Source organism: Pan paniscus, chromosome 5 (genome assembly GCF_029289425.2).
Source record: "Pan paniscus chromosome 5, NHGRI_mPanPan1-v2.0_pri, whole genome shotgun sequence".
Lineage (NCBI taxonomy): Eukaryota > Metazoa > Chordata > Mammalia > Primates > Hominidae > Pan > Pan paniscus.
In genome coordinates this window covers 119,414,275-119,702,632 of record NC_073254.2, presented here as the reverse complement: position 1 = coordinate 119,702,632, position 288,358 = coordinate 119,414,275, and the positions used below count along the sequence as shown (strand labels likewise).

The 288,358-nt window shown below is 39.2% G+C and overlaps 6 protein-coding genes and 1 pseudogene across 24 annotated transcripts; 4 read left to right on the top strand and 3 right to left on the bottom strand.

The window, feature by feature from the left end:
* Positions 1–40,479: 40,479 nt before the first annotated feature.
* PRDM13 (PR/SET domain 13) lies at positions 40,480–49,203 on the bottom strand. Its single transcript, XM_063605078.1, has 4 exons — positions 48,854–49,203; positions 47,186–47,320; positions 46,751–46,871; positions 40,480–43,012 (listed from the first exon to the last, which is right to left on the bottom strand). Exons 1-4 carry the CDS (start codon positions 49,022–49,024, stop codon positions 41,283–41,285), a joined length of 2,157 nt encoding a protein of 718 aa, XP_063461148.1. The 5' UTR covers positions 49,025–49,203; the 3' UTR covers positions 40,480–41,282.
* Positions 49,204–69,306: 20,103 nt separating this feature from the next.
* On the bottom strand, positions 69,307–138,845 carry TSTD3 (thiosulfate sulfurtransferase like domain containing 3). 8 transcript variants are annotated; one of them, XM_063605414.1, is made up of 5 exons: positions 135,010–135,140; positions 134,357–134,442; positions 124,653–124,826; positions 124,403–124,561; positions 69,307–71,275 (listed from the first exon to the last, which is right to left on the bottom strand). In XM_063605414.1, the coding sequence occupies exons 2-4, from the start codon at positions 134,421–134,423 to the stop codon at positions 124,473–124,475; spliced, it is 330 nt and encodes a 109-aa protein (XP_063461484.1). In that variant the 5' UTR covers positions 134,424–134,442; positions 135,010–135,140; the 3' UTR covers positions 69,307–71,275; positions 124,403–124,472. The 8 variants fall into 8 exon arrangements, 3 of the variants coding, with proteins under 3 accessions (XP_063461484.1, XP_063461485.1, XP_063461487.1); XM_063605415.1 differs by lacking the exon at positions 69,307–71,275 and adding an exon at positions 115,391–119,573; XM_063605417.1 differs by lacking the exon at positions 69,307–71,275 and adding an exon at positions 115,391–118,476.
* LOC100988286 (small ribosomal subunit protein uS3-like) lies at positions 79,631–80,375 on the bottom strand (annotated as a pseudogene).
* CCNC (cyclin C) lies at positions 87,439–113,748 on the top strand. 2 transcript variants are annotated; one of them, XM_003824356.6, is made up of 12 exons: positions 87,439–87,584; positions 93,132–93,238; positions 94,400–94,484; positions 94,650–94,719; positions 97,571–97,622; positions 104,243–104,298; positions 105,114–105,149; positions 105,833–105,924; positions 106,568–106,635; positions 109,671–109,750; positions 110,914–111,032; positions 112,521–113,748. In XM_003824356.6, the coding sequence occupies exons 1-12, from the start codon at positions 87,553–87,555 to the stop codon at positions 112,573–112,575; spliced, it is 852 nt and encodes a 283-aa protein (XP_003824404.1). In that variant the 5' UTR covers positions 87,439–87,552; the 3' UTR covers positions 112,576–113,748. The 2 variants fall into 2 exon arrangements, with proteins under 2 accessions (XP_003824404.1, XP_054969957.1); XM_055113982.2 differs by lacking the exon at positions 112,521–113,748 and adding an exon at positions 111,861–112,349 and having other exon boundaries at positions 87,487–87,584.
* A 1,144-nt stretch (positions 138,846–139,989) lies between the features above and the next one.
* USP45 (ubiquitin specific peptidase 45) lies at positions 139,990–223,534 on the top strand. Of its 5 annotated transcripts, none has more exons than XM_008978087.4 (18): positions 139,995–140,497; positions 145,923–146,032; positions 147,377–147,549; positions 148,628–148,731; positions 152,293–152,393; positions 167,406–167,545; positions 167,931–168,026; positions 173,008–173,138; positions 179,670–179,757; positions 187,272–187,353; positions 189,123–189,214; positions 190,721–190,777; positions 191,110–191,253; positions 209,390–210,056; positions 212,194–212,291; positions 216,006–216,092; positions 218,462–218,615; positions 220,002–223,534. In XM_008978087.4, the coding sequence occupies exons 2-18, from the start codon at positions 145,933–145,935 to the stop codon at positions 220,130–220,132; spliced, it is 2,445 nt and encodes an 814-aa protein (XP_008976335.1). In that variant the 5' UTR covers positions 139,995–140,497; positions 145,923–145,932; the 3' UTR covers positions 220,133–223,534. The 5 variants fall into 5 exon arrangements, with proteins under 5 accessions (XP_008976336.1, XP_008976335.1, XP_003824407.1 ...); XM_003824359.6 differs by having other exon boundaries at positions 139,995–140,781; XM_008978088.5 differs by lacking the exon at positions 218,462–218,615 and having other exon boundaries at positions 139,990–140,781.
* Positions 223,535–230,935: 7,401 nt separating this feature from the next.
* Positions 230,936–256,234, top strand: PNISR (PNN interacting serine and arginine rich protein). 5 transcript variants are annotated; one of them, XM_034962572.3, is made up of 13 exons: positions 230,942–231,050; positions 239,789–239,868; positions 241,529–241,643; positions 243,469–243,657; positions 245,241–245,464; positions 246,860–247,031; positions 247,933–248,123; positions 250,033–250,170; positions 251,499–251,598; positions 252,319–252,372; positions 253,492–253,662; positions 254,568–255,654; positions 255,887–256,234. In XM_034962572.3, the coding sequence occupies exons 3-13, from the start codon at positions 241,556–241,558 to the stop codon at positions 255,915–255,917; spliced, it is 2,445 nt and encodes an 814-aa protein (XP_034818463.1). In that variant the 5' UTR covers positions 230,942–231,050; positions 239,789–239,868; positions 241,529–241,555; the 3' UTR covers positions 255,918–256,234. The 5 variants fall into 5 exon arrangements, with proteins under 5 accessions (XP_034818462.1, XP_034818463.1, XP_034818461.1 ...); XM_034962570.3 differs by having other exon boundaries at positions 241,525–241,643; XM_034962571.3 differs by lacking the exon at positions 239,789–239,868 and having other exon boundaries at positions 230,936–231,050; positions 241,525–241,643.
* A 5,297-nt stretch (positions 256,235–261,531) lies between these two features.
* Positions 261,532–286,745, top strand: COQ3 (coenzyme Q3, methyltransferase). Of its 3 annotated transcripts, XM_055113980.2 has the most exons (8): positions 261,557–262,125; positions 272,357–272,483; positions 273,057–273,179; positions 275,842–275,994; positions 278,653–278,752; positions 279,947–280,189; positions 284,553–284,712; positions 286,317–286,745. In XM_055113980.2, the coding sequence occupies exons 1-8, from the start codon at positions 262,020–262,022 to the stop codon at positions 286,535–286,537; spliced, it is 1,233 nt and encodes a 410-aa protein (XP_054969955.1). In that variant the 5' UTR covers positions 261,557–262,019; the 3' UTR covers positions 286,538–286,745. The 3 variants fall into 3 exon arrangements, with proteins under 3 accessions (XP_054969956.1, XP_054969955.1, XP_003824410.1); XM_055113981.2 differs by lacking the exon at positions 279,947–280,189 and having other exon boundaries at positions 261,532–262,125; XM_003824362.7 differs by lacking the exon at positions 273,057–273,179 and having other exon boundaries at positions 261,573–262,125.
* Positions 286,746–288,358: the final 1,613 nt, after the last annotated feature.

The following is a 288,358-nucleotide window of genomic DNA, read 5'->3' as shown; positions in this document are numbered from 1 at the left end:
TCCCTATTTAATAAATGGTGCTGGGAAAACTGGCTACCCATATGTAGAAAGCTGAAACTGGATCCTGTCCTTACACCTTATACAAAAATTAATTCAAGATGGATCAAAGACTTAAATGTTAGACCTAAAACCATAAAAACCCTAGAAGAAAACCTAGGCAATATCATTCAGGACATAGCCATATCAAGGACTTCATGTCTAAAACACCAAAAGCAATGGCAACAAAAACCAAAATTGATAAATGGGATCTAATTAAACTAAAGAGCTTCTGCACAGCAGAAGAAACTACCATCAGAGTGAACAGGCAACCTACAGAATGGGAGAAAATTTGGGCAATCTATTCATCTGACAAAGCACTAATATCCAGAATCTACAATGAACTCAAACCAATTTACAAGTAAAAAACAAACAACCCCATCAAAAAGTGGGCAAAAGATATGAACAGACACTTCTCAAAAGAAGACATTTACGCAGCCAAGAGACACATGAAAAAATGCTCGTCATCACTGGCCATCAGAGAAATGCAAATCAAAACCACAATGAGATACCATCTCACACCAGTTAGAATGGCGATCATTAAAAAGTCAGGAAACAACAGGTGCTGGAGAGGATGTGGAGAAATAGGAACACTTTTACACTGTTGGTGGGACTGTAAACTAGTTCAACCATTGTGGAAGACAGTGTGGCAATTCTGCAAGGATCTAGAACTAGAAATACCATTTGATCCAGCCATCCCATTACTGGATATATACCCAAAGGATTATAAATCATGCCACTATAAAGACACATGCACACGTATGTTCATTGTGGCACTATTCACAATAGTAAAGACTTGGAACCAACCCAAATGTCCATCAATGATAGACTGAATTAAGAAAATGTGGCACATATACACCATGGAATACTATGCAGCCATAAAAAGGGATGAGTTCATGTCCTTGTAGGAACATGGATGAAGCTGGAAACCATCATTCTGAGCAAACTATCACAAGGACAAAAAAACAAACACTGCATGTTCTCACTCATAGGTGGGAATTGAACAAAGAGAACACCTGGACACGGGAAGGGGAATGTCACACACCGGGGCTTGTAGTAGGGTGGGGGGTGGGGGAGGGATAGCATTAGGAGATATACCTAATATAAATGACGAGTTACTGGGTGCAGCACACCAACATGGCATATGTATACATATGTAACAAACGTGCACGTTGTGCACATGTACCCTAGAACTTAAAGTATAATTTAAAAAAAAAATTGGGAGAATATTGGATTATAGTTTTCCTGACAAGCTCCCTATTCATTAATAATAAACTTAAAATTTAACATTCATATGCCAAGGTTCTATAATTAATAGTTAAACTATTAGAACTTTGATAAATATAATATTTGTTATCTATTAGTAATGATTCAAAATGTATAATTCACTTAATGCATTACCTATTATTTTCTCATTAAAAAAACTGAAAAATATTCACAACTTTTTTTTATTATAACTGGCTTTCCTTATTCTGATTATACTGAAAGCATTTACACCTGAGTATCATTCTCACAGAGTCCTTATATTTTGTAAAGGAGAAAAGACTAGAAATGATCAGTCTAGTAGCTCCCGGAAACAACAGTAACTCCCCTTGGACCAACAGGGGAGTTCCAGGAAAGCAGTAAGAGAGCTACAACCTAACCACACAGTATCACAGAAATAGTAATTACCTATAAAATCTCCTGCTTCCTTTTCTCTTTTCTCTGTTTTTTTATTCCTGATGCTTCTTCCACTGGTATAGGCCATGAAACAGATTAATCTCACATCAGGCTCAAGAAAGTTGAGACAGAGTTATATAGTGAGATTTTTTAAAGGAGAAAAAGAAAAAAAACACAAAGGGAAGTATTTCTATTACTGTTACAGGAAATATGAAAATAGATATAAATAAATATATTTTTTTCAGTATAGCATTAAATTCCATTGGTACATAGTGTGTGTTTTACTCTGTTGGCAATAGATATCTGACTAAAAACCAAATTGCATGCTACTTCCATGCCATAAATCTGGAAAAGGTTTCTAAATAGGATTTTGGTATACTTGTATCATTCATCTCCCCCAAAAATGGTAGCCCTTATTTTTAACAATAAGTGCTGATATTCACTGACAGGTTTACAAATAGTGTACAACTATATTATGAGGTAGATAGTATCATTACTCCCATAGACACAATGTTATCACGTGGAGTGATAGGTGAAGTGTGGCATCACCCAGCTCTTTCTGAAGGATGGGAGGATGGAGGAATCTCCAGAAGACCTACCTTGGGCCAAGACCTGGGAGATAAATTAGAACCCAACAGTTAGACATGGGCTTGATGAAGGGCACCTAGTCAGAGGGACAAAATGTGCAAATGCAGAGAGGTATGGGTAGTTATGCATGGCGGTAAGAAGTTACATATGTCGGGGGCAGGAAGAGCACTGGGGGTAGTGGCTAGAAATAAAGTTGAAAAAATTCACAAAGAGCTTGGTCTACCAGGCTGAGAAGACTCAGATTTACGCTTTAGGCACTGAAGAGCCACTGGGGAATTCTGCAAATAGATGATGAGATTTGCATTTTAGAAAGATCTCTCTGATGGTAGTTTAAGGACAGATTTCAGTGAAACCAGAATGAAAATAAAATAAGCAATTGATAGATTAATTTTTTAATTTATTTTTTATTTTCTATATACAAAGTGTATAACATAATGTTTTGATATTCATATACATAGTGAAATAAGCACTAAAGTCAAATTAACGTATCCATCACCTTCTGTATTAGTTCGCTCTTATATTGCTATAAAGGCGTACCTGAGACTAGGTAACTATAAAGAAAATATTTAATTGGTTCATGGTTCTGCAGGCTCTACAGGAAGCATAACACAGGCATCAGCTTCTGGGGATACCTCAGGAAGCTTCCAATGATGGTGGAAGGTGAAGGGGGAGCAGGTGTCTCACATGGCAGAAGCAAAAGCAAGAAAGAGAGAGGGGGAAGGTGCCACACATTTTTAAATGACCAGATCTCACAAGAACGAACTCACTATCATGAGGACAGTACCAAGGGGACAGTACTAAACCATTCACAAGAAATCTGCCCCTATGATCCAATCAACTCCCACCAGGCCCCACCTTCAACAGTGAGGATTACATTTCAACATGAGATTTGGGCAGGGACACACATCGAAACTATATCGCCTTCCACAGTTATCCTTTTTGTGTGTGTATAGTAAGAGTACCTGACATCTACTCTTTCAGTAAATTTTAGTATACAACACAAGATTATGAATTATAATCCTCATGCTATACATTTTATCTCTAGACTTAATAATGGTCAGTCCAGGATAGAAATTATGAGACCTTGACTAAAGTAATGTCTGGGCAGACAGAGAAAAGAGATATTTGGAAGATAGAAGTTAGAAAAATTCTATATAATTTTTCCAGTTATATAAATTTCTTCAATAGATAGAAGGAATTACTTTCATTTGTTTCCGTTAACTTCTGTGTCCCACTCAGCAAATATAATGTTTGGAAAAAACAGGATATAAACATTTGACTTAACTGAATTTAACTTTCCTAATATTCTTTTCTAACACATGCTTGTCCATAGAAATCATTATCCATGGAAAACTACTGTTCTAATCTGTCAGTAAATATTAGTTATGTGTTTTAATTTTCACATATAAAGATTCACAAAGAAAAAAACATGGCCCTTTCTCAAGAGGAAAGAAAAAAAATTCTAGGTCAATAGTAAACCTACGAGGGTTCTAGAAGAAGGAGGAGGGGCTGGCATAGAGTAGACACCACCAACAGAAAGTGCTAGATGAATGTAAATTGAAAGATTAAGAGGTCAATATTTAGGGTGCTAAAATTACCTACACAGAGAAACTCTTAGTTTTAGGACCTGCTGAAAGAGAAATATTTAGTGTTTGGTACTTCATTTCTATATCAGAGCAACAAAGGGATCAAAACCAAAGAGAGCGCCTGGTCTTCTTCGAGGCATTAAGTTGACTTTGAGAGGTTTTTTTCTTGCATTTTTGCTGTAAGGTTGACTCTTATTTTCTATACCTAAGTATAGATTACTAGTCTATGAATATGTATGTTGTTTAACACAGAAGTACACAGAAGTTACTTTCACGTAAGAAGCTTAATTAGCTCCCCCTCCCCCTCCCCCTCTCCCCACAGTCTCCCTCTCCCTCTCTTTCCACGGTCTTCCTCAGATGCCGAGCCGAAGCTGGACTGTACTGCTGCCATCTCGGCTCACTGCAACCTCCCTGCCTGATTCTCCTGCCTCAGCCTGCCGAGTGCCTGCGATTGCAGGCACGTGCCGCCACGCCTGACTGGTTTTCGTATTTTTTTTGGTGGAGACGGGGTTTCGCTGTGTTGGCTGGGCTGGTCTCCAGCTCCTAACCGTGAGTGATCCGCCAGCCTCGGCCTCCCGAGGTGCCAGGATTGCAGGAGTCTCGTCCACTCAGTGCTCAATGGTGCCCAGACTGGAGTGCAGTGGCGTGAACTCGGCTTGCTACAACCTCCACCTCCCAGCCGCCTGCCTTGGCCTCCCAAAGTGCTGAGATCGCAGCCTCTGCCCGGCCGCCACCCCATCTGGGAAGTGAGGAGCCTCTCTGCCTGGCCGCCCATCGTCTGGGATGTGAGGAGCCCCTCTGCCCGGCTGCCCAGTCTGGGAGGTGAGGAGCGCCTCTTCCCGGCCGCCATCCCATCTAGGAAGTGAGGAGCGTCTCTGCCCGGCCGCCCATCGTCTGAGATGTGGGGAGCGCCTCTGCCCCGCCGCCCTGTCTGGGATGTGAGGAGCGCCTCTGCCCGGCCGCGACCCCTTCTGGGAGGTGAGGAGCGTTTCTGCCCAGCCGCCCCATCTGAGAAGTGAGGAGCCCCTCCGCCTGGCGGCCGCCCCGTCTGAGAAGTGAGGAGCCCCTCCGCCCGGCAGCTGCCCCCTCTGAGAAGTGAGGAGCCCCTCCGCCCAGCAGCCGCCCCATCTGAGAAGTGAGGAGCCCCTCCGCCCGGCAGCCGCCCCGTCCGGGAGGGAGGTGGGGGTCAGCCCCCGCCCGGCCAGCCGCCCCGTCCGGGAGGGAGGTGGGGGGTCAGCCCCCGCCCGGCCAGCCGCCCCGTCCGGGAGGGAGGTGGGGGGGTCAGCCCCCGCCCGGCCAGCCGCCCCGTCCGGGAGGGAGGTGGGGGGTCAGCCCCCGCCCGGCCAGCCGCCCCGTCCGGGAGGGAGGTGGGGGGGTCAGCCCCCGCCCGGCCAGCCGCCCCGTCCGGGAGGGAGGTGGGGGGTCAGCCCCCGCCCGGCCAGCCGCCCCGTCCGGGAGGGAGGTGGGGGGTCAGCCCCCGCCCGGCCAGCCGCCCCGTCCGGGAGGGAGGTGGGGGGCTCAGCCCCCGCCCGGCCAGCCGCCCCGTCCGGGAGGGAGGTGGGGGGAGCCTCTGCCCGGCCAGCCACCCCGTCCGGGAGGTGGGGGGCGCCTCTGCCTGGCCGCCCCTTCTGGGAAGTGAGGAGCCCCTCTGCCCGGCCACCACCCCATCTGGGAAGTGTACCCAACAGCTCTTTGAGACCGGGCCATGATGACAATGGCGGTTTAGTGGAATAGAAAAGGGGGAAAGGTGGGGAAAAGATTGAGAAATCGGATGGTTGCTGTGTCTGTGTAGAAAGAAGTAGACATGGGAGACTTTTCATTTTGTTCTGTACTAAGAAAAATTCTTCTGCCTTGGGATCCTGTTGATCTATGACCTTACCCCCAACCCTGTGCTCTCTGAAACATGTGCTGTGTCCACTCAGAGTTAAATGGATTAAGGGCGGTGCAAGATGTGCTTTGTTAAACAGATGCTTGAAGGTAGCATGCTCATTAAGAGTCATCACCACTCCCTAATCTCAAGTACCCAGGGACACAAACACTGCAGAAGGCCGCAGGGTCCTCTGCCTAGGAAAACCAGAGACCTTCGTTCACTTGTTTATCTGCTGACCTTCCCTCCACTATTGTCCTATGACCCTGCCAAATCCCCCTCTGCGAGAAACACCCGAGAATGATCAATTAAAAAAAAAAAAAAATTAAAGTAGAAAAAATAAATAAATAAAAAAAGAAGCTTAATTGTTATTTATTCTTAATTGCTATTGTATTTACACGGGACTAACTTTCTTCTCTGCCTATAAAACTTAATAATGGCCAGGCGCGGTGGCTCACACCTGTAATCCCAGCACTTTGGAAGGCCAGGGCAGGCTGATCACCTGCGGTTGGGAGTTCTAGACCAGCCTGATCAACATGGAGAAACCCCATCTCTACTAAAAATACAAAATTAGCCAGGTGTGGTGGCACATGCCTGTAATCCCAGCTACTCGAGAGGCTGAGCCAGGAGAATTGCTTGAATCCGAGAGGTGGAGGTTGCGGTGAGCAGAGATCACGCCATTGCACTCCAGCCTGGGCAAGGGAAACTATGATTCCCATTCTACATGGGAAACTATGATACTTATCAGAAAACATGATCAAAACTGGGTAGGAGAGAGGTTCACCTAGTAGCCAATATTGGCATTCAAGGGTTATGCCTGGGACACCAAGTTCCTTGTGAGATCAGCTGAAGTTGACTCTGAAAGAAAGAATGAAGATAGCAAAACAGTCACCGAATCCAAAATCCAGGAAAGTAACCTAGTTCTAAGCTGCAGAAGATTCTGGGACCAATGTTGACACACATCCCTTGTCTCTCAAAGAACAGGCTCCAGTGCTTAAGATTCAGCATAAAACTGAGGCATTCTTTCTAGCTCTGAAAATATCAAAAGACAGAGGCAAGAAAAATGAGGTAGAGGCTGACATTTTGAAATTGTTATATATTTTTTCAAAAGAAATAGTAAGGGGAAGTTGCTATAATTCAGAAAAAAATGGCAGCCCTGTTCTTTTCTTTCTAAGCCATTTCTATTCTTCTCTCTCTATTGCTCCTATTCTGCTCTTAGAAGACAATGAAAAAGAAAACTAAAACATGACTTTCCCCAGAATTATTCATACAAAGGAACAGACCATCTGAAAAGCAGCCTGGCATATACTATTCTAGCAGAAAACCCTATTCTGTGGAATCACTGGCATATCATGCTTACCATGTGGAGCTACTTGGTTCCACTGTCCTTCATTTAATTTAGCAGTGTTTTATTACCTTCTTACTACAACCTCAGCACTGTAAAAGACACACAGAAGAACCAACACAAATGTATGACTCCAAAAACTTAGTCTAGTTAAAGAGGCAAGAAAATAAGAAAGGCAACATATAACCAAGGGCTAAATGGTCTTAATGTCACTAATTATGAAGAGATAAAGAACTCCTGAATAAGAAGTAAACATAGATAAATTACAATAGAAATCCATTTGTCTTCTGCTGGTGCATTTATGAAAACATGGACACATTCCCTGTGATTATAACCCCCTATGAATATAACCCAGATGACAAATGTGAGAGAAATAAGAAAAGGAGACAAACATTTTAGGGTAGAGCAATAGGAAAGGACTTCATGAAAGGTAGTGTTGGAGCTAAACCTTGAAGGAAAAGCAGAAGACATTCCAGGAGTGGGAGACTGAAAAAGCATGGCATGTGCAAGGTACAGAAAAGATGCCAGTAGTGGTTTCGTTTGGGGGATTACAGAGACGATAATGAGTATTCAGAAATGCACATGGAAGAATGGGGAATTGGGGATGGAGAGGCTGCAAAATTGTAGGTTCTTAAGGGTAAATTTGCAGAATCATTAAATCAGAGAAACTCAGAATTACAAAGGACCTCAGAAATCATCAAAACCAATTTTCAACTCAATGCAATAATATCTGTATGTGGTCATACGGCCTCTACTAAAAAATTCCCAGTGAGAGAAAGAAAATTCACCATTTTTGAGAGAGACTTCTAAATGTTAGAAATGTCTTCTTTATAGAGTTATCATTGTTCTCTTCTTGACCTATGGAGATATAAATATGTTAAAATATGTCACCCCATTTTCACATGCCAGGCTGTGTCAAGAATAAATTGGTATTTATGGCATGCTATCCAAAACATACTAGAAAGAATGGACTGTCAGCTTCAAGGTGATCCTAGCTTAAACTCTAGATCCATCTCAGTCTAAGAGACTACTAGAAATTGTGTCTATTCAAACAAACTCTACTTTGATTAGATAAATTAATGTCTGAGCCTCACCAAGTTGCTCTGAGAAGACTGGGTTTGGTGTCAAGACTACAACATCAGGATTTTCTAAAAATGGAGTCTAACCTCAAGATATGAAAGAAGCAAGCAGGCTTTGGCTAAAATACATGTGATTATAACATTCATGGACCATGTAATTTCTCCCTGCTGGTAAAAGAATGTGGTTCTGTTAGAGAATTTGTCAGTAATTCAGAAACATGTCAGAGTTTAGCATATTGCTTCTATTACACTCATGCAACAGTAAAAAATAAGTTTCTGCTGTAATTATGAGGACAAGGGTTTTTAATCTCTATTTTTATTCCTCATCTATTATCCATAGGAGTCCCCACAGCAGGACATGGAAAATTCATCCCCTTAGCAATTTATTCCAATTTTCCTACTCAATCAATTATTCCCCCAAATCATATAAATAATTGACTGCTGGGAGTGGGAATCAAATATACCACAGGGCTCCCTTCATAATCATATGAGGTAGAGTTTCTCAGCCTCAGCACTATTGCCATCTGTGAGTCAGATAATTCTTTATTGTGGAGGACTGTCCTGTGCATTGTAGGATGTTAAGCAGCATCCCTGACCTCTACTTACTAGATGCCAGCTATCCCTCCCCTCATCAGTCATGAAAACCACAAATGTCACCAGACATTGCCAAATATCTCCTGGGAATAAAAATTGTCCCAGGTTGAGAACTGCTGATATAAAGATACAGTCTTAGTTAAAACCTACTCTGGGCTGTACTTTTCAGGCACATTTTTAAAGTGGTGGTGACTGCCCTTTCTGGCTTACATCCACATAAAATCTGTTGTTTATTCCAATCTCTTCAGAGAAAAGTGTGAACACCCTATTTCTTGACAAATGACTTTGATTATTAGATTGTACCACAATGCGCATCAAAGTACAAGGACAGAGCTTTAACTCTGCTGTCAAGACAACCACTGCCTCTTCAAGCAAAAGAAAAATCAAAGATTTGTAGGATGCCAGTTGAGTAGGAATCTTAAGCCAAAGGCAAGTGCTGTGGCCATGACTGAGCACCTGGCACTTCCCCATGAGAGCTGAATACTCAAGAAAATTGAGACTTCAAATGAGCTTCCACCTAACAAGCTGTAATTTTGTTTCATTGGTGGCGGGTAGAGGACAAGTTGGGGGAAGAAACCAGAGGAGAATTCAACATGACAGTCCATTTGCTAATTCAACGAGGGGGAGTTCAAGACAATCTTCAGAATGCCGCAAGACAAAAGCATCATTATCTGTAATTACTGCTTACCAGTAGCACAGACTGATAACAAGCTTCCTCCGCCAATCTTACCCTGCCATTATGAGAAGAGGCGATTAAACTAATTAACAAATCAACTTTTCTGTGCAACATTGGGCTCAATAGCAGAAAATAATGAGAAAAAGCTAGTTACTTGAAGGGATGAAATGAGACAGAAATCTGAGGTTAACAATAATATGGACAGGGAGCTCGAATAATTGAGAAAGGTGTACATTTTAACATTAGAAAATCTGATTCCACATGGGGAAATATGGAGCTATTTGATCAAAGCCACAGTTTAAATGCAAAGTGCTTTATTTGATCATGAAAAGCATTACAACAATCATGCACAACCCTAATATGTGACAAATACAAAATAATGCCTCACCTATGGAGAAGTCAGACTGTCAGCAACCTCAGTGATCTCAGTTATAGACACTAACTCAAAATGAATCAAAAAAAGAGGTCCTTTAGCCATAAAGTCACATTAGTCTATAGGAAGAGACAAATAACTACTCTCACACCATTGCTATATTTTGTACCTCTCTCAACTCCTCCATTCTTGAAGAGGGGAGGGGCAGTATGTCTTTAACTTATCTCTACCTAAGGCCTTTTTATACATCATAGGTATTCAGTAAGAAGTATTTACCAGTGTGACAGCCATACCACATGTGGCTACTGAGCACTTGAAATGTGGCCAGTGAGACTAAGGATCTGAATTTTTATTTTGTTTTATTTTAATTTAATTTTAATTTAAAAACTGCTTGCTATTGTTTGGCTGTTCCCACCCAAATCTCATCATGAATTGTAGCTCCCATAATCCCCATGTGTCATGGGAGGGACTTTATGGGAGGTAATTGAATCATGGGGGTGGTTTTTTCCCATGCTATTCTGGTGATAATGAATAAATCTTACAAGATCTGATGGTTTTATAATGGGTAGTTTCCCTGCACACGTTCTCTTTCCTGCCACCACATAAAACATGCCTTTGCTCCACCTTCACCTTCCACCATGATTGTGATTGTGAGGCCTCCCCAGCTTTGTGGAACTGGGAGTCCATTAAACCTCATGTTCTTTATAAATTACCCAGTGTTGGGTATTTTTTCATAGCAGTATAAAAATGGACTAATACACTGCTATTCAATTCACTTGTTGAGAAACTTTTAAATAGTCTCAAAACAATTTGGGTACATGAATCCACTTTTTCAACTGTAAATTTTATGAAATCTAAATAAATAGCACGTATCTATCAAAAATTTAGCATTCCAATTGAGTTGTGTTGCAAGAGTTAAATACACACCAGATTACAAAGACTTGGAATTTAAAAAATAATGTAAAATACATCATTAATATTTGTATATTGATTACATGTTGAAATGATAGCATTTTGGATACATTGTGTTATATAAAATATATTATTAAAGATAATTTCACCTATTTCTCTTTACTTTGTTTAATGTGACTATTGGAAATTATAAATTACATATTTGGCTATTAGATGGTGTTGGTCTATAGAGTGAATGAATGCAACATACAGCAGTATATCAGAAGCAGGAAGAGAATACCGACTAACAGCAACAAAAAATGACATCTACAACCAAAGAGAGTCGAATAAAATCAAGAAACCACAATGACCTAGAGTCATTTAAAGCATGAGTATATATTTTCACCTATTTCATAGGTGTCTGAGGGTATCACTGTTATTTATGTATTATAACTCTTTTTGTATAAATTTATCATGCACAACATGTTCTTTTGAAATATGCATACACTATAGAATGGCTAAATTGAGCTAATTAACATATACATTACCTCACATATCAATTTTTATGGTGAGAACATTTAAAAATCTACCCTTAGCAATTCTCAAGAATACAATACACTGTTATATACTATAATCACATACTGTACAATAGATCTCTTGATTCCTCCTAACTGAAATTGTGTATCCTTTGACCAACATTTCTGCAATCCCTCCTCCACACAGCCCCTGGTAACCATCATTCTATGAATTCAACTTTTTAAATTCCACATATAAGTGAGAGCCCCTAGTATTTGTGTTTCTGCACCTGGCTTATTTCACTTAATGTAATATCCTCCAGGCTCATCCATGTTGTCACAAATGACAGGATTTTCTTCTTGTTAAGGCTGAATCATATTTCGTTAAGTATTTATACCACATTTTCTTTACCCATTTATCCATTGTTGGAAGCTTAGGTTGCTTCCAAATCTTGGCTATTGTAAATAGTTCTGCAATAAGCATGGAACTGAAGATATCTCTTCAACATACTGATTTCATTTCCTTTGACTATATACTCAGTAGTGGGATTTCTAGATCAAATGATAATTCTATTTTTAATTTTTTTAGGAACCTTTGTACTGTTTTCCATAATGGCTATACTAATTTGCAGTCCCACCAACAGTGTGTAGGGGTTTCCTTTCTCCACATCTTCTCCAACATTTATCTTTTGTCTTTTTTTTTTTTTTTTTTTTTTGAGAGAGAGTCTCATTCTGTTACCCAGGCTAGAGTGCAGTGGCATGATCTTGATTCACCGCAACCTCCACCTCCCAGGTTCCAGTGATTCTCCTGTCTCAGCCTCCCAAGCAACTGGGTCACAGGCATGTACCACCACGCCTGACTAATTTTTGTATTTTTAGTAGAGACAGGGTTTCACAATGTTGGCCGGGCTGGTCTCAAACTCCTGACCTCAAGTAATCTGCCTGCCTCAGCCTCCCAAAGTGCTGGGATTACAGGCATGAGCCACCATGCCTGGCCTATCTTTTGTCTTTTTGATAAGTCGTTCTAAACAGTGTAAAGTAATATCTTACACTGTGATTTTAATTTGCATTTCTCTGATGATTACTAATTTTTTATACATCTGTTGGCCATTTGCATGTCTTCTTTGGAGAAGATATACATATGTATTGTAACTCAGCCACAAAGAAAGGTATGATGGTGGAACTTGTCATTATTTTAACATTTAACAATAAGTTCCGCTTACCTAAATATTTCACTAATATATAACAACTCATTTAATTATCACAATAATCTTACGAGACAAATATTACTATTACCTTTCCAATTTTGTAGGTAAGGAAATTGGAGCATAAGGAGGTTAAGTAATTTTGTCAACGTTACATATATTTACTATGATTTTCTATTATTCCTGTCAAAATTCTTTTCCAACATTCCCCTATACATGTGTTTGATCAAAATGCTTCTTTCCTCTATCTTTAAATATTATCCTTTTCAATGGCGCCCTTAGTCTGGAATGATTTAGCCAAATCAACCCTAGGAATGAAAGTTCTGCCAGATGTCACAGGCAAACCTCCATTATATTCTCTAACATTAGTAGAAGTCCTGCTGATGTGGGGTCTATCAGGAGACTAGTTTATAAATTCTCTCCTCTAATTTCTGGTTAAGAGTTGCTACAATTTCTAAAAGCCTCTGGTTCTTCTACATGGCAAATAACATTCTAGCAAGAATTTAAAAATACTACATGAAACCATAAACTGGTAATATTTGTATTGCATTACCTCTGATGATATAACAAAATAGAAAATAAATATTGTGGTTTTTAAGGAAGTAGAAATTATCTTTAATCTCTGTGGCTTCAGTTAATATATAACAGTTTCACCAATAAAAGTTCAGTAAGAAAGATTAAGATATGATAGGACACCTAAAAAGATGAAAGGCTGATTGAGAAGAGTGGAAGAGGGTAAGAATTAAGAAGGTTAAATAATTAAGCAAATGGTCTGAATGAAAAGAAGCAAGGTATCAGAAGGCAAAATGATAGAGAAACAAAAAAATGCAGCTGGTTCGAAGACAGTGTTATCTCAATTAATTGTTCACAGTCAGTTACAGATCAAACTCCTTGTTCTACTCTTTCCCCCTTTCTCACTACTGCACTTGACTAGTCTAGAAAAAAAAAAAATTAAACCCACCTGAAACACAAGGGAAGAGAAACTGAGCAGCTTAATGAGGAATTTATTTCAAGCAGTAATAGCAGCACACATTTAAGAAAACTGAGCACTTTTTAAGTGTGAGCATTAACTAATGTAATTTAATAACACGGAAGGCCAATGTGCTTTGTAGTAAGCTGGTTAGTTTTTCTATTTTCTATTCATTGCCTTGTTTTTCCCGCTTTGGCTATTTGTTTTCTCTTTCTAAACAAAAATTAATACACTAAGAGTCCAGGTATTAAAATTTAAGACATGAAAAATTAAGCATATGGCATCAAGATTCTTTCATTTTTATAAAAGGAAAATTAGAGCATCACTCTTATTCAACCATTATCTGTTTTTAACCTATTTGATAATATGAAGATATGGGGAAAATAGCTATTAGAAAGGTTGTAGACTAAAGAATAACCAGGATTCTGTAGATGGTGAGCACTGTTCTGACTTTTTCTGTGAGTACCTTGGAGAACATCATCCTGGGTACCTTTAATTTTCTTCTAGTGGCTTCAGGATTACTTCTGGGAAACAAGCCCTTGTCAAGAAAGAGAAATAAATCAAGTTTTTCTTTAATCTCATTAAGTCCCCACAGTGCAGGCTGACTTTACCAGAAGCTCTTTAGTGATTTTTATTTGTTGCATTTTTCCAAACAGAAGACACAAAGGAAAGGAGCACTGGTGGCCTGTCAGTTCTCAACACTCTGCCAAAAGACCTGGCTGTCATCACGAGGATTTATCAGCTTGCCTTACAGGACACCTAAACCTGTCATGTGGCTCAGGGTTCCTGACCAAAGTCACCAAAGAAGCTATTACCTGAGAGCCCAGCAAATACTGTGGCCTGGAGCAATATTTGGTATGACCGACAGCATGTGCTGTTACCAGATCTTTTGCTATAAAACGCTGGAATCAGGAAGGATTACTCAGAGAAAATTTAATGTAAAGAAATTTAAGCCTTTGACCAAAGTTGTCTTATCTTGAAACAGTATCTTTCTCAAGATTCTTTTTTTTAATATAACCTTTCATAAATCCCTTATGGCTTAATCCCTTGTGAAACAGCATGTATCTTTAATATTACATTATTTTTCAAAATTTGTTGTGTTTAAATCCTAAGAACAAGTTAGTAAACAGTCATGATAGAAACTGCAATTCCAAACCACCTTAACAAAAAGATCCACATATAGAGATGTGATTGAATTTGGTTTATTTTTTAGTGCTTATAAATATTCTACCCTTTTCATCTTTGTTTCTTTTAGATAAGCATTTGGACCTTCAAATAGAATATACTTTTTTTGCATTCATTTGAACATCTTTTCTGACTTAGAACTTGTCTCAAGGGAAAACCTTGAAAGAAAATTAAAACTTCTCTTTTAAAGCCCATAGCAATTCATTAATATTTTCAAGCTTTTCAATACAGTTGCATTCACAAATTGGATTTGCACTGTTTGATATAAAACAATTGTTTTTCACTTCAAGTGCTCCACTGTTTTCAAGCTTGTTAATTAAATGTTTTATTTTTAAAAATACTGTACAAGTTTCTCAAAACTTCATCTGCACCTGCTCTGTAAATGAAAAGATGTCCTTGGAACAACTCCAGTTTATTAAGTGGAAAGCCATTTATTTCACACAAGAATTCAGTCTTTTACCTGCAAGCTTTAACATGAGTTACTGTGCATTGTATTATTTCACCTTTTATCTGCTTTCAATTAATAGAAGCATTTTTAATGTGTGGAGGGGAAAAAGACATGTTGTTTGGAATGTCACTTCCATTGCCTGATGCTCCTATGTGTGTGCTGAACTGACATCCCTGTAAAGCTATTTGGTGGCTTTATCTTTTAGCCTGGCCCTTTTGGTCTTGCCCCATCATCCTTTTTCCCAAAGAGATTATGTAGTGTGATCTGATGAGATATGCAGATGGCGTGGAGCAGTAAAACTGCTACAACCTCTCAGGGATTTTTCACAGCACAGCTAAATTAGTAAACTGCTTTCTAACACAGAAAAGAAATTAGGGACACATGGGATCTGATACAGTTTGGATATTTGTCCCTACCCCAATCTCATGATGACTTGTAATCCAAAATGCTGGAGTGGGTCCTGGTGGGAGGTGTTTGGGTCGTGGGGGCAGATTCTATCTCAAAGACAAAATGCATCTCAAAACTGCATCTTTTCCACTAAGTGGGGAGAGCATCTTAAAATTAAAGGGAAAAAAACTGCATGTAGCCCCCTGAGCTACAATTGGTAATCTAGTACTCAGGGTAGTACTCTTGGTACAAGATGGATGGGCACCTATAACAACAACACTGCCCAGAAAGAGACAACTTTTGAGGCACCTGTTTATACTGCTCCCACCTGCATTCTCCTTTTAGCTAGAACTTACATGAGCTGCCTGTGGGACTCTCTCCCTCCCTCTTGTTAAGAGTAGGAACAGAGCATACATTTTGTAAATTAGTGACTGTTCCACTTTTCAAGGCTAGAAGGAAGTGAGGAGCCAAGGTAGTGCATCCTATGGCCTTAATTCCACTATATTGCCTGTAGACTCCTATCCAAGACATCATGAAGGATATAGATATATGGAAGAAATTTTTTAAAAGTCCACCTAAAGAAGTTATTTTATCCTCTTTAATAAAGGCAGTATTTTGGCATGAGCAAATAGTACTTATTTGCATAAATAATAAAGTATATTTACTTCTCTCCTCTTTAATAAAGGCAGTATTTTGGCATGAGCAAATAGTACTTATTTGCATAAATAATAAAGTATATTTACTTCTCTATCTGTCACACAGCCCATTTGGATGACTTCCATGATGTAAAATAAGGCATGTTATGGTATTAAGATCATTAGTCCTGATGATTCATTATTCGGCTGGAAATAGACAATAATAATCCTCAAAAATTAATACTGCTCTCTGATTGGTTTTAATGTAGCTCTTACAATAATTTTATTTAATAATAATTTAATAATTACTAAATTGATTAAATTATTTAATAATGTGTTTGCTTAATGTAATTATTGAAATTTTTTTCTACTTTGATCACATCTTGAAACTTATGTTGGTAAATTTGAAGATTTGCTTTCTTGCTCTCTAAATATAAAGAGAAATAGACATTAATATATTGTATAGATATTGATATTGATATTACAGATATATAGATATTGCTGAATTACTGGAGAGTCAGTTGAATACATTATAATACTTCATTTCTCAATAATTTAGCATGCATCTAGTAAGAAAAAAGCATTCTTCTTTGTAACCTTAATACAATTATCATACTGGGGTAGTTGAACATTGATCCAACACTATTATTGTCTATATATTATATATATCTTATATATAAGCCATATTCAGATTTCCCTAATTGTCCTGTGATACAGTTTGGCTGTGTCCCCACCCAAATCTCACCTTGAATTGTAATAATCCCCAAATGTCAAGGGCAGGGACAGTTGGAGATAATTGAATCATGGGGGCAATTCCCCCATACTGTTCTCATGGTAATGAATAAGTCTCATGATATCTGATGGTTTTATAAATGGGAGTTCCCCTGCACAAGCTCTCTCTTGCCTGCCACCATGTAAGATGTGCCTTTGCTTCTCCTTTGCCTTCTGCCATGATTGTAAGGCCTTCCTCACCATGTGGAACTATGAGTCCATTAAACCTCTTTCCTTTATAAATTACCCAGTCTCAGGTATGTCTTTATTAGCAACATGAGAACAGACTAATACAGTAAATTGGTACCAGGAGTGGGGTGCTACTGTAATGATATCCAATAATGTGGAAGCGACTTTGGAACTGGGTAATAGGCAGAGGTTGGAACAGTCTGGAGGGCTCAAAAGAGGACAGGAAGATGTGGGAAAGTTTGGAACTTCCTAGAGACTTGTTAAATGGCTTTGACCAAAATGCTGATAGTGATATTAAGTCCAATTACTGGACTTCCTGTCACAATCTGGACAATGAAGTCCAGGTTGAGGTGGTCTCAGATGAAGATGAGGAACTTGCTGGGAACTGGAATAAAGGTGAATCTTGCTATGTTTTAGCAAAAAGACTGGCAGCATTTTGCCCCTGACCTAGAGATGTGTGGAACTTTGAACTTGAGAGAGATGATTTAGGGCATCTAGCAGAAGAAATTCCTAAGCAGCAAAGCATTCAAATATGACTTGGGTGCCGTTGAAAGCATTCAGTTTTACGTATTCACAAAAATGTGGTTTGAAATTGGAACTTATGTTTAAAAGGGAAGCAGAGCATAAAAGTTAGAAAATTTGCAGCCTGATGATGTGACAGAAAAGAAAAACCCATTTTCTAAGGAGAAATTCAAGCCAGCTGCAGAAACTTTCATAAACAACAAGGAGCCAAATATTAATTGCTAAGAAAATGGGGAAAATGTCTCCAGAGCATGACACAGACCTTCATGGCAGCCCCTCTCATCACAGGCCTGGAGGCCTAGGGGGTAAAAATGGTTTCATGGGCCAGGCCCAGGGTCCCCCTGCTCTATGCAGCCTCAGGATATGTTGCCCTGTGTCCCAGATGCTTCAGCTCCAGCCATGGCTAAAAGGGGCCAACGTACAGCTTGGCCCAATGCTTTAGAGGGTACAAACCCTAAGTCTTGGCAGCTTACATGTGGTATTGGTCCTGCAGGTGCACAGAAGTCAAGAATTGAGGTTTTTTAATCTCAGCCTAGATTTCAGAGGATGTATGGAAGTGCCTGGATGTCTAGGCAGAAGTTTGCTGCAGCGGTGTGGCCCTCATGAAGAACCTCTACTATGGCAGTGTGGAAGGAAAATGTGGAGTTGGAGCCCCCCCACAGAGAGTGGCCACTAGGGCACTGCCTAGTGGAGCTGTGAGAAAAGGGCCACCATCCTCCACCATCTTCCAGACCCCAGAATGGTAGATCTACTGCTTGCACCATCCACCTGGAAAAGCCACAGACACTCAACACCAGCCCATGAAAACAGCCAGGAGCAGGGCTGTACCCTGAAAAGCCACAGGGGTGGAGCTGCCCAAGGCTGTGGGAGCCCAACTGTTGCATCCTGTACGTGAGACATCGAAACAAAGGAGATCATTTTGGAGCTTTAAGATTTGACTGCCCCATGGTGGCACATGCCTGTAATCCCAGCTACTCGGGAGGCTGAGGCAGGAGAATCGCTTGAACCTGAGAGATGGAGGTTGCAGTGAGCTGAGATCGCGCCATTGCACTCCAGCCTGGGCAACAAGAGCAAAACTCTGTCTCAAAAAAAAGAAAAAAAAGAAAAAAAGATTTGACTGCCCCATTGGATTTTGGACTTGCATGTGGCCTGTAGCCCCTTGATTTTGGCCAATTTCTCCCATTTGGAAAGGGTGTATTTACCCAATGCCTGTGCCCCCATTGTATCTAAGAAGTAGCTAACTTGCTTTTGATTTTACAGGCTCATAAGTGAAAGAAACTTGCCTTGTCTCAGATGAGACTTTGGGCCATGGACTTTTGAGTTAATGCTGATGAATTAAGACTTTGGGGGAAGGCATGATTGGTTTTGAAATGTGAGGACATGAGATTTGGGAGGGGCTGGGGTGGAATGATATGGTGTGGCTGTGTCCCCACCCAAATCTCACCTTGAATTGTAATAATCCCCACATGTCAAGGGCAGGGCAAGATGGAGATAATTGAATCATGGGGGTGGTTTCCCCCACCCCATACTGTTCTCACAGTAATGAATAAGTCTCATGAGATCTGATGGTTTTATAAATGGGAGTTCCCTCTGCACAAGCTCTCTCATGCCTGCTGTCATGTAAGATGTGCCTTTGCTTCTCTTTTGCCTTCCGCCATAATTGTGAGGCCTCTCCAGCCATGTGAAACTGTGAGTCCATAAAACCTCTTTCTTTTATAAATTACCCAGTCTTGGGTCTGTCTTTATTAGCAGTGTGAAAACAGACTAATACATCCTAATAACATCCTTTATAGTTGGAATTGGGGGATTTTTTTATTGTTTTCTGTTTGTTTCCAATTCTGGATCCAATCAAGGATCACATATTAGATTTAATTGTTTTCTCCTTAATGTCCTCTAATCTAAAACTATTTTTCAGCTTTTTGGTCCTTTGGTAACATTAACATTTGGGAAGAATCTAGGCAAATTGTTTTTAAAGAATGCCCCTCAGTTTGAATTAGCCTGTTGCTTATGATTAGATTCAGGTTAAATACTTTTGACCACAGTGCTCCATGGTTGCTGATGGGTCCTTACAAGTGCATCACATCAGGGAACACAACTCAGTTTGTCCCATTACTGGTAATGTTAAGTTAGATATGTTGGCTATGTTGTCTCTAATACACTGGAGAGGTACCTTAATAAGTACTCTGTAGTATGAAACTAGGATTTTAATCCTACCAAGTTGTTACAAACAATTTTAACCCAAAGTTTTCTAATTTTATGCAGAATTGTAGAGCTCTTATTACTGTCCTGATGCAGTTCTCTCTGGCAGTCCATCCTCCCCACATATTGCTCTGACCTCTCCCTGCAGTCCTCCCCCAACACCTTCCACCTCTCTTTCATGGCTCAGTCTTCTGCTATGCTCCTACAGTTTACTCTCTTTTATTCTTCCATTTGGGTCTACATTCTTTCATCAACAAGTTTCTCTATACTCTAAACCTTCAATACAGTGTTCCCTGAACTTGTAGAATTAACTGAAACCTAGACTTCCCACCCTACTAGGACCCAGCACCCTGGGGGCCCTTCCTATTGAAGAACGATCCCTTTCCTCTACCAAGGAATCTAGGAACAACATTATCCTACACCCCTCTGTATCAAAGCAACTCCACTTGGAACAAGTCTTTGAAAAGCATGCCATGCCTCTGTACCACCCTCTAAATCTTCTCATGATTGTCATCTACCAGCCTCCAAATCTTGCCTCTCATGATCTTGGCACTTGCTTAATTTCTTCCCTCTACGTTGGCTTCTTCCATTATTCTTTGGGACTTCAATCTCCATTTAAAAAATAAAAACAACTTTTTTCTACAATACCACATCTTCTTAACATTTTAAACTCTAAAGATTTTACCTCTGCTCCATTTCAGCAATCCATATCCATGATCACAGCTTGGACCTTATTAATACCCAGAAAAGTTTCACATCTGAAATCTCAAACTCCCATGTCTTAGTCCCTCGCATCTTTCAAGCTTCTTCCCACCTTACGTAAATGCAATCTTTTAATGTGTCATGGCTTTCAGGACCAGAACTCTTTCTTCTTCTCCACCACTTTGGTAAACTCTTTTCCTGTGCGACTGCGAAGTTGTCAACTCCTCAACTCCCTTTGCAAACTGAACTGCAGAATAATCCATTCACCTACATTCTCTTAATTCTGAACTGTTGCTGAGCCCTTCAGGAAAAAACCACGAATCACACAGAGCTCCCGTTTGCCCATTTCCCCAGCTGCTCATCCCCAAGCCTTTTTCATCTTAGTAACACCACCACCAGCCACCCAGTTTGCAAGCCTAAAATCTGGAAATCAACACTGATTCATCTCTTTCCTTCTCCTTCTACATGAAATCCATCTACAGGTGCTTAAGACCCTGTCTCCAAAACATACACCAGTATCCAACCACTGGTTACAACCTCTACTGCAACCATCATCATTCCCTTCAAATACTGCAGCCTTTCTGATTCTACTCTTGCCTCATTCCACAACACTTTCTCCACCCAGCAGCCAACGTGATCTTCTTAAAACACCACCACCCTCCTTTAAGCCTTCTAATGGCTTCCCACCACACTCAAAACAAAAATCATTACTCTTGCCTTGACTTATAGAGCGAGCCCTAACTTTCCTTACCTCTGCTTACCTCAGGTGCCTCAGCCCATCCTACTTTTCTCCTCATCACACTGGTCATTCTCTCTTAGGAGCACCAGACTCATTGCTGCCATAAGCATTGCTGCCATAAGCATTGCTGCATTAGCTTTGCCCTTTGCCGCAGAGAACCTCCCCTTGATATCCAATGTCTGGCTCCCCTGGTCAATCAGACTTCATGTTAAGTGTCACATCCTCAGAAAGGCCCCTCCTACCATCTGATTCATAGAAGTTCCCCAGTCCCTTCTGTCACATCGCTTAATTGTAACTGCATAACACTTAATTGAAGTATTTTGCTTATATACGTATTTGTTCCTGTTTGTCTTCTGCCACTAGAATGTAAGCTCCAGGAGGGAAGGGACTTTGTTCACCTCTGCAACCACTAACACCTAAAATGGTACCTGGCACAAAGCAGACACTCAAAATTGTTGGCTGAATAAATACAATGCAGATTGGAAACAAATATAAATTTATAGCTTACTAATTGTTCTCATCAGTAAAATTGGGAATAATAGTATTACCTAACTCACAGGATTAATAATGAGGATCAAAGTAGTTAATAATGTACAAAGGGCATAGAACAGTATCTAGCACATCAATTGCCATTATTATTATTTGTTACAGAAATAACAAAACAAAAAGGTCACCATCCACTAGAAAAAAACTTTGTGAGAACAACCACATACTGATTCATTAATTTCACTTAACAGATACATATTAATTACTTACTATATTCCTATTGCTATAAGTGGCACTGTAGATATTAAAAACAATACATAGTTTCAGTCCTAGAAGACTTTCACATTTCAGTAAAAATGACAGTTTCATAAATGAATATTTAAGATGTGGTATAAATACTATAATATGCATATGTAGAAAATACATTGGGAATAATTACTACTGCAGGGAAAATCCGGGAAGCCTTCACCAAAAATGACATTTGAGCTAGACCTTTCTTTCACACTGAGAAAAAAAAAATTCTAAGCAGAGGTAGCAGCATGGGAAATAACAGTCCATGCCTCCCTCCTGCCGCACCCTCATCAGCCCCCCTCATCTTCCCACCTATAAACCCAATCCTGCCCCAGCTCCAGGGTGACTCTGTGATATCACGACGTATCCAAGGTCACAACAGACCAAGTAGTGCTAAGATTCTCTTTCTTGGTCACCTATTCATTTCACACTGAATCAGGTAGACATGCTCCCAAGCACTGTCTGCACAAGCATGCTGAATTTCTGGGATTCATCCATCTTGCCATCTCACACAGAGAACAAATGAAAGCCTCTCTCATCTTACTCTGATAATAAATCAGCATCATCAAGTTGAAAACTGGTTATTCACTTTTTCTTTTGCACTCCCGTTGAATTTGTATTTCTAAAATCCTTGTTTACCTGCCTGGGTCCTCTCACAAACTGTACTCCTTAACAGCCTCTCCAATAGCCTTTCTGACTCCACTCTTGTCTCACTCCACAATACATTCTCCGCCCAGTAGCCGAAGTGATCTCTTGACCATCCATGTCTTTGTAGCTCTAATAACTACACAGTACCTGGCATTAACTTGATAAATAAAAATAACCTGCAAATGAATAAATAAGACTTTATAATTTGTAATGATTTTTATAAGTAATTCTTACATACATCTGCAAAGATATTATAGTCTATTATCTATATATCAACATTATTTCATGTGAAATATTTTAAAATATTAGAATTTAATAAAGATGCTGTAATATATGATTTGAACGTACTAAATACAAAAATAAAATGTTAGCTAATCTAACTATAGATCTATAATACATTTTATTTTTTTCCTTCTTTTATTTGAGTTTTTTTTTTTTCTTTTTGAGACAGGGTCTCACTCTGTAGCCCAGACTGGAGTGTATAATAAATTTATAAAAAGAGAAAAAAGTAAAATTTTTTTTAGTTAAGAGGAAAAGTATTATTCTATTTATTATTTCTCTTGCAATGTATAGACAGCAGACATACAACCACCTGATCCCATCACTAAATAGGAAAAGAAAGCTCTGGGTTTTTGCGTTTTTTTTTTCTGTCTTCAATTTTCTGCCTTGTTTTCAAAGGATATTTCATAAAGGAGGAAATAACCAATGAAGCCAAAGTTAATGGGGGAAAAAACCATACATGTCTATATATTATATGTTATTATCTACCAATGGAGGAGTTGCAGGTAATTAGAAATTGTTGGCTTAAAGTGATCACGTTTTTTGATCAAGAGCCTCTTCTCCCTGTACTGGCGGATTTCCACTGGTTTGCCTGAATTCTGTTTGCTTGCATTGGGTCTGACAGGCGAAGAACATGGCCAGCTGGTTTCCAAAGCAATACGCTTCCTGGTCTGAGGAAGGCCTGTGAGACATGTCATAAAACAGCTGCCTCTATCTCCCCAACCAGCCAGAAAAAAGCTGAGCAGAACAAAACCTTGAATAAAAAACCTCGACTTTTCATGCAAGGACAAAAGGCAGTTATTAAGCATACCAGGAAAGTTCTTTTATACCTGGTAATTACATATAAATTGGGGACATATAATAAGAAAAGAATCATTTCCCTCTTCATTTACTTAAAAATGTGATTTCTGCAGTCATTATATAATTACTGGTATTTTTCAGTAACATTATTAGGAATAAATGGACTACTGTTTCTGAAATTATCATAAAGATAAAAATACTGAAACTTCCTTATTAGAACTGGTTGTTGAGTAGGTGAAAAGAGAAAATGGTTTATTTCTGTAAAACAGCAAACTGAACTTTCTTCTTTGTCAAAAGGGATCAATCTGTCATCTTTTGCCTTTAAAAAGTGATTCCTCCTATTTCCCTCATACTCTTATAAGCCCTCCATCTTCCTTAAATTCCTCCTTTGAACATTTTGTTCTTTATGACTGCTGATCTCTAATGAAAACTCCACTAGGACTTAGAGTGTAGCACTGTTTTGTGCTCCCCGACCAACACAGTAGTAAAGAAAAGAATAGGAAACTGATTCCTGTTTTTCCTATCTGTGCTACTTTGAGAGCTTAAGTAGGAGTCCTCAATGAAAGTATTAAGGAGGTAATTTGTTTTCCCACATCTTTTAACATTTTCTTTCTGTTTTCTACCCACTCAACAGTCCTCATTCTTGGAAATCACTACATAAAAACCTGAACCAAGCCCCAAGTATGCACATTACCTGTATCAATTGCAACCCTCTTCCCTCATCCAAGCTAATACACCCATGTTCCATTCTCAGCTACACATTCAGTTATGTGTTCCAGACCTTACCATGTGGAGTGAACTGGTAGTAATCAGCTAACAATCACATTTTTTAAATTGCTTTTAATGTGTTCATTAATGTGCTGGTCTTTGCTCCTCCCATCCCTTCTTCCAGATAACATCATACCTTACCCTGGTTACAATTCACAAGTCAGCTGAAGGCCCTTAAGGGAGAATACCAGTATTGGGGTGTCAAACACCATTGCTGGAGAAGAGGAAAATATTTTTATAGACCAACCTTTCAGCTTTTCTCAAATCATATTACACAGATGTCAAAACTATGCCAAGGCATAAATCTGACACTGTCTAAATTGTCATTACCTCAAAAGTTTACAGCTGAAGAAGGGAAAATTACAGAAGCCAGCTTCCAACTGTGCCAACAACTTAACCATGGCCCATTTCTAGGGGAAGTGTGAGTGAACTGGGTAATGCAACTAGCCACAGAGGCCTGAGGTTTAAAAGATGACACAAAGAAATAACGAATGCAGAGAAATATTAGAATTCGAAAACCACTATTTTGCACCCCTAATGAAAGAATGGATCTAAGCAAGTTTCATCAATGGCTGCCAAAACCATTAGTTGAAACAATGATGATTACACCTGAATCCAACATCAATCTTAATCATCTCTAAAAGTGGAGCATACACACATTACATGCCTCCTAAAGTGATACTATATAAAGTATGCAGCACCACCTATGAAGTATTCTTGTCCCTCCAAAAAAAGGGAAACTAAATCTTAATCTAATCAATCATCTAGTTGTAACCACCAGTTTACAGAAAATATGAGGGGTAGAGGAATATGATAAACAAAGTGAAGAGGCAGATTCAGATTATGGAAATTCTAAAGGACAAATGACCTGGTTTCTTCAACAAATAAAAGAGAGGTCGAAGGAGGAGAGCCATTATAAATGTAAAAAAAAACTTTAGAAACATGAAGCAATGCAAATGAGTGTCCCTCATTCAGACTGAAATTCAAACAAATTCGACTATAAAAGACATTTTTTAGATAACTTGAGAAATTTCAACATGGACTAGGTATTAGATGATATCAGGGAATAACTGTCAATTTTTTGTCAGGTGTAATCTATTAACAGGTGAAATGATACAATTCTAGGAATTTATACTGAAGCAAAAGTAAATGAAACAAGACTGGTAAAACATTGGGAGGCTCATCTTGCCATTTTTTCCGCTTTTGTGAGTTTTGGAAAACTTTCATGTTAAAATATTTTTAGGTTAGCTTTTGTTTTGCTTTGGTTTTGCTTGTTTGTTTTTACAAGACAGACTTGATAACTTTACTAGTCACATCCTGCAATTGAAGATTCTTTTTAAAGCCTTATTTAACACGGAAGATCCAACTAATCAAAAGAAGAGACAGTTCTTTGTATAAACCATAAAGAAGGTAAATCGGCAAAAAAAAAAAAAAAAAAAAAAAAACGCCAGGAGTTTAGGAGCACCAGGCAGAGTAGGGAGGGTTGTGTGAAATCTTGGGACCTTCCACAACTGACTTGACAAAGACAACTTTCCAAAGTTACTCAGCCCAAGCACAGACCTGCTGGCTGGTTTCCCACTCCTCACTGCCAGCTGGCTCCAAGGGTCTCAGCCTGTGCCCCCAGCTCCCAGGAGCAGAGGGCAGAAGAAAAGAGGCAGCTCTACTCTCAGACGGAACTGACCATTTTGGAGTCAGCTGTCCTCCTCTTAGGGCTCCATGCTGAGAGGCCCAGAGGGTGGATGGCTGACCACTCCCAAGCCACCAGCCTGGGGACACTCACCACCATAGCACCAGGGGCTGGGATCCAGTCAGCAGTACTCTACGCAGCAGTAAACAATCCCACTGGACAAGGCAGATTTATCAAATCATTCCATTTTTGGAAAGAAAATGTAAATTGGACAAATTTGATTGTGGCCTGAGTAGTAGATCATATTAAAAACTATTCATTTTGTTTGCTGTGAAATTATAGTGCTATGGTCATGGAAGAAAATGTCCTTGAGGCACACTATACTATTGAAGGGTAATATATCATGATGACTAAGATGTACTTGAAAATACTTCAGCAAAGAAAAACAGAAAAATGTTAATAATTACTAAATACAGGTGACAAAACTAGACTTACTAAAGTAAAAACAAAAAGAGCAATGTAGTGCACATGAGAATATGCATAGTCTAGTACAACTACTTTCGTGTTTTGCATATTATTTTCCAGTCTTAATCTATACAAATACATATGCTTAAGTAACTGCAAACATAATAGACAATCATTTTGGTCAGTTGTTCTCATTTAATATTTTCAATTTTCCATTGTTTTGTCTTAATAATTATTTTTAACAATACTTTATAATGTGCCATAATATTGATACTCCCTAAAGAACATTACCTTAATTTTGAATACTTGAGTTGCTCCCCTGCTTTTTTGCTGTATGATTTAATGTTGCAAAGAAAAACCTTGTATATATAGCTTTATGCTTATGTTAAATTGTTTCACTAAAATAAATCCTCAGAACTATAAGAATGGAGCACAAAAATGTACATATTTATAGTTATATAATATAATTTTATTACATATTATGGTTATATAATAAAAGTATATAAATATATTTTTAAAATATGATACAATAAAAATGTATAAATATATAATCCATAATAAAAACATAAATATGTACATATTTGTGTTCCATTCTTATAGTTCTGAGGATTTATTTTAGTGAAACAATTTAACAAAAGCATAAAACTATATTCACACTGTTTTTCTCTGCAGCATTCTCTGCAGTCATACCACAAAAAAAATGGAGGAAGCAACTCAAGTATTCAAAATTAAGGTAGTGTGTTTTAGGGAGTATCAATATGGCACATTATATTGTTTAAAATAATTTGTAGACAAAACAATGGAAAACTGAAAATATTAAATAAGAACAGCTGACTAAAAATGATTGTCTATTATGATTGCAGTTAAGAATATGTATTTGTATAGATTAAGACTGGAAAATAATATGCAAAAATGAAAGTAGTTGTACTAGACCATGCATATTCTCATGCGCACTACATTGCTCTTTTTGTTTTTACTTTAGCAAGTCTAGTTTTGTCACCTGTGTTCAGTAATTATTAACAATTTTTTTTGCATTTTTTTATTATTATACTTTAAGTTCTGGGATACATTTGCAGAACATACAGGTTTGTTACATAGGTATACACATGCCATGGTGGTTTACTGCACCCATCAACCTGTCATCTACATTAGGTATTTCTCCTAATGCTATCCCTCCCCTAGCCCCCCGCCCCCTGACAGGCCCCAGTGTGTAATATTCCCCTCCTTGTGTCCATGTGTTCTCATTGTTTAACTCCCACTTAGGAGTGAGAATATGCGTTGTTTGGTTTTCTGCTCCTGTGTTAGTTTGCTGAGAATTATGGTTTCCCGCTTCATCCATGTCCCTGCAAAGGGCATGAACTCATCCTTTTTTGGCTGCATAGTATTCCATGGTGTCTATGTGCCACATTTTCTTTATCCAGTCTATCACTGAAGGGGATTTGGGTTGGTTTCAAGTCTTTGCTATTGTGAACAATGCTGCAATAAACATACGTGTGCATGTGTCTTTATAGTAGAATGATTTATAATCTTTTGGGTATATACCCAGTAATGGGATTGCTGGGTCAAATGGTATTTCTGGTTCTAGATCCTTGAGGAATCGCCACACTGTCTTCCACAATGGTTGAACTAATTTAGACTCCCACCAACAGTGTAAAAACATTCCTATTTCTCCACATCCTCTTCAGCATCTGTTGTTTCCTGACTTTTTAATGATTGCCATTCTACCTGGCATGAGATGGTATGTCATTGTGGTTTTGATTTGCACTTCTCTAATAACCAGTGATGATGAGCTTTTTTTCATATGTTTATTGACCACATAAATGTCTTTTTTTTTTTGAGAAGTGTCTGTTCATATCCTTTGCCCAATTTTTGATGGGGTTGTTTCTTTTTTTTCTTGTAAATTTGTTTAAGTTCTTTGTAGATTCTGGATATTAGCCCTTTGTCAGATGGATAGATTGAAAAAATTTTCTCCCATTCTGTAGGTTGCCTGTTCACTCTGATGATAGTTTCTTTTGCTGTGCAGCTCTTTAGTTTAATTACATCCCATTTGTCAATTTTGGCTTTTCTTGCCATCGCTTTTTGTGTTTTACTTATGAAGTCTCTGCACATGCCTATGTCCCGAATGGTATTGCCTAGGTTTTCTTCTAGGGTTTTTATGGTTTTAGGTCTTATATTTAAGTCTTTAATCCATTTTGCATTAATTTTTGTATAAGGTGTAAGGAAGGGATCCAGTTTCAGCCATGTATTAAATAGGAAATCCTTTCTCCATCGCTTTTTTTTGGTCAGGTTTGTCAAATATCAAATGGTTGTAGATGAGCGGCATTATTTCTGAGGTCTTTGTTCTGTTCCATTGGTCTATATATCTGTTTTGGTACCAGTACCATGTTGTTTTGGTTACTGTAGCCTTGTAGTATAGTTTGAAGTCAGGTAGCATGATGCCTCCAGCTTTGTTCTTTTTGCTTAGGATTGTCTTGGCTAAAAGGACCCTTTTTTGGTCCCATATGAAATTTAGAGTAGTTTTTTTCTAATTCTGTGAAGACAGTCAATGATAGCTTGATGGGGATAGCATTGAATCTATAAATTACTTTGGGCAGTATGGCCATTTTCACAATATTGATTGTTCCTATCCATGAGCATGGAATGTTCTTCCATTTGTTTGTGTCCTCTCTTATTTCCTTGAACAGTGTTTTTTCTTTGCTGAAATATTTTAAAGTACATCTTAGTCATTATGATATATTATCCTTTAATAGGGTAGTGTGCCTCAAGGACATTTTCTTCCATGAGCATAGTACTATAATTTCACAGCAAACAAAAAATATATGTATATATATGTCCCTGGCAAAACTTTATATGTTGCTGGACAAATGGTTTTAATGACATCAGCAAAATGTGCTTGTATCAATTTCAGACCATTACTAGCATTTTCTTAAATTTTTATCAAATTTTTATATATAAGGATGTTTACATCTTTGTTTATTGGCAACTTGGTTAATTTTTTTTAAGCTTATTCAGGATTTTTTTTTTTTTTTTTTGGAGAGGTAGTCTCGCTCTGTTACCCAGGCTGGAATGCAATGGTGTGATCTCGGCTCACTGCAACTTCTGCCTCCAGGTTCAAGTGATTCTCCTGCCTCAGCCTCCCAAGTAGCTGGGACTACAGACACAAGCCACCATACCTGGCTAGTTTTTGTATTTTTAGTAGAGACAGGGTTTTACCATGTTGGTCAGGCTGGTCTTGAACGCCTGACCTCAAGTGATCCACCGGCTTCGGCCTCCCAAAGTACTAGGATTACAGGTGTAAGCCACCACACCCAGCCTCAGGATTTTTTTTTTCAAACAAAATCACAGGAAGTACTTGACAATGATATTTGAACATGAAACCTAGCTGGCTGACCTTAGAGAGCCAGAATTTGAAAGTATAATTAAAATGGTTAATTCTTATCATTTGCTATTTATCTATTGGAATCATGATGCTTTCTCATAAATTTTAATGAACTATTTACATATTGCTATTATCTTCTATTCTTGACAAAGCTATTACTTTTCTTAGGCTGTGTTATCATTATTTCAGTTTAGTATTGTTTTGTTTTGTTTGTATGGAGAGATAATATAAGCTTTTGTTGTCTATATATTCAAATATATTGGTCTTTTAATTTCTTAAGGTTTTATTTCCCAACAAAACCAAACACTTCTAAGATCATCTTGACCTACAGTGCATTTGCCAACAGTGATCAACACAGTGCAACACTACTGAGAACGTTATAACTGTCTTATCATTAATATGCTAGACTCCTTACTCTCTCACATTCCTCCACACAGTGACAAAATCCCATCAACGTTACCTCCTAAATATTTAACTCTATCCTCTCCTCTCCATCCCTATTACCACTATCCCTCATCATCTGTCACCTGAACTGCTGAATGTAACTGCCTTCTAACTAGTCTCCCTGTCTCCAAAATAGTCCTCTTGCAATGCAAAACTGCCATTAGTGCCAGCTTAAACCTTCCAGAGTCCCTCCCTTTATGTCCCCTCATCCCCTTGCACCCTCCCCCATAACTCTCCAGTCTCTCAATAACAATTGGCCAACATGCTTTTAATGTTTACCTGAGTTAAGCAGTTTGCAAACATTACTTCAATTACCCCTCATAAGAATGTTTTAAATACAATGCCATTGTTGTTCCCATTTTACAGATGAGTAAACTGAAGCATATAGAGGTTAAGTAGTTTCACCAAGTTCTCACAGGTAGAAAGATGCAGAGACAGGATGCAAACTCAGCTCTACTGAACTCCAAAGCCCACATACTCTCTTAACCACTGCATCACACTTCCTCACAGGTGGATCTTCATCTCTCAGCAATACTGCCTGTTTGCCATTCTGCCCCATAGCAACACTGTAATGCCTGGAATTCCTCATATACATTCGTGCTGCTTCCCCACTCACTATGCTCATGCTATTCTGTCTCTTGGAAATGTCCTTCCTTCTCCTTTTAACCATGACCTAGATGACTCTTACCCATCTTGTTTAAGACTCAGCTCAGGTGTTGCATCCTCCAGGAGGCCTTTTCCTATATAACTCCTTCCCTGCCCTCACCCTTCTCTAAGAAGGTACCCTTCCTCTGTGTTCATCTCCATCACTATACCCACCACATTGTGTTATCAATTTCTGTTCTTATGTTTGCCTTCTCCACTAGACCATGAGCTTGAGACAATCTTTCTGTTTTCTTTTGTTTTGTGTTTTGTTTTGTTTTGTTTTTAGACAGGGTCTCACTCTGCCACCCAGGCTAGAGTGAGACCTCCGCCTCCTGGGCTGAAGCAATCCTCCCACCTCAGCCTCCTGAGTAGCTGGCACCACAGGCACACACAACCATGCCTGACTTTTTCTATTTTTGATAAAGATGGGTTCTTGCCATGTTGCCCAGGCTGGTCTCACACTCCTGAGCTCAATGGATCAGCCCATCTTGGCCTCCCAAAGTGCTGGGATTACAGACGTGAGCCACTGCACCTGGCTTGAGACCATCTTAATCATCCATATGTCCCCAGCCAGTGCTGTGCCTGGCATGTAGTGGGCTCTCAGTGCTTCATCAATGTTCAGAGTAAGAAATAAAGAGTGTTTAATCAACTAATTCTCAACTATTTGTTGAGTATCTACTATGTCTAATGTATGTATTAAAGTTTTGGGCTGGGACAGTCAGGGAAGGCTATAGAGAAAAGAGAAGATTTTAAATGGGGTCGAAAGATGTACAAGGCTCAGAAAGCAAAGCCACATATCAATAATCTAAATCTAATGTTTGAGCAAATGCTTAGGCTGGGGACCATGGTTAGCTATAAATGGCAAAGCTGAGAAGTTAATTGTCTTCCTCTTGCTCTTGAATTCTATCAGATCAGCTGTTTCCTTATCCAAGAGCAAAGTGTCAGATTCAAGCTGTGTTCCAGGGCATTTAACCTTTCAATGATGAGCATCTCACCTTAACTCTAAGATCATCTCCTAGGACAGAAAATTGTGGAAATGCTTCTAAGTAAATTAAAAACCTAGAGACGGTTAGATCATGAGATACATTAATAATAATGAAATGTCAGAAACATGTGCAGCTACATGTAATGAACTCAACAACTGTCTGAAGGTCATAGAGGTCTTCCTGCAAAATACATGTCATTCTGTTTACATCAAACACAGAAAACTCATTTACAAGTGAATGTCATTTTCATCTTTGTTCCATGGCCAAGTACATCTCATTTGCATTTGTTTGTTTCCCTACTGGAGTGCTTGTCACTATTCTACAGCTGGTGTGGGTTGTGCTCAGTACCTGCTACTTACCATAGGCTCAGGCTCTAGTCATCCAGTTACAAGTCTGAATCATAATCCCAAAGATGGTTTTACATAAGGTATTTTTAAATAATATGCATCATTGGGAAATCAAAATTTGGTGATAGTGTTCACAGGAAAAAACTAAAAGTTCAAATGCATGTGCATGCAAACATACTCTTTTCCCATGTGAGCCCAACATTAGGATTTCTATATTGCTAGGCCTGGAGAGGTACAGTTCTATAGCTAAGGCCTCCCAAGGATCCTTTGCCAAATTCCCAAGAGAACAAAAGAATGGGGTGGAGTCCCCATTGTTGTCTCCCTATGTACAGAGTGTGATCAAGAGCTAAAGGTAACTCTGAGTTTTCCAACTATGGAGAGAAGGACCAGTTGAACAGTCAGCCAATCATCCCTCTCCCAGAGGCTGGTCTGATTCTGACACTGTCCTGGCCAGCTCAGCATCCTCAATAGCTCTTTCCTCACTGCAATCAAAGCAGTAGCACCTTATGAAACACACCTGCACCCCACCTACAAAATCACTTAACAAAAGTTATTCATTGAAGTGTCTTTAAGGTAATAAAAGATTGAAAACAACCCAAAGGTCATCAATGGGAGAATTGGTTAAATCTGTCTTTCTACATCTACACAATAGAGTACTATGTAGCAATAAAAGAAAAAAAAAGTGAGGAGGCTCTCTTTGAATTATCATGGAAAATTTCTCCACAGTATATTAATTTGAATAAAAAGCAGGATACAGAAGAGTGAATATTAAATATTTAAGACAGGGAAGAAAATAAAAATACATTCATTCTTGGATATTTGTATTTACAAAAAGAAAACTAGATGTATACAATAAACTAAAATAAGTGATTACAAGTATAGATCAAGATTTTTTGGTTTTGAAATTCATAGAATTTGGGGGATCTACTTTAAGAAATAAAACACAGAATTAGGTACTGGTCTGTATTTGTCCATTTTCATGCTGCTGATACCTGAGACTGGGAAGAAAAAGAGGTTTAATGGGACTTACAGTTCCACATGGCTGAGGAAGCCTCAGAATCATGGTGGGAGGCAAAAGGCACTTCTTACATGGCAGCAGCAAGAGAAAAAATGAGGAAGAAGCAAAAGCGGAAACCCTGATAAACCATCAGCTCTCTTGAAACTTATTCAGTATCATGAGAATAGCATGGGAAAGACCGGCCCCCATGATTCAATTACCTCCCCCTGGGTCCCTCCTACAACACTTGGGAATTCTGGGAGACACAATTCAAGTTGAGATTTGGCTGGAACACAGCCAGACCATATCAAGGTCTTATATAAGGATTTCATGCCAGTGAGCTTCGTGGTACCTCTACCCGTGGTTGATTACCTATGAGCTGACAGAAGTGCACAGAAATGAGATTGGATTAAGACTCCTAGATAGATACCTATTTAGACAGTTTTGTTCTTTGAAAATTGAGTATATTTCTTATTTAGAATGCAAAACCTACCTTTTTTTTTTTTTTTTTTTTGGTAGATACAGGAGTCTCGTTATGTTGCCAAGGTTGGTCTTGATCTCCTGGCCTCAGAGTGATCTTTCTGCCTTGGCCTCCCAAAGTGCTGGAATTATGGGCATGAACCACCTCACCTGAGCATCTCAATCATCTTATTTAAGTTTAGCTCCATTCTGCAACCTTGTGTCTGCAGGGATTCTCCCTCAGCCCGACTTTTTCCTGATGACAATGTGCCTAGCATTCTGTTTTGAGTTTGTCCTTGTATTTCCCTCTTTCTGATCACCCTCAGCTCTGTCATCAATAGAGCAGCTTCAGACCACCCCAGCCCCACCTCTGCCCCCTGCCTGGCCCAGATTTCCAGGAATATAGCCTGCTACATGTGAAAAGAGTTTGAACGTTGAATGAACCACACCACAAATGATCTCCAATACCATGGGATGCTAGGAAACTGGGAACTTTTTTAGGTACTGACTTGGGAATTCAGTGATTCTCTGGCTGTGCACCATAGTCCTGAAATTCTCAACAGAATCCAACTATTACACCTTCCTTCCTAGTGTCCTCAGGATCACAGGTGGGCCATTTTAAATCTATCCTTATACAATCTTCTTGTTTAATAAAACCAAGTAAGCCTAGACTAGATAGGACACAGCCTTGCAGGGACTTACCAGAATTCAAATGTCTTCAAATACATAACAAGCCAAAGATGGTCTCTAACTTAACTCTGGTTCCAGCTAAAAAGCCTGGGGACCCACTTATCTTTCAGCTCACCTCATCATCACCCTGTAAAACATTCATTGGATCTAGTTACAAAGGATTCAGATCGAATTTCTGGAAACCTCTTTCATCAGGTGACACTGTTTTAAAGAGGTCATATGGCAGGGTGTGGCAGCATGTGCTTGTAATCTCAGCTACTCAGAAGGCTGAGGCCAGAGGATGGCTCAAACCCAGGAGTTCCATACCAGCCTAGGCAACATATTGAGAACCCATCTCAAAAACAAACAACAACAACAACAAAGCCCTAAATAAATAAATAGAACAAGAGGGCATACATTAATAGTATGTTGAGAATAAGGCTGTGTAGTGGAGTCAGTAGGCTTAGGAATGAATCTTAGGAATACTTCTAGCTTGGTATTGAAACAAGCCCCATTTCCCTTATCTATTAAATAGATTGTTATAAAGATTAAATGAGATAATAAAGATTTAATTAAATGAGTGATGTCAAGGAAATCTTGAGGCGAAGCTATTTTTTTTCCACTTTATGAGAATATTGGCCCATATAAATATCATGAAGTCTCAAACTACTAATTCAATACAATAATACACAAATTGATTTAGAAACCAATGTAGGGCATAGTATATATACAAGCACCTAGAGATGGCAATGCCAGTACCCTGAGATCACATTTCAGCATGTTAGCTTTAAATAATTCCGAAAGCCTATCCCATAAACCCTCTGATGTATTTTCTTTTCTCTACATCCTCTTGGTTGCTAAGGCATTTCTTTCTCTTGCTTTCTGAAAAATCACAAATAAGCTTATAAAATGCGACATCCTACATTGACTTGTTTCTCATTGGATTGACTTTTAGCATACCTGAAAGCATTTTGCTGCTCACAGATGTGTGCTGCTACAGTCCAATGCCCTCAAGAGAGCTTGAATCCGACCTGGTCACGTCTCCATTTCCCTTAAGGTGACAATTCAGGAATCCACTGCTCAGTGTCAAGTATAGAATCTTATCTCTCTGCCTTTTTTTTCCAGGGATTTAAATAAGATTAAAAACAATCTTTGACCTTCGCTGTTATGTAAAGCCATCTGCTATTGCATCTATCTCCACTATATCTCCTGTCACATAAGACATTTCCACCTAAGGCTTTCTACTCAAATCACTAGATTTAAGTGCCTCCCACTCAAATACAACTTGCCATGAAAGTCATTCTCTACTTAAAGTAACTTTCAGGAAAACTGCTGCACTACCAGTATTAAGAATAGAAAATTTGTATTTGCAGCCATTTCCTGCAATATCAAATTATGCAAAAGTATATATGGATAGAAAAAAAGTAGAGAACGCTCATGATGTTTGGATATTTATTTCATTTTTAGTAGTTTCCTCACTCTACTTGAAAACATTTCTCTTAATCTGTGTAACTCAAATTACCAAAAAATCCGACTTTTATATTCTTTAATGAACTCATGATTTCGTCTTTATTGGCCATTTACATGAAACGTTAAACTTTAAATAATTAAAATGTACTTGAAATAAAGCTAATGCCTTCAGAGGGGTTGCATGCATACGTGTAGTCCACCCACTTTCGGTCCCTTTTTGAAGGACTCTTGGAGGCTTTGCAAGCTAAAGGCATTAACAAGTTATCTGTGGTACAACGGCTTAATTTGAATTAAACTACAGTCGCATATGACAGAAGCCCTCCCTTCATCTTTTGTAGGGAGGTCGCCGAGCCCAGAGCGAGCGCCATGCTCCTTCTGGAACTAAACACGTTGGCCCAGCCGTCTGTTGAGTCCTCCTCTTCACAACTCACACCTGGGTGGCCAAGGGTCACGCTTGACCTCGCGATGGCGCCGGCGCCTCTGCCCTCTTCCCGTTGGGAAGGCAGCAGATGGCGAGAGCGCACGGCGCGGGTGCCACAGCTCCCCTCCACAGCGGTGTCGGGCGGTTTCCGCAAGGACCAGTTACGCCTGAAACTCTCCCGTCCTCCTGCCCGCATCGCGGGTCTTCCCGGGTCCTCCTCTCCAGCAGGACTCCTGGACTGTCCACCTAAACGCGGCAAGACTCCCGCACCTCTGCCCCAACCAGACCCCAGAAACCCCTGTTCCCAGGGAGCCCGAGGCTGTGAGCCCAGGGAGCCCGAGGCTGTGAGCCCAGGGAGCCCGAGGCTGTGAGCCCAGGGAGCCCGAGGCTGTGAGCCCAGGGAGCCCGAGGCTGTGAGCCCAGGGAGCCCGAGGCTGTGAGCCCAGGGAGCCCGAGGCTGTGAGCCCAGGGAGCCCGAGGCTGTGAGCCCAGGGAGCCCGAGGCTGTGAGCCCAGGGAGCCCGAGGCTGTGAGCCCAGGGAGCCCGAGGCTGTGAGCCCAGGGAGCCCGAGGCTGTGAGCCCAGGGAGCCCGAGGCTGTGAGCCCAGGGAGCCCGAGGCTGTGAGCCCAGGGAGCCCGAGGCTGTGAGCCCAGGGAGCCCGAGGCTGTGAGCCCAGGGAGCCCGAGGCTGTGAGCCCAGGGAGCCCGAGGCTGTGAGCCCAGGGAGCCCGAGGCTGTGAGCCCAGGGAGCCCGAGGCTGTGAGCCCAGGGGGCGCCGCGCCACAGGACGCCGCTCGCACTCTCACCTCCGGCGCCGCCTGGCCGCCGCCGCACTAGCCCAAGCGGCCGGGGTTCTTTCGCCGCGGCCAGCTCGCCACCAATAGCAACCCTGGCTCCAAGGAATGCACCAATGGGAGCGCTCGGAGTAACGAGGCTCAACCAATCACCGCCCTCTCGGCTCTGGAACCCCACCAGCCGTGTCATCACTACTCCCGTAACTCCGCCAAACGGTAGTTCTAGCCACTCCCTTCCTTCCCTCAGAGTCTAGACATCAAATATACTTTTCCCTGAGTAGAGTCCTGCGGAATTGCAGCTTATGCTCGGCTCAGGAAGACACGCACGCGCGCTCACCTCCGCTGCGTTCTTCTGCTTAGGCTCATCCCTCAATGCCCAGCCAAGCTTTTCAAAAATTAGTGAAAACAAACGAGAATTATTTTTACCACGCAATTGACCTCTATGAACTGTTTGAACCGTTGTCTGGCCGCTATGAACTATTCGAACCTTTGTCTCAGCTTAAAATGGAAAGATGGCCTGAGAAGGAAGAGGTCTGAAGAAGTCTCTCCTTAGCAAAAGCATGGAAAGCCTTTATTTACTGAAGCTGATGCGAGTTGGGGGCTAGAAGTGAACCAAGAGGAGAGTGTTCTGCAAAAAGATGCTAGTGTTATACAAGGCTATCAACCCTTATCTCCTTAGGTTGATATCTTCGAAATGAAAACACAAAGAGTTGCTAGAATTTAGGGTTTTTAAAATATATATATATCGTTTGATAGCTCACTATGCATCAGGTGTGATCTGAGCTGCTGGCCTGCGTTAACTCATTTGATGTTCACAACTATCCTATTGCTTATTTCGCCCTATTTTTACAAGTGAGGAAATTGAGGCAATAGAGAAACTGGCCCAAGATGCAAAGCTACTAAGTGACAGAGGCAGGACTAGAACCCAGGTCTGTCTGAGGTATTTAGGTTAACAAAACAGTTTAATGCCCAAACTAACTAGGTTCAAGCAATCTAGAGTCTTTCACTTCTAAAGAAAATGAATACACCTCCTATCTTTAAAAAAAATTTTTTGGTACAAAATATTCAGTTAGAATCCCAGAAACTTCCAGTGGCATTAGCATAACCCTCAAAGTTAGTTGTGGTCACCAAGATAAGAAGAGTTGAATGGTGGGTGGCAGGGAGAAGAGAAAAGGGGATAGGAAACAGAAAGAAATAATCTGAGAAACACTAATTCAACTGAGGCACTTAAAATAAACAATGTTATTGTTCCTGATTGTATATCACTGATATGACTTTGTCATTAAAATGAATAATGGCATTATGTATGATATTATGCACATACATGAACAAATACATGGGTTATCTGAGGCAACCTATGGAGAATTACACATGACTTTTGATTAAGAGACACTTTGTTCAATTTTTTTGTATTGGAATCTATTTTAACAACTTCTAGAAGATATCAGTTCACAAAGGGGAAACAGAATATTGGGTCCTTTGTTTTATTAAATTCTAAATGTATATCCTTTAACCAAACTAATTTTAGGTTTATTTTTTGAGATGGGGTCTCACTATGTTGCCCAGGCTGGAGTGCAGTAGTTATTCACAGGCATGATCATAGCACACTGCAGCCTTGAATTCCTGGGCTTAAGCTAGCCTTCTGCCTCAGCCTCCTGAGTTGCTGAAACTACAGACATGAGCCACTGCCACCGGCTTATTTCTAATTTATTTTTATGAGCTGTTTTCAGAAGTTACAGGAGTTGGTACTGAGCCAGAAAACGGGAGAAGGGGGCAATACTGTTATAGCTGATAAAATGTTTCCCATGTTTCAAATCTGGGCAGCCTTTGTCACTTTCCTTAAGAACTCATATGCTCTGATTTCAGAAAAGCTTTTCCAATATTCTTCTATAGTGGACGATTTGGTTTGAAGCAATAATTGCTTCTAAGGGCAGGACCACAAAACTAAGCAGGCAGCAAGAAGCTCTGGGCTCTTGGAGGCGATTTAGCAGGCAGATGCTTGAATTCACTTCTAGTTCTGTGTGATGAACTGTGAACCTGGTGGGGCAAGCTGATGGTTCTCCTCCATGGAAAGGAAAGAGCTGCAAGTAGCATAAGAACCTGGCACAGTATAGGTCCTCAATAAATGGTAGTATCTTTGTCACCATATTTACATGTTGATAGTTTTTTTTCTCTCTCTCTCTGTTAGCTTTCTTTTACAAAGTGAAACATTTTCTGGTCAGCTGACACTAAAAACCTATAATTCCTAGCATACATTTTCCCATAGAAGAAATCTTGCAGATCACCACCAATAGAAATCACATGCCCTCCCCTATCCATGCCCCTCTGCTGTGATGTGCCAGAAAATGTTCCTGCCAGCCACCGGGTGACTAAAGCAGTGTTGCCAACAGGAAGAAAGGTGAAGACTTGCAAATCATTCAGGATTCAGAAAATAATGGGCATTTTTAACTGAGTTAAATTATCAGAGTCACATCCAGACCCTTGGGTGACTCGCCAGAATCTTCAAACTGATCTCTGAAAAGTGCTGCAGACATGGGCCCTTCGGGTACCTGCCCTTAGCTAAGAGGTTGACTGATCCTCCACTTTCTACAGTGAAATCCTCCCCAGAGTGTATATGGGGAGGAAGATGGGTGCTTTCCAATTTTAGTCAACAAAATTATATTCTTTATGATATCTGCCCATTAGCTAGCATTTTTTTAAAACCAGTAAATATAGTCATTGCTTCTAATTTTGCTGTTCTTATTATGGGCATCCCAGTGTCCTTAAAGAGTATGCTTTCTTTTCTGTAAGATAGGACCAATACTGACAGCAGAAGACCATTGGAAGAAGTACATGGGAAAAAGAAACTTATGAGTAAAGCAAATAGATCAGCACTTCCAACAAAACAGACCCTCCTTTAGTATTTGTTGAATTAATAATAAAATATATGAATCATAAAAGACACTGAGCAAGTTTCCTTTTTTGCTTCCCAAGGAAAGTTCTGTCAAAATGGAGCACAACAAGAAATAGTGATTCTACAGTTCCATACTTTTTTTTGACAATATGTGGATTTTTTCTTCTTGAAGGTCATGAACTTCTTTCAGTAAACATGAAAACATTTAGCATGATTAACAATAGTTTTAGGAAACAATTGTTTTGCCTGATGTTTGGGAGCCTGTGAAATGCACATATTGAAAATGGTATATTTCCCTGTTATAATACAACACTGCTTAACATTATTTTATGAATACTCAAAGTATTCAAGTCTCCAATGATTTATTTTATTATGCAGTCTCCTCACAAATTGTTTTCAAATTAAACTACTTCTTTAAAATATCTGCTGAAATCACTAAGTGAACAAAACTCTCGTTTGTATCTTTATTTTTCTTAAAGATTGCACAATCTGGAACCAAAATCAAAATACTATACCCACTGTACAGCAGTCATTATAAAACAACACACACCACATTTGTATTCTACCAAATAGAATATTTTCTTTAAAATTATATATTGCGTGCTCTTAGATTCATGCTTTAGATATTTTACATTTATCATTATTCTCTCATAAATAATTGCAACTTGACCAATTTGTACACCTGCTACCACTATATATTCAATGGGGCAAGGAGTAGTCTTTGACATGAGAACAGATAAAATGGAAACAAGTATATGGATGTCACATCTACCCAATTGTGACTAGTGTTTTGCCTATGCAATGAAATGCTAATGTAAAATACACACACAAAACGTCGTTTCAAAAGGCACAATTTCCTCCACAGAAAAGTACAACTTAAAAATACGTGGCAGTTAAAATCTGCGCCCTCGAAGGCGCTGTGACGTTCGCATTGATGTGATTCTGAACACCAAGAGCAGACCGCCTGGGCGGTTCAGGGTGAGCTCATCCAAGAAGTCCAGAGGCCCGGGGTGCGGAGGTACTGGTCGCCCTCGAGCTCTCCAGGTGGCCAGATTTACGCCACCTCTGAACTGTTGCTCTGAGTTTCAGCACCAGATGTGGGACCTCTCACTGTTTCAAATCTGGCGCCCTCTCAAAAACAAAAACGGTTTTGTCCATTGGGTCCCTCTTCCCACCACCAGGAGTTCCTCTACTGCGAGAATAAACCCTCGACTCCTCTCTGTCCTCACCCCGCCCCTTCCCGGGAAGACTCGTTACAAGTCGCGCTCCCCGCCGCCCCCAACCTCGGGGTCGCTCTGGTCGTCTGTGAAGCAGACGTCCACGTCACTGTCGTCGCTCTTGGGATCCCCAGGCTCCGGGGGATAGCCGGGCTCGGCACCCGGGCCGTCGCCCGCTTTGGCGAGCAGACTCTGGCCAGGGTGGCGGGACTTGACATGTCGCTCCAGGTCCCGGCGGCGCACAAGTACCTTGCCGCAGAACTCGCAGCGGTAGGGCGTATTCCCCTCGGCGTGCAGCCGGATGTGCTTGTTGAGATTGCTGGGGTCGCCGAAGGGCCGCAGACAGACTTTGCACTTGAGTGGCTTGTAGCCCGTGTGCGTCCGCATGTGGATCTTGAGCCCATACTTGCGCGAGTACAGCTTGCCACAGTAGAGGCACAGGTGGCCGGTCTTGGGCTTACCTGCGCCGCTGCCTCCGCTGCCGCCGCCCCCGGTGCCTCCCGCCGCCGCGACGGCCGGTGGCAACGCCCCCGAGTCCAGGCGTCCGCGACCCTTCCCGGCAGCCATCTCGGACAGCTGCTGATTGTGCATGGCGATCTCTCGGTCGATGCTGGCCAGCGACCCCAGCTCGGCGGGGCTTAGGGCGGCCGCTGCAGCCCCGCTGAAGTAGGAGATGGACTCCGGATACTTCAGCAGCCCGCCGAAGTGCAATTTGAGCGGGTAATAAGCGGTGGTGGCCGGTGAGCCGTAGAGCAGCTCCCCGTTGTAGACTGTAAAGGCCGGCATGACGGCGGGCAGGTGGCTGCACTCACCACCCGGATAGGCTTTGAGACCGCCCGGGTCGAGGGGCGGCAGCGCGCAGCGCTCGAGGGGCAACCCCGGCGCAGGGGGCAGCTGCGCATAACGCGCTCCTGGCAGCGCGGCGGCTGCGGGCGGGGCGCGCTCCACGTGCTTGAAGGCGGACGCCTCTTCCGGGGGGACGGAGAGCAGAGGGAAGCCGCGCAGGGCCCCAGAGCAGGGCAGGCCAGGCGGCGGCGGCGGCGGCGGCGGGTCCCCAGCGAGCAGGCACTTGGGATGGTGGTGGTGGTGCGCGTGGTGGTGATGGTGGTGACCCGCGCCGCCCGCCGCCGAGTTCTCCCCGCTCCCGGGGCGCCCGCACGCCCGGCCCCCGCCCAGCAGCCTGCCCAAAGCGAGGCCGGCTCCTTGCTTGCTGCTGCTCTCCTCCCGGTAGGGGTCGCCGTGAGCGGCCGCCGCCGCCCTCGCTAGGCCGGCGGGCTTGAAAGCTGAGCGCACGCCGGGGTAGAAAGCCAGGCTGCCGACCCCCGCCGAGGAGCCGCCCACGATGCCGAGGAAGTGCCCTTGTCCTCGGGCGGCTCCGCTCATGTCCAGGGCACGGTCCAGCTGCTCCTTGCCCTTCTTGGGCTGCCCCCACTTGCCTGGGGTCGGCGAGGTGGCCGAGGGCGCGGAAGAGGCCTCGCGCTTGATGCCCTCCCGCGCACCGCAGGCCTGAACTGGTGGCGGGCCTAGGGGGTGGGGTCGCAAAGTTCCTGCCTGGGAAGGCGCGGCGAAATCGAGCGCCGGGGGTTTTGGGGAGAGACCGAGGCCATCAGCCGCTGGGACGGCGCCTTGGCGAGCCGCGTGTTCGTGGTGCAGTAAGGCGCCGCCTCCACCGCCGCTGAACACGCAGTGGAAACGCAGGTGTGCCTTAAGGCTGTTGGGGAATCTAAACGTCCTCCAGCAGTACCAGCAGATGTAGCGCTCCTCCCCTGGGCAAGAAAGAATGGAAAAGCGACCCGGTGAGAGGCGAACAAGCGAGACATAAAGAAAGCGCCAGTGCACCCAAGGCAAAGCCCAAGTTTCGACTAGCGGTGTGGGGAGAGGGTGAAATATAAGTTCGGTAGCCCTACTGTATCGAGGACCCCGAAAAGCCCCAAATGGCCAATCCTTATCAGTGTCTCCATCCTCTGGGACTACTCGGAGGCCAAAAAAGGTGACGGGGCCTTTCCAACGAAGACTTCCTCCAGGCCATCCGAGCAAAATCTTCGTTGGAAGGGCAGCACTCAGGCAGGCTGGCCGTGTAAGAGCAAAGAGCAGCTGTTGCTTTAAATCAAGTGTTGAGGCTGTGCAGTGCCTGGGCCCATCTGTTGGCGTTTGCAGAATAGGTGGCGTATGTCAAGGAGTTTGGATAAGCTGAACAAAGACCAATCTAATGGTCGTGAGCGCCTCATTACCAGGCGAGACAATATCCTGTATGTATAGGCCATATGTAATCATTCCTTTTCACAGGACAATGTCTTTTGTGTCCCTTACCCACCCATTCCACCCCCTTCCAGCCTTAAACACTTTGCCTGAGGTTTTCCTGGAGCGTGACCAACTGAAGGACCACATAGGGACTATGATTTGCCATTCTTCAAAATTATTTGTATCTTTATTTCCTCTTTAACACCATTTAATTTGCTGGGAGAAAAGAAAAAATTCTTATGCCCTGATACTCTAAAAAGGGTGATGATAATCTAAGAAGGATGATGTTGCATTGTCTTGTCTGCCACTTGGTAATTAATTAACTCCTAGATAGCTGCACAAATCCAAGCTTAGTAAAGTCTTTGGAGAAAATATATTAGTTTTTTATTATATGAATATATATAAATGATATAGATCGATAAATAAATATAGATACTCAGCTTTTAATAAGTGCAGAATTCTCTACCAGGCACTATATACGTGTTTGGTGTGAAATCTTTTTTTGTTTAGTATTATTAGCATTAGTTTATTCATTTTGCCCGAGTTTGTGAACACAATCAAGAGACACATATATGAGACATTCTGATCACATACTAGAAGTTAATTTCCACTTAAAAGGGTCATATTACTGCTGTAGAGAGAAATGATCTTGCAATTGGGTTTCTTTTAAAATGTGGTTGATTGATAATACTGAAGGGAAAGATGTCTGAGAAAGAAGTTAGTTGAACCGCAAGGAAATATCCAAAATATACATCAGTCTCATAAAATTTAACAGGAAAGTTAAATTCTCCCTCTGCATATATGAGCAGCTCAAACTTCTGAAATATTACTACAGAAATAACAATAGGGAAGAATTCCAGATCTTCTTCCCTTTATGTATATTAACTTCTGGGTTTGCATAACACAAGTAGCTCCCACCCCTACCCCGTAAGACCTGTGAAAACTCAAGTGATAAGCACTGCATTCCAACTGAGTCCAAGGAGAGCAGAAAGAAAAATGGGGAGAGGAGTATTTGCCTATGACACCCTACCCTAATTGTTTATAGAAGTCTTAGATAAAACCATTTCAATATTCTGTTACCTTGTACTGAACATTCACGTAAAATGAATCATGAAAAAAAGAGAGAATAGACCTCCTGGGTTCTCTTGGTGGGTATGTTGTCTTAAATAACTTCCTTCTAACTTCACAGCCTTTCTCTCTCTCATCACCCCTTTTGAAAGAGGGAGTTTTCAGAGTCTGCCGCAGAATGACTCAGCTCAATGCAAAGCCACATAAGCTTTTTTCTTAAAATGCGGGGGCAGTATTTTCCTCCATCTTACTATGAAATTGAAACCCACTGAAGTTAGCTAGTATTAGGAGGATAGCAGCCATCCTTATTTATTTCTTCCTCTTTCCAAGCTTTAAGCAGCATACGTTTAATATATACTTTTTTTCAGTTATCCTAACTAACTGACATATTCTCCAGACTCTGAGATCCAAATCATGCCAAGAGTATCAAACACATTTAACAAGTGACTGCCTCCTCTTCATGTAACTCTAAGGTGGTCAAGAGTTCAAACTTCTCCAAGCTGGGGAAGTCAGGGTTCAAAATCACCCATGCCTTCTCACCTCCAGAAAAAAAAAAAATGTTGTTTATTTTGACATCTGTTACCATATGATGTTTATAAGCTCAATTGGCTGAAAGGAAAACACAAGGACTGCTATTCCAGTTGCTTTTGTACTATTTGGGACACCTAAGAAAGGGTGTTCTCTGTAGAAATGGCTGGCTTCTAAAGGTTAGTGGCCCGCCAAATTCTATAGTGGCAGATTTGAGAGTTCTCCACTATGTGGCTTTTATTATACTTCTCTTTTTACTGGAAGAAGTTGACAAGAGAATGTAATATAATGTGATGCAAGGAACAAACTATTTTAGGATAATTTGAATACTATACATACAAAATAAACAGAATTAACTTACAGAGGACGATGATACTTTAAAGTGATTCATTGTTTTGAATAAACTTCATTCTGTGTTATTCATGAAGTGTTTCCTAATTCACATACTTGTATTGATTTCTCTAAACCTATTTCTAAAGGGATGAGATTGAGCAGGCAATTCAGGAAGACAGCACGTTAGAATATTTCACAGCATTCATTATTTTGATGTTAAATAATAAATGTGTCTTTAGGAGAAATTACAGACAATTGTCAAGGAAAAAAAGCCATGGAAGCTTTGTGTGTGAAAAGGAAGTCTCCAAAACCTCAACTATTCTAGCACCTCCTAGACTTTTTTCCACAGGAAGTGTTCTTCAGTGTTCAAGGGTAGGTTTAAAAATGTTTTTCTGTTTAGTTACTGCACCTTAATTTGCATAAATCCGCTCTTGGCTTTGAAGGGATCAAATAAATCTTGAGAAGAAACTGGGATACATCCCAGATTCAATTTAAGTAGGCAAGGGGAAATGAATAAATGCCACTTAAATGGAAGGGTCTCAGTACCTGCCAACTGACCAGCTGTAAGTACCGTAATACTTCTAAAATGCTGTAGAAATGCACTGCTCTCCTGGAAAGCCAGTGGAGAAGAAATGTCCATGGACTTTGTAAAAGCATTCCAGGTTTGAGTTATACTCTGTGGAACTCATGATGTAATTACTGTAACAACAACTTAAGGCTCCTTTTTTATTTTTTATTTTTTTATTTATTTATTTTGAGACAGGGTCTCACTTGTCACCCAGGCTGGCATGCAGTGGTAACATTACGGCTCACTGGAACCTTGACCTCCTGGGCTCAAGTGATCCTCTTGCCTCAGCATCCTGAGTAGCTAAGACTACAGGCATGTACCGCCGCACCTGGCTAATTATTTTTTTGTTGTAGAGACAGAGGTCTCACTATGTTGCCCAGGCTGGTCTCGAACTCCTAGCCTCAAGTGATCCTCCTACCTCGGCCTCCCAAAGTGCTGGGATTACAGGTGTGAGCTACCGCGCCTAATTTTTTTTTATTTTAATTGGGTAAATAATGGTCTGTTTGAATATGCAACAGAAAAAGGATGGCCCCATTAAGTTCATAGAGCCTACTTTTTCCCCTGCCATTGTGAGCCAGATTGCTACTATCACTGTTATCATTTATGGTTGATTTTAAGGAGGTAGTGGCGACCTCTCTCCTCTTTGCCTTGAAATACAGGGAATGTGAATTCCATTTTACATAGATCGAGCTATGTCTGGGGACTCGCTTCAAGACAGGAGGAGGAGGGCTGGACTCTTGCCCATCCACGCTTTTGGAATGGGTACCTTTCTCGTCGTGAGTCGGAGTCGCTGTGGTGGGGATGTCGAACCACTGAGCCAAGGAGTTAGAATACCACACTGTCAGCTCCTCCCCTGGCTGGACGTCTCGCAATGCTCGGTAGAAGATCTGGGACGCAAGGAATAGAACAGTTCAATGTCATTTCCTGGGTAATCGGTCAAAAAGCAACTGAGAAGAAAGGTTCAAATCCGGATTCTGATGCTGTGTGACCCTGGAGAAGCTGCTGGAGCTCTCTGAACTTCACTTCCCTCATCCTTCAAACGGAAAAACAATAGTAACTACCTTAAAGGGTTGTCGAGACGTTTAAATGAGACGTCTAGCTAAAGCACTTTGCTCTTAATATTTTGGGCCACCGCAGGGACGGTTAGGTAGACTGAATTGGCGGTGGGGAGTAGGGGGGTGTGGAGAGAAGCCCGCAGTACCTGTCCTCCGGGTAAGTCTGCAATAGCTTCCAGAGTCTGTTCCTGGGAGTTTCTGGCTGCCCGGATTAACCCTATCCACTCCAGAGGGGAGCCCCCCGACTCGTCCACCAGCTCCCCTCTCACCATGCGCACCTGCAACACAAGCAGTGGTCGTTCTCCCCCGCACCTTGGCCAGGCCCACAACCCAAACAGAAAGTTTATCCTCCACCCCCACCCAACACAGGAAAGTGGTTGTTTTTGGTTTGGCCAGACCACTATGGGCTACTGGGAGGAGGAGAATTCCTTAGGACCTTGCTTCGGGGAGGGAGAAAGAGGAAAGTCTACCTATGCTAACAGTACTCCCACTTCCCTGCGCCCCACCTTGACGACACGGGGAGGGGGGAGGGGTGTTGAGAGCATCCTCCCTGAGTGCTTAGGCACATCTTGTACCAAGTTGTCCCCTACCCCAGCTCTCCCATTTGCAGTTCTGAGAGCAGCCGTAACACCACGGTAGAGACATTTCTAGGTCAGTCCCAGGGCCCAGAGCGTACCCCCGACAAACAAACAAAAAAATTATCTCATGCCTCCTGTATTCTGTGTGCATCGCACCTAGTTGCCTGTGAGCCCTGCAGCTAAAGTCTCGGAACAAAGCCCAAGCGGGGAAAAGCTTGCCCGCAGCTGGCAGGCCATTTAAAAGCAATTAAAACGCGTTTAAAGAGGAATGCGCGGTGGGCACCAAACCCTGCTTTAGACTGTAGTGGGGGGCGTGATTGCAGGAGGAGCGAGGTGCAAGTCCCGCTGGCTGGACACCGGAGCTTTTTACTAGAAAGCTCCAAGCAAGGCAAGCTAAAGCCAAGGAGGCCAAAGTCCTTTCTTCTACCCCAGACTTCTGCCTTCATTTCCCGGTCGCTGTTTGCCGACCTTTGGCTCCTGGGACGCCCCCAAAGCGGGCGAGTGCTTTAAGTCTCTCTGGTCAGGGGTCGCGACGGTGTGTGGAGTGTGGGAGTCAAAGCTAGTGGTTTGGCCCTGGCGCCTCCCGGTTGGGACTCTGGACTCTCAGAGCCCCGCTGCAGACGCTCTGACCCTGTGCCCCGCGCGGATGGGTGCCCCTCGCCCTTGGAGCCCGCGTCAGAGCCAGTACCTTGCTCATCCTCTCTCCATATGCCGCAAACCCACAAGCCGACATCGGCAAGGGAAAAAAAAAACATCTGAGGAGGTTCTAGGAACTGAGAGCCTCCCAAAGATTTTTTTTTCAGGAAAAAAAAATTATTTTAAGGCGAAATTAGGCCTCAAATTAACATATTGAAGGGCAGAAGGGAAGAAAGGGTCTCGATGCCCTGAGCCCCCAGAAGGAGGGTGCTTTTGCAGAGAGAGCTGCGAACAGCGTGCGGGGGTGGGCTTCTGGCTTCTGACTGAGGAGACCCGAGAGCGCAGGGGAAAACACAAGCTGCGAATGGTCCCGGCACCTACAGCGCTCAGTGCACCCCACCCAGGGCTGTCGCCTCTCGGCCACATCCTCTCCTCTCAGCCCGACCCCGTCCAGCTCTCACAGTTAAAGAGGCTACTTGCTCAGAATAATAGGAGTCCCCTTCCACCCGGGAGAATTAGCAGGTAACGACTCAATCACTCCCTTCCTCCACTTTCTCTCGTATCCCTTTCCCGGGTCAGGGCACTGAGAGGCGAATGGCAGTGGGCAGAGGTCTGAATGGTCAATACCTTTTTCTTAGGCCCGGGCTCCCTGCGGTCTGACAGGTACTTGCCCAGCTTGAAGGTACCAGGCACCGGTCCGAGGCGCAAGCCGGCCGGGATGCAGCAGTCGGCACTCACGCTGGTGGCTGGCGCTCTGGCGGCTCCGTGCATTGTTGCCGCCGCCACCAGGCAGGCGCTCGGGTGCTCCAGGTCCTTGGAAGGGCGCGAGTGACAGAGCTGGAGCTGCGCGCTAGCCAGAGAGCCGCGCCCCGACGTGCGTCCTCCGCCCGCGGAGTGACGCGGGCGGGCATGCACTGCGCCTTTTCAATCGGGGCGGGAGCCTTTTGGCACCGCTAGCGCAAGGGCGCGGAGTTTGGTGAGAGAGTTGCGCTGCGAAGCAGCTGCAGAGTCCCACCCGAGAGGGTCACATGGAGTGGTTCCCTCAGCCCCCTGCATAATCGAGGCCTCTGAATGGCTAGCACACAATGGTCCAGGCGACCTTCCCATTCCTAAAAATCCAATTTGTCAAGGGCGAAGAAAAGGCACTGGTGAATCAAAGGTCCGGCGGGACCATTAATCCTCAGCATGGGGTATTGTCCTCCAGACAGTTACGATATTTTAAGTGACAAATCCACTGTATAATTTCTCCATAAATTTTACTTCCTTTTATTGTTCCCCGACAAACCAGTTTTGGGAAATAAGTGACTACTTTAAGTCTACTTGGCTGATTCCTTTGAGCCTTGATCTACTTCAAAGATTTTTAATTCTCTCCCCTTGGCTTTATTGTAAAGGAGATTAAACAAAGAGATGGAGACTGTTTGGAGGACTTGTTAACTTCTATTGATTTCTGGCGTGTGCCATACAGAAATTAGGCAGGTACTTGATGGGAAAACACCAGAAAATACCTACACTTTTTAAATAACAACCATATTACCATTTCAGGGGATTGGGTTCAGGCCAGTCGTCTATTTAGAACCGCTTTAATTCTCACTTCTGTCCCATTTCGTCCGAAAATATGATGAAGCCTCCAGACCAAGTTGAGAAGGGGAGGTCAACTGTTCATCACTTTTCTCGGGCACACCTCGGGCCTGCACTTTCTCTGGAGAATGGGAAACAGCCCCAGAACCAACAGTTTCGAATGGGGATCCTGCGCCCCGGTCTGCAGCCCAGGGTTGAAGGGGAAGAAGTTCTACCAGTGGGTTATTGATCACGTCCCCTAGAAGAGGTCCTTGGACTAACTCCCCTAAAACCAGCAACCTGGACTTTTCTATTAAAAAAAAAAAACAGAGTAAACAAAAACGAAAATCACCGCAATCGGTTAAAGGTTGTAGAGAAGAGGGGCGAGGTGGGCGTTTGGGACAACTCTTTCTTACACCTACTTTGTGAATAACAAGACGTTGTACTTCAGAGTTAAACCGGAGAGCTACCCGTTTTCTTTTAGGGAAGCCTCCAATTGGCGTGAGGACATTTATTTTCATAAATAGTAGCCGAGTGATCAAGTTCATCAGATATTTGTGATTTCTGCCGGCACCTGCCGCGTGCTGCTAGTTCTGGGCACAGCTCCCCAAATCCTATGCAGCCAGCACCCGAGCCCGATGCAGTTCTTCCAAGAGAGGCCTGAGTGGTGGTGTATTTCCAAGCCTAGCGCCAGAGGCCCAACCACTGCACAAAAGGGCGGAGGGCCCTCAGCAGCGCCCACGCTAGCTTCTCCTAGAGGCTTTGTCGGCTGAAAGTGCTGGAGTGATTGTGGTTAGCAAGGGTGGCAGGACGCAAGGTGGCGACACCTGCAACTCAGCAGTTTATCTGAGGAGGGTCTTCAAAGAAGCTCCATGTGGTGCCCCTCACTCGAAACCTATGTTCACCATACTGGGCAGGTCCAGGACACTCAGGATCATTCACCCTGTGCTCTCCCACTCAAGACTCGGAGAACCTTTAGTGGATTGCTTCGGCGGCTCAGCCTCCCAGTCTGTAAAATGGGAATGATGGATACAAACAGACCCTTTGCTTCCTCTCTGCGGTTCACTTCGGTTTGTAACAACAATCTGTAGAGTGCGTGCATTCTGGAAGCTCCACAACTGGTTGTTTGCCTAATGGGAAAATCCAGGCCAGGCCAAAGGTTTCAAGTCTAAGCATCTCAAGTCAGACCATGAGAGGACACACGGAAGGCTGGCCTCGGGCCAACTCCAGGGCCTGTGTATACATGGCTGCCGAGGCAGAGAAGAGCCGCTTGAAAGGTCTGGAGGGCCACACACTGTGGCCTCTGGGACCGTGCAGCCACACTATGCCCAGGTCACTTTCTGAGGGAGCTGCCACTGATTTTTCCTCAGAAGCCTCCAATTGCGCTTCTGAGGGCTGTGAAGACTGCCCTCAACGGAGCAGAGGGAGCCTTTGATCCAGCGGCCCATGAATGGCAAAAGCCGGGGGGTGGGGAGGAGGAGAGGAAGCCGCTCCGAAGAGTCAGGGCAATAAATTTAAGCCATGAACATGTCCCTCTAACCTCTGGCCTGGCGACTCCGGGATGACACCCAGTTTAAATTACCAGCACTGCAAGCGGGAAGGGGCGAGCGCTGGGCCTGGGTTCGGGGCGCCTCCCCGGCCCTCCTTAATGAGTGAAAAAGCGTGAACGACACGCGAACAATTTTATCAATAGGGCCATGTAAAGGCCGACTGTGAGGAAAGTTATTTATTAATATAGCCAATTGTGGCTGGTTCCCAGCCCCGCGAGAAGAAAGAGACTGCGCCAGAGGCATTCACACCAGCTCGCCGAGTTTTATTCTGTCCTGTGGCTCAGAGTTGAAGTTCCCCAAGTGAAATAAATTGTCCACAAAGGAGAAAAGGAACACATTTTCTTTTATTTTTCCTCCCCTAAAAAGCAAGGGTGAAACCAATCTAATGTGCCCAGTGGAGCAAGATGGGCCGTGAAAGGCTGGGTGTTAAAAGTAAAAGCGAGCTGTGCAGCAAATGGGATGGAAAATTAAATGAAATTAAATAGCTTGAACGGCCGTATTGTCCCTTATTAAAAAGACACATTAATTACATGGTCTCAGCCTTATTCAAAGACAATGTTGAGACTCAATCAAAACATTCCACTCGGCTTTTTTTTTTTTTTAATCGACTTGAAATGGGCGTCCAGAGTCCCCGTTAAAGCGAAATCTCTCCTACACCGAGGTGCGGGGAAAGGCGGTTTAGGGGCGGTCCTGCTCCCTGCCCACAGTAGAACCGTTCGGGCAAGGCTCCCGCTCCGGTAACAGGTTGCCCTAACGAGGCTGGAATGCTCACCAGCAGCCGCCGGCCCTCCGAGGGGCAGGCTACGGAGAGCTAAGTCCCACCCGCGCGCGGCTTTCGAACCCGGCAGCGTTAGGGGGCGGCCCCGCCTGGCGCATAGTCGCGAATGAGCGAAGAGCTGGGAATGCGGCCGGCGCCGAGCACGTGTGACCTGACTCGGCTCCGCCTAGAGGAAAGGAGCCCCTTAAGACTTTGAAGCTGAGATGAGCGGCTTCTTTCAGACCACACTTCTCCGGGGCTGCTCGTCACCGTCGCTCAAAGGCCTTGAGTTTCAGGTCCCCACGGGGACCGAGGGAGTTGTCCCGGGGGTTGGGGAGGCGGGCTCAGCCTTGGAGACCCTGGTGCTGGTGACTCACCAAACACCCCTCCCTCCTAGGTCAACGCGGAATCCCAAAACTGGGGCCGGAGGAGTCCTGAACCCGGGGATGCAGAGAGCCGCGCGGGGTCAGAGACCCAAGGCGAAGGAGGTTAGGGAAAGCAGAGAGACTCCTGCAAGCCCCGCTTTCAGTAGCCGAATTTTGGCCTGAGGCGGCCTGGGCTGCACCCCCCGAGGGTGTCCGCGCGGGCCGGGCGGGCGGGTCAGCTTGGACCAGCTGCGCGGCCCCCGAGGCGCGGGTGGGACATTAAGGCCGGGTCTGAATAGGGCGGCGGCGATGGGCTCTGGGAACGCCACCAGATGACACGCCGGCGATGAGGCCATTTTCCCCTTAATTGCATGGCCGGTGGATGCGCGGCGGCCGGGAGGCTCCAAAGCGGCAGCCAGGACGCAGCCCGGACGCCGCTGGTGGGTTTTGTGGTGCCTTTTTTGTTGTTTTTTAAGTCCTCCGTTGGAAACGGCTCAATAAAAGTATTCAGAATCCCTCTCAAGTTGCCTTTTAACCGGAGTTCTCCAACTTATTTCTTGGTTCTTTCGGTTGACATGGTGCAAAGAAAAGTCAGCGAGCGTGTTGCTGAATTGCAATGTCTCGGGGCACCTCCACATTCAGCGCTTCTCTGCCGGCCGCTGCCGAATGAGCCCGCACTCAATTCGATTTTCCTTGCTGTTGGGCACATTTAGGAGCGCCTCTATTTGTGAAGTTCATTTCTAGGCAAATGTATTCAAGAGCTGATGGGAATGAATAGGACCGTGTGTCAGCCGCCCCTAATTGGGATTAAAGCACTTAGGAGCATATGCAGAGAGTGACAGAAATTCTCAGGTTGCATTGTGTTCAGACTTCCACCCGCTCGGACACTTCTCCTCCAGGGGAGATTTATAAAGATTGCACGGAGAAACTGAGGAAAGAAAAGCGAAACGGGAAACAACCGGGCTAATGGCTCACGATGAGGCTGCGGTTCCGCAAGTGGTGGTGACAGCTTCTGAGAAAAGATGCTGGGGAATAATTGAACGCGGGCCGGGGAGCAGGTCTGAACTCTTTAATCAGAAAGGCGGAGAGTTAAAAGGCGAAATAAAGATGTTCTTGAGATTCCCAGAGGGTATTTCCCCCTTTTCTTCTTTTTTTTTCTTTTCCTTGAAGAGCCTGGATACATTTCTTTTTATCTCTACCCTCCCACACCCACACTAAATAACATATCCTCTCTTGGAGCAATAATAAGAACAATTTGGTACTCGAATTAGAGAGGGGAAAAGTCACAAAAGAAACAAAAATATCTTTTTTTTTTTTGTATGTTGAAGACTTCACACCCAAATAAATCAATGAAAGTATTTTCTGGCCTATGAATGTGTGTATAAAGTATACACATGCTATGTTAAACACAATCATAATATGTATTTATACAATTAAGACTGTGTGTAGATCTATAGTGTGGTAAATCTCCACCTAGAAGTGGCTGCTGGGTTTCTGAGCTGAAGTGACAAAGCTTCCCCCAACCCCCTGCTCTGTCACCCAAGCTGGAGGGCAGTGGAGTAATCATGGCTCACTGGAGCCTCCATCGTGGTTCACTGCAGCCTCGACCACCTGGGCTGAAGTGATCCTCCCATCTCAGCCTCCAGAGTAGCTGAGGCTACAGGCGTGAGCCACCACACTTAGCTATTTTTTATTATTATTTATTTTTTGGAGATTCCATCCAGGCTGGTATCAAACTTCTGGGGTCAAGTCAGCTTTCTAAAGTGCTGGGATTACAGGCATGAACCATGGCGCCCAGCCCACGAGGCCTTTTAAAACCTGAAAATCAACATGGAACTGAGGCTAGGACAATTGTCTTAGCAGAGAGAAGTGACAGCCTCTTTTAGCCCTTGAGGAGCAGAGAAGCCAGAAAGGACAGATGAACACTGAACAAAAGAATGAGGGGGAAAGCAGATACTTCTGAAATTATCTTGATTTTCTTTTCTGTTTCTTTTTTTTTTTTTTAATTCATCTGCAAACGTTGGTTCCCAGGAAAAGTGAGAGACTCTGGCTGTCTGAGCTCAGGATAGGAGAGAGACTTCTCACTATATTCCTTTTGGTATCATTTTGGATTTGGTACCATAAGAATATATTTCCAATTAAAAGTTATTCTTGCTGGATGTGGTGGCTCTCACCTATAATCCCAACATTTTAGGAGGCTGAGGCTGGGGGATTGCTTGAGAGTTTGAGACCAGCCTAGGTAACATAATGAGACCCTGTGTCTACAAAAAAAAAAAAGTTAATAATAAGTTATTCTTGATATTACATTTTTTAAATCTGTATGAGGGCAAGGGGAAAAGAGGGAAGAAATAAAAGGATGGTAACGTGGAAATATGAAGAAGAGATGACAACCAGCAATTTTTATAATAAATTCCTATTCAAAATTAGGCTCCCAAACTCACTCTAGAAACACCTGCTAACCACAGGCTTAGCCATGGTGGGAAGCTGTGTTCTTCAACTACAAAGGAGATTCTGGATAAAGGAGATGACCATGTGACAAAGTGACAATCTCCCCCCACCCCACAACCACGTCAAGCCATGAGTGGAATATTTTCTTTCTCCCTCAATTCCTAAAACCTTCTTTCTCCCCCAGGCTAGCCCACCTCATAAAGAAAGAACATGTGAATCTGTGTTCAGGAGGCACAGGATTTTCCTTTAACCTCAAATCTAGTTTTAAACTTTTTGGAAAGTAAGGCATTATCAGAGGAAGCTGGCCTGGCAGATACCTTGGTAGCCCCTGGGAGAACCTGTGAGCAGTTGAAGTTGATCCAGTGGTCACCACGACAGCAAAAGAAACAAAACAATACAAATTTCCTGCTTATGTCACAACTAAGAGCCAAATTTAGGTTCATAACCAGCATCTTCGAATACCAATTAGAAAGTTCACTAGTGGGATCTGTGTGTTCTTCTACTGTCACCACTAATTATGTGTCTGATGCAATGCTATCACTCATGTTATCCACACTCATGTTATTTATATGCGTGAGCAAGTGATGATACATTTCAATTTCCTGAAAGTATAGTAGAATTTTATATATCCTTCATTTTACAGTAGGATAAACATTCAGATAACCTTTCCAACACATAAATAATCACAATCTAAAATTTTGGTAAGGTTACATAAGGTAAATTTTATGTATATACACCCAAAGATATTTTTTAAATAGTTTTATTGAGATTCACAAGCCATAAAATTCACCCATTTAAAGTGTACAATTTTTTTAGTATATTCACAGTTCACAGGGATGTACAACCATTACCACAAGCTAATTTTGGAACATTTTCATCTCCCTCACTCAAAGAAAGCTCGTACCCAGCAGCTACCACTCCCCATTCATCCCCAGCCTCTCCAGTTCCAGGCAACCACCAGTGTTTTTCAGTCTCTAAAGATTTGCTTACTCTGGACATTTTATCTAAATGGAATCATACAACATGTGGTTGTGATTTTTTACTTAGCATGTTTTCAGAGTTCATCCATGTATCAGAGTTCATTCCTTTTTGTGGATAAATAATATTCCATTGTAGAGATATATCAAATTTTATTTTTCCATTCATTAGTTAATAGGCCTTTGCTATTATGAGTAATGCTGTTTTGAACATTGGTATACATGTTTGTGTGTGTGTGTCTGTGTGTGTATGTGTGTGTGCGTGTGTATGTATATATATACACACACATATATGTGTATGTTTTTGTTTTATTTTATTATTATATTTTTTTTGAGATGGAGTCTTGCTCTGTTGCCCAGGCAGGAGTGCAATGGCACGATCTCAGCTCACTGCAACCTCCACCTCCTGGGTTCAAGAGATTCTCCTGCCTCAGCCTCCCAAGTACCTGGGATTACAGGTGTGCATCACCATGCCCAACTAATTTTTGTCTTTTCAGTAGAGACACCGTTTCACCATGTTGGCCAGGCCGGTCTCGAACTCCTGATCTCATGTGATCCAACCACCTTGGCCTCCCAAAGTGCTAGGATTACAGATGTGAGCCACTGCACCCAGCTGTTTTTATTTCTTTTGGATATATACCTAGGAGTAGAATTGCTTGGCCATATAATAACTAAGTTTAATTTTGGGGGGATTGTCAAACCGTCTTCCAAAGCAGCTACACCATTCTACATTCCCACCAGGAGTGTATAAGGGCTTCAGCTTCTTCACATCCTTGCCAACACTTATTATCTGTTTTTTTAATTATAGCCATCCTAGTAGGGATGAAGTAGTGTCTCACTGTAGTTTTGATTTGCATTTCCCTAATGGCTAAATGAATAATGCTCAGACATACTTTCGCGTGCTTTTTGCCATTCATATATCCTTTTTAGGGAAATGTCTATCTAGGTCCTTTGCCCATGTTTCAATTTGGTTGTCTTTTAATTATTGAGCACACACATTTTTTTATAACTTTTTAAATGCCCAACACATAACAGGCTATTAGGTTGAATGATCATAACAACACTATCAGGTAGAATTTATTATCTATATTTTACCAGTGAGAAAATTTCAAAGAGGTTAAGAAGCTTATTGGGGTCACACAGTAAACAATGGAGACAGAATTCCTCTCACATAATTCTGGGCTTAAAGTCCAGGCCATTTACACTTGACCTCACTGCATTAAGGGGCTTAATTGATGTCACATATCTGTTCTTCTCTATGCAAATGATTAAGTTACCACGGGACATCATAGTAGTTGAGAGAGTGGGCTCTGCAGTCAGAGTGCCTAGATTCAAATCCTTCTTCTGACACTTAGACACATGAACTTGAGCAAGGGTAACCTTTCTATTCTCCAGTTTCCTCATCTGTAAAATATGAGTAATAAAAAGACCTACTTCACAAGTGCTCAGCAGAGCACTCAAGACATAGGATATACTCAGAAATGTTACTTATTAATACTCTTATAATGATACTATGCTCACCATTTACTGATCCCTATGATAATGTATTTGTACTGTTAGGCTAGGGATTGTATATGATAAATTAAATGGAGCAGGACTTCTGGCACCAGAGGCTACTTGGGCAGTCACGTAAGATACAGTCATGCATAGCTCAGGGCAACAAATAATTGATGAAGGGAAGCCTCTCTTTATAGATGTATTCTATCTCATAAATGAATAAAGAGTTTGAGAATTCAAGCATTATTGTTTTGGAACCCTTAGTGAAATAATGAATCCAGGCAATGATCATCAGTGATGGCTAGCAGCACAAAATGCAAGACAACTACATATTATGTGCCTCTGAATGGAAGCAGGCAACACCGCCTGTGAAATAATCTTGCCAAAACAAGCAAGCAAGCAAATAAACAAAATCAAACCTGAATCTGATTGTTCTCATAATAAAAAATAGAGAGGACAGATGAACATGATAAACAAATCGGTGGGACCCAATCAGCAAAAACGAAACAAAACAAAAACAGACTGTGGGACCCTTTACTGGACAAATCATTTTTATTTTTAACAAATAAGTTGCAAGGTGAAAGGGAGAGGGAGGGGGAACCAATACATTTAAAGAGATTTAAAGAGTGTGATGGTTTAAAAATATGTCCACAGATTCTTTAACAATTCACATCTCAAAAAGCGGAACCTTGAGTGTGGGCAAAATTTAATCACTTGCTTGTAACAAACAGAATATGGCAGAAGTGACGGTGTGTGATTTTTGAGACTAGGTCATTGAACATTCCTCCTTGATATCTCTACAACACTGACTAGGTATTTAATGATGTTAGGAATTAATGTTAATTTTAAATGAAATAATTTTAGTATGGTTATGTTTTTTTAAATCCTTATTTTTCAGATACATGCTGAAATATTCACAGAAGAAATATGATGTCTGGGATTTGCTTTATGTAATTCTAAGGTGAGAGGGAAATGAGTAGAGGTATAGATCAGGATTTTTATAGATCAGGATTTTTTGACCTAAGCACTAATGACATTTTGGACTTTGTTGTAGGGGCTGTCCTGTCATTGTATAATATTCAGCAGCATCCTTGTCTCTACCCACTGGATGCCAGTAATATCCCTCCCCTATTGTGGTGCCAGACATTGACAAATTTCCCTGAGGGAGAAAATCACCCTCCGTTGAGAACCACTGGGTATAGATGAAACAAAACTGGCCGTAAGTTGGTAATTATCCAATTTGAGTGAGTAATGAGTACATGGGCATTCGTTACAATATTCTGTCTATTTTTGTATGTGTTGGAACTTTTCAAAATAAAATGTTATTCAAAAATAAGATTTTTTTAAAAAGTCCAGTAGGAGAGAAGAGATGTGAGACAGGCAGTGGGTATGTGCACATGCTCTCAAATCTGAGAGGGAAAAAAAAGCAAAAACAGGTTATTTGTTTCTGTGATCTTTTAAGAAGCTATACCAGCTATGGGCTAGAGAGAATGTGCTGAGTTGCAGGGTGTACAATCTAAATAGCTGCCTGGAATCTTCAAAGCTACAGTGGTACCTTGTTAGACCTAAGAAATCCACAGGCTTCACAATGGAAAAAAAAAAAGGTACTTCTGTGGCATTGAATAAAACTCTTTCTACTCTTCTCAGTTGGGATAGGAACCACCAAATGTGATCTGAACTTAAGTCAATTATAATGGCCTGAATTCATTTTATTTGTACAAATACCTTCCTTGTTAAAAAAAAAAATCGGCAAAGTTATTCCACATTCATCCTTGACCTTTAAGCCTCAAAGTCATGTTTGGAAGATAGCATGGAGGAGAAGAGTCTTCAGTAATATCCCTCAGTTTGGGGATACTGTGCTCCTAACAATATCCTAAGACATGTCTGGATCAGTGAGGATTCTGAGGTAATGTGGAACCGTGTCCTCCCAAAATTCACATGTTGAAGTCCTACCCACCAGTACCTCACTCGGAATGTGAGCTTATTTGGAGATAGGGTCTTAACAAGATAACCAAATTAAAATGAATTTATTAGGTTGACTCCTAATCTAATATAAACTGATGTCCTCATAAGGAGAGGCATTTGGACTCAGACATGCATGTAGGGAGAATGTCATGTGAACATGAAGACAGCCACCTATAAGCAAAGAGAGAGGCCTGGAATAGATCCTTTCTTCACAGCCGTCAGAAGAAATCAATCTTATCAAAACCTTGATTTTGAACTTCTGGCCTCCAGAACTGTGAGACAATAAATTTTTGTTATTTAAGCCAACCTGTTTTGTTGTGCTTTGTTAAGGCAACTCTAGCAAACTGATACAAGTACAAACACCAAAAACTCTCTGTGAAGGGTTGAAGCAGAAAGGGATAAGAGGTGGTTCTGATTCTATGTAAATGTAAGAAATACTGGCTTCAAGGCTACTTCCCCAAGGAAACCAAATTAAACCATAAGATGGCTCAACTGGAGGCACCACAGCCGAGGCACCACAGCCAATGCACAGGACACAGACCCGACAAATTACACCGCTGTCTCTGAGAATGGCTCTCTGCCCCTACTGCCTCAAGAAGTTTGATACTCTGCTGCTGACCTCACAAAAAGGGATTCCACACAGGTGTTTGCTTTTTCACATTACTTATTTCCAAATCAAAGTCTTGGGTGGTAGTTTCTGACTTAGAACCTAAGCCATATTGCTATGTCCTATATGCAATAAGAAAGCTGAGAAAATGAGCATCTGATTTATAAATACGGAAAGGATGGAGCCATGAGGTAGGACATTCCCAGTCATAGTTGAAAGGTCTTCATAAGCATGATACAATTTCACTACACTGCCTTAGTGGCCATAACAAAGTCTTCTATTACCTTCCCAAGTATTCATTTTTTCCATCTTCTAATAGAACCGTGATTGTATTACATTACTGCAAGTTGCATTGCTGTCTGGAACAAAGACTGTGTGTCCCAGTCTCTTTGTGGCTATGTAAGTCCTGGTCAATACGATGTAAAAAGAAGTGTCTTTTAAGACTAAGGAGACAACTCAGCCCCCTTTTGACTTTCCTCATGCTTGAAATGTAGACATGATGGTTGGGGCTACAGAAGCCATCTTGGTCCATGATATAATCCTGTGTATAGAAGACATGTTCTAAGGATGGCCAAACAGAAAGATAGAAGGAAGCAGGATCCCAGATGACTTAATGGAACAACCACACCAACCCTGGATTACCTATGGCTGGACTTCTTTCAGGTGAAAATAAACTCTGGTGTCTAAACCACTACTTGGCAGGGGGAGGGAGAAAGTTCTTTTACTCAAGGCTTATAGCAATCCCGAAGTGGTACTACTAACATATGGAAGATGTTGGTTTGTTTCCTTTTGGGCTTTGGCTTTGTGTGTATTATCAATGAATTAACTTTTTAGATTTCCTTGTAATTTGTATTCATTTTTATATTTGAGAGGCTTATATATAAATATACCTTTTAAAATGAGATACTATTGATTTTATTTTACCAAAAATATTTGGAGAATAAAAACAAATGTTTAAGTCATTAACATAGGAACCATTCTTCTGAAAATTGCTACTTAATGTTTAAAAATAAAGACATCCATTGAATCCAGGACATTATTGCTGTGCATTTATGAATTTGTAGTCTGTCTTGATTCATTTTGTGTTGCTGTAACAGAATACCACAGACTGAGTAATTTACAAAGAAAATAAATTTATTTCTTACAGTTCTGGAGGCTGGCAAGTCCAAGAGCATGGCACTGGCATCTGGCAAGAGCCTTCTAGTTGTTAAGAAGGTGGAAGGACAATGGCCGGGCACGGTGGCTCACGCCTGTAATCCCAGCGATTTAAGAGGCCAAGGTGGGTGGATCACCTGAGGTCAGGAGTTCGAGACCAGCCTGACCAACACGGAGAAACCCCGTCTCTACTACAAATACAAAAAAAGTTAGCCAGGTGTGGTGGTGCATGCCTGTAATCCCAGCTACTCAGGAGGCTGAGGTGGGAGAATTGCTTGAATCTGGGAGGTGGAGGTTGTGGTGAGCCAAGATCACGCCATTGCACTCCAGCCTGGGCAACAAGAGCAAAACCGTCAAAAAAAAAAAAAAAAAAAAAAAGAAGAAGAAGAAGGTAGAAGGGCAAGAAAGTGCTCTCAAGAGAGCAAGAGAGACAGAGGGGGAAGAACTCACTTTTACAGCAAGCCCTTTCCCCCAATAACTAAGCCACTCTCAGGATAATGATAACAACGTTAGTCCATTTATGAGAGAAGAGCCATTGTGACCTAATCACCTCTTATTAGGCCCCTTCTCCGGGAACTATTGTATTGGGGATTAACTTTCCAACCCATGAACTTTGGGGAACACAATCAAACCAATAGCATGGTCTGTGGTCTAAATTCCGGATATTGTCAACCCCAACATTTAATTATATTTTAGTAGATGTTTAATGAAGGATATTAAACTATTCATATAGCATCTATCTTCTTCAGAATTGATCAATTTATTCATTCCTAATCTTAAACCAGCTGCCAGCCGTGTGATATATTTTAGGCTTCTAAGGGAAAAGTAACAAATGCAAAAATATTTCAAGTGCAGGGAGAAGTAGGTTCACATCACTGAACATGAAAGAGATACCCATCCATGTTTCCAAGGTCAAACCAAAGGCTATCATTATATGGTTCTTAATTTTATCACTGATGGTGATGCAGAGGACTTAAAAAAATTTAACCTGTTTCATCATGACTCATGTGAGGGTTGAGATGATTTGATAGAAAGAAATAATAAGAAAGAATTCAGTAGAGAGAAATAGATGATAAAGTGATGGAAGAAAAAAAGTTAAAGAAAGGAGGAAGTGAGAAGCTATTAGAAATAAGTTTCTATACTTGAGCAACAGATGAAAATGGAATGATTCACTGATTAGTATAACTGAAAATATGGGGAGGTGTGGATTCTGCAGGACAGCATCTGGATTAAATACTTTATGGAAAAAATATAATCAGCAAAAGTTTTTCTCTTCTGTGATAACATGACAGACATTTCAGTGCCTACTTGCCTCAGAAAGAGGAGCTTGACACAGAGCAGCAATCAGAAGCTACTTACTCTTTCATCATTAGACCAGAAAGGAAAGGACGTGTTTTTTAGAATATGTTGCCGAGTAATTAATGAAGTTGACAAGTTGAAGGCAATTTTCTGGTTCTTGTTTTAACAACAACTTAACTTTGTTTTTTATAACCCAGTGATGCTGGATAAAATAAAACCAATTGACAGAGAAGTCAGGACAGGACTTGGTTGTTTCTGAATATGAAAAATATCTAGAAAGATGCTTCATCTTTATCCTTTACTTTATTCTGTTGCCCTCATAGCATACATGAATTCAGTTTTTAAATACTTATTTTTAATTTTTTAAATATATAACAAATCATGCATAGCAAAAGTTTTATTCTGTAGAATTGATACTCTCATTCTCTGATTTTTACATTTCACTCAGTCACAGCTTAGAGAAGTTGTGTAATATTGCCAAAAAGAATGGCTCTTTTGATTTCCACATAATTTTTCCAGTGATTGTTTTTTCTCTCTTCTGGGGTTAATTTCCTGTAGCAAACTGTTACATAATCATCCCCAGTGAATTGAACCTCCTGGTATTCATGCTCTTGTATAATCTCCTTTCATAATGATCTTAAGCTTTGCCATATGACTTGCTCTGGTCAGTGGGACATCAGTAAATGTGACACAAGCAGAAGTTTCAGCACTTGCACATTTGTGTCATCCCCTTTTAATATGCTATCGATTGCCATATGAAGAAGCCTGATCTAGTCTTCTTAAAAGACCACACAGAGCAAAAAGGTCCAGCCCTCAGCTCTCCACCAAATGAGTATAGCCACTTAGTGAGCCTAGGTGAGACTAGTGAAAGATCCATCCAGGTAAGCCCAACCCAAATTGCAGAACGGTGAAAAAATAAAGTGTTGTTTTATGTCACTAAGTTTTAATAACCAATTAGTTATTCAATGACAGATAATAGATAGCTACACCTCCTCTGAATGAATATAATTAAATACAACAGAGATAAATGTGGGGGAGACTGCCTTGATTCAAATGATCAGTGGTCTAGAAATGTGAGAAGGTAAACTATTTAGACAAGAGATAGCCAACAAACTGGGGATTGTGACTGATCACAGGTATGGAAGATATTAAGATATCAACCCAAAAACCATCATCCCCATATGTTTTTTGCTAGCAGAACCCTGAGTTTGTGTAAAAGTGGTCAAGTGCTTTAGGGAATGCAAAGTCCCTCCAGACTCCAAGAGGTGAATCTTGATTAACTTAAGTCAATCATGGTAGTTCCTTTACCCTCATTTTTGACTGGTTTAGGAACAGGCATGTGAAACAATTATGGCAAAAAAAAAAAAAAAACACGTGAGAGCAAGTGTTTTGGAAGTTCATGGGAACCGTTTTCTTTCATCTTAAAAAGGGTGTCTAAAAGAAAACAGTCGCCATTATTTCTGTCTTTGCATGTTTTGTGAGAATGAGATTCTTAGAAAAGCAGCAATCAATTGTGAGGAAACAAACCTGAGGACAGAAACCAATATCCACATCAAAGAATAAAGAAATGTTAGGTGTTTATTTGAATAATTAGGCAATAGTTTCTGTAACCTAAATGTGAGATGTGGGTATTTTGATTTGCTTCTTTCTCTTGGACATTGGGAATTGAAATGAGAGGGTGTTTTGACTAATTTTTCTAACTAATGTTTTGCCTCCTATGCTTGCAATTAATTTACCTTTCAGTATTGGTCTTTTAAAAACTGGTTAGAAATTTGTAAGAACATTACAACTCTATCTCCTTTTCCGAAAATAAATGTGAACAATCGATTCTACATTCTTGATACAAGAAATGTTACAGTGAACGCTGGAATCTCAAAAAGACTTCTCTCTCTGGAGCAATGCAATTAGATTTTCCAGTGATTAAATGGGTCATCGCCGATAAGAAGTTATTGCTCAGGGCATAAGATTGTACTTCATTCCATCAAAGTGATGCTCAAGTTCAGAAAGCCGCACAGAAAGCACCCTTAGACAAACACAGACGTGGGAAAGGAATAAACTTGTGAGGCTCCATCAGTTTCCCCATTTAGTTCTTCAGCCCCCTTGCGAAACTGTCTGACCTCGGGCATCTGCGGAAACGCAGACGCTGAGGAAGCACCGACAGAGGAGCGCTTGGGATCTCTGCGGGCCCAGCCCAGGCCAGTAACCTGCAGCCAATGACTGACATCCCAATCCCTAGTCTGGGGACTGGGCGCTGGGGCGGCGCCACGCTGCTTTCCCGGGAGCCAGAAGACTCTGCTGGACCACCGAGCTCACGTGCAGAAAAGCTCGAGGCCCAGCCTCTGCCCCTGTGACAGGCGCCCAGGGAAAGAAGAGAGCCCTGGCTTCCTCAGGGGTCGGGGGATGGGGATGGTAAGGACGCCGCGCCGGGGTCCCTCTTCTGTTGGGGGTGGACGTGCCAGCAGGTCAGGCTGTTTTCCTGAGAGGACGGAAAGGGAAGGCTCGCTCCTGTCTCCTCAATCCCAGGGCCCCGCGGAGCCCCCCTTCTGCGCTGGAACTTCGCCTCTTCTCTGCAGTGTCTCCCCCCACGTCTCAGGCCGAGCTTATGCCTTCTTAGAGATCGACTTCTGTCGCTATGGCCCTTTCAAATCCTAGAAAGCAGCCTGCGGAGAGAGAACTGCGCGCTGAAGTGCGAGTGGCCACGCGCCTGCCGGCGGGCGCCAGCAGCTGCCTCAGGACAGCCAGCAGAGCTAGGCGGCTGCGTCCGTGGGCACCCCGCCCCCGCGGGGCACCACCGCCCCGCGCTCGCGCCCTGCACCCTACCTGGTGCCTCGCACCCCTCGGGGAGCGCCGCTAACTTGCCGGGGGCAATGCGCAGTGAACCGGCCTTAGGGTTCCGAAGCTCGCACAGTGGGAGGAAGGCGACGAGGGGAAGGAAGGCAGATGCCCTCTGTGACTGTACCAAGCTGGTATTGGACTCCCTAGGCAAGAAGCCTTTTAAAATAATTTCATTAAATGCTTTTTTACTGATGATAATGACATCAATAATAATAAAAGAGATCCTGGCTCTCACATTCGTCTGTAAGAGTTTGGTAGCAGCTCTCTTGGTGTGACCATCATTCATGCTTTCCATGAACACGCAATGAGCACTTACTGTGCGGCAGCTCTGCTCCTGCTTGACTAGGATCATCCTAGCCCCTCCCAGGCCTCTCGAATATGAACTTCCCCCGTGTTTTCAGGAGCACTGCAAGGTAACTGTTACGTAGTTTTCGAAAGGTCTGGAGAGCCTGGTGACCATGACAAAGAAAGGCACAGTCATACATAGGAAAAGGATGTCTAATTTACTTGCATTGTTCCAGGCTCCATGCCAGAGTCAGGCCTAGGTTTTGATCCTCTGGAGAAAATGTACCAAAGTCGATGGTTTGAGGGACGTCAGTCACTGCCTTCTGGAAGACTAGGAAGACTGGAAAGATTATTTTTCTCATGCTTAACTGTTTACCTTTTTTTTTGTTACGACAGGATCTCCCTGTGTTGCCCAGGCGGAACTCAAACTCCTTGGCTCAAGCGATCCTCCTGCCTCAGCCTCCCAACAGCTGCGAGTGCCATCGTGCCCTATTACTTTTGTTTAAAAAGGTTTGAATATTTAAAATCAGTTCCATTTAGTCAAAGAGTTACAATTATAGTTCAACTAAACCTGCAGTCAATGTAAGTATTCATACCCTAAGAAAAAGCACCGCAAAATGATGACTGTGATTGTAAACGGTTGATTGGTTTCCTGTGTCCATAGTGGACAATATTATGAAGCATAGACAGAAAAACATGTTTATTAAGAAGTTTTTTTTTCCTTCCAGGAAATTCTGTAGGTGAAAATGTTGAAATTGTCAGTTGAAATATCTGGTGAAGTCTAACATTAACATTAAATAAAAAGCAAGTGACAGGAGAGTACTGATGTATATTCCTCTTGGGAGATTAACTCTTTCTCTGCTAGTCCCCCCCTCACACCCCCACCCCTGAATTTGCCCACAGCCATAGCAGGGCCGTCCGTGTTTCGGGATGCCAGGCAGACGTAATTCGGCTTCAGAGCGCCTTGCTTAAGCAAAAGGGTGTGTGTACGTTCCCCAGGAGTCCGAGGACGGGCAGGCTGGCAAAGGCTGGCCCTGGTCACCGCTGGGAGAGGACGCCCCCGGGCTGGCTGCTGTTGCTGCTGGGGCTACTCCTCCCCCCCGCCCCCGGTCGTCCTCCAGCTTAGCCGCAGCCGCGCTTCCTCCTCTGGGGCTCTCGCAGCTGTTTAGGTTTAAGGTACAGGAGGAATTTCAAGCTTTTTCTGATCCCATCCCATCCGCCCCCATCCCCCGTGAGACTGGCCTCTGGGCACCACGGTCTCTTCTGTCTCCATCCAGCTCAAATCGAAGCTTGGAGAGGAAGCCCCACAGCTGCGGTTCAACCCTGCCCCGGCAGACCGAGATGAAAGCAGCTTGCGGAGGCTGCTCCGGCACCCGGCGCGGGCACGCGAGGGAAGAAGCCCCGCGCAAAGCAGCGCAGCCTTGGCTTTTGAAGCTGCCCTCTATGCACTTCCTCCGGCTTCCAGCCGGAATCTACGCCCCATCCGCAGAGCGGGCTGGGTAAGGTTGTGCGGCAGCAGCAACCCCGAGGGAAAGAATTTTGTTTCTTTTTGAGGCCCTGCTGCATTTCTGGTCCCCAGCCTGGAGCAGGGGGCGCCTCGCTCCCCGGAGTCCCACAGGCTTGGGCCGCAGCTGGGCCAACGCGGTCGACAGGTGTGTGAGGCCGAACCCCGGAGCACCAGGAGGCGGCTGGGAGCCAGGGCAGAACGCCTGGGGCGCATCCTCAGGGAGGAATCATCTGGCGTTCAAGTCGCTCTCGGGTCTTTTGCTGGATCTGCAGATCGGCTCACGCAGCAGGAGCCCAAGGAGCAGAACCTGGGCATGCCAGACTTTGCAGTCGCGCACGCCACCCAGCGCCCGCCTTGCGCTGGTCTCGGCTGGCGTTCCCTCTATTAGGCAGATCGCTTAGCGCTTGGGTCGGTTTTAGTTCTCCAGTGTCTCTCTCCAAAGGAAGCACAGTGTAGTCGTTACTTCTCTACTCTCAGCTCCTAGAGCGATACCGGGCACACAGCAGCGCACAATAAAGTATTGGTTCTTTCATGTAACATGTGTCTGTTGAGCGCTCACTATGTCCTAAACACCCAAGGCCTCCAGCCTCAGGAAGCTTAATTTCCAGTTGTTTAGATGAATGGGAAAACAATAAGGTATTTTTCTTGCGTTGCTATAAAGAAATACCTGAGGCCGGGTAATTTATAAAGGAAAGAGGTAGAGTTGACCCACGGTTCTTCAGTCTTTACAGGAAGCATGGTGCTGGCATCTGCTCAGCTTCTAGGGAGGCCTCAGGAATCTTACAATCATGGTGGAAGGTGAAGGGAGAGCAGGCACGTCACATGGAGAGAGCAAAGGCAAGGGAAAGAAAGAGGGAGAGAAAATCGAAGATGTGATTGGAGGGATCTTCCACAGTGATCAGCTCTGTGTCCTGTGGACAAATTACCTGCTTTCTATGGAATTTAGTATATTTTCTCTTTACCTAGATAGGAAGATTTAGGTATAAATATAACCTGCAATTCCAGTCTTTTAGAAGAGGACTTAAAGAGGACAAAGACTTAATAAGTGAGAGGAAAACAAAGTGAGAGCGGAAAAAAGAATAAAGTGAAAGGGGCACCCAGACCGTCCAACAATTAAAAACAAGCCCATAGCCAAGCACGGTAGCATGCACCTGTAATTCCACCTACGGGGGAGGATAGTTTGAATCCAGGAGTTTGAGGCCAGCCTGGGCAACATAGTAAAACCCCCATCTCAAAAAAGATGCTGGGGCTAACAACATGTCTCATTTTCCCTTTTCACAAAGAAGCATCATGAGTTTAAATCATATGAACTTTTCTCTGTTTTTAATTTAGTTCAAGGACTGCCAATCAAAGGAACTAGAATCATAAAACAGGTACATCCTGACAACTTCACCCTGAAGTGGGAACACCACTACCCCAATACTTCTAGCTTTCTCTTAAGCCACTTTAGCTTCTGGCTTTCAAAAAGACCTGTGAGGCCTGAGTTAAGAGAAAAAGGACAAAGTATTTCTTCCTATGTTCTTTGAACAGAATGCCCCTGAGATTCTAACCTCTGGGAGGCATACTTTTTTCACTTCAGCTCCTGAAAATGACTTCGTAAAGGAAACTGATTAATTTGGGTGGAGGGGTGATGGAGTCAGAAGAAAAAGTCAGGAAAATAAGTTCAGGGAAGTAAGACCAAATGAAAGATTCCTGAGTTATTAGCCAGACTTTTACTGGGATGTGGAATTAGGTTTACAGTCTGTAAGTAAGAGGTTGAGCTGCTTTTTTTCAGAAGTGTGGTACCCTGTCTAGTGGGCCTCTTTGAACTTAGATTTTGGGTCTGTAAAGCTTTTCATTTGTTGTTGTTGTTTTTAAATCACGTTTTCTGAAGAATTCCATACATAGTCCCAATATTAGGAAGTAGGCCTAGCAGTTATTATTATTCTAATTTTTTTAATGAGCGTCAGATAAGTTACTTATCCAAAGCCGCATGGTTGATGAATAGAGGAGCCCTTGTTAGCATCTGGGTCTGATACTCAGCTCAGCGTTCTGCCCACCATTCCGCAACAGGAAAAAAAAATTTAAAACTTAACCAATAAATATCTATTGACGACCTATTAGCAGCTCAGCACAGTAGGAAGGCCTGTGGAAGTGTGCTATTTGCTGGTCCTTAATATGTTCAACGTTGACACATACCTGCTTTGTTCCTTCTTGGCACTATCAGTATAATATAGAAGTCATACACACTCTAGGCACACAGTCTGGAATTACTTCCTGGCTGCAGCATTCTACAGCCACACTTCATTTTATTGTGTTTCACAGATATTGTGCTGTTTACAATGGAAAGTGTGTGGCGACTCTGCATTGAGTACATCTATTGGTGCCATTTATCTGTTATGGTGATCTGCGATCAGTAATCTGTGGTGTTATTGTTGTAATTCTTTTGGGGTTCCATGAACCATATTTATATAAGTCAGCAAACATAATTGATAAATGTGTGTGTTCTGACTGCTCTACCGATTGGCAGTCCCCATCACTTCCCCTCTCCTCAGGCCTCCCTATTCCCTGAGACACAGCAGTGTTGAAATTAGGTCAGCTACACCCTACAATGGCCTCTAAGTGTAGGGTGAAAATTTAAAGTGTTCAAGTGAAAAGAAAAGTTGCAAGTCTCTCACTTTATATGAAAAGCTAGAAATGGTAAGCTTAGTGAGGAAGGCATGTGGAAAGACAAGACAGGCACAAAGCTTGGCCTCCTACACCAAACCATTAGCCAAGTTGTGAATGCAAAGGAAAAGTTCTTGAGGAAAACTAAAAGTGTTGTTCCTGTGACCATACAAGTGATAGGAAAGCAGAACAGCTTTATTACTGATGCAGAGAAAGTTTGAGTGGTCTGAATAGAAAATCATACTAGCCACAATATTCCCTTAAACCAAAGCTTATTCCAGAGCAAAGCGCTAACTCTCTTTAATTCTGTGAAGGGTGAGAGAGGTGAGGAAGCTGCAGAAGAAAAGTTTGAAGCTAGCAGAGGTTGGCTCATGAGATTTAAGGAAAGATGTGGTCTCCAAAACATAAAAGTACAAGGTGAAGCAGCAAGTGCTGATGCAGAAGCTGCAGCAAGCTAACCAGAAGATCTAGCTAAGATTGCTGATGAAGGTAGCTATACTTAACAATAGATTTTCTATGTAGGTGAAACAGACTTCTATTGGAAGAAGATGCCATCTAGGACATTCATAGCTAGAGATAAATCAATGCCTGGCTTCAAACTTTAAAGGAAAATCTTCTGGAAAGGATTCATCATTTGTCATAACTATTAAGAACGTTTGTGGGCTGGGTATGGTAGCTCACACCTGTAATCCCAGCACTTTGGGAGGCCAAGGTGGATGGATTGCTTGAGCACAGAAGTTTGAGACCAGCCTGGGCAAAATGGTGAAACCCCATCTCTACAAAAATTACAAACATCTGCTCGTCATGGTGGCATGCACCTGTAGTCCCAGCTACTCAGAGGCTGAGGTGGTAGGATCATTTGAGCCCAGGAGGTGGAGGTTGCAGTGAGCTGGGATTGTGCCACTGCACTCTAGCCTGAGCAATAGAGCAAGGCTCTGTCCCAAAAAAAAAAGAAAAAAAAAAAAGTTAAAGTGTTAAAAAAAATTTGTAACTCATGGGAAGAGGCTAAAATATCAACATGTTATTCACAGGAGTCTGGAAAAAGTTGATTCCAACCATCATATATCACTTTGAGGGGTGCAAGACTTCAGTAGAGGAAGCAAGTGCAGGTGTGGTGGAACTAGCAAGAGAACTAGAAGTGCAGCCTAAAAATGTGACTGAATTGCTGCAACTCATGATCAGACTTGAACAGATAAGGAGGTAACTCTTATAAATGCTCAAAGAAAGTGGTTTCTTGAGATGGAATCTATTCCTGGTGAAGATGCTGTGAACATTGTTTAAATGACAACAAAGGAATTACAATACTACATAAACTTAGTTGAAAAAGTATTGGCAAGGCCTGAGAGGACTGACTCCAATTTTGAAAGCAGTTCTACTGTGAGTAAAATGCTGTCAAACAGCATAGCATGCTACAGAAAAATGTTTTGTGAAAGGAAGAGTCCACTGATGCAGCAAGCTTCACGGTTGTCTCCTCTCTTTCTTTCTCTTTCTTTCTTTCTTTCTTTCTTTCTTTTTCTTTTCTTCTTTCTTTCTTTCTTTCAGAGAGAGATTTTAACACACCTCTCATAGTAACTGACAGAAAAAAGCAGACAAAAAGATCAGTAAGAATATAAAATATTTAACCACATAATTAACAAACTTGCTGTACCCACAAATGTATAATAATAAACTCATACCTTTCAAATCAGAACACTTCAGTAAGTTTACCATGAATAAAGCAAATCATAAGTTGTCTTAGTTTTTTAAAATTACCACAGCCACCCCAACCTTCAGCAACCACTACCCTGATCAGTCAGCAGCCATTAACATCGAGGCAGGACTCTCCACCAGCAAAAAGATTATGACCCACTGAAGGCTCAGGTGATCATTAGAATTTTTACCAGTAAGGTGTTTTTTGGCCGGGCATGGTGACTTACGCCTGTAAGCCCAGCACTTTGGGAGGCGAAGGTGAGTGGATCACCTGAGGTCAGGAGTTCAAGACCAGACTGGCCAACATGGTGAAATCCCATTTCTACTAAAAATACAAAAATTAGCTGGGTGTGGTGACACACACCTGTAATCCTAGCTACTTGGGAGGCTGAAGCATTAGAATTGCTTGAACCTGGGAAATGGAGGTTGCAGTGAGCTGAGATCATGCCACTGCATTCCAGCCTGGGTGATAGAGTGAGACTCTGTCTGAAAAATGAAGTTTTTTTGTTTGTTTTGTTTTTGTTTTTGGGTTTTTGTTTGTTTGTCTGTTTTGAGACAGAGTCTCACTCTGTTGCCAGGCTGGAGTGCAGTGGCGCAATCTTGGCTCACTGCAACCTCCGCCTCCCAAGTTCAAGCAATTCTCTTGCCTCAGCCTCCCGAGTAGCTGGGACTACAGACACCCGCCACCATGCCCGGCTAATTTTTGTATTTTTAGTAGAGATGGGGTTTCACTATGTTGGCCAGGATGGTCTCCATCTCTTGACCTCGTGATCTGCCTGCCTCAGACTCCCAAAGTGCTGGGATTACAGGCGTGAGCCACCTTGCCAGGCCAAAAGTATTTTTTGTTTAAGGTACATACATTGTTTTTTAGACATAATGCTATTCCATACTTAATAGACTACAATATACTGTAAGCATAACTTTTATGTGCACTGAGAAACCAAAACAAAATGTGTGGCTTGCTTTATTGCAATATTTGCTTTATTGTGGTGATGTGGGAATGAACCCACAATGTCTCCAAAGTGTGCTCATGCCTATGTGGACTTGGGCATGTTATTTCATCTTTCTCAGCCTAAGTTTTCTCATCCATAAAAAGAGCATCATAATAATACCTCCTTAATAGGCTTGTTAATAGGACCAAATAAAATGTGTGCATGTAACTGTTATTAAGTATGGTAACATTTCAGGTAGCTGAGTTAGATGTTTACTGCTAAGTTAGATTTTTACATAGGTAGATCAAGAATTTATTACCTAGGAGCTGAATAAGGATTTCTGTTTTTAATAATGTGCATTAAAAGACTAGTGAGATTAAATGTGTTTCTACTGGCTTTACAATTTGTGAGTAAAGGTAGCATTACATAAAATAAAATCCTAGATAAAAAGTGGTATCACTAGCTTACCAAATTCAAGTATTGTTTTTATCATAACTTGACTAAATCACAGCTTTCACGTTAAGGAAAACTTTTAAATTAGCACATCCAAGGCCCTGGCCATAGGAGCCTGATATTCTTCCCTCCAGTATTGTCACTAATTGTCTCTTCTTAAAGAAATAGTTCCTGTAAGACCATTTAAACTTTTAAACTTATGCTCAATATGCCTTGATTTCCCCCTCCTATCACATTACAAAAAGGGAGGAAAAAAACAAAGTATAACAGCTTTTTCTCCATTTTTATCTATTCCCATTTACACAGTGTTTTAATAATTCACGTAAAAATTATTTTCCAATTTCAATTGCGATTTTTTTTTTTTTTTGAGACAGAGTCTCGCTCTGATGCCAGGCTGACGTGCAGTGGCACGACCTTGGCTGACTACAACCTCCATCTCCCGGGTTCAGGCAATTCTCCTGCCTCAGTCTCCCGAGTAGCTGGGACTACAGGCGCCCGCCACCACGCCCAGCTAATTTTTTGTATTTTTTTTAGTAGAGATGGGTTTTCACCGTGTTACCCAGGATGGTCTCGATCTCTTGACCTCGTGATCCACCCATCTCGGCCTCTCAAAGTGCTAGGATTACAGGCATGAGCCACCGTGCCCGGCCCAAAAATGTTTCTAAGTTGCAATTTTTTTTTTTTTTTTTTTTTTTCTGAGACAGGATCTCGCTCTGTCACCCAGGCTGAAGTGCAGTGGTGCAATCATAGCTCACTGCAACGTCAAACTCCTGGACTCAAGGCACCCTCCTGCCTCAGACCTGAGTAGCTAAGTCTAGAGGTGTGTGCCACTGAGCCTGGCTAATTTATTTTTATTTTTATTTTATTTTATGTATTCATTCATTCATTCAAGACAGGGTGTCTCTCTCTCTCTATTGCCCAGGCTGGAGTGCAATGGTGCAATCTCGGCTCACTACAACCTCTGCCTTCAGGTTTCAAGCTATTCTCCCACCTCTGCCTCCCCAGTAGCTGGGACTGGCATGCACCTCCACACCTGGCTAATTTTTGTATGTTTTGGTAGAGATAGGGTTTCACCATGTTGCCCAGCCTTAATTTTTTTCTAGAGATGGGGTCTTGCTATGTTGCCCAGGCTAGTCTTGAACTGCTGGGCTCAAGCGATTCTCCTTCCTTGACCGCTCAAAGTGTGGGGATTACAGGCATGAGCCACTGCATCCAGTCTAAATTGCAAATTTAAAGAGATTATGTCATTTTCTCCTTTTCAGCACTTTAAATGTCTTTGAAGATCAGTGCTTCTTGGTTAGTACAAAGAACAAATGTATATTTAAAAATTTTTAATAAAAAACTAAACATCTGGCCAGGCATGGTGGCTCACACCTGCAATCCCAGCACTTTGGAACGTCGAGGCAGGCAGATCACCTGAGGTCAGGAGTTCAAGACCAGCCTGACCAACATGGAGAAACCCTGTCTCTACTAAAAACACAAAATTAGCCAGGCGTGGTGGTGCGTGCCTATAATCCCAGCTACTTGGGAATTGAGGCAGGAGAATCGTTTGAACCGGGGAGGCAGAGGTTGCGGTGAGCCGAGATCATGCCATTGCACTCTATCTAGCCTGGGCAATAAGAGCGAAACTCCGTCTCAAAAATAATAATAATAATAATAAACCGAACGTCTTTGAACAGAAAAGTTTGGGAGCTGTTTCTTCAAAGAATATATAAAAACTATAACAATGTTCCCTGATTTCAAGTCACTTTCAGATAAGTTTTGTTCTAAATCCTGATAAGTGGAACAAATAAAGTAAGCATAGCCTACTGTGACGGAAGTGTTAAGCTGAGCGTCTGTCTTGACAACACTGGAAGTTATTTTGGTGACTTCTCAAAGCAAGTGGGATTTCAGTTAGAATTTCTATCAGATGGACCGTTTTTCCCCTCCCTGGGACACCCTGTGCTTGTAGTCCCACAGAATTTGTTGTACTCCTTCTTCTTTTTCTATGTCAATTAGAACGCCAACAGAGTTTTTAAACAATAAAGAGATTTATTTTCACCTTAAAAAAGTCCGAGCAGGACAGTGACCATGGAAGTTGGAATCCACTAAGGAGTGTGTAACAACCCACCTGCCAAATCAACTAAAAAAAAAAATCCAGATATAGGCACTTGAGAGGTTGTTTAATTCAATGGTTCCTCAACATTGTCACCATGAACTAATTTTTTTCATGCCCTTTGGTTCTGTCATCCTCAGCCTTGTCTTCACAGTCATAGCACATCTGCCACACAACAGTGATCACATACAGCAGTTTCTCAACTTTGGAAGTTGGTATTTGGGGCTGAATCATTCATTGTTATGGGGGGCTGTCCTGTGCGTTGTGGAATGTTTAGCAGCATCCCTGTTTTCTACCCAGTAGATGCCCATAGCACTCTCCCCACAGTTACAACAAGCAAAAGTGTCTTCACTCTTCAGTCACTGCCAAAAGTCCCATGGGGAGCGGGGGTAAAATCATCCCCAGAACTGCTCACTATAGATACAACAGTCAGTAGCAGAAAACAGATTGATTTTTTTTTCCTCCAAATACTTTAGTTTATGACCTCGCTCAGAAGTTCTCAGCAGACTTCCCTTCCATGGCATTGGCTAGAATTGTCACTTGCTCATGCCTAAACCAACCACATACAAGGTAAATGAGAATCAATGCAGCCCTCAGACTCAGGTAAGTGAGATGCTGTACCAACCCACACCTCAGCATCTTTGGAGTATACACACACACACACACACACACACACACAAATATATATATACACACACACATACATACACACAGACACACATATATACATATATGTATATATACATACATACACACATATATACATACACACACATATGTATATATAAAAAATTTATTTTTGAGACAGAGTCTCACTCTGTCACCCAGGCTGGAGTGCAGTGGCATGATCCCAGTTCACTGCCATCTCTGCCTCCCAGGTTCAAGTGATTCTAGTGCCTCAGCCTCCCAAAGTAGCTGGGATTACAGGCACATGCCACCACACCTACCTAATTTTGTATTTTTAGTAGAGAGTATTTTTAGTACTTTTAGTTTCACCATGTTGGCCAGGCTGGTCTCAAACTCCTGACCTCAAGTGATCTCCCCACCTCAGTCTCCCGAAGTGCTGGGATTACAGGCATAAGCCACCGCACCTGGCCTGGAGTATATTTTTAAAGTAAGCTTTGTATTAGGCCATTCTTGTGTTGCTATAAAGAAATACCTGAGACTGAGCAATTTATTTTTAAAAAACAGGTTTAACTGGCTCACAGTTCCACAGGCTGTACAGAATAGGCATCTCTTGGCTTCTGGGGAGGCCTCGGGGAGATTTTACTCATGGCAGAAGGTGGAGCAGAAGCTTGCACATCACATAGCAGGAGCAGGAGCAAGAGGTGGAGGCTGGAGGGCCACACTTTACAACAAACAGATCTCATCAGAACTCATTCACTATCATGAGGACAGCACCAAGCCAAGACAGATCCTCCCCCGACCCAAACACCTCCCACCAGGCCCCACCTCCAACAGTGAAGATTAGATTTCAACATGAGATTTGGGCAGGGACAAACATCCAAACTATATCAAACCTTTTATTTTGGAATAATTTAATTTAAATTTACAGAAAAGTTATAAAGATAGCACAGAGAGTGCCTATATGTCTCTTACCCAGTTTCCCCTAATATTAACATCTTAACATAACTATAGCACATTTGTTAAAATTGAGAGACTGTTATTGCTTCATGACTATTAATCAATTTTCACAGTTTATTCAAATTTCACCAATTTTTCCTACTATGCCTTTTTTCTGTTCCAGGATCCCACACAGGATACCACATTACATTTAGCCATTAAGTCTCCTTATTCCCCTCTGGTCTGTGACAGTTTCTCAGTCTTTATTTGTTTTTGATGACCTGGATATTTTTGAATAGTGCTGGTCAGATGTTTTGTATAATGTCCCTAAATTTGGGTTTGTCTGATGATTTTTTTTTTTTTCTCATGACTAGTTGTAGGGTTACAGACTTTTAAGAGGAAGACCACAGAGGTAAAGGTAGAGTTCTCTCCTTATCACATCATGTCAGGAATACATACTACCAACACGACTTATCAGTGTTGATGCTAACCTTGATCGCTTTGTTCAGGTAGTGTGTGCCAGGTGTCTCTGCTGTAAAGTTACTATGTTTTCCCTTTACATAATCTATTGTTTGGAAGCAAGACACTAAATTCAGCCCATACTCAAGGGGTGAAGCTTTAAGTTCCATCTCTGGAGGGGAAACTGTCTACATGTATTATTTGGAATTCTTTAGTAAGGAAGATTTATCTTTTACCCATTTATTTATTTACTTAATCATATACTTACATATGTATGTCAGCATAGATCCAGGTATATTTATTTTATTATTTGGGTTAAAATACTGTACTGTTTGGTTGTTATGGATGGTTAATTTTAGAAGTCAACTTGATTAGGCTAAGTATGCCCAGGTAACTGGTAGAACATTATTTCTAGGTGTGGCTATGAAGTTTTTTCTCCTGGAAGAGAAAAAGGACATAGTAGGAAGAGATTTGAATCAGTTGACTGAGTAAAGAAGATAGCCCTCACCAATGTGGTGGGCATCATCCAAACTGTTGCATGATTAAACAGAACAAAAAGACAGAGGAAGGGTCAATTCACTCTCTCTTCTGGAGTCTGGACATCCATCTTATCTTCTGCCCTTGGACATCAGTGCTCCTGGTTGTCAAGCCCTCAGGCTTGGACTGGAACTACACCACTGGCTTTTCTGGATCTCCAGCTTGAAGATGGCAGGCTGTGGGATTTCTTGGCTTCTATAATCAAGTATGCCAATTATATATATAATCTCCTATTGGTTCTGCTTCTCTGGAGAACCCTGATTAATATAGTTGTTGCTCATTATCATGTGGTTGTTCCCATTATCATTTCAATGTCTTGATGTATATTCTTCCACTTATTTCTTCTTGCTTAGATATAAATAAGTACACAGGCATATAAATATGTTTGTATGTGTATTTATTCTATAGAAGAAATTTGGTCTGGAAGTCAAGTCTGAAAGGGATGATTGTTTTAGAAGCACCCTCAAGTAAGTCTAAAGCACAGTCAAGATTAAGGACCACCAACCATCCTAAGCCAATTATGGTTGTTCTCATCAGGGCTGTCCCTAGTTTTGTGGGGCCCTAGACACTTTTTTTTTTTGGTATGAAACCTCTATCTATATAAACAAAGGAAATAAGGAGAGAATGAAGTAGAATGGAATTAAAGCTGAAAGTTCATGTTAAAGAGAAAAACTAAGAGCATACAAACTAAAGTTACAACGCAGAGACTATGAAGCAGACAGAAAATACACAGAATGGGGAAATAGTATAGGCCAGTTGGAACAGGAAAACAAGAAACACACAAAAAGAAGTGTATCTCAATTCCAGACAGTTTTCTAGTTACAATTCTAGCGCCAATCCACATTTCTTTTTTTAATGAACTGTAAATTTATGGAAGTAACTTTGCAACCAAAAAAGTTCAATTATAGTATGTAGATGTGAAAAAAATGAATAAAAACAAAGAAGAGAATTGGCCAATGCTGCAGGGATAAATAACATAATGAAAGAAGTTAGGGGAGTATCCAGTTTATAGCCAGAAAGTGAGATCCATTCTGAGCTTTAGTTTGAAAAGTACATCAAAATCAATCATTTCAGAAGACCACTAGACAAATAGACTTCCCCAGAGTTTGCAGATCTGGTCTTTATTTTTGCAGACTCAGAAACATGAGCTGCCAGATTACGAAGTCTAGTCTATCTCTTGGGTGTAAATACATTGATCAAGCTCATAGAAACTCATACATTAAAAACCCAACCAGGTGCAGTGGCTCATACCCATAAATCCCAACACTTTTGGAGGCTGAGACAGGAGGATCACTTGAACCCAGGAGTTTGAGACCAGCCTGGGCAACATAGTGAGACCCCATCTGTGGAAAAAAAAACCTGCAAAAAACCTAATATATAATCTGTCATGAGATTAGAGTTAAAAAAAAAAGAAAAAACAATACAAATTAATTGATTTATAAAGATAATTGCCAATTGACTAAATACTTTTTTACTGCTCATAGCATTATATTTCCATAGGCAAATTAATGTGGGAAACCAAATTATTATTGAAAGATTGCTTCATAAGTACAAAATTAGATCAATAGAAGTTGGTTGAAGTTAGTGCTATCAAGTTATAACAATCTGATACATCAACTTGTACCCTAAGAACATACTTGCTGAAGAGCCTAGATACTTAAGTCTGTGGGCCAGAGCTGATTAACAATCTGAAGACGCTGTAGCAGTCAAAATAATAGTCTCCAAAGATGTCCTCATCTGAATCCCCAGAACCTGTGAATATGTTATGTTACATGGCAGGGAGGAATTAAGGTTGCAGATGGAATTTAGGTTGCTAGTGAGCTGAATTTAAAATAAGAAAATTATCCCAGATTATCCAGGTAGGCCCAGGGTAGTAATCACAAGGGTACTTTAAATGTGGAAGAAGAAGGTACAATTTAGAGTGACACAACATGAGAAAGACTCAACTGGCCATGGCTGGTTTTGAAGATGAAGGGAGCCATGAGCCAAGAAATGTGGGAACCTCTAGAAACTGGAAAAGGCAGGAATACAGATTATCCTCTAGATTCTTTAGAGAGGAATAGAGCCCTGCTGACATCTTAATTTTAGCATAGTGAGATGCATCTATGACTTTAGGACTTTTTTCTTTGTACAAGATTTTATTAAAGTTATTTACAGAACAACATCCAGACTCCAGACACAGCTGCTAAGTAGACCCTGCTATGCTGTGGGGACTGGCTGGGACATGGCAGGTGGCTCTGGCTTCCTACCCTTCTGTTCTGAGATGGGAGTGGTGGAGAGTATCTCATCTTTGGGTTCCACGAACCCAAAGATGGGTCCCCTGCCCCTGGTCGGGCAGGGACTTCCTAGGGCTAATCTTACCAGCTGGTTCCCAGGGAAGCATGACCTTCACCTTGATGCCCAGCACACCCTGTTGGAGCAGCACATGGTGCACAGCGGTGTCAACATAGTATTAACAGGGTCCCAGCTGTGGATCATCAGGCCATTCACAAACTTCATGGATTTAGCCCTCTGTCCTCAGAGTTTCCTGGACACAATGACCTTGAAGCCTTTAGCCCCACACTCCATGATGAACCACAGCACACCATAGCAGGCCTTCTGCACAGCAAGCCCTCCTAGGGGTTTGTAACACAGAGACTCTGCCTGGACAATGGCACATATCTCTTGTAGACACCTTTTCAGCATAAAGCTCTACTTTACCCTCTGAAAAGCCAAACCTCTTCTGAACTACAGCAGTCAATTCCCAAATATGCCAGCCCTTCTCACCAAGAACATTCTGTGTTCTGGTGGCTAAGGTAAAGATTTCTGTCCTAGCTGGTGTAACTCAGACCTCAACTCCAGAGTAGCTATCTTCAGCCAGCTCCTGAATGAGAACTTCATTCAGTTCAGCTTTGAAGATACCATCAATGACAAACTTCCTCTTCTTGGAAAACTGCACCACCATCTTGCTGTGGCACACCAGTGAAAGGAAAGGATGACATTTAGGATTTCTGACCTCCAGAACTGTAAAATAAGGTAATTTGTTATAGCAACAATGGGAAATGAACACAGACACCCTGCCAAAATTTGATCTTTCTGACCTTTATTTATGGATTCCATAAATTTTCCTTTCACCATCTTTTAAAGCAAACTAATATAATAACTTGGTGTATACTTTTAGTTACATCACAATTGAGACAGGCTTCCCCAGCTGGATAACCTTGATTGGTGTTCACCAATTATTTGGACACTTCTTGTTCTGGCAAATCTTGTATGCAGGCCATTTCTTGATCCTGGGAATCTCCAGACAATAGGATTGAAGAGATCTGGCTCTAAGATTTCTTATTAATACATTTTGTTCTCTCAAAGGCCATTCTAGACTAACCAAAAATGAAAGGTGAATTCTGGAATCACTCCAAATGTCTGGGGACACCAAATCTAGGAGTGTACAGGGCAGAACAAATATCTAATGGCATGAGTAAGCTGGCATATTGTAACCCAACATATTTGATTATTGTTCCCTGCAGAATACAACTGCATTACAGTGTCAAAGGCTTGTCTTAAAAGACAGAGCATGTTCCTCCTTGTATGAAGCTAGACACAAAGAGAGCTTCCTCATCTCTGAAAACAGAGTTCTTTATCGTCCATGTTATAGAGTCCAGATTTGTTCTAAATTTAAAAAAAGCTAACAGTTATTGAGTTTTTACTATGTATCAGGCACTGCTCTAATTTCATTTAAGTTCATTTAAACTTCACCACAACCCTATGACTTACCAACAATTATCCCTGTTTTACAGATGAAGAAACAGACTCAGAGTGACTAAGTAGTTTGACCAGGGTTAGACAACTGGTAAGCAGCAGAGCTATTATTTGAACCTCATCGGTCTAGAGACTGAGTTCTTAACTAATACACTTTATACTACAGTTTGAATATGTCTCTCAAAGTTTACATGTTGAAAACTTGATCTCCAATGTCATGATGTTGAGAGGTGGAGCCTAACGAGAAGTGATTAGGCTATGAGGCCTCTGCCCTCATGAATGGATTAATGCTGTTATCCTGGGAATGGGTTCCTTATAAAATGATGAGTTTGGCCCCGTCTTGCTCTCTCTCTCTCTGTCTTTCTCTCTCTCTCTCTCACCTTCTCTTTGTCCTTCTGCCATGGGATGATGTAGCAAGAAGGCCCTCACCAGATGCCAGCCCCTCAATCTTGGACTTCCCAGCCTCAAGAACCCATGAGCTAATACATTTCTGTTCATCATGTGAAAGTTGTCAAGATCAAAATGGAGTCACTTGGGTTAAAAAATAAAAATAAAAAATAGAGCCTCAAAGGGCCATGAAGGAAGGGTTCTTACAAATAAATGCCTGGTAACAAAAACTATCACAAAAGATGCTGCAAAAACCATAACATTGCACAAACACCACAGCAACCTTGCACACAAAACAGTATTTCTGTGAGGATATCTGCCCAGCAACTGCCTATCTAACCTTGGACTGGTGTCACCTTTGTAATTGATCCTTGTAGCCATGGCTAACTTATCTCAAAACAATTATGTAATCCTTTTCATTTTTTCTTTAAAACCCTTTGTGTTCCTTCACCTCCCTAAATACCCATGTAGTTTACTAAGGGTGCACATACTCCTATTGCAATGCCCTATTCCTAAATAAAGATAATTTTCTTTTAGAGAGCCTCTCTCTGTTATCTTGGTTGACAATTATAAATTACCCAGTCTGTGCTATTCTCTTATAGCACAAAACAAAGACACTTTTCCATAATTTAGACGTGTATTCATCTTCAACAAATACAGGTATACCAGAACAAAAATAAAGGGAGGTACAGGCGATGACTACATAAAGAAGAGGATGTTTTTCACAATAAGGACTATTAATAACAAAGCAAAGTAATTATGATAATAATTTAATTAAAAATGAGAGGATTATCTCCAATAATTGTGTTTGAGAAGAAAAACTTGTACTACAAACTTAGAATAATGTGCTTATAGCGGTTTCATCATAGTAGTTCTGTTGAAGCTGTCTAGTTGGATAAAAAAGTTATTGCACTGTGAATCAGAAGAATCGGATTCCAGGTATTCTTGCCGCTATTTAACTAAGTGAGCTTGATAAAGCCACTAACCTTCTAGCTCCTAGTTTACCAGAAATAGTATTCTTGCTGCTGGAGAAAGCACTGTAAGAAGAAAAAGGATAAATGCTTTCTTGTCACAGGAGATTGAACACTAGCATCAAGAATTTATTAACATTTTAAAATACTAAAAGAGTATAATTGGATTGTTTGTAACACAAAGGATAAATGCTTGAGATGATGGATACCCATTTACCCTGATGTGATTATTACTCATTGCATGCCTGTATCAAAATAGCTCATGTACCCCCATAAATATACACACCTACTATGTATCCACAAAAATGAAAAATAAAAAATTTTTTAAAAAGAATTTATTGAACACATCCCATTTGAAAAGCACAAGGTAAGTTGAAAATTGGAAGGGACAACATTAATTTATTTCATCAAGTTTAAATTAGTGGGTAGTGAGGTCTGAAAAACAATACTCCTAAAATTATAAAGAAAAGTTTAAAAAATCATCAGCGAAAAAAGGCAAATCTACTAGATAGCTCATGATCTTTTTGCATCCAGGTAAGCTGGGATATCTATGTATTTTAACAGCTTTTGTAAATTTATCTATTCCACTAGAGATATCCTTAAATGAAGTTAGCTTTTGGTTCAAGTCAATTTAACTCAACCTACATTTATAGAATGACCTCAAAAGCAATTTACTCTGAAACTAAGGAAGCCTAAGCTCCAGGCCTGTCACTTGCACTGGGATGAGCACTGGGAGCTGCTGGGCATTTGGTGGAAGCAGAAACCAGGTCACAAACAGGAAGAGGTTCTATGTAGCACTTATGGTAAATTGCCTAAAAGAGTTCACAGAGGGAAAGGACCTGAATTTCCGCAGCTCTAGTAAGTTGTTGCGGCTCTTTTTGCATTCTAAATGTAGTACTCACTTTTCAACATAATTTTGTATCCGTAATGTTATATCAAAGCACATCCCCCAAATTCTATAAGAGATTTATACAAAGATGAAGGATCTCACTGTTTTGTAGGAAGAAGAGTGCAGAATTAGGTATAAAACAAAATTGCGGGGCACGGTGGCTCATGCCTATAATCCCAGCACTTTGGGAGGCTGAGGTGTGTGGATTATCTGAGGTCAGGAGTTTGCGACCAGCCTGACCAACATGGTGAAACCCCATCTCTACTAAAAATACAAAAAAAAAAAAAAAAAATTAGCTGGGCATGGTGGCAGGCACCTGTAATCCCAGCTACTTGGGAGGCTAAGGCAGGAGAATCGCCTGAAGCCATTGCACTCCAACCTGGGTGACAGAGCAAGACTCTGCCTCAAAAAAAAAAAAAAAAAAAAAAATTGCTAGTCCAGTAATAGCAACAAAGTATAATAGGATCGCTTAGAATAAAACATTAGTAATACTAATTCATTGCAGTATCCTTATCTTCTGGATGATGCCAGTTTCACAAAAACAAACAAACAAAACAAACCCTGAGAGAGTTGAAGAAATCCTGAATCTGTGAAATAGCCCATGGCCTGGAGTTTCTTAAGGTAGTGCCTTTTAAATATAAATATAAAGATAAATATATATATATATATATTTTTTTTTGAGATGGAGTCTCACTCTGTCGCCCAGGCTGGAGTGCAATGGCTCGATCTCAGCTCACTGCAAGCTCCGCCTCCTGGGTTCATGCCATTCTCCTGCCTCAGCCTCCCGAGTAGCTGGGACTACAGGCGCCTGCCACCACGCCCGGCTAATTTTTTGTGTTTTTAGTGGAGACGGGGTTTCACCGTGTTAGCCAGGATGGTCTCGAGCTCTTGACCTCGTGATCCGCCCACCTCAGCCTCCCAAAGTGCTGGGATTACAGGCCTGAGCCACCGCGCCCTGCCAATATTTTCTATTGTGATCTGTAGTGTAACAGACAGTAGTGTTCATGAAGTATACTACACACTCGTTTACATTTCTCAGCTTTCTTTTTTTTTTTTTTTTTTGAGACAGAGTCTCACTCCGACACCCAGGCTGGAGTGCAGTGGCGCGATCTTGGCTCACTGCAACCTCCGCCTCCCAGGTTCAAGCGATTCTCCTGCCTCAGCCTCCCAAGTAGCTAGGATTACAAGCATGTGCCACCATGCCCGGCTAATTTTTGTATTTTAGTGGAGACGGGTTTTCACCATGCTGGCCATGATGGTCTGATCTCCTGACCTCGTGATCCGCCTGTCTTGGCCTCCCAAAGTGCTGGGAGTACAGGCGTGAGCCACCGTGCCTGGCCTCAGCTTTCTTCACAGTTAAAAATTGGAGGCATGTGTCTATTCTGGTCAATGGCCCATGAGAGAAAGTGATTGGGTTGTTTCTGTTTCAAGGCTCTTAACCCTGGGTAAGAGTTAGTATGAGTCCTCTGTGCTCTCTCTAGAAAGATTTTAAACCTAGAAGTAAAGACCATCAAAATGGAGTAATTGAAGGATATATAAATATTACATTCTTGAAAATCTGGAAGACAACCACCAAGGAGAGCAAGCCGACTTTATGGGACTTTATGGGAGTGACGTATGACATGTAAAATACTTTGATGTTAAGCTATGCTGATTAGGGGTGGGGGTGGGGAGGTGTTACCACAATTTCACCTAGTGTAGCTTATCCAGACTAATTCATTCTTTTTTCTTTTTCTTTGTGGATTTGGAGTCTCACTCTGTTGTCCAGGCTGGAGTGCAGTGGCACAATCTCTGCCCACCGCAACCTCTGCCTCCTGGGTTCAAGCAATTCTTGTGCTGCAGCCTCCCGAGTAGCTGGGACTACAGGTGCGTGCCACCACACTCAGCTAATTTTTGTATTTTTAGTAGAGACAGGGTTTCACCATGTTGGCTAGGCTGGTCTCAAACTCCTGACCTCAAGTGATCTGCCCATTTCAGCATCCCAAGGTGCTGGGATTACAGGCGTGAGCCACCGCACCTGTTGCAGACTAATTCTCACATACAAATAAATGCATTTCACATCTTGACTGTGTGTGTATATGTGTGTTTGTGTATGTATATACACACATATATAACTTAACCAAATTTAAATATAATATCCTTGCTATTTCTGATTTACCTAGTATTTTCTGTTCTATTTAGGAAAATGATTATACTTAATTTTACCACACCCTAATTGGTCTCCACCTACAATGTGAAAAATACTGTCTTAAGTTGCCTCAGATGCTGACTGTCTATAAACAAGTTTCTGGCATGTCCAATTATTTAGAAAAATAATTATAAGTTTTACAATAAATGCATTGCTACAATGAAAATGAAATGGAAAACACAAAATATTTCGTCTTGTAAAATTAAATTATGGCTTTTGCAGTGTGTTTCTATTTGGTGCATACATGTACATACATGTGCATACATATATGCATGAATATTTTTAGATGTTCTGCAAAACTGTTGGTTCCGCTGCTCCGTAAGTTTGCACTTTATCACTCCAAAATAACTCCATTAAGGTCACGGCCGAGATCTCGCCACTGCACTCCAGCCTGGGCGACAGAGCGAGACTCCGTCTCAAAAAAAAAAAAAAAATCGCAGCCGGGCACGGTTGCTCACGCCTGTAATCCCAGCACTTTGGGAGGCCGAGGTGGGCGGATCACGAGGTCAGGAAATCGAGACCATCCTGGCCAACATGGTGAAACCCTGTCTCTACTAAAAATACAAAAATTAGCTGGGCGTGGTGGTGTGAGCCTGTAGTCCCAGCTACTTGGGAGGCTGAGGCAGGAGAATCGCTTGAACCTGGGAGGCAGAGGTTGCAATGAGCCTAGATAGCGCCACTGCACTCCAACCTGGGCGACAGAGCAAGACTCCGTCTCAAAAAAAAAAAAAAAAAAAAAATCGCCTGATCCAGGCCGGGCCTGGTAGCCCACGCCTGTTAATCCCAGCATTTTGGGAGGCTGAGGCTGACGGATCACCTGAGGTTAGGAGTTCCAGACCAGCCTAGCGAAATCCCCTCTCCACTAAAAATCCAAAGATTAGACGGACGTGGTGGCACGCGCCTGTAATCCCTGTAATCCCAGCTACCTGGGAGGCTGAGGCAGCAGAATCATTTGAACTGGAAAGGCAGAGGTTGCTGTGAGCCGAGATTGTGCCACTGCATTCCATCCTGGGTGACAGATCCAGACTCCGTCTCAAAAGTAAAAAACAGGCGGGGTGCGGTGGTTTACGCCTGTAATCCCAGCACTTTGGGAAGTTGAGAAGGGCGGATCACGAGGTCAGGAGTTTGAGACTATCCTGGCCAATATGGTGAAACCCTATCTCTACTAAAAATACAAAAATTAGCTGGGCGTGGTGGTGCGCGCCTGCAGTCCCAGTTACTCGGGAGGCTGAGGCAGGAGAATCGCTTGAACTCCTGGAGGCGGAGCTTGCAGTGAGCCGGGATCGTGCCACTGCACTCCAGCCTGGAGACAGAGCAAGACTCCGTCTCAAAATAAATAAATAAATAAATAAATAAAGTAAAAAAAAAAAGGAACACTTGATCCCTGAGAACAAAGTCATCTTCATTTATTTCTCTTTCCAATCACAGGAAAAATAAGTCACAAAACCTTATACTTTATTACAATGCCATTGTTCTGTTTTTGAAGTCCTGGAAGAGGTAATAACAGAACCCCGTATCTGAGCCACTTCGCCTAGGTTAGACCCGCTCAGCAACTCCCGTGCTGAAGACAGGAGACCCAGCGGCGTGGGCCCCCGGCCAGAATCCTCAAGACGCTCTCGCGAGAGCCTTCCAACCGCCGCGAGCTCTCGTGAGCACTAGTTCTCTTCAATCTCAGCACCTCCAAGGGTCAGCACCTCCCCTCCGGCTCCCTCCGCTACCGCGGGCCGGAACTTTTGTCGATAGGAACGGGTTTGCACAGTTGAGTGTTGTCGGCCGGCGTGAAGGAGACTACGGGGCCATCCTCTTCCTTTCGCCGTCGCCGCCGCGGAGCGGAGTCGAGCCGAGCTGATTTGATCGAGGAGCGCGGTTACCGGACGGGCTGGGTCTATGGTCGCTCCGCGGGCCGCTCCGCCGGCTGGTGCTTTTTTATCAGGGCAAGCTGTGTTCCATGGCAGGGAACTTTTGGCAGAGCTCCCACTAGTAAGCGATCTTCCGTCTTCTCACCTGGGGCCGGTTTTTGCGGGGGCTGTGAGGACGGGGCCTGTGACTCCCCTGGGCCTGGATCCCAGCTCAGTTCCGAGTGCCGGGGTCCTCACGGGAGACCGCAGCGGCCAGAATCAAGATGCGCTTTTCTGAGGCGACTCCCCTCCCCGCCCCCAGCCCCAGTTTCGGGGAGGGAAGGATCTGTGAGGGGGAGGGGTGGGAGAGAGTTTAGTCTCCCGGGAAGGAACGTTTCGGAGTTTAATTTCGGATTCTTGGTTTAGCTAGGCCGCGGGGGGTCGGATAGAGTGGGCACAGGTACGGGAAGTGTGACTCAGCTCAAGACTGTGAGGCTACTTGTTCAGGACAGTTGTGGCGTGCTTTTACCTGAGGTTTCTTCGGGTGATCGGCGTCGTGGTCTTTTGTCATTCACTGTATATCTTGAGTGGATTTAATATTATGAGGAGAGGAGAGAGTCTGGCTTGTTTCTGCCTACTAACCGCTTCTTGCGCGTACTTTATGTCTAGATGGAGTTTTATATTGATAAGGTATAGGGCAGGTGCCCTCTAAATTTATCCATTTCATTAGCCTGTACTTTATATTTTGTTTTAAAGGCCTGTTTTTCCAGTGACTTTGTTTACCTGTTTCTTTAACCTTTTTCATGAATAAGTTCTTGTTTCTGTCAGTGACCATGTGAGAGCTAGAATAATATTAAAAACATTTATCCCTAAATACATTTGTTTAAGCAGGCAGGAAGGTGCGTTATGGGGTTAATTGAACATTTGACTAGGCTTTCCACTGTATAGTTGAAAGATGAACAGAATTTGACAAAGAAGGTATTTTAGTATAATTTTTTATGCTAAGAAAGCATTAGTAAGTAATTTAAATTTCGATTCTGTGAATAGGATCTGTTCCTGATGTTCATTTTTTAGCCCTTTGCAAAGAGAAAAAAAGAAACAATGAACTCAGTAACCTATTTAAGGAAAAGCAGGTTTTCCTCTTGCTATAAAGTGATTCTGTGGAGATGACATGTTAAAGAAGCTTTACCACTGATCATATGTGTGTGTGTGTATATATATGTGTGTGTGTATGTATATATATATATGTGTATATATATGTTGCATTGTTTTCACACACTGAAATATTGCTTTGGCAAAATTAAAGTATCGAAAGTTTAGGTATTGGAGTTAGAGCTCCTGAAAAAAAAGTTTAGGTAGTGGAGAAGAGATATTCTGATAAACTCTGAAAGAAGCTGAGAGAATTGACAAGTAGCTGACTGTTGATTTTTCAGTTTTTCAACTTAAAAAAAAAATCCTGCGTTATTTTCAATAGTGTTCTCATTATGCTTTCATTTATTCATAGCATTCTAAAAATATGTTTTCACTTTTCAAATATAAAATTATTATAAAGTTAAGTCTACTTCTTTGAAACTATTCTTTTCTCCCAATTCAAATAGTCCTAAAAGAAGGGACCACTTTGCCTTGCTCAAATCCCTTGAGCAGTCATGGAGTTTCTTATCTGGAAAAGGTAACGAGTGTGGAAGACAAGACAATTCTGGAAAAACAAACGAAAAGATTATGAAAGGCCATTGTCTTAGGTGAATTTGGTGAAAGAGGGCAATTTATATTAAATATGCTATATTTCATGCTTCTAAGATGCACGTTTTCACACTTTAACATCTTTGAAATCAGCATGGCAGTTTCTTTCATAGCATATGAAATAATGATGAATCCTAGATGTAATCTTAAATTTGATGAAATGCAGTATTTATACATTTTTTAAGTTTATCCTCCATACAGAGTTCTGTGAGGAAAACTCATAAAATGTTTGTGAAATTTATCTTTTTAAAAACATAAAATGACTCTGTGGGGATGAAATTAATTAGCAAACCACAGTGTAGTTGAGGTAGAACAAAACACAGTCTGTGACCAAAATGAACTAGAAGGGCACTAAGTATTTGCTGGTTAATTGAATGCATTAATGAACAAGTAACAAAAATAAAAAGTACAAAACTAACTGTGGATACTTTATTGGTATCCACAGGAAACTGAAAATACAGTTACTTACTATCTAGAAAATAACATCATAATAGTACCATATATGGAATGTAACCAAAGCTTGAATGTATTAGAAAATCAATATCCTGAATAATTGAGAGATAATAGAAATATTCTATTTAATAATATTAAGAAGGAAACATGAAATAAACCTAAAGAAACAGAAAGACTTAAAATAGATAACGATGCTAATATATTAAAAGGAAAAAAATTATAAAAGCTAATTCTTAGAGTAAATAAAAACAGTAGACCAAACTACTGCTAGTTAAATCAGGGGAAAAAGGAATGATACAAAAATACAAAATTAGGAATGAGAAAAGTAAACCCAGAGGTACTTTTGGGTTATCTCCAGGGTTTTAAATTTGAAAGCCAAAGCAAGTTAAGAGTATTACCCAAGAACTATGCGTTATTTCATGGGTAAATACTTTCCATCTTTCAAGAGAATCTCCTTTTGAAATTGTTCCATTTCATACAGAAAGAAGAAAAGCTTTCTAATTCTCTTTATGAAGCCATAATAACACAGAAAAATCTAGCAAAGGGAACACTAAAAACAGTCTCACTTTTGAATATTGATGCAAACATTGTAAATGAATTATTACCAAATGCAGTCTAACATTACATTGAAAGTATAAAACATGACATTGGATTTTATTATAGAAATATAGTCAATATTAAGAAATCTATTAAGCAGTAAAGGTATTAAAAAACTAATACAATTCAACATTTATCATTGACTAAAGCTCTTACTAAAACAGAAATAGGATGCTTCCTTAACATGAAAAACATAAAGCATCAGCAGTGGTGAAACATTGAGATAATTAGGGTGCCTATTTAAGATTTTACCAATATGCTAGTCAATACAATTGATACAAAGGAGATATAGAAAGAATGACAAAACAGGGACAAAATTATCAATACGTGGAAATAAAATTAATGAGAAAACTCAGTTAATTGAGAAGTTATTAGAAATAATAAAGGTTTAGGAAGGTGACCAGTTATAAAATGCAAAAATAAAAGCTTTTTAAAAATGGATAGGGAAGTACAATTTACATTAGCAACAGAAAATATACAGAGGGAAAAATATAAAGAAATATACAGAACCTGTAGAAAGAAAACTTTAAAAGTCCATAGTGGCACATACAGATTTTAATAGAGTTTGAATTCTTGGTAAGATGTCATTTCTCCCCATATTGATCTTTAAATGTAATGTAATCACAAAATTTGAATGGATATTCTTTTTTAGGACTTGACATAATGCTTCTAAAGTTTAGGTCTTAGAATAATTGTGATAGAATAGTCAGAAATTTTCAGAATAGAAGGGAGTATTTTTCATATCACCTATTAATTACTTAATTTTCTATGTTTTAAAGTAGCACAGCATATGAAGAAGAAAAAAATAGGAAATTATAAAGAAGATCCAAGTATAATGATAGAATTATAAATCAGGAAATACCTTAGCGCATTTGGATAAGCATTTGACAGCATATTTAGCTGGATCCCTACTTTATACTCTGTACCAAAATAAATTCCAGATGGATCATAAATTGAAGGAAAAAAGCTCTTAAGGGTATTAGAAAATATGGGTGAATTGTTTTTTATCGTTTTGAATCAGGAAAGGCCTTGCTATGCCTGACAAACATGAAAATAAAAGGTAGATTTAAGTAAGTGATTCAGATTTCTGTATTACAAATAAATACTGAGAGATATTTAAACTTGGGAGAAATTTTGCACTTATTTGACAAACAAATGATTTATTATTTATACTATACAAATTTTAGATCAGAAGAATCTCTTAATCATTTAAAAAATCGGTAATCCCATTAGAAAAATGGTCATATTAGAATTAACATTGTACAAAAGAAGAACTGTATTTGACCAATAAAGACATGGAAAGATGTTTAACCTCAAAAGTAAACTACAGGGAAAAGAAACAGTGACATACTACTTTGCCTTTAAGTTACAAAGTATTTAAAAGTGGCAGTAACCCATAGGATTTTTTTTTTTTTTTTTTTTTGACAGAGTCTCACTCTGTACCCCAGGCTGGAGTGCAGTGGTATGATCTCAACTCAGTGCAACTTCCACCTCCCAAATTCAAGCAGTTCTCCTGTCTCCGCCTCCCAGGTAGCTGGGACTACAGGCGCATGCCACCACGTCCAGCTAATTTTTGTAATTTTAGTAGAGATGGAGTTTCACCATATTGGTCAGGCTGGTCTCAAACTCCTGACCTCAGGTGATCCGCCCACCTTGGCCTCCCAGAGTGCTAGAATTACAGGCATGAGCCACCGCGCCCGGCCAGGATTAAATATTATAAGATTCACTCATGAACTGTTAATACAAATGGAAATTGGTATAATGTTTTTGGAGGGTAAACTGACAATGTGTATCAATAAGTTACCAGCAACACTAACCCATTAATCCTACTTCTGGGAAGTTATTTCAAATATATTATTAATCAAATATGCAAGGAGAATTACAAAGATATTCATTAAGAAGAATATCATTCAGGAAAATAGTAGGAAGAGAGTATTTTTTTTATACCAGCTATTAATTACTTAATTTTCTGTGTCTAAAATAGCACAGCATGTGAACAAGAAAAAAATAGGAAATTATAAAGAAGATCCAAGTATAATGATAGAATTATAAATTAGGAAATACCTCCGCGCATTTGGATAAGCATTTGACAAAATTTTAGCTGGATCCCTACTTTGTACCAAAATAAATTCCAGATGGATCATAAATTGAAGGAAAAAAGCCCTTAAGGGTATCAGAAAATATGGGTGAAAAATGACGACCTATATTTCCATCAGTAGAGATTGGCTAAATAATGATCCATCCATAAAGCTGTATAAAAGAATGCTGAATAACAAGTTCATTGACATAAGACTTCAAATACATATTGAATGACAAACACAGGTTCAAGATAGTTTTTTCTTTGAGTCATGTCAATTTCATATCTGGTTAAAAATAGCACACTTGACTAGGCAAGAGGAGGAGGCTATCAGTGTAACACATTCTGAGGCAGTTTTTAATATAATTAGATTTGTGAAGTAAGGAAATTAGATGCCATAGTTACCCATGAACAGCTGGAAAACTATATACTTCCTCAAATCTAAGCCACCATCAATTAGTGCCAAATAATTCCACCATTATCTTATATCACTAAGAAAGAATAAACATGCTGCCAATTAAAACACGAAGGCATCACAGATTGTAAGACATGTCTTGATATCAGAGCCAGAATCAATGAAATACAAGCTAGTAACAGACTAAGGAGGAAGAAGGAAAAGATTAGAGCAGAATTTTTTTCAGGACGTATTTACATTTATTAGTGAGATAATTCTTATTAGTCACATTTCAAGAAATGTGAGAAATAATTGTCTTTAAGGTTACTTTTTGCACTTTGTACTTCTCAGAATATGAACAATGTGTTCAATCTTAGAGTGTTTCCTCTGACCTTGCTTGTTGATTTTCTGTAACATGTCTTTTCTAGTTTGCAATGGATTTTGGATAAACAAGATCTGTTGAAGGAGCGCCAAAAGGATTTAAAGTTTCTCTCAGAGGAAGAATATTGGAAGTTACAAATATTTTTTACAAATGGTAAACTTTTTAAAAAATTGGTTCAAATTGTATAGTTGGTTACCTCTGAATAAAAATGTTTTTGTGTGGTAATTTGTGAACTGTTTTAGTGCATACCTAACATTTTTGCTTATACAGGTATTCTTTTTACAACGTATTCATTTATCTTTCTTTTTAGTGATCCAAATAAAGTTTTTTTGTGTGAATTTTACATATCACAGGCACTCGAGACAATTTGAAAGTGTTACCTAATCTCCCTAAGACTTTATAATAATTATTAGACCCAGTTCAAGGTTGGCTAAAGCAAAGTACTTTGAGGATAAATGATTCTTTGGATTGACATCCTATAGTGGTCATTTCTCTTAGAACTTTGCTTTGAAGGGAAGAAGATGTAGGGATAGATCTTTACTCTGACATGTAGTAGGTTTGTCACATAATTTTTTTAACTTTCAGTTCACTATTTTGTAAACTTATCTCTTTTTTTTGAGGATTCATTATGGATTTTTATGTATTATTTATTTGTTTTGGTGAGCTGTATAAAGCTAAGTGTGGTGGCTCACACCTGTAATCTTAGCACTTTGGGAGGCAGAGGTGGGCAGATCACTTGAGGCCAGGAATTTGAGATGAGCCTGGCCAACATGGTGAAATTCCCTCTCTACTAAAAATACAAAAATTAGCTGGGCATGGTGAGGCACAAGAATCACTTGAACCTGGGAGGTGGAGATTACAGTGAGCCAAGATCGTGCTACTGCATTCCAGCCTGGGCGACAGAACGAGACTCTGTCTCAAAACAACAAAAAAAGTGGTAGTATTAACAAGTTTCATAGGTGTCTAATATTTTCTTTTTATATTTATTATAAAGATAATATGAAAAGCATTAAAAATATTTAGAAGATAGAGGGGAAATACTTATTCAACTTCCTTAATGGATGAATAATTTTTTGCTGTGGGGCAGTTTCTGTTTTGTTGTTGTTTTGTTGTTGTTTATGCATACCTATATATTTCTTAACACATTTGCAAATCCTAGAATTAGACCACTGTGACTCACATAGAGCATGTGTAGGTTTTTTCTTTGTTAAAAATGAACATAATTATGATTTAACCACATGGAAGTTACTGTTCAATGTTAATATTATAATGATACCAGAAGATACATTTAAAATTTCATTATTTGCCTTTTAGTTATCCAAGCATTGGGTGAACATCTTAAATTAAGACAACAAGTTATTGCCACTGCTACAGTATATTTCAAGAGATTCTATGCCAGGTAGGATTATTTTTATTTTATTTTATTTATTTGAACTCTTATCTAATGTTGATGAACCTTAGCACAGTGTAAATGAATCATGTATCTACCATAGAGTTATCTTGATTTTTTTCCCAGTGTGTTTTCTGTATGAATGATATTTAACTTTGTTTTATCATATTTTAGGTATTCTCTGAAAAGTATAGATCCTGTATTAATGGCTCCTACATGTGTGTTTTTGGCATCCAAAGTAGAGGTATAAAACAATTTTCTGTTCTTCATCAAAGTGTAGTCAATGTATGTTGGTTAATCTGCCCCAGTTTTCACATGGCCTATGTAAAATTAATAAATGGTAATTTATGCAAAATACTAAAATTGTACAAAATCAAAGAAATATATACATATCCTTATATATTCACTTAACAGACACATACAGCACTTACTGTGTACCAACTGACTTAATCTTTGTAACAAACTGGAATACATAGTAGTAGTATTCCCATTTTATAAATGAGGAAACTGAGACAGAGATGAAGAACTTGCTTAAGATGATATAGCTAGTAAGTGTGAGAGCCGGTGTTTGAACCATGGGAGTCTCGTTACCAATCCTGTGTTCTTAACTACTTTCCTCTGCTGCCTTTGAGACATCTATTGTTTGGCACTGAGTAGTATTCAGTAAGTACCACAGCTTGCCTACCATAACCTGAGAATGTCCCTTATGCTTCTCACCCATATGCTTATCTTCTCCTGTCTTCTCTCCCATCATCCTGATGATTGGCTGCCTACCAAGCCAGAAGGAAGGCAAGGATTAGGGGAAGCTATAGCTATATAGAGTCTAACAAGTAAAAGTTGAGGTTGTGAGCGTAGAGAAATTAGGTAAGGGAGAGAAGATAGATAGGAACTTGCAGCAGAGACTGAATTTCTGTTCAACTGTTTTACCTTTGTAGTATTTTTGAAAGAGCTCAGCTAAAGTCCAGAAAATAATAGCAGATATCGGCTGTTTTTCATAAATAATGTAGTCTTTGGTGGTGTGAAATCTTTGCATTATGTTTCTATTTTTGGATAATGTCTTAGAGTTGTATTCTTAGAGTTGTATTCTTGAATATTGAATGTGATTTTTACCTAGTAAGTTTACATTCCTTTTGGCACCCACTTTGATTTAGTTTTGTTTTAGCCATGATTTAAGGTTATCCATGACATCTTTCCCAACTATTACCTAAATAATGACAATTGACTCTGTTAGAAATAATATTAAGACAAGCTTTCTAGAAGTTTATGTTTTCTAATTGTGAGTGGTAGTTTAAGAAGGCAGAATCAGCTTTGTTTTTGTTAATGGAAAAGAAAGTGTTCATTAAAGGTCCTTATTATGGATTGAGTTTTCTAATTCTAATAATTCTATGTAATATTTGATTTTATTTAAATATTACCATGTAATAATTTAAAGTCTCTTAAGCACAGGCAGTATGGAGGACCAAGACAAAAAATCTTTATAAACATTTAATCTTGTAGATTAATTTGAGGATTTTAATCTATCTTACTTGTTAAATATTGTTATTTGATTTACTGAGTAGAACTCTGTGATGTGATTTACTGAATGAAAGTTTTCCCTTTGAGTTTTGGATAAAGAATTATTCCTAGGCTGGGTGTAGTGGCTCACACCTGTAATCCCAGCACTTTGGGAGGCCGAGGCGGGTGGATCACCTGAGGTCAGGAGTTTGAGACCAGCCTAACCAACATGGCAAAACCCCGTCTCTACTAAAAATACAAAAATTAGCCGGATGTGGTGGCAGATGCCTGTAATCCCAGCTACTAGGGAGGCCGAAGCAAGAGAATTGCTTGAACCCATGAGGTGGAGGTTGCAGTGAGCCAAGACTATGCCACTGTACTCCAGCCTGGGTGACAGAGCAAGATTCCATCTCAAAAAAAAAAAAAAAAAAAAGAATTATTCCTGAGAAAGAGAATGTAGTCTTTCAGATTTGGTTGTAGCATTATTATTTTTTTTAATCTCTGTGACCAAATCTTTCTGTATTTTCTCTAGTTTTATGGAAATTGTATGGAAAGCTCATTTAAGAACATGTCTCAGGCTTTTACTTTTTCTTTTCAGTTATTATAGTTGGAGGTTTAAATGTAAAACAAATATATTAGTACACATAGATTTCCCTTACACAGGATAAGGATGTAGGCTGAAGGTATTTAAATAGATTTTTAGTTTAGCTCCTTTTGTTGGATAAGAAACCAACTCTTGATTTTTTTATTTTAAAATGAAGTGAAGGCTTTAGAAATCTTACGAGGCAATAAATGAAACAGTATATATAAGGTGGATCATAATAAATTTTAGTATTTTCACAATGGTGGTTGTTCAGTTGAAAGAGGAAATGGGAACTGACTTTGGAAGTCTTACGTAATTCCTGTCTCCCTGTTCTAAAAAGGATAGTAACTGTTTATATGGTTTTTTTTTTTTTTTAGTTCTTTTGGTGATTAATTAAGGTTTATCTTATTCACAAATTCGACTGTTTTATCATAGAATGGCATGAAGTATCTGTTAATACAGGTTGAATTGAATAGGAAACATACTTAATATTCTTGCAATTAAGTATAGAATGTAAACAATCTTCTTGGAAACTAATTTAAATGGAAAAACTAACACTGTAACCTTAAGGCTTGGTTTCTAATTTGGTACCTTTTATTGTTATTAAATTATAAAATTATTTTAAAATATGTCTTAAGTTGTAGCAATGTGGGGGAAAGGTAATACAGGCAGAATATCCGTAATCTGAAAATCCTAAATGCTTCAAAATTTGAAACGTTTTGAGGGCCGACATGACATTCAAAGGAATGCTCATTGGAACATTTTGCATTTCAGATTTTTAGATTAGGGATGCTCAACCAGTGTAATGCAAAATATTCCTAAATCAGAAAAATCTCTGATCCTAAGCATGTCAGATAAGGGGTAATCAGCCTGTACATTTAGGGGTGTAAGTACTTCACGCCTCAAGTAGTTAGAAGGTGAACAGATTGTAAACAGGAGCAAGGAAATCCCGTTTTGAATAGAGTTCAGATACCCTTAGATTCATTGGGTTAACATGTACCTGCTTTTCTTTCTTTAGGAATTTGGAGTAGTTTCAAATACAAGATTGATTGCTGCTGCTACTTCTGTATGTAAGTGCAAAAAGTATATCTGCTTTAAGGATGTAATTCTAAAGAAAGCTCCAGAGTACATAGATTCTTTTTTTTAGTTTATGAGACATATGAGAGATTGGTTGGCTTTATTAAATTTCCTGAGGAGACCTTTATGTCTAGTGTATTTGGCAAAAAATCAAGCTAAAAGAGGTTTTTTTAAAAAAGATATAAAGATATTACTTTTAACGTTAAAATGGATAGTAATTATCAATCCAAAAACATCAACTCAGTGGCTTTTAATCTTGTAAGAGTAAAGAAAAAATTCTGCTTCCGAATTTTATTGTATTTTATTGTTTTCTAATGACTATTATGTCATTCTTACGGGTAGATATTAATATCTATGTGCAAACCCGTTCCTGTGTTGTTGGGTTGTTATGAGGACCAAATGAGTTAATATAAGCTTTTAGAACAGTGCCTTGCTTAGTATGTTACTTTGCTGAGGCTGCCATAACAAAATGCCACAGAACAGGTGGCTTAAACAACAGAAGCGTATTTTCTCACAGTTTTAGAGCATGGAAATCCAAGATCAAGGTGTCTGGCTATTCTTACATGGACCTTTCTGTGAGCACACACACTCCTGGTTTGCCGTCTTCTTCATGTGAGGACAATAGTCTTAAAGAATTAGGCCCCACTCTTATGTCCTCATTTAATCTTTTTTTTTTCTTTTTTTTTTTTTTTTTGAGACAGAGTCTCGCTCTGTCGCCCAGACTGGAATGCTCACTTCAACTTCCGCCTCCTGGGTTCAAGTGATTCTCCTGCCTCAGCCTCCTGAGTACCTGGGACTACAGGCATGTGCCACCATGCCCAGCTCATTTTTGTATTTTTTAGTAGAGACGGGGTTTCACCATGTTGGCCAGACTAGTCTCAAACTCCTGATCTCGTGATCCACTAGCCTCGGCCTCCCAAAGTGCTGGGATTATAGGTATGAGCCACCACGTCTGGCCTGTCCTCATTTAATCTTATCCCTTTAAAGGCCCTCTCTCCAAATACAGTCACATTCTGAGGTACTAGGAGTTAGGGCTTCAACATACGAATTTTGGAGGGGGACATATATTGGTCCACAATACTCGGTAAACTTTAGGGGCTATCATCATCATCATCATCTTCAATGACAACAACATCATTATCACTGGAAAACACTGTACCAATGCAGTGGCATTGGTACCAAGGTAAAATACAAGGAATTTAAGGACAAAAAAAGAAGACAGAAACATAAAAATATTAATACAGAAGGAAATAAATAGTATAAGAGAGTTACAGAGAATGCTGTGAATGTTTTGGGTGGGAAAAGATTGTTTCATGAATCCAGAAAGGATTAAGTAGAACTTGGTGAAGGAAGTTGAACTGGGGAAATGCAAGAGATAGACAGTCTAAGAACAATGAATAGTTTAGTCAAATAGGGAAAGCTCATGAGTTAGATTAACTGAATGGTGAGTAAGGAAATAGTGGGGAAAAATCCTTACCTAATTTCAGCTAATAGAGGGCCTTCGATGCTAAATGAAGGAATCTGCACTTTGTTCTATTGACAGTAATGAAAGTTAGTTAGTTAGTTATTTGAGATGGAGTCTCGCTCAGCCGCCCAGGCTGGAGTGCAGTGGCACAATCTTGGCTCACTGCAACCTCTGCCTCCCAGGTTCAAGCGATTCTCCTGCCTCATCCTCCCTGGTAGCTGGGATTACAGGTGTGTGCCACCACGCCGGGCTAATTTTTGCATTTTTAGTAGAGATGGGGTTTCAACATTTTGGCCAGGCTGGTTTTAAACTCCTCACCTCAGGCCTCCCAAAGTGCTGAGATTACAGGCGTGAGCCACTGCGCCTGGCCAGTTTTATTTATTTTTACACATGAGGGTAATGCCAGCATTGCGCATTAGGAAGGTAAATCTGACCCACCTCAGCCTCCCAAAGTGCTGAGATTACAGGCGTGAGCCACTGTGCCTGGCCAGTTTTATTTATTTTTACACATGAGGGTAATGCTAGCATTGTGCATTAGGAAGGTAAATCTGACAGAATTATGTAAGATGAATTGGAGGAGAGGGCAGGTAGAATTAGACAAATTTTGAAGTTATTTACATCCCACAACATGGATGAACCTTGAGGACATTACGGTAAGTGAAATAAGCCAGTAACAAAGACAAATATTGTGTGATTACACTTACATGGAATACTTAGTCAAATTAATAAAGATAGAAAGTAGAATGGTAGGGCTGGAGGAAGGGTGGTATAGGGAGTGACTAATGGATACAGAGTTTCAGTTTTGCAAAAATTTTGTATATCTTAACACAATTTAAAAACAAAAACCTTCTGAAATACAGTAAAACTGCAAACTGTATTGAGTGCTGTCACTTACCACAGGGTGCTGTGAGAAATAAAACCTAACAAGTTTAAAGTGGAAAAAATAATTTTTAAGTTGCTGAAGTCATCCCAGTGAACACTAATGAAGGCTTAAACGAATATTGGCAGCCAGCAAGAAGAACAAACAAGCCAGATTTGAGCGATAGAGTCAGCAGTTCTTATAAAAAGAAGGGATTTAAGAAGAGTCAGAAATGTGTTTTGAGGTTTTTTTGCCTGGGGGTTGGGGAGCTGAAGCTGGTACTGAAAAAGAGAATAAGTGAGTTCTGAAAAGAATTAAATTTAATCTTTGACATTCTAAGTATAAATATGTTAGTAGAACATCCTCTTAAAAATGTGAGGCCAGCAGTAGAAATTTGGAATTTGATAACATTTAAGAGTTGCACAGGCCAGGTATGGTGGTTCCTGCTTATAATCTGAACACTTTGGGAGGCTGGAGCAGGAGGATTGCTTTAGAACAGGAGTTCAAGACCAGCCTGGACAACATAGCAAGATTCCAGCTCTGCAAAAAATTAAAGAAAAACTAACTGGGCATGGTGGCACACACCTGTAGTCCTAGCTACTCACCTGTAGTCCTAGCTACTCAACTAGGCGGAAGTGGGAGGGTTGCCTGAGCCCAGGAGTTCAAGGTTGCAGTAAACTGTGATTATGCCACTGCACTCCAGCCTGGGCAATGGAGTAAGACTCTGTCTGTAAAAATAAAAAAAAAAAAGAGTTGCACAATGTCTTATGCTGCATAGAAAAAGATGTGAACCAAAGAAAAAAACATCTTTGAGAGAGAACATAGTGTCATTCACAATGTGGGGGTGGAGGTAGAAGCCAGATTGCAAGGAATTAAGAAGCAAGTAGGTGCTGAGAAAGGAATAGTCTAACTATATTAAAAATACATGGAACAACTTCAGTGAAAGGAATTGGGGGAAAGGTGTTGACATAAGTAGCTTTGGAAATGATTAAGAGTGTAAGAGTAAAGGCAAAAGGAACTACACGTAAGCACTGTACTCTAGTTGATAAAGTTATTACCCATGGGTGTACAAGTTAACAATTCTGATAATACTATACATGTATATGGGAATTAAACAATTACGTAAATCAATAGCAAATGTTTGAGAGCCGGGTTTCTCGTTGTTGGAGCGGGAATTTACAGATAAGCAAAGGGCTGGAAACAGCATGAACTCGTGTACCTTAATACAATATAGATGGTTAGTTACATATAGAAATATTTATAGATATGTGTATATACATGGGTTAGTGTGTATATTTCTTGGCTTCCTCAGCTGAAAGAGTCCATAAGCAATGACATCCCAGTAGCAATGAGCTCACCTAGTACCCATATCTTGGTTTCTAATATCATTCTCCAATAAAAGGTACCAGGGCTGCTTGGAGAAATGGTTGATTCTAGGACTGGGGCAAGAAATACACAAGATGGACCTGGACCATCTCATAATGCCAGTAATAAAGAAGTATTCAAAACAAACAAGAAAAACAAAAACCTCTATTGATGAGGATATGTCAAAAGGATATAGGAGCCAACTAAGAGAGCTCCCACTGACCAAAGCTGAAAGAATTTGAGCATCAAAATTGTAAAAATAGCATTGGATAATAACTCAAAGTATAAACTAAATATCCATGAGTCCATACTGATATAAATAAATGAGGGAGAAGAGACATGTCTTCCATGCTGAAGAATTCCAAATAATATATGTAACTATTCTGCCCTCAAGTAGAGGGAGCATAACTCCCCACTCCTAAGGTGCTGGCTATACATGTTAACTTCCTGCTAGTGTGTACATATGGAAAGGGAGGAAAAAGGTAACTTTACAGTGGGGAAACCTGAGAAATACTGCCTTAGCCAGGCGATCAAGGTCAGTAGCAACAGTGATAAATCACATTAATATCATGTATCATTGATGTGATATGATGAAGATTGTACTTTATCTCGGTGGTCTTCCTGTCAAAAACCCATTTTCTCTAGTCTAATGAGAAAAACATCAGACAAATTCCAGTAGAGGGGCATTTGACAAAATACTTGACTGGTACTCCTAAAAACTGTCAAAGTCATCAAAAACAAGGAAAGGCTAGAAAACTGTCACAGCCAAACAGTCTAAGGAAACATGACAAATAAATATAATGTGGTATCCTAGATAAGACCCTAGGATAGAAAAAGGACATTGGTACAAACTAAGGAGATCTGAAAAAAGTACAGTTTAGTTAATAATAACATTTCAATATTGGGTCAGTAATTGTAACAAATGCGCCATACTAATGTAAGATGTTCATAGTAGGGGAAGTTGGGTGAAGGCATGTCTTAGTCCACTTGGGCTAATATAAGAAAGTACCATAGACTGGGTGGCTTTCACAACAGACATTTATTTCTCACAGTTCTGGAGGCTGGGAAGTCAATAACGGTGGGTATAAGAGAACTGTGCATGATCTCAGTGTTTGAGTCTACAAAAATAAAAGGCAGAGGAATATAATTAGGTAGAGTTTGTTTTGCTTTTTTCAAGGGAAATTTGAGTATATTGGTATGTGATGGAAGATTTACTGAAGGAGGAAGGTTAAAGATGAAAAAAAGTAGTAGGAGTTATGAATTGAATAGATGATAACAAGTGTATAAGTGGTAAGACAAACAATAGAGAGGAGGGATGTATTTTTCTCCAAGTTGGAGGAAAAGGATTAAAAGACAGAAAAAAATGCAGAGCAGTTTTAGCGTGGAGTAACAGACATGTGACAGTATCAGGTAAATATATTCTCAATAGAGGTGTTAGGTGTCAAGGTCCAGGGCATGGGGATGTAGATTTGTTTTATATACAGAGATAATTTTACTTTGTTGATTGTCTACCATTATATAAGAACCTGTTGTGCTGGTATACTTTACATCACAAGGATTTGTAAAACTCAGAAACCTTAATAGGTATGTCTTAAATTTAAATAAAGGAGAGAAGAAAGGAAAGATTATAAATTTACTAATGTCAAGTTTAAATTGTTCTAGGTTTCAAATCCTGGCAGATATTACACATCTAAATTAGCTGTAGGGCACTGAATTTGCAAAACAAATCTTTTTGAAAACATAGTGCATAGAAGAAATGGAATTTCTTTCTTTTTTTCTTTTGAGATGGAGTCTCACTGTCACCCAGGCTGGAGTGCAGTGGTGTGTTCTCAGCTCACTGCACCCTCTGCCTCCCGGGTTCAAGGGATTCTCCTGCCTCGGCCTCCCGAGTAGCCGGGACTACAGGTGCATGCCACTACACTCAGCTAATTTTTGTATTTTTAGTAGAGATGGGGTTTCACCATATTGTCCAGGAGGTCTTGAACTCCTGACCTCATGTGATCCACCCACCTTGGCCTCCCAAAGTGCTGGGATTACAGGCATGAGCCACTGTGCCTGGCCAGAAATGGAATTTCTTTTAATTTCAGTGAAATCACTTGGGCTTTGTACAAATGGAAGCTGACACCAAACATTTTTTAGGACCTGTCAGTAGTTACTTGGTTGAATTAAATGTGTCATAATGGCTTGAATACAGTTTCTCAAATAGTACTTATGTGTATATGCTCACACCATTTTAAGGACATGGGGGATTGATGGTTAACATTTTTTTTCATTTGTACTTTATTTAGTGACTAACCAATAGAGTAATAGATAATAGAGTACTAACTTTATGTGTTACTACTACTACTTTATGAGTAACTCGAGACCTTTGCATATATAAATGCTTTTATTAAAATATATATTTTGATAAATACCTGGTCATTGTAAAAAGTTTAGAAAGTGCAGATTAGTAAAAAGTTATTAAATCTCACAAATAACCACTGTTAACATTTTTTTGGTGTACTATCCTCCCAGTATTTTATATGTATATTTTTTGCCAATTGTATATATTGTAAACACATATATAACCCCTGTGTTCCTTCTAAGCTCAGTCACTGGAAAATAGAAGAATACCACTCTGTAGCTGAAAAGATTTTAGAAATGATAAAAGCCAGTGATTTTTTTTTCCTGATCTTTTTCTTTTTTAAACATCAGAATCCTTTCTTAAGGTAGTAAATATAAAATTGAAGCTGTGTAGAGTGTCCTGCCCCCCAGTCTTTCCCCTTCCCTGAAAATAAATAAAAATCTGGGTCCGTAAGTGTTGCCAAGAATTCCTACTGAAAATAATTTTGCTCTACCCTCTAATATTCTGCTCTGTTAAAGGAATTTTGAGTTAATTTATTTCCCATTTTCTCAGTTTAAATTGTTTTTTTTATTTTCTGCAGTAAAAACTAGATTTTCATATGCCTTTCCAAAGGAATTTCCTTATAGGATGAATCATGTAAGTATATGGTATAAAATGGAACAATTATCAAAGCTATATATAAACTAGCTCTATTTTATATTAGACTAAATTTAATAGTTTCCTAGAAATGGCAGTTTCAAATATTACATAAATACAGACATTATTCTAAATTAAAGCTAAATAGCTTTTACCATTTAAAAAAAATACTTCATAGTGGTGATTATCAACCCTGGCTGCTCATTAAATCACCTTGGGAACTTGTAAATAATACTGATGTTGGATCCTTTCCAGAACAACAAAATCAGAATTTTCAGGCTTGGGGCTCCCAACATTGGTACTGTGTAAAAGGTCCCAGGTGATACTACTATTTAGCTGGGATTAAAACTAATGGAACAATATGAAATATAAGGTGAATTTCTATTGACATTTTAATAGGTATGTCCTTTTTCCACCTTGCAAGGGATTTGTTTATTCTCTTTAAGTTACATTTTTTTAATTAAGTAGAAATAATTGTATTTTTGCATTTGCTGAGTAGAAAGTATACTGGAAAATCTGATGGTTTTACAGGATATTTTAAATAAAAGTGAGTAATAAGAATGATTGTGAGAAGCTGGCTTTTCCTTACAAGGATTAAAATCCTTATAATCATAATTGCATTTCTAATATAATAGTAATTTTTTATTGCAGATATTTATTTTAATATAAACTATGTTTATTGTCTGGATTTTTAAAACTTTTTAGTAAAAATTTTTGATAAATTACTATAATGTCTGTAATTTATGTTAGATTAAGTGGACTTATCTAATTTGGTTTCATATTGACATTTCATTGATAATCTTTGTTTTAAACAGATATTAGAATGTGAATTCTATCTGTTAGAACTAATGGTAAGTAAATCTTCTGTGATTAATAGATTAAAACATTTTTAAATTAAATGAAGTTGGAAATTATTTAAAGAAATGATTTTAGAGAGGTACATTTGAAAACCATCCACCTAATATGTGATGGTGAAATCATGGTAGCCTATTTATATTAGCACCTAGAGTCTCTCTGAAGCCTGTAAAATAATTTGTATATCCTACTTAGGATGGGAAAATTTTTCTGTTCTATAGTAAGTAACTATAATGAAAGGATTACAAACAGACAAGTCAGGACATTAAACCACCATAAATTATGTGCACAATTTGTGTGTGTGTGCAGTGTTATTTAAAGATAGATTATGTCTTTGGCAGAATTCTGCTCCTCCAGTTGGGAATTATGAATTTATAGGCTAATAAGAGGTTTCAGTGTGTTGCAGATGTGACACTTTGAGTCTCTAAGGGAATGAATGGATGCTGACTGACTGCCAACCGATTTATCAAGGTATATTCCAGAGAGAGCACTGCCTTCACTATTACGGTAGAGTTTAGGGCTGTCATACTGCTAGCTTAAGAGAATAAAAGGGAAGCAAGCATGAGTTAGTGAAATTCACTTTGAAATACACAATTACAAATCAGTTGGGTAATGATAACATTTTTGTGTTGTAATAAATCTGTTTTTTATACATACACATTTTTTAAACTGTTTCTAGGATTGTTGCTTGATAGTGTATCATCCTTATAGACCTTTGCTCCAGTATGTGCAGGACATGGGCCAAGAAGACATGTTGCTTCCCCTTGCATGGTAATTAGAACAGAAGTTATTAATAGTGTAACATGTTATTAGATAGGAAGGTTGACAATTAAATATGAAGTTCAATATTTTTAAAGTCATTAAACTATTGCCCCAAGATATTTTATGTTGAGCAAAATACCACTTGTTGAATTTTAATAACTATAGTGGTGTAAATGCCAAAATGAAGACAATCCTAAATTATTATCTGTTCCATAAATATACCTATTAAAATTTAATTTTATACAAAACACAGACTGTTAACATAAAAATTAAGACTGAAGTTATCTTTAAAGTAATCAGAATACTTTTTGGTAGTATGCAACATACATATAAATTTACTGTATAATTTCTGGTTTTTTAATTTGATTTTTCTGATTTTTAAAAAATTAGAAAAATGTTTATAATTTGTTATGAGATTTTGAAATTTAAAATATATTTAGCTGTAATTTTATTCATTGATATGTGCTTAGTTGTTGTCACATTCATGTATCCATCCTTTTGCCTTGATGTTTTCACTTTTATAGCTGTGCTTCAGTAGTATAAAAGGAAATAAATGTGTGCAAAGATGGGAAATCTGGCCCTCTCTGGAGGAAATACACAATCAGATGAGGTAGTTCTGCTTTCAGTAATAATATGATTTACATTTCTATAGGAGGATAGTGAATGATACCTACAGAACGGATCTTTGCCTACTGTATCCTCCTTTCATGATAGCTTTAGGTATGTAAGTATGGTGTGCCTTTATGAGTTAAATTGTTATAAACTTATTTAGGTCATCCTAAACTTAATTTCACCCTATTGTACTTTATGTTTTTATCTTCCATGAAGTAATAGACTAATCCTTGCATGTGAGCTTTCAATAATATGAACTGCAACTGTCATAAATCAGGATTATTATTCCCCCACCCCCTTTTTTTGGTAAGTTTTTTTTTTTTTTTAAACCATTCAAAATAGTTTTAATCGGTGTCTGAATAGAACATATTTGTTTGTTTAGAGGGAAAAGTTCAGAATTAAGCCAGCTAATATTAATTGTAGCATGTAAAATAATTGGGGCTTTCATATCCTGAGCCCAAACAAATACTCAGAGGTTGAGTAAAGGAGCATCTGTGGTCCATAATGCTTGGCTGGAGGAAGACGTTAAGTACATTCATTCTACAGTCTGTGGAAAGCAGTGCTGTAATGGGTGGAGTCAGATAGTCCTAGGCTTAAACTTTACCTCCTTTACAATTGTGGGAAAATTATCTGACCTTTCCGTGTTTGTTTCCTTAATTGTAAAATGGAGAGAATACTAATAATTCCACTGAGCCATTTGAAGAATTAAATGAGATAGGTTGTAGAGCACCAAATAATGCCTGTTATATATTGGGCACTTGTTAATTTTTGTTCCTTTTCCTTCTATTGATTTTTTTTTTTTTTTTTTTTTTTTTGAGATGGAGTCTCACTCTGTCTCCCAGGCTGGAGTGCAGTGGTGTGATCTTGGCTCACTGCAACCTCTGCCTCCTGGGTTCAAGCGATTCTCCTGCCTACAGGAGGATTATAGGTGTCCACCACCATACCTGGCTAATTTTTGTATTTTTAGTAGAGGCGGGGTTTCGCCATGTTGGCCAGGCTGGTCTTGAACTCCTGACCTCAGGTGATCCACCCTCCTTGGCCTCTCAAAGTGCTGGGATTACAGGCGTGAGCCACTGCGCCCAGCCCCTTCTATTGATTTTTATAACTCCATCCTCTTGATTTTCCCCTCTTATTTTCCATTGGTTTGTCTTTGTTCAGTTGTTCAATTATTCCTTAAATGTTGATGTTTCTTGGCCTTCTTACATCAGGGCTGACAAATAGGTTATACTTAAACTTCTGTATTACTGGCAGTTCCCTGAAAGGACTGGATTTGAAAGGATTTTGAAGTGGTGTCCTACCCAGTGGGTAGGAATACTGGGATCTGCATAGGTAGGAAGGAAGGGATAACAGAACATGTGTCACATTTTTGCCATCCCTGCTGTCTTCTTCTTGGGTACTTTCACTGAGATTCATGGCTTCTACTATCACTTACATGCTGAAACATTTAAATTTCTTTATTTAGCCAAGATCTTGCCACTTGGCAGTTCTTTATATCCATCTTCCTTTTACATAGCTCCACTTGGCATCCCACCAGCACCTCAGACTCATGATGAGGATTGAGCTTATCACTTTGCCCCAAAATATGTTCCTCCTTTGAATGTCTTTGCCAGTTTGGTGAATAGCACTAGTTATATACCTCAGTTGGAAACCCAGCAGTTAGGCCCTTTCATCTCCCTCAATACCCACATGTAGTTGTTTACCAGTACATTTTGTGCCTTCCTCTCGATTGTTCCTTCTGTAATCTCATAGTCATCTTCTCATTTCTATCCATGTTACCACAGCAATCTCCTAACTGGCTTATTAGCCTCCAGCACTCCCATCCTCAGAGAGCCTATCTATCTTCCAAACTGTTGAGCTAGGCTAGTGGTTTCACCTGGGGATAATTTTGCCCCGAGGGGACATTTGGCGATGTTTGGTTTTAGTTGTCATAACTAGGGTAGGGTGCTACTAGCATCTAGTGGGTAGAAGCCAGGGATGCTGCCAAGCATCTTGTAGTATTCAAGACAGTGTCAAAGAATTGTTCAACCTAAGATGTCAGTAGTGCCAAGATTGAGAAACCCGGAGCTAGCCAAATTCGTCTCCCAATTGATATACATACTATTCTCTTCTCCCACTCTCATTTTTTTTTTTTTATAAGACTTGGCTTAGATATCAGCTCTTCAGTGACCCTCCCCAACCCTTTCAGCATCACCTCAGTCTGGGTTTAGGATGCTTCCTCAATCTTCAGTGTACTCTATGCATGCCCATGTTAATAGCATTGTCCACTGTATTTTAATTTCCTGTTTTTATCATGTCAGTCATTTGGTTTTTTTAACCCCTTCTTGACCTAAGCCCTACTCATAGCTTTGCGTGACTTAGGGCAACCAGTGTGTCAGTTCACATTTGAGTTGCTATTTGCCTAGAATGTCATCCTTAGCAAAGACATGGATAACCAGACCACGGAGTATAACTTAAGCTGGGGTGGGTTCAGGGTATCCAGGCTGCTCAGTAGAAATTGTTTTAGGCAAAATTATGATGTAGATTCCTCTCTTTTGTTAGTTTATATTGTGTATAACATATGTAACTAATATTGTATACAGTATATTACATTTATTTTCTAACCTTTATTTGATTACAACACTGAATTCTGTAAGGATGTGCCCAGCTTTCACATAACTTGATCATGTGCTAATAATGAAAAGGAAGAAAAAAGGCCAGGCAACACTGCTTTTAACTGAAATGTGGAAACATAGTCAACATTGTTAAAACCTAGTGTATTAATTGACATTTTTGTTTGTTTTGTTTTGTCACACTGACTTCTGGGTGCAGTTTAACGGCTACTTTGTACACTACTCAGGGATAACTTCCCTTTTCTGCTCTCCTCATTGGATGTTTTTCCTCTTCAACGTGCCTGACTCTCAAGGCAACTGCACCATGACTAGCACGCACTGAGGACCAGATGTCAAGAACTTGATGTAATCTAGTAATTTTTTCTGTCTCGGATTACGTTGATGAGATGGCCAATGGTAACTCTCATATGTAGCTGTTTAATGTTTTTTAAAGAGTGTTGGAAAATACACAGGAAATAGTGAAAAATCTTTGTTAGATCATATATTCTGTGTTTGCAGTTAAACATGGACAGTTGTCTCTCATTTTCATTTCAGCTTGCCTACATGTAGCCTGTGTTGTACAGCAGAAAGATGCCAGGCAATGGTTTGCTGAGCTTTCTGTGGATATGGAAAAGGTATTCCCTTAGTTGTATGTAAACTTGAATGTTTAAAAATTAATGTCATGTTTACTTATCATGAGCCTAAAATCTTGTGATGTCCACCAGGCTAAGAAGATTATTGGTTACAAAATATTAAGAAACATGGGCTGGGCATGGTGGTTTGTGTCTGTAATCCCAGCACTTTGGGAGGCCTAGGTGGGCGGATCACCTGAGGTCAGGAGTTCAAGACCAGCCTGACCAATATGGTGAAACCCCGTCTCTACTGAAAATACAAAAATTAGCCGGGTGTGGTGGCATGCACCTGTACTCCCAGCTACTCGGGAGGCTGAGACAGAATTGCTTGAACCTGGGAGGCAGAGGTTGCAGTGAGCCAAGATCGTGCCACTGCACGCGAGCCTGGGCAACAGAGCGAGACTCCGTTTTAAAAAAAAAAAGTTTGGTAGGAAGAGTTAATGCTGATTATTTAAGTTATGTATCTCTTTTCAGTTTAGGATTAAACAGAATGGTAAACTTTTGGTTTAATTGGTTGCAAAGTAGCCTCTAATTCCCAGGATTATTTTAAAAGCTCCCTGGTAACCACTGACTACTACTGTGAACTTCTGTAACATAGCCTATCTCCTGGCAGAATGGCTTTTGCTGTGTTTCTAGCTTTTCTGCTCAAGTGTTAAATGCATTAAAATTAATCCTAAGGTTAGCTTCTACTCAGGTGGGAAAAAAATAGCTAATTTGGAAACTAGTTGTTTCAAATTTGTAGCTGCCAGTTTTTGAGCACCTTAATGTATGTGTAGTAACAGAGAATCAAAACATCTTTTGTGCACTACCCCCGATTAAGTTGTTTAAAATAATTTACACTAGAGGAGTGTGCTCTATAGTGGTATATTCCCTCATGATTAGAACCTTTATTCTTAGTATGTTTCAGTTTAAAAGATATCATCAGATGGAAGGAAATCAGCTGCAGAGATAGATAAGAATGGACAATGCACACATGCTGAAAAATGAGAGGCTAGAAGGAAAATCCTAAACAGCACTGTGGTGAAAAATACTGCTTTCAAATTTATCAGGATTTAAGGACAGAGACTATTTACTGTTTTCTGAGGGTTGTGTAGTGATGTATGCTCTTTATATAAGAAATGTTGCTTGTTTTTGCCACTGAGAACTTTTCAAATATTTTCTTCTAGATTTTGGAAATAATCAGGGTTATTTTAAAACTATATGAGCAGTGGAAGAATTTCGATGAGAGAAAAGAGATGGCAACCATTCTTAGTAAGATGCCAAAACCAAAACCACCTCCAAACAGGTACTTTGTAGACTTTAATTATTGATGTCATTTAATTATATATCATACTTACCATATTTTTCTTAGATTATGTTGTTTTGTAGTTTTTAAAACATTTCTTCCAAAACTTCATGATCCATGTTAATTTTATTTTTTAAATTTGTGATTTGATTGAGAATGTCTCATTTAAAAAAATCACTAATCTGATTAGTAACTTTTCCTAATGCAGTGGAGGTATATTACAGGTATCTCTCAACATATGGTCATATACCATAAATTTAAAGCTGACAGAATTAGGTAAGTTCATCTGAAATTCAGGGCAGAATTCAGAACTATAGTAGTTGCATGTCAGTTTGATTCTGTGCCATCTTTTTTTTTTTTTTTTTTTCACTGCTGGCTATTGTCCTGTTTTATAAATTTCAGTAGCAATTTTCAAAAATTTCAATGAATGATCTGATATTGTAAAGATAAAGAATTTTGGTTTTTAAGTGACCCTAAGATCCACAGCACATAAGAATATATTTTTGCTAAAAATGAATCACCTATGCTAAGAGGGGGTTTTTTTTGTTGTTATTGGGGTGTATGTGTGTGTTTTAAGTAAGATCTGTTCATTTAGTTCAGTGGTTCTCAGCCCTCACTGTGTACCAGTTCATTTGGGGCAGGGAGAAAAAGTCAGAAGGGAAATAAAGAAATGCCATCCATCTTAATTGTTTCTTTAGAAAAATGATTGTTTTATAACAAGATAGATTTATGGATTGCTACTCATAATGTTACAATTTGGAAAAAGTTATTCAAGGAGCTGTTTAAGGCAGTCATTCAAACAGCTACCTTTGGATGCATTTTTTGCAGAAATTCCCTGAGTGATTCTCCACTAGTGGCAGGGCCTGAAGCTGCAAGATGATGGTGGACAAGATAAGGCAATAATCCTATTGCCAAAGTTACTGGTATTTTCAGTTTTAGTTATTTTTAAGTATTCAGCATTTTTATTTTAAGTATTCAGCATTTTCCAGGAAATTACCATATTTCTTGCTGACTTATAAAGGTTTGCTGTATTTATATATGATTTTATTATGCCTTTGGACAACAGTTTTGGTTTTTTTTTTTTTTGAAGAACACTTCTTGTTTTTCATAAATAGTAGGAATAGGATTTTATATGTAAGATTTAATTTTATAGGAAATTTGTTTAGAAGAAGCTGTAATCTCTATGTTGAGTGATACCTGTAATAACAATGAAATCCCATACCGTAATTTAAAGTTTTTGAGTATATATGGACACTAACTTCCAGAATGCTTGTTATATGTGAGGGCACAAAGTTATATAAGAATAAAAACATAAAACCAAATGTTAGTCTTCTGGATTTTAATTTTTCACGTGTCTTATAATGAGGAATGTCTTTGTTTTGTATAGCTGTGCCACAGAATAATGAATTTAAAAGTCAGTAGGCTTATCAGGGTGTAAAAATGGATCTTTTAATTGGTATAAAATCTCTTTCTTCCCCATTTGAACAGTGAAGGAGAGCAGGGTCCAAATGGAAGTCAGAACTCTAGCTACAGCCAATCTTAAAACATTCCGAAGAATTCCATAGTGGACCACTTGGAAATAAACCATTGGACAGATTTCAGTAATGTCTTCAGTGGAACACAAATGAAAATGAATAGCTTGTTTCTGTCAAGCATATTGGAAAGTGATTTTATTTTTGCAAAATAAGTTTTTCTTTAATATGATTCTAGTACATAATTGATTAAAATCTCTTGATTATAAATGTTTGGAAAGGTTCTAAGGGGACCTACAGACAGACATACATAGACATTTCAAAATTAATAGCTTTTGATTAGTATAATATTTCTTAATTTGGATAATAGAAATTGTAGCTTTTTATTAAGCCAGGAAACATGAAGCATAATTTGTTTAAAATTCTCTTTGGTCATTGAGGGACCAAAAAAGGACGTAAAATTTACAGTCAGTCTATGAGGGTTTTTTTCCCTCCATAAGTTTAACTTTAAAACTGTATTTAAGGAATCAAATCTTACAAAATCCTGGAAGATTTTGGTAATGATGTTGATAATTTCAGGGAAATTAATCAAGTACCTATATTGATTTAAAAGTGTATTTTATTCAGTAGTTTGAGGATCTTGCCATGGAAGATACTAGCCCAGCCTAGCAGAAAAGTGCAATATGTATAGCATACTTTGACATTTTAAACATGATAGTCCGTAACCATTTTGAAATGCTGGGCAAACTACATGAAGTTATTTATAATTAATTCACAGCTAATCAGGCATTTTGAAAGCTTAATTGGATTCAAAAACCATAATGTTGGAATTTGGTAAAATTTTAATGTTGATTTTTACTGTGAAAAGGTTTTTATAAGATATACACACCCTAGTTTAATGTTGTGTCTTGGTGTAGATTTACAGATATACTACAGGTATTCTGAACCAGGAACACAATCAGGTTTCAGGCCAGTTTGATACTGGCTGTCCTTAATTCTAATATGAGAGTAGGACATCATACTAAATGTTATGTCAGTGGGACTGTACTGTCTGTGGAACTTAGCAAATTAATCATTTTCTTCAGACTTGAAGGAGAGTGATAAATAAAATTTGGAGTCATAGGATATTGATGCACAATTTAAGGATTAAACATTTTTAATCAATTGTGGATGATGGCTTATTAAATTAAATGTTGACTTCCTAGTATAAAACTGCAAGAATAAAAGTAACTTCTCCAGCTGTATCGACTAGTGTCTTGAATTTATCTTTTTGAATTTGCCTGATGTTGTTTTTTGAGAATTCTTCTTCCTTTAGTTAAGTGTTAAAGCCTTTTATAGGTTGTCAAGGGGGTAATTTCAAATCATTATAAACAGATTTTAAATAATAGAAAATTTATTTCTGATGGAGCGTATCAAATGAGCTGGAAAGGGAGACTATGTGTAAAGTCAGACTGATGACATATATAGGTTTCCTGAGCTTAATAAGAAAAAAAGCTCTCCTCAGGTCTGAAGGAATTAATGTTGGGCTTAGGTAAGACCTATAGTCTTTAAGTGTTTATTTTTAAAATTAATACCATGCCTCATAGTTTTGTTTTCAGTCTCTTATTGTGGAAGATTTAAAACAACATATACAGGAGTAAAGTAAGGAACCTCCATGTACCTATCATCTAGCTTCAGTAGTTATCAATTTATGGCCAATTTCATTTCATCTAAACTCCCACCCACTTTCCATAAGTTGCCATCCCCCATCTTATTTTGAAGCAAATCCTAGATATCATATAATTTTATCCATAAATATTTCAGCATATATTCCTAAGAAATAATAGCTCTTTAAAAAAACTAAAAGTATTATTGTGCCTCAAAAAGAATTAGTAAAAATAATATCAGATTTTCAGTTATTTCACAAGTATAAAAACTGTTAGAGTTCTAGTCAGGATCTAAATAAGGATCACACATTACAATTTATTGACAAATCTTTTGTCTTTTTATTATTTTATTTTATTTTATTTTTTTTAGATGGAGTCTCACTCTGTCGCCCAGGCAGGAGTGCAGTGGCGCAACTTGTTCACTGCAACCTCTGCCTCCTGGGTTCGAGTGATTCTCCAGCCTCAGCCTCCAGAGTAGCTGTGTCTATAGGCGCATGCCACCACACCTGGCTAATTTTTTGTATTTTTATTAGAGACAGGGCTTCGCCATGTTAGCCAGGCTGGTCAGGAACTCCTGACCTAAGTGATCTGTCCACTTCAGGCTCCCAAAGTGCTGAGATTACGGGCGTGCGCCACTGCACCCAGCCATGTCTTTTTAAATTCATGAATTCCTTCTCAGTCACATTTTTAAAATTCCTGTTTTTGGTTTGCTTGTCTACTAAGAGTCTCTCACCATCTGGATTTTGCTGATTGCGTCCTTGACATGCCATTTAATGTGTTATTTTCTCCTCTATATTTTCTGTAAATTGGTAATTGAATCTACAGGCTTGATCAGATTCAGGCTTGCTTGTTTGCTTGCTTCCTTTTTTTCTGTCTGTTTTTTTTTTTTTTTTTTTTTTTAGTAGACCACTGTACAAATTAAGTAGTGGTCTTTAATCAGGAGACATAAAGTGGCTGGGTTTCTCTATGATTTAATAGCAGCCATTGATGATATGTATTGTTTTTAAAAATCAAATATTACCATAGTTGTCCAGTATGATAGCTACTAGCCACATGTGGTTATTGAACACTTAAAACGTGGCTAGTGTGAATTGAGATGTGCTGTAAATGTAAAAATATATGTTGGGTTTCAAATAGTACAAAACAAAATAATATAAAATCTCTAATTTGTTTATAATGATTACATATTTTTAATATTTTGGATACATAGGATTAAATAAAACATTAAAATTAATTTCACTTTCTTTTTAAATTTTTTAAGTGTAAGATTTAAAATCATGTAATGGTTTGCATTAAAATTATATTGGGCCAGGTGCAGTGGCTCACGCCTGCAATCCCAGCACTTTGGGAGGCCGAGGCGGGTGGATCACCTGAGGTCAGGAGTTCAAGATCAGCCTGGCCAACATGGTGAACCCCCATCTCTACTAAAAAATTAAAAAAATTAGCCAGGCTTGGTGGCCGGTGCCTGTAATCCCAGCTACTCAGGAGGCTGAGGCAGGAGAATTGCTTGAACCTGGGAGGCAGAGGCTGTGGTGAGCTGAGATCATGCCACCGCACTCTAGCCTGGGCAGCCTGGATAATAGAATGAGACTCTGTCTCAAAAAAAAAAAAAAAATTCTATTGGACAGTGTTGCTGTAAGACATTATAGAGAAAATGTTAGACCCCTGTCCCATTCTCCCTACCTCTCATTCCCATTCTCCAGAGGCAGCCACTTTCAACTTTTAGTCACTTCTCTGCTGTTTACTTCATTTCCAAGTGACAAGGTTTTAATTATAACATTTATTTGAACACTTATTAAAAATGTGCCAATTATGTTCTAAGCTCTCTGCATTTATGAAGTAAATTCTTAGAACAATCATTTTAAAAATGATGAAACTCTGGAGCAGAAATATTAAGTAATTTACCCAGTCACAGATTAAGTAACTGACAGAGCTTGGATTAGATTCTGATTCTTAGTATCTGGGCATTTGATCAGACGTGGTGGCTCACACCTATAATCCCAGCACTTTGGGAGGCTGAGGCAAGAGGATTGAGGCCAGGCATTCAAGACCAGCCTGGGCAACAAAGCGAGACTCTGTATCTGTTTATTAAAAAATAAAGCATTTTTTAAAACCTGGGCATCTAATCTCCAAATATATTACCATATTGCCTCCTCCGCTTACACTCCCCTCATTTTTTCTTTTTAATTATAAATATTATCTAACTCTCTGCTATGGAAGATGAGGACTTTGCTTTTCATACTTCTCCCCCTATTCTCCTTCCCCAACCTGATCTTACACTGGGACTTCTACTCCCATCATCACTTAATTGTATAATTTTTGTTAAATTCATATCGAATATATAAATGTACATAGATAATATTGTCTTCTATAGCATACCATGATTACATTCTCTTTCTTTTATAATATTTTTGTATTTCTGGAAGTAGTAATTGCCTTGGTTGTAATTTGTTCAACTTCATTTGTATCTTCTATTAATTGATCATCAGAATCGTTTGTCATTTTTTATTCTCCAAATCACAGGGAGACTTCTTCTTCGAGTTCTACGGCCTTCAGTCAGGACTGACTACTGTCCAAATAACACAGTTGTTGTAATAGAATTGATCATATTGGGACTTCCCTTTGTTTTCTCTTGCATTTAAGAGATATGGGGAATCCAAGTCTTTTTCTTTCACCATAGATAAGGTCTCCCTCTCTCACCCAGGTTGTAGTGCAGTGGCATGATCACAGCTCACTATAACCTTGAACTCCTGAGTTCAAGCAATCCTCCACTTCAGTGTCCTGAATAGTTAGGACTATGGGTACACAGCTAATTTTTAAATTTTTTGTGGAAATAGGGGTCTCACTGTGTTTTCCAGGCTGGTCTCAAACTCCTGGCCTCAAGTGATCCTCCTACCTCGACCTCCCAAAGCCCTGGGATTACAGGCATAAGCCACTGTACTTAGCTGGTAATCCAAGTCTTTTAAGTAGTACCTTGTTCTGGAGAGTGCAATGGCTTCTCAAAATTCTAAGGATATTAACTTAGGTTTTTTGGTTGTTTTAAAATTTTCTTTGTTCCCTGCATTAACACTACAGGTTGAGCATCCATAATCTGAAAATCTGAAATCCAAAATGCTCCAAAATCTGAAACTTGAGTGCCAACATGATGCCACAAGTAGAAAATTCCCTATCTGATTTTATGAGATGGGTCAAAACTTTGTTTCATGCACACAATTATTTCAAAATACTGTACAAAATTAACTCCAGGCTATTTGTATTAAGTGTACATGAAATATAAATGAATTTTGTTTAGACTTGGGTCCCATCCCCAAGCTATCTCATTATGTATAGGCAGATATTTCAAAATTTGAGACACTTCTGGTCCCAGCTGTTTCAGATAAGGGCTATTAAACCTGTATTTCCTTTAAGTTCCTTTTTGCTGTTTGGTTTGGTCATAGTCTTTCAAGTTAGAAGCTTGGCCGTAATTATCTCAGGATCCTTCATATTTGAGAGACACAGAGAAAGCTAACTGGAACATCTCTGTGTACATGGGTAGGACTTTTCAGTAGTGAGCTTCATTATAGGTAAGGGAACAGCAAAACATTTTCCTTAGCCTCACACCCCCAGCATTGTTTTTTAAAGGTTTTTCTTCAGAATGGGTCAATTTTTCTGGAGAGAAATCTATCTCAGGTAGTAGGAGCTGAGCTGTCAGTTCTCAGAGACGAAATAAGGCAAGAAGCTAGCTCATTGTTCAGTATGCAGAGTTTCACTTTATCTCCTTGTTTTCAGTAAGGAGTCCACTGCCATTTCGGCCCCCAGATGTTTAGGAGTTTTCACCTGCCATCTTTACCCATTAATGTTAAATTAATGCAAACAGTAACACAAAATATCAGCTGCCTACAAACAGGTATCATATTGTACATATTCACACAGTAAGAATAGCAGCAAAGTATTAAATATTTGACATGTTATCTGATTTAATCTTCAAAACTTTACTGTGAAGTAGGAACTATTATTATCCTTATTTGGATTCACTTCAACCACATTCTGCCACTATAATACCTTATTGGCCGGGTGTGGTGGCTCACGCCTATAATCCCAGCACTTTGGGAGGCCGAGGTGGGCGGACTGCCTGAGCTCAGGAGTTCGAGACCAGCCTGGCCAACATGGAGAAACCCCGTCTCTACTAAAAATACAAAATTAGCCAGGCGTGGTGGCAGGTGCCTGTAATCCCAGTTACTCGGGAGGGTGAGTCAGGAGAACTGCTTGAACCCGGGAGGCGGAGGTTGTGGTGAGCTGAGATCGCGCCATTGCACTCCAGCCTGGGCAACAAGAACGAAACTTCACCTCAAAAAAAAAAAAAAAAAAAATTAACCAGTTGTGGCAGTGTGCACCTGTATTCCCAGCTACTTGGGAGGCTGAGGCAGGAGAACTGTTTGAACCCGGGAGGCGGAGGTTGCAGTGAGCTGAGATGGAGCCACTGCACTCCAGCCTGGGCAACAGAGCAAGACTGTCTCAAAAATAATAATAATAATAACTTATTAAAATTTCTCTTTTTCTTCTTATCCTTTGCTCCTGGAGAAACTTGTAGCATTAAAAAGTGGTAGTGATAAAATTATATTTTTCCATTAATAAATTGCTATTTTTGGGGGCACCGAAAAATATTTTTTACTGGACGGTAGGATAAGCATTCAATTTTTTGTGTCTAATCATACAAAATTTCTCATAGATTAGCTGCTGATCCTACCTCTATCCAGTATTTCTATGGCATACACATTCTAGATAGCAAAAGGGCACATTATCTCAGAATCCAAGAAACCCCACTGAGATCATAAGCACAGAAGAATGATGTGAATGAAAGAAACCTGAGATATTTTGATTCGTTTAGAACTCTGAGGCTATCCACTGTTGCCAGTTTTTTCAGGACATCTTTCTCCTATTCCATTATGAGAGAGATGTAGAGTACATATAGCATTTAAAAATATAATCTGGCTTTTCTCATACATATCTGAAACTTTTGATCTACCCTTGTATTATCAAAGTAAAAGTGATATTCTCCCATTACTGAAATAAACAGACATTTATTAAATGATGTAGTAAATCATATGCTGTATATTTACATTTTGAGGTCTCTGATACTACAGACCTTAATAATGGTTTTACTCATAAGAGTTTTGTTGGCATAAGGCCAGGTGCTGTGGCTCACGTCTGTAGTCCCAACACTTTGGGAGGCCAAGGCAGGGTGATTGCTTGAACCCAGGAGTTTGAGACCAGCCTGGGAAACATGGTGAAACCCCACTTCTACAAAAAATAGAAAAATTAGCTGGCTGTGGTGGTATGTGCCTGTTGTCCTAGCTACTCAGGTGAGCTTCCCAGGAAGTCAAGCTGCAGTGAGCTGTGATCATGCCACTGCACTCCAGCCAGGAGACAAAGTGAGACCCTGTCTTAAAAAAAAAAAAAAATTGTTGTATAAGTCAGTGCAGTTTAAAAAGTATAATTTGTCCAGAAGCAGAGGTTGCAGTGAGCGGAGATAGCACCACCGCACTCCACCCTGGGAGAAAGAGCAAGACCCTGTCTCATAAAAAAAAAAAAAAAAAAAAAGGCTGGGTGTGGTGGCTCACGCCTGTAATCCCAGCACTTTGGGAGGCTGAGGTGGGCAGATCACAAGGTCAGGAGATCGTGACTATCCTGGCTAACACGGTGAAACCCCGTCTCTACTAAAAATACAAAAAAAATTATCTAGGCATGGTGGCGGGTGCCTGTAATCCCAGCTACTCGGGAGGCTGAGGCAGGAGAGTGGCGTGAACTCAGGAGGTGGAGCTTGCAGTGAGCCAAGATCATGCCACTGCACTTCAGCCTGGGCAGTAGAGTGAGACTCCGTCTCAAAAAAAGAAAAAAAAAACCCCATATATATATATATACACACATAAAATTTGTTAAATCTTTGTATCAGAATGACAACTAAAATTGTCTTTCTAAGTTTGATCTAATATAGAAGATACATTATTCTAATTTATTAACCCTTTGTTTATTTGGGTAAATAGAATACATTATCAAGTTTTTTTCTTAAAAAAAAAAAAAAAAGGGTACCAGGAATCCAAAGGTATATAGTCTTGTTCAAGTGTAGCCAAGTGGGGACAACAGTTCCTGTCCCATGCATACAAAAGGTAAAAATAAGTGCTTACCTACCAAACATATTAAATAAAATTGTCAACAATACTGTTAAAGCCTATTGTGTTCCTCTCCCTTCCCCCATTGGAAACCATTCAGAAGTAGATATTTTTATAATTTATTTATACTTACACTATATATGTCCATATGCCTACATAATAATATGTTATTTTGTATGTTTAAAAACTATACTGGCCAGGCATGGTGTCTCATGCCTGTAATTCCAGTGCTTTGGGAGGCAGAAGCAGTAGGATCAGTTGCGGCTAGGAGTTCGAGACTAACCTGGGCAACATAGCGAGACCCTGTCTCTACAGAAAGTGAAAAAACTATCCAGGTGTGGTGGTGCGTGCCTGTAGTCCCAGCTATTCTGGAGGCTGAGGTGGGAGGATTGCTTCAGCCCAGGAGGTATAGGTTGCAATGAGCTGTGATCTTGCCACTGCATTTCAGCCTGGGTAACAGTGAAAAAGCTTGTCTTAAAAAACAAACAAACAAAACAAAAAAAACAACAAAAAAAACTATACAGTATATGTTTCTGTAATTTGCTTTTTTCCCTCAACATTGTAAGAGTCATCCATGTTAATACATGTACCTCTGATTTTTCCATTTTCACTAATCCTGTCATCAGGTGTGTCTAATTGGCCATTAAACCTACCTACCTTCTATTGGGTGTTTAATTTCAGTTACTGTAATTTTGTTATCTAAGTTACTGAATATATTAATCACAGTTATTTTAAAATCTGTGTCTGAAAACTCCAATCTGTAGATCTTCTGTGGATTTGTTTCTCTTGTCTTGTTTTTCCATTATTTCTCAATCATAAGGTCCTATTGACTGCCGTGCCTATTAATTTTTGATAGAATACCTGAAATTGTATGTGAAAATTGTAAGGTGAAATTGTATGTGAAATATTGTAAGGAAAATTTGTGGCTCTAGCTCAAGGATCTACAAATTATGCCCCATGGACCAAATCTGACCTGCTACCTGTTTTTGTCTGGCTTTAAGAATGTTTGCTGTATGTTTAAATGATTGAAAAATAATCAAATGAGGAATAATATTTGGCAACACATGAAACATAAAATTCAAACCTAAGTGGCCATAAGTAGAGTTACTGGAATAGTCACATTATGTATTGTCTGTGGCTGCTTTTCTGCTGCAACAGCAGAGTTGAGCAGTTGCAACAGAAACCTAATTGGCCACAAGACTAAAAGATTGATTATTGCCAACCTCTGTTCTAGCTAGATAATGGTATCTTAATCTAGAGAGGATTTACTTCTGGTAGGCCCTTAAGATATTAGGAAGATCACCTTAATTCATTCAGGGATTTAGTTGATTCAAAGCTTGTTTTGAGTTCTTGTGGGGGTTGTGAATTTCTGGTTCAACTCTACTTCTAGGGCATAGCCTTTTCAGGATTCCGACTAAAAGCCTGATGTATTTACCCACAATCCTATTCCTTGATGGGCCCAGTACTTCAATGTTGGTTCATTGTCTACAACTTTCCTTCTCCCTGAGATTATGGCTCTTATATATGTGTGTGTGTGTGTGTGTGTGTGTGTGTGTGTGTGTGTATATATATATATATCTTGACCTCAGTCAAGATACAGAACATTTCCATCACCCTAGAAAGTTCTCTCCTTGCCTTCATATGTGTGTGTATGTGTATACATGTGTGCATACATGTGCATACATGTGTGCATACATGTGTGCATACATGTGTATGCATACACATATGTATATATGTATATATGCCTATATGTATATATGCCTATATGTATATATGTACATATGTATATGTGTATATGTGTATATATACACATGTGTATATATACACACACATACACACTGACAGAAATATATATATTTCTGACATTGTCCTTATAGGTACTACAAGAATGACTGCATGAGTGAGTCTAAAAATACATGGGTCTAAAGAGGCACAGACAAGAGAAAACAGGTTTATTTTGCCACCAGTGCATTAGCACACTAATTAAGTGTAGGACTTAACATTCCAAAGGAATATACCCATGCTAGTGGGAGTCATTTACATTTAGGCATTTCTGTTTTCATTATTTTTAAACTGAGGTATAATCACTTACCAAAAATGTACATTTAAGTGTTCAATGTGTTTTGACAAATGTATATACCTATGTACCAATACCTCAGTCAAGATACAGAACATTTCCATCACCCTAGAAAGTTGTCTCCTTGCCTTTTTTGTTTGTTTTTCAATTTTGTTGTTGTTGTTGTTCTGAGACAGGGTCTCACTCTGTCACCCAGGCTGGAGTGCAGTGGTGTGATCTTCCAGTGTTTAAGTGATCCTCCTGCTTTAGCCCCCCAAGTGGCTGGGACCACAGGCACGTGCCACCATGCCTGGCTAATTTTTTGTATTTTTTTTGTAGAGACTGGGTTTCACCATGTTGCCCGGGTTGGTCTTGAACTCCTGAGCTCAAGCGATCTGCCTGCCTAGGCATCCCAAAGTTCTGGGATTACAGGCCTGAGCCACCCTCCTTGCCTTTTCCAGTTAATCTTCTTCCCTCTAGAACAGCAACCACTGTTCTGATTATCCCCATACTAATCATAATTTTTATTTTATTTATTTATTGTGTGTGTGTGTGTGTGCGAGACAGAGTCTCACACTGTCACCAGGCTGGAGTGCAGTGATGCAATCTTGGCTCACTGAAACCTCCACCTCCCGGATTCAAGTGATTCTCCTGCTTCAGCCTCCCAAGTAGCTGGGACTACAGGCACCCGCCACCATGCCTGGCTGATTTTTTTGTATTTTAGTAGAGACGGGGGGTGGTTTCACCATGTTGGCCAGGATGGTCTTGATCTCCTGACCTCATGATCCACCCTCCTTGGCCTCCCAAAGTGCTGGGATTATAGGCATGAGCCACCACAACTGGTGGCTCATTTAATTTTTAAATTTAATTTTTTAAATTGCAAATTTCATCACTACCATGCTGGTCATAATACTGCTATAAATCTTTAGAAGCTGTTAATGTATTTTCATTGTTCAAATTTCACCTGCTTCTCTGGATCCCAGATTAATTGATTTTTTTTTTAAGGCCACATCTGCGTGTTAATCTGCAGGTCTAGCTCATAGCCCTTTTGATGAATAGAAGGTATACTAACACAAATGTCATACATGAATAGGTAGTATAAGTAACCTGGTATTTTAGAATACTATTGAATGATACTAAGCTACTTAAAAATTAATTCATAGAATCCCGACCCTTATATTTCCATGGCAAGTAACATGCGTTATCTCAGGGGAGAGTGCCATTTTCAATTTACAGATGAGAAAATGATTCAACAACTAATTGACTTATACAAAAATCCCCTTACCATAACCAGTGATGCCAGGACTAGATTTTTAATATTTTGCTCATTCCACTATCCTAGGCTGCATGTACACAAGGAAAGAGCCAACTTGTATTCCAAAAATTCAATTTCCTTGTTTCTTCTCTGAAAATTCACAGGTTACCCATTCTTTCCATCCTCTGGCATAGTGTTGAGCACTGAAAACATACATCAAATAGTGCTATAAACATTTTTTTTTTTTGAGATGGAGTCTCACTCTGTTGCCAGATTGGAGTGCAGTGGTGCGATCTTGGCTCACTGCAACCTCCGCTTCCCAGGTTCAAGCAATTCTCCTGCCTTAGCCTTCCAGGTAGCTGGGACTACAGGAGTGTGCCACCATGCCCAGCTAATTTTTGTATTTTTAGTAGTGACAGGGTTTCACCATGTTGGCCAGGATGGTCTTGATCTCCTGACCTCGTGATCCACCTGCCTCGGCCTCCCAAAGTGCTGGGATTACAGGCGTGAGCCACCATGCCTGGCCGCTATAAACATTTTCTGTATTTTATAACAGAAGATTGACAAATTTAGAGATAAATAATTAAATGGCTATTCACCGTACAATTTAGACTCTACACCTATGTAAAAGACTGTTGCTTTTGAGTAAGATGAAAAGAGGCTCTTAGTTTTGCTATCCTGCCTTTACTGACAGTAATTACAAGAAATTCTTAAATAGACATATAAAAATGTAATATATATGAAACATTGGATTATACATTTATCAATCCATTTTTTCATTCATCTACACACCTGTGAAAGCCCAGAGATATTGCTGTGTCCAGGGCCGCCTTGCTTCTCACTCCGGCTAAATAAGAAAACACTAGCTGTCAGATTTGGATGGTTTTACTTCATTGTACTTCTCTTTGAAGTCTCTTGGATTCATCTGTAGAGCTTCACGGACTTCATCCACTGAAAGAAAATGTTAAGAATTTCAGTTAGATTTTAGATATAGTAAATTATATGTTTTTTAATAAATTAATTTAAGACACATGTCACTTACATGGTACATTGATAGACTCAGGGATTTTCTGATACTCCAGAATTTCCCATATCTCTCTAACATCAATTAACATAATATTTTTAGAATTCAACAGGTTTTTAAGTTCCTTATAAGTGACATCTTTAGAAATAGCAGTATAAAAATTGTGGTGGTTTCCCTTTATTGACGTCAAACCTGGAAAAAATAAACAATTTAGGCAACTTCAAAGTGATATCACTATTAACAGCTGGAAAGAATAGGTTAAAAGAATTTCCCCCTGGTTCCAGTCAGTTAACTATAGTTAATTTTTTTGCTTTAATAAACTATGTATTCTAGGTATGTATTTTGCACAGTGACATAATAAATACATATTTGGTCTCTGCTCCTGGTTCCTGATACAAAAGCTCCTAAAACCCTTATAATTTCCTGAGTGATGGGGGTCAGGGGGGTGCTAGGAGCATCTTTTGTTTTAATGAATTTCATTTTTTACTCCACTTCCTGACACAGAGCTCCCAAATCCCTTGGAATTTCCTGGGTGATAGATTCTTTTGTTCTAATGAAGTGACTCTTGGTGGGTTCATGGATAGCTTCAGGATGGGGGCTGGTCACCAGAAAGACCCAAATATGATTAGAAGCTTGGAACTCAGCCCCATTATCATCCTCCAGGAGGTAAGAGCAGCTGGAGACTCAGTTAATAACTGATGACTACATGATGAAGTTTCCATAAATATCTCTGATGGGGTTCAGAGAGCTTCTGGTTGGTGAACACATTCAAGTGCTGGGAGGATAACACACCCCAACCCCATAGGGACAGAAGCTCCTGTGCATGGGACCCTTCTAGACTTCCCACTAGGTACGTCTTCATCTGGCTGTTTATCTGTATTTTTTATTATATTCTTTCAAATAAATCAATAAATTTGTTTCTCTGACTTCTTCGAGCAGTTCTAGCAAAGTATCAAACCCAAGGAAGGGGTTAAGAGAACCCCCGATTTACAGCTAGTTGGTCAGAAGAGTGGGAGGCCTGGACTTGTGACTGGCATCGGAGGTAGGGGCAGTCTTGTGGGACTGAACCCTTAGGCTGTGGGGTCTGTGCTAACTCTGGGTAGTTAGTTCAAAATAAAATTTTAGAACATCCAGTTAGTGTCCACAGAGAACTGGAGAATTACTTGGTTGTGGAAAACCCACACATCTGATGTCAAAAGTGTTGTGAGAGTACAGAAAAGAATTTTTCAGCCAGGCATGGTGGCTTATGCCTGTAATCCCAGCACTTTGGGAGGCTGAGGTAGGAGGATCTCTTCAGCCCGGGAGGTGGGGTTGCAGTGAACCAAGATCACATCACTGCACTCCAGCCTGGAGGATACAGTGAGAACCTGTCTCAAAAAAAAAAAAAAAAAAAAGGCCAGGTGTGGTGGCTCACGCCTGTAATCCCAGTGTTTTGGGAGGCCGAGGCGGGTGGATCGCCTGAGGTCAGGAGTTCAAGACCAGCCTGACCAACGTGGTGAAACCCCATCTCCACTAAAAATACAAAAATTAGGTGTGGTGGCAGGTGCCTGTAATCCCAGCTGCTCGGGAGGCTGAGGCAGGAGAATTGCTTGAACCTAGGGGACAGAGGTTGCAGTGAGCTGAGATCGTGCCATTGCACTCCAGCCTGGCAACAGAGCAAAACTCCATCTCAAAAGAAGAGAAAGGAGTTTTTCCATGTATGCATGTATCCTGACACTGAGCATCAGGATGCAGCCTGTGCTGCCCTGAATGTTTGATATGGGCCTTGTGTCAGTTCCATATTTTACTCTTTCCAAGCCCCTTAATTGGTGGGAGCTTGTAAATACACATTCAGCATCTGGTAAGTGAATTATGGAAATAATCTGTAAATCTTAATCCAAGTTACAATATTAAGAAAATTTTAATTTCATTTCCCCTTGCAAGCAAAGATATTAAGCCATAGATTAGATGTGGGGACCTTACATTTTATACTACACTTGTAAGTACTTAATGGCACTGTTTTTTGTTTTGTTTTTTTTTTTGAGATGGAGTCTGGCTCTGTCGCCAGGCTGGAATGCAATGGCGCAATCTTGGCTCACTGCAACCTCCGCCTCTTGGGTTCAAGCAATTCTCCTGCCTCAGCCTCCTGAGTAGCTGGGACTAGAGGTGCATGCCACCATGCCCAGCTAATTTTTCTGTTTTTAGTAGAGACGGGGTTTCACCATGTTGGTCAGGATGGTCTCGATCTCTTGACCTCGTGATCCGCCTGCCTTAGCCTCCCAAAGTGCTGGGATTACAGGCGTGAGCCACTGCGCCCGGCCTGACACTGTTTCTATCTCTTAAATACAGTCGCCTTTTGGTATCTGAAGGGGATTGGTTCCAGTACTCCCTTGGATACCAAAGTCTGTGGATGCTCAAGTCCCTTATATATAATGGCATAGCATTTGCATATAACTTATGCACATCTCCCGTGTACTTTAAATCATCTCATTTACTTATAATCCTTAGTACAATGTAAATGCTATGTAAGTAATTGTTATACTGTATTTTTGGGTTTTTGTTGTTGTTGTATTGTTATTTTGGTTTTTTCCTGAATATTTTCTCTCTAGTTGACGTGAATCCTCTGGTGTTGAACCTGCAGATACAGAGTGCCAACATTTTGTTACATAATATGGTATCGTAATATAATATTGTAACATAATATGGTATTGGAACCCATACAATAAAATAAATCCATGGGTCCATACTGGTTTAAGGATATAATTGAATAAATAAATGGGGAGAAGGGATTATCTTCCTTATATGGGAACTTCCAACTAATAAATATAGAAGGAATGATGGGAACAGAAAACCATTAGGCAAACACTCCAGTAATAATTGTTGCAGATAAAAACCATTGATGGATATAGATCTAGTGAGTGAAAGTGTGATGAGAAATGAGGTAATATCTTTCCATGAGATACTAATTACAAAGGGAGAAACCTGAAGGATACTACTTTAACTAGTTATTCAAAGATAACTCCACTAGTAATAAGACATGTTGATAACATATGCCTCCTGATATGAGGCCCTGAGAAGAGTGCACAATATCACTTCCTTAGTATTCTTGCAAAAAAAATTCATGTCCTGAATCTAATTAGAAGAAAACCTCAGACAAAAAATCTACAAAGTAACTAGTACCCTTTTTAAAAGTGTCAATGTCAAGAAAGATTAAAGGCTGCGGATTAGTTAATAGTATTATATCAATATTAATTTCCTGATTTCAGTAATTGCACTATGTAAAATGTTCATACTATGTGAAGTTGGTAACCATAAAGGAAACTTTTACTTTTGCAACTTTTCTACAGGTCTAAAATTATTTTTTTAAAAAGAATATCCAAAAGATTTTTAAAATAACAAAAAAATTAATAATGTTCATATTTCACAACAAAATGACCACTATAAGAAAGGTAAATAAGGCCAGGTGCAGTGGCTCACGCCTGTAATCACAATACTTTGGGAGGCTGAGGTGGGAGGATCACCTGAGTCCAGGAGTTGGAGACAGCCTGGGCAACACAGTGAGACTCCATCTCTACTAAAGGTTTTTTTAAAAATTAGCCAGATATGATGGCACCTGCCTGTAGTCCCAGCTACTAGGGAAGCTGAGGCAGGATGATCGTTTGAGCCCACGAGGTGGAGGCTGCAGTAAGGCTGTGATGGCACCACTGCACTCCACCAGCCTAAGTGACAGAGTGAGACTTTGTCTCAAAAGAAAAAAAAAAAAAGGAAAAAAGGTAAATTATACAGGTATGCTTCAAATTTTGTTTAAAGTATTAAATATAGTAAAATTGATTTAAGTAGTGTAGAGCTGGCATAAGAAAAGGTTTAAAAGTCTAAGTCCAGAAAAGAGACTTACAATATACTTTATATGAGAATTTAGTATCTGCTAACAGTGACATTGCAAATTAATAAGAAAATGACATTATATTTAATAAACAGGCCAACTAAGTAGGAGAAAACACTAAGCAGGCTGTTACCCCATCCCTTATGCTTAAATAAATTCCAAATATAAACCTAAAATCTAATTTTTTTTTTTTTTGAGATGGAGTCTCGCTCTGTCGCTCAGGCTGGAGCGCAATGGCGCAGTCTCGGCTCACTGCAAGCTGTGCCTCCCGGGTTCACGCCATTCTCCTGCCTCAGCCTCCCGAGTAGCTGGGACTACAGGCGCCCGCCACCACACCCGGCTAATTTTATGTATTTTTAGTAGAGACGGGATTTCATCGTGTTAGCCAGGATGGTCTTGATCTCCTGACCTTGTGATCCGCCCACCTGGGCCTCCCAAAGTGCTGGGATTACAGGCGTGAGCCACAGCGCCCGGCCCTAAAATCTAATATCTTAAAAGTACTCATAGAAAACATGAGTAGATAATTTAAGTCTTAGGATAGGAAGGCCATTCTAAACATGACAAAAACCAGAAATCATAAAGGTTTGATCTCATAAAAATGCTAAAGTTATATATGGAAAAAGAACAATGAACATTTTGAATACAAGTAACAGGTAGGAAGAAAATTCTTGTAACATAGAAAAAAAACAAAAGATTAGTGTTAATAAAATAGAGTTCATACAAATAACTACGAAAAAGAAAAAAATCCCCATAGAAAAATGGTCAAAATATATGAACGTGGATTGACAGGAGAAATATAAATAGCCAATAAAATGTGAAAAGGTGCCCAATCTCACTACTAATTAAGGAAATACAAGATATAAACAAAATTTTGTTATTTTGTCAGGTTTGTAAAAATTAAAAGAATTTATAATATCAAATATTGGTGAGGGAAAGAGGAAATGGGTACTTTCATACATTGCTGGTAGTGTACAATGTCACAAACTTTTGAAGGGAAATTTAGCTGTAATAACATTTTAAGTATGTATATCCTTTTTACCTCACAATTTTAGTTTTAGGAATCTATCCTACAGAAATCTTAGTATGAGTTAATACAGATGTATATATATGCAATTATGTTTGTGGGTAGCATTCTTTGTAACATTAGAAAACTACAATAAGCTGAAAGTTCATCAATAAGGCAACTGTTATAAGTGGTACATTTATACAATGGGATATGCATTATTTAATGTAAGTTGTCCAAAATAGTATTGAATTTAAAAAACTAGTTGTTGAACATTATGTATAAACCTAAGGTTCCCAAACTTTCTGGGTTTACAATGCTCTTAATGCCTTGGTAATTTTTTGCAGGGCTCATAGGCCAAAAGAAATAAACAGCAGTTCCATGTATTAAGTAGTTAAGAAAAGCCAAAAGTAAGTTGCAAAAAAAGCGTATCTTCTTATGAAAAACAGACACTCTTTTATTTCTTTTTTTTTTTTTTTAAGACTAGTCAAGTGCAGTAGTGAGAAGGAGGGAAAGAGTAGAACAAGTTCGATCTGTAACTGACTGGACAATCAATTGAGGTAACTCACTACCTTCAGACCAGCCACACTTTTCTATTTTCATCTGTCATTTTCATGGCTAGGAAAGTAACATAAAAATGGACAAATAGCTATAAAGGTTTAAACGAACAGGTTTCCAGCTGTTCCACTCCCATGTATATGCTCAAATGAAAACAGGGGCTCAAACAAATACTTGTACACTAATGCTTATATTTATTCACAATAACCAAAAGGTGGAAACAACCCAAGTGTTCATCAACAGATTATGGATAAATAAAATGTGATGTATACATACAATGGAATATTAGTCATAAAAATGAAGTACTGACACGTGCTACAATATGGATACACCTTGAAAACATGCTGAGTGAAATAAGCCAGACGCAAAGGACAAATATTATATGATTCCATTTATATGAAATATATAGAACAGGCAAATTCATAGAAAGTAGGTTAGAGGTTGTCAGGAGTTGGAGGGAGGAGGAATGGGGAGTTTTTGTTTGGGGTGATGAAAATTTTTGTACTGAAATAAAAAGTGTTGATGGTTGCACAACACTGCGAATATAATTAATGCTACTGAATTGTACATTCAAAATAGTTAAAATCACATTTTATACATATTTTACCACAATAAACAAAACTTAAAAATAAAAATATAGGTTTCCTCACCCCCTTCAGATTTGAAAAGTTGATTCACTGTGTCTACAACATTAGATCTTAACCTGGAATCAAACTGTTTCTCATCCAGCTAGCTGTTTTCTGAATTCCCAGAATATAAAGAGCCAGCAGGCTGAATTAATGCTCATTACTGCTTCTCATTGTTAGGAACTAGAAAACTATAGTAATTTTATAATTTATGTTAAACTCAAGATTCTGGCTCTTAGCCACTGTGAAAGACAGTGACAGCAAGTAACTTCTTTAACTGGATCAAATAGTTATGTTTTTCTTGTAGTCATCTAACTGATATTTAACTTTCTATAATTCAATTATATTCCTATTGGGAGGTGGAGGATGGGGGAAATAACCAGTGAACACTAGAACCAGTGAACACTCAGTGAGCAAAAGCCTGAAGTAAGCCTATTTGTTTGATGAGGCTCAGCTGCCCCCAAGCCTCTCATGATATGAGCCTCTATTGCATACTAATTATTTAAAGCCAATAGTGTGTGTTTTTATGTACAGCATGTGCTCCACTGGCAAATCAACCACTTCATCTTGTGCTCAAAGAAACACTAATCTGTTCCTATATTGAAGAAAAACTGGCTATTTGGGATTTACTGAGAGATGATGTGTGGTTCTCTAGAGGGATTTTCAAGAGTAATACAGACTGCACCTGATTTTTACCTTTTCAGCCTAACCTTTGAATAACCTCCAGTTTTGTGGTTTCCACATTAGTAAACCTAACATCACCTGGATGTCACTGCAGCATTACATCACAGGATAGAATCCAAGCTCCTTAGTATGTTCCTTAATGCCTTTCAACAACCCCTTACCAGCACAGTTTACCAAACCCACTCCTCCCTTCATTTCTCCTCTTAGGCCCCAATTGCTCTATCCTCCAGCTACATCAAAAGTATATGTGTGCTCCTGGCTGGGCACAGTGGCTCATGCCTGTAATCCCAGAACTTTGGGAGGCCGAGGCGGGCGGATCACAAGGTCAGGAGTTCGAGACCAGCCTGACCAACATGGTGAAACTCCCGCCTCTACTAAAAATACAAAAATTAGCTGGGCGTGGTGGCACGTGCCTGTAATCCCAGCTACTCAGGAGGCTGAGACAGGAGAATCACTTGAACCCACGAGGCAGAGGTTGCAGTGAACGGAGATTGCGCCACTGCCCTCCAGCCTGGGCAACAGAGCAAGACTCCATCTCAAAAAAAAAAAAAAAAAAGTATATGTGTGCTCTAAATACAGTTTTATAATAAAAAGAGAAGGGATTTTAGAGTCAGATAAACCTAGAGTCACATTCTGGCTTACCCACTTATCCCTGTAACCCTACAGAAATTACTTAAAATTTGTAGGACTTAGTTTCTTATTTGTAAAATAGGAATATTATTATCATTTAAACCTATGAGCTTTCAGTAAGGTAATGTATATACAGTGCAATCAATCAATATCTATTTCTGCCTTTCCTTTGTGATTTATACATACTGCCCATTCTGAAAGAAATAGCTTTCTCCCTCATCTCTCCGTGGAACACTCTTACTCTCCAGTTAAATGTCCCTTGCCACCTCCCCTTTAATCTAACAATTTTGCATCTAGATATCTATTTTAGTAAAATATTTGTAGAAATACACAAAGTGGTATGTACAATGATAATTACTGAACAACTTTATAATAGCAAAAAAATTGGAAATCAAAATGTTCATCAATAGGTGACTGGTGAAATGGTGGAATATATGCAGCAGTTAAGAGAGTTACATGTGCCGCCATGGAAGGCTTCTGAATACCTGAGAAAAAATTGCAGAAAAGTATGCACAGATCACATTTGTATATACAGTATTTTTATGTACTTTTATTTATGTATATTCATAGACAAGTGTTTAGAAGGATGTGTATCAAGCCATATCTGGGGAGAAGAGTGGGAAGGGGAGGATATATAAAGGAGCCATATGTTGTGTTTTGTTTTCATATGAGGATAGAATCATTTAATACTAGCATAATTTTTTTTTTTTTTGAGATGGAGTCTTGTTCTGTCACCCAGGCTGGGGTACAATAGTGCAATCTTGGCTCACTGCAACCTCCGCCTCCCAGGTTCAAGCAATTCTCCTGCCTCAGCCTCCTGAGTAACTGGGATTACAGGCATGTGCTACCACGCCTGGCTAATTTTTATATTTTTAGTAGAGGCAGAGTTTCACCATGTTGGCCAGGCTGGTCTCAAACTCCTGACATAAGGTGATCCACCCACCTTGGCCTCCCAAAGTGCTGGGATTACAGGCGTCAGCCACTGTGCCCAACCACTAGCGTAATTTTATATGTATATTTATTTATTTTGAGACACGGTCTCGCTCTGGCGACCAGACTGAAGTGCAGTGGCATGATCTCCCAGGCTCAAGTAATCCTTCCACCTAAGCCTCCTTAGTAGCTGGGACTACAAGCGCTTGGCTGATTTTTGTATTACAGCATAATTTAAATGAAAAAGATACCTTTTTCTAATATTTTCTAGAACTCAGAGTCAGTTGTTCTTTTCCATTGCAGTGTCACTTGACTGGGCTGTGTGTGGTGATTACTTGTGTCTGCCTTCCCTAGAAATGGGTGAACTGAGCTGCAGAGGCCATATCCCCAGCAGGAAGCCCGGCAGTTTAGGAGCTCAATAAATGATTGATTTTTCATGTTTGAGACAAAGTCTTGCTCTGTGGCCCAGGCTGGAGTGCAGTGGTGCAATAATGACTCACTGTATCCTAGACCTCCCAGACTTAAGCAAGTCCTCCCACCTCAGCCTCACCGGTAGCCGGGACTACATGTGTGTGCTACCATGCTGGGGTTTTTTTTTTTTTTTCTTTTTTAGTAGAGATGGGGGTATCACTATGTTGCCCAGGCTGGTCTCGAACCCCTGGGCTCAAGCAGTCCTCCTGCCTTGGCCTCCCAAAATGCTGAGATTATAGGCGTGAGCCACCACGCCAGTCCCAGAGCTCAATAAATGATTCTTTTTTTAAAAGACAGGGTCTCACTTTGTCACCTGGGCTGGAGTGCAGTGATGTGATCTTGGCTCACTGCAGTCTCGACCTCCTGGGCTCAAGTGATCCTCCTGCCTCAGCCCTCCAAGTAGCTGGGACTACAGGTGTGTGCCACCAAGAGCAGCTAATTTTTTCTACAGACAGGGTTTTGCCATGTTGGCCAGGCTGGTCTTGAACTTCTGAGCTCAAAAAGCTCAGCCTCCCGGTGCTAGGATTACAGGCAAGAGCCACCGCGCCCCACCAAATGATTCTTGAATAAAGGTGAAAGGAAACACTCTGTGGCCAGGAGCAGTAGCTCACACCTGTAATTCCAACACTGTGGGAGGCCGAGGCAGGAGGATCACTTGAGGCCAGGAGTTAGAGACCAGCCTGAGAAACATAGCTAAAACCCCATCTCTACAAAAACAAAACAAACAAAATCAGCTGGGCCTGATGGCCTCCGCCTGTAGTCCTAGCTACTTGCAGACTGAGGGGAGGATCGCTTGAGCCAAGGAGTTTCAAGCTGCAGTGAGCTGTGATTGCAGCACTGCATTCCAGCCTGGGCGACAGAGCCAGACTCTGTTTCTTAAGAAAGAAAGAAAGAAAAAAAAGGAGAAAAGAAAAAAAATTTGCATAGAAAAGCACATCTTAAACTACAGAGGACTTACCAACAGTTAAAATAGGTAGGTGGGGCTGGGGGTAAGCTGTGTTAATGCTGGGTCCCTGTAGCTGCATCCACAGATAAAAGTTGGTGCTGGAGAGGCAGCATGCAAAGCGAAAAGAAGGGACTGCTTTGAGTTCTAGACCCAACGCCTCCGGTAACCACCTTCATTTCTCTGGCTTCTGCTGGCTCATCGGTAAAATGAGGGGTGGTATTTTTATAGTTCTAACACGTTATAGTTCTAGGTGGCTGTTTCATGAAGCGCCGAGCGCTGCTCTGTAGCGGGTCACAAATGTAACTCGCAAGGCTGGGCTCGGCATTACGACTCTCGCCGGCAGGGAGTGGCCATCTTGCTCGCTCCTCTGAGTCGCGAAATTGGCTTTCATGTATTGCTCAGTCAAGCACCACTACCAATATAAACGCCCTCCCATACGACCTCGCTGGAGCAATGTTTACCTCTGTCCCTGCGTACCCAGAGCGCCCACAGGTTCGGGTAGCCCGAAATCTTCCCCAGGTGGGTGTTACATCCCCAGGTGCCAAGAGTGATGGGTCTGACTTTTAACTGGAAGTCTAAAGAAGCGAGCACCCCCACCAATGTTAACCCTTGCCTGAAGTCTAAGGTTAGGCGCTCTCCCTTTCCCCAGGGACCACCAAGCTCACCGCAGAGCGCAGCCTCCGCGGACCCGAGGACCGCCCTGCGCGCAGTCTCGAGCAGCAACCAGGGTAGCACCATTGCGGGCCGGCGGCCGCCGCGCTAGTGACCACTTCCTCCTACTCCTTCTCCTGCTCCGGCCTCCTGGCGCCCTGCTCCAGGCTCTCCGGCGCCCTCCAGCCAGGCACCGGCCGAACCGGGTAGTGCCGCAAGGTGTAATTACTGCTTTGAAACTTAAAAGGCATTTGGAAAGAAACTACGGGTTATGCTTACTTTTTTTGTTTTTGATTATTATTTTGTAGGAGACACAAAGTTTAAAAATAGCAAAAAGTGTGACACATTATTTAAAGAGTTAAAGGAAATAAACGTTTCCAATTTACCTTATAACATGATTTTCATACATTGGATTTGTTTAAAACAGACTGACTACATGGATAACTTTTCTAAGAATTGTTCTTAACTCTGATAGCTGGCTCAACTGATGTAGGCATTAAAATAACGTCAAGATGGATTGCTTGAGGTCAGGAGGAGTTCAATTCCTCCACGAATTGATGATATTTGACTATAGCTTTGTCAGGGTTATGTCCAACTATTGTATAATATGTGTCAGTTTCCTATTGCTACCGTAACAAATTACCCCAAATTTACTGGCTTAAAACAACACAAGTTTACTATATACAATTCTGTAGATTAGAAGTCTCACTTGGCTAAAATCAAGGTGTCAGCAAGCCTGTGTTTCTTCTGAGCTCCAGAGTAGAATTTCTTGACTTGTCTTTTCTGTCTTGTAGTGGTTGCCTGCATTCCTTGGCTCTCACGGCCTCCTTCTCCATCTTCAAAGCCAACAACTTTGAGCTTCAAATCCCTGATTCTGACTCCTGCTTCTGTTATCACATCTCCTTCTCTTCCTCTGATTCTGCTGCCTCTCTTTTATAAGGACCTTTACATTCAGACCACAGAGATAATCCATGATAATCTTCTCATCTCAAGATACTTAATTTAATCACATCTTCGAAGTCCCTTTTGCCAGTTAAGGTAACACATTCACAAGTTTCGGGTTTGTAGAACATGAACATCTTTGGGGCAGGAGGTCATTATTAAGCCTACCACATAAAGCTTCTCATTATCTTATTTTTTATTTATTCCCAGGTTGGTTCCCAAACATAATAAAAGCTATATTTAACTGCAAATAGATTTACAGTTAAAAATTAAAATATTTGACCAGGTGCTGTGGTTCCAACCTGTAGTCCCAGTTACCAGCAGGCTAAGGCAGGAGAGTCACCTGAACTCAGGAGTATGAGGCTATAGTGCACTGTGATCAGCCTGAGTGACTGAGTGAGACCCTATCTCAAAAAAAAAATTAAAATATTCATGTTTAAATGGCATTATTAAAGTGTATGTCCAAGGAATCATTTCATTAAGCATTTACTTTTAAATTCTTCAGTTATCAATAATTTAATAAGCTATAAACCATTTCAGATTTCTAGACCAATGACATCATTTATAATTATTTTCCAAATAATTTGGAGCTTAACCATAGTCTCCGTGTAATTTATTTTGTGGATTCACTTTTAACTAAGATATCACTATATACTGTAGATTCATGTAGTCTCTGTGGCATCCTCATTCTAAATACACATCATAAATCACAGGTAGTATGAACACAAGATAGGGAAACAATGTACTTGGCCTCACTGAATAATATTTAATCTGATTTCTGCTTTTGCAGGAGAAGTATTACTAAACAATTATTCTTTTAGGGCTCATAACTAATTATTATTTTAAAAATATTTTTATGTAGGACTTTTTTTTCTGAGGAGATAAATATGCCTTTCCATATATAGCACACTGCTAAACTTAGTTTATTTAAGAGTCATTGCAGCAAAAAGATCTTGTCAAAAGAGATTCTTGATCATTGTTCCTAGTTATCTTGATCATTGTGTCCAAGTTATTCCATCATTGTTAAGGAATAATTTAAGCAAGACTTAAAATTGATAAAAGAGGGAGAAATAGTTTTCACTTTTCTGAGAAAGATTTACTAGTGCTGAGTTGATATGAATCATTAATTCTCAAACAACTAATTTAATTTTTTGTTGTTACTCATATGTTAGTGAAAGGCTATTGGAAAGAAGGCTTTTTTTCTTTTTTTTTTTTCTTTTCTTTTCTTCTTTTTTTTTTCTTTTTGAGGCAGATTCTCACTCTGTTGCCCAGGCTGGAGTACAGTGACAAGATCTCGGCTCACTGCAACCTCTGGCTCCCGGGTTCAAGCGATTCTCCTGCCTCAGCCTCCCCAGTAGCCACCAAGCCTGGCTAATTTTTGTATTTTTAGTAGAGACGAGGTTTCACCATGTTGGCCAGGCTGGTCTTGAACCCCTGACCTCAAGTGATCCACCCGCCTCAGCCTCCCAAAGTGCTGGGATTACAGGAGTGAGCCACCACGCCCGGCAGAAGGAAGACAATTTTTAAGAGACTTGGGATTTTTCCCTTTTCTTTTTATTTTATTTTATTTTTGACCAATAAAGTCATTTCACACCCATTTCTTTTAAAATCAACTTTAAGTCCCCATATAACAGACTAATAAAATGAAAAATTAGGAAATGTATGGACTTTCATGTGATTCTCTTTTTTTTAAAGAATTTTTATCAAAACTTTAAATGAACATCTGTTGACTCAGCATTTCCATAGTGAACAGTTTATTTACTGAGAATATTTGTGTTAGTAAGCAAAGACAAGTGTACACTAACAAGAAACTGATGAAAAAATAAAAACATTCATTCACAAGAGACTTAAGCAACTGCTCAAAAAAATGAGGCTAATATGGCCCAGCACGGTAGCTCACGCCTGTAATCCCAGCACTTTGGGAGGCCGAGGCAGGCAGATCACCTGAGGTCAGGAGTTCAAGACCAGCCTGGTGAACATGGTGAAACCCCGTCTCTACTAAAAATACAAAAATTAGCCAAGTGTGGCAGCGCATGCCTGTTGCCCCAGCTACTCGGGAGGCTGAGGCAGGAGAATCGCTTGAACCCGGGAGGCAGAGGTTGCAGTGAGCCGAGATCATGCCACTGTACTCCAGCCTGGGTGACAGAGCAAGACTCTGTCTCAACAACAACAACAACAAAAATAGGTTAATATGAAAATATGTCTGACATATACTGTGAAGTGAAAAATTCAAGTCATAGAAGAGAATGTAGACTGTAATCTAAGCTGTGTTATCTTTTAGCATAAAGGTAGTCATATAAAAACATGGTACAAATGCCTGGTGTACGCACAAAGACAGTGCCTAAAACTATATATCAGAAAACAGCAAGCAGAGAAGAGGAAATGGGAGTGTGGGAAGGAGGGGAAGATGAGAAACCAGCAGGTATTACTTTTAAAATAAAGAGTGTATCTTAAAAATATATACTTGATATCTGGTTCAATTTGGTGTTTGATAAAAAGGAGCTGGGCTCGGTGGCTCACACCTTTAATCCCAGAACTTTGGGAGGCCAAGGCAGATGGATTGCTTGAGGTCAGGAGTTCAAGACCAGCCTGGCCAACATGGTGAAACCTTGTCTACTAAAATACAAAAAAAAAAAAAAAAATTAGCTATGTGTGGTGGCAAGTGCCTATAATCCCAGCTACTAGGGAGGCTGAGGCAGGAGAATTGCTTGAACCCAGGAGGCAGAGGTTGCAGTGAACTGAGACCATGCCACTGCACTCCAGCCTGGACAACAGAGAGAGAATCCGTCTCAAAAAAACAAAAAAAGGAAAAAAATACACTTGATAGAAATATAAGAGGAATATATATAGCCTACAGCTTAACAAAGATTCCCCATATTTCCAAACAGAACATGATGGTAAATTTAAGATATTTAGCATTATTTGGAAAATACATGGTTAGGTAATCTTAAGGTAATCTATATTTTTATTTGATGTTTTGTTATAATGTCATTGTAATAGCACTAAAACATACTTACTGAGTAATATTTAAAAATAATTTCCTTTCTTTGAATAATCCATCAAGTAGTAAATTTTACATTCAATTAAGTGAAAAGGTAAATGAGGAACATCAGAAATAAAATAAAATAGTGTTAGAGAATTTTCCTTAATTCATGCCAAGTTTTGAAACAAAGATTGAAATCTCTGGAGATTTTGGTTATGCTAAGGGTCTATCTAGTGGAAATCAAGATAGCTTTGAATTTTGTCGTTTCCAAGAAAATTTAAGTATTGTATGGTATTTGATAATTTCTAATTTTTTTCTTATGAAGAAAAGAACCTAAATTTCCATAATCTAATTCAATCCCTTTAAAAAAATCAATCATAAACTGGGTTTCCACATATATTTTTTAAAATCTCTTTTACAGTGACACAATTAAGATGCAAATTATTTAGATTTGCTCAAGTTTGCTTGTTCTTGTTCTTCCAAGTTCTAGGTCAAATCCAACGTTAAAATACATGAAAGCTTTTGATTTATGAAGTAGACAATTTTGCCTTCAAAATTACACCACATGACCTCTTCTTATTTGAGGAATATTTTCTTTTTCCCTAGGGAAAAAAATTATCCTAACCCCAAAATGATAGTGTACCTCTATACCTGTAACAGCAACTGGCATATCTGTGCTCAATTATGTTTGTTAAATGAATGGTCCTTGTAAGTACGATATAAGCAAATATCAACCTTCTTTGCCAAGTTCTCCACATGTAAATACTGTTAGAAGAGTTTTTAAAGAAAAATTTAGTGTTTGCAATTTTAACTCTCGTATCTTCTGATTTCTACGCCAATGCTCTTATCCTTAAAGCCACATTTGTCCCTTGGCTGAAGAGTTGTGGAAGATCAGACTTTTAGAACCTATCCATAACCAGTGTTGGCATTTGCAATATCCATGATTGAAACAAAATATTTTCAAACCAACTACTTTTACTAAACATGCAATGTGCTGGCCACTTCAACAGATAACCGGGCTTTGAGGAGGTATAGGTGTATTTCAAGAAATGTACTATCTAGTTAGGAAGAGAGAAGGATACGTAAGACAACAGCAATGGGGGAAAAACCACAATAATATATGACGAATGTTAGATGTGACTTTAAGAGTTCAGGGGGCGGCGGGGGTGTAGGGGCGGAGCCGGGCGCGGTGGCTCAAGCCTGTGATCCCAGCACTTTGGGAGGCCGGGGCGGGCAGATCACAAGGTCAGGAGATCGAGACCATCCTGGCTAACAAGGTGCAAGGTGAAACCCCGTCTCTACTAAACAAAATACAAAAAATTAGCCGGGCGTGATGGCGGGCGCCTGTAGTCCCAGCTACTCGGGAGGCTAAGGCAGTAGAATGGCGTGAACCCGGTACGCGGAGGTTGCAGTGAGCCGAGATCTTGCCATTGCACTCCAGCCTGGGCGACAGAGCGAGACTCCGTCTCAAAAAAAAAAAAAGAGTTCAGAGGAGGGTAACGGAGGGAAATCGGAGGCTGTTTCAGAAGGTGCCCAGCAACAAGTGGGACTTAAGCCGGACTCCTGCAACATCCGAGGTGAGCACGCTGGCCCAGGATCCTAACAAATTGCTAGTCGGTGGCTATGAGTCTTAGATTATCAGGGACTCTCCGGGCTCTGCGGACACGCAGAACGCAGGCGCCACGCAAGCCGGCCCCGCCCTTTCACCCCTCCCCGCGCTCCCCGGCCCCGGGCGCGCCGCCTGGAACCCTCCCGGGCCTGGCTGGGGGCGGGCGAACCAGGCCCCACCTCTGCCGGGAGCGGGACGAGCGCGCAGGCGCAGTCTCCCCAGGTTGTAGACGCTGCGGCCCGGCCCGGCGGGGTGAGTTGAGAATGCGGCGCTTTGGTCGCAGCGGCGGTATGGTCGCCGCAGTTTCTCGGTCTTCGCTTCGGCGACCTTGACCCCCTTGTGGGTGGGCGAGGCTGGAAGAGAGGCTCCCCACCCCACTCGGCTTCCTGATCCCTGGGGGCGCCGGGCGGTCACCGAGGGCCGTGTGAGCGCCGCTCTGCCGGCTCCGGGTCCATGCGGCTGCGGGAGAATCCCTGGGCGTCGGGGCTGGCCTGGGAGGGGCCCGAGTCCCCTGGTGACCTGGGCGCGCGGCGGCCCCACACCTTTCCGTCCGCCTCATCGCGGCGCATTTCTCTTCACATCCTCGGGGTGTGTGTGTGTTGGTGACCGGAGGAAGCCTGTCTAATGACTTTCTGGAAGCGTCGTGTATTAGGAGCTCCGGGGCCGGACTGCTTGGGTCCGCACTGCTTGGGTCCGCATCTCCATCCACCGCTTACTGGCTTTGGGACCTCTGCAAGTCACTTCACTTCTCTTTCTCAGTTTCAAGTGTAAAATGCGGAAAATACTAGCAACTTACCTCCTAAGGTGGTTGTGAGGGTTGCGTGGGTTAATATTTGTGAAGTGCTTAGAACTGAGCGTGATACACAGCAAAACCATAAGTGCTGCTCATCTTTTTGAGCTTGGTATATAAAAGGAGATAGTGACCTTTTCTTCTCTTTCCAACCCCCATAAATAATTGCCCAAGAGTAGGAAAAAAGGATTTTTTTTTCTTAAGGATATGGGCTTTTTGCATAGCCTGTTTAAAAACAAAGCTTTCTAAACAACTTAGTTGCACATCCTACTTTAGAGAAAAGACAAGTGTTAAGTGATGGTGACTTGAAAACTGTAAAGTTTATTGTTTGGAAAACCGCATGAGAAAAATGGCCAGAACATATTTGTGCTAAAAAGAGTTAACATAGCAGGCCTTAAGACTGCTATCCTTAGAAAGGACTGCTTGCAATGTTGGTGCTTGTTTGGCATCTGGGAACTTAGATTTTTGGGTTTGTGCTGAACAGTATGTTTTATGCCGAAATTACCAGCTTCTGTAAAAATCCGGGACACCAAGTCTTTAATGGGCTTCCCTGCGCGGAAACTGCTGCATTTTCACTGATGGAGGAAGGATGTGTTTTGTTTGACCCCTCTTGGGAGGGAGACCGCATAAGGAGCCTACACGTGATTCCTCCAGAGTCCGCTTGTGTCTTTTTCTATTATGATGAGCCTTTATATCCATACTGCATTGTGTAATAAATGTCAGCCATGAATTCAACTATATGTTGAGTCCCGTGCATCCTATCAAAGCTCTAAATGTGGGGGAGATCACGGAGATCCTCAGCCACAGTTTTGTAAATTTGTATAAAGGTAAGGGATATAAGTGCCGTTTTTTTACAAGGATATATTTCCTAGTGGTACTGGGCTTTTAGTGTAACCATCACCTGAATAATGTACATTGTGTCCATTAAGCAATTTCTCATTCCTCACCCCACTCCCATCCTTCCCAGTCTCCAGTGCCCAGACACAATTTTGATGATAAAAAGTATTGGAAGCTCTAATTATTGGACTTTTAATTTTGCCCTTTTGCCTCAAATGGAAATTGGAAAACTACAGATAAATAATTGCCGAATTGTGGGTTACTGTACCAAATGATTCTGTCTGTTTAGACATTACATATGGCAGAAAATCATCTGAAATTGCCTCTACATTACCAAGTTAAGTTTGAGTCAGTGTTTTTGAAAAAAGGCACAGGTTGCTTACAGTATGTAGGTCAAATGCCTGGTTTTGTTTATTATTTTGCTAGCATTATCTGTGTTAATGCTCATCTTTATCAAGAGCTTATCTGTACCACAGCGAGAAAATATAATCAGTTTCTCATAGGCCATTTTCCCTGTACTTTATTAGTTATACCTATCTCTTTTCAGGACATCAAATTTAAATTGATGGAGGTAGGTTTGCAAATTTGAGGTTAGAAAGATCAAATTTGCTGTCTGCTTATGTCTCTTTTCCCTTATAAAAGACTAGATCAGTTTTTGGTAAGTTAGTTGGGAGTTGGAGGGGTTAGAGGTTTAAGGAAAGTGAAGAAGATTTGAAATGGCTCTGTGGATAGTATGTAAGTTGACCAGAAGGTGAAGTGAATAATAATGGACCTAGTCTGCTTTCTTAAGAGACTTTCTCCCGACATGGAGAAAATGGTTAATTGGGTTCATCTAGGATTGGGTTCTGCCAGAGAGGTGATGTAGTCCTTAAGGCTCTGCACAAGTATTCCGGTTCACCTATTTTTGGGTACATGTAATGCTGCACTCTTTGTACATGGGCAACCCCTCTCCATGTCTGCTTGAAGTTAAATGCGCCATGTGACTTGCTTTAGGAAGCAGCTCTCCATTTGCCATTTCCACTTCTCCCTGCCCTGCTGTAAGGGTCATGGAAGGACTTGTTGAGATGCAGCCTCTTGTCAGCCTGGACATTATAGGAAAATATGAGTGGCTGATCAGGCAAGTTGGAAGAACTGGGAAGTTGCTATCAGAGAAGGGGATACTTAAATTAGTGATTTTATAAGGTGGAACTGTAGGGGAGAGTAGATGAGGAAGTTTGGAGGGAGAAGGTAAAGATGAAGTGCTCAAGGAACTCAGAGGCTTTTTCCATGTTCCTAACCCGGAAGCCCTTAATTTATTGCAACTTAGTTCAGTAGTGATGACCGTTGGACTTAATGGTAAACTTGAAAGCTCCCTTATTGTGAATTATGGAATGAATAAATCAAGATTTGGAATTTAGTACTGAATTGAAAGATTCATTACCTTGATCATTGAAAAGTAAGTCAGCAACCATGAAAATTGCGATGTTGCTTAGCCACCAGGCAGGAGAGTAAAAGGTAGGCCAAGCTACTCTAACAGAGATTCCAAAATATAGTAGTTTTAAAAAATGCTTAGCTTGTATCTAAAATCTTTGATAATTAACTGAATTTTTAATAAATATAAGGGATAGAGGTAAATAACACCATGAAGAAAGAGACAAATTCAGTGTGAGACATTATATAACTTTGCTGTCGAAAGAGTATTCTATGGGCCCCCAGCAGTGGCTTCAGTTAGAAGCTTTTTAGGTAGGTAGAATCTCAGATCTTGTGCCAGACTTGTTGAAGCAGAACTTTCATTTTAACAAGACCCTCAAGGTGACTCATGCACTGGCCTGATCTCTTTAAAAAGCTAAAGTCTTAGGCAAGTAAAAGGTTGGAAGAACTGTTCTGTTAATAGATTAAAAGATACTAAAGAGACATAACCAATATCAAGTGCAAACCTTGATTGAATCTTTTTCAAAAAACCAGCTATAGAAGACAATTTAGGGTCAACTAAGGAAATTAGAATATGATGGAATATGAGATGATATTAGAAAATTATTAATTTTCTTAGATATGATTACATTGTTATATAGAAGAATGTGCTTATTTTTAAGAGATACATGCTGAAGTATTTAGGGATGAACTGTCAAGATCTCTACAACTTTCAAATAGTTCAACTATATATATATATATATATATATACACACTTACATACATATATGTGTCTCTCTATACACACATATTGATATTTAGATAAAAACAAACATAGCTAATTGTTAATAGGTGTGGAATTGGTGGGGCACCATGGCTCATACCTGTAATCCCAGCAGTTTGGGAAGCCAAGGCATATGGATTGCTTGAGCCCAGGAGTTCGAGACCAGCCTGGGCAACATGGGGAAATCCCATCTCTACTAAGAAATACAAAAAAATTATCTGGGCATGGTGGTGTGCACCTGTAGTCCTAGCTACTTGGGAGGCTGAGGTGGGAGTATCACCTGAGCCTGGGGAGGTCGAGGCTGCAGTGAGCTGAAATCAGGCCACTGCACTCCAGCCTGGGCCATCAGAGTGAGACTTTGTCTCAAAAAATAATAATAGCCGGGCACGGTGGCTCACGCCTGTAATCCCAGCACTTTGGGAGACTGAGGTGGGCGGATCATGAGGTCAGGAGATCGAGACCATTCTGACTAACACAGTGAAACCCTATCTCTACTAAAAATACAAAAAAAATTAGCCAAGCCTGGTGGCACACGCCTGTAATCCCAGCTACTTGGGAGGCTGAGGCAGGAGAATTGCTTGAACCCAGGACGTGGAGGTTGCGGTGAGCCGAGATCCATCTCAAAATAATAATAATAATAGTAATAATAATATAAATGTGGAATCTAAATAGTATATGAGTGTTCATTATACTGTTCTTTTAACTTTTGTAGATGTTTAAAATTTTTCATGATAAAAAGCTAGAGTGAAAAACCCCCAAAAATGTAGTAGCTTAAAAAGATAGAAATTTAATTTTCTCTTAATATTCCAGTGCTAGTTGTACAACACAGGTATAGAGTGGCTTTACTATGCTTGGCTTACAGCTTCCATTTTTGATCCAGTATGGCTCATCCAGCTCCTACTATTTCCTTGCTAGCAGAAGGGAGGAAAGGGTAAAGAGAACTCATTATCCAGAAGCAATACTTACTCCGTTGATGAAAACTTTAGTTTTGGTCATTCACCTGGACATCATATATTTAGGGGTTGTGTCTTGGTTCAGCCTGGTATAGCAAATTATTATAGACTGGGTGGTTTAAACAACACAGACTTATTTCTCACAATACTGGGAGCTGGGAAGTACAGGGTCAAGATGCTGGCAAATCTAGTATCTGGTGAGGGCCTTCTTCCTGGTTTATAGATGGCCATCTTCTCGTATATCCTCATGTGGATACAAAGGTAGCTTTCTAGCCTCTTATTATAAGAGGCCAGTCTCATTCATGAGGGCTCCACCTACATGACCTAATTACCTCTCAAAGGCTTCACCTCCAAGTACCATCACTTGGGGGATTAGATTTCAACATATCAATTTGGAGTGGGGACACAAACATTTAGTCCATAACGGTATAGTTGGCAAAAGCCAATGGAATATACCATGTGTATACTGATTTAACAAAGATTTATTTCATTTCAAATGATGTTCCCCTCTTCTTCCTCTGTTGATTTCCCGGACCAGTTGAAATTGAAGTCATTTCAGTTTTAATACACATTAAATAAAATATAAAATTTTAATTTTGAAGACTAAAATGTATGAATTTTTTTCCCTCAATCCCTTCAGTAAATAACAGATGCGGGTGAAAGATCCAACTAAAGCTTTACCTGAGAAAGCCAAAAGAAGTAAAAGGCCTACTGTACCTCATGATGAAGACTCTTCAGATGATATTGCTGGTAAATTGTGATATTTGGCATCCCAAATAGTGTTGAGAAGAAATAACAATGCAGGTGACCCTTCAACAACATGGGTTTGAACGCCGAGGATCAACTTGTACACAAATTTTTTTCCACCAAACCTAGATGGAAAATACGCTATTCTTGGGATGCGTGAAAACTGCATACTTGGCAGGCTGACTTCCTAAATGCAGATTCCACAGGGCCCACTGCGGGACTTGAGTATGCACAGATTTGGGTATATGTGGGGAGGTCCTAGAACCAACTACCCCACCCCACCTCCCTGCCTCAAGTATCTGAGGGAAGACTGTATATGTTTTTAATTAAGAAATCTGTTACTCTTTATTTTTACTGTTTTCTGCATAAATATTAGAATCACCTTTTCTAGTTCCAAAAATTCCTGTTGGCATTTTTATTAGGATTTTGTTTAGTTTATAACATGAAGTAACTTAGATTGGCTTTTTTTTTTTTTTTTTTTTGGTCTCTTTCTCATGGCCTATTAAAACCATGTCACCAAGCCACCAGAGCTTGGCAGATGGCTTTTGGGAGCTGCTGGCCTCAGGGCTTGGTTTTCTCTTAAGCCTCATGCTTTTGATTTGGGCCTCTGAGGATTTTCCTCACTTTCTTGCTAGTTCTCTCCATTTAAAGGGATATTTTTAATATATTTTTTCCATTTTAGGTATGCATAGTTGCATACAGCTATACACAAACACACTCACATATGAGTGCCTATGTCTTCTGAAATCCGAATAAGTTCTAAGGATTGTACCAACGTCAGCTTCCTGGTTTTGATATTTTACTATAGCGGTGCAAAACATTAACATCAGGGGAGGCTCAGTGAAGGGTAAATGAGACCTCCTTGTATATTTCTTTATACCTTCCTGTGAATCTAAAATTAGTTCAAAAATTTAAACTCTAATAAATTAGGGACATCAGATAAGGTCCTAATGATATTTAAAGAGATAATTCAGACATCCTTCAGTGCAGCAAACTGGCTATCGAAACATCATCCCGTATTAGTACATGTATAGCTTTGTATAACCACCACCAGTCAAGATACTTGACTGTGTCATCACCACTCTATGTGCTGTCCATTTATAGCAACACCCTCTGCCTTGCGTCCATTGCTCCCTACAACCATGAATCTCTTCTCATTCTATAAATATGTTATTTCATGAACATTATATAAATGGAATTATATAGCATATATCTTTTGAGTTATTTTGTGTGTTCAATCTCTGTGCTTTTTAGTTAACAGCATTTAATACTTTTGAGGTTTGCTCAGTAATGGTAGCACTTTGGTGTAGCAAAGAAAATGTTGAGATTTTGTTTTATCTTATTCAGTAGGTTTAACTTGCCAACATGTAAGTCATGCTATCAGCGTGAATCATGTAAAGAGAGCAATAGCTGAGAATCTGTGGTCAGTTTGCTCAGAATGTTTAAAAGAAAGAAGATTCTGTGATGGGCAGCTAGTACTTACTTCTGATATTTGGTTGTGCCTCAAGTGTGGCTTCCAGGTAAGAAAAGTATTATTTATATGTGAGTTTGTCTGAAATGTTTTCCTTAAATGCTTATTGTGAGTTGGACTGTTGGTCATGCATAGGAGTTAAGATAAATTTATTCCAATTTAGATAGAAATTTTCCAGGAATGAACTTAAAAATGATTGTTAAGGTAAAGTAAAAGGTACGCTATGTTCAGAAAGTAATCAGGTGTGGTTTATAAATACTTGCAGAGGGAATTCAACCTATTTGCAGTAGTTCCCATATCTGGACCAGTCTTTACCTTTTGTATTTACTTAGGAAATGGATCTACCTTTCAGATTAATTTTTTTCTCTCTCAAAACAGATTATTCTGCTGCTTTTGCAAAGTAATTTAAAATCTTAAAGTTTAAAAGTTATTGATATCTGTAATAAAGGAATTTTTTAATGAAATTAAAAGTATATACTTTTTTAAAAAAATAAGAGAAATCTTCATTATTTCACACAAAATGTCCAGAAGTAAGGCCACTTCAGGATTAGTTAATTTAATGGAAAGAACATTAAAAACTGAGGTTTATTCTGTTTTCTGCTGTGCCATCCTCAACCTCATGGTTGTGTTCCTCTTAAAAAACAAAAAAAAAACCTTCTGGAAAGATTCAGCGGATTTGACTTCCCCTCATGTTGCATTAACCAGAATTGCATCTCATTTCTTTACTTACCTAGTGAGGGAAATCGCTATGATTGGTCTGTGTCTCAGTAGTTCTCAGTGGGCTGAGGTGAAGTTGTGTACGGGATTGGGAAATGTGTGTTTGCAGAAGGGCACCACTGGCCTGCCAGGATGCTGGGTGTTCCACAGTGTGCACATTTTTAAATGATAGGGAAATTAACTTTGCCCATGATTGTTTCAGGTAAATACTGTATATTGAGCATGTTAGCCTGTTGGCAAGAAATTAAATTTAATGAGAATCCATATTACTTTTTTGAAACTTTCTCCTCTGGCCTGAAATTAAAAACAAAACAAAACTTTTCAGTATAAGTGTGAGTATAATTTAAGTTTTGATTAATTTGAAACAAACATTTGTAAGTCATACAAAATAAAATTCTGTTCATCTTCAGGGATGTGGTAAAAACTCAGAAAGCCAACATTCATTGAAGCACTTTAAGAGTTCCAGAACAGAGCCCCATTGTATTATAATTAATCTGAGCACATGGATTATATGGTAAGTTAAATTTTGTTAGTTCTTGTGTCCACTAACCACAGCCCCCCAATTTTTTTTTTCTTTAAGCTTTTAAGGTAAAATATTTAAAGATGTTCTATCAGCTTATGGTTTTTTAACCTGAACACAATCTATGGGATACTTCAAGAAAATTAATATTACCTGTGAATATAAAATTTAAATTGGAAAAATTTTAACTATCTCTCTACTTTTTGTTGTTGTTGTTGTTGTTGAGACAGAGTCTCACTCTGTCGCCAAGGCTGGAGTGCAGTGGCGTGATCTCAGCTCCCTGCAATCTCTGCCTCCTGGGTTGAAGCAATTCTCCTGCCTCAGCCTCCTGAGTAGCTGGGACCACAGGTGCATGCCGCCATGCCTGCCTAATTTTATGTATTTTAGTAGAGACAGGGTTTCACCATGTTGCCCAGGCTGGTCTTTGAACTCCTGAGCTCAGGCAATATGCCCTCCTTGGCCTCCCCAAGTGCTAGGATTACAGGCGTGAGCCACTGCGCCCGGCCTTTCTACTTTTCTCTATCATTTTCCTTGTATAATATAAAGAAAAATTCTTTTTAGTTGATTTTTTTGGTAGTGAACTTGCTAATACAGAATTCTAGTGTTGTAGAGAAGGAAGATACTTCAAGCAGTCAGGTCATTTTCTGAAGGGAGAGGGAAGAGCTGGGCATAAGTAGCTTGTAAAAACTTTTCAGGTCATTCTGCTGTTTAATCCTGGTTGAGAATCTAGTCCAGTTTCCTATGTTACCTGTAAGGAAACTATGTAATATTTACCTTTTTGTGGTTATGAAGTAAAAATCCAGGTACTAAAACAAGTTTTTTGTGGGGCGTGATGGCTCACACCTGTAATTCCAGCACTTAGGGAGGCTGAGGTGGGCGGATCACTTGAGGTCAGCAGTTTGAGACCAGCCTGGCCAATATGGTGAAACCCCGTCTCTACGAAAGATACAAAAATTAGCTGGGCATGGTGGCGCACGCCTGTAGTCCCAGCTGCTCAGGAGGTTGAGGCAGGAGAATCGCTTGAACCTGGGAGGTGGAGGTTGCCACTGCACTCCAGCCTGGGTGATAGAGTGACACTCCGTTTCAAAAAAACCAAAAACAAGTTTTTTTATTTTCTAGTTTCTTATTAGCATATCACACTGTTTTGGTAGTATAAATGGACACTATGTTGAAATGCTTCCTCTGTGTTTTACAATAATTTTCCAACTTGAATCTATGGACTCCTAAGGGTTCCTTGAATGAATTTTCAGGAGTCTCAGATTTTCTTTAACATAAAAATATTTTGTCTAAAATTAATATAAGGGTATTTTGGCTCACAGAAGAGGTCATCTTTAATACAGCCAGAAGGGTTGGGCACCAGCTGCATTTGTGTTTTTCTTTGTTGTTGTGAGTCCCAAGTAGTAGTACTGGGGAGAATGACGAAAGAACAGAGGGAACTTAATATATAAATGATGCATTGGAACCAAGGGAGACAGCAATGGTGCCATAGTGTGGCAGTTCAATAAGGATTTCACTTTAGTGGTCTCAAACTCTAGGTGCATCAGAATCTCAGGGAGATCTTGTTATGACAGATTGCAGAGAAATTCTAATTTAGTAGTTCTGGGGTGGAGGAGCCAGAGAATTTGCATTTAACAAGCTCCCAAGTGTTGCCAGTGCTGCTGGTCTGGAGACCACAGTTTAAGAATTACTGAATTAGAAAAAGGTGGGTAAGAAGATTGTGAACATGTAATGTAGCATTGGTGTAATGCATTATGTTTTTGTTGTTTTTTTTTTTTGAGATGGAATCTCACTCTGTCACCCAGGCTGGAGTGCAGTGGCGTGATCTCGGCTCACTGCAACCTCTGCCTCCTGGGCTGGGAGTAGCTGGAATTACAGGTGCCCGCCACCACGCCCTGCTAATTTTTGTATTTTTAGTAGAGATGGTATTTCACCATATTGGCCAGGCCAGTCTCGAACTCCCAACCTCAAGTGATCCTCCCGCCATGGCCTCCCAAACTGCTGGGATTACAGTTGTGAGCCACTACACCCGGCCATAATGCATTATGTTTATAAAACACTTTGAACACTTTCCAACACATGTTCTTAAATGATCACTGGATCTCATGAGGATAAAGGAAACAGGTAATTATAATATACAGAAGAAACAAATTAATACGATGTATTAATGAGTAAACTTAATTGAGGGTAGTTTTCTGAATTGGAATGTGCTTTTGAAAATGTCTTTCCTAACCCTCTACCTCCAAATAAGCGCCAAGCAAAATAGAACAGCTATTTCTTTGAGTCTTACCTATCTCTATATGTAATCAAGCTAGAAGCCTGGCAGTTATTTCCTTCCCCCTTTTTATCTTATTTTATTTTTTAGCCTGTTAACAAAAGTAGACAGAGTGGTATAATGAATTTACCTATACCCATCAACCAGCTTCAGTTGTTGTTGTTGTTGTTTTTCCAGCTTTAAACATTATCAACTCACAGCAAGTCTTGTTTCGTCTAGGCCAGGATTTCTCGATCTCAATACTATTGGCATTTGGACTGTTAATGTTCTGTGATTAATTCCTTGCTGTGCTGTTCTGTACGTTATCGGATGTTTACCAGCATCCCTGGCCTCTACCCACTTAAATACAAGTAGTGGTCCTCTCACCTCTCACCAGTTGTCAGAACCAAAACTGTCAAATGTCCCCTAGGTGGCAAAATCACTCCTCATTGAGAATATCAGTGATTCTCAACAACAACATTGAGAATCGCTGACATTGTCTCACTCACTTCTCCCTACCCATGGCAGTTATTTTGACACTTCCCTTTCCCTCCTCTTTGATATCTAATTTGTTACTGTTTCTACCTGCAAATATATATATATAAAGAATGCCCATTTCTCTCCAGATCCTCTGCTACTATACTAATCTGTTTCTCTTCCTAATGCCCTCCAATCCCTCCAATCTAGTTTATCACATTAGTGAGAGTGATGTTTTTAAAGTGTAAGTTGGGGCTGGGTGTGGTAGCTCACACCTGTAATCCCAATACTTTGGGAGGCCGAGGCGGGTGGATCACTTGAGGTCAGGCATTCGAGACCAGTCTGACCAACATGGTGAAACCCCATCTCTAATAAAAATACAAAAATTAGCTGGGCGTAGTGGTGCATGCCTGTAATCCCAGCTACTGGGTGGCTGAGGCAGGAGAGTCACTTGAACCCTGGAGGCAGAGGCTGCAGTGAGCTGAGATTGCGCAGCTGCACTCCAGCCTGGGAAACAGAGCGAGACTCTGTCTCAAAAATAAAAAATAAATAAAGTGTAAGTTGGACCATATCATGGCCCTGCTTAAAAACCCTCTCGTGGCATTTCATTATACCTAAGATAAACTGCCAAAACTTTCATTTCAACTGTAAGTCTCTGTATGAATTGTCCTCTGCTTATTTCTCTAGACTTACCTGGTGGCTTCCCCTTTGTATTCCCTCCCATGTAATTTAAAGACAAAAGTAACTAAATACCAACTTTGTTATGTGATGTGCAAAATTATTGAGAATATTTTCATAATACTTTCTTAAATTTTATATTTTTTCAGGTGTTATGAATGTGATGAAAAATTATCAACGCATTGTAATAAGAAGGTTTTGGCTCAGATAGTTGATTTTCTCCAGAAACATGCTTCTAAAACACAAACAAGTAAGTTAAGCGATTACTAAAGGAATCTGTGTTAAAATACAGTATTTCATGTAAAGAGTTCATAAATTCATAAAGAATACTTTAGATTTTACTGTGACAGCCCAGCCAATAATTTGAATAAAGATATTATGAGTATCGGCTGGGTGCAGTGGCTCATGCCTGTAATCCCGGCATTTTGGGAGGCCAAGGTGGGTGGATCATGAGGTCAAGGGTTTGAGACCAGCCTGGCCAACATGGTGAAACCCCGTCTCTACTAAGAATACAAAAATTAGCCGGGTACGGTAGCACATGCCTGTAATCCCAGCTACTCGGGAGGCTGAGACAGGAGAATCGCTTGAACCTGGGAGGGGAGGCGGAGGTTGCAGTGAGCCAAGAACATGCCACTGCACTCCAGTCTGGGCGACAGAGCAAGACCCCGTCTCAAGAAAAAAAAAAAAATTATGAGTATCATGCATTCTTAGGTGGCCACCTTGTTATACGTTTATATAACCAATTTGAGAAACTGAAGTATGTCGTGTCTAGATCATGGGCTTTGAAGTCAGTCCTGATAAGTTTGAATTTAGGCTTCCCCACTTACTGGCCATGGTCACTTTTATTGCTTAGTTTCCTTATTTATAAAATTGGGATGATAATTCTGTCTTATGGAGTTACTATGAGGCCTAGAGATAATATTTTCTAAAGATTTAGCAATAGTGCATGTAAAAATACTTGCATAGTACCTGTATTAGTCTTTTCTTGTATTTCTATAAAGAAATACCCGAGATTGGGTAATTTATAAAGAAAAGAGATTTAATTGGCTCACAGTTCCGCATGTTATACAGGAAGCCTCCTGCTGTCATCTGCTCAGCTTCTGGGGAGGCCTCAGGAAACTTTCAATCATGGTGGAAGGTGAAGGGGAAGCAGGCACGTCTTACATGGTGGAACAGGAGGAAAAGATAGACGAGGAGGTAGTACACACTTTTGAACAACTAGATCTTGTGAGAACACACCGACTATCATGAGAACAGCACCAAAGTGATGGAGCTAAACCATTCGTGAGAAGCTCACTCCCATGATCCAGTCACTTCCCATCAGGCCCCTCCTCCAACATTGGCGATTACAACTCGACATGAGATTTGGGTGTGGACACAGATCCAAACCATATCAGTACTTGACACATATGTATGAAATGGTGTCTGTTATTTATTACATAATTGCCGTGTAGTTCTGACACTAACTACTGGGAGTTAGGCCAGACTTCACAGGCTAAGGGCACAGTTGCCCACAGGACTGCCCTCACTTCAGAAACTAGCTGCAGGCTTGAGGGTTCCTAGACCACTGAATTTCTGACCAACTGTCCACAAATTTGGGGGTTCCTACCATTTCTTCAGGTTCAGTGATAATTTGCTAGAATGAGTCAGAGAACTCAGGAAAGTGCTGTACTAACAATTATAGTTTTAATATAGCAAAAAAGGATACAAAACAGCCAAAGGAAGAGATGCATAGGGCAAAGTCTGGGGAGGGTCCCAAATGTGAAGCTTCTGTGTCCACTCCAGAGGGAATGAGGATGCATTCTCCTCACTCTCCCCAGCCCATGCATTCGTGTGCACTAATATACACAAGAGTATTGGTAACCAAGGAAGCTCACTGGAGTTTTGGTGTGGAGAGTTTTATTGGGATTTCATTGTGTAGGCATGATTGATTGAATCATTGGCCATATTGATTTAACTCAGTCTCTAGGCCCCCAACATTCTAATCACATGGTTGGTCTTTCTGGCAGGGCCAGGCCCCATCCTGATTCATCTCTTCAGCATAAACTGTCTAGGGGCCCACAGTGAGTCAGTTTGTTGATATAAACTATCAAATGTGGCCTGAGGGACCCATCATGAATAACAGACACTCTTGTCGCTCTGGAAATTCCAAGGATTTAGAGGGTACTTTCCAGGAACCTGGGGAGAAAAGCCAGCCAGATCCTTTATTATATAACAGTAATGTATTATGTATTTTGTTATTGTATACTTTGTTACCTAACAAATAAATAATACATAACGTATGTTAAGACTGTATAGGATAATAGTTTCTTCCTCCAAAAATAGTAAGTGCTTCCCACATGCCAGGTATTAAATTTTATTTGGTCTGTAGTATTAGAGTAAAACAAAAATAGTTTTATCTTGCCCTCTAGGCGTTAGATTATAGTGGGAGTAACAAGCAAAAAATGCAAATATATAATGACTTCTGGTAAGTGCTACAAAAGAAAGGAACAGATTGCAGTGCTGGGTAATAATATAGTAGTCACAGTGATCAAGAAAGGCTAATATTGCAGAAACATGGTTTGTTAGGAGAGAGTGCAAAGAGATGAAGTTACGAGGTAGATGAGCTGGTCATGACAGATACTGTAATGAACTCCATGGTAAGGAATTTTTATTTTTTTGGAAGTGTAATAGAAATTACTAAAGTATTTTAAGCAGGGGGGTATCACGGTAATTTCATATATATTTTTTTTAAATAAAGATAAGTGATTGCTATGTGGCACACAGATTGTAGGGAGTTAAGCATGGGGGTGGGGAGATCATGAAGAGGGTTAAGGAGGTGATTGTTGGGGGGCCAGGTGAGAGGCTGATAGATACTCATGGGGAGTGAGTGGATTACATGTAGTGAGGGAAGGAGAGTGGGAGGAATTAAGTATTAATACAAACCTCAGGATTTTTACTGAACAGCTAGGTGAATGGACGTGATAATTTTGAGTTGCCTTTGAAGCAGAATTGAATTGCTTAGTAGGTGGCATCAGAAACTGAAAAGCTATATAAAAATATAGTTGCCAACTGTGTTTTCTATAGCCCAGTGTACAGCTGTTTTTGTTAGCCATCGCCCTAATGAGACAGTAATGGTGAAGGAACTGGAGGAGGAACCAGAGAAGGCAAACTCAGGCTCCTGGACAGCAGTAGAAGTGATTAATTTGATCACTTATCATTTACTTATTCAACAAACATTTATTGAATTCTATTCTGCAGCAGGCATACTAGTCGTAGCTCCAATTCTGCTCAAATAAAGAACCAGGAAAATATGGTGGTGAAAGACATGTAACACTACTGGAACTGAAGTTGGTCATAATTCTGTCTGCTGAAAAATGAGCATTAAGTTTCGTTGGCCATAATAAGAAGATAGGCAGGGATATGATGGCATGGGTGATGAAAGTACAAGTTTAGAAATTATTTTCTCTGGATTTTTTTTTTTACCTTAGAGGTTCCCTAAGGTTAAGTACAAAGCCAGTCTGATTTTCATTCAATTTTACTGATTTCTTGAATAAGTATTACAAGAAAGATGCTAGGAAGGGAGCAGAGAATTACGGTATGATGGAAAGTACATGGCTTTGAGGTTGGGCACGGTGGCTCAGGCCTTAAACCCAGCACTTTGGGAGCCCAAGTCAGGCAGATCACTTGAGGCCAGGAATTGAGACCAGCCTGGCCAACATGGTGAAACCCCAACTCTACTAAAAATACAAAAATTAGCTGAGCATAGTGGCACATTCCTGTAACGCCAGCTACTCAGGAGGCTGAGGCATGAGAATTGTTTGAACCCAGGAGGCTGAGGCATGAGAATTGTTTGAACCTGGGAGGCGGAGGCTGCAGTAAGCCGAGATCACACCACTGCATGCCAGCCTGGGCGACAGAGTGAGACTGTCTCAAAAAAAAGAAAAAAAGACAGTAGATGGCTTTGAGTCAGGGGGTCTGGTGTTCAAATTTGACTCTGCCACTAGGTGTGTGACCCCAGGCAGTAATCTGTTTATGTAAGCCTCATTTTTCCTTAGTACTTTATATTTCCAAGGTGCTTCAGGGAATAGAGATTGATAAGACAGTCACTAAATCTTTAAGAGGCTAAAGATCTGAAAGAAGGTGTAAGATTAAACAGTAATGATATGCAAGTAGAGTAAGATTTCTGTTTTAGGTAACAACCAAAGTCCTTCAAATATCCAAAGAGGGATATAATGTTCAGTTGTAGGAACTAAAAAGGAATCATGGATGAGCCGGCTTTCAAGCTGACCCTTAAAGGATGAACTTTGGGCAGGTGAAGATGAGAGAAGAAATCATTTCAGGTGGTGGGAAGCACTAATACGAGCCTTAATTGTGTTTATGGAACCGTGAATAGCACCTGGAGTGGTGGGGCACGGGCTTTTGAGGTAGTTTGAGAGGGAGTGCAGCTTTCAAAGTTTGAGAGATACATAGTTGTTAGTTTAAGGCTTTCGGCAGTTCTAGGGCAAGATGTCATTATCCCTGTGGGTCAAGCTACAGGATCTCTCAGGCAAGTTTGATTTAAAATAATATTCCTTGGCATTCTAGAATAAGTTTTTGGATATAATAGTTTGCCATATTGTGCCTTATATGTGGCTTCCGTATATTTTTATAAAATATTTGGAAAATCAAATATGAAAGTTTTTATTGAGGTTTGTAAGAATGCTGGATATGATTTTGCACTAAATGGTAATCATGAAACATTGTGAAAACACCTATTTATGATAAAAGGAATATGAAACTGTATTATTGTGTTTGGGTGAGAGGATAAGTATGATTTTAAAAGGTTATTTTTATATTTTTGTACTAAGTAAAAATAGTTACTGAGAAGAAAGCCTGTGCCTGTATGTTAAACACATTTTGAAGTTATGCATGACCAGAAATTTTCTTTCTCTTGAAAGCATATTATTAATTCTTTTGTTTTTTTATTCCTTTACTTTTAGGCATCACTATCCTAAAATCATATAGTATATGGGTGGCTCACTCCTGTAATCAGAGCACTTTGGGAGGCTGAGGCAGGCAGATCACTTGAGTCCAGGAGTTTGAGACCATCCTGGGCAACATAGCGAGACTTGGCTCTAAAAATAAAAATGAAATAAATACTATGCCATGTTAACACAAATAACATTTGTAGAAAAGATAACTTTCAAAACAAAAATATAATGAGTGGCACTGTCTTGCATTTTTATAAGACTCTTAAGTGTCTGGCTTAGTAGAAAACAGCTGGATTCTCATATCTGCTTCTGCATTTAATCCTTTGTGATATCACATGCCATATGGCCTCTGGAGAACGGCATTGTATAATTGAGAGTGAATGAAGGTAAAAAAAGCAAATAAAATCTTAGGCTTATTATGAAAATACTTTTGACCTTAAGTACCCTTGAAAGAAGGAAGTTGTCTTCTGACCCACTTGGAGAAGTGCTGAACTGTAGCACATTTGTCTTTATATTTTCTGTCTTCAGCCTTACTTATCCATTAAGGCTCAGCTCAAATCCTACTTCTAGGATGCTTTCCCAATCCTTATCTCTTTTTTGGCACTCAGTGTCTGTGCAGCACACTTTAGAATCTAATAACACACTTTTTTGATGTTTCATATTTATGTTTGTACATGTCTTATTTTCTCTCAAGACTGTAGGTTCCTTAAGACTGGACTCTGGATTATATTCTTTTTGATTTTTATGTGGGTAGACAGTAAATACTTGCTGAATAAACCAAATAGAATGTGACCAGTTTTTGTTGAGGAAGTAGATAGATAAGCTTTGCACTTTCACCCCCCAAAATCCTAAATATTAATATCAAAATTATTTATTCAGTCTTTTAATATCTCTGAGTTTCTGATTTGTACCAGATGCTGCATTAGATGTTGGAGATGCAGTAGTGAATGAGACAGATCTACTTCTAGTTCCTGTCATTACTGATCTTTTGGTCTATTGAGGGATATAGACAAATTGCACTTAGTTATACTTGCCTGTTTAAATAGTGCTGTGATGGAGCAAGTACGAGGGACCGTGAGAACAATTTGGAATAGTATCTAACATTCGACTGGAGGAGTCAGGCCAATTCTATTTAGAAGAATAATCCGACTTAGTTGGAAGCAGAAGAATATCTAGAAATTATCTGGGCAAAAAAGGAACAGATTGTGTGTTCCAGGCAAAGAAAATAGCTCATTGACGAGAGCTCAATAGGTTCAGGGAAGTCTAGATAGCTGAAAAGTTGAGTTTTGTGGTGTAGAAGATGGTGAGGTGAGACTTGAGGTAAGTAAGAACAGATATTTAAGGGCCTTGTACAGATAGAATTTGTTCTGAGGGCAGTGAGGAACCACTGTTAAGTTTTAAGCAGAGAAGTGGCTGATCAGTGATTTTGTGTCTTAGATCTCAGTTGGACTTGTATGGAGACAGATAGGAATGCCTATATATGTATAACTGCCCATTTATTATGTTAATATCAATTTATCATATGACTAAGTAAAGATTTCTAAGGCATAATGGTTAACTGGAAGTTAGTCGATTTTGAGAGTAAACTGGCAAGCTAATTATTATTTCGTTCCAAGCTAGGGGAATTGTGGGGCACCAAGTTGTCTCTTTTTACTCGCTCTTTAAATATTAAACTTCTTTTCAGCTGTAGAAATGGGCAGATTACATTAATACTACATGACTGGTTTAGGTAATTGCATTAAGCAGTTGAGATGAACCCCAGCTCAGGTTCCCAGAAGAATGCTTACAGCTGTGTAGATTTCACATCTGATGTTAGGATTTGCTTATAGAAACAAAACTCCCTCTACCTCCCCCTTCCCCATACATGGAATAAAAAGGTCATTATAATGCAAGACTGAAAATGGGCAAATAAGCATTTTTGTGAGTCCCACCCAGAAATAGGTTATTATTAAAAAGTAGACCAGAAAACTTTGGAGACAGTAAAAAAAAAATCAGTGGTTGAAAGGGGTTGAGGAGAAGAAGGGGTGAATAGGCAAAGCACAGAGAATTTTTTAGGGCAATAAAACTACTCTGTATGATACTATAATGCTGGATCCATGTCATTCTGCATCTGTCCAAATCCATAGAATGTACACTGCCAAGAGTGAACCCTGATGTAAACTAGGAACTTTAGGTGATAATGATGTGTCAGTGCAGGTTCATCAGTTACAATAAATGAACCATTCTGGTGGGGGATGTTGATAATGGAGGCTATGCATGTGTTGGGGTATTGGGGATATGGAAAATCCCCGTTAACGTATGCTCAGTTTTGCTGTGAACCTAAAACCTGCTTGAAAAAAAAATTTTTTTTTTTAAAGTGGGCCATTGTCCTCTGAAAGTCTCATGAGATTTCTCACTTTAATAGTCTTTTAAATGTCATGAGGTGTTCTACAAATATTTAGAGAATATAGGAATTCCTGGTAAAATAATGTAGTTGAATATTGGTTTATTTTTTGTGAAATAGATGACTGACAATCCCATGTTCTTTTCTAAACCAATGCATTTGGCTCATAATTTTAATATTGACGGGATGCCATTTTTAACAAGGTTAAAGAGAAAACAAAATACTATATCCTGCTGAATTTATTAAGCTCATGCTCCTGATTTACAATAGACATGAATTATGTGGGTTTTATGAAGTATGAGTTTGCTGTATCTTTTTTTTTTTAAATAAGAAAGTAAGTGGTGGTATGTTTGGGATCTGAAACTCCATCTGAGTATAATATTATGACCTGTTTCAGTAACAATTTGATTACTATTTAATACTTTAAAAAAAAAGGTGATACATGCTGGGCACATGTATGGCTCATGCCTGTAATCCCAGCACTTTTGGGAGGCTAAGGTGGGAAGATTGCTTGAGACCAGTTCTTCAGGATGAGCATGGACAACATAGCATGACCCTATCTCTGTTTATTTTTGTCTGTTTTTTTTAAGAGGTAATACAGTTCTCTAAAGTGACAGTCATGTTTCTAAGAAATTTGCATTTTCAAAAATAAGCACTAAAAATCGTTGTTTCAGTGTATACAAGGGGCTAGGTTCAAAAAGATAATGACATTTTAAAAACAACCTATTTTTACGTATAGGGTTTTTAATATGGGGTTCCTCATCGGTACTACAAAACACAGTAAAATTATTAGAGTGACTATTTTCTCAGTTTTCCCAAAGATGTCACATAACTAGTATCCTTCCAGATACATAGGGAGATGTTAATTACATGCAGTGGGTACCTAGGATGTTAGGGCGTTAATTTTTTAAGGAATCATTTGAGAAGGACTGCTACAAACTATGACTAAAAAAGCTATAAATCCAAACACAAAACATGTGCAGCAATGGATTACATACAGCTTTTACTTAAGAGTAATGGCTTTGCTATTCATATCACCACTGGCATTTTGTTAGTGTCTTAAACTACTATCACACTTACAAATTGCATCATCTTTATTATAACAGACAGTAGATAATGTTTAAGTGTGTGAATTCTGAAGCTAGACTGCCCGGGTTTGAATCTTCCCTCAACACTAACCAGCAGTATACCTCAGTTTCATCTTTGAAATGCTTCAGTTCTAAAATGGGGACAGTTATCAGAGGTGACAATTTAAGGGAGATACACTCTCAAACTCTCCAACTCTAAATGCAAAATAAGTTCACTTCTCCCTTGCCTATGGGAAGAAAGGGAAGAACCAGTGTTCCCCACTTTTGGTTTAACCAAGGCAATTCACAAATACACCTTTGGGAAAAGAAAGACACCAATTTAGTATTACTTCACAACAAACCCACTATTGGTTGTTTTCAATTTTCTCCTGTGATAAACAAAGCTGTATCTTTGTATACTTGCTCTTTTATTTTGTAGGTGAAATTTTTTTGGAATTTCTTGGCCAAAGTATAAATTTTGATTACTGTTGTAAAACTGCCCTCAAGAAAGCTTGTACAAAGGGTATAGTTGACAATAGTGCCCATAATTCCATATTTAACTTTGTTTACAGTTCAGTTTTGCCATAATGAAGTTTTTAATGTCATTGTTGCCAGGTCATTAGTCTTTTCTGTTTTTAGCCTTTGGGGTCATGCTTTGAAAGTCTTTGCTCTCCAAGATTCTAAAGATATTCACCTAAAATTTGCTGGTACTTTGAGTTTTTTTATGTTTATGATTTAATATCCTTGAACTCAGTTTTTTTGTTTGTTTTTTGAAACAGTCTCACTCTGTCACCTAGTCTGGAGTGCAGTGGCATGATCTCAGCTCACTGCAACCTCTGCCTCCCGGGTTCAAACGATTCTCCTGCCTCAGCCTCCTGAGTAGCTTGGACTACAGGCAAGCACCACCATGCCCAGCTAATTTTTGTATTTTTAGTAGAGACGAGGTTTCACCATGTTGGCCAGGCTGGTCTCGAACTCGTGACTTTAAGTGATCCTGCCACCTCGGCTCCCAAAGTGCTGGGATTACAGGCATGAGCCATCACACCCAGCCTTGAACTCAGTTTTTAAAAAGATAGTTATAGGATCTCTAAGTGTTGAAGTAATTTTTATGCTGGAAAAATTTGAGGTAATATCTTAAGTTTTTTTTTTAAAGTTCTTAGACAAGTTGTTTTGTTGTTTATGTTGTTTTGTTTTTGCTTTGCTGGTATTTCAGCCAGTTTTGTCTTCGAAGACTTGAGGTACATGCAAAACCTATCAGTCCTCAATCAGCTACTTTTTGAGGACTCAGATTATAGGCTTAAAGGTAAACCACAGAGATGTACAAGAGCTTTAAAAACTTTAAAGTGCCGAAAGTGTGCTCTCAATATTCTTTGCATTCCAGGTCTATATTATCTTTTTATGTAAAGGATGACAGTGTTAGTAATATAGAAGTGATAAGTAGAGTAAATTAAATTGCTTTTATTTTTTATTAGTTTTGATTTATTTCCCAAGGTGAGATAAATCCCTTTTAATAAAATAACCTAGCCTGGAAACTTTGTGATTACCTTTTTGACTATGCGGACCACTTTTTTGTAGGTGTGGGTAAAACTTTAGGAGAACAAAAGAAATGATAATAAAAATTTTGTATAGTTTGTCTTTATTGTTGTAGCAACTTTGTCCTCTTACTTATATCATACTTAAAAACATCTTGAAGTTCATTCCTTATTGTATTTGGTTCTGTGTTTATAAAGGAAGAAGAGAATTTTTAATATCATCTAAAATGTTTGCACTGCCAGATTGAAAAATGCTTTGTTATCTCTGAAAACAAAATGATCAAAATAGTTCTTCAGTAGAAGCTATAAGCTGCTTTTTATTAAAACATACAGGCCAGGCGCAGTGGCTCGTGCCTGTAATCCCAGCACTTTGGGAGGTCCAGGCAGGTGGATCACCTGAGGTCAGGAGTTCGAGACCAGCCTGGCCAACATGGTGAAACCCCATCTCTACTAAAAACACCAAAAATTAGCTGGACGTAGTGGTGGATGCCTGTAATCCCAGCTCCTCAAGAGGCTGAGACAGGAGAATCATTTGAACCCAGGAGGTGGAGGTTGCAGTGAGCCAAGATTGTGCCATTGCACTCCAGCCTGGGCGACAAGAGCAAAACTCCGTCTCAAAATACATACATACATACATACATACATACATACATACCTGCATGAATGTCAAGTAATTGAGACTGATTCAGGCATCCCTGTTTTAAACTAGAATTGTAAACTCTCAGTTGACAGCTTCTTAGTAAACACATGCACAACAAGTATATTTAGTGTCTAAACGTTTTCCTGAGATATTACAGTTACCATAAATTTAAGGCTTGGCCGAGTGTGGTGGCTCATGTTTGTAATCCCAGCACTTTGGGAGGCCAAGGAGGGTGGATCACCTGAAGTCAGGAGTTCAAGACCAGCCTGGCCAACATGGTGAAACCCCATCTCTACTAAAAATATAAAATTAGCCAGTTGTGGTGGCGTGTGCCTGTAATCCCAGTTACTCGGGAGGCTGAGACAGAAGAATTGCTTGAACCCAGGAAGCGGAGGTTGCAGTGCCAAGATCGTGCCACTGCACTCCAGCCTGGGCAACAGAATGAGACTCCGTCTCAAAGAAAAAAAAAAAAATTAAGGCCTAAGGTCTCTGCTGTTTACTAGTTTACTATGTATCAATTCTTTATACTCCAGTCATAAATAAGAAATTAGGTGTAAACAGTTATAGTGGTTCCTATAGTGCCTGATACACAAAGGGCATTGATAAATCAATTTAAATTGTTACATTTTGTAAATGTACTACTTAGTAAAATTTAAGACTTGCACTTTTATTTTAAGTAAAACACTTAAATAGCTCTTAGAAATGTTATTCTGGCCAAGTGCGGGGCCTCACTCCTATAATCCCAGTGCTTTGGGAGGCCAAGGCAGGCAGATCACTTGAGGTCAGGAGTTTGAGACCAGCCTGGCCAACTTGATGAAACCCCATCTCTACTAAAAATACAAAAAATTAGGCATGGTGGCGCATGCCTGTAATCCCAACTACTCAGGAGACTGAGGCACGAGAATCACTTGAACCTGGGAGGCGGAGGTTGCAGTGGAGCCGAGATCACACCACTGCACTCCAGCCTGGGAGACAGAGTAAGACTCTATCTCAAAAAAAAAAAAAAATTCTATTTTCTAGTTAAATTATCTTATCTGTTTGACAGTGTAGTTAATTTTTAATATTTTCTCACAGACTTACATGTAAAAGTCAACAAACAGACCCTTGCCACTTGTGTGAAGTGGCTATTTAACCATGAAATAAACTCTTTTTATTGCCACTGCCCTGTGGGTATGTTCTTTCTGGCAGTGCTGTCCATATTTGGTGGCTATGCATGGAGAGCCAGGTGGTGCTGAAAAGCATCGCACAGTGAAGCGTGGATATATCTTGGTTTGACATTTGTCGTCCCTTACTGCTGAAGGGAGGGGGAAAATCTGTTTTTCCATATGTTTATGCTTTATTTTGCCTGCAGTTTTGTCCAGATGGTCTTATGAACATTGTTTACTTTGGGATGCCATCCCAGATGTTTTGAAAACTGTTAGATAAATGTGGCACACAGATACATTTGCATATTATGGTTTTTAAAATGTTATGTGTCTTTGCAAGATTAAAATATAATTTATTTCTAGGAGTATTTTCCCAAGTGAATAATGTGTCTGTGTATATATGTATTTTTTAATGTTTTTTAAAACAGGCCCAATAGGTGTCGTGTATATATATTTCATAAGTATATAAAACATATATAGTTATTATCTATAGGTTATTTCTTCCAGCCATTCAGTTTTCATGTTAATAAGCTAAAAAATATTGTGGCAACATTTATTAAGAATGTTAAGTCTGCTTCATGTTTTGGAAGAAGCCAAAAAAAAAAAGATATTTTTGAGGAGTCATATTTGTTTAGGGTTGCATATACCCAAATCTGTAAGAATCTTGACCTACTGTCTTTTATAATTCTTCTCATTGTACATAAATCACTGAAGAGAATTTAGGTGGTAAAATGACAATGAATTTATAATCAGAAGATTATCATTGTGACCTTGAGCATATCACTTAACCTGTTGGAGACTGAGTTTTGTAAATGTAAAATCAGAGTTAACAGCCTGAAAAAATTGAGTAATGCTTGGATTTAATTTCTCTCTCATCTTAAATCTCTCAAAAATCCCTATGAAACCACCTTTTGGCAACAGCAATAATGAGAGTCTGAACCCATCCTATTCTAGGTTCTATTTACAGTCTCAGATATAAACAAGAAGCAGACTGTTCTGTCTGTAAACCCAGCCAGCATCCATATCAGGGTTCCTCTTGTTTGTGTAGTGCTTCTTAAGTACTGACTGGCTTTTTTCATTTGCTTTTATATTCATTTGAAAACTACCTGGCCTCTTCCCCCTTTTCTTTTTTCCATGCCTGGTGTTTGTACTTCAGTGACCCACTTCATTGATTGTGCTGGCCTTTGCCCCCAAGCTCTAGTGTGGGGTTTATTATTTATTATAATATTTGGAGGACAGGAGAAGAGACCTATCTTGCTAGTTCTTTTCTGCTTTACCTCAGGATTCTGGAGTTGGGAGTTAAAAATAGTTCCTTAATATCTGAACACATTCCAATAACAACCAATAACATTTAAAGAATAAAAAAACCAGGAATAGGGGGAAACCAGTTAATAGCGTTTATAGAAACTATTGTAGCACAGGATAAAAGTTGTTAGAACTTAAAGAAAACTTTTTTCCATGAAATAGGTTTGCTTAATGAAAGAAACATCTTCTGCTGGGCGCGGTGGCTCACACCTGTAATCCCAGCACTTCCTGCTCCTTAGAACAGGGCCACTCCCACTCGGGTTCATCTCCTTTAATGTTGTTTATAGAAGTGGGGCAGGTGTCGTAATTTATTTCCTCTTAAGAACTTGTCAGAGACGTAAGAAGCTAACCTACTAGTTCTGCTGTTTAATCTTGCAGATTTTTATGTGTTTCGAATTTTTATTATGAACAGTCCCCCCAGTGCTGTACCCCTTTGGCAGGAAGAGCAAGAGTAAGAGATGTTCCCCTATTTCCATCAATCAGCCAAATATTTAAAAGTTAATTAGTAATGCAAGGCAGCATGTCAGTATTAGGTGAAAAAAACATGTAATTGTAAAGAACTATAAAATCTAAGGGCTGGCTGGCTACGGTGGCTCACACCTGTAATTCCAGCACTTTGGGAGCCCGAGGTGGGTGGATCACTTGAGGTCAGGAGTTTGAGACCAGCCTGGCCAACATGGTGAAACCTCTTCTCTACTAAAAAAAAAAAAGAAAAAAAATACAAAAATTAGCTGGGTGTGGTAGTGGGTGCCTGTAATCTCAGCTTCTTAGGAGGCTGAGACACGAGAATCACTTGAACCTGGGAGGCGGAGGTTGCAGTGAGCTGAGATTGCACCACTGCACTTCAGCCTGGGCTACAAAGTGAGACACTGTTTTTTAAAAAAGAAAAAATCTGAGGGCTGAAAGGAATTTAAAAGAACATCTAGTTAAAACTAAAGCATTTCAGAACTTGGGAATTTCTTATCAAACTTCAAATTATCATAATTTTGATTCAGAGAGTAATCTGCTAAATACATGTAGTCAACCATGTCAGTAAATGTTAGGAATTGTTCTTTGTTTTCATATTAGTAAACATGAACTGATAATATAATTTTCTTTTTTTCTTTTGAGACAGAGTCTCACTCTGTCACCCAGACTGGAGTGCAGTGGCATGATCTCAGCTCACTGCAACCTCTGCCTCCCAGGTTCGAGTGATTCTCATGCCTCAACCTCCTGAGTAGTTGGGACTACAGGCTTGCACGCACCACCACGCCCAGCTAATTTTTGTATTTTTAGTAGAGACGGGCTTTCACCATCTTGGCCAGGCTGGTCTTGAACTCCTGACCTCTAGTGATCCACCTGCTTCAGCCTCCCAAAGTGCTAGGATTACAAGCCTGAGGCACCGTGGCCAGCCTAATATAATTTTCAAATCTGCATTAATTATACAAATCTGTAAGCACAAAACATGCACTTATGTGTCATATACTTAGGTATTTTACTTTTTGTATTACAGTGTGGTTCTGTTTATTTTTTAAAAACTTTTAATATGAACATTTTCAAATTCACAGAAATGTTGCAAGAATAATACAAAAATTGCCACTATAGGATGGTGATTTTCCTAATTCTGTCATTTCTTCTATTAGCTGGCATTCTCTTATAAGGAAGTCTCTTCCCTACTTTTTCTCATTTAAAAAATCTGTTACCAATTCAGATTCATTCTGTGAATAATAATCTATTATACTACCCTTACTTATTTTTATGATCAAATTATCTGAATTGAACGAGCCTGGTCAAAATCCCTGTGTATTTTGACTTATTCCCAATCACACGTTTTGAGCACTTCCTTACTCTCTGGCATGGTAAAATGTTATGGGTTCATTTTGCATCTTTGCTACCCTGGGTTAAGAATCAGCCTTTTCCCCTAGAAGTCCTTATTTCTTTTCATGGGTAATGGTATTTAGAAGTTAGACCTTTTCTACTTGTTCTCGACTGTTCTTTTACATTTAGTTTTTTAATTCATCTGCAATTTATTCTGTAATATAGTGTGAGGTGCAGATCTGTATACTAAAGTTTAAATTAATTGCTCTAGCAATAAAATATAAAACCAAAGATAGTTGTGTTTATATTCTTCCCCTTCAGGAACACTGATTCAGGGAGATAATCTTATTTAAATTTAATTTTAAATAATGTATATAAATTATGTTAAGTGACATATTTATCTTTACATCTTGTGTCAGTTATTTTTTCTCTAACTTGTAGGTGCATTTTCTAGAATCATGAAACTTTGTGAAGAAAAATGTGAAACAGATGAAATACAGAAGGGAGGAAAATGCAGAAGTTTATCTGTAAGAGGAATTACAAATTTAGGAAATACTTGCTTTTTTAATGCAGTCATGCAGGTAAGAGTCATCAGAAAGCTTTGTAATATGTAAAAGATTCTCTTAATTTATATAGTCATTGGCTCACCTGTAGACTGTCAAATGACTGCTAAATGTTCCTCTAGAAATTTCTCTGTTTTCCTTTTGTTTACGCTATCTTGGGCCATCACCATATGTATACATGTACCTTATTTTCATGCAGGGCTTCTGAAAGGTCTTCTGTGTATTTTACCATGGCTCTATCGGTAATAGTGACCTTTACTAAATGTAAAATGTACTCAACTAAATCTTAATATTTTTTGAAATAGACACTTTTGCTATGCTAGATGAAATTTGAGAGTGTATTCCATAAAATCAGAGGCATATTTTAACTGAATCTGAAGACTTTAATTTTGTTTCCTTTTAGAACTTGGCACAGACTTATACTCTTACTGATCTGATGAATGAGATCAAAGAAAGTAGTACAAAACTCAAGATTTTTCCTTCCTCAGACTCTCAGCTGGTGAGTAATAACTGTTTGAATAATAGCTGCTTTCAGATGAGCCACTGATGTTACCAAAATCTCTTTTCCTAATTCGCAGATCAGTCAACTAAGATAGTAGTCAGGGGGCTTAAAAATAATTTAAAAGCATTCTGTGAAAATAATCAGATTTAAAATTTCTAAAATCATAACTTTAAGGTATGTTATGGTTCCAATATGCCATGGATCAAATAATAAAAAGATATCAAGGCAGCTTTAAAATAAACATACTGGAAGAAACAAAAGAGGTGTGACTTCTATTGAGCAAAATGCCTATAACCCCTATTTTGTAGTTTCTGGTGACGTTTAAATTTAGCATTTTTGTTCTTTAAAGCAAGATGAAATTTTAATAGTGAGCATCTAAAGGTTTTTTTTTTTGAGACGGGGTCTCGCTCTGTCGCCCAGGCTGGAGTGCAGTGGCGCGATCTCTGCTCACTGCAAGCTCCGCCTTCCGGGTTTATGCCATTCTCCTACCTCAGCCTCCTGAGTAGCTGGGACTATAGGCGCCCGGCTAACTTTTTTTTTTTTTTTTTTTTTGTATTTTTAGTAGAGACGGGGTTTCACCATGTTAGCCAGGATAGTCTTGATCTCCTGACCTCGTGATCCACCCGCCTCTGCCTCCCAAAGTGCTGGGATTACAGGCGTGAGCCACCGCGCCCAGCCACATCTAAAGGTTTTTTGAAGCCTAGCCTGATGATAGATTTTTAAGCTAGTGAGAAAGATGAAAAAAAGAGCAGCCCCTGATATTCAGAAGCTGGCCTGGCACCCACAGTTAGGCCATGTTATTCAGATAATCCCACAGAATAACAATCTGATAGTAGGTTTCTCTGAGACTACGATGAAATAAGACAAAGCAAGGCCACTTCATGATTTTGTCTAAAACAAGATCACTTTGCCATTTAGAAAATCTGAAACACCCTCCTTCAGCCAAAATGAGAAATGAATGAATGCTACTTTACTAGTTAGAGATTTATCCTCATTTTAGTCTCCCCCACCAACTGCCGCAATATGTAAGATTTATTGAGATGTCCCATGATAGAATTAGCCTCGCTTTCTGAGGGCATTCACTCTAGAGTAAACCTCTGCTTCCTGAAACCCACCTTCAGATTATTCAACCAGAGCCTAAATCCTGGGTAGGTTCTTTACAGCACTCTCTTACTAGGACACCCTGTGGTTCCCCATGCTGCGTGATCTCCCTCACTGCCACAAGTAATAAACCCACCTAGTTCAACGATAGGTGTGTTTCTGATGGACTTCGGCTGGGAGGTATTGATACTAGTAAGGACAATTTTAGTGAGAAATTGATCAGCTTGTGTGTGTGTGTTTGTGTGTGTGTGTAAGTGTGTAAGTCAGAGTATATGTATAGCTCATGATCTGACTTTTGAAAACAATTAAAGAGTTCTAAAAATGCTTAGCCCTCTAAACATGCTTAGTAATCTTAGATTGTTTTTCCCAGTAGGCATTTTTGAAAGACAGTACTGTTTTATATATATATCTTTGAAAGACAGTATTATTATATATATAACATACTGTTATATATATAATAACCTCCTTTTTATATATATATTTACATGTAAATGTTTACCATATATATATGTATATATAGTCGAAAAGCAGCCTGTAAACATTTGTTCAGCCCCTTAAAAATTTAATGATAGATTCCAATGCCCTATTCTAAATAAAGTGTAGTGAGATCCTTAAAACTACTAAAGGGAAGTTATTGCCTAGTCATTTAAAAAGACCTGTTAAATGTGATTTCCTGTTAAATGCGATTGGATGTTGAGTTTAAATATTTGACATGCAGAGCTGTGTTTCAGGATTACTATATGGCAATTAGATACTGTAGTTAATAACTTTAGGTTTGTATCATTCTAACAGGGTAATTTTGAATCTTATATCTTAGGTTTTTAGGGCATAAAGTTGACCTGAGCTGTGGCACTATTCTTTGAGTTGGTTACTGCCCTTTGAATCACCAGTTTATCTTTGTCTTTTGTCTATATACCGTTTATTTTTTTATTTTTATTTTTTTACCTTATTGTGCTGGCTCAGAGCTCCAGTAACATGTTGAATAGAGATGATGGGAGCAGTCAGCCTTGCCTTAATCCCAAAATTAGGGGAACAAACATTCAGCTTTCTCCCATTATTACATACGAAGGTACGATTTTCAGAGGTGTTCTTTGTAAGCTTGAGGACATTCCTTTCTATTGCTAGTTTTCTGAAAGTTTTATCGGAATGGATGTTGAATTTGTCAAATGCTTTTCCCACATCTATTGAGATGATCATATGGTTTTTCTTCTTTATTCTGTTAATGTGGTGAATTACACTGATTCCTTTTTCAAGTGTTAAACCTATCCTGTATTCCTCTTACAAACCCCAGTTATGATATGCTTATATGCTGCTGGATTCAATTTAATATTTATGTGCATATCAACTGTGTGTGGAAAACTTTTTATTTAATGAAAATATTCTTAAAAATGTATATTATGAGTGTATAACTTGATGAATTTTCACAGCTAACACACTTGTGTAACTAACACCTTGCTCAAGTAACATTACCAGCATCTGGAAGGCCCCTTCAACTCCCCCCCACATTCACTACTTCCCTAACCCACATGAGTAACCACTAACCTGGTTTCTAACAGGATAGATTAGTTTTGCCTGTTTTAATACTGCATATAAATGGAATCTTACTATATACATTATTTTGCATTTGGCTTCTTTCTGTCAACATTATGTGTGAAATTCATCCTTCTTGTGTTTTCAGCAAACTTTTGTTTTCAAAGTTTAAGTGTATTTTTTATTTTTATTTTATTTATTTTTTGAGATGGAGTCTTGCTCTGTTACCCAGTCTGGAATGCAGTGGCACGATCTCGGCTCACTGCAACCTCTGCCTCATAGGTTCAAGCAGTTCTCTTGCCTCAGCTTCCTGAATAGCTGGGACTGTAGGTGCGTGCCACCACACCCAGCTAATTTTTTTTTTTTTGTATTTTTAGTGGAGACAGGGTTTTGCCATGTTAGCCAGGCTGGTCTCAAACTCCTGACCTCAAGTGATCCACCTGCCTCGGCCTCCCAAAATGCTGGGATTACAGGCGTGAGCCACTGCGCCAGGTCTAAATGTACTTTTTAAAACTAAGGTTATTTCCTCATCTCATTTTGAAGGTTTTTTATTCTGTCTAAAAAATATTTTCATTGAGAAAAGGGAAGTGCAACTTGGTACTTGAAGTTTAAAATTACCTTAGATTTTACTTTTGACCCTTGAGGTAACTTTCAGTTAACATGGCAGAAAACACTTTAAAAAAAAATAGACTTTATTTTTTAGAGCAGTTTTAGGTTTACAGCAGAAGAGAAAACATTTTTTTTTTTTTTTTGGAGACAGTCTCATTCTGTCACTCACACTGGGGTGCAGTGGTGCCATCATGGCTCATTGCAGCCTGGGCTTAAGGGATCCTCCCACTTCAGCCTCCTGAGTAGCTCGGACTGCAGGCACGTGCCACTACACTTGGCTAATTTTTAAATTTTTTTTTGCAGAGACGGAGTCTCCCTATGTTGCCCAAGCGGGCCTTCCACTCTGGGCTCAAGTGATCCTTCCACCTTGGCCTCCCAAAGTGTGGAGGTTACAGATGTGAGTCATGGCACCCAGCCCAGAAAAGCACTTTTGACATTCAAAAGCTATGGAAGGCCGAGGACCATGGCTCATTCCTGTAATCCCCTAGCACTTTGGGAGGCCGGAGTGGGAGGATCACTTGAAGCCAGGAGTTTAAGACCAGCCTGGGCAACAAAGTGAGACCCCCCTCTACCCCCGTCTCTACAAAAATTTTAAAAATCAACTGGATATGCTGGCATGCATCTGTAGTCCCAGCTGCTCAGGAGGTGGAGGCAGGAGGATCACTTGGGTCCAAGAGTTTGAAGTTACAGTGAGCTGACCGCACCACTGCACTCCAGCCTGGGTGACAGAGTGAGACTTCGTCTAAAAAAAAAAAAAAACAAAACACAAAAGTCTGTCTTGAGTCCTCTGTAATTTTGACTGGGTGTGGTGGCTCATGCCTGCGATCCCAGCTACTTGGGAGGCTGAGGCGGGAGGATTGCTTGAGCCTTAGGAGTTCAAGACCAGCCTGGGCAACCCTGTCTCTTAAAAACAAAACAAAACAAAACAAAAAAAAACAACTATGGAAAATTATAGCCTGTCCTTTCTGTGATTATAGTGGATTTTTAAGGATAGTTGTTATGAAATACATATGTAACAGTTATTTCATGAATATAGGAATAGGAAAATATATTCAATAGTTATCTTGGAAGATAACATTCTTTAATGTCCCAAGTTTATATTTGGGATCTGCTTTCTATTCCTTGTCCTTTAGGAGAAAGTGTTATTTGTGGGGATAGTACTTTAGAAACCAGATTTCGAGGGGAAAAAAAATTCTAGAATTAAATGGGTTAATCCTTCACCCAATGTTAGCTGCTTTTGTCAAGCTTTATGTCTCTCCCCTTTAAAAGAGGGAGATGTTATGCTGATTTTGTTACATGATTCCACATTATTACTTTACTAGTAAAATATTTGGGGAAAAGAAAGGTGTATAATCATACATTATACACAAATAATCATACATTATTTACTAGCAAATAATGTATGATTATTCGTGGAGTGGTACAAACATTAAGTAGATTAGTGATTTTATTTATTGGAGAGTGCATTAAAGGACAGTGACAAGCAACTAAAGATTGGTGATATCATTTGATCTAATAGTTTTATTAAGCAAAGGGCAGAGGATATGAAAATACCTGTGTTTTTCAAGGCAGGTATTCTGTTTTCCATTTTTATATATTTTATTTATGAAATAATAAAGTTTCTTAATACAATTGAGGCAATTTAGTTGGTGTTATTTAAGCAGAGTGTAACTCAGATTTTTAACATGTTATTTTTAAATTGTACATTTCTGACACAGAGTTGATCATGTTTTTAAAGGACCCATTGGTGGTGGAACTTTCAAGGCCTGGACCACTGACCTCAGCCTTGTTCCTGTTTCTTCACAGCATGAAGGAGACTGAAAAAGGACCACTTTCTCCTAAAGTTCTTTTTAATCAGCTTTGTCAGAAGTGGGTGCATCTACATTTAATATAAATAATTATGAGTTACAAAATACTAATGTATTCATCACTTAACATGAATAGTCGTTTTTACTGTAACTTTGCTCTTATTGCCCTGACTATGAAGAGAACTAAAATTTATTAGTTACAGCTCTATGCTTTATGAAAATTATATCTCAGTCCTCAGAAGAAGCAGCTTATCCTCATATATAAGGAAATGGAGACACAGAAATTAAATGGCTCACCTAGTCTGAGTGAAAAGCTGAGAATCAAATGGAGGTCTGTCCTGACTTGGATGCCTATGTTGTAATACCATAAAGTGAGAAAACCATAGAGTTGTAAAATCTAGAAAGTACCGTAAGATAACATCTAATCTAGCTTTCTTATTTTAAAAGATGAGCTGTGAGGCAAATAGAGTTTAAGTGAATTTCTCAAGGTATTACAGTATGTTTAAAAACCAAATCCTTATGTGCCTGGAAATAAACACATAAAGGATCTGACTTGACGTTAATGCATTCATGTATTCATTTATATAAAAAATTGAGAGCTTGCTTTTTATGAGGTACTTGCTGCAATTCAGGGGTACACAACATATATTGCATCACAAATGCACCCTGTCCTCATGGAACTCACAAGCTAGTCCAGTCCACAATTACTAAAATATGTAGAAGGAAAATTCTTTGAATATGAGCTTGCGTTTTTGTATATCTATAGACTTTAAAATCTCATTTTAATTAAAACTAGTAATGAATGCCATGATATTTTAAATATAGTCCAAAATAGAGGGCTTAGTATATGTTTCATTTGGTTGGCAAATGATGTTTCTTCAAAGCCTGAGGACCAAAAAAACCTGCAAAATTCTCAGAGGCATGAGTGTCTCACAGAGTTAAAAAGTTTTTAGCACAGCCATAATAAAGAATGAAATCATATTCTTTGCAACAACATGGATGCAGCTGGAGGCCATTATCCTAAGTGAATTAATGCAGGAACAGAAAACCAGATACCACATGTTCTCATAAGTGGAAGCTAAACATTGGGTACTCATGGACATAAAGATGGCAACAGTAGAGAGTGGGGATTACTAGAGGTGGGAGAGATTGAGGGAGGAAGGGTTGAAAAACTAACTATTGGGTACTATGCTTAGTACCTGAGTGACGGGATCATTCGTACTCCGGACCTTTGCATCACACAATATACCCAGATAACAAACCTGCACATGTACCCCTTGAATCTAAAATAAAAGTTGAAATTAAAACAAAAAAAGTTATTAGGTCATTGTATGCTTTAGAAATTTGTTTCTGACTTTGCCAGAAATAACTTGTTTTGTATAATTTTCTTCCTGGTTATAAAGGTTTATTAACATTTTAAAAATTACTATTAAAATAATGGGCACTGATAAAAATTCAAACTCCTCTCTATCTTTACTCCTCAGAAGTAACTATTATCTGATTCTTTCCAAAAGTGATCATACATACACAGACATATGCAAATTTTTTGCAACTTGCTTGATATATTTTATACATCTTTCCATGTTAGCACATGTGTGTATAACTTACTCAGTTTTGTATGTATACACTGTACTTGCGGAAGTGTATCCATACATCTGTAGGATAAATTCTTAGAATAACTAGATCAAACATTATTTGAAGAGTTTTATTTATTTTTTGTATTTTTTAGGAGACAGGGTCTCGCTCTGTGCCCAGGCTCAAGTGCAGTGGCCCAATCATAGTCGAATTCCTGGGCTCAAGCATGCCTCCCTGCTCAACCTCCCAAGTAGCTGGGATTACAGGCATGAGCGTCATCCATGCTTGGCTGAAGAGTTTTAAATTGCCTTTTTTTTTGTTAGTTTTATGGTGTTTACTTTTAAAAGAAGTATACATTAGACAAATATATTTTTTTAAAATCAAGTAAAGATTTAAGCCACATGTGTTTGGGTTTATTTCTGAACTATATTCTGTTTCATTGATCTACATGTCTTGTCTTTACCCCAAAGCCTACACTGTCTTGATTACTGTAGCTTCATAGTAAGTCTTGCAATTGAGTAGCATAAGTTCTCAAATTTTGGTCATCCTTTTCAAACTATTCTAGGTCCTCTTTTTTTTTTTTTGAGATGGAGTTTCGCTCTTGTTGCCCAGGCTGGAGTGCAATGGTATGATTTTGGCTTACCACAGCCTCCACCTCCTGGGTTCAAGCAATTCTCCTGCCTCAGCCTGGGATTACAGGCGCCCGCTACCACACCCAGCTAATTTTGTATTTTTACTAGAGATGGGGTTTCTCCATGTTGGTCAGGCTGGTCTTGAACTCCCAACCTCAGGTGATCTGCCCACCTTGGCCTCCCAAAGTGCCAGGGTTACAGGCGTGAGCCACCGCGCCTGGCCGGTCCTTTGCTTTTTTATGTAAATTATAGAATCAGATTGTCAGTTGGGATTGTTTTGAATGTGTAGATCAATTTGGGGAGAATCAACATCTTAACAATGTTGAATCTTTTCATGTATGGTATCTTACCAGTTTTCTAGGTCTTTGATTTTTCTCATCAAGGGTGTATAGTTTTCAGCATACAAATCCCGCACATATTTTGTTAGATTTATCTTAAGAATTTCATGTTTTTATGCTATTTATTGTAAATAGTACTCTTTTTAAAAAATTCAATTTCCAATTGTTCATTGTTAATATACAGAAATACAGTTGATTTTTGTATGTTGACCTTGTTTCTTGCTACCCTACCCAACTTGCTTTACTAGTTCTCTTAGCTTTATGTTGATTCGTTGGTATTTCCTATGTAGACAATGTCATTGGCAAATGAAGATTGTTTTCTTTCTTTCCAATCTGTATCATTTTATATCTCTTTCTCATTTTATATCACTGTCAGGGACAACCAATACATATTGCAATAGGACTCTTCTTGGAAAAAAAATGAAAAAGGACCACCAATACAATGTTAGAATGGTGAAATAGGCATCTTGCCTTATTCCTGATATTAAAGGGAGAGCATGCAGTCTTTCACACGTAAGTGTGATAATAACTATAGAGTTTTCATACATGCCTTTTATCAGGTTGAGGAAATTCCCAATTATTTTTAGTTTTTCTTTTTTCTGAGAGTTCTTATTAAGAAATGGATTCTTTAAAAATGCTTTTTCTGTATCCAAATAATCTTTTTTTTTTTTTTTTTTTGTCTGTTGGAATAGTAAATTGTATTGGTGGATATTCTGGCTAGCTTTAGTAAGGTATATGTGACATAAAATAAATTGTACCTATTTAAAGTGTACTACTGGGGCCAGACACAGTGGCTCATGCCTGTAATCCCAGCAGTTTGGGAGCCAAGGTGGGAGAACTGCCTGAGGCCAGGAGTTTGAGACTAGCCAGGACAACATAGGGAGACTCTATGAAAAAAAAATTATCCAGAGGTGTGATGGTGCACACCTGTAGTCCCAGCTACTCTAGAGGCTGAGGTAGGAGGATCACTTGAGCCTAGGAGTTTTGAGTGTTCAGTGAGCTGTTAATGTCATTGCATTCCTGTCACCCCTGTCTCTCTAAAAAATAAAATATACTATTGGATAAGTTTTGACATATCTATACACTTTGTGTGTGTGTGTGTGTGTGTGTGTGTGTGTGTGTATGTATATATATATATACATACATTCATTCAATATAATGAATGTATCCATCACCCCCCAAAGTTTTGTTGGGCCCCTTTATAATCCCTTTCTCTAGAACCTGTCCCCTAAACTCCATCCCTGGGTGGTATACCCCTTACCTGTTTTTTTTTTTGTTGCAATAGATTAGTTTGCATTTTGGGGAATTCTATAGAAATGGAATCATACAGGGTGTACTCTTTTTTTATCTGACTTCCTTCACTTGGCATAATTTGTGGTTTACTCATATTGTGTGTATGTGAACCAGTCTCTTGAAGTTTCTGTTATAGTGGTGATTATCACACACTTTGACCACTTGTGATGAGCCTTATTTGGGAGCAAGGTCTTCAACTTTGTGGTTTTTGTTTGTTTTATTTGGTTTTCTGCTTCTGCATTAGTTCACTTAGGGTGATGGCTTTCAGCTGCTTCCATGTTGCTTGCCGCAAAGGATATGATTTTGTTCTTTTTTATGGCTGTGTAGTATTCCATGGTGTATATGGACCACATTTTCTTTATCCAATCCACCATATATGGGCACCTAGGTTGATTCCATGTCTTTGCTATTGTGAATAGCACTGTGATGAACATAGAAGTGGATTAAATTTCTTTTTCTTGACAGTCTCCTAATTTATGCTTGTACATATATTTTTCTCTCATGCCTTGAGGTTTTTAAAAGTCCTCTCCTCTTTCTCATGGCAATACTTTTACTAAAGTACATTTCCTGGGAATCCTTAGGGTTCCCCTTATTTTGAATAGGCTGAATATTTTCATATGTTTGGTGATTTTTATCTTTTAATCCTTTAATAGGTTTGAAAGTCTCTCTTGATATGGGTAGCTCAGATAGGCTCCATCATAGAGTCTAGAAATCATCCTATGATTTTTTTTTGCCCATTCCTAGGTTAAAAAAACAAAACAAAACAAATCTAAGTTTATTAAATTTTCTTCAGTGGTTTAGAAGGCAGTAAATAGTTTTTGCATTGGTTGAGAAGGAGCTATAGGCAGAGACATGGTGGAGGCAGTTTCTCTTTGTTCAGGAATGATTTCCTCCTTGTGTGTCTGCTTTGAAAGCCATAAACTGCCCCCTCCTCCTACCTACCACTTGGCTAGTGAAGATCTCTGAAGGATTCTCCTGTTCCCTCCTCTAGTCATCTGCTACTTCACTGGCCTTCCTTGGAGTATACAGCATAAGTATAGGGTTCTGCAGTTTCTGCCTCTCCTGATGCCAGCTGTGGAGGTCCAAATAGGATTAGAATATGTGTCCATCTTGGTTTCTGTCCTCATCTCTAATCTAGGAGGTGGGTTCTGTCCACCAAGTGCAGGTAGGGAAGCCCATCAAGGTAATAAAGTATTGTCAGCATGTTGCCATGTGCTGCTAGTTAGCAAGAATGTCTGGAGTGGTGTTTCCTCTTACAGGCTGGATTGATGACCGGTTAATGTTTTAGCAGTCAGGGACTCACTTTCTTTGTATTATTAGGATTAATATTTATCCTGAGATAATGAAGAATAATGCTGAAAGTACTGCACTTGGCCGGGCGTGATGGCTCATGCCTGTAATTCCAGCACTTTGAGAGGCTGAGGTGGGTGGATCATTTGAGGTCAGGAGTTCGAGACCAGCCTGGCCAACATGGAGAAACCCCACCTCTACTAAAAATACAAAAATTAGCCGGGCACGATGGCAGGTGTGGCCAGCAACTGTAGTCCCAGCCACTCAGGAGGCTGAGGCAGGAGAATTGCTTGAACCCAGGAGGCGGAGGTTGCAGTGAGCTGAGATTGTGCCACTGCACTCCAGCCTAGGTGACAGAGTGAAACTCCATCTCACAAAAATAAAAATGAGATAATAATTAAAAATAATTAAGTACTGCACTCTGTCAAAAGACCTGTAGTTATGTTAGTGGCACTTAGCTTGTTCTTCAATTTTCTCAAGCATAAAGTAGAACTTATATTAATTATAAATTCCTGAACAGTGCTGTTTTGTATATCACATGAGATATGTTGTAAATATCATAAATAGTTGTAAATGTGTCTTCTACTATAATATATTCTCATTATTTTGTATTTTGACAGAATTATTTCTTCATCTTAGGTCAGAACACTTTCTAGATTTAATACTTGTCTGCACTTAAGGCAAAATGTTCATTTTAGCATAGAGTTTACTGTAGGTTACTTTTTAAAGTTACTGAAATCAACCAAATATTTCCTATGTCAGTGTCTCCATGAATAGTACCTGATCTTTTTATTAAGTTAATACAGAGGAAATTTAATTATCAAGTCCTTAAAAAATATATTCACAGGGAGATCAACTTATAGTCCTTTATATGAAATAGAAACACTCTCTTGCTTTCCTTTTGGTTAAGGTAGGAAGATAATAAATCACAGTGGCTTGGGTTTGAATACTGGTTTATTTGCTAGCTGTATGACCTTGCAAATGTTTTAAACAATACCGCTGAGCCCTCATGTGTAAGTTGGAGAAAACAGTACATCCCAACAAAGTTGTTGGAGGATTATGCCTGAACATGTGAAAAACTACTAGTATTGTGCTTAACATATAGTAGTTGCTTAATAAATGATAGCCATATTCTCAGTGCACACTTAAGATCACACCCTAATTGGACCAGTAATCACATTTCGTCTATTTAGTTGGAAAAGTAGTAAACTGCGTCTTTATGCCATTTTGTGTGTGTGGGTGTGTGTTTTGGTAGAGAACGGGGTTTTGCCTTGTTGCCCAGGCTGGTCTCGAACTCCTGAGCTCAAGTGATCTGCCCCTTGGCCTCCCAAATGCTGGGATTACAGGCGTAGGCTGCCTCACCCGGCTAATAATATGCTATTTCAAGTGCATTTAGAGAAGAGTGTTGATGAACCATGGAATGATTATTCTTTTTATCTTTCCTCTTTTGTTTTTAAATCACAGGGCACCTCGATTTAAAGATTTCCAGCAACAGGACAGTCAGGAGCTTCTTCATTATCTTCTGGATGCAGTGAGGACAGAAGAAACAAAGGTCAGGTTTCTTTATGTATATCATGTATTCTCTTCAAGAAGAGCATACAAAACTAAGGGATTATTGGGGGGCCAAGGCGGGGTGGATCATCTGAGGTCAGGAGTTTCAGACCAGCCTAGCCAACATAGTGAAACCTCGTCTCTAATAAAAATTAGCCGTGCATGGTGGTGCATACCTGTAATTCCAGCTACTTGGCAGGCTGAGACATGAGAATTGCTTGAACCCAGGAGGCAGAGGTTGCAGTGAGCTGAGATCACGCTACTGCACTACTCCAGCCTGGGTGACAGAGTGAGACTCTGTCTCAAAAAACAAACAAACAAAAAACAACTAAGTAAGTAATTTCTATTACAATTTAAAAGTACAGTTGAGAAATAATTTAATTTTTTAGAGTAAATATTCTAGATATTTTTTCTTTCTTCTGTAAGATATTTACCTTTATCCTTTTACAGCCCTATTGTCCTTTTTAGTTAATGTCCTTTGGCTGTAAATAAAATAATTTAAACTAGCTTAAGTAAAAAGGAATTGGGGCCAGGCATGGTGGCTCATGCCTGTAATCCCAACACTTTGGAAGGCCGAGGCAGGTGGATCACCTGAGGTCAGGAGTTCAAGATCAGCCTGGGAAACATGCTGAAACCCTGTCTCTACTAAAAATATAAAAATTAGCCAGGTGTGGTAGCGTGTGCCTGTAATCCTAGCTACTTGGGAGGCTGAGTGCCACTGCACTCCAGCCTGGGTGACGGAGTGAAACGCCGTAAAAAAAAAAAAAAAAAGGAATCTTAAGATGCAGGGAGATATTCCTGGGCGATAGGGGGATATAGGAACAGGAAAGCTGTCAGGAATCCAGAAAGCATTCTTCTTCTTATCCTAGTTTCTCTGGCTCTGTAAATTTTCTTCATTTTTCTCCATGCAGACCAACCAGTATTTGCATGTCATAGTTCCATGTATGTAAAAACTATACTGGCTATTCATGATTCTCGATTTTTAAATTCCCAGTAGATAGAAACTTCATTATTCCATGTTGGATTAAATTCCACTCATGGATCAGTTGTTTGTGGCTAGGAGAGAGGAGTCCCAGCCTCTTGGATGAGAGAGCATTTCTCAGAAAAGGAATAGCCTGTGGACTGGATAGATTCCCCAGTGTTGATTGTAGGCCTGTCCCCTAACTGATTGGCTCTTTATTGACTTTAACGTTAAATTAGTTAAATTCAACTTCTTCTGGGGAGGGGTTTCCTGTGCACATAGGATCAGTTTATCAGAGAAAATGCAAGATATTAAGGATATCAGATACACAGCACACATTCTCCGTTTTCCTCCCTCTTACTCATAGAAGACATTGCTGATCGTTCCTAACAGTCCAGGTGAGTTTGGGTTCAGCCTCAGAATTATTTTCTGAGCACAGCATTGTGGGCAGCCCTTGTCAGTCATAATTGGAGTAATAGGTGAAAACCTGTTTTCCATTCAAGGCAAATATACTTCTTAATCTATATGGTAATATGTAATAAAAGCAGCCAAGTGTTCAGTGAAGTGCATATGTGCTTGTGATAAGTAGTGCTAGGCAAGATGGACCTTCCTTTTTAAAAAAAAATTCTGCCAGATATGGTGGCTCATGCCTGTAATCCCAGCACTCTGGGAGGCCAAGGTGGGTGGATCACTTGAGCTCAGGAATTTCAGACCAGCCTGGCCAACATAGTGAAACCATGTGTCTACTAAAAACACAAAAATTAGCCAGGCGTGGTGGTGCACACCTGTAATCCCAGCTTCTTGGGTGGCTGAGGCATGAGAATCGCTTGAACCCGAGAGGCGGAGGTTGCAGTGAGCTGTGATCGCACCACTGCACTCCAGCCTGGGCAACAGAGCAGAGCCTACCTCAAAAAACAACAAAAATCCTGTTTTAATTGTAGTGTGGCAGTGTCTCTTTACTCCTAGTGACCAGTTTCCAGTGAAGAGAAAATTAGAGTTCTAATATTTTCTTTAAAGTTTCCTTTAAAAATAAGGATTGAGTTAATTACTCTCTCCTGCTATAAAACATCATGTATCACAATCCTATTTTTAATTGTCTGTTTATTGACTTTCTTATTAAGCTAATTGAATTCAGCTTTTAGAGGTGTCATTCCTTTTCTGCCACCTCTCTACTTTTACATATTTGATCATAAACCCTACCACTTTCTATTTAGATTTATGTCCCTATCTGTCAGCTTTCTTAGATTGTGATCTCTTTGAGGAATGGTACTATGTATTGTCTCTGTCCTGTGTGCCTTGCACATAGTAGGTGTTCTGTGAATTTGTGTGTGTGTGTGTGTGTGTGTGTGTGTGTGTGTGTGTGTGTGTGTGTGTTTTGAGACAGGGTCTCACTCTGTCATCCAGGCTGGAGTGCAGTGGCATGATCTCAGCTCACTGCAGCCTCTGCCTCCCAGGTTCAAGTGATTCTCCTGCCTCAGCCTCCCGAGTAGCTGGGATTACAGGGTGTGCCACCATTCCCAGCTAATTTTTGTACTTTTAGTAGAAATGGGGTTTCACCATGTTGACTAGGCTTGCTTATTTATTTAGACAGTGTCTTGCTCTGTTGCTTAGGCTGCAGTGCAGTGTTGTGATCTCGGCTCACTGCAACCTCCAACCTCCTGGGGTCAAGTGATTCTCCTGCCTCAGCCTCCTGAATAGCTGGGATTACAGACACATATCACCAAGCCTGGCTAATTTTTTTTTTTTTTTTTTTTTTTTTTTTTTTTTGTATTTTTAGTAGAGACAGGGTTTTACCACTTTGGCCAGGCTTGTTTCGAACTCCTGACCTCAAGTAATCTGCCTGCCTCGGCCGGCCTCCCAAAGTGCTGGGATCACAGGCATGAGCTGCCACTCCGGGCTCCCTGTGAATGTTTTTTGAATGAGTTGTATGTGCTTAACCTTAAACGCAACTTTTTTTTGAGAATTTGAATTGGGAAGAAATCAAAATAATTATTCTTATATGTTATACTAGCTAGTTTGTGATTTGCAATTATTTTGAATATGTTGTATTTGAATAAACTAATAAACCGACAGGATAATACTGTGTTGTTTTACCTACATTGTGTCTAAAAAAGAAAAAAAAAAGAGATTTATAATTAGTTAACCATTGAGGATATTAGCATAGTCCCCTAGCTAGTATTTGATCACATTTTCTTAGAGCTAGGAACTGATACTTAGAGTTGAGCTTCAAACTCAAGTCTTTCTGACTCCCAAACTAATGATCTTTCTAATTCTATAAAATACTGCTGATTGAAGTTTAAATGCTTGGACATCTGTAGTCAGTAGAAATAATGATTTTAAGTCTGCTATTTAAAATGTAACCACAATTATTTTACTATTTGTAAAAGTATTAAATCGGATTCAATAATTATGGTATATTGCTGTTCTTGTTGAGGGGTAGATGCATGTTGGCACGGTGGGAACAGGTTGCTTTTTGTATTATGAACAATAAATGGGCCTACAGATGATACGAGTTACTTTAAGATTAATTCAGATTTATCAATTGCTAGAATTATTTTTTTCCCCATGATTTGCAGGAATACGTTTACTATGTGGTGGTCATGTATCATTAAATGGAATTAAAAATTATGTAAGTGGGCTGGGCATGGTGGCTCATTCCTGTAATCCCAGCAGTTTGGGAGGCTGAGGTGGGCAGATCGCCTGAGGTCAGGAGTTCGAGACCAGCTTGGCCAACGTGGTGAAACCCCGTGTCTACTAAAAATACAAAAATTAGCCAAGCATGGTGATGCGTGTCTGTAATCCTGGCTACTCAGGAGACTGAGGCAGGAGAGTTGCTTGAACTCAAGGTGGAGGTTGCAGTGAGCTGTGATCGCGGCACTGCACTCTAGACTGGGTGAGGGAGTGAGACACGTTCTCAAAAAAAAAAAAATTAGTAAGTGAAGTTAAAAGTCATGTGAATGGATTAAAATTATGTCTTGGGGTTTTTTTTCTGTTGATATTATAAAAAAAGTAAAATATATCCCTGTCACTTTTTTCTGTTTTACCTCTATAATTTGATAGCAGTCTTTGTTATAATTAAATTATTGTTTAGTCGTAATGGTGCATTGGGATGCACAGTATCTTAGGCAGCCCAGCAGGACACATTGGTTTTGAAAGCTCTTATCTTTCTTGCACTATTTGAGGGCTTTAAATGGTGCAGTAAAATTAAAATGTCAAGTCTGTGGATCTATTCAATTTCATAAGCGAGGACAGTCCTGACGGTCAGCTACAGTGAGTATCAGGGCAGGAGCTGCATTGTCTGGCCTGGGAACTCCACAGCTGTTAATCGTGCTGTTGTTGTAGTGTGTCACTGCCATGTGTTTCTTGATTGAAGGAAGGCTACAGTGTTATGTCTGCCACCAGAATCTTTTAGTAATGATGAAAAACTACTGACCTCCTTTCATATGGTTTCATTAAAGTCTTTTCTGAACTACAACATTGAGGAATATACTCTTGCTGAATATAGTACTTAAAGGATCATTTGTGCAGAAATTGTAAATTTTTCATGTACAAAATCAAATTTCCTAGAAGTAGTTCTTTTATAAGACAGTCTTTTTATTTTATACATTTATGCTTCTTTGTTTTTTCCTTATAATTTGCACAGTCACTAAATTAATGATACTATATTTTTATTATCTTCAAGATTTATTACTGTAATATATTTTTGGTTAGAATTATTTTAAAGACAGAATATCTCAGCTAACTTAAACTGTACATTATTTTCATTCTTGTTTTTAAAGTATAAGGTGGAGATTTGAAATAGTTGAACCTTGATACTGCTAATTGATTAAGTGCTACAGTTATTAACAGCTCCCTGACCAAAGTATGTATCTTTCTTTTAACCTAAATTGTTCAAAGCACAACTCTTAACAATGAGGAATTGTATATGGACGTAAACTCATTTATTTTCCTCAACTTGATGAATTACCTATTAATTGACTTTTAAACAGTTTAGAGTAGAGAATATAAATTCACGGTTAGGATCAAAATTAAAAAGCAAAAGTCTAATATTTAAAAGTTAATAATGTAAACAATTTCATTTTACTCTTTTTAGAGTGTAATCACAGCTTTTTAGCTTTTTTCCTGCTGCTTGAATTGGTAGCTTCTTAGCTTCTTTTGAGTGATATGACATTTCAGGATATATAGCAAAGTTTCATTAAATCATATCAAAAATCATGTCTGAATTAGTAAAATGTTTAAATTGTAGGATAAATTTACAGACTAAGTTGAGTTAGAAGTATTTCTCTTGAGTTGTTTGAAATGTTATGATTATCTGAAATATTTGTGAGTGAACATTGGTATTTATTGGAATTTTTCATTTAAGTTCATTAAATATTTCTCCTGCATGGAATTTACACAATTCCAATTTGCTTACTTTAGTTCAATAAATTCTTTTTTCAAGGTGTAAAAGTCAACTTTAGCTTAGACAATGTCTGAATTATATCAACTTTCAAATTTATTGAGTCTGAATTGAAGATTATTTCAGTATTTAATAGCTTCTGGGAGACATTTTATTGTTTGATTTCTTTATAGTATATAAGTGTATTTCAGGACTTGTGTCACACGGTATGAATTGCTTTATGTTTGCTTTTATCCCCTACTTTGTAAAATATTTAAGTGTTTTGAATCTTGTATTAATTTTCAAAATATGCTTGAGGACAGTCAACAGTTATAGGAAATATAATGTGTTAATCACAGGCCAGTTAGTAATAAGTGAAACTCAGTTTCACAATTATTGGAGGAGGATGTGTTAAAAAACATATATCATACACAGAAGAAACATAAATCATACACAGCAGAACAATTCTGGGGGTCATGAGTGTCTTCTGCTTATCCAGGCAGCAGGGCGTGGAGCGAGAATAAGAATGTGATCACCTCCTTCTCCATATAATATTGTGTTCTTAGATTAAAAGCATGTTATAATGGCAGAAGGGGATCTTGGTGTTGACAATATGTCTGATTCATAAGTCTCATTGCTCCAATCTGGGTTCTTTACCTCTCATATCTGATGTACAGGTGTCACTCTGGAATTCCTCCTAACCATGCTCCTGGGAAATCCCTTTGCCTCTCTTGTGTTTTGACTTTGCCATTGTTTATATCCCGTGTTCTTGTCTTTCTTCCTTTATGCTCTTTTTTTCCTTATTCAAAAGGTGGCATATACCATATATATAACTTGTACTTTGTCTTTTTTTCACTTAATATATCATAGTGATCTTTTCCAATTAAAAGATAGGAAGGACCAGGCACCACCTGTAATCCCAGCACTTTGGGAGTTTGAGACCAGCCTGGGCAACATAGGAAGAGCCTGTCTCTACAAAACACACAAACAAACAACAAAAAACAGGTGTGGCAGCTCATGCCTGTAATTCCAGCACTTTGGGAGGCTGAGGCAGGTGGCTTGCTTGAGCTCAGAAGCTCAAGACCAGCCTGGGCAATATGGCAAAACCCCATCTCTACAAAAAAATTTTTAAAAATTAGCCAGGTGTCATGGTGTGTGCCTATAATCCCAGGTACTTGGGAGGCTGAGGCAGGAGGATCACTTGAACCCAGAGAAGTCAAAGCTGCAGTGGGCAGTGATCACACCACTGCACTCCAGCCTGGGCAACAAAACAAGACTCTCTCTCAAAAAAAAAAAATATATATATATTTATTATATATATATTTATATATATTAATTATATATATATATTTTTTGGAAAGATAATTAACAAACTTTTCCCTCATCCTACTGTCATAATCTGAATTAGGAAGACAAAATTCATCCACTAATTAGGGGCATAGTTAATGTTAAAAGGTCACTTATTAAGTTTTATTCTTGGAGTATGTAGTTTTATTCTGAAACTTTTCTGTGAGATGGGATCTTTCCTAAAACATACACAAGAGATGTAGAAATAGTTAATATAAACCTTGTCATTTACTGAGAGCTGCTGAAAACATAATCATTATTGACAACTAAGTTCAAGTAAAACCATAATTAAAATTTGGGGGATTCTTCTTGCTATGGACATTAATTGATAAATTTGGACTTTAGTTATATGTGTATATAAATGAGTTAGTCCACATAGCATAGAGATTATAGTAACCAGCTTGATAGCTTCTTAATATAGAAAGGTCTTCATAGACAATAAATTTCATATGGTCTATTTTCTTTTTTGGTCCTAATTAAGAAGTGTCATTTTAGAGAGAGGGAGAAGGAAGAAAGAGGGCAAATTAATTTATGCTAAGCAACAGGACTAGGCTGCTTGCTTTTTGTACATTGATAAAAATACATTAAATCCAAGAGAGAACCTAAATGTAAAAATTCTGACTCTTGGGAAAATTTGACATTAGAGCAATCCATTCATGGAATTTGAGACCTGGAAGAAATTACATTTTTTAAAAAATTTGGTCATTTTATTTTCAGACTAGGGAACTGAAATCCACAGTGTACCTTGCTGTTTGAAAGTACTTTTATTAGGAGGATGAGGCCTGAGTTAACTATTATTAGACCAGAATCTATTAACTTTGTTTTACAGCGAATACAAGCTAGCATTCTAAAAGCATTTAACAACCCAACTACTAAAACTGCTGATGATGAAACTAGAAAAAAAGTCAAAGGTATGTTGACTCTTTGTTAAAACTTTTTTCTGTAAGAAAATATTAAAATTTTATTTTAGTTGGAAAAAGAACATTATGTGAACTAATCCACCAAAGTAGTGGCTTTAAAAGGAGGACGTAGTTGCTGCAGTGTCTGAAAAATACTTTAGTGGAACATAGAAAATGCTAGAATGTATTCATGTGAATTTATAAGAATAAAGCTAATACCAAGTATACAGATTGACACTGATACCTTTATGTGAGGTCTTCTAAGGGAAACTTGAAAGGTTGTTGAAAGTAGCAACCACACTTGGAAGTTCATATTTATCATATTGTATCATTTGACATGTGTTTGGATCAATGGATTTATGGATATTTTTTAGATGTAACTAGACAAAATGTTTAAGTGCTCCAAAGACTCCTGCAAATAAACCGTTTATTGAAGAGAGTGCTGGTAAGTCAAGTGTAAGTGCACTTTGCCTACTCCTAGTGTTTGCTATTCATCCATAAAAATATGAGCCCCAAATGATGATTACCTAATCAAAGTTGGTTATTTATCATTATCAATACTACAGTGTGGGTTTATATACCTTGCCCTAAATGTATATTCTGCGTTGAGATACTAACTAATGTTAGCATGAAGTGATTTTTAGAAGACATTTAAAAATATTATTTGTACTTTTTTCTAACTTTTGTTTTTGTGGTTTTATAATGTATGTACTACAGGTCTATAATTTGCAAACATACACACATTGTTACTGTGCACTTTATTGTAATTAAGGGTTCAAGATTTTTAAAAAACGTAGCTGCTCAAATATGCCTTGTTCTTTTGTGTTGAGATAGTGCCATCTCGTGGATGTTTAGAATAACAGCCCCGTTTTTCTTCCCCCTCTTTCCAGTTTTGTACTATTTCCAATCCCTTGTAGTTTTTCTAGAAGAAACATCTTTATTATTATAGTATTTCTAAATACAATTTTAATTAATGTTTACTGATATATTCACGTTTTCTGTCATTCAGTGCTCTAATATTTTTAATGATTTTAAGTATTGTTTGTATGAAACTTGAAGATAGAGGCTCAAAAAAGAAGTTTGAAAGAGGGGTGAATAGGTTTGTTAATATACTTTTTGCTCCCATGGTTTATGATGGAAAGTTTCAAATTTTTATTAAAGTAGAGAGAATAGCATAATGCAGCCCTTTATATCTCTCACCCAACTTAAACTGCATTCATGGTTTATGTTTAATCCATTTTCTCCCAACCTCAGGTTATTTTAAACTAAGTCATTGGCATTTTTTTAATTTATAAATATTTCCTGAGCAGAATAATTTTAACTTTTAAAAATATAACCATGTTCTTGAGTTCTTAATTACCTATGTTAATTCCTTACACTTGCCTTTTATGACTGTTATTTTCATAGCCGTGATCCTGGCATCCGTAGTCCTGATAGCATAATCTCCTTTTCCATTCTTCTGGGCACTTATTGGTTAGACATGAGGTTTTATAAGTTTTAATGGGAGTGGTTGAGGTGTGGTATGAATGGTGGTTGTTTTGTTTTACCTCTTAAGAATAGTTCATTATTTCTTGGAGACTAAAGTAGTTGATAGTTGTAAATCTGCTACAAAATTGTAAAGGAGAAAGACTTTAGAATGTTGTATGTATAGTAAAATGTATTATTAAATGTAGTACAGAATATCTTATTCAGATTACTTTTGAATAACCAGAAGATAGCCTATTATACTGCTAGATGGATGGTTGACATGTTTTTTGCATTAAAAAGTATGATTTTTACAGCATATGGAAAAGAAGGTGTGAAAATGAACTTCATAGATCGGATCTTTATTGGTGAATTAACTAGCACGGTCATGTGTGAAGAATGTGCAAATGTAGGTACTTTAGAATTCAATTCAGCATGGAATGGATTACAATCACATCATTTTTATTATATTTTCTTTCACATATAATCATTGGCAGTCATTTTTAAAATTTGACAGATGATTACATAATAATTCTTGAAAGTCTTTTTATACGCTACACTCCTAGAAAGTAAATGTGATAATTTATATATTTTTAAAAGTAAATGTATTTTTGTGTTATTTTTCCTCATGACACACCTATGAGGCAGTTTTAGCCTATCTTAATATACTGAAATTCATTAGCTATCTGTTTGAAGTGAGAGAAAAATTTCTGTGAAGAGAGTAACTGTGCTACATTGCAGTGCCCTAAAATGTAATTCCAGGCTGGGTGCAGTGGCTCATGCCTATAATCCCAGTACTTTGGGAGGCCAAGGCCGGCGGATCACTTGAGGTCAGGAATTCAAGACTAGCCTGGCCAACATGGTGAAACCCCATCTCTACTAAAAAAATACAAAACAATTAGCCAGGCATGGTGGTGGGTGCCTATAGTCCCAATGACTCGGGAGGCTGAGGCAGGAGAATCACTTGAACCCAGCAGGCAGGGTTGCAGTGAGCCAAGATCGCACTACTGCACTACAGCCTGGGCGACACAGCGAGACTCAGTTTCAAAAAAAAAAAACTAATTCCAATAGAAATAACTTAATGTATTAACATAATTTAGGGTGGTTATATCACCTTTGATTTAAAGTTTATATGATGTATTAAAGATTTTTGTGTAGACTTCACTCACTTTGAACTTAATAATTTTTATTTTGAATGCCATCTTTAACAACTTAAAGCATGTATGAATTTTTTGTAGATTTTCAATTGCTTGGCAAGGAATATTTCTGTAAGTGTATGACTTAGCGTATGATAGGTTTAAATTTCTGTTAGATTTTAATAGTAAAAGGAGCCTTTATTCATTTTCCTGTCCCAGATTATGGAGTATTTTTCTGTGTTCTCTAGCCTTAAAGAAGCAGGATTATAAAATATATCTCATTCTAGCCTGTCACATTGAAACACAGAATGCATGACCATGATTATTTAAGTTTCTAGACTATTCAACACAGAAATTGTTTTCTCTCTCACAAGATAGAGAGTATCTTTTAAAACAAAATTATCTTAAAGAATCTATAAAACACAGCCAAGCTCTCTGCTTTTTTTCATGGCTTTTTCTTAACATTTCATAGTTTACTTATGTTCCAGCCCTAAGCTCACCAAAAATGTCTAGTCTTTTTTAAGTTATTTTAAATATTACAGGCCAGTCATATTGACAGTAATATAAAATTCAATTGGATCACATTCACTGATGTTTGAGAATATCTTGTTTTGATTAACAATGTGCTGCAATACCCAATTAAATTGCTATTTTTTTCAGGAACAGTTTTTAACGTAAAATTTTAGGTTGCCCGGGAAGTTTGATTTCTTTGTACTTTACAAAACTATATGTTTATATTAGAATTCTAACTGAAGTTTTCAATGTGTTTTCCTTTTAAGATCTCCACGGTGAAAGATCCATTCATTGATATTTCACTTCCTATAATAGAAGAAAGGGTAAGGAGAAGAAAACTAATGATGAAGCTTTGGTGAAGAACATTTAATCATTTATTTAAACATTTGTTGAGTATATTACCAGATATCTGAGAATCATTATTTTTTATATATAATTGAGTTTGTATTCATAATTGAGTCTGATTTGGGGGTTTGTGTAAGTATGCATAAAGTATGATGGTTTTTATTCTCAAGGAATTTAAACTCTTAAACACTTTTTATTTTGATAATTTGTTAATTTTTTGTATTTCAAGTCAGTTAAAAATTTTAAGATGAGGACATCCAGAATTTATTTACTAAAGAGGTTTTGTGTTCTGTATGTGGCATTTACATAGGTTTCAAAACCTTTACTTTGGGGAAGAATGAATAAATATAGAAGTTTACGGGAGACAGATCATGATCGATACAGTGGCAATGTTACTATAGAAAATATTCATCAACCTAGAGCTGCCAAGAAGCATTCTTCATCTAAAGATAAGGTAAGACCATAAGCATCTGTTAGACGTCTGTTTTTTAACAGTTTATTAACAAAAGTTTCAAGCACATCTAAAAGTAGAGAACATAGTGTAATAAACTCTCATGTACCCATTTTTTGGCTTCATAATTATCAACTTGGCTACTTGTATACTAACTATATATATCCCACATCCTCCCCTTCCTCCCATCCCAGACTATTTTTGGATAATCCCAGATTATTTTTGAAATAAATCCCAAATATATCATATACTTCAATGTGTATCTCTAAAAGAGAGTTTTTGTTTGTTTGTTTGTTTTTTAAGATGGAGTTTTGCTCTTGTTGCCTAGGCTGGAGTGCAATGGTGCAATCTCAGCTCACTGCAGCCTCCGCCTCCTGGGTTCAAGCGATTCTCCTGCCTCAGCCTCCTGAGTAGCTGGGATTACAGGCATGTGCCACCATGCCTGGCTAATTTTGTATTTTTAATAGAGACGGGGTTTCACCATGTTGGTCAGGCTGGTCTCGAACTCCTGACCTCAGGTGATCTGCCCTCCTCGGCCTCCCAAAGCGCTGGGATTACAGGAGTGAGCCACTGCGCCCAGCACTAACCGAGGGATACTCTTAAAAACCAAAAAACACAGTACCATTATCATATCAAAAATATTAATTCATTATAAATAAATAAGGATTCAGTCATTATTTAAATTTCTGCAGTTGTCTCATAAGTACTTAGTTTTTTATTTTGCTTTCTAAAGTTTGGATTTTAGGATTTAAAAGAGGTCTATGGATTGCAGTGCCTCTTTTTTTTTTTTTTTTTTTTTTTTTTTTTTTTTTTTTTTTGATATGGAGTCTCACTCTGTTGCCCAGGTGGCGCGATCTTGGCTCACTGCAACCTCCGCCTCTTGGGTTCAAGCGATTCTCCTGCCTCAGCCTCCTGAGTAGCTGGGAGTACAGGCGCATGTCACCACACCCGGCTAATTTTTGTATTTTTAGTAGAGACCAGGTTTCACCATGTTGGTCAGGCTGGTCTTGAAATCCTGACCTCATGATCCACCCGCCTCAGCCTCCCAATGATTGCCATGTCTCTTAAATCTCTTTTCATCTACAGATTCCCTCTCCCTCTTTTTCCTCCTTTGCAGTTTATTTGCTGAAGAAATCAGGTCCTTTTTTTCAGCAGCATGGTGTTAACAGATTCCTCTGTCACCTTTATTTCTCCTCTGAGACATTTAGATCTAGAGGCCTAGTTAGGTTCAGATTTAATTACTTATTTAATTTTTAGCAAGAAAACTTCTAGGTGGTGGCATGTATACTTCCATCAGCTAGATGTACATAATGTTTTATGTCTCTCTATGATATTACCAGTCACTGATAACCATTGTCTAGATCTATTATTTTACTAGGGACATACCTGGTTGTTGAATATCCCATGAAAATGGAAAATTATTCCATGAAATGGTGATCATTGTAACCATTGTCTAGACCTATTATTTCACTAGAGACATACCTGGCTGTTGTATTATCCCATGAAAATGGGAAGAAATCAATCTGAACTTATACTTCAGCAAAAAAAAACTTTTTTATATGAAATGATTTGTATTAATTTGGCAAATTAACATTAAATTTAACTTACTCTATTAATTAATTAATTAATTAATTATTGAGACAGAGTCTCACACTGTTGCCCAGCCAGGCTGGAGTGCAGTGGCACGATCTCAGCTCACTGCAGCCTCCCAGGTTCAAGTGATTCTCGTGCCTCAGCCTCCCAAGTAGCTGGGACTACATGTGGACACCACCATGCCCGGCTAATTTTTGTTATTTTTTGTAGAGATAGGGTTTTGTCATGTTGGCTGGGCTGGTCTCAAACTCTTGATGACCTCAAGTGATCTACCTGCCTTGGTCTCCCAAAGTGCTGGAATTGCAGGTGTGAGCCACAGCGCTGGGCCTGAATTTAACTTACTCTGTTAGAAGACTTATGTTAGAAGTCACAGGACTTCAGAAAGGACAACATGTTTTCTATAAATAAAAGCTAATTTTGCTTCATAAGATATATAGGACAGTTAAATTCAATTTGAGCATATGCTTTATTCTAATGGTATAAAACAAAGCATCTTATAGAGTTTGAAAAGGTTAAAGCATTAATTGTGTTGCTATTCCCCTAAAAAGCACTGGTTATTAAAATATAAATGTGTAGTGATTTTTTTTTCTTTATTTTTATTTAGTTTAAAGAGTTAGGAGATTCTGTGGTACTGGCCAAAGTAGTTTTAATACATCCGCTATCCAAATGTATGAGAGAAATACTTTCCACACAATATTGGTTAGGAACTGAGAATATGCATATATGATATATAGAAACTGTACCTCAAAGATCTGGACACCACATGGATATAACTTGTGCTTGTGCTGAACAAATTGGACCTACTCTTTATTGAAAATTTTTTTCATATAATATTTTTTGTTACTTTTTTATTGGACCTATTCTTTATTGAACGTTTTTTTTCATGTAATAGAGTTACCTTTTTTTTTGTTTTGATGGGAAAAAGTGCAAGTTTGCATACGGTTCTAAAATTAGAAAAGTACAGTTCTAATAACATCTTTAAGGTACTATATTCAAGAAGCGAAAATTTAAATGACATAAATGTATTTCAGTCATTAGGAAGTTTATGTTTAGAAGTTATTTCCAGTAGTTCAACTACAGAACCAGTTTCATCATGGAACCAGAATGATTCAGTAGTTAACTACTTTCAGTACTAGTTTTATAAAGATCAATAAAGTCTTGTTTTGCTGATTAGTGAAGCTGTTAATAAGAGTATAAAGATATTTGACAAACTTTTCTTTATAGTATTTTTTAATCTCTTACAGTAATAGAAGCACCTTGCATCTTTTAAAATTATACTAGAGGCACAAGTACTGATTTCATCATAAGTTTTTGAGTTTTTTACCTTTTCTGTTTGCCAAATTATATGAGTTATCTCATTAAAACCACACAAAAACTTAATATGAAGAATGATAAAAATAATTACATAAAAATAGTGAAATTAGCTGAGAAAATCTTGCCCTCAAGTTGGAAGATGTTATCTCTGAGTACCTTGAAAAAGTGCATTTTCTTTTGCTTACTGATAACAGGCAAATAATCCAGTTAAATAAAGCACTATAAAACTAGTATGTGCAATTTCTGGCCTAAATACAGAAAAAATAGTAACAGGAGGCAGATACGTAAACAGAGTAAATAGCCATAGGCCTATATAAACATCCTTCTTGAACCAAAAACTAAGGTAAAATGAGCTGCAACAAATGGCTACCAAAAGATATTATGTGAAGTCTATTCCATAGGCTATTTTTCTTCCTCTCTTTTCCCTCCCCACAGCTTTTTAAAAAACCATCATGCTGATTGAATAATTGTAGAGACTGGAAAATCTCAAATTGATATCCTTATATAAAATCCTGCCTCAGCTCATTAGTTCAGAAAGAAATCCAAAAGTTCAGTTCTCTGAGCTGCTTCAACACATAAGTATATTAGTTTTATGAAAGATTTTTTTTTTATTTCATAAAACTTTAATACTTCTGCCAGAATCAGAAGTGCACTGTGCTCTGGTGCAATTTACATGAACTTTGGTTCCCACCACCTGTTAGCTGCGCAGCGTTTTGCCAATTAAGCTCTTTGAGACTCAGCTCTTACATTCAATTATAAGACCAGAATCTTGCTGTTTTTTCTATTTATCCCATCTGTTGTTTATTTCTGTTTCTACTTTTCATGCACTTTTGGTTTTAATTGAATAATTTTTGTGTTCCATCTTATTTCCTCTGTTTTCTTTTTAGTTATTATAAAAGGTGTTATTATGGAATTGCTGAAACCTGTGTTGTGCCTCTCATCATTGGGGTTATATTCAGAAAATCATAGTCCTCTTATTTACATGGAAGAAATTAAGAAAATTTCAATCTTTCTATTATTTTACCAATCAGACCAGTCACCAAAAGAATACTGTGTAGTTACGGTATCTATCAATATACTTCAAAATAGATTTGAGGAAAACGCTGTATTCAAAGGGATCTTACCTGATTTTACCATTTTTCCTAGGTGCTAAATTGCTCAAGGTATTATACAGAGGTATTTGAGAAAATGGCAACTTAACCTATGTAAATTTTTTTAAGGATAAAATTGAACAGGTACTTAGTAGTTTTAAAGTCCAAGTAAAACAGTTGCAAGGATATTTTTGTTTATCATGTGGTGTTGGCTCAATTTACTCTTGGGAATTTTGGAAACACCCAGAGAAGGTCATATATCTCCCCTTTGATCATTTTCATTTCTTATATTTTTAAAGTTTAAAAGTGGGCTTTTCCCCTCTACTTAGTGTCTGTAACAAAAAGAGAAGCTCCTTGCATCTTTTAATAATAGAGGTACAAGTACTGATTTGATAGTAAATTGAGTTTTTCACTTCTTCTCTTTGCTAAATTATACTACAGTTATCTCATTAAAACTGAACAAAGTTTAATATGAAGGATGATAAGCATCAGGTGAGGAAAAAAGGAGAAATAAAACCAAGATATGGTAATGTGAATACAAATGAAAGTTAGCACTGGTGGAAAGGCAAAAGATCTGGCCTGAGTATTTTAGAAAGTTTAAAAAATAGTGAAAGGAAACAGTGAATAGAAATTTTTTATTGGAAAATTATGTGAGGCAAAAAAAGCACTACCCAAAAGGTCTGAGGGAAAAGATAGGGAATTATCATGTAGCCGTCTGATTAATTTTTTGTTTCCCTAGACCCCACTCCTCTCCCTATTCCCCACCACCATTTGGTGCTCCACATTGCAGACAGGGCAATATTTCTAAAATACAAAAATAGGTCATCGTATTCCTTGTAGCCCTCAGAATCAAGTCTGATACATGCAGCCAACAGGCATATGAAAAACTCAGCATCACTAATCATTAGGGAAATGCAAATCAAAAGCACAATGAGATACCGTGTCACACCAGTCAGAATGCTATTATTAAAAAGTCAAAAAATAAATGCTGGCGAGGCTGCAGAGAAAAGGAATGCTTATACTCTGTTGGTAGAAGTATAAATTAGTTCAACCATTGCGGAAAGCAGTGTGGCTATTCCTCAAAGAGCTAAAAACAGAACTACCATTTGACCCAGCATTTCCATTACTGGGTATATACCTGAAGGAATATAAATCATTCTACCATAAAAACACATGTAGGTGAATGTTCATTGCAGCACTATTCACAATAGCAAAGACATGGAATCAACCTAAATGCTGATCAGTGACAGTTTGGATAAGAAAATGTTGTACATATACACCATGGAATACTATGCAGCCATAAAAAAGAATAAGATTGTGCCTTTTACAGGAACGTGGATGGAGCTGGAGGCCATTGTCGTTAGCAAACTCACACAGGAACAGAAAACCAAATACCACAAGTTCTCACTTATAAGTGGGAGCTAAACATTGAGTACACTTGTACACAAGGGAACAAAGACATTGGGGCCTACTGGAGGGTGCAGGGTGGGAGGAGGGAGAGGATCAGAAAAAATAATATTGGATACTAGGCTTAGTACCTGGGTGAAGAAATAATCTGTATAACAAACCCCTGTGACACAAGTTTACCTTTATAACAAACCTGCACATGTACCCTGAACCTAAAATAAAAGTTGAAAAAAGAAATCTCATTGCTGTTCAAAACAAAAACAAGTCTGTGACTTATGTGCATCTGGTTAATTTTTGTGTGTCCTTCTCACCTCCCCACACTTGTACTCTATTTTCTAGCTAGACTTCCCTAATTTCTTGTTCTTTGTCTTACCTGTGGGCCTTTGAACTGTCTCTTCTGCCACGAACAGTCCCATTCTCCTCCTGTAGCCTCTGCTCAATTTCTGCATATTTCTCTGATCCACTCAATTCTGGATTAGTTCTTTTCCTCTGGCTTTCTATAGCACTGTATTTCTCCTATCATAACAAAAGTTGTACCTAACATTTGAGTTCTTAATTATGTTATGATCACTGTTTTCAGTTATTTACACCAATTATATTGAGCCAAGAGGTGGATTAAATAACATGCCTAAGATCATACAAGTAGTCTGGCAGAAATGGGGATTCAGACAGGTTAAACAAGGACCATGTTCTTAACCACGTATACTGCCCCCTGCTGACTTGAACTTATGTCTCACCATACTTCTATTGGGATGGATTGCAGGATCTGCAAACAGGAACTGAGTCTGTCCTTCTTGCCACTATGTCTTAGGTGCCTAGTTCAGTGCTTGTACATGGATGGTGTTTAGGGAGACCACTGAGCTCATACTCGTGATTGCTGCCAATCGTAATAGCTGATACTGGCTGGGTGCGGTGGCTCACGCCTGTAATCCCAGCACTTTGGGAGGCCGAGGCAGGCAGATCCCGAGGTCCGGAGGTGGAGACCATCCTGGCTAACACAGTGAAACCTTATCTCTACTAAAAATGCAAAAAATTAGCCGGTCATGGTGGCACACGCCTGTAATCCAGCTACTTGGGAGGTTGAGGCAGGAGAATCTCTGGAACCCAGGAGGTGGAGGTTGTAGTGAGCCGAGATTGCGCTACTGCACTCCAGCCTGGGCGACAGAGCGAGACTCCATCTCAAAATAATACTAATAGTAATAATAGCTGATACTTACGCTGCTTACTGTGGGCTACGCACTGCTCTGTGGGCTTTTCTATAGTCTCAAAAAATAAGGATGGGAAGGGGTACTTTTATATTTCACTAGGAGTAGGAGGATAAAAGGGATAGATAGAATAGTCTCATTCAAAAGTTCCTAAGACCAGCTGATGATGAGAATCACCTGTTTATTAAAACGAATTCTCATACCCAAACTCAGACATGATTAATGGGAATTTCTTAGTGGTAATGCCTCGGATATGTATCTTTTAAAACAACAAGCCCTCTTAGGTGAGTCTGATAATCACCTGAATTTGGAAACTATTCAATCAGAAATTAGATTAATTGGATTCTGGACACAGCTATTTTTATTAGTTATATGATCTTGGACAAGTTACTAAAAACCTGTATGGGTCTATATTTTCCATTGACCATTAATTTTCTATTGGTACATAATATTTGTACATATTTATGAGATATATGTGATATTTTGATACATGCATAGAACGTATCGTGATCAAGTCAGGTATCGGGGAACCTGCCCCGATATTCACATAGGTTCTTTTCTATTTTCCTTAAGCATCGGCCAGCTTGAGAAATAAAGGGACAGAGTACAAAAGAGAGAAATTCTAAAGCTGGGCGTCCAGGGGAGACATCACATGTTGGTAGGTTACGTGGTGCCCCACAAGCCGCAAAAACCAGCAAGTTTTTATTAGGGATTTTCAAAAGGGGAGGGAGTGTGCGAATAGGTGTGGGTCACAGACATCAAGTACTTTACAAGGTAATAGAATATCACAAGGCAAGTGGAGACAGGGCAAGATCACAGGACCACAGGACAGAGGCGAAATTAAAATTGCTAATGAAGTTTTGGGCACCATTGTCATTGATAACATCTTATCAGGAGACAGGGTTTTGAGAGCACCCGGTCTGACCAAAATTATTAGGTGGGAATTTTCCCTTCCTAATGAGCCTGGGAGCACTATGGGAGACTGGGGTCTATTTCATCCCTGCAGTCTTGACCATAAGAGACGGCTACGCCCAGGGGGGCCATTCATAGGCCTACCCCCAGGCGCGCATTCTCTTTCTCAGGTATGTTCCTTGCTGAGAAAAAGAATTCAGCGATATTTCTCCCATTTGCTTTTGAAAGAAGAGAAATATGGCTCTGTTCCGCCAGCTCACCAGAGGTCAGAGTTTAAGGTTATCTCTCCTATTCCCTGAACAATTGCTGTTATTCTGTTCTTTTTTCAAGGTGCCCAGATTTCATATTGCTCAAACACACATGCTGTACAATTTGTGCAGTTAACACAATTATCACATGGTCCTGAGGCAACATACATCCTCCTCAGCTGACAGGATTAAGAGATTAAAGTAAAGACAGGCATAGGAAATCACAAGGGTATTGATTGGGGAAGTGATAAGTGTCCATGCAATCTTTATGATTTATGTTTAGAGATTGCAGTAAAGACAGGCATAAGAAATTATAAAAGTATTAATTTGGGGAACTAATAAATGTCCATGAAATCTTCACAATCCATGTTCTTCTGCCATGGCTTCAGCTGGTCCCTCCGTTTGGGGTCCCTGACTTCCTACAGTAGTCAGGGTATTTGGGATATCAGTTACCTTAAGCATTTATCATTTCTTTGCATTGAGAACATTTCAGATTTTCTCTTAGCTACCTTGAAATATATAATCTATTGTTGTTAACTGTAGTTACCATACTGTTCTATGGAACATTAGAACTATTCCTTCTAACTCTGTCTTTGTACTCACTAACATACCTCTCTTTTTAGCTTCTCCACTACACCCCCACTCACTCTTTTCTAAGCCTCTGATATCTATCATTCTACTCTCTACTTTCATGAGATCAACTTTTTTTTTTTTTTTTTTTCGAGACAGAGTCTTGCTCTGTTGCCCAGGCTGGAGTACAGTGGCGCGATCTTGGCTCACTGCAAGCTCTGCCTCCCAGGTTCATGCCATTCTCCTGCCTCAGCCTCCCAAGTAGCCGGGACTACAGGTGCCCGCCATCAAGCCCGGTTAATTTTTGTATTTTCAGTAGAGACAGGGTTTCACCTTGTTAGCCAGGATGGTCTCCATCTCCTGACCTCATGATCCACCCACCTCAGTCTCCCAAAGTGCTGGGATTACAGGCGTGAGCCACTGCGCCTGCCCCAACTTTTTTTTTTTTTTTTTTTTTTTAAGCTCTCACATAAGAGTGAGAACATGGGATATTTGCCTTTCTGTGCCTAGCTTGCCTTACTTAACATAATGACCTCCAGTTCAATCCATGTTGATGCAAATGACAGGATTTCATTCTTTTTAGGGCTGAAGAGTATTCCATTATGGATATATACTACATTTTCTTTATCCATTCATCTACTGATGGACACTTAGGTTGATTCCATTTCTTGGCTATTGTGAATAGCACTGCAGTAAACATGGGGGTGCAAGTATCCTTTTGATACACTGGTTTTCTTTTCTTTGGATAAATGTCTAGTAGTGGGATTGCTGGATCTTATGGTAGTTATATTTTAGTTTGTTGTTGTTGTTGTTGTTGTTGTTGTTGTTGTTGTTGTTGTTGTTTGAGACAGAGTCTTGCTCCATCGCCCAGGCTGAAGTGCTGTGGCACAGTCTCAGCTCACTGCAACCTCTTCCTCCTGGGTTCAAGTGATTCTCATGCCTCAGCCTCCATCTCCCAAGTAGCTGGGACTACAGGCGTGTGCCACCACGCCCAGCTAATTTTTGTATTTTTATTAGAGACAGGGTTTCACCATGTTCCCCAGGCTGGTCTCAAACTCCTGACCTCAAGTGATCTACCCACCTCAGTCTCCCAAAGTGCTGGGATTACAGGTGTGAGCCATCGCACCCAGCCCTATTTTAGTTTTTTGAGAAATCTCCATACTGTTGTGTTTTTTTTGTTTTTTGTTTTTTGTTTTTTTGAGATGGAGTGTCGCTCTGTCACCTGGGCTGGAGTGCAGTGGTGTGATCTTGGCTCACTGCAACCTCTGCCTCCCAGGTTCAAGTGATTCTCCTGCCTCAGCCTCCCGAGTAGCTGGCATTACAGGCACCTGCCATCACACCGGGCTTATTTTTTTGTATTTTTGGTAGAGACAGGGTTTTCACCATGTTGGCCAGGATGATCTTGAACTCCTGACCTCGTGATCCACCTCCCTTGGCCTCCCAAAGTGCTGAGATTACAGGCATAAGCCACCGCACCCAGCCATCTCCATACTGTTTTCTATGGTGGCTGTACTAATTACATTCCCACCAACCGTGTTTCAGACTCCTTTTCTCCACATTCTTGAAGGCATCTTATTATTTGTCTTTTTTGATAATAACCATTCAACTGGGGTAAAATGATATTTCATTGTGGTTTTAATCTGCATTTCTCGGATGATTAGGGATGTTGAGCATTTTTTTCGTATACCTCTTGGCCATTTGGATGTCTTCTTTTGGGAAATGTCTAACATTAGTTCCTTATAGGATGAAGAGTTTGCAGATATTTTCTCCCATTCAACAGGAGGTCTCTTCATTCTGTTGATTGTTTCCTTTTCTGTGCAGAAGCTTTTTACAGTGTAGTCCCATTTGTTTTTGTTGCCTGTGCTTTTGAGGTCTCCATAAAATCATTACCTAGACTAATGTCCTGAGTGTTTCTCCTATGTTTTCTTCTTGTAGTTTTATATTCTAGATTTTACATTTAAGTCTTTTATCTATCTTGAGTTGATTTTTGTATATGGTGAGAGATAACGTTCTAGTTGTATTCTTCTGCATATGGATAACCAGTTTTCCCAGTACCATTTGTTGAAGAGGGCGTCCTTCCCCCAGTGTTTGTTCTTGGCCCCTTTTTCAGAAATCAGTTGGCTGTAAGTATGTGGATTTCTTTATTCTGTTGCATTGGTCTATGTGTCTGTTTTTATACCATGACCATACTGTTTTGGTTACTGTAGTCTTGTACATTTTGAAGTCAGGTAGTGTGAGGCTTCCAGCTTTGTCACTTTTGCCCAGGATTGCTTTAGTGATTCTGGCTCTTTTTTGGTTCTATACAAATTTTTTTCTTTTTTTAGATGGAGTTTCACTCTTGTTGCCAAGGCCAGAGTGCCACTGTCAGAGGTGCAATGTCAGCTCACTGCAGTCTCTGCCTCCCAGGTTCAGGCAATTCTTCTGCCTCAGCCTCCCAAGTAGCTGGGATTACAGGTGCCTGCTACCATGCCTGGCTAATTTTTTGTATTTTTAGTAGAGATGGGGTTTCACCGTGCTGGCCAGACTGGTCTCAAATTCTTGGCCTTAGTTGATCCTACCTCAGGCTCCCAAAGTGCTGGGATTACAGGCATGAGCCACTGTACCCAGCCAGGTTCCATACATATTTTAGGATTGTTTTTTCTTTTTATGTGAAAAACGTCATTGGAATTTTGATAGGAATTCATGGAGTCTATAGATTGCTTTGGGTAGCATAGTCATTTTAATATTTTCCTGATCCCTGAGCATGGGATGCTTTTTCGTTTGTGTCTCCTTCAGTTTCTTTCATTAGTATTTTATAGTTTTCCTTGTGGAGGTCTTTCACCTCCTCAGTTAAATTATTCCTAGGTGGAATTTTTTTTCTTTTGTAGCCATTGTAAACAGGATTGCTTTGTTGATTTTTTTTTCCAGCTACTTTGTTGTTAGTGTATAGAAACGCTTCTGATTTTCGTATGTTGATTTTGCATTCAACAACTTTACTGAATTTGTTTATCAGTTCTAAGATTTTTTTGTTGAAGTCTTTAGGTTTTCCTATATGTAAGATTATGTCGTCTGTGAAGAGGAACAATTTGACTTCTTTTCCAATTTGGATGCCTTTTATGTTTTGGTTTTTTTTTCTTTTTTAAGTTCTAGGGTACATGTGCACAACGTGCAGGTTTGTTACATATGTATACATGTGCCATGTTGGTGTGCTGCACCCATTGACTCGCCATTTACATTAGGTATATCTCCTAATGCTTTCCCTCCCTGCTCCCCCCACCCCACAACAGGCCCCTGTGTGTGATCTTCCCCTTCCTGTGTCCAAGTGTTCTCATTGTTCAATTCCCACCTATGAGTGAGAACATGCAGTGTTTGGTTTTTTGTTCTTGTGATAGTTTGCTGATAATGATGGTTTCCAGCTTCATCCGTGTCCCTACAAAGGACATGAACTCATCCTTTTTTATGGCTGCATAGTATTCCATGGTGTATATGTGCCACATTTTCTTAATCCAGTCTATCATTGATGGACATTTGGGTTGGTTCCAAGTCTTTGCTATTGTGAATAGTGCCACAATAAACATACGTGTGCATGTGCCTTTAAGGCAGCATGATTTATAATCTTTTGGGTATATACCCAATAATGGGATGGCTGGGTTAAATGGTATTTCTAGTTCTAGATCCTTGAGGAATCGCCACACTGTCTTCCACAATGGTTGAACTAGTTTACAGTCCCACCAACAGTGTAAAAGTGTTCCTATTTCTCCACATCCTCTCCAGCACCTGTTGTTTCCTGACTTTTTAATGATCACCATTCTAACTGGTGTGAGATGGTATCTCACTGTGGTTTTGATTTGCTTTTCTCTGATGGCCAGTGATGATGAGCATTTTTTTCATGTGTCTGTTGGCTGCATAAATGTCTTCTTTTGAGAAGTGTCTGTTCATATCCTTTGCCCACTTTTTGATGGGGTTGTTTTTTTCTTGTAAATTTGTTTGAGTTCTTTGTAGATTCTGGATATTTGCCCTTTGTCACATGAGTAGGTTGCAAAATTTTCTCCCATTCTGTAGGTTGCCTGTTCACTCTGATGGTAGTTTCTTTTCATGTGCAGAAGCTCCTTAGTTTAATTAGATCCCATTTGTCAATTTTGGCTTTTGTTGCCTTTGCTTTTGGTGTTTTAGACATGAAGTCCTTGCCCATGCCTATGTCCTGAATGGTATTGCCTAGGTTTTCTTCTAGGGTTTTTATGGTTTTAGCTCTAACATGTAAGTCTTTGATCCATCTTGAATTAATTTTTGTATAAGGTGTAAGGAAGGGATCCATTTTCAGCTTTCTACATATGGCTAGCCAGTTTTCCCAGCACCATTTATTAAATAGGGAATCCTTTCCCCATTTCTTGTTTTTGTCAGGTTTGTCAAAGATCAGATGGTTGTAAATGTGTGGTATTATTTCTGCGGGTTCTGTTCCATTGGTCTATATCTCTGTTTTGGTACCAGTACTATGCTGTTTTGGTTACTATAGCCTTGTAGTATAGTTTGAAGTCAGGTAGCCTGATGCCTCCAGCTTTGTTCTTTTGGCTTAGGATTGTCTTGGAAATGCAGGCTCTTTTTGGTCCCATATGAACTTTAAAGTAGTTTTTTCCAATTCTGTGAAGAAAGTCATTGGTAGCTTGATGGGGATGGCATTGAATCTATAAATTACCTTGGGCAGTATGGCCATTTTCACAATATTGATTCTTCCTATCCATGAGCATGGAAGGTTCTTCCATTTGTTTCTGTCCTCTTTTATTTCCTTGAGCAGTGGTTTGTAGTTCTCCTTGAAGAGGTCCTTCACATCCCTTGTAAGTTGGATTCCTAGGTATTTTATTCTCTTTGAAGCAATTGTGAATGGGAGTTCACTCATGATTTGGCTCTCTGTCTATTATTGGTGTATAAGAATGCTTGTGATTTTTGCACATTGATTTTGTATCCTGAGACTTTGCTGAAGTTGCTTATCAGCTTAAGGAGATTTTGGGTTGAGATGATGGGGTTTTCTAAATATACAGTCATGTCATCTGCAAACAGGGACAATTTGCCTTCCTCTTTTCCTAATTGAATACCCTTTATTTATTTCTCCTGCCTGATTGCCGTGGCCAGAACTTCCAACACTTGTTAAATAGGAGTGGTGAGAGAGGGCATCCCTGTCTTGTGCCAGTTTTCAAAGGGAATGCTTCCAGTTTTTGCCCATTCAGTATGATATTGGCTGTGGGCTTGTCATAGATAGCTCTTATTATTTTGAGATATGTCCCATCAGTACCTAATTTATTGAGAGTTTTTAGCATTAAGGGCTGTTGAATTTTGTCAAAGGCCTTTTCTGCATCTTTTGAGATAATCATGTGGTTTTTGTCTTTGGTTCTGTTTATATGATGGATTACGTTTATTGATTTGCATATGTTGAACCAGCCTTGCATCCCAGGGATGAAGCCCACTTGATCATGGTGGATAAGCTTTTTGATGTGCTGCTGGATTTGGTTTGCCAGTATTTTATTGAGGATTTTTGCATCAATGTTCATCAAGGATATTGGTGTAAAATTCTCTTTTTTTGTTGTGTCTCTGCCAGGCTTTGGTATCAGGATGATGCTGGCCTCATAAAATGAGTTAGGGAGGATTCCCTCTTTTTCTATTGATTAGAATAGTTTCAGAAGGAATGGTACCAGCTCCTCCTTGTACCTCTGGTAGAATTCGGCTGTGAATCTGTCTGGTCCTCGACTTTTTTTGATTGGTAGGCTATTAATTATTGCCTCTATTTCAGAGCCTGTTATTGATCTATTCAGGGATTCAAGTTCTTCCTGGTTTAGTCTTGGGAGGGTGTATGTGTGGAGGAATTTATCCATTTCTTCTAGGTTTTCTAGTTTATTTGCGTAGAGGTGTTTATAGTATTCTCTGACGGTAGTTTGTATTTCTGTGGGATCAGTGGTGACATCCCCTTTATCACTTTTTATTGTGCCTATTTGATTCTTCTCTCTTTTCTTCTTTATTAGTCTTGCTAGTGGTTTATCGATTTTGTTGATCTTTTCAAAAAACCAGCTCCTGGATTCATTGATTTTTTGAAGGGTTTTTTTTTGTGTCTCTATCTCTTTCAGTTCTGCTCTGATCTTAGTTATTTCTTGCCTTCTGCTAGCTTTTGAATTTGTTTGCTCTTGCTTCTCTAGTTCTTTTAATTGTGATGTTAGGGTGTCAATTTTAGATCTTTCCTGCTTTCTCTTGTGGGCATTTAGTACTATAAATTTCCCTCTACACACGGCTTTAAATGTGTCCCATAGATTCTGGTATGTTGTGTCTTTGTTCTCATTGGTTTCAAAGAGCATCTTTATTTCTGCCTTCATTTCGTTATGTACCCAGTAGTCATTCAGGAGCAGGTTGTTCAGTTTCCATGTAGTTGAGCGGTTTTGAATGAGTTTGTTAATCCTGAGTTCTAGTTTGATTGCACTGTGGTCTGAGAGACAATTTGTTATAATTTCTGTTCTTTTACATTTGCTGAGGAGTGCTTGACTTCCAATTGTGTGGTCAATTTTGGAATAAGTGTGATGTGCTGAGAAGAATGTATATTCTGTTGATTTGGGGTGGAGAGTTCTGTTCATGTCTACTAGGTCCACTTGATGCAAAGCTGAGTTCAATTCCTGGCTATCCTTGTTAACTTTCTGTCTCATTGATCTGTCTAATGTTGACAGTGGGGTGTTAAAGTCTCCCATTATTATTGTGTGGGAGTCTAAGTTTCTTTGTAGGTCTCTGGGGACTTGCTTTATGAATGTGGGTGCTCCTGTATTGGGTGCATATATATTTAGGATAGTTAGCTCTTCTTGTTGAATTGATCCCTTTACCATTATGTAATGACCTTCTTTCTCTTTTCATCTTTGTTGTTTTAAAGCCTGTTTTATCAGAGACTAAGATTGCAACCCCTGCCTTTTTTTGTTTTCCATTTGCTTGGTAGATCTTCCTCCATCCTTTTATTTTGAGTCTATGTGTGTCTCTGCACATGAGATGGGTCTCCTGAATACAGCACACTGATGGGTCTTGACTCTTTATGCAGTTTGCCAGTCTGTATCTTTTAATTGGAGCATTTAGCCCATGTACATTTAAGGTTAATATTGTTATGTGTGAATCTGATCCTGTCATGATGTTAGCTGGTTATTTTGCTCGTTAGTTGATGCCGTTTCTTCCTAGCATCGATGGTCTTTACAGTTTGGCATGTTTTTGCAGTGGCTAGTACCGGTTGTTCCTTTCCATGTTTAGTGCTTCCTTCAGGAGCTCTTGTAGGGCAGGTCTGGTGGTGACACAATCTCTCAGCATTTGCTTGTCTGTAAAGGATTTTATTTCTCGTTCACTTATGAAGCTTAGTTTGGCTGGATATGAAATTCTGGGGTGAAAATTCTTTTAAGAATGTTGACTATTGGCCCCCACTCTCTTCTGGCTTGTAGAGTTTCTGCCAAGAGATCTGCTGTTAGTCTGATGGGTTTCCCTTTGCGGGTAACCCGACCTTTCTCTCTGGCTGCCCTTAACATTTTTTCCTTCATTTCAACTTTGGTGAATCTGACAATTATGTGTTTTGGAGTTGCTCTTCTCAAGGAGTATCTTTGTGGCGTTTTCTGTATTTGCTGAATTTGAATGTTGGCCTGCCTTGCTATGTTGGGGAAGTTCTCCTGGATAATATCCTGCAGAGTGTTTTCCATTCTCCCTGTCACTTTCAGGTACAGCAATCAGACATAGATTTGGTCTTTTCACATATTCCCATATTTCTTGGAGGCTTTGTTTCTTTTTACTCTTTTTTCTCTAAACTTCTCTTCTTGCTTCATTTCATTCATTTGATCTTCAATCACTGATATCCTTTCTTGCAGTTGATCAAATCGGCTACTGAAGCTTGTGCATTTGTCACGTAGTTCTCGTGTCATGGTTTTCAGCTCAATCAGGTCATTTAAGGACTTCTCTACACTGATTATTCTAGTCAGCCCTTTGTCTAATCTTTTTTTCAAGGTTTTTAACTTATTTGCATTGGGTTCGAACTTCCTCATTTAGCTAGGAGAAGTTTGATCATCTGAAGCCTTCTTCTCTCAACTCGTCAAAGTCATTCTCCGTCCAGCTTTGTTCCGTTGCTGGCGAGGAGCTGTGTTCCTTTGGAAGGGGAGAGGCGCTCTGATTTTTAGAATTTTCAGCTTTTCTGCTCTGTTTTTTCCCCATCTTTGTGGTTTTATCTACCTTTGGTCTTTGATGATGGTGACTGACAGATGGGGTTTTGGTGTGGATGTCCTGTTTGTTAGTTTTCCTTCTAACAGTCAGGACCCTCAGCTGCAGGTCTGTTGGAGTTTGCTGGAGGTCCACTCCAGACCCTGTTTGCCTGGATATCAGCAGGGGAGGCTGCAGAACAGCGAATATTGCTGAATAGCAAATGTTGCTACCTGATCGTTCCTCTGGAAGCTTTGTCTCAGATGGGTACCCAGCCGTGTGAGGTGTCAGTGTGCCCCTACTGGGGGTGCCTCCCAGTTAGGCTACTCGGAGGTCAGGGACCCACTTGAGGAGGCAGTCTGTCCGTTCTCAGATCTCAAACTCTGTGCTGCGAGAACCACTGCTCTCTTCAAAGCTGTCAGACAGGGACATTCAAGTCTGCAGGGGTCTCTGCTGCCTTTTGTTGGGCTGTGCCCTGACCCCAGAGGTGGAGTCTACAGAGGCAGGCAGGCCTCCTTGAGCTGCGGTGGGCTCCACCCAGTTCAAGCTTCCTGGCCAGCCGCTTTGTTTACCAACTGTTAGTATTATATGTATAATAGGAAAGTTTGTTTCCAAAAAAAAGTACTATATAAATTCAGCGGAGTGGAACTTGTTGGCTAATGTTATTTTTCCTGATTTTGAAGATAAAAAAAATTGAGGCAAGACACTTTTTATAACTTACTCATCTTCTTCCCCTGAATAACTAAAACTGAGTATCAATTACTCATGATAGTCTTTTCTTTATTTTTTGTCTTGACCCTTCAGCCAAGGTATAGGAAAAGAAAAATGTACTTTAAGCCATCAGCTGTGTGGAAACTTTAGTGAAACATTTCAGGTAGCTTAAAATTTTTAATTAGTTGATTCCCCCCTTCCCAAACTTAGGTTATTTTTTTCCCGTAATTTTCTTCCAGATCTATGGCAACCAAGCAACACTGTGTCATAATAGTTTATAGTTTACTTTTGTTACTTTTTAATTTGTTTAAAAAACAGATACATTTTCAGTGTTTAAAAATGAACAAGTATGGAAAGGCTTATACAGTAACTGAAAAGTCTCCTTTGGGAAGCCAAGGTGGGAGGATTGCTTGAGGTCAGGAGTTCAAAACCAGCCTAAGCAACATGGCGAGACTTTATCTCTACAAAAAATTAAAAAATTAGCCAGGTATGGTGGTACATACTTGTAGTAGTAACTACATGGGAGGCTGAGGTGGGAGGATCACTTGAGTCCGAGAGTTTGAGGCTGCAGTGAGCTGTGATTGTGCCACTGCACTCTAGCCTGGGCAACAGAGCAAGACGCTGTCTCTAAAAGAGATTTTTTTTTTTAAAGAAAAAAGTCTCCCTCATAGCCCTGTTCTACAAAAGTCCTATTTCCTTCCCCACAAATAGCCTCTGTTACACTGTTGTTTCTTGTGTGAAGATTTACTTTTAAAATAGAACTATTTTTTAGTATATCTTCTAGTGATCTTAGTTTCAGTAGGCTTAGGAAATGGATCTGAAATGGTATTTAATAACTATGATATGTTTAAGAATTATTGGCATTTATTTTCAATGAGGTTACAAGACTCTTTTCTTTGAAAACACTGTCAACTTACAGAGTCAACTAATTCATGACCGAAAATGTATTAGAAAATTGTCATCTGGAGAAACTGTCACATACCAGAAAAATGAAAACCTTGAAATGAATGGGGATTCTTTAATGTTTGCCAGCCTCATGAATTCTGAGTCACGTCTGAATGAAAGCCCTACTGATGACAGTGAAAAAGAAGCCAGCCATTCTGAAAGCAATGTTGATGCTGACAGTGAGCCTTCAGAATCTGAAAGTGCTTCAAAGCAGACTGGGCTGTTCAGATCCAGTAGTGGATCCGGTGTGCAGCCAGATGGACCCCTTTACCCTCTGTCAGCAGGTGAACTGCTGTACACCAAGGAGACTGACAGTGGTGATAAGGAAATGGCAGAAGCTATTTCTGAACTTCGTTTGAGCAGCACTGTAACTGGAGATCAAGATTTTGACAGAGAAAATCAGCCACTAAATATTTCAAATAATTTATGTTTTTTAGAGGGGAAGCATTTGAGGTCTCATAGTCCCCAAAATGCTTTTCAGACCCTTTCTCAGAGCTATATAACTACTTCTAAAGAATGTTCAATTCAGTCCTGTCTCTACCAGTTTACATCTATGGAATTACTAATGGGGAATAATAAGCTTCTATGTGAGAATTGTACTAAAAACAAACAGAAGTACCAAGAAGAAACCAGTTTTGCAGGTAACTATTTTTTTAATTACATAATTATTGATCTCCTGATAGTGTCTAGTGAGTTACAAATTTCACTGAGAATTTTACTGAGAATCTTGTCCCTATACTTGTGTTACTTAGGCAGAGATTGTTTCATTCATATTTGTACCTGAGCGCTTACAATACTGGGCAGAACAGATTTTCAATAGTTTTTTTATTTAAATAAAGAGCAGGAAGTATACAACTCTGCCTTGAAAATGCAAACCCATATAATCTTATTTGAGGGAACTACCTATCTGAAATCTATCCAGAAGAAATATCCCTACAACTTTTTTTTTTTTTTCTGGAGATGGAGTCTCACTCTGTTGCCCAGGCTGGAGTATAGTGGCGCGATCTCGGCTCACTGCAACCTCCACCTCCTGAGTTCAAGCGATTATTCTGCCTCAGCCTCCTGAGTAGCTGAGATTACAGGCGCCTGCCACCATGCCCAGCTAATTTTTGTATTTTTAGTAGAGATGGGGTTTCACCATCTTGGCCAGGCTGGTCTTGAATGCCTGACCTCATGATCCACCCGCCTTGGCCTCCCAAAGTGCTGAGATTACAGGTGTGAGCCACCATGCCTGGCCTCCCTAAAACTTCTAATTGTATCACTGGTAAGATAAATGATAAGGCTAATGTGTTTCACAGATCCTATCAATCTGTTGTAAACTCAACGTAAGATAAATTTTGAAGATTTTAAATAGTAGCATGTCATAAAGCTAGCGCTATAATTACCATGATTAGTTGGTCAGAGAAAAGTGGAGAAAGGGGGAAAATAAGAAATTTTCAGTTCATCTTTATCCTTGAATAAATGGAAAGAATACTCTGATTCTTAGTGACTACTTGTTTTAAAATGTAGGCTTTATTATTCAGGTACGGTGAGGCTAAAAGATCAGGAGATAATTGCCACTGAAGAAATAGTGTGTTATTCATAGTTCCCAAGAAGTGGGGGCCCACCATGCTGCACAGGACCACACAGGGAAGCACCAGCGTCAGTCAGGAGGTAGGGGAGTGAGGGGGAAACATGGACAGGAGCCTTTAGTGTGATTTCTAAAGGAAGAAATGGGTAAGGCAGGCTAAGCAGGCTTAGGATTGGCTAGTTTGAATAATATTAGTGGGCTCTGGGATATAGGAGCTGTCTCTAGTTATCAGGTGCCTGGTCCTAGAGTGATTACAGCAAGTGGATAGTGTCCCAGAGTGTAAGAGCCCAGTGAAGGAGGTTGTTTGGGTATGCTCTCTGGGCTCTGGATTGGTTTGCATGTGAAAGGCATGCATATGTAAGTTGTTTACTATCTCTAGGAATTAGCCCTTGGAGGGGTTGTCCCTCCAATGTTAACCAGACCCTAGATGTCAAAGCATCAGAATAAAGACATACTTAATACACTAGTAATAAAGAAATGGGAGAAGGAAGAAATACCTATATGCAATTGGCAATGTTCAAATACTAACATAAATCTTAGGAATTTAGAAATTGGGGCTGGGCGCAGTGGCTTACACCTGTAATCCCAACACTTTGGGAGGCCAAGGCATGAGGATCGCTTGTAGCCAGGAGTTCAAGACCAGTCCGAGGAACATAGTGAGATCCCATGTCTACAAAAAACATTTTAAAAATTAGCCAGGTGGGGTGGCATGCACCTGTAGTCCCAGCTACTTGGGAGGCTGAGGTGGGAGGATTGCTTGTGCCTGGGAGGTCAAGGCTACAGTGAGCCATGACCACCTCACTGCACTTCAGCCTGGGTAACAGCAATCTCCAAAGAAAAAAAAAATTTAGAAATCTAGAAATCTTTTAAAACCCAAATTCTTCAACTACACGTGCTTCTGGTGATTTTTGGCTGGAGGGCATTGACAGAAATTAATTCTAGTCCATCTGCTTTCTACCTTCCAAAATTTTGTTTCAAGTGTTACCTCTCCTATTCTTTGTTCTTATTAACTGTGTGCCTTAAAAAAAATTCCTTTACTTTCATTTTAGCAGAGTTCTAGGAAGGAGTAAAGACTGTCCTTTCATCAGAAGTCCAATTTCTTTAACATTTTTAAAAATGTGGTATGATGCTTCTGTATAAATTTTTATTATATGGTAGATAATGTATAAAATGGAATTTTATAAATAAATTTATTGTATTTTATGTAGAAAAGAAAGTAGAAGGAGTTTATACTAATGCCAGGAAGCAATTGCTCATTTCTGCTGTTCCAGCTGTCCTAATTCTCCATCTGAAAAGATTTCATCAGGTAAGTTTCTTCAGTAGCACCATAATTTTCATCATGTGTTTTACAGAGCTTTAAGTCCTATAGAATATTGTCAAGAATTAGACAATAACCAGTAACTTATTGCATTTTAAAATGTGTCATGTGAGATTTACTGCTCATCTAGCCATAATAGTTTATAAGACTTTCCTGATTAAAATTGTTTAATTCACAATATTTGAAAATTTAGGCAGCAGGAACCTAAATGGTATCTCTGTGTATGTTTGTGTGGTAATAGAAAATAAGTTTTGTGGCTGGGCACGGTGGCTCCCTCGGCCTTTGGGAGGCCGAGGTGGGCAGATCACCTGAGGTCAGGAATTCGAGACCAGATGGAGATAAGAGTCTTGCTCTGTCACCCAGGCTGGAGTGCAGTGGCACAATCTCAGCTCACTGCAACCTCCACTTCCCGGGTTTAAGCAATTCTCCTGCCTCAGCCTCCCAAATAGCTGGGATTACAAGTGCCCACCACCACACTGGCTAATATTTGTATTTTTAGTAGAAATAGGATTTCACCATGTTGGCCAGGCTGGTTTCGAACTCCTGACCTCAAGTGATCCACCTGCCTGGGCCTCCCAAAGTGCTGGGATTACAGGCGTGAGCCACCACACCCAGCCCATACAATTTTCAAGTAAAAATTTTAATTGTATAAAACAAATTATCAAGAAAACAAGGAGAAAACTTAAATGATTTTTTTGGGAGGGTAGAGGAGAGAATCTCCCTCTGTTGCCAGGCTGGAGTACAGTGGCACAATCTCGGCTCCCTGCAACCTCCACCTCCTGGGTTCAAGCGATTCTCCTGCTTCAGCCTCCCAAGTAGCTGAGATTACAGGTGTGTGCCACCACACCTAGCTAATTTTTGTATTTTTAGTAGAGATGGGGTTTCACCATGTCGGCCAGGTTGGTCTTAAACTCCTGACCTCAGGTGATCCGCCCACCTCGGCCTCCCAAAGTGCTGGGATTTTAGGCGTGAGCCACTGCACCTGGCCCTTAAATGAATATTTAACTTGACCTCTGTGTGAAAGCCTTTCTAAATATAAAACCTTAAGAAGGAAATCTCAAGGAAAACTATTGATAGTTTACATATTTGCAACATTTTAGGTGGGATCCAGATGTGCGAGAAGAGATTTTTCTCCATCCTGCCATCCCTATCCACAGATTAGATTAAGTTCTGAATTCTTCCATAGCCAAGGTTGTAGAAGCTCAATGGAACTGAAATGACACAGAGAACAGAAGCAGATGTATTATGTCTTGTCATATCAGAGCGCCTAATGGAAAGGGTACATCTGCAGTGATTCTGTGTGAATAAGAGAGGATAATGCCAGATTGCAGAAGCTAATTTCATGATGCACCGCAGTTATTTTATATTTGGTACTTGCATCCCTGTTTAGAAACAACTTACAGAAATAATTCTTGCCCTTAAAGGGAAATATTTATGGACATCCATCTAGGTCCCTTTTTCTCTCAAGCTAAATGTAATGTCAGCAAAGCCACATTCTTATTCCCAGGGTTTGGGCATTGTAGGGAGCGGAGTCCCTAAGCAATGCCTGTGTTTCTAGTTCATTGACATCCCTGAACACCTTCTCTATGGTAGCTTTAGGGCTGTATATCAGAAACATCCACAACACTTAAATGCAAATCTGAAACTGAATAGAGATCTTTGTCATAAATATGCCAAAATTTTAATATTGTAAGTATATAAAGAGTCTTAAAGATCAATAAGAAAAATATCAGACCCTAATAGTAAAATGGGAAAAGAATATCAACTAACATTTCTAGAAGTACAAAGTCCAGGCAAGTATGAAAAAGGTCCATCCTTCCCAGCAAAAGAAAGGCAAAATAAAATGGCAGATTCTTTTTTCAACCTGTCCAAATTAGCAAAGATGTAGTAGTGTTGATAAGGATGAACTGAGATAGAGACATTTTCATTTACCAGCATTGGGAGTGTAAGTTGGTAACACCTGCTAGAAAGCAATTTAGTAATGAATATGAAGAACATTGAGTAATTTTTTTTTTTTTTGGAGATGGAGTTTCGCTTTTGTCGCCCAGGCTGGAGTGCAATGGCGCGATCTCGGCTCACTGCAACCTCCGCCTCCTGGGTTCAAGTGATTCTCCTGCCTCAGCCTCCTGAGTAGCTGAGATTACAGGCACCCACCACCGTGCCTGGCTAATTTTTGTATTTTTAGTAGAGACAGGGTTTTACCATGTCAGTCAGGCTGGTCTTGAACTCCTGACCTCAGGTGATCCACCCACCTCGGCCTCCCAAAGTGCTTGGATTACAGGCATGAGCCACCGTGCCCGGCCGAGTAATGTTTTAAACAAAACAATTTTTGAACAAAGCTAATTACTCTTGACTAAGAATCTACCACAAGGAAATAGAGATATACACAAAAATTTGTGTGTGCCCCACTCAGATCATGCCAGACGTAAGGCCTAGCTTAAATGTCCAATGTGCAGGATATCAAATTTATATTTTAATATGGAAAATGCAGTGTATCATTTCATTAAAGGGAAAAAGGCAGGAGACTGTATATGCAAATATAAGTCTAAAAATTTTCCAAAAATTACCACCTAAAAAAAGATTCATCTTATATTAAAGTCCTTCACACAGTCTCTCGTATGATGGTGTAGTTTCTCAACAGCAAAGTACTGATTGAGGAGAACACAATAGCTGAAATGATCTCAGACAGTGCTGGTATTGGGTGCTTATAGAGGTCACCTGATGAAAAAGGCAAAGAAATTGAATGTAGATTAAATATTCCTGGGATATGACGTCATAATTTCATGTCAGCTATTTTCAAGCCTTCTAAAGATCACTTGAAAAAACAAATCAGTAGGTGGATACACTTCGGCAAAAAAAAAAAAGGGTTTTTTGTTTTTAAAGAAAGATAAGCCATAAAAAAGCAACAGATCTACAGTAAACTTGTGATTAGTATGCAAATGAAAGATCAGTCATTGACGTCATGACAGGTTGCCCCTTTTCGTTTTTGTCTACCCATTCATTTCAGATTTAGGTATCTTTTCATTCCAACAGAGTCCATTTCTATTTATGGGTCTCCTCAATACCTTTGATATTTTATTAGCTAGTTTTTATTACCATTACATAATGCAAAGCATATACTTTTTAAGGTTTGCCTTTGAAAATTAGAAAAAGAGAGCATATTTAAGAACATAAAAGTACAATTTTATTTATGTAATATATAGCATTTACTTTTACTGATAAAATGTTTTGAGTGTTCAGGTTGTTTGTTTTAATGAATGAATATAATTGAATTTTAGAACTGAAAAGGACCTAATCTCATCCTTTTATATATGGAATCAAGTTGACAACCAGTCACTGAGTTAGGCCTAGAACACCAATCTCTTTACTCTTTAGTTGAATATATTTTCATGATAGCATATGTGTCAGTAGCTTAGCTTTTATATTGAATTTATTTTTCCATAAGTGTTGAAAAGCCATAATGAAAGTAACTATTCCCCCTATTGTTTGTGGTAAAAATCCCCATGTAAATGAATAATCTTTGCAGTAACAATTTATGAAACCTAATTTTTAATTTAGTCATATTAATTTTAGACTATACATTAGTCACATTTTTTATCTATGAAAAAACTAAGTCCTACAATTTCTCTTTTGGTTTTAGTTAACAAAGACAATGCTTTATTTCTAATTGTTGCATTTCAAAAATGTTTTGGTCTTTTTAAGGCTGGCTTGAGTCTTCGTAAAGTAAACAGACATGTAGATTTTCCACTTATGCTCGATTTAGCACCATTCTGTTCTGCTACTTGTAAGGTACAGTATATTAAGATATTTAATTGATTTATAAATTAATATGCTTGAAAGTATCCTATATATTATGAGACAATGCTTTTTCTAAAAAAATAACTTCTCTTCTGAAAGGGAATTTTAATAGCCAGTGATTAAGTCAGTAATATGTGGAACACTTAATACATTGAATATGATTTTTGTCCTTTGGGAGACAAAGGAAAATTGAAAAGGTAAGGCATGAAGCATGATGGTTATGAAGGTCTAAGCTGTTTGTAAGTGCTACTGGAAGCTGATGGTTGCTGAGAGAAGGAGGTTTTGTGTCCTCGATTGTTCCTTGTGAACTGTTTAATCAGTAGTAGTTTTACCATTTGCGGAGTTCTGTATCTTTTGCAAATCAGTGTAGAAGTGAATTGTCTTTCGTGCCACTTCATGTGTACTACTGAGAGTAGTGTACTTGTCAGCGGAGTGTGATACTTCAAAACTGCTGCTACTTTAATAATTAGGTACAGAAAGCAGACTGGCTTATCATTGCTTATTTTACATGTAAGAATTGTGTAGATGAAGTAGACGACTTGGTCTTCCTTGAAGGAAGCAGTTATGGGGTAACATACTGTCCTGTTCATGATTACTGGCTAGAAGTCTAGATTTTGTAGTATGTAATAGAATGCTTATTGAACTTAATACTTTCAGCACATTGATAATCAAAACAAAATCATCTTAAATGCAATTTTTGGTTGAATTACAGTGTATCTGCTGTGGAATACCAGCACTATCTGTCAATTGTTAATACTCAGTATTCCTAGAATTTAATAATGTGGTAAATAATAATGAAATTTAACAATATTTGTGTTAAACTTATGAAAACATATTTTTAAAAAGTACCTATTACGGAGAATTTCCAATAAACACAAAAGCAAATAGAACACTACCATGAACTTCCAGCACCCAGCCCTAAAACCTTACATCCATGGCCAGTCCTGCCCTATCCACACACTAATTCACTTTCTTCTCCTTTATTATTTTGAAGCAAACATCAGGAATCATTTCACCCATAATATTTCACTATGTATCTCTAACAGATAAGAATTGCTCCCTCTACACTTTTTAACATAACCACAATATCATTTAATAATTCTGTCATATCACCTAGTGTTCATATTTTCAATTGTCTCATAAATGTGATTTTTAAAATCAATTATTATCCAGATAAGGACTGGATCTATTGTTCATTTGTGCAATTTTTAATTTTCACTTTTTGGAATTTCTTTTAAAATTTAATTTTGTTTAATAATTACATAACATATTTATATAGGTCCAAAGTCAAATGTACCTAAATAAGGTAAATTGAAAGATATCTGGCTTTTCTCCATGACATTCTACCTGTTTGCTCCTTCCCCTTATAGGTAACCATTTTAAAAATTATGGCTTATTCTTTTATAATTTTTTTTAAATATAAGCAGACAGGCATGTATATTTTCATCTCCCCTCTTAAATAATGGTAGCTGACACTGTGTATCCTTTTTTCTGTCTTACTCTTAACATTATATCCTACAGCTTATTCCATAGCAGCATTTAGAGATAGTCTACACTCCATTTTTCAAGCAGCATAATACTCTATTGTGTGGATGCATCATAGTTTATTCAACCAGTCCCCAATTTACAGACATTTTAATTCGTGTTTTGATATTACAGATAATCCTGCAATTAATAGTGTGGTACATGTCTTTTGACATTTTGCTCATGTATTTGTGGGATCAAATCCTAGAAAAAGGATTAATGAATCCAAGAGTAATACATACACAACTTAGCCTGATAACATGAAATATCCCTGCATAGGCCAGGCTCAGTGGCTTACGCCTGTAATCCCAGCGCTTTGGGAGGCCAAGGCAGGTGGATCACCTGAGGTCAAGAGTTTGAGACCAGCCTGTCCAACAAGGTAAAACCCTGTTTCTACTAAAAATACAAAAATTAGCTGGGCGTGGTGACAGACCCCTGTAATCCCAGCTACTTGGGAACGTGAGGCAGGAGAATTTCTTGAACCTGGGTGGCGGAGGTTGCAGTGAGCCGAGATCACACCATTGCACTCCAGCCTGGGTGACAGAGCGAGACTCCATCTCAAGAAAAAGAGAGAGAGAAAAAAAGAAACATCCCTGCATAGGGATTGTACCCTTTGCATTCCCATGTGCAATATGTGTGAGTGCTCTTTTCCCCACAAATCAGCCAACAGAGAACCTTGTTAAGGTTTTTCCATTTTGCCAGCCTAGTAAGTATGGAAAGTATCTCAATTTTACTATGCATTTTTCTTATGTTAAGCAGATATACATTTACTTACTTTTCCTTAAAACAGTATTTAACAAATTTTACTAATTTGGGTTTTTTTCTTTGTTTAAAAGAATGCCAGTGTGGGAGATAAAGTTCTCTACAGTCTCTATGGCATAGTGGAACATAGTGGCTCGATGAGAGAAGGCCACTACACTGCTTATGTGAAAGTGAGAACACCCTCCAGGAAATTATCGGAACATAACACTAAAAAGAAAAATGTGCCTGGTATGCCATCCTAAGTTTATTTTATTCTTAAAAACAAACGAATATGTGCTTCCTTTTCTGGGAGAGCTAAGTTATTATTTCATAGATGCCTCTAGTGGATTTGCTTGCTTGCTTTATTTTAACTTAATTGATTGATTGATTGATTGAGACAGAGTCTCAGTCATCCAAGCTGGAGTGCAGTGGCACAATCTTGGCTCACTGCAACCTCTGTCTCCTGGGTTCAAGTGATTCTTATGCCTCAGCCTCCTGAATAGCTGAGATTACAGGCACGTGCTACCACACGTGACTAATTTTTTATATTTTTAGTAGAGACGGGGTTTCGCCGTGTTGGCCAGGCTGGCCTCAAACTCCTGACCTCAAGTGATTTGCCCGCCTCGGCCTCCCAAAGTGCTGGGATTACAGAGCCACCATGCCCAGCCTCAACTGGATTCACCTTGAGAATTCCCTCTAGGAGTGCCTAGAAAATCTCAAATATTATGAAGACTGTACCCTTCTAGGTCATATGAGATGACATGGTATTTTAAGGTACTGAGTCATTGTGTATTATAGTGGAGTAGCATTTTATTTAACAATACCAAAAGTTTTTGAAGCCATATCAGATTGTCAGAAGAGTTGGAGTTGAAAATTTGCTGGCTTTGTTTATGGGTCATCCAACTAACTTTGCTTTTTTTGTTTTGTTTTTGAAATGAGGTCTCACTTTGTCACCCAGGCTGGATTGCAGTGGCAGGATCTCGGCTCACTGCAACCTCTGCCTTCCGGGTTCAAGCGATTCTCCTGCCTCAGCCTCCCAAGTACCTGGGACTCCAGGCGCCTGCCACCACACCCGGCTAATGTCTGTTGTTTTTTAAATTAGAGACGGGGTTTCACCATGTTGGCCGGGTTGGTCTCAAACTCCTGACCTCAAGTGATCCACCCACCTCAGCCTCCCCAAGTGCTGGGATTACAGGCATGAGCCACTGCGCTGGGCCAGACAGCATTATTAATTATACCTATAATATTAATGCTTTGAAAGAATTTGTTCTAATGAGAACACATGGACACAGGGAGGGGAACATCACACACTGGGCCTGTCGGGGGAGGGGGGCTAGGGGAGGGATAGCATTAGGAGAAATACGTAATGTAGATGACAGGTTGATGGGTGCAGCAAACCACCATGGCACATGTATACCTATGTAACAAACCACATTCTACACAGGTATTCCAGAACTTAAAAATATAATTAAAAAAAAAAAAGTTCTTTTTGGAAAATAACCCAAGAAAAAACAGACTTCTCAGGTAAAATTTGGCATTAGATAGAGTTTGTAATGAATATGTTATTGTTTGTAATTTAGAGTAAGAACCTAAAGCATACTTACTTTAAAATTGTACTTCTTTTTGTTTTGCTAGGTTTGAAAGCGGCTGATAGTGAATCAGCAGGCCAGTGGGTCCATGTTAGTGACACTTACGTACAGGTGGTTCCAGAATCAAGAGCGCTTAGTGCACAAGCCTACCTTCTTTTCTATGAAAGAGTATTATAACTATTAATGGTAATGATTATTTAGGTCATTTGTTTTTGAATGCCACAGTGATAACTATAATATATAATGTGCCTTTGTAGTCTTCCCTCTTCTGTAGGAATAGCATGTTCCTCAAATGGTCCTGAACTTTTTCACCATTTTGGTGAACCCTTTTAAAGTAAATTTACTCAATGCTTTAAAATTCATAGTCTTAAAATAAATGTGAATTTTGTTTCCAGGTATTTATTCTGGGGTACAAAAACCTCCCAGAATTTACAGTAGGAAAGGAAACACCTTTATGATGTGGCTTATTATTACAAGCATTCAGAAATGATGCTGGCTAAGTCAAATCATTCCTTGAGACAGTGATTCCTAAATGTAATGCCACCTTCCTGAACTCTCACATATTCTATATCATGGTTATTTTTAAAAATATATTTTTAGCCTTTTGTAACCTTAGTCTTGTTTTGAGCAATCATATTCCATGTTTTATGTGCTTTTATATTTTTATAATAAATATTAAAGTAAAACTATTAAAAATTGTTTATCCACGTACCACTTAACTTAAAATCATCTCAGGGCCATCTAGTGGTATATATGTGTACTACCATTTAGGAAACTGCTATAACACATAATTTCATGAAGTAACACCTAATACGGTGTAGTTCCCTGGTCATATTTTATACAATTCAACCATATAAAAGGGTGTCACTGTAATTTCAGTAGTGTGGGTTTACAAATAATCTGCTGGTTAGCTTATTACCTTGAGGTTTTGAAAAACTAGAATTATATTGAGGCATTTCATAAACATATCTCTTGCACCCTCTTCATGGTGGAGTTAAGGATAACTTGCAGGTGGTTGGCCAAGGCCCAATATAGATGATTATAACATTTAGAATTGGCAATTAGAAGTTGATAATCCATATAGGACCATAGGATAGCTTTGAAATATAAATTACCAAATTATATTTGTAAATGATAGAGAATTATATTCTTAACAGAAAAATATATACTTTTTCTACTTCTTGTAAATACTAAACACAGTTTTGGGGTTTTGAAATCACTTTGTCTTCAGCAAGCATCATTAATAAGTTCAGGTGAATTTAGCTTTTAATGGGGCATTAAGCTGGCATTTTTTATTTTCTTTTAAAATAAATAATAGCAAAAATATCATTTTCCCCTCTAGAATACAAATTATTGAGCTGTCAAAACTTGGCATGAAGAATATACTATTACTTAGGCTTAAATATCAAAAGATAATGGCTACTTCAGTGTCATATTGTTGAAATAGAAACAAAACTGCATGGTTCAAGCATCCTAATCATTAGTGCCAATGAATGATAGTGCAGGCAAGTGCCGGGTAAATGCCTAGTCCCACTTCATTCTCCTCCTGGGAAGAAAGGATAAGAATAGTGGCTGCAGATAATGTATGGAAATATTTAATCAAGACTGTCTTAAACACATAAGCATATATAATGTTATCAAGGTCACCAGTGCTGCCTTTTGATATATGGATGAACATAACTGTAATTAAAGACGGTAATAGTATACAAAATGCAGAGCTTAAAAATGTCATTGCATAAATTCTATTTTTAAGATGTTGAAATGTTAGTAGTGTTTTTCTTGATTTTTTAACAGTGAAATAATCAAGAAATATATCTTTAAGTTAATCTGCAAAGTCAGGCTGTGTTCTGTAAAAGGTATTTCACAGCATTTTCTGTTTAACTGTAATCTGTCATCATGGAGATCTCAGTACCAGAGCAGTGAATTTTTTGAAAAATATTGACTGTCTTTATTCAAGTCAGCCATCTTGGTAAGAGCAGTTTTCATCCCCCCACTGCCCAAATGTAAATATAGATCACCTAATTTTTCTTACAGAAAGATACTGTTAAGAGGCATGCACTTTTCATCGGATGGTCACTTGTTTCTTGTTTCAAAGACAAATATTTGGATAGATACCCATACTTGCTATGAGTCAGTCACAGTGCTGACACTATTTTAACATCATTTAAAATGGAAAGATCTACATAGATTTTTGACATTATTCCAGAAGTAACATGCAAGTAAGATATTTTTATTGTCATTTTCTTCATGTTAAAGGAGCTACTTATGAAATCTATTTTTTTATGGCCTAGAGTTTATGAGTGCTTTTTCCTTGTCTTCTGAAAATGGAATAAATTGGATTTTTGATACTTAAGAATTTCCTAAAGATAGCTTTTGTAACAGAGAAAGCATGTTAAATTACACATGGGTCTACCTTAAAATTTTTGTTATTGAGTATTTCCAAAGCACATTTGCAGGGATAGTAAATGTATATAGTAGCGAGTCTACTATAATAACAGTAGTTTCTGGATCACCTCAGGAAACAGTATAAATAAATAATAATGTTTACTTATCATCAACATAACTACCATAGTGTTTGAATGAATTAAAGTTTCATTAGCTTTATTTAGAAACTGGTTTACCCCAGCTTCCCGTTTTTTTCCAAATATAAAATGATAAAATATTGATTGTGCCAATATTGTCATTTAATGTTCTTAAAACTTGTGAAGACCACCTTTTTAGTTAGCTGAGAAGAGTGATAGTTGGTATCAATTTGTTAGCCAGGCATGGTGGCTCATGCTGTTGGGAGGCTGAGTGGGGAAGATGCTTGAGCCCAGGAGGTCAAGGTGCAGTGAACCATGATCACACCACTGCATTCCTGCAGAGTGACGGAGTGAGACCCTGTCTCAAAAATAAATAAAAAGAAGACAGTTGGTATCAATTCAAAGAATAGTTGATGCCTGTTCTCTTATTTTAAATGTACCAACAGAGCTATTTTACTGTATTTAATAGTTCTTAGCTTCCATGTGTGATGATTTTAATCAGTGATTTTATGCAATAGCTGAAGAAAATTTTCTGAAGATTAAGCTGTGAAATGTATCAACCCTCATCTAATTTTTGTAGTACAAAATGACATCCTGATTCCTTTTAAAAATTCACGTTTGTAATTTATTTTTCTGCATGTATTGATCAAATAAGCCTAAACCAAATATGTGCAATAAAATTGAGCCTTTAGATAGTATCTAGTGCATTGTTAAAAAAGATTATTTCTAGATATTTATGATGTTTTTGTTTACGTAGAAATCATGAATTCAAATCTGTTTAAAAGATGACCATATTTTCAATTTTGAGTAATACATATTATTCCTACTTTTTTTTTTTCTTTTGCCATGTTTCTAGAAAACAGCTGTGTAACTTATTGAGCGTTATTTTGGTGTTACTGTATAAAACATGCATAATAAATATTCTTATTTATCTCATGTTACAAGATTGGTCCTGGAATTTTCACAGTTTACGTTATTGACAGAATGTTTTATCAACAATGCATTTGCTTATGTCTTAGTCCACTCAGGCTGCTATAATAAAATACCATAAACTATGTGGTGTATTAACAAAAATTTATTTCTCACAGTTCTGGGAGCTGGGAACTTCAAGATCAAGGTGCCAGTAGACTTGGGGTCTGGTGAGGGCCCACTTCTGTTCATAAAGACAGTGCTTTCTTGCTGTGTCCTCACATGGGAAAAGTACAAGGCATCTCTGTGGGTCCTTTTTCATGCAGCCCATTCATGAGGGTTCCATCCTCATGACCTAATCACTTCTCAAAGGCCCTATCTCCAAATACCATCACATTTGGGATTTGTGAATGTTGTAGGGGACGTAAACCTTCAGTTCATAGCAGCTTTCTCAGCTATATTCAAAATACCCTACATGTTTTAGAAATTCTCTATTTCAAAACAGTTTATGGGCCACTTTACCTCAGATTTCAGTATCTACCAAGGACGATCATCTTCCTTTCAGGGGTTTCTTAAAAGGTGTATTACTTAGACAGGATAATTATTAAGACAAGGGTAAGGTCTTGCACCAGCAATTAAGAAATACTTTGCCTACCCATTTGTGTCTAAAATTCTTCCAGGTCATGAAGCTCTTTGAGATTATGATGAAAGTTAGAGACTATCTTTTATTTGTTTAGTCATTTAGTAAGTGTTTGTTAGGCCAGGCACAGTGGCTCATGCCTGTAATCCCAGCACTTTGGGTGGCCAAAGTGGGCAGATCACCTGAGACCAGGAGTTCGAGACCAGCCTGGCCAACATGACAAAAACCCATCTCTACTAAAAATACAAAAATTAGCTGGGCATGGTGGCACAGGGCTGTAATCCCTGCTACTTGGGAGGCTGAGGCAGGAGAATCGCTTGAACCCGGGAGGCAGAGGTTGCAGTGAGCCAAGATAGTACCACTGCACTCCAGCCTGGGTGACAGAGACTGTCTCAAAAAAAAAAAGTATTTGTTGAATACCTGTTGTGTGGTAGGTACTAGGCATACAGCAGTCAACATAAGAGCCAGAAATCTAAAAGGTGAGGAAATACACATTCTAAGAATGTAAGGAAAATTTATGTCAATGATAATGATATGGAGAAAAATCAAGCAATATGGACTCCCTATGAAGTCATGCAGAAATTAAGGTACAGGGGATGAAGATATCCTAGAGATAAAAGGCATGGTGATATTAGTACTGATATTCCTGAAAGAGAAAGCTGAGTGTTGTAGGAAGGATGGGGTTTTAATTCTGGGGCCCTCCCTTCTGGCAATATAGAGACGGAGAAGGGAAGTCTTAACATCTGTATGTTCCCAGAAAAATGTATCTCCCTAATTCTTGTATGTAATTTTGAAGGTTCATGGACACTTCTGAAGCCATTTCATACGTATTTTAAATTGCACCCAAGAAGAAATATCTGAGATGTTTGCATTCCCATATGTATTAGGATAGGCTGAGTTGTGCTGCAGTACAACCCCAAATCCCAGTGACTTAACACAAAAGTTATTTCTGGCACATCCGAAGTTCACTGTGAGTCTGCACAATCTGCAAAGGCAACTGATCTCCAACTGGCGATTCTGGTAATCCAAGCTGATTCAGTCTGTGACTGTACCATTTCAATATGAGGTCTCCCCATTGTGGCAGAAGAATACAGCATTAAAAGATCTTGCACCAGCAATTAAGTTATTCATCTTGGATGTGTCTCTGACAACTCATTGGCCAGCAGTAATCACATGACCCTGCCTACATGCAAGGAAAGATGGGTAGGAAAGAGTCTCCCGTGGGCTTACAAAAAAAGGAGAATGGGATATGTGAATTTAAGAGAAGTCTCTACCACAATCCACCCTTCTGGTCACCAAATAGTTTTTTTTTTTTTCCCTTTATACACATGGAACACAGTGACTCTTAAGGGACCGGGGCCAAAAGTCCCATCAAGGTAAAGTTTTATCCTCCAAGACCAGGCTCTCTGGAAGTGCTATATCAGATTTGGATGTTTGCTCCTACTGTTCTGGAGACCCAGGAACCAAAAGGATATCTTCTGTTTTCCACATACTTAATGTACAGTGGTGGAACTGTATCTGCAATAAACATTCTGAATGGGGAAGAAGAATGGGAGACACAGTTAGGATCCCTAAGTCTAGGTATGGGGTATATTCATGATTAGGGTTCTTTTCTACCTCCTAGGAAGAATTCCCTTGTATATTGTTCTCTGTGACTCTAGAGTCCAACCTCTGGGAAAGTTTTGTTGGTTTTTTTTTTGTTTTTTTTTAATCTTCATGGCTACATCTGAAGAGCTACTGAGGGATATATATGCCAACTTTGGGAGTTGCACAGCTTTTTTGAGACCATTTCTTAGATGACTAGGGACTGTAATTTCTCTTAATTTGGAATAGCCACAAGTTGTTGTAGCCAAGGTTTGTGTGTGTTTTTAATACAATTCTTAAAATTTTAGTAGGCTTCTCATCTGTAGATAGATTTGAAGGGGTGGGTTGCCCCTCCACACCTGTGGGTGTTTCTCGTAAGGTGGGACGAGAGACTTAGGAAAGAAAAAGACACAGAGACAAAGAAATAAGGGGACCCGGGGAACCAGCATTCAGCATATGGAGGATCCCGCCAGTCTCTGAGTTCCCTTAGTATTTATTCATCATTCGTGGGTGTTTCTCCTAGAGGGGGATGTGTCAGAGTCACAAGACAATTGTGGGGAGAGGGTCAGCAGACAAACACGTGAACAAAGGTCTTTGCATCATAGACAAGGTAAAGGATTAAGTGCTGTGCTTTTAGATATGCATACACATAAACATCTCAATGCCTTACAGAGCAGTATTGCTGCCCGCATGTCCCACCTCCAGCCCTAAGGCGGTTTTTCCCTATCTCAGTAGATGGAACGTACAATCGGGTTTTATACCGAGACATTCCATTGCCCAGGGACGGGCAGGAGACAGATGCCTTCCTCTTGTCTCAACTGCAAGAGGCATGCCTTCCTCTTATACTAATCCTCCTCAGCACAGACCCTTTACGGGTGTCAGGCTTGGGGGCGGTCAGGTCTTTCCCTTCCCACGAGGCCATATTTCAGACTATCACATGGGGAGAAACCTTGGACAATACCTGGCTTTCCTAGGCAGAGGTCCCTGCAGCCTTCCACAGTTTTTGTGTCCCTGGGTACTTGAGATTAGGGAGTGGTGATGACTCTTAAGGAGCGTGCTGCCTTCAAGCATCTGTTTAACAAAGCACATCTTGCACCGCCCTTAATCCATTTAACTCTGAGTTGACACAGCACATGTTTCAGAGAGCACGGGTTTGGGGGTACGGTTATGGATGAACAGAATCTCAAGGCAGAAGAATTTTTCTTAGTACAGAACAAAATGGAGTCTCCCATGTCTACTTCTTTCTACACAGACACAGTGACAATCTGATCTCTCTTGCTTTTCCCCACAAGTTTGAATCACAAAAGATTTTAGGTAAGAACAGGCAGTCATTGAACATAAGTTTACCTTACTTTCTCCAACCTGGCCTAAATGGACAATACCTGCATAAAGCCCAATGGGATCTATTGTTAAATAACTAAAGTATTATTTTATACCCTCATATTTCATTATACCAGATTCACTACTATCTAGGAAATGCTTAAGTAACTATATTAAGAATCAAAGAGTAGTCTGGGTGTGGTGGCTCACGCCTGTAATCCCAGCACTTTGAGAGGCTGAAGTGGGCAGATCATGAGGTCAAGAAATCGAGACCATCCTGGCCAACATGGTGAAACTCTGTCTCTACTAAAAATACAAAAATTAGCGGGGTGTGGTGGCATGCGCCTATAGTCCCAGCTACTTGGGAGGCTGAGGCAGGAGAATCGCTTGAACCCAGGAGGCAGAGGTTGCAGTGAGCCAAGATCACGCACGCCACTGCACTCCAGCCTGGCAACAGAGTGAGACTCCATCTCAAAAAAAAAAAAAAGTTGTAATTTGTAATGATGTGCCTGTAGCATACTAGCTTTAAATATTTTTCATCCTCCATTGTATTATGTGGTAAAATATATACAACATAAAATTTACCACTTTAACCATTTTTAGGTGTATAATTAGGGTCATTAAGTGCATTCACATTTCCAGAATTCTTTCATCATCCCAAACGGAAACTCTGTACCCATTAAACAGTAACTTCTCATTCCCGCCTTCTCCCAACTCCTGGGAACCTCTATTCTACTCTCCATCTGTGTGAATTTGCCCATTCTAGGCGCCTCATATAAGTGAAATTGTACAATATATGTCCTTTTGTGTCTGGTTTATTTCATCTTGCATGTTTTCAAGGTTTATCCATATTGTAGCATGTATCAGAATTTCATTCTCTTTTAAGGCTGAATAATATTCAATTGTATATATATACCACAGCTTTAAATTTTTATTAGGTTTTAAGATGGATGTGATATGGCACCTAATAACACTATAAAGGTTCAAATCTCAAGAAAGAGCAATAGTTCCTATTTCGATATATTTTCCACATATCATCTTACTTAGCTTATTTCCATTTTGCTTTAAGGATAATTTGTTTCTGTAATAATGGAAGGTGACATATCCTCCCCTAGAATTTTCTACTTCACTCCATTCATTCATTCATTCATTCATTCATTGAGACAGAGTCTCGCTGTGTAGCACAGGCTGGAGTGCAGTGGCACGATCTCGGCTCACTACAACTTCCACCTCCCGGGTTCAAGTGATTCTCGTGCCTCAGCCTCCTGAGTAGCTGGGCCACCACACCCAGCTAATTTTTGTATTTTTTTGTAGACAGTTTCCCCATGGTGGCCAGGCTAGTCTCAGACTCCTGGCCTCAGGTGATCCACCCTCCTTGGCCTCCCAAAGTGCTGGCATTACAGGCGTGAGCCACAGTGGCCAAATTTTCTACTTTAAACACTGAAAACAGAGGAAGTTAATAAAAATTTTAACCTATAAAGTCCCCTGGTTGTTAGTCATTAACAGCAGATTGTCAGATAAGACTGGTAAAACGATGGCTGCTAAGCATTTGATGATCCAGGCGCAGGATGATCAAACTGCAGCAGATCATGCACGTGACAGCTGCTTACATAGAAATTTAACACCACAACACACATTCTTAGAAAATTCTGTGTTGAAATACATATACTTACCCGATGTGTCCATAAGATCATAATGTTATGGGGAACTCTTAGAACAGAGTGGTTAGAGAAAGGGAACTGGAATTGGAACTGTAAAATTCATTTTCTGGTCTGGTAAACAGCAATTGCTGAGGGTGTCTCATTAAACTGGCACAAGGAACAAAATGTGAGGTATTTAATAATCCTCTCCACTTCACAATGCATTTCCAAAATGACTGGCCTACATTAGGATCATTGTTGAACATATTAATGCAAACATATAGCAGATGTAAAAATTTCTGTGTGCAAAGCAGATGCTGGCCACTTGGAGGGCAGAGGTGAGGGGGAAATCCCTTACCCGAAAATTGCCTCACCTTTACTAGGGAAACAAGCAAAGAATTACAATATGATTATAGAGAGTAGGAACATGACAGTTTCACTAGGCCAATCAGGTTTCTCTAAGAAGATAGAACATTCCTCTGATGAGAATGTTTCTCAGAGAATTAAACTTGAAAATCAGACCTGATGCAAAAAACTTGGAAAATGCACAAAATCACAGAGCAAAATTAGAGATTACTGATAACATGTGGTATATGTCCTTCTAGTTTTTGCTCCATACAGTGGTTTTTATTTATTTTATTCTTTTGAGACAGAGACTCACTCTGTTGCCCAGGCTGGAGTGCAGTGGCGGGATCTCGGCTCACTGCGACCTCTGACCCTGGGTTCAAGCAATTCTCCTGCCTCAGCCCCCCTAGTAGCTAGGATTACAGGCGCCTGCCACCACGCCCAGGTAATTTTTGTATTTTTAGTAGAGACGGGGTTTCACCATGTTGGCCAGGCTGGTCTTGAACTCCTGACCTCAAGTGATCTGCCCACCTCGGCCTCCCAAAGTGCTGGGATTACAGGTGGGAGCCACCACGCCCGGCCATACAGTGATTTTTTAAAATCAGACTGTCCAGTAGTCTTATTTGTGCTAAGTGGAAATTAGGGAAAGGGTCAGAGAAATAGGGATTTCCTTTTGCCTTCAGTAGTATCCTCATGAACCTGCGTCATGGTGTTGTTAGGTGTAATTAATGAAGGTTTCTCACAAGATAAAATGTTATTTTGAGGACCACGTCCGTGGATTGGAGGAAAGGCAGATGGTTAGCTAGTGACGACTTTATTATAATGCTAATTCAGGAGTATCTGGGTCTCTAGCGCTGAGAAAAACTGAATTTTCATGCAAAGGGCATCTATATTTTCACATCTGTATCTTTATCCATCTAGCTGTGCTCTTACTATTTTGTTTCTACGGTAATTTGCTATTTCTTTTGCACGACAATTGCCCAATGAAATAATTCAGATACTTCGTGCACTTTGTCACGCAAAAGTTTTCATGTCACTCTCTGGAAAGGCACTTCCCAAGATGTAGCTAATAAACACTGTATCTTTGGAACATTTTTGTTTTCCTTTTAACTTGTAGCTCCTAGCCTGGAAATTGATACTTTTGACACTTGAACGTTGTTCATATAAAAACACTGTGAAATCAACATACTGTCTTTGAGGAATGGCATTGCATGCGTCCTTTTGAGAAGCCATCTTGTAGTTGAAGGAAAGCAGCAGGACGGAAACCAGACTTCCCCCCCACGGTTCCCTAAAGGTCACGGATAAAGAATGAAAAACCGGGACTAGTCAAGCCAAGGAGAGAAGAGCAAGTGTTCCCGGAAGGGGGCGCGATGTGTTGAGGTTAACAAAGAGAAAGACAGCTGCGGGGTCAGCTAAGGTCTCCGCTTTCGCTACCGACCCAGACTGCTCACCTTCACAAACTCACGTTTTCCTCAAGCGGCACCCTCGGCAGCGCTCAAGTGAGAGTATTCCATCCTTGGAATACTCCGAGAAGGTTCGAGCCAGAAGCTGGATTGCCTGAAATGCCGCTTCCAGCGCACTAAGTAACTTGAACTGCGCTAAGCAACTGGCCAGAATTGGCTTGGTTTGGTTTGACCCTGGGGTTCCTCCGTAGTCTGTAAGTGGAGTTGCGAAGTCAACCCCTTCTCCAAGGCGGGAGTGTTTCTAGGAGGGAACATACTTCCCCTTAAAGGAAGATCACGTTGCTAAAGTAAAAAATTTGAAGGCGCCCTATGTGTAGAACACTTACGTTCTTGGCTTTCTGGCCACCATAAAGATGGGTCGGGAATGGCGCCAGCTACGTTAAAAAGTAACGTGCAGGAATGGTTCAGTTGCCCGGTGTTGACCAGAGTAGAGATGGGTTTGCCCACAAAAAAAATGGCGCCGAAACATGTCAATCCGCACAATCACGTGTTCACAAACCTGGATGAGAGATGGTATGGCTTCAGATGACAAACGGATGTTATTATTCTTTACTTCCGGGTGAGACAAATCGGGCGCCATCTTGTCTTGTTCCCGAAGAAGTAGAAACATCGAAAGCGTTGGAGAGGTGTTACCGGAACGGCGGCGACAAGGGTGTTCCCGAGCTAGAGTGGGTAAGTGATGGAGAACAATTACACGTGGGCACTTGCCGGACCATTACAACGTTCTTGGTTTCTGTGGCGAAGGTAGCATAACTTAAAATAGGCTGCGTACGCTGCTTGGCGCGACCGCTGGAACCTCATTCCTTTAAAGCGGTGCGGTCCGCCAGACTTGGTAAATCAGAGCGGTGCTTTCGCTGAAAAGGAAATGTCCTTGTTAAAGAGAGTGCTCACGGCCCCATCTTCTCACAGAGTTTCCTCTCGGACGAGAAGGGACTAATTGTTGGGTTCCTGACCGGCCGTTAAACACTGCGCGTGCGCAGTGGGAACCCCCTTGTGGGAAGGGGGTTCATGGGGGCAGAGGAGGCGGGGGCTCGCGACCTGGAGCTTATACCCTTTGAGGCTCTGACTACGCAGGCGCAGTTCCTTAGTTTGTGTTTTTCGTGTGTTCTTACCCAATGATGGATATTATGTGTTAAGCTTCGCTAAAGGTAGTATCCAATATTTCAGTTTTTTACCGTGTGGTGGATAGTATCGTCATCTGAACAAATTGAGCATTAGACAAATTTGTTTGTGGGTTGTTAAATTAACATTCTAGCTTAAGATTTTAATTCAACATTAATCTTTTACATCTTTTTACTTCCCCCTGCCCCCAAGTAAAACAAAATAAACTTAGAATTCCTCATTTGAGTGCAGCAGGGCGAAAACAACAGCAACCAGACTACTAAAGATTTTACTTGTGGAATTTTTTTGTAAAGTGGCAAAGGGCATATAGAGAAAATAAAACAGTTCTTTAAAGATGTTCTTGAGAGTTTTTTTTTTTAACTTACTAATAGACTTTATGTTTTAGAACAGTTTTTGTTTACGTTGAGCACATACGACGTCCCCACTACACACACAGTTTCTCTTCTTATTAATAGATGTTAGTATGGCACATTTGTTGCAACTAATGAACCAATAATGATAAATTATTAACTAAGGTCCATAGTTTATTCCTACTTCCTCACATTTTACCTAAAGTCCTTTTTCTGTTCCAGGATGCCAGCTAGGATATCACATTACATTTAGTTGTTGTATATTCTTAGGCTGTATATTCTTGGCTGTCACAGTTTCTCAGGCTTAACTAATTTTTGATGACTGTTAAGGGCTGACTTGTGCCCCTCTAAAATTCGTATCTTGAAGTCTTAACCTCAGTACTCCAAATACAGAACGTGACTGTATTTGGAGAGAGGGTCTTTAAAGAAGATGAGGTCACTAGGGTGGACCTTAGCCCAATATATTAATAACTGCTGTCCTTATAAGAAGGGAGTAGGACACAGAGGGATGATCATGTGAAGACGTAGGGAGAAGACAACCATCCACAAGCCAAGGAGGGAGGCCTTAGAATGAAATCAACCCCATAGAGCTTACACTATACGCCTCCAGAACAGTGAGGAAATAAATTTATGTTGCTTAAGCCACCCAGTCTTTGGTACTTTGTTATGGCAAGCATACCAAACTAATACAGTGACCTTGACATCTTTTGAGGAGTATGGGTCAGGTATATTGTAGGGTGCCCTGCTATTGGAATTTGCCAGACGATTTTCTCATGATTAAAATGGCCTTACGGACTATATCAGGGGAAGATCACAGAGGTAAGATGCCCTTTTCAACACATGCTATCAAGGATACATACTATCAAGGTGACTTATCACATTATTACTGACCTTGATCATCCTTCTGGAGTAGCGTTTGTTAGATTTATCCACTGTAAAGTTACTTCCCCCACCCCTTTTTATACTGTTCTCTTTGGAAGGAAGTCACTTTGCAGAGCCCACGCTTACTGAATGGACAGTTGTGCTCTTCCTCAGTTAGGGTGGAATATTTACATAATTTATTTGGAATTCTCTGTGGGAGATTTGTGTCTTCCCTCACATTTATTTGTTTATTTTATCATATCCTTATGGGCTTGTGGATGTTTATTACATAACTTGTATTATAATCCAGTACTTCTTTATTTTGTTGCTCAAATTGTACCAGCTTTGGCCATTGGCAGCTCTTCGAGTTGTCTACTGTTCTCCTTTGACATGTTCCTATCAATTTTTTTTTTTTAGCACTTTATTACTTCCTGGCAGTATACATGCTCCAGACTCATCTTTTGTATTTCCTGTCGCAGTCCTAGAGTCAGCTATTTCTTTAAAGATCTCTGATTCCTTTTATTGAAGAATGGTATTAAAACCAAGTTCTCGTGCCTAGGTGTGCTTGTTGCTACTAGGGTGTCATTTTGGGCTCTCTCTCTGCATTTATTTTTAAATTATTATTGGGGGGGTATTTATAACCAACTCTCCAATTCTCCAATTTTTTTTTTTTTTTTTTTTTGAGACAGAGTGTCACTCTGTTTCCCAGGCCGGAGTGCAGTGGTGGCACAATCTTGGCTCACTGCAACCCCCGCCTCCCGGGTTCAAGTGATTCTCCTGCCTCAGCCTGCTAAGTAGCTGGGACTACAGGTATGTGCCACCATGCCCAGCTAATTTCTGTATTTTCAGTAGAGTGGAGGTTTCGCCATGTTGGCCAGGCTAGTCTCGAACTCCTGGCCTCAAGTAATGCACCCACCTTGGCCTGCCAAAGTGCTGGGTTTACAGGCATGAGCCGCCATGCTTGTCCTCCACTTTTAAAATAATCTTTTGAGCTACAAGCTGCAAGTATTTCAGTATATACTAAAATGCATGTCACATAAAGTAGCAAAATTTCTGTTTTCCGTATTTCGAATGATTACAAGATTAATCTTTACCAGTGCCATTTCCACCTAATCTGAATTAAACAAATAAATTCTTTTTTGACTTTGAGGTCAGTCAACTCATGTAAGACTGAAATGTCAGGGGTGAAGAGGATTGTTGTATTTTCTGGCTTCTCAGCTTTGTGGTTGATTTGAGAAATATTTCATCCTATGCATCAAATGATAGATGTGTTTCTGTAGCTCTTTGATTTTGTAGTTGATGCTCAAGGACTTTAAAATACCACATTTTAATTCTCATCCATCTCTGTCACAGTCTCTGAGTGACTTTTGTAAATATTACTGATTGTCATTTTGGCCACACGGGGTGGCTCATGCCTGTAGTCCCAGCACTTTGGGAGGCTGAGGAGGATGGATCATTGAGGCCAGAAGTTTGAGGATAGCCTGGGCAACATGGTGAAACTCCATCCCTACTAAAAATACAAACATTATCCTCGCGCGGTGGCATGCACCTGTAGTCCCAGCTACTCGGGAGGCTGAGGCATGAGAATTGCTTGAACCTGGGAGGTGGAGGTTGCCGTAAGCCGAGATCACACCGCTGCATTCCAGCCTGGGCGACAGAGTGAGATTTTCTCAATAATAAATAAATGTTTGTCATTTAAACAAGTTGTTTTAGGACCTCAAAGCGATGAAGTTCTAATATAGATCCATTTAAGAAAAGGATAAAATAGATGATGGCCATTTCTGGTTGTATTAGTTTTCTAGGGATACTGTAGCAAATTACCACAAACTGGCTGATTTCAAACAACAGAAATTTATTCTTCCACAGTTCTGAAGGCTAACAGTGTAAAATTGAGGTTTTGGTAGGGCATGCTCTCTAATGGCTTTGTAGGGGATTCTTGTCTCTTCCTAGCTTTTGGTAGTTCTTGTCAATCCTTGATGTTCCTTGGCTTATAGAGCCATCTACTCCCAATCTGTACCACTGTGGTCATGTTACATTCTCCCTGTAAGTGTCTATGTCTCCTTTTTAATAAGGTCCCTCCTAATCAAATATGAACTCACTGTAATTTGAATACATCTGCAAAGACCCTATTTACAAATAAGGACATACTCACAAGTATCACTTGATACTCACAAGTATCAGGAGTTAGGACTTCAGTGTATCTGTTGGATGGGGACACAATTCATTCCATAACACTGGTGATAGCTATCACTTGATTTTTTTGCGGCAGTGTGTGGTGGCTTTGATGATCTGATACAAACCTTGGTTATTCATCTTTCTGTTCTTCCCAGACCCCATTTGTTTTCCAAGGAAATAGCAGTTCACTTTACCCCATAAAGGGAAATACTCTTAGGAAAGTCTTGCAGCCTTGCCCGTCATTAATCAAATTTCTCCAAACTTGAAAACCCAAGCCTAACAAGCTTTAAAATTAAGTCTAAAGGAAGAGTGAATAAATTGGAATCAATTTTTGATATTATAAAATCACAGTAGCAATATTGGAATGTCATTTTCATGGTTGAACATTAATGTATTTACTTGCTAACATTTCAGTGAATTATAAATATTTAACCACTTAATATGGACAAAACATTATGGAGAATTTAAATTATTATAAAATGTTTTCTCTCCCCTAAAGAAGATTTTTGTTTGAGCCAAGACAAAAACATGAAAATTTAATGCAGACCCTCTATAAAAAGTATTGTATGTCATCTTTAACTTATTAAATGAAAGCTTTCAAACAGTGGTAAAGAAGAGGGTAGCAAATGCCCATCCTTAAATTATCAACATTTTCCAAATCATTTTTAAACCAACTTGTAAATGTCATTTTTAATGGTACAACGTTATGTTATTTCATTAGACCATAGTGAAATTTAAAATATGTATCCATTGATTACTGTGTTGTGCCTGTGTATTCCTTCTGTTTTCTAGATTTTGCATTTGTTGGATTTGTTAGTAGTGAAGATACTATGGTGAAGATGAAGGAAGAAAGAGTAGTGTTCCTAAATCCTTGCCATAAAATCACTAGTAATCTTACTGTTTAATTAAACAATAGTTAATGAAACTCCTTATCAAGCATTGTGCTATGTGCTGAAACATATATAAAAGTTTAAGTATTTCCTAGTTTTATAACAAGTCTTTACTACAATCTGTCTCTTTTCTACAAAATTTTAATGTAAGTGCAAATTTTGTTTTCATGACCAGAGTTACCTGTTTTGGATAAGATTATCAAAATTTACTCTAAATCCTATAAGAAAATGAGACAGAGAACATTTGCCCAATGCATGAAAAATGATGCCACTTGAGGCCTTTTCTTTTTAAGAATGCAGTTATGGGCCGGGAGCAATAGCTCACGCCTGTAATCCCAGCACTTTGGGGACTGAGGCGGGAGGATCACGAGGTCAGGAGATTGAGACCATCCTGGCTAACAGGGTGAAACCCTGTCTCCACTAAACTACAAAAAATTAGCCGGGCGTGGTAGCAGGCGCCTGTAGTCCCAGCTACTCAGGAGGCTGAGGCAGGAGAATGGTGTGAGCCTGGGAGGCAGAGCTTGCAGTGAGCCGACATCGCACCACTGCACTCCAGCCTGGGCAACAAAGCGAGACTCCATCTCAAAAAAAAAAAAAGAATGCAGTTATGTATAGAAAATTACTAAATTACAAAATCTTCTCAAAACTGCTAAGCTCTAGGAATTGGAAATAGGAATCAGGTATTTTTTATCTTTATTTTATATCTTTCTGTATTCTTTTAATTATTTTATTCTGTCAATGTGTATTTTTAGAAAAAATACAGATTTTTAAAGATACAGAGAATCAAATGAAGCTAATGAACACAGTCCATAATGACTAGTACAGGCAGTACAAATTACACAAACTTCTTCAACTGTGAGACATTGGGCAAATGTCCTGTATCTCATTTTCTTATAGGATTTAGAGTAAATTTTGATAATCTTATCCAAAACAGGTAACTCTGGTCATGAAAATGAAATTTGGACTTATATTAAAATTTTGTAGAAAAGGGACAGATTGTAGTCCCTTTTTTTCGCTTAATGCAGTTTGTACGATAATACGTACCAGTATGTAGCAGTCTACCTTATTCATTTTAATGGCTGAATAGGAATCAACTGTATGGTTCACTCTAACTTATTTAACTTGCCTTTAATTTAATGTCACTGAAACCAGATGTTTACTGTTACAAAATATGCTGCCAATTTTTGAATTATGGTATGAATATTCACATTCATGGTTTAGGACCCTGCGGTGGAATTGCTGGGTCAGAGGGATGTGCATGTACGTTTTGTTAAGATGCCGTAATGGTAAATTGCCTTTTTTTTTTTTTTGAGACGGAGTCTTGCTCTGGCACCCAGGCTGGTGGAGGGCAGTGGTGCTATCTCAGCTCACTGCGACTTCCACCTCCCAGGTTCAAGCAGTTCTCCTGCCTCAGCCTCCTGAGTAGCTGGGACTACAGGCCAGTGCCACCATGTCCGGCTGATTTTTTTGTATTTTTAATAGAGACGGGTTTCACCGTGTTAGCCAGGCTGGTCCTGAACTCCTGACCTCAGGTAATCCACCCGCCTCAGCCTCCCAAAGTGCTAGGATTACAGGCGTGAGCCACCGTGCCCAGCCAGTAAATTGTCTTTTAAAAAGACTAACCATTTGGTGTTCCACCTGTGCCCTCATCCAGTAGTCATCCTCTGTAACTAAATCAAGTTTCTCAACTCCAGACTTAATTAAAGCGCTTTAATAAATAGCCCCTAACTTCCTTAACTTACCATCACCTTCTTTACTGTTTTTTTATTCTGCTCTGTTTTTCCCAATTTCACATCTTTTTTGTATTTTTCTCAGCCTAAGTGTCCAAAACATTATATTACTTGAATAGTAGCTTCCATCAAAACTTTGGGGAAGAAAAGCTTCTAAAAATATAGCAAAAGTAGAAGTGGCTGTTCTAAACATACAGAAAAATGATCATAGGTGATACAAATCAAACCCTTGAAAATATGCAAATTAAAACCTCTGTTCATAGGAAAACTTTTTTTTTTTTAAATAAAAGCTTCAGCTGGGTGTGGTGGTTCACACGTATAATCCCAGCACTTTGGGAGGCCGAGGTGGGTAGATCATTTGGGTCAGAAATTCGAGACCAGCTTGACCTGCATAGTGAAACCCCGTCTCTACTGAAATACAAAAATTAGCCAGGCTTGGTGGCGAGCACCTGTAATCCCAACTACTCAGGAGGCTGAGGCAGGAGAATCGCTTGAACCCAGGAGGCAGAGATTGCAGTGAGCCCAGACTGCACCACTGCACTCCAGCCTGGGCGACAGAGCGAGACTGCCTCTCAAAAAAAATATAATAATAATAATAACAATAAAAGTTTCAACCCATGAAACAGGAAGACAAATTTAGACTAAAGAATTCTTTCAAAGATAAAGTGAAACCTCTGTAAGTTTTAGATTGCTTCTGGAAAAGAAAATGGAGTTGAGCAGAAGTGGGTTGGCTTGATCACTTTTTTTTGAGATGGTGTTTCTCTCTTGTCGCCCAGGCTAGAGTGCAATGGCACAATCTCGGCTCACTGCAACCTCCGCCTCCCAGATTCAAGCAATTCTCCTGTCTCAGCCTCCCAAGTAGCTGGGATTACAGGAGCCCGCCGCCACGCGCGGCTAATTTTTGTATTTTTTAGTAGAGACGGGGGTTTCACCATGTTGGCCAGGCTGGTCCTGAATGCCTGACCTCAGGTAATCCACCTGCCTTGGCCTCCCAAAGTGCTGGGATTACACACGTGAGCTACCGCGCTCGGCCGATCACCTTTTTTTTAAAACCCCCTAATAGTTGTTAACTTGAAGAGTGCTACCAAAAGTGATGGTGGGAAAGCTCTAGTATTGATATTAATCACCACGAATTGAAACTTCTGATGCTTAGTTTTTATGTGTTTCTTATTTAATCCTCACAATAATCCTTTGGGGTATAGACATTTAGGTCTTCTGTTTTACAGATTGGAAAACCAAGGGTTAGAGCATAATTTACTTACGTTCACACCACTAACGAACGGATGTAGGTAGGCATCCTGAACCAGAGCCTGTGCTCTGAAGTCTAGGTGACAAGTGGTGACCAGAAAACTTAAAAGGGGAACTAAAAAAGTTGTCCATGACAACCATTAAACATGAGTAAGAAAAACAACCTTTATTTAGAGTAATTTCTGGAAAAGTAAATTTATGGATTGGGAATGATGGTAGGGAGTCATTATACATCATTTTCATCATTTAAATGGTTTTAGTAAGTGCACATTTTCAGTTTCAGTAGGCACTTTATAGAGCTGTTGATAATGTCTGTATTATATGAGTTTACAACTTAAGACAGAAAAATTATGCATTGAACTCTGATAAGCTGTTAAAGCGTTGGAAAGCACAGCAAGCTTTTTGGTTCTCATAAGTAGAAGTTAACAGCTTCCTCATCATTAGCCTTTAAACAGAAAGTAATAGCTAGACACTGATTATTTATTTAGTGTCTGCTATGTGCAAGATGCTTTCTTGTACCTTATTGAAGATAAAAAGATGAATAAATTTGTCTTTCTTTCAACTGTAAAAAGCTGTTGATTGAATAAAAAGGAAACTAAACCATTTCAGGAACAAACTGTTCTCTCCTTGCTAATGTTAATTTCTAAACATAGAATTCTATAGGAAAATTTAAATTAATATTTTATTACCTTGTATCATCTAAGTTAATAGGTGGATGAGATCTTCATTTCAAATGTTTGTTGTTCCTTTTTTCTCAATCTCTAAATTGTTTGACATTGTTTTTTATTATGAAGGAATTGTTCAAGTAAATAAAAGATTTGGAAAGAAAAAAGATGTTAAAAAGCTTTGCCTCTTCATTTCTGGTGTATCTCTTTTCCCTGATTTTATTATGATAAAATAATTCCCCATTATAAAGTTAATGCAAGGAAAAGTGACTAACTTGGAGATGATCACGCTTATGTTGCATCTCTAGAATTTATTTTTATGCGAATCATGATAATCTATAAGCAGACATCTACTTTTTTTCCCCCTAGGGCATACATAATCTTGCTGCTATGCTTCGAAGCTGTAGTCTGAATCAACCTAAGTTTTAAACAGAAGGTGAACCTCTGAGGTCAGTTTAAATAGCAGTTGGTGTGTCTTCTTGGTGTTTCCTATTTATTTGTTAACTCTTAATTAAAGTTGTAAGCGAGGTTACTTTTCAAGGGCTCTGATAACCTATTTAGCCTTAAAGGACTCTAAAGGCGTACTTGGGAAACTGGACAGGACAAAAAGGGGAGGAAGAAGGAAACACTGAAGAGAGGTTAGAAAACAATATATTTAACTTGGAACTGATACCCAAACCAGTTGTTGGCCTCATTTGTGCTGTGTAGTGCCTATTTTGCCATATTCTAATAATGTCATTGTAATTGATTACATTAGTGTAACTTGAAGACAGGTACATTTGACTCATAAGTAAATCAAGGTGACAAAGAAATACACCTCCCATAATTCACAGTGTTCTTCATTTGAGGGATTAGTATCTGCCGCAGATAGAACTATACCTGTATGGCATTCTGGGAATGCTGCGAAGACTGGAGTTGGAAACCTTTAAAAGCCTGAATTGTAATTGCCAATTGTCCTATTAGAGTTAATATCTCTATTTTTTTTGTTATCCAACTTGCCTACTTTTTGTGATCCTGCAATACAAAGGCTTGCTTTTATCTTGTTTTTAGCATACAGGAAAGGATCAATCTAGAAGGATTCATTTAGTAAACATTTATTAAATGCCTGCTATGAGCTAAGCCTTGGGATACAAAAATAAAGAAGAAACCATGCCCTGGTTATGTGAGTCACTGGTTCTTGAACAGGGTTGTGTATCAGTGTTGGATAAAGTACAAAGATATTAGACTTGTAAGACTTTTAAACCTTTTATTAGGAATGTTTTCAGACTAGCTTACAGAAAAGTTGGGCTAGTGTGATGATTCCCCCCCATACCATCTCCTAAATTTAATAGTTATTAACATAAAGTACCTTCCCTCCCATCTTTTCCATGCTATTTATATGTTAAGAAACCAGGTCTTGGAGGCTGTCTTACTTTCTGGATTTAATACCATTTATCTCATTTCTTTATCCTTTAAAATTGCTTTATATTGGAAGTAAAATCCAAAAGCTCAGTTGGACTCAGTTAAACATTTTTGATGAGAATTCTTAGTGATTCTGGGAGCATAGTAGACACCTAATAATCTGTAGGGGTGATATTTTGGCAACCTTTGAATTTCTGATTTCTCATCAACTTTTCTTGTAAGGTTTCCTGAATAAATATTTTATTACTTTTGGCAATATGATAGTTTTCTAATTCTGTTCTACATTCTTCATTTTTTTAGCTGTAATTATATATAAGGAAGAATTTTTCTTCATCTGCTGAAGCTATTTGGTTACTATCTTAAAGGAATCTTGATTGGGGAGAAATGAAATCACTTTTTTCCTACAATCTTCAAAATAATTACATATCCAGAAATTTATATTGTACAAAAAATAGAGTTTTTTAAAAAGTCTTTTTTGAGCTAAATTCATTGTGTTATGCTTGCCACCAAATTCTGAGACCAGCATTAACAAAATTTTCTACCTCGTTTGGTACCCTAAAAATTCTAGTTGCCTCTGGCAAGCTATTGACAAGAATTTTAGACCTCTGATGAAATAAATGTATCATCATATAATAATTTCTGATGTGAGGTTTTAAGATTAAATAACTCACTATAATTTTTAAACTATGTTTAATTTATTGAAGATAGAAAATCAAGTATATTTTAAAAGAAGGGATGTGGGATCAAGGAGGACAGCCTTGGCAGCAGTGGCCCTTGAACCAGCAACAATGGATGCAGTCATTCCAGCACCAACAGGATCCAAGTAAGGAAACAAATTGAATTTGAAAGGGCGGGGTTGGATATGTGGAAATGGGTAGAAGACACATGATGGGATGGATTAAGGGATATGGAATTGAGATTGGTGTACTGGATCATTTTATGGTCAGAATTTAATCTTCTCATAAATAGCCTTGCCATAGCATATATAGCAGGAAATGGACTTCCCTTTGGAAGACTCTCAAAATGTAGAAAGCTTTTTGAAGATTTTACATTTTTTAAACTGATTTAGTCCTTGTTTTTCTAAAGAAAGAGAAAAGCCTAAAATATGTTGCTTATGGAGAACACTTCTGTGAATTCTGACTCTTAAAGTTGTATATTATATTGAACTGGATGGTGTGCTATATCATTTTAAAATTTCTTTTTGCTGTGGACTATTTCAGGCACACATACAAAGGTAGAAGAGTATAGGGAGCCCTTGTTTATTATTTAGCTTTAATAATTGTTAACTAGTGGCCAATTTTGTTTCATCCGTAAGACCACTTACATTGCTCTGCCCTCACTGGGTTGATCTGATGCTATTTCTTTTTTTAATAGCCTTGTATCATTCTATTGTAGGATTGTACCATAATTTAACAAAGCCACTTTTGGGTGTTTTGTTATTTATAGTTTTTCACTTTTTGAAACAATTAGCATAATCTTGTGTGCATATTGTTATTCACTTGTCCAATTATTTTCTTATGAAAAGAGCTAGGTTTGTTAAGTCACGGTAATTTCAGGTGCACATTGCCACGTGTAACCCCATAGGGGTTATGCCAGTGTTTCAAACTGTATGAGAATACCTATTTAATCTTCATTAAAGTAAGATGCAGAAAAACATATCTTATTCTACTTTGTTTACTTTATTAATATTAGATCTTAATGCATTTTTGGGTGGACTTGCAAAATAAAAATTATTAAAAAGATCTTGAAATGTTAAATGTAGATGCTTGGGAAGAGAGGCCAGGTGCGGTGGTTCATGCCTGTAATTCTAGCACTTTGGGAAGCTGAGGTGGGCAAATCGCTTGAGCTCAGGAGTTTGAGGCCAGCCGGGGCAACATGATGAAACCCCATCGCTACCAAAAATGCAAAAATTAGCCAGGCTCATAACCCAGACTCTACATGGATGGATGGATGGATCATGGATGAATGGATGGATGGATGGATGGATGGATGGATGGATAGATACGTAAAAATTTAGAAATTAAAAAAATGTATCTTGGGAAGAGAGTCTTCAAGATAGTGGGGAAATGAATTTTGAATAAAGACTGGCTAAGAAGTTGTAGCCAGACTACACTAGTCATGTTTTGGCTAGAGAAGGGAGCCTTATTTAAAGAAGGGCAACCATAAGGAAAAACAGAGTTAGGTAGCTGCTCTCATCAAAGGCCTATAGGCTCGAATGCAGGCCTGGAAAGATAAATAGGACATGTTGAAGGAAGAAATGATAGCGTTTGATTATTTTTGTGGTTTTTTTTTTGTAAAGGTGATGACATTTAAAAATTCAGTAAACTAAGATGCAGGGGATAAATTTTATATGAATTAATATTAGAAATGGGTTAAGAGTGTTTTTTGTGAAGTTCTTTCCTGAAAGTGTAAGTAGTTTATATTATTTTTTAGCCTGAATATGGGTTATTTGCTAAGTACCCTTTCAGACACAGTATGCTTTAATATTTAAGATCTCATTCAAAAAAATTTTTTCTAATTTCCCTCATACCCTCTCTGTCTGAAATATTTAAGATCTAAGGAATAGTTGAACTGCTTGTTTTACATAGAGGCACTATTCTTTTAACTCCTACATTCTGAATGCTGAATTCAGTGTTAATTTACGTTAGGCCAGATTGATTGGGCTGCATTGGCCCAAGCTTGGATTGCCCAAAGAGAAGCTTCAGGACAGCAAAGCATGGTAGAACAACCACCAGGAATGATGCCAAATGGACAAGATATGTCTACAATGGAATCTGGTCCAAACAATCATGGGAATTTCCAAGGGGATTCAAACTTCAACAGAATGTGGCAACCAGGTTTGTTGTTCATGTTTTCACAATTTTAAGACTTTTAAAAAACAGAATGAAGATTATTATTAAATTTTTTAATTTGCTTAGTTGTATGACTTCTGGAAATTAATGCTTCTTAAAGAATAGGCAGTTTTCAATTTGATTTGACTTTGACATTTTGTGGTTAAAATTATTCTGTACTCATTCTGCTAGCTTTGTGGCACTCAGTTTGATTCTTTTCTTGGTTCTTCATTCCTAGGCTGACAGGGGCTGGGAACACTCTGGAAACCTCACTTGGCATCTAGGGAAGAGAGCATTCTTTGTCTCTCTATTGCAACCTCTGGCCTTTTCAGAAGCAGCACTGGCAGAGTAAAACATGTCTAGCCTCTAATTAAAGAAAAATTGTGTCACTGTGTGACAAATTAGTCTGTCAAATATACTCTGCCCCTACCATCCGCCTACCTTTTTCTTCCCTTTTTTTTTCAGATAGTGAAGATCTTTCATAAGTTTTTGTGTGTTTTACTTTTTTGTTTGTTTTATTTCACAGTATGATGTAGATTTCTTGATGCTAATTCAGTCTTCCACGGCTTGTGTTATTCCTTTTTAATAGTCACTTGAAACTATGGAGGAAATCAGCCTCTCATTTGGGTATGCTGATGGTGAAGTCATAACCTCCTTTCCCTATTAATACTTTTTGTTTCTCCTTATAAGAATGGAGACCTCAGTCGAGACCAGCCTGGGCAACATAGCAAGGCCCTGTCTCTACAAAAAAAAAAAAAAAAAACCTTAAAAATTAGCCAGGCATAGAGGCGCATGCCTGTAGTCCCAGCTACTTGGGAGGCTGAGGTGGGAGGATTGCTTGAGCCTAGGGGATTGAGACTGCAAGGAGCTGTGATCACGCCACTGCACTCCAGCCTGGGTGACAGAATGAGTCCCTCATTTAAAACAAACAAATAAAAAAAACGAGAATTCAGATTACTTTTAAAAACATAAATATTCTAGTCTTTGATACTGTGAGGTGGTTCATTTCTAGCTTTCTTGAAAGTGAAATTTCCCCACATTTGAAAATGTTTTAGTTCCTAAGTTTAAGTTCTTAAATGACTCCCCCGGGCATCCCTACCCCTTAGTTTTACTTTACTTTGTGACCCTGGGCAAGTGATTTACCTCTGTGTGCCTCGATTTTCCCTCCCGAAATTGGCAAAAATAATACCTAATTTCTCCCTACCTCACAGGGATGTTGTGAGGATAAATGTGTTCGTGTAAGAAAGAAATTATATAAAACCTCAAGGTATTATTTTTGTGGTGTTGTTACTAAACAAATATAAAAATTCAACAAAAATAGTGCTTTGGATTTTGTTACATTTGTTAAAAATAACTTTGGGCATTTGGTTAGGATATGAATTAGAGTGGAGTTAGCTCATTTTGAATTATATATGACAGTTTAGTTCATTGCTTATTTTTAAGGTAAACAAAAGGAATTTGACCAAGAAGTCATAAGTTGTTTTTTAAATCTGTATGTTTACTGAAAAATCTTTCTTGAGATCTTAAAATTCTGTGTTGATTTTGTTATAACCGCCTGTTGAATGTTTTTATGCCTAAATCTTAAATAGAATGGGGAATGCATCAGCAACCCCCACACCCCCCTCCAGATCAGCCATGGATGCCACCAACACCAGGCCCAATGGACATTGTTCCTCCTTCTGAAGACAGCAACAGTCAGGACAGTGGGGAATTTGCCCCTGACAACAGGCATATATTTAACCAGAACAATCACAACTTTGGTGGACCACCCGATAATTTTGCAGTGGGGCCAGTGAACCAGTTTGACTATCAGGTGAAAGATATTTTGTTGCTTTAATATTGTAGATGTGCACGTAATCCATTCTTTGGAAGTGTCTCATCAAGAATACCTAAGATACGTGTTTCACCTTTCAGACTTGTATAAATAAGCACATTCTGTCTCAGTTATCAATTTTTGAGTATTAAAATAATTAGAATTTGTTTTCTGATTTTTTTATTTCATTAGGAAAATGGTATAAAAGATCATTAGGGAAAACTTTTGAAAAAATTAAAAATGTATAAGTGCAATAGCTATATGATGTTTTATTTTCTAATTTATATTTCAAAATGGTATATTTAAATGTTAAAGACTAGAGAATGCACAGTAATTGAATATAGCTCATGGTTAAGACATGAATAAAAAATATAGATCATTTTCCTAAGTGTAATTCCTTGTGCTATGTAGAATTATGACTGTTTTTCTAGTGTCATTTTTTTTCCATTCTGACATGACATGTTAATGGAATTGTATATAATTTCCTCTGTAGCATCCAATTCATTCCTAGGGACATAGAACTCTGTGGGGAATAGTGTTGTATGTTGGGCTTTATTTACTTCATTCCCTCTGCCGGGGTCTACCCTTAAATTATAGTGCTAGGTGTCATTTTGAAATAACTGATTGCAATTATTAACTTATAAACTGCTATCATAATTTAAAATTTTGAAAGAATTATTTCATGAATTCTAGGGTAGATTTGATAATGGACATATAGTATTCACCTTGAGATGGTAATCCTCTCATTAATAAATATTCAGATACTTGTATACTTGGTATACAGATACAACAGTTTTTATGTTGTTTGAAGAAATATAATGGCAGGGAGCATCTGCTTACCCTACTTTTGCATGGTAGATCCCATGTAAACAAGACAAAGAGCTGTATTGGCAGCTGGCCTAGAAAAGCCTCTGAAAATAGCAAAATTGCAGAAAATATTTAATGATTCATTAACTTCTATCTTTGCTTATAAATGAATATATCTGCAAGATTATAGAAACAGCTTAAGTTGTTTAGTTCACTTTTTGTTCACTGTAAGTAGGATGTTGAAATTGACAAAAATGTCTAGTTAAAGAGAAATTAGTATCTATTTGATGTCTTAGTGTGGTAGGATTAGCTTGTAAATGGATTCAGAATGAAAAATTTCATATACTTCTTGAAAGTAGCTTATCAGCTGGCTTTTAGAAGCCTCTTTGCATTTACGTAGCCGGAAAATCTTAAGAAAAGTAAGCCTAGGTTCTTGGGACTATAGAAGTATCGGTGGATGTTAGAGCCATGGAATTCTTGGATGTGCTGCACACATGGATTTCTACTGTCCCAGTTCATAACACACGTGTGTCCCAGAGAGTATATTGTATTAATTTGAAGAAAAAATAAACTGCAATACTCTTTCAGCATGGGGCTGCTTTTGGTCCACCGCAAGGTGGATTTCATCCTCCTTATTGGCAACCAGGACCTCCAGGACCTCCAGCACCTCCCCAGAATCGAAGAGAAAGGCCATCATCATTCAGGGATCGTCAGCGTTCACCTATTGCACTTCCTGTGAAGCAGGAGCCTCCACAAATTGGTAGCTATTTAACTTAGTTTAGTGGACCACAATTGGCATGACTTTTTTATCATATAAAAAGGATGTCTTGTTTTCTTAAAATTGTTTGAGTATCTCTGATGTATTAGGAATTGACACTTTATTTTTTATGGTCATAAAGCTTAAAATTACAAAAATGATACTGGTCTGAAATTAAAAGGTTTAAATAATTTTCTTTAAACCTTCACATTAAATTCCAGATTTTGTGATGAAGTGAAAATTTATGCTAGCCATAGCATGTTGGTATTTTCTTCAGTGTAGGCATTTCAGTACATTATACAGATATATGAGCCCTTCTCCTTTTAAATCTAATTGTTCAATCTCTGTCCACTCTTAGTTCATCTGATGCACTGCTGTCAGATTAATTTTCCTCTGGTTATTTCACTTCCCCTAAGTATTTTGGCAGAAAATTTCAATTTTTTAAATAACATTGTAGAGCCAGCCTATTTCAAGTGACAAATACATATTTATGCCACTTTATATCTGGAAAGTTCTAAATTGTTCAGTATTTAATGGACAGGAGCATTTGTTAATAAATCTTTACTTTTTACATTTTAGGAAGATTCTAACTTTACTGCTTTTTTAACTTACTAGCAAATCACTTAATTTTTTCGAGTCTCAGTTTCCTCACCTGTGGAAAAAAGTGGAGTAATAGTAGTGATCTCTGAGGGCTTTTGTAAGGATTAAATTAGATGATGGTTTAACATGCTTTCATTGTGTCCTGGCAGATTTTAAGCACTAGAGCAGTGGTCCCTGCTGTTATTAAAAGTGATGGCATTGAAGAAAGGCATGATATTTAATGGGATATTTTTTAAATTTACTCACAAGTTTGTAGAAATATTTTACTTAACTGACTTGCGTATATTTTTCCCACGTGAAACAGACGCAGTAAAACGCAGGACTCTTCCCGCTTGGATTCGCGAAGGTCTTGAAAAAATGGAACGTGAAAAGCAGAAGAAACTGGAGAAAGAAAGAATGGAACAACAACGTTCACAATTGTCCAAAAAAGAAAAAAAGGCCACAGAAGATGCTGAAGGAGGGGATGGCCCTCGTTTACCTCAGAGAAGTAAATTTGTAAGTAGAATCCCCAACATGAAACTCCATGTGAAAATCTTGGTTGTGTGAAAACTTTACTGAAATAGATATTTTAGCCTATAGGAAAGTATTAGAGTGATGTTCCTAAGATTACGTTCATTAAGTATATTGAGGATTATGATTTTATATATGTGTTACTGAAGATACAGTAAGGAGAAAATGGGACAACAAGTTTATAAACACTTCATTCCAGAGAGCTGGCTAGATCTTGATAAACAATCTGTATTCATTCATTGTGGTACAGATGACTCCCTGGTGATAGATTATAAAACAAAGCTACATTAAAATAGTAATAGAGAAATAAAATCTCCCTCTTTTGAACATTTAAACATATACCTGAGGATGTAATAATTTTGATTGTTTTTGACGTGAGCACTGGAAGTATAACAACATTTTAAGTCTTCAAATCTTCATCAGTTAGATGGCTTGAGTGGTTTAGGAACTTTTTTATTCAGCAGGTATGATAGCCACAGCACTGGCCAGTATGCAACTCAGGAAATTTGTCTGTCTTGCACGGCCATTTTCTGCTTTAGAAATAAATCTCAAGAAGAGCAGAATAACTAGATTTTGGCAGGCATTAGTTTTGCTTAAATTCCATAAATTACTTTTATTTTTCCCAAAAGATCTATGCAAAATCTGTGTTTTTATTCTAGATGTTAAGTAACAAAAATAAGAAGCAACAGAAAGACACTGTTAAAGGTTACTCTTTTTTTTTTTTGTCTTTTTAGGCAGTTGGGGGATCAGGGTCTCACTCTGTTGCCCAGGCTGGAGTGCAGTTGCACAATCATAGCTCAGCATAGCCTTGAACTCCTGGACTCAAGCAATCCTCTCACCTCAGCCTTCCAAGTAGCTAGGGCTACAGGCGCACACCACGACTCCCACCTAATTTTTGTATTTTTTGTAGAGATGGGGTTTCACCATGTTGCCCAAGCTGGTCTTGAACTCCTGGCTTCAAATGATTCTCCCACCTCGGCCCCCCAAAGTGCTGGGATTACAGACGTTAGCCACTCTGTCCAGTCTTTTTTTTAAAAAAAATCTTTACATGAAATAGTGGTGTTCCAAATTTTTTTTAAGCATCAAAAATTGTTTGGAAATTTTCCTTCCTCTTTCCTCCCAAATGCCTGTGGGATTGTGTTACATATATTTTTCCCCTGGTTCACGTAGTCTTTCCACAGTAGTATTTAGGTGGTCATCTTGTCTTTTACTTAGTGGGATTATTAAAAGTGACTAGGGGACACTTCTCTGACAAAGGAAAGGGTCACATGCAATCTGGATCCTGAAACCTAAAACCATACAAAGACAGGAGACAAACTGCTGGCATTTGTTTAATCTGAAGTAGACCTCATTTTTATCTGTTTATTATGAGCTAAAAAGAAGCATGTTTTACTGAGTTTCAGGGCCAGCTGAGATCTTGGCCCTGAAAAATCTGATTAGAGATTTTTCATTTTAAGTCGTGCAACTTTAGGTAAATAGCTTAAATACATAGCTGTAAAAGTTATACTGAATAATATGTCTATGGTCCATTTATCCAAAGTTCTATAAGTGTCTCATTTCAGGCCCATTATATGTAATAGATAGTAATTAAATCAGTCTCTGGGCATTATGTTTTTCTGGGTATTTATAAAATAAGGTTAAAATTGACTAAGGGAAAAGTAAAATTGAAAAAACAATTTATTTTCCTAAGCCTTCTTGTAATCTTACATTTTTCCCAGGTTATACTTTTTAAATTATCAAATGAAATCTGTAGTAAATGTAATTTAGATAGCAGTTTCACTCATATTTCTGTTTCATAGACTTTTTAATTTGGGGTTTAAGATTTTCTATATGTAAGATAAGGATTTTACATTATACACATGAATTTGGACTACCATACTATTATTTTTTATAGGATAGTGATGAGGAAGAAGAAGACACTGAAAATGTTGAGGCTGCAAGTAGTGGGAAAGTCACCAGAAGTCCATCCCCAGTTCCTCAAGAAGAGCACAGTGACCCTGAGATGACTGAAGAGGAGAAAGAGTATCAAATGGTAGAATGTTAAAGTTCTTACTATGTACATGGATTTATTTTGTTTGCAATTTTTTTTGGAGAAAATATTAGAGGAAAAAACAGAAACTAGAACTGCTGACCAGTATTATTAATTGAAGAGATACTCCTTTTAACTTAAAACAATTATAGAAACCTTTATTAATAGGGACTTTTTTAAATGTTTTGATTTCAGGCTGGGGTAATCCTAGTACTTCAGGGGGCCAAGGCAGGAGGATTGCTTGAGTCCAGGAGTTCAAGACCAACCTGGGCACTGCAGTGAGACCTTGTCTCTACAAAAAATTAGCCGGGCATAGTGAGGTGCACCTGCAGTCCCAGCAACTCAGGAAGTTGTGGTGGGAGGATTGTTTGAGCCTGGGAAGCAGAGGTTGCAGTGAGCCGAGGTGGTGCCACTGCGTTCCATCCTGGCTGACAGAGTGAGACCCTGTCTCGGAAAAAAAAGAAAGAAAAAAGTGTTTTGAATTCAGTGTGTCTACTATACAGATACATTTATAATATTTTTTTCTTTGATCCGTATGATTTCGGAATATTTATTTATTTATTTATGGAGATGGAGTCTCGCTCTGTTGCCCAGGCTGGAGTGCAATGGCAGGATCTTGGCTCACTGCAACCTCTGCCTCCTGAGTTCAAGCAATTCTCCTGCCTCTGCCTCCCGAGTAGTTGGGATTGCAGGTGCCCACCACTATGCCTGGCTAATTTTTGTATTTTTTCAGTAGAGACAAGGTTTCGCCATGTTGTTCAGGCTGGTGTCGAACACCTGACCTCAGGTGATCCGCCCACCTCGGCCTCCCAAAGTGCTGGGATTACAGGTGTGAGCCACTGCACCCAGCCTGGAATTTTGTTGAAGTTTTGATGTTACAGAAAAATGTTCAAGATACTTTATTCCTTGAAATGGCTGCTCTGATGTCTAAAAATATTTTATAAAATGGTTTTGTGGCTGGGCACGGTGGCTCACGCCTGTAATCCCAGCGCTTTGGGAGGCCAAGGCAGGCAGATCACTTGAGATCAGGAGTTTAAGACAAGCCTGGCCAACATGGTGAAACCCCATCTCTACTGAAAATACAAAAATTAGCTGGGTGTGGTGGTGCACACCTGTAGTTCCAGCCACTTGGGAGACTGAGGCAAGAGAATCACTTGAACCCAGGAGGTAGGGGTTGCAGTGAGCCAATATCACGCCAGTATGATCCAGCCTGGGCAACAGAGTGAGACTGTCTGAAAAAAAAAATGGCTTTGCATTTTAATATTTTTGAAGATGTCACACTATTAGTAGCTATAATAATTAGAAATACTGTATAAAATGCTCTTTTTTAGATGTTGCTGACAAAAATGCTTCTGACAGAAATTCTGCTGGATGTCACAGATGAAGAAATTTATTACGTAGCCAAAGATGCACACCGCAAAGCAACGAAAGGTATATTTTGGTGTTTCTGGTTTTGCTTTTCCTGGGGTATTTTGGTTCTGATGACTATTTTGGCCTTTTTTTGTTGTCCTTGTTGGATTTCTACCAGATATTTGAATATTCTCTTGCATGTTTTAACTCTTAAAGATTAGATTCGTAGACACCATATTAAAGCTATACAAATATTTTTGTTTTATCTGACCTACATGAGTACAAATTAGCAATCATGCTGTTTTCCTCTAAAATGTATTGTGGAAAATTCCTGGTGTTCAGTTTATTTCACCTGATTTTTTTTAATAGATAACATGGCATTGTTGTGTGACTTCTGATACAGTTTATTTTGACTAATGAATTTTGAATTATCAACCTACAATTTTTAGTTTACCACTTATCTCTTACAGAAGCAAGGGATTCCCTACCCCTAGATTTTTAGTAACACCTTAAAAATGTATTGAAAACAAAAATTAAGTTACATGTCATAATCTCAGAAGTAGACATACAGATATACCTGTCAACATTTTTTCTCATTATAAACCAATTTCAACTCACATCAGAGTTATAATTTCAAAGCCAGACATGATACTGGTTTAAAATGAATGTTATGTTTTTAATGTTTCTTCTCTCCCCAAAAAGCAGCAATAGTAGTAGATTTAACAATACCATAGACTCATGACTATGAAATCGTGGCTATTTGTGTTAACATGTTGTTCCTGTTGTTGATGTGATACAAAGCTCCTGCAAAACAGCTGGCACAGTCCAGTGCACTGGCTTCCCTCACTGGACTCGGTAAGTGTTTTCCATATTTGTGAGAGGGCCTAAAGGGAAAAATCACACATACATTGTCTCTCTGCGTGTTCTATTTTGAAACTGTATTAGTCCTACTCAGTTTATAAAAACCTAGGTCTTAGGGTTATGTCATCCTGTCTAAAAAGGTTTGCCTATTTTTTTGACTAACGCATTCACAGTGAGAAATTTATAAATGTGATGGTTAATTCATAGTTTATTGGGGCAGGTTATATTGGAAGATTTCCTTATTGCTCCAATATATGCATTTTATATATATATAATTATATATGAACACCTATAGTTTGTACTTAATAATTCATAATTTAGCCATGATAGTATCTAAGCTCACTTTCAGAATTATTGCATACATGCCTTAGGGAAGAACCTATCCACTAATGCTTTTAATAACTTACATAGATTGTGTTGTGGCAAGTCAAGTTTTAATATAGAGGAAAGGGTTTATCTTATCATAGTAAAATAGTAGTGATGTGTTCATAATTTACTATTTGCATGGTATTATTATCAAGGCTGTAAAAGCTTGAATTTGCCTTTTCCACATCTTCATTTCAAATTAATTTTTGTGAGGACCCAGAGAAGTGGGTAGAACCAAATGCCCATGTGGTTTTGTTATGGTTATTTAGATCATTTCAGGGTGGGGAGTATTTTCAGCACCATAATATTTCTGTACCAGGGAGATTATAGTATTCTAATTTTTTTAGGGAAAAATTGCTTAGCTCTAGGGATTTCTAAACTTTGAACAATAAAAGTTAATTTTAGAAATACTTTCAGGGTCATCATTAAGCTTTAGCGTGGCTTTGTTACTGCCCTGTTAAGTAGTTTTGTTGGTTAGTATGGACAGTACAGCAAACCCATTATGATTCCTTTACACTGAGAAAAATATGAAATAGTCCAGAAAGAATAAGATATTAAGTAACCTTTGCCTGAAGGTTCTGTGAACTCCTTAAGCGTTTGAATGTATACTTCTCCCCACCCCGAATAAGCGTATTCTTCTGGGAAAAGGCAATGAAAAAAGAAATGAACTTTCTTCTCAGACCTTGAAAAGTTTTTAGTGCATAGTATAATTTTTTTCATATGATAGACTGAGCTTTATGCACACAGGTGGACTGGGTGGTTATGGATCAGGAGACAGTGAAGATGAGAGGAGTGACAGAGGATCTGAGTCATCTGACACTGATGATGAAGAATTACGGCATCGAATCCGGCAAAAACAGGAAGCTTTTTGGAGAAAAGAAAAAGAACAGCAGCTATTACATGATAAACAGATGGAAGGTGTAGTATACCTTTTAGACTTAATTTTGGTCCAGTTTTGTATTTCTTTTTATTTTTTAACTAACCTAAAAATATCAAAGGATAAAATAAAGGCTATATTATAAATAATATGTGATATAACTGAAACTAAAGTCACAATTTTTGTTTGGTTGTTTTAGGATCCATTTATTGCAGTGGCTATAAGCCAAGCTATTTAGGGTATTTTTATTTCTTGCTAAAAGTCTTGAAATGAAAAAGATGACTTTTGAAATGGGAAAAATATATTTGTAAGACTATTGAAAAGTAATTTGTAGCTAGGATATATAAGGATAATAGAGAACCTAGAAGTTTTTTACTTAAGATACTTTACCTAATACTAGGAATAACAAAAGAGAAAATTTACTTAGAATTTCTTCTTTGAAAAATCTAAGGTAATTAAGAGTTAGCAGCTAAGACTTCTCTATAAACCACTTACTTACCTTTAAAATTTTGCTTTAGTTGGACAAAAGGGAAGTCTTTTCCTACTTGCCTCACACCCACCTCTACATCTTGATACTGTATTTTGCTACACTGTCCAGGAGGGTAACGTAACTAACTACAAGCTATAGAGAACTTCAAATGTGGCTAGGCATGTGCTGTGGGTATAAATTACATGCTAGATTTCAAAAACTTTACTTGAAAAAGAGAACAGAATTTTTTAAAATTATGTGTTGAAATGATAATATTTTTGGTATATTGGGTTATTTTACCTGTTTCTTTTTACTTTTTTAATGTGGTTACTAAAAAATTTTGAATTACTTATATGGCTTGCATCGTAATTCTATTGAAAATGGTGTTGTATTGTTACAGTCTGGTAGCTTGACATTTGGTAGTATGAGAATTTTACATGCACATTTTCTTACTGTTTTTGTCTTTTTCTGTTTCAGAAGAAAAGCAGCAAACAGAAAGGGTTACAAAAGAGATGAATGAATTTATCCATAAAGAGCAAAATAGTTTATCACTACTAGAAGCAAGAGAAGCAGACGGTGATGTGGTTAATGAAAAGAAGAGAACTCCAAATGAAACCACATCAGTTTTAGAACCAAAAAAAGAGCATAAAGAAAAAGAAAAACAAGGAAGGAGTAGGTCGGGAAGTTCTAGTAGTGGTAGTTCCAGTAGCAATAGCAGAACTAGTAGTACTAGTAGTACTGTCTCTAGCTCTTCATACAGTTCTAGCTCAGGTAGTAGTCGTACTTCTTCTCGGTCTTCTTCTCCTAAAAGGAAAAAGAGACACAGTAGGAGTAGATCTCCAACAATCAAAGCTAGACGTAGCAGGAGTAGAAGCTATTCTCGCAGAATTAAAATAGAGAGCAATAGGGCTAGGGTAAAGATTAGAGATAGAAGGAGATCTAATAGAAATAGCATTGAAAGAGAAAGACGACGAAATCGGAGTCCTTCCCGAGAGAGACGTAGAAGTAGAAGTCGCTCAAGGGATAGACGAACCAATCGTGCCAGTCGCAGTAGGAGTCGAGATAGGCGTAAAATTGATGATCAACGTGGAAATCTTAGTGGGAACAGTCATAAGCATAAAGGTGAGGCTAAAGAACAAGAGAGGAAAAAGGAGAGGAGTCGAAGTATAGATAAAGATAGGAAAAAGAAAGACAAAGAAAGGGAACGTGAACAGGATAAAAGAAAAGAGAAACAAAAAAGGGAAGAAAAAGATTTTAAGTTCAGTAGTCAGGATGATAGATTAAAAAGGAAACGAGAAAGTGAAAGAACATTTTCTAGGAGTGGTTCTATATCTGTTAAAATCATAAGACATGATTCTAGACAGGATAGTAAGAAAAGTACTACCAAAGATAGTAAAAAACATTCAGGCTCTGATTCTAGTGGAAGGAGCAGTTCTGAGTCTCCAGGAAGTAGCAAAGAAAAGAAGGCTAAGAAGCCTAAACATAGTCGATCGCGATCCATGGAGAAATCTCAAAGGTCTGGTAAGAAGGCAAGCCGCAAACACAAGTCTAAGTCCCGATCAAGGTAGTATACTTTTTAAAGTATTTTGTCTGATTTTTTAAAAAATTTGACTGAATTTATTCAAAGTTGAAAGTGTCCTTTCTCTCTCTCTTTAATAAACTCAGTTTGGTACTTGATAAATAATCATAGTCTTAAATGTTAGAAATCCTATATAATATTATTTATTTAAAATTGCAGATTTTTAGTTTAAAATACATTTTTATTTTTAAATTTTGTCTTTTCCCTTTTTTTTCAGATCAACAACCCCTCCCCGTCGTAAACGCTGAGGAATGATGTGGCAAGAATGCCATGATGTTCTTTAAAAAAATTCCATGAGTTTTAAGGGCTTGTCTCATTATAGAGGCACATTGTGGCTGTGTAGGTGAAACCAGAATCTTTTTTTTTTTTAATCTGTAAATAGGTGTACTTTTTCCAATGCTGCTCCAAGTTACTTAATAGGATTTCTTTGTATTACGTTTTTTTCAAAAAATATAGTGCATAATAAGACTATAAACATGCCATTCTCTTTCAGCTGTAATGTTCTTAAAATTATTCTTGAATGTACTGTGATGTCAATAAAGCTCTTTAGTTCATTTTTGTTAAACTCTTGCACCTTAATTTTATGGTTTTAATCTAAGGAACGTACTTTTATAAAAAGGCAGCTGGAATTTTGTATAACAGGTTTTAAAGGTACCTTCTCTCACCTCCCCCAAAGAAAATGGTTTTTACTTAATAGTTTGTCAAAGTTTGTAAATTGTACCCATGGACTTTTGCCAGATTCCAACTTTAAGGGTATGAAAGAGGGCTAGAAATAGACCTTTACTTTTCATTTGGAAGTATTTGACAACTTTCTAAACTTTTCTTCCTATTTTGGGGATTTTCAAGTAATATATTCTCTGTGTGTATAACGTGTGGTTCACTCCTGTAAAATGAAATTGCTGGAATCAATCAAGCCAGTGCACCAGTAGAGTTATTTGTAAGGAACGATTGTGTTTGACACTAATAGTCAAGTCTGGAACTATATTCTACAGTCACCCACTTCTGTTTTAGAAGCATTTTGAAACACTTTTTGGGGTTATAGAAATAAGACTCATGATTCAATATATTTATTTATATTTTTAAAGTATAATATGACCTCAAATCAATGGAGGAATGCTGTATTATGCAGGTGTGTGTCAATTTCATGACATTAAAATTGTCTGATTTTGTCCATTTCTTAAAATTATGATTAGTGAGTGGTCTAACAGTTTAAGGCATTGATAACTTACAAGTAGAATGGGGCTCTCAAAGCATTTTAACTCAGTTGCTTTCAGGGTCCATTTTTTTATGTAATCACTTATTCAGTGATAAATGAATCTCTGAAAACAAATGCTTTTACATTTTAATTTAAAAAGAAAACAGGTGCAGGCCACAGAAAAATTTTAAAGTATGCCTTCTTACCAGCAATAGTTCATTTTAAAAATCATGCCAGATTTTTGCCAAGATCAGTGTTTCCTCAACATGAAGATAGAAATAGATTTGTATAGTGTGCTCTTGTACCTCTACATAGATTATTATATAATTTTGAGCAGTTACACATTTATCTAAAGGAAATAAATCAACTGTGAATAAATGCATGTTTACCAAAATGGCTGTTTACAGTGCATTTAGTTCTGATATTTATAAAGATGACATTTCACAGAATAACTTTAAAATAGTTTGAAATTCTATATAGTTTAGACATCGATCACATCTGGAGACAAAATAAAATGTGCAATATTTTTTATGTAGGCGAGCTAACACAGTGTACCTAATTGCAGAATTATCTGATTAATTTGTAATAGATAAGTTGTATAACATTTTCATATCTTAAAATGTTTTTTAGATCAATCTTGAAGTGAAATATTTTCAAAATAAAATTCTACAGAAAAATTCTGTTGGCTATGATATGCACATTTTTGGGCAAGTTATGAACTAGAGCCAAAAGTAGTATTTGACAGTTTTATTTACTCTGCCGTAATTTGCAAGCTTATCAGTTAAGTCTGTAGCTTTTTTAAAAGCCGTCATGATATTTGTGATTATTAGTACATAAACCAGTGTTATAATTTGATATTTGGGTTTTTCAGACTTTTAGTGGCAGATTTAGAGAATTCTTTATTTTCTTGACATGTGATATAGTATTTATTTACCTTGAGTGGTAAGGTTTTATAAGGTAGGGTTTCCATGATTTAGGATGTGAATGCAAACACTTACACATAAGTTAATTAGATGTATAATTTGGTTATGAAATCTTTTCTAAAATAATACCACCAGAAAATTAACAGATTAAATTTTTGAGACAATCCTTGGTCTGGATTGGTTAATGAAAATGTCTTGTTTAAGAGGTTCTATTAAAAAATATTTCTAGTGTATTAGTCATAATTGTTTTTGTGGAGTGGGGGTAAACCACACCATTAAGGGAATAAAATGTAATTTGAAAGAGGTGATTATAAGATTTGTTTCAGGCCCCAAAATATAAATAAAAATTGGTGTGGAATCTCGTTAGTGTATATGTTTTCTGCCACTATAAAATTACCTTTTTAGCATCTGTTTCTAGTGGTGTAATACCAAGTAGGTAAATTTCGCAGTCTATTTTTAGTGTCCTGAGTTTTTTGTTTCCTTAAACACATGAAAGGTAATAGTAAAGAATTTTTTACTGTATTTGGGAATTTTTACATAGGAGTTGTATTAGGTTTCCAGTCCCTGTAGTGTTGCCTTACAGAAATCTTTACATCTAAACTGAGTTTTTCTTCTCCTACATAAATTTAAATGTATTTTGATTTACTGAAGTTTCTAAAATGTACTGAGTACAGACATACACCACATAACGACGTTTCAGTCAATGACGGGCCACATGTACAACAGTGGTTCCATAAGATTATAATGTATTTTTACTGTACCTTTTCTGTGTTTAAATACACAAAACCATGATATTACAGTTGCCTACAGTTTTCAGTATAGTATTTGTAGCCTAGGAGCAAAAGGCTATACCATGTAGCCTGGGTGTGTAGTAGTCTATACCATCTAGGTTTATGTAAGTATACTCTGTGATGTTCACATCACAATGAAATCACCTAATGACACATTTCTCACATGTCCCCAAGTTAAGCAACTGCATAGTTGCTGTTTTTTGTTTTTTGAGATGGAGTCTTTCTCTGTTGCCCAGCCTGGAGTGTAGTGGCGCAGTCTCAGCTCACTGCAAACTCTGCCTCCTGGGTTCAAGTGATTCTCTTGCCTCAGCCTCCTGAGTAGCTGGGATTACAGCACCCACCACCACATCTGGCTAATTTTTGTGTTTTTAGTAGAAACGGTTTCGCCATGTTGGCCAGCTGGTCTCGAACTCCTGACCTCAGGCGATCCACCCGCCTTGGCCCCCCAAAGTACTGGGATTACAGGCGTGAGCCACCACTCCCAGCCGACTGCATAAATGGAAGTAGTATTAGAGTCATTGGATTGAGCTGGCTCTGTTTCTTGATGTGTTTTAGGCAAATCACTAAATCACCATGGGCCTTAACTTCTTCAGCTGTGTAAGGGAGGAATTAGATGAATTTTTTTTTTTTTTTTTTTTTTGAGATGGAGTCTCGCTGTGTCGCCAGGCTGGAGTGCAGTGGTATGATCTTGGCTCTGCAACCTCCGCCTCCCAGGTTCAGACAACTCTCCTGCCTCAGCCACCCAAGTAGCTGGGACTACAGGTGTGCGCCAACATGCCCAGCTAATTTTCGTATTTTTAATAGAGACAGGGTTTCATGTTGGCCAGGATGGTCTTGACCTCTTGACCTCGTGATCCGCCTGCCTCGGCCTCCCAACATGCTGGGATTGCAAGTGTATGCCACCGCACCTGGCCAAATTAGATTAGTTCTAAACACATCTAGCTGTTAAGTTTTTCAGTTTTAAGTGGAATTTTGTTGTGTAAAATTTAAAAGAGAAAATGGGCTTTAGCTCTTCAGAAAGCACACATGGGTTATATTTATATCATAAAGGTTTATCAGATACCTATAGAGTTCCTCTAAAGATACCTTGGTTAAATCTGCCACATTCTGATTTTGGTAGAAGTTATGATAGAATTATTCTGAGTTACCAATTTATGTAAAATTTTTAAGTAAATGTGAAAACTTACCAGTTAAACTGAGTGGATGTAGTGGTATATCTCTTTTTTTTTTTGAGACACAGTCTTGCTCTGTTGCCCAGGCTAGAGTGCAATGGCGTGATCTCAGCTTACTGCAACCTCCACCTCTCTTGTTCAAGCGATTCTCCTGCCTCAACCTCCCAAGTAGCTGGGATTACAGGATTCCATCACCACTCTCAGCTAGTTTTTGTACTTCTTGTAGTAGAGATGGGGTTTCACCATGTTGGCCAGGCTGGTCTTGAACTCCTGACCTCAGGTGATCGCCCACCTCAGCCTCCCAAGGTGCTGGGATTACAGGTGTCAGCCTCCACGCCCAGCTGTATATCATTTCAAAGCTACAAGGGAGCACTTTACCCTTGGATGAAAAAAAAATGTTTATAAAGTTGAATTACAAAACAGACATTAAGAGTTTTAGAGCAAAATAAATACGTAGACTTACGGGTGAGACCATAACAATAATAGTCTGGGGAAATATCTCCAACAATGGCCATATACTGCATTACAGCCATTACAACTTTCCAATACCACTTAGGCTTAAGGGTCATTGGGAAAGCCCTTTGTTGATGTTTGTAGCGAGAAATACTATGAGCTAGTTTTGCTTATTTGGGCCAGACCAGTTCTGGGTGTTCAAAAGACATACTTGTCAGCATAAAGCAAATCATTGATTCCCCTTCTTGTTAAAATGTAGTGGAAAGGCTCTGAAGCCCAGTGAAGTGTGGTACCTTCAAAGAAAGTACATATAAAGCTCCTAGAACTTTATTTAATTGTGCTTGCACTTTGCTTTTTCCTTGGATGTGTCACTCCAATAAATACAACACGTGCTACATTTTCTTTTGTGCAGAGCTTTCTGCCTTCATGTGGAAAGAGGATCGTGTATCTAAGGGTAGAGGAGCTCTGAAGAGGACATAGCAACTGAAAAGTGCGACCACTCTTAGGAGGAGGTCAATATTTTAGCTAAGAACCATGAATGAAAGACTATTGCTGTCTGGGTGAGGTGGCTCCCACCTGTAATCCCAGCACTTTGGGAGGCTGAGGCAGGCAGATCACCTGAGGTCAGGAGTTTGAGACCAGCCTGGCCAACATGGTGAAACCCTGACTGAAAATACAAAAATTAGCCGGGAATGGCAGCATACACCTGTAATCCCAGCTACTTAGGAGGCTGAGGCACGAAGAATCACCCGAGCCTGGGGGGCGGAGGTTGCAGTGAGCTGAGATCCTAGCACTGCACTCCAGCCTGAGCAACCGAGTGAGGCTGTCTCAAAAAAAAAAAAAGAAAAAAAAAGATTCCTGAGTGGTAAATTTCGCTAACTGAAAGAACCCTTTGCCAATTTGACCCTACCTGTTGAAAATACAGAATAATTTTTTGTCTTCAATGTTGGAGATTCGTCATTGTTCTTACCCAAAGAAAGACTTTGTGCATTTAGAGGTAAAATGTTACTGATCACTGTTCCTAGCTCTAAATGAAGTTTGCCTAGACTGAGCCACAGAAGCCTCCTACTACATGATGTATATACCCTGTACAAGATAATAGTCATTTGCAGAAAATAAGTTTTACATTTGGCCTTCTGGCCATCTGATATTTGAGTGCCTTGAAAGGGGAAACAATTCTTCCCTTGAGGAAGAAGTGCTCCCATACTCTTGCATTCTTAGCAGTAGGGTCAGTGTCTTACAGGAATATAAAAGTCCTTGAAGAGACATCTGTTAAGTGTGAAATAGAGCTACATGGCAATAAAAGAAGACACAGCACGAAGTAATGGCCTGATTGAGGTCAACTTCGAACATGAGGTTTGAGGTGTCCTATAGCAATAAAGTATCTTCAAAGTTGTTTATGATAGTAAAAACATCTTGCAGTTTAATTCCATGTACAATTTGCTAAATGAGCGTGAAAGTATAGCCATACATACATAACACTCAACAATACAATCATGAAAGTCGGCTGTAGGCCGGGCGCGGTGGCTCACGCCTGTAATCCCAGCACTTTGGGAGGCCAAGGCGGGCGGATAACCTGAGGTCAGGAGTTCGAGACCAGCCAACATGGAGAATCGCTTGAACCCGGGCGGCGGAGATTGCAGTGATCCGAGAATCCGAGATGGGGACTGTACTCCAGCCTGGGCAACAGAACAGACTCTGCTAAAAAAAAAAAAAAAAAAAAGTCGGCTGCGGACGGCGAAAGTGATCTCGGAACCTTTATGTTGGGGATCTTTTTTCGGGAGGGACCGGAAAAGAGGTGGGATCGTTTGTCGCGATGTGGAGTGGCCGTAAGCTGGGCTCCTCCGGGTGTTGGTTTTTAAGAGTGCTGGGGCCTGGAGGCTGTAATACAAAAGCTGCGCGTCCCTTAATTTCCTCGGCGGGTGAGTGTGTGTGCGGAGGTCCTTCGCATGCAGTCAATTGCGAGCGCTAGCGTCTCTGCGCATGCGCCGGGGGTGGGGCGGTGGGTTGTCTCTGGACCTCGCGAGGGGTCAGCGCGAAACCTAAGGCTTGGTCCTGGCCCCATCTCTCTCCATTGTAAACCTCGCATAGTCCCCTTGGGGGACGCCGGGGAAAAGAGCTCAGGACCAGTGGTTCTGTCTGGAAAAGCGCAGGCCGCGGGTGTCTTGTGGCTGAGCTCCTTGCCCCAGGAGCCGGCGACCCGCTCTGCGTGTGCTGCAGTCTGAAGGTCATGCATCTTTCCTTTGCCGGGGCAGGAATAACTCACGCCTCCTAGTTATGCATAGCTTTGTATCTGTGTTTTGTTTGCACAAAGCTTGCTGTTTTTTCAGAAAGAATTTAAGGCAGCTGTATTACTTTTTGATTAATAGGTTAATCCAACAGACTGCATTTGCAAATGAGATGAAGAAAATAACGCACTGCTCAGTGCTTGTAGACAGCAGTCTGATTTTCGAACTCTCAGTATTAAGTAGAAACTTAAGCTCATCTTTTACATGGAACTCTTAACAAATACTGTATGCCAGACACTGGTATGAGCACTGGGAATTTAAAAACGAATGACACCGCAAGGATCTCTTTAAAAATGTTAGGATAAACCTAAGATCAGGATATAATGAACAAAAAAATGGGGAATCTAACCGCCCATTAATAAAGGTTATTAGTTGGTACTATCATACAGTGAAAAATAGTACAGCCAATAAAAATGATTTAAATCTATTTGTACCCACATGGAAAAGTAGTAAGATATAGTGTTAAGAAAGTAAAGTTTCATTGTTTCCTGGAAGGAGCCAAAAAAAAAAAAGTTACAAATCAGTATGTATAGTGAACTTGGAGTTATAGGTGGAGATATATAGAGAAATTTTGCAGTGATTGCCTGTGGTAGAGTAGGTGATTTTCTATCATTTTATCCTTTATATACTTTTCTTTTTCTGAACTTTTTTTAGTAAACATATGTGTCTTTTATAATCAAAAATTTAGAAAAGATATAATAAACCTAGTTCCAATTTTTGAGGGGTGAACATAGAAGGAGCATTTAATCCATATTTGGGATCAAGGAAACTTCTTGAATGGGATATTTAGAGAAATCTTGAAGGAGGTGGCCAGTTTTAGAAGAAGTTGGTCGAGACAGGCAGCTCACTTGAGGTCAAGTGTTCGAGACCAGCCTGGCCAACATGGTGAAACCCTATCTACTAAAAATACAAAATTAGCTGGGCGTGGCGGCAGGCACCTGTAATCCCAGCTACTCGGGAGGCTGAGGCAGGAGAATCGCTTGAACCTGGGAGGCAGAGGTTGCAGTAAGCCAAGATCACACCATTGCACTCCAGCCTGAGCAACAGAGTGAGACTCTGTCTCAAAAAAAAAAAAAAAAAAAAAGCAGTTGGAGAGGGGAAAGGACCAGCTCGAGAATCTGTGAGAAAGTTTGTGAGAAACTGCAAGGTTCCTTGAAAAGTAAAGTGTGTAGGTGGAGGGCAGAAGGTAAAGGCAGGGGGTGGCAAGGGATGAGGAAGAGGCCTTTTTGGCCATGACACATTCATGAAAGGCCATTTACACCTCCTGAGGTAGACTATCCCGCGGATAGTGGAAATCACTGAAGAAGCAACATGAACAGATTTATGTTTAAGAAATAACACTTGGCAGCTGTCTACATAGAATGTGGGATGGAGTCAGGCAAGTCTAGGCCCAGGAAGACCTTAGAGTAATCCAGACAGTAAATTATCATTGCTGGAAATAAAGTATTGGTAGGGTAAAAGTCTGTCACCTATTTTATTCACCATCAGCATGGTGCCTGGTAGGTGCTGAATAAATGACTTTTCAATAAATAAAATGAAAAAAACCTTTTCCCATTCCTTTAAAATTTCAAATACCAGGATGATCACAGATTCAAGGTAGAGAAGGAATTGGTAGCATTCTGTTTAAATACAAACTCAATTACTCTCTTTCCGTTGTGGTAAGGTGGTAGAGTGGTTTTTATTTTTACTTTTTAGATTAATTAATTATTTTTTTTGAGAAAAGGTCTTGCTCTGTATCCCAGGTTAGAGTGCAGTGGCATGACCACAGTTCATGGCAGCCTTGGCCTCCCTGGCTCAATTGGTCCTCCCACCTCAGCCTCCCAAGTAGCTGGGACTACAGGCAGGCACCACAATGCATGGCTAATTTTTATATTTTTAGTAGAGAGGGGGTTTCACCACATTGTCCAGGCTGGTCTTGAACTCCTGGGCTCAAGCGGGCCGCCCACCTTGGTCTCCCAAAGTGATGGGATTACAGGCATTGAGCTACTGCGTCTGGCCTAAGATGGTTTTTAAACCTCTTGAGAATTGTAGCAATACTGATGACTTAGGGATTCATTTTCCGGAAATAGAGGAGGTAAGAGAGAGATCAAGGGTTGTCTGTCCGTAAAAGGCAGATATTGTTAAAATTTCTAAGGCTTAGTTTCGTAATAGTAATACCTTATATGTCGTTATCGATGTATCACGGTTTACATAGTTAAGCTTTATTCTTCAATAATATCTCATGTATCTACCTAAAGTCATACAGGAGGTGATATTTGAACTGGGTCTTAAAAGGTAGTCCAGATAGAGTTGGTGGAAAGGGAAATAAAATGAACAAAAGCCTGGCCGAGCACCTTTAATCCCGGCAGTTTGGGAGGTCGAGGCAGGTGGATCGCTTGAGCTCAGGAGTTTGAAACCAGCCTGGGCAACATAGCAAAACCCTGTCTCTACAAAAAAAAATACAAAATTTAGCCAGGCATGGTGGTGTGCTTCTGTGGACCTCGCTACTGGATAGGCTGAGGTAGGAGGATTACTTGAGCCTGGGAGGTAGAGGCTACAGTGAGCCGTGAACCCACCACTGCACTCCAGCCTGGGCAACACAACGAGACCCTGTCTCAAAAATAAATAAATAAATAAATAAATAAATAAATAAATAAAATGAGCAAAAGCCTAGACACATGAACTTTATTAAAAAAGAACATCGTAATGGGTTTGGGATGGACTGTGAAGGGCTGATTAAAAAATAAAACCAAATAAACATAAGCTCAGGAGAAAAGTATGCAGAGACTACAAAAAGACAAGATGTGAAATGTAAATGACCACTAAACATAAGAAAGGATGCTTAACCTCATTCATGATAAATTGAAACTACATTAGCTGGGCACGGGGCCCATGTTTATAGTGCCAGCTACTCGAGGGGCTGAGGTGGGAGGATCGCTTGGGTGACCTTGGTGGAGGTTGTAGTGAGTGGAGATTGTGCCACTGCAGTCCAGCCCGGGTGACAGAGTGAGACCCTGTCTCAAAAACAAAAACAAACAATTAAAACTACACTAAGATACCATTTTCATGTATTTGATTAGCAAACATAAAAATGTTTAACAAAGACTGGGCGCGTGGCTCACGCCTGTAGTCCCAGCACTTTGGGAGGCCGAGGCGGGTGGATCATGAGGTCAGGAGATCGAGACCATCCTGGCTAACACGGTGAAACCTGTCTCTACTAAAAATCCAAAAAATTAGCCAGGTGTGGTGGCGGGCACCTGTAGTCCCAGCTACTTGGGAGGCTGAGGCAGGAGAATGGCGTGAACCCAGGAGGCAGAACTTGTAGTGAGCTGAGATCTCGCCACTGCACTCCAGCCTGGGCGACAGAGCAAGACTCCGTCTCAAAAAAAAAAAAAAAGTTTAACATTGTATGGGTGACAGTGTGGGAAAACCAACACGAGACACTCTCATAGATTACCGATAGGATTGTAAATTGGTTCAACATCTATTTAGTGGCAATTACAGATTTACAAATGCACGTACCCTTTGACATCATTCTTGAGATTTTACCTACAGGGACTCTGAAACACATATGAAATGAAATAACCTATGTAATTTAATCTCTAGTTGTTGTCGTTTTGAGACGGAGTCTCACTCTTTCGCCCAGGCTGGAGTGCGGTGGCGTGATCTTGCCCACTGCAATCTCCACCTCCCGGGTTCAAGTGATTCTTGTGCCCCAGCCTCCCAAGTAACTGGGACTACAGGCGCACCCCACCACGCCTGGCTAATTTTTGTATTTTTAGTAGAGACGGGCTAATGCCATGTTGGCCAGCCTGGTCTCAAACTCCTGACCTCAAGTGATCCGCCCACCTCAGCCTCCCAAACCGCTGGGATTATAGGCATGAGCCACCACACCCGGCCCTAATCTCATAGTTTTGATAATTACCCAAATGCTCATTATTAGGGAACTGCTTAAATAAATAATATAGCCATACAATGAATTATCACACAGCCTTTTAAAAAATATGAAATAATTTCCAAGATATGTTGGTAGGTGAAGAGAAACATTCAGAGTGAGTGTATTGTGCTACATTTTATATAAAATGAGAGAAACTGATACTTTAAAATGATTGCATATGTATAAAATGCCTCTGGAATCTTACATACAAATCTAGTAAGATTGGTTGTTTATAGGGAGAGAAACTAGATAGCTACAGTCAGGGCTGGGAGAGATACTTTGTACTGTACCCTTTTGTACTTTTTGATTTTTTTAATTTTTTATTTTGAAATAATTTAAGACACAAGAAGTGGCAAAAATAGCACAGAGATGCTGGGTGCGGTGGCTCACGTCTGTAATCCCAACACTTTGGGAGGCCGAGGCGGGCGGATCACTTGAGGTCAGGAGTTTGAGATCAGGCCGGTCAACATGGCGAAAGCCTGTCTCTACTAAAAATACGAAAAGTTAGCCGGGCATGGTGGCGTGTGCACCTGTAGTCCCAGTTACTTGGGAGGCTGAGCTGGGATAATCACTTGAAACTGGGAGGCGAAGATTGCAGTGAGCTGAGATCTTGCCTCTGCAGTCCAATTTGGGCGACAGAGTGAGAGACCCTATTCCCCCAAAAAACAAAACAAAACAAAACAAAAACCCCAAACACACAGAGAGAATTTCCATGTACTATTCACCCAGTTCCTTGGTGATACCATCCATAGTACATTGTTGAAGCCAGGAAATCAACTTTAGTATGATAATTGACTCCACTACAGACCTTATTTGGTTTTTGCCAACTGTACATGCACTCATTGTGGGAGAGAGTGAGGAAGTGGGTGTGGGGGTGTGTGTGTGTGTGTGTGCATGTATACATTAGTGTTTTATTTATTTACTTATTTAGTTTTTGAGATGGAGTTTCGCTCTTGTCACCCATACTGGAGTGTAATGGTGCGATCTTGGCTCACTGCAACCTCTGCCTCCTGGGTTCAAACAATTCTCCTGCCTCAGCCTCCTGAGTAGCTCGTATTACAGGTGCCCACCACCACACCTGGCTAATTTTTTTATTTTTAGTAGAGACGGAGTTTCACCATGTTGGCCAGACTAGTCTCAACCTCCTGACTTCAAGTGATCCACCTGCCTCAATCTCCCAAAGTGCTGGGATTACAGGCATAAGCCACCGCGCCAGGCCTATTTTGCCTTTCCATATAAATTTTAAAATCAGCATGTCTGTGTCTATCAAAAAAAAAAAGGCTATTGAGATTTTGATAGGAATTGTATTAAATGTGTAGGTCAATTTGGGGAGAACTGATCTTTTTACTATGTTGAATTTTCCAATATGTCTCACGTTTATTCTTTGATTTCTTTCATCAGTGTTGTATAATTTTAAGCATATAGATTCTGTACATGTTTTTGTTTGATATATGCAACAATGAATTTTTTTGAAATGATTTAAAATGATAAAGTATTTTACATTTTGAATTTTGCCTTCCACTTGTTCATTGTTAATATATAGAAACAAGACTGACTTTTTTGTGTTGCCTTTGTAATCTTTGAGCTTTCTTTTTTTATTTTATTTTATTTTTTTTTTTGGAGATGGAGTTTCGCTTTTGTTGCCCAGGCTGGAGTGCAATGGTGCGACCTCTGCTCACCGCAACCTCCGCCTCCTGGGTTCAAGCAATTCTCCTGCCTCAGCCTCCCGAGTAGCTGGGATTACAGGCATGTGCCACTATGCCCGGCTAATTTTGTATTTTTAGTAGAGACAGGGTTTCTCCATGTTGGTCAGGCTGGTCTCGAATTCCCAACCTCGGGTGATCCACCCGCCTCGGCCTCCCAAAGTGCTGGGATTACAGGTGTGAGCCACTGTGCGGCCTGTAATCTTTGACCTTTCTGAATTCACTTATTATTTCCAGGAGCTTTTTAAAGATTTCTTGGTATTTTCTACGTAGACAATAGGGACAGTTTAATTTCTTTCTTAACATTCTATATATCTTTTATTTCCTTTTCTTGCCTCATTGCACTGAATAAGACTTTCAGTACAATGTTGAATAACAGTAGTGAGAATGGATGTGTTTACCTTGTTTCTGATTTTAGGGGGAAAGGGCTTAGTCTTTCATCATAAAGTACTATGTGAGCTATAGGTTTTTATAGCTGTTTTGTAAAATAATTTCCCTTTCATTCTTAGTTTGCCAAAAGTTTTTAATCATAATGGATATGGATTTTGTTAAATGCTTTGTCTGTATCAATCAACATGATTATGTTTGGTATTTGTTTTGTTTTGGTTTTTGACTTTCATTTGTTTGTTTTTTGAGACAGTGTTGCTCTGTACCCTAGGCTGGAGTGCAGTGGTGCAATCATGGCTCACTGCAGCCTCTACCTCTCAGGCTCAAACAGTCTTCCCATCTCAATCCCCTTAGTAGCAAGGACCATGGGTGCACACCACTATACCTGGCTAATTTTTTAAGTTTTTCTGTAGAGATAGGGTCTCACCATGTTGCCCAGACTTGTCTCGAACTCCTGGGCTCAAACAATCTTGACTCTTCAGCCTCCCAAAGTGCTGGAACTACAGGTGTGAGCCACCCTGCCTGGTGTGTTTCTCTTTTTTATTGTTAATATGGTCGATTATATTAACTGCTTTTTAACATTGAACTAGTGTTGCATACCTGGAATAAATCTCACTTGGTTGTGCTATATTGTTCTATTTATATGTTGCTGAATTATATTGTGGTAATATTTGCTAAGAATTTTTGTGTCTGTTCCTGAGAGGAATTGGTCTGTAGTCTTTGCTGTACTCTTTGATTTTTGTATCAGAGTAATGTTGGCTTCATAAAATGGCCTGGGAAGTATTCCTTACCCTTCTATTTTTTTAAGAGATTAAGTAGAATTGGTTGTTATCTCTTTAAGTGTTTGGTAGAATTCACCAGCGAAGCCATCCGAGACTGGAGATTTGTTTTTCAGGCTTCTAACTATGAATCCAATTTCTTTAGTAGTTATCAGTTATTCAGGCTCTCTATATGAATTTTGGTAGTTTGTGGTTTTTATGGAATTAGTCCATTTTGTCTAAATTGTAGAATTTCTGAGTGTAGAGTTATGTGTAGTATTCCCTTATCAACCTTTTAATGTCTATCAGAGCTATAGTGATATCCTTTCTTTATTTCTTGATATTGGTGATTTACATCTTTTCTTTGTCAGCCTTGCTAGAGGCTTATCAATTTTATTGATTTTTGCGGTGAATTAACTTCAGGTTTGATGTATTTTCTCCGGCTTTGTTTTGTTTACAATGTCATTGATTTTCATTTTTATTTATTTATTTGTTTATTCATTTTTTGAGACAGAGTCTCACTCTGTCACCCAGGCTGGAGTGCAGAGGTGCCATCTCGGCTCACTGCAACCTCTGCCTCCCAGGTTCAAGCGATTCTTGTGCCTCAGCCTCCAGAGTTGCTGGAATTACAGGCATGTGCCACCATGCCTGGCTAATTTTTGTATTTTTAGCAGAGATAGGCTTCTATCATGTTGACCAGCCTGGTCTCGAACTCCTGACCTCAAGTGATCCACTTGCCTTGGCCTCCCGAAGTTCTGGGTTTACAGATGTGAGCCCCCTCACCCGGCTGATTTCTATTTTTTATCATTTTCTGATTTCTGCTTGCTTGCTTGCTTTGTGTTTATTTTGCTCACCTTTTTCTAGTTCTTGAGGTCGAAACTTAGATTGTTGATTCGAGGCCTTTCTTCCTTTTCTTTTTTCTTTTCTTTTCTTTTCTTTTTTCTTTTTTTGTTTTTTTTTTTTTTTTGAGACAGAGTCTTCCTCCATTACCCAGGTGGGAGTGCAGTGGCGCAATCTTGGCTCACTGCAACCTCCATCTCCCAGGTTCAAGCGATTCTTCTGCCTCAGCCTCCCGGGTAGCTGGGACTACAGGTGTGTACCACCATCCCCAGCTAATTTTTGTATTTTTAGTAGAGACAGGGTTTTACCATGTTGGCCAGGCTGGTCTTGAACTCCTGACCTCATGTGATCTGCCTGCCTCGGCCTCCCAAAGTGCCCAAAGTGCTGGGATTACAGGTGTGAGCCACCATTCCTGGCCCTTTCTTCCTTTTCAATATGATTATTTTAGTGATATAAATTGCCCTCTCAGTGCTCCTTTAGCTATATCTGCTGGTTTTTATATGTAGTATATTTATTTTCATTTACTTCAATTTTTAAAATATCCCTGAGACTTGTCTTTGACTTATGGATTGTTTAGAAGTGTGTTGTTTAATTTCCAAGTGTTTTGCTTTTTACCGTTATTTTTCTATTATTTATTTGATCTTATTACATTCAAAACTATAGTTTGTGTGATTTCACTTAAAGTTATGAAGATTTGTTTTGTGTCCCAGGATATGGTCTATCTTTATGAATGTTCCATGCATGCTTGAAAGAATGTATATTTTGTTGTTTGGGGGAAGTGTTTCACATATTTTCAGTAGATTTTATTGAATAATGGTCTTGTTCTGTTCTTCTTTATCCCTGCTGGTTTTCTATCCAGTGGTTCTATCAATTACTGAGAGAAGAGTGTTGAAGTCTCCAACTTACAATTGTGGATTTGTTTATTTCTCATTTCATTTCTATGAGTCTTTATGTGTTTTGAAATTCTGTTGTTGGTATGTACACATGTTTTTTGAGACACAGTCTTGCTCTGTCGCCCAGGCTGGAGTACAGTGGCTTGATCTCAGCTCACTGCAGCCTCTGCCTCCCGGGTTCCAGTGATTCTCCTGCCTCAGCCTCCTGGGTAGCTGGGATTACAGGCACACACCACCATGCCTGGCTAATTTTTGTATTTTTAGTGGAGACAGTGTTTCACCATGTTCACCAGGCTGGTCTTGAACTCATGACCTCAGGTGATCTGCTTGCTTCAGCCTCCGAAAGTGCTGGAATTACAAGCGTGAGCCACTGCGCCTTGCTGGTGCATACACATTTAGTATTGCTTTTTCTTCTTGGTGGATTATCCCTTTTATTGTGATGTAATGCCCCTCTTTGTTTCTGGTACTTTCTTTGCTCTAAAGTCTACTTTGTCTGAATGTTTATTGAACAACTGAGTGTTCTGCAACACAGCTGCTGGCTCATAAAGCAGGCCCCTGTGTAAGTTGAGCATATAGACTGGGTGAATGTTTATTTTAGGTTTTATATATACACATACATTTTTTTTCCTCTGTAAAGGGTATTGAGCATATGCAAAAATTCATTTCATGTAGCTAATATGGAATTGACAGAATTTGAACTAGTTTTGACAAATAATTTCAGAATTAATATTATCCTAGTTTAAAACATAACACTTTATATTTGAATATCATTCCTGTCATTTTATGTACATAATGTAGATGTAAAAACTAATGGCATGAAAAACTTTATAAACAGATGCATTACTTGTTTTGGCTAATTACAATTTTAGAAATGTCTGGGTTAGAGTTAGATACCAGAATGTATGTAAGACCTTTATTTTATTTTATTTTTTAGGTAAAATCTTAAATTAAGTAAAAAACAAACAAAAACCGTTTGTTTATCAATTGTAATGTAACAGTATTACCATATAAAATAAAATTTTGTCCGGTTGAGACAGGAGTATCCCTTGAGCCCAGGAGTTTCAGACCCAGCCTGAGCAACATAGGGAGACCCCATCTCAACAACAATAACAACAAAAATGAGCTGGGCCTGGTGGCCTGCGCTTGTAGTCCCCGCTACTTGGGAAGCTGAGGCGGGAGGATTGCTTGAGCCCAGGAGGTGGAGGCTACAGTGAGCCATGATTGTGCCATTACACTCCAACCTGGGTGGCAGAGCAAGACTATAAAATAAAATAAATAATAAAATAAAATAGAATCTTCAATTACATGCATATCAGGGATTCTTACTGTGCAAAGCTTTTCTCTAGATATTTAATTTTTTTTTTTCAGTTTATGTGAAGAACCAGCTCAGTTGGACTCTACAGATTAAACCAGGGGTTTTCAATGAATACAGAACCATATGGTTCAAATCCTACAGGACGATCTTTTCCTGTTTGAACAGAATAAAGAGTTTCAGGTGAGTTTATTATTACTGTGGCAAATATTCACGTAATTATATGTAATAGGTTTTTAGTATTATCTTTAATAAACCCAGTCAGTATGTAATAGTCCATGTGGCTTGATTAAAGTAGCTTGTGTTTATTTAAGTAGTCTCAACTAATTTATTTTCTAACAATTTTTAAATTTGGGGAGTTTCAAACCCACAGAAACGGTAATAGAATAATACAGTATATAGACAATAAACAACCTTCATTCAGATTCAGAGATAGCTTTTGTTTTCAATATAAGGCTATTACTTAGAGAAGAATTTTTATTTCCTCATAATGTCCTTATGACAAGACACAAACAAGGCAGTGCTTAAAATCATAAATATTACTTATAATACCTAATACAATATTTTAAAATTTTTAGAAATCATAAGTGATTTGGGTGCTGCATAAATATGATAAGGTGGCTAAGGTAGCAAAATTGAATGAAAGTAATATCTTTCTGTATTTGTATTTTATAAGCCAACTTTTAACCTTGTGAAAATATTGCACAGCATTAATACTTGAACTCTGTTTTTTGTTGTTGTTGTTGTTGTTTTGAGGTGGAGTTTCACTTCTGTTGCCCAGGCTGGAGTACAATGGTGCGATCTTGGCTCACTGCAACCTCCTCCTCCCGGGTTCAAGCGATTCTCCTGCCTGAGCCTCCTGAGTCATTGGGATTACAGGTGCCCGCCACCACAGCCAGCTAATTTTTTTTTCTTTTTTTCTTTTTTTTTTTGTGACAAGAGTTTCACTCTTGTTGCCCAGGCTGGAGTGCAAAGGCACAATCTCGGCTCACTGCAACTTCCGCCTTCCAGGTTCAAGCACTTCTCCTGCCTCAGTCTCCTGAGTAGCTGGGATTACAGGCATGCACCACCACACCCGGCTAATTTTGTATTTTTAGTAGAGAAGGGGTTTCACCATGTTGGCTAGGCTGGTCTTGAACTCCTGATCTCAGGTGATCCACCTGCCTCAGCCTCCCAAAGTGCTGGGATTACAGGCATGAGCCACCGAGCCCAGCCTTGAACTCTGTTTTCTAAGTGCTTGTTCCTCCTTGTAAATGAGCCCCTTTGAGTTTGGGTTTATATGAAATCATTCTTAGTCAAATGAGCAACCACCTACTGTTACCTATTGTAAATTAGTCCTTGATTACTGAGGCTTTGCATTAAACATGGACAAGGGGGCTAATATTCCTAAGATAATATTAATATTAAAGAGGAATGACACTTGAATCTTAAAAGAATAAAAAGTAATGAATATAGAATATGCTCTCTTTATGTGGCTAAAAACAAACTTAATAAAAATGTGAATGGCATTACCTTTTCTAAGTTAACATCCTTACTATGTTTTACCTGAGCAGCCCTTTGAAGGATTTTTCTATACTATATGCTTCTACATGGAAGTCAGTGTAGTGTCTATCTAACCCCTCTTTACTCCTGTTTGATCCCGTTTAATTAAATAAAATTTTAGGCAAATTATATACTTTCCTGGGCTTTTTCCTTCAGATTATTCATTTGCCAAGTGCTTCCTGAGCACCATGTTCCAGGAACTGTACTAGTCACTAAGAATAAAATGGTAAGGAAGACAGTCCATGCCTTGCCTTCATAGTGCTTGTGGTCTAGTGGAAGACAGACATGATCGATCAGATAATCACATAGCCCTATGAAGAAGTACAAAGTGGTATAGGAGTTAAAATAGGGGGACAGGGGATGAGGGGAACATGACCCAGTTTTGAGGATCAAGGAAGATTCTTTTTTTTTTTTTGAGACAGAGTCTTGCTCTTTCACCCAGGCTGGAGTGCAGTGGCATGATCTCAGCTCACTGTAGCCTCCACCTCCCTGCTTCAAGCAATTCTCGTGCCTCAGCCTCCCAAGTAGCTGAGATTATAGGCACCTGCCACCACACCTGGCTAATTTTTGTATTTTTAGTAGAGACTGGGTTTCACCATGTTGGCCAGGCTGATCTGGAACTCCTGACCTCAGGTGATCCACCTGCCTCAGCCTTCCAAAATGCTGCGATTACAGACGTCAGCCACCACATGCAGCAGATCAGGGAAGACTCTTAGATAACATTCCATTGAAACTAAGATCTGAAGGATGAGAAGGAATCAATTAGGTGTTTGGGAAAGGAAAGGAAGGATGTGGGAAGAATGTTCCAGGCAGAGGGGACAACCTATTTGAAGTGCCTGAGGAAAGAGCATGCACAGCCAGTCCAAAGAACTGAAAAAGGACCCATGTGGTTGGAGTGGGAAGGATGAGGAGAATAGAAGGAAGTGAGTTTGGAAAGGGAGAAAACTGGGAACTAAATAATTCAGAACTTTGTAAACTATGCTAAGGATTTTGGTCTTTTTTCTAATGGCACTGGGAAGATATGGAAGCATTTTATTCAGGAAAATAACAATCAAATTTGTATTTTGGAACAATCACTCTAGATGCATCATGGAGAACAGATTGGAAAGGGATGAGGTAGGAATCAGCTACCAGTTAGAAGGCTAGGACACTAGTTCAGACAAGAGATGATGGGTGCTTGCGTTAGAATTATGGCAGTAGAAATGGAGCAGAGAAAATGGAGGCACCTGTGCTCAAATCCCAGCTCCACAATTTACTTAATCTCTCTGAGCCTCCCTTTTCTTATCTGTAAAATAGGGATAATAATAATACCCACCTTGCAGAGTTGTTGGAAGGATTAAGTGAGGTAATATATGTGGAGCTCTTAAACAATACCTGGAATTTAATAAGTGCTCAATAAATGGTAGCTATTATTATTATTTATTTATTTATTTTGAGACAGAGTCTCACTCTGTCGCCGAGGCTGGAGTGCAGTGGCTCAATCTCGACTCACTGCAACCTCCACCTCCCGGATTCAAGCGATTCTCCTGCCTCAGCCTCCTGAGTAGCTGGGATTAGAGGTACCCACTACCATGCCCAGCTAATTTTTATATTTTTAGTAGAGACAGGGTTTCACTAAGTTGGTCAGGCTGGTGACCTCTTGATCTGCCCCTTTCGGCCTCCCAAAGTGCTGGGATTACAGATGTGAGCCACTGCACCCTGCCAGCTATTAGTATTGTTATTGTTATTATTATTAGATATGACCCAGAAGGCTAAGTTTTATAAAGTTCTGTTTTGAATTGAAACTTACTTGGAAAGTAATTTTGTTTCGTCTGTGAATAGATGTATTTATATGCAGTGTGATTATAAGAAAACTTGGTTTTAAAGCATCAATATTGAGCAATATACAGATTTAGAATATAATAAATTGTAAATAAGACTATCTTTCTACATAATATCCCATGTTAAACATTTCTTCAAAACAGCAGTATTTGCTTGGTTCTTCATTTTCACCTTTTAGGTACCCTTGCGCGAGACTGTACAGTACTTCCCAAACCACTGTCGACAGCGGTGAGGTAAAAACCTTCTTGGCCCTGGCTCACAAATGGTGGGATGAACAAGGAGTATATGCACCTCTTCATTCCATGAATGACCTGAGGGTGCCATTTATTAGGTAACACTCCAGAAACTCTAAGTCTTTTTAAATGGAACTTTTTAAGAATTCATATTTCACATTCATTTTTTTCTTAGTTTATACCTAGTTAAAAAATGCTGCACATTAAGTTTGCTTTGGAAATTAGGGAGATTCTTTTCAATTACCACTGTTTGAAACCATTAATTTTTAATAATATCATGCAAGGTCTAGGCTGCTTTCATAGCTTAATTTGAAGCCTATTTGTATATTATCAAGTTAATTATAATTAAGTTCTTATAAAAGCAAACTAGGGTCTTATGGCATCAAGGCCATTTTATTTATTTTATTATTTATTTAATTTTTTTTTTTTTGAGATGGAGTCTTGCTCTTGTCACCCAGAGGGGAGTGCAATGTCACCGTCTTGATTCACTCCAACCTCCACCTCCTGGTTTCAAGCGATTCTCCTGCCTCAGCCTCCTGAGTAGTTGGGATTACAGGCATCTGCCACCATGCCCAGCTAATTTTTGCATTTTTAGTAGAGACAGGGTTTCACTATGTTGGCCAGGCTGATCTCAAGCTCCTGACCTTAGGTGATCTGCCCGTCTCAGCCTCTCCAAGTGCTGGGATTACAGGCATGAGCTACCGTGCCTGGCCCAAGGCCATTTTATAACTACAGACCTACAGTGGCGTCATTGACTTAGGCAGTTCTGGTAAAGTTTGATTCAACAAATTTTTTTGAGAACTTACCTCATACAGAGCTCAGGGGCTAGACTGTAAAAGACTCTAAGATGAATGAAACATAATCTTTGTGCTTCGGGAACTTATAGGTTGCTGTGGAAGTTAAAGAAAGGCAAGAGTTCATCAGGGCTTACATTTAAGAAAACTGGACACCATTCTCACTTAACGTGAGAATTCTCACTTAACGTGATGAATTAGAAAAGCATCCAAATTGTTTATCCCTTTAAAAATATTTTTTTATCAGTGAGTTGCAAAACTGTTTCTTAAAACGTATTTCTAGGTAAGTAATTTCTGAAAGGCTCCAACCATTAAGATTTAGTATGAGGGGGGAGGGATAGCATTAGGAGATATACCTAATGCTAAATGACGAGTTAATGGGTGCAGCACACCAACATGGCACATGTATACACATGTAACAAACCTGCACGGTGTGCACATGTACCCTAAAACTTAAAGTATAATAATAATAAAATAAAATAAAATAAAAAATAAAGGGAACTGCAAGGGAGCAGCTACAAGCAAAATGTAAAAAAAAAAAAAAGAAAGAAATTGTTCATTTGTTCCTCTGTCCATTTATGTATTCATCAAACAATTTTGGGCAAAGCACTGTAACAGACACAGAATATCTGACTCAGACTTTGCCCTCAAGGAACTTCCTGGTTGGTTTTTGCTGGTTCATCCAGAATTAGTATACCAAAAAGAGAAATACTGACATCCTTTAATACCACTGACAAAGCAAAGCAAAGAAAAACAGAAATGTCATTCTTGTAAGCTAGAACACTGGTTCTCAAAGTGTAGGCCCTGGACAGTGACATTAGTTCACCTAGGAGCTCATTAGAAATGCAAATTATCACGTCTCATCAGGGACCTTCTGCTCTGGGGAGGGGTCAGCACTCCATTTTAAGCAAACTTTACGTGATTCTGATGTATACTAAGTTTGGGAATTACTCTGTTCAAACTACTGAGACACCTTTAACTAGACATCACACATAATAACCCAGGGCAGTGCAAGCTATGGTTAAAGTTTAGATTTTATTTTGAGCATAATTAGAACCCGTCGAAGGAAAGTGATATGATCTAAATTATGATGTAAAGGAGTCATTTTAGCTGTGGTTTAAAGAATGGATCGACTTCATTTGAAATGGGTCTTTTCTGTATAACTTTCCAAAATGATCTACTTAACCACTATCCATGTTATTCTTAGAATTCAATTAACTTTAATGGCAATAGAAGATACCTTAAGATATCCTCATTATGAATAATATTTATTTTAATATAAGTATAATTAAAATTTATACATAGTCCTCTCTCTCTCTCTCTAAATATATATATATATATGTTTAGTTTACAATACTGTTAGGTGTATATATACTTGTGTGTATATGTGTGTATACATATGTTTGTATAGGTAAAGTATTAACCATGATTATCTTAGAAGTAAGTTTACTTGATTTAGATGCCTGTTTACATGCTCATACATGAAAACACCACTCATTTAGAAGATTAAAAGAAATTTTATTTTGAAGGGAATATAGACAAATTCTGAAAATATAGGTCTCCCATCTGCTTTTTCTAAGCTCTATAAAATAACCTATTTGCTGCTGACATGAAATGGGTCTAGCAAGTATTGACAGCAAAGCCAAAACGTGTGTCATGATATCTCAAGCAATTGAAATTAGGTTAATCTAGATTATTTTGAAATTTTTTCTTTATATTATTACTAAAACAATAATTAAGTCATAATTACTACTAGATTATTTCAGACCTTTAAGCCTCCTGCTTTTGATTATTGAAAATGTTTTATAAATTAAATGTCAATGTTGAAAGATCTATTTATCAAAAAATATGAATAATTTATTTAAATGGAGGTTAATATTTCCTTGAAAACTACACACTTTGTGACTTTTCGTTGATAAAATTAATTATTTGTTTTGGTATGTTTTGAATTTTTTTAAAAAGGGACAATCTTCTGAAAACAATTCCTAATCACCAGCCAGGAAAACCTTTGTTGGGGATGAAGATTCTTGACGTTGGCTGTGGTGGTGGGCTGTTAACTGAAGTAAGTGACAGCTTTCCTGCCATTTTTAACTGGGGGAAAAAATTAAGAAGTAGACTTGTGCCTCATTTATTCTTTCAACAAATAATATTATTCATTAAAAAAAGAAATGCATGTTGGGAGGCCAGGGTGGGTGGATCACCTGAGGTCAGGAGATCGAGACCAGCCTGACCAACATGGCGAAACCCTGTCTCTACTAAAAATACAAAAATTAGCCAGGTGTGGTGGCGGGCACCTGTAATCCCAGCTACTCGGGAGGCTGAGGCAGGAGAATCGCTTGAACCTGGGAGGCAGAGGTTGCAGTGAGCTGAGATCGAGCCACTGCACTCCAGCCTGGGCAACAGAGAGAGACTCTGTCACACATACACACACACACACACACACACACACATCCATAATATTGATTTTAATCTTTTTTTTTGAGACAGAGTTTGTGTTGCCCAGGCTAGAGTGCAATGGCATGATCTCAGCTCACTGCAACCTCCAACACCCAGGTTCAAGCAATTCTTCTGCCTCAGCCTCCCCACTAGCTGGGATTACGGGCTGCCGCCACCATGCCCAGCTAATTTTTAGTAGAGACAGGGTTTCACCATGTTGGCCAGGTTGGTCTTGAACTCCTGACCTCAGGTGATTCACCCGCCTCTGCCTCCCAAAGTGCTGGGATTACAGGCGTGAGCCACCATGCCTGGCCAACCTGTGTTTAAAAACTTGGGCATGTCATGGGAAATGACTAAATAAAAAAGCTGAGAGAAGAATTAGCTATGAAAAATCATTTCTAGTCAGAGAAAAAAACTTTTGAGAAAAGATTGTTCTTTAGAAAATTTGAATATTTCAGAAATGATTGCTGTTTTTTCAATGGCTTGTTACATTTATTGCACTTTAAATATGTTAATACTATACTATGTGCAAGTAAGTGTATCTAGAGTACATAGACAAAGTTTTTTTCACTGTCTTCAAGTAGTTTTTTATCAGTTTTTTGTTGTTTTCATTGTTCTTCTTAACTTTAAGGGTTTGATTATGGAAAATTTCAAATGTGTACGAACTAGAGAAAATGGTATATGAGTTTTCATGTACCCATAAATGATGTCCAGTATTTATCATCTCATGGTTAATCTTGTTTCATTTTTGATAAGCTTTTTATTGCTAACATGTGCTCTATTTTCTTCCTGAGGGTAACAGTTTTTTTAATGCCATTAGCCTCTAGGGCGGCTTGGGGCTTCAGTTATTGGAATCGACCCTGTGGATGAGAACATTAAAACAGCACAATGCCATAAATCATTTGATCCAGTCCTGGATAAGAGAATAGAGTACAGAGTGTGTTCCCTGGAAGAGATTGTGGAAGAGACTGCAGAAACATTTGATGCTGTTGTAGCTTCTGAAGTTGTAGAACATGTGATTGATCTAGAAACATTTTTACAGTGCTGCTGTCAAGTGTTAAAAGTAAGGCTTATGGAGTTTACGTCTTGGTTTCTTCTTCTGAGTGTGTGTATTTGTATCTATAGCAATAAAATGGTCCATAATGCATTAGCAGTCCAGCAGGCAAGGTATAGTAGAGAAGAAACCAGGAAGCCTGGATGAGGGGACAGCATCTCTGCTGTAGATTTCTTCTACTCCTCAGCTTGCCCTCAATACCAGGGTCTTCCTGTGTCCTATTAATATCTTGGATGTCCAGGGATCTTGAAAAATGTTGGTGCTGGCTGGATATGGTGGCTTATGCCTGTAATCCCAGCACTTTGGGAGGCCAAGGTGGGCAGATCACTTGAGGCTAGGAGTTGGAGATTAGCCTGGGTAACATGGTGAAACCCCGTCTCTACTAAAAATAGAAAAAATTAGCTGGACATGGTGGTGCATGCCTATAATTCCAGATACTCAGGAGACTGAGGTACAAGAATTGCTTGAACCCTGGAGGTGCAGGTTGCAGTGAGGCGAGATCGTGTCACTGCACTCCAGCCTGGGCAACAGAGTGAGACCCTGTCTCAAAAAAAAAAAAAAAAAGAAAAATATTGGTGCTGAACACGGGAAAACCATACACTTATAGCAGTATTTTTCCACTGGTGCAGTCGGGATTAAATACTTAACAGATATTGAATGACAATTATAAGACATTGATTTGAGGCCGGGCACAGTGGCTCACACCTGTAATCCCAGCACTTTGGGAGGCGGAGGAGGGTGGATCACCTGAGGTTGGGAGTTTGAGACCAGCCTGACCAACGTGGAGAAACCCCATCTCTACTAAAAATACAAATTAGCCATGCGTGGTGGCGCATGCCTGTAATCTCAGCTACTTGGGAGGGTGAGGCAGGAGAATTGCTTGAACCCGGGAGGCAGAGGTTGCAGTGAGCCGAGATTGTGCCTGGGCAACAAGAGCGAAACTGTCTCAAAAAAAAAAAAAAAGAAAGAAATTGATTTGGATGAATACTTAAACATCAATAAAAATAATTATTAGCATAAGTTTAATTAAATAACAAGTAATTCTGTACATGGTAAATGCATAATAGTTTTCAGCTTATAAAAGAATATTTCATAAATGTGATCTCACTTGATCTTACCTACAACTAGATGAGGAAGGAAAGGCAGGTATTGTTATCACATCCTTTCACCTACGAGGACTCAGGATTTATCAGATGTCAGAGGTCTCTAGGCATTTAAGTGGGGCTTAAGGCCAGACCATTTGACTCCAAGTTTGGTTCTCTCCATTACTTACTATGCTTATATAGTATAATTTACAACAGACTTTGTTCTCTGAATGTGGCTGTAAGTTTTCTTTTAATAAATACCCCTAAAGTATTATTATTATTACTATACTGACTCTGTCGTTCACATATTTAGGAGGTGACATCCTAAGGTCAAAAGCTAAAAGAATGAAATGCATAGCTCTTATCGAAATTTTAAGTAATTTTAAATTTATAGCAAAATTGCAAAGATAGTGCAGTGTGCCTTTCACCTGTCTTCCCCTTAGGTTAACATCTCACATCATAAGGGTAGGAACTAGGATGAGTCAAGTGAGACACCTAGGGCACAAAATTGCAGGTGACAGCCCCTCTCAGGTGCTGACCCTGCACTTGCATACCCTGAAAGGGGTTGCCTATTTCAATTCTGTGCCCTAGAAGCCTCACTTGCCTCATTATAGTTCTAGCCCTATATATAAACCATGGTACCGTTCTCAAAACTAGGAAATTAACATCAGCATTATACTTATTAACTGCACTACAGAGCTCGTTAAATTTTATTAATTTTTTTTTTTTTTTTTTTTTTGCTAATGTCAGTTTACTGTTACAGGATCCAAACCAGACTTGTACATGTATTTAGTTGTCATTTCTCCTTAGTCTTCTTTAATCTGTGACAGTTTTTTGGTGTTTCCTCTGTTTTTCTTGACAAGGTCTTACTCTGTCACCCAGGCTAGAGTGTACTGGCAAGATCACGGCTCACTGCAGCCATTTCCTGGGCTCAAGCCATGCTCCCATCTCAGCCTCCCAAGTAGCTGGGACCACAGGTGCATGCCACCATATCTAGCTAATTTTAATTTTTAATTTTATATTTTACTTTTTTGTAGAGACAGGGTCTCCCTATGTTGCCCAGGCTGGTCTCAAAATCCTGGGCTCAAGGGATCCTGCCACTTCAGCCTCCCAAAGTGCTAGGATTACAGGCGTGAGCTACTGTGCCTAGCCCTTGTTTCCTCTTAAGTAGAGTTTTACTAGGCTTATCTCTTATTTTCTAAATAAAACTTCTTAATTGATTGTTAATTATTGTTTTATATGTCAGTGTGTATGAATGGAGGTTCTTTGACACATATGAGGGATGCTGGCATTGTAGGGTTTAAAACTAATTTTTGCTTTAATGGAAAGCCTATGTTTTAAAAATGACTATTGCTTACCACCATTTCCTTAAAGTATGAGTATGTAGAACACAGATTAGATATTCATAAGTGACTTTTTTTTTTTTTTTTTTTTTTTTTCAGAGACAGGATCTTCCTCTGTCACCCAGGCTGGAGTGCAGTGGCACCATCATAGCTCACTAAAACCTCAAACTGCTGGGCTCAAGTGATCCTCCCACCTCAGCTTCCCAAGTAGCTATGTCTACAGGTGCTTAGCACCATGCCTGACAGTTTTTTTAAATAAATTTTTTGTAGAGATGCAGTTCTCGCTATGTTGACCAGGCTTGTCTTGAACTCCTGGTCTCGAGCAATCCTCCTGCCTCAGCACTAGAATTATAGGCATGAGCCACCATGCCTGGCCTAGAAGTGATTCTTAAGATATTTTAGAGTTTGAAGTTGCAATGAGCTATGATCATGCCATTAAAGGGAAAAAAAGATATTTTAGAATACTAGAGCTTTACAGAGGAAAGTTAAAATGTGTGATAATATAGTGTATGATATTTTTGTTTTTAATTTAAAGGCATACTCCAATATTTCAGGGCCCTCTCTTGTCTTTTTTATTTTTGGCATAGAGTGGTATCTAAGATATATTATCTCTTTCTCCTAACTCCCCTTTCTTTCTCGCTTTCTTTCTATATGTCTATAGTAATATGATTATTTTGGAGGGAATCTTTGGCATTTTTCCCTCATCAGGCTAATGAGAATGTTTAAAAGAGAGAGGGGACATTAATATCCTTGCCATTTGTGAGACAATATAGGTAACACCATAAATATATTTATTATAAAATGACAGACTGAGGCCGGGTGCAGTGGCTCACGCCTGTAATCCCAGCACTTTGGGAGGCCAAGGCAGGTGGATCACAAGGTCAGGAGTTCGAGACCAGCCTGACCAAGATGGTGAAACCCCGTCTCTACTAAAAATACAAACATTAGCCGGGCGTGGTGGCAGGCACCTGTAATCCCAGCTACTTGGGAGGCTGAGGCAGGAGAATCGCTTGAACCCGGGAGGTGGAGGTTGCAGTAAGCTGAGATCATGCCACTGCGCTCTACCCTGGGCGACAGAGCAAGACTGTGTCTCAAAGATAAAATAAACTGGCACACTGAATAGTCCTATAAATCCTTTGCATTCATCCTGGTGCTCATGTTGTTCTCTTTATATAAATATATATCACTGCAACCTCCACCTCCTGTGTTCAAGTGATTCTCCTGCCTCAGCCTCCTGAGTAGCTGGGAATACAGGCACTCACCACTATGCCCAGCTGATTTTTATATTTTTAGTAGAGACGGGGTTTCGCCATGTTGGCCAGGCTGGTCTCAAACTCCTGATCTCAAGTGATCTGCCCGCCTTAGCCTCTCAAAGTGCTGGGAATACAGTTTGTAAGTCACCACGGCCGGCCACTCTTTATATTTTTTATAAAAATGAAATAAAAACAAAAAATGTTCAAACCTAATCATTAATGTTTTAGTGAGAAAACACTTAATGGTAGTACTTCCCTGCACAAGATGTATAGCTCTGTGCTGTAACGAACGAGTTAAGACAGGCTCAGCCCTTACAATGAAAACCATTTTGACATATGTTAGAATGTGAATGTGGACATGTAACAAGGAAGAGCAGCCTGATCTCATTTTTATTGTAAAGTGTTTGATATGTACAAAAGAATATATAAATATAAATCATAATTATATATGATCTTAAGAGTTGTAAGCACTGTTGTATATACTCACTGAGTACATCTAAAATGCCTTTTATAGTGAATTTCCCAAGAGAAAAAAATGCTATTTTGGTGAATTATATTTTATGCATACATATATATTTTAATGGCACTCAGATTATTTGGAAGAAAGGAGGAGGGAGGGGGAAACAGCTTTTACTTAAGTGATACACTTAGTCTTTTACATTTTACTTCTATATAATTTCATTTCTTTTAGCCCGGTGGTTCTTTATTCATTACTACAATCAACAAAACACAACTTTCCTATGCCTTGGGAATTGTTTTTTCAGAGCAAATTGCAGGTATTGTACCAAAAGGTACTCATACATGGGAGAAGTTTGTTTCACCTGAAACACTAGAGAGCATTCTGGAATCAAGTAAGTATTAAGAGAATGTTTTCTAATTTTCCAGGCCTAGCTGAACTTTTAATATGCCAGTAATTATTATGCACTTAGCCTAGCACTTAATAAAACAGGCCACTATGTTTTTGAATGTTGGTTTTATCTTCTCAACTAGGTCATAAACTCATGGAAGCTAGGATTAAGTAGTAGATACCACTTGTCTTTTACCTGTCGCCCCCTAACCCAGGGCCAAGCAGATAACAGATGATCAATGAATACTTTTTGGCTATTTAGTCCTCACTTGTTTAAGAAAGAGATACAAATGTCTGTTATTTACACATTCTCAGTCTGCCTTCTTGAGCCCTGCTTGTATCAGCTTATCTTACATATTATTTTTCCTGATTCCACCACAGTTACATATATTTTGAACTTCAGTATCACTTTTTATGTATTTTATATTACTTACAGCATGACTTTATGGTTATTTTGGTGTTTTTTTTTCATCCTTTTATGGCCTGTAAGCTACTTGAAGGCAAGACTATGTCTCCTTTTTGTACTCTCTACAATGCCTAGCTCTGCTTTACACAGAGTGAGCTCTCGATTTATGTGATGAATTCCAGTCAAGTAATAGTGCTTGTCAGTTCATTTATTTGGCATTCGGTATTCCTGTTGAGTACTTAGACTCCTATATTTCTAATGCTTTTTTTTTTTCATATAAGTCTATCAGTAAACTTGATTTTACTTGGAATATTATTAGTACATAGCCATGTAGTAAATTCTAAAGATTTCTGTGAGTAACTTTGTTGAAAATAAAGTAAGGCTGCACGCAGTGGCTCATGCCTCTAATCCCAGCATTTTGGGAGGCCGAGGCAGGCAGATTATTTGAGGTCAGGAGTTCGAGACCAGCCTGGCCAATGTGGTGAAACCCTGTCTCTACTAAAAATACAAAAATTAGCCAGGTGTGGTGGTGCATGCCTGTAATCCCAGCTCCTCAAGAGTCTGAGGCAGGAGAATCACTTGAAATCAGGAGATGGAGGTTGCAGTGAGTCAAGATTGTGCCACTGCACTCCAGCCTGGGCAACAGAGTGAAACTCTGTCTCACAAAAAAAAAAAAAAAAGAAAAGAAAAGAAAAGAAAGAAAGAAAATAAAGTAGGAAAAAAATGTTTTAAAGATGTGTTATGGGGACAATCTCCTGTTGGCACATATTTTTTAATAACAGCTAACATTTATTGAGTACTTACCAAACTCCAAGCATTGTGCTAGTTTACACATATAGCTCATCTAATTCTAACAGTTCTATGATACAAGTTCTGTACCTGTAAGAAAACTGAGATTTATAAAGTTAAGTGGCTTGCCCATGGTCACCATATAATAGGTACCCGAGCTGGGATTTGAATCCAGGCAGAGTGCGTTGGAGTATGTGTCCTAATTGCGACTTACTGAAGTTCTGCAGTAAATTGTGATTAGTGCATAGTTACAAAATACGCTTGCCCATTAAGTTAGGAATCCTTTTTTTTTCTTCTTTTCCTATCCATTTAGTGTGCTCTCAGCATTTTTAATACAGAAAGTTGCATGAAACTCTTGGAAATTGGAAGGAAAATATTTATTAAACCTACTCTTTCTGATTTTTTTTTTTCAGATGGTCTGTCAGTTCAAACAGTGGTAGGAATGCTCTATAACCCCTTCTCAGGTTACTGGCATTGGAGTGAAAATACCAGCCTTAACTATGCAGCTCATGCTGTGAAATCCAGGGTCCAGGAACACCCAACCTCTGCTGAGTTTGTTTTAAAGGGAGAAACAGAAGAGCTCCAAGCTAATGCCTGCACCAATCCAGCTGTGCATGAAGAGCTGAAGAAATGAATTGTTTCTGAGAACTATAGTAATATGGCTTGGATATCTGATGTTTTCAAATACAGAAAATGTACAATTTATCCTTTGAGAGAGAATCATGAAGAAAAGAAGGTCAATAAAAAGGGCTAAAACCTTGGACAAAAGTTTTTGTTATTTCGTCTAATAGCTACTTTCAAGGGATTCTATGAATAAAAAGTTTCGTCAAGATATTGCGTGATCTAGGAGTGTAAGTTCCTCAACCTTTGTTGTATAACTAGGGTATGCATATTCATTTCATTGTACAAAAAAATACATATATATATATATTCTGCATGTATACATATACATATATATATGCTGTAATTTGTTTTTGTTTCAAGATAGGGTCTCACTCTGTTGCCCAGGCTGGATTGTGGTGGCGTGATCATGGCTTACTGCAGCCTCAACCTCCAGAGCTGAAGCAATCTTCACACCTCAGCCTTCTGAGTAGCTGGGACTACAGGCATGCACCACCATGCTTTGCTGTTTTTTATTTTTATTTTTATTTTTATTTCTTTTGAGATACAGTCTTGCTCTGTTGCCCCCGAGCTGGAGCGCAGTGGCGCTATCTCATAGCTAGGCTCACTGAAACCTCTGCCTCCCAAGTTCAATCGATTCTCCTGCCTTAGCCTCACAAGTAGCTGGGATTACAGGCACCAGCCACCACGCCCAGCTAATTTTTGTATTTTTAGTAGAGACAGGGTTTCGCCATGTTGGCCAGGCTGGTCTTAAACTCCTGACCTCAGGTGATCCACCCACCTCAGTCACCCAAAGTGCTGGGATTACAGGCATGAGCCACCATGCCAGACCCATAACTCATTTTTTTTTTATACTTTAAGTTCTGGGGTACATGTGCAGAACATGCAGTTTTGTTACCTAAGTATACACATGCCATGGTGGTTTGCTGCACCCATCAACCTGTCACCTACATTAGGTATTTCTCATAATGCTATCCCTCCCCTAGCCCCTAGCCCCCTGAAAGGCCCCAGTGTGTGATGTTCCCCTCCCTTGTCCATGTGCTATAACTAAATTTTTTAACTGAGTTTTTAAAAAATCCTTTCTACTTAAAAAAAAGCACCATAAAACATTTAAAGAACTGTATACAGAAGTATGTCAAAATAACCTGAAATTCTTGAATTTAATATTTGAATCCAAATCCAGCATATATTTAACAACTCATTTGCTTTCCAACAAAGTAAAATTTAAAGGAAAAAAAACCATGTTTTATCTTCCCAAATATAAGTGATATGCAGTTATTACTGAATCATCTTGAAGCAATTATTACTGAATCATCTTGAATTTCTAGTATTTACAATGTATATATTTAATAACTGTGAAAGTTAGGCATCTCTTTCTACAATAAATGAGTTTTGTTTTGGAGACTGCTTTTGAAGCAATTCCATTACATATTTCTTAGATTAATCTTTAATACCAATACTTCTTCTAATAGATAGAGTGAGGAGGCTTAATTTACTAAGAAAACCACTAGAAAACAGACTAAGAATGAAACTTTTAGATGAAGACCAGTGGAAACTCCTAATTTTTAGTCCCCTAATTAGTCACTGGCAACTGAAGTTAAAAATTTTTCTTCTAATTCTTGAAATTTCACTTTCTTCCCCTAAAATGCCACTGAAAAAAAGAAAAAAAGCTAAGATAGTTGGGAAGTGTTTGCCCAAGGAACCTAAACCAACAGACATTGACAAAGGAATATAGAAAACCTATGAACTGAAAAGTGGAAAAGGCAGAAAGTAAAAGCTGACCTCTACATGGGTCACACAGCGTCCATCTGTGTTGTCACATTTGGCCAACACA

What these genes read in the sequence shown, in the direction of transcription:
- PRDM13 (XM_063605078.1), bottom strand. Translation starts at nt 49,024, where the DNA reads ATGCACGGAGCCGCCAGAGCGCCAGCCACCAGCGTGAGTGCCGACTGC. An exon ending in CCATTCAGACCTCTGCCCAC is followed by an intron (nt 47,321 to 48,853) that starts TGCCATTCGCCT and finishes CTGCTTGTGTTG; the next exon opens with CAGGTGCGCATGGTGAGAGG. An exon ending in TCCGACTCACGACGAGAAAG is followed by an intron (nt 43,013 to 46,750) that starts GTACCCATTCCA and finishes TTTCTTGCCCAG; the next exon opens with GGGAGGAGCGCTACATCTGC.
- CCNC (XM_003824356.6), top strand. Translation starts at nt 87,553, where the DNA reads ATGGCAGGGAACTTTTGGCAGAGCTCCCACTA. An exon ending in TCCTTTCATGATAGCTTTAG is followed by an intron (nt 106,636 to 109,670) that starts GTATGTAAGTAT and finishes TTTTCATTTCAG; the next exon opens with CTTGCCTACATGTAGCCTGT. An exon ending in CCAAAACCACCTCCAAACAG is followed by an intron (nt 111,033 to 112,520) that starts GTACTTTGTAGA and finishes CCATTTGAACAG; the next exon opens with TGAAGGAGAGCAGGGTCCAA.
- TSTD3 (XM_063605414.1), bottom strand. Translation starts at nt 134,423, where the DNA reads ATGCAGCTACAGGGACCCAGCATTAACACAGCTTACCCCCAGCCCCAC. An exon ending in CCTACCTATTTTAACTGTTG is followed by an intron (nt 124,827 to 134,356) that starts GTAAGTCCTCTG and finishes TATTTTTTCCAG; the next exon opens with GTTTGACGTCAATAAAGGGA. An exon ending in TGAGTCTATCAATGTACCAT is followed by an intron (nt 124,562 to 124,652) that starts GTAAGTGACATG and finishes ATTTTCTTTCAG; the next exon opens with TGGATGAAGTCCGTGAAGCT.
- USP45 (XM_008978087.4), top strand. Translation starts at nt 145,933, where the DNA reads ATGCGGGTGAAAGATCCAACTAAAGCTTTACCTGAGAAAGCCAAAAGA. An exon ending in CTCTTCAGATGATATTGCTG is followed by an intron (nt 146,033 to 147,376) that starts GTAAATTGTGAT and finishes TATCTTATTCAG; the next exon opens with TAGGTTTAACTTGCCAACAT. An exon ending in ATTCTTCATCTAAAGATAAG is followed by an intron (nt 191,254 to 209,389) that starts GTAAGACCATAA and finishes GTCAACTTACAG; the next exon opens with AGTCAACTAATTCATGACCG.
- PNISR (XM_034962571.3), top strand. Translation starts at nt 241,556, where the DNA reads ATGTGGGATCAAGGAGGACAGCCTTGGCAGCAGTGGCCCTTGAACCAG. An exon ending in CAACAGAATGTGGCAACCAG is followed by an intron (nt 243,658 to 245,240) that starts GTTTGTTGTTCA and finishes AATCTTAAATAG; the next exon opens with AATGGGGAATGCATCAGCAA. An exon ending in GGCTTCCCTCACTGGACTCG is followed by an intron (nt 252,373 to 253,491) that starts GTAAGTGTTTTC and finishes TTATGCACACAG; the next exon opens with GTGGACTGGGTGGTTATGGA.
- COQ3 (XM_055113980.2), top strand. Translation starts at nt 262,020, where the DNA reads ATGTGGAGTGGCCGTAAGCTGGGCTCCTCCGGGTGTTGGTTTTTAAGA. An exon ending in TCCCTTAATTTCCTCGGCGG is followed by an intron (nt 262,126 to 272,356) that starts GTGAGTGTGTGT and finishes TTTTTTTTTCAG; the next exon opens with TTTATGTGAAGAACCAGCTC. An exon ending in AACAGAATAAAGAGTTTCAG is followed by an intron (nt 272,484 to 273,056) that starts GTGAGTTTATTA and finishes TGTTGTTTTGAG; the next exon opens with GTGGAGTTTCACTTCTGTTG.